We start from the raw sequence: 233,617 nt of genomic DNA, 5'->3' as shown, positions 1-233,617 counted from the left end.
CTATTGCTCTAAATATAATTTCATCCCTTCGTTTAAAAACCATTTCAAGCACACTCATTCAAACAATAAGTTAACTTTCTTTTCATTGTGAAAAAAGAGGATTTTAATTATATGTTTTCTGGTATATATAACAAGGCGTGGTCGGGTTAATTTTTCGCGAACCCAAAAGTCATGAAAGGGCTGTGGTTATGTAATATGTTTTGTCTTTATTTACTGGATGCTACATGTGATCAATTCGATCTTATTTTTTTATCTGATCCTTTAACCTCTTGGAAAAATTTCAACGACAGCGCTCTACAAAAAGTGTTTACAAAATATGTACCTAGAAATATATGTTATTTGCCGGCTGGGAGGTCCGTATGGTGAAAAACTGTGACCGAGGTCTTGAAAATACTGCCCGAGGCCGTAGGCCGAGGGCAGCATTTTCAAGACCGAGGTCACAGTTTTTCACCATACGGACCGACCCTTAGCCGGTAAATAACATATTTATTGTTTTTAAACTTGACGAAATTCTTTCCGAAAGAACCCGAATGATTTATGGCCGTAAATACGGCAAGATCTTCCATAAACTTAACAATTTTTGAGTGGGTAAATGGTAGTTAAAATAGAGGTGATGCAAATTTAAGAGAGACGCCTCAGCGAAACATTTTCATTTCCGTAAAGATAAAGGTGATTTAAAAGGCTTCCAAACAAACTTTGAAACATTATTTTTACAAGTATCTGTCACAAACTGACACCTGTCAATTAGAGAGTGCGCAAGAAAAAAAAAGCGTAGGAACATTTGAAAACCAACAGAACTAGTTTGGCAAGGACTGTCACGACAATGTTTTCTTCAAAATCAGTTAATGATCTAACGGAAAGTATTATTCACTCTCATCGACGATTCATTCATGTACGAAGATTTACCTCTGTTCATTAAGTAAACGGCGAGGAAATTAATTGTGAGTAAATTCAATCTTTTTATTTTGAAGTTGTGAGAGTTTGCTCGTTTGTTTGCTGTAATGGCGTGTTTAACTCTGATCTTTCCTTCACAAAAACTAAATTCGAACGGCACACTCCAACGAGACACAAGGGAATGTAATGCGGCCTTTTCTCAAAAAATTCCTTCAATTTCTGTTGTGCAATTTAATTCACAAATGTCCAAATTGAACGGAATTGGAAAGACTCACCAGGAGCGTATATTTGTTGTAGAACTTAAATTAAAACTTCGCTCGCTCTTTCACTATGAACAAATTGCTCGAGAAAATTCAGATATTAAATGAATGAAAGTTCCATCGTTCAGTTTAACTGTAACCAAATACCTCACGTTCCAACTTTCTGGGTACTTTTTGTGAACGATTAAAATTAATTGCAGAAGGTTTTTAGGCCGCTTGTCAACCAACGTAATGACACTATTGTTTATACAAATTCATTCTGAAAGCAATATTTTTCTGTCAACCAAAGTGATTTGATAGAGAGAAAAGAGAGGATTCATAAGTTATTTATCGGCTTGAGGTAGTGACCGACGTGTTGGCTTAAAAATACTGCCCAGCCGGAAAACGAGGTATATTTATGAAAAATGACAACGAAAGTTGGGATGTACTCGGCGACTCACGAAAGCGTTACCGTGGCCCGTGGGCAGAGATAGGAAAATACTGACCGGGTAAAGAACCAATCAGATTGCAAGATTCGTTACCGTGCCCTCTAAAAAAACAATAATTATATATATCAAACGATCATTAAGCCATAATTATTCTAAATAACGGTTTTAGCCGTCATAAAAATTTTCTTAAAAATCCTCTGAGCTGCCAGGTAGGTATAGACACGAAGTCGTGCGGTCTGAAGTGACTTTTTCTAAGGAGTTTGAAGATCCTGGTTTATTTCAACTTCCTTAACCGGTCATTTTGAATTAATAAGTGCCAGAATACCAGTAGACAAGATATTTTATATATATATTTTTTAGCGGGGTCGATTGAGTTGTATCCCAATCTTTAAACTTCGTTCGTGACTATTCAAAGAAGGAGTTTCACTTCAAAGTCGTATTAATTAGCCCATTTCTGTTATATATCAGCAGTAAAGCTGACATATTGTGTACCTGCACCAGAAACATCGTAAGCTAGTGAGCGAACATGCAACAGCTCGGGGGCTCAAACTATAACATAGCATATGGGTCAACCAGAAAGAACTGCCAGCTGTCCAAATGTCAGCTTAATCAATAAGTTCTGCTCAAAGACTTTCGAAATTCTTGTAACGGTGACAGCTTTTCAATCGACGTATTCCGGCCATTTATATCGTGTAAAGCCGCTCCATAAAATATTTAGCATTTTCTCTCTTTCGGTTTAAAAAGCATCTAGGTCAACCAGAAAGAAATCAGCTAAAGAGACTCTTAAAGCCTTGATGATAATTTCCATAGAAAGCGAAACAGATTAGTGATGGTAATAAAACCGAGTGAAGTCTAATTCGGTCTGTAATCATACGAGGGATCGACTAAATCAAACGACTGCGAAGTGGGAGTCCGATTTGTTGATCACGAGTATGATTACAGATAGACTTGGAAGACAAGAAGTGAAAACAACAATTTTAGAGAAATTTATTTACATATAAAAGACGAAACACAAGTCATTTTTAAGGAAGGTAGCTGAACGCAATGCGTGATCTGAATCTAAAGGCAAACATGAATAAAGCACATGATAGAATGGCGACTACCGAAATAGAATAATTTAGTGATGGTGAATGACAGTTGACAGCTTGTCTCAGAATCATCGTGCATGAGAAAGAAGTTTTTCTAGAATAGAAAAGTTTAAGTGTGACGTTAACGGCAAATGGTATTGCAAAAGGCGACTATACAACGTTTTTCAGTCTACTTTCAGCTTTAATACCTGCCAGACAACTTTGGATTATTTCCGTCCAGCTAATGGCTATTATAATTTATATGTTAATAATCAGACTTTTTTCCATAAATTGAGTGAAGCAAACATTTATTTAAATAGAGTGTAAGAACCCACAAGAGAAGTGCAACCTGAGGAAGACACTCCGAATCTCTGAGCGTGTAAATTAAAAATTCATTTTTAAGCCATAGATGGTCATAGATGTGAATCAAGTTAATGAACCACTTCTCTGTACTTTCTCATCTGATCTGGCTTTATTTTTACGAACTCAGAAATATGATCATACTCAGACGGCCCAGACGAGAACGGAACAAACGAAGGATCTAATGGGTAAAACAAATAGCTCAGCACGTGTGTTTTAAAATTTCCTACATTATTTTAGCCGTCCTCTGCAAAACATCAACGTGAAATGACCAAAAATTTGCGTCCACTGGGAACGGAAACCCCAACGGAAAATTTAGAATTCGACACCGCTCTCATACGTTATGCTGAAGTTGAGATGTGGCGCTGTAGGTGACGGTAAACATATCTACCCATTTGTAGACTTCGCAAAACCCCAACTAAAAATATAAATTCATTTGTTAGACTACATGTTCTTGCCGTTAGGATTGTTTAAGGTTAAAACGTATCACGTTTTGAAATAAAACATGTATAGTAGTTTCCCGATTCCAGTTCACATATTAAGATCTTTCGTGGTACGAATTGATGGTTTCAGTAATTTTTATTTTTCTCAGTGGTCATTTGGTTGTAAGAAGTTTGTGAACTGAGCACGTCAATGGAAAAAGACCCCCTATGGATGTTTGCATTGAAAACGCCACTTAATAACTGTCTTTTGAAAGACCTGCCGATGAAATATGTCGGTATTGACACATAATTTTTATGCACAGGGCTCAACCCGAGTTAGCAATTTGAATCCGATAAGCTTGTGCTTGATGGCGCTTTGTTCACGAAACTTCCCTTCAGCTGAGCGGATGATTTAAGTTTAGCGCTAACTGAGATGACTAGTGCTGGAAAAGATCAATCTTAGAAATTGAAGTTCCATGTTCTTCTTGATTCATGTTGTGACTGTTTTGAAATGACTTTTTAGATAATAATAAACCTATCATTCGCCCTATTTAACTACAAAAACAATAGCTACAAAACAACCTTACGGTAAATTATCTCTGTCATAATAACTTAATTAAGCGGTCTTTATCTTCAAACACCTTTGCATATTGCGAGACTACTTTTCGTGTAAACATTCCTTTTTGGGAATTTCAAACTGTTAGCTCAATTAATAAGTCACTTTCTATTTAACGAATTTCGAAATGCTTTTAACGGTGACAGCTTTTTGATCAAAGTATTCCGGCCATCTGTATCGTAAAGCCGCTCTGTAAAATTTTGCATTTTCTTTATTTCGATTTAAAAAGCATAATAGCAAATGGAGATAAATAGTTGACTTAAACGACTGCATAAGCTCATCAACCATATGTGCCTCGGCGAGTCCATCTAGTCAAAATGTAAACATCGCCGAGCGGCAAATTTCAGTCTCCGCGGTAAAACCAAAGTACAGGTGAATGACTATCAAAGAAGAAAAAAAAGACGAAAGAGTGAAAATAGAATAAATATCGGTTTCGATGAACCGTATCCCTGAGGTTGTTTTAGGCAAACGATAATTTCCCTTATTTTAACCAATCTTTGGCTCTGAACCCAACTTTTAAAATAAGAACTGCATGAACAGACAAAGCAGCGTAATTTTGCTTGAATTAGTTAGTTTATATTGAAGTCCATTCAGACAGGAATACGCTTCTTGCTTTATGTCTTGTACATCTTTTCGGGGAGTTAATTTCACTAACTTGTTAATTTATTTTCGTCACCAAAACTCCCATAAAGTTTCTTGAGGTTAACAAGATTTTCCGTTATAAAAAATTAAGCTTTTATACCTGGCTTCTTATCTTCTTCTGATTTTTTGACATGCCGCTGAATGCAAATGAGCGATCAGTTTCAAGAGGGACCAATGAACGTCTTTATCATCATAGTTTTTAAAAACATCAAACTGACAATCGACAAAGTTCACCTTTGTTAAGGCCTATTTACACGGTACGACTTTGTCGCATGCGACAAGCTTACGACAGGCCTACGACATGACTTAGGACAATTTACACGCGCACGACATTTTCACCTACGACATGCCAAAATCGCGTGCTATTCCACTCGTTTCGGCCGCGGTCATTGTTTCAATAATTTGCAAGAGAAGGAAAAGAACCTCTTCTTCGCTCCACAGTGATATCATATTCTCTGTTTCCTCATCTGAGAATGTATTTTTCGCTTTGGAAGCAGTCTTCGACTTTCCGGAGGCGACTTCCTCCGCCATTTTGACGCAAGAAAATTTCACCTTCCTCCCCTACTCAGTAGAAATTTGTCACAAAATACGTCATTTTCTATCAATTTGGGCTACGATTGTCGCAGCGTTTTAAAACATGTTTTAAAATCCTACGACATTTTTCGTGACGTGCACGACAGTCGTACGCGAGTGGTAGGTTTGATTTACACGATACAATTCTTGTCGTAGGCCTGTCGTAAGCTTGTCCCATGCGACAAAGTCGTACCGTGTAAATAGGCCTTTATTCAACTAAGAAATTTTACTAAAAAAATATTTTTTTACTGTAAACTTGACTTTCCTTAAGTTCTGATTAAAACGGTCAGTACGAAATTTATCCTTGATTGCGACTGATGAGCATTTTATAGTGCGAGGCTTAGCTACGGCGGCGCAACCTGATTAGCCCTTAGCGCTATGGAGAAGCAAATGAAGGGATTTTTAAGACCCTGACGGTAATGTCCAATGGAAATAAAACAAATGCAGAGGTTTACAGCACAGTATGAGTACATCAAAAATTGGACAATCTCCGTGAAATATTAAAATCCACAAGACCATATCACTGTTTTGTCTGATGAATAGATAATGTTACTTTTTCCATCAGAAGCATTTGGGAAATTTTCATACAATTACACGAGAGCGAATTTCCGACACAGATGACTTAATTTCACAGATCTGACATTTTCTCGATTCTGACGGCCAAAGTGTAAAGGAAAAAGACATTTTTAAAATTCGTCCCCCATTATGCTTCATGAAAACTGGGTGTTATCTGAAGCCTGTAGTAAGAAGTCATTAAATTCGGTCTGTCTTTATTTGAACATGTTCATATGATTTCGTCTGTCTTTATTTAATTTGAATATGTTTATATTATATATGAAATCTTAATCAGAATTGTAGGGGGGTAAAGTGTACAAGAATCCGTGATCTCTTTCATCTCATTAACTAGTCATGATTTCTCGACAATTTTGTACTAAATAAGTGAGTCATTGGCAGCCCTTTCTCTTATTTCAATTAGGAAATATAAAACGAAACTACGTCCAAGGAAACCTCTGCGTGCCATCTTTTATGCGCCCGCCTCCTCGCCTGTCTTTGCTGACTGTAAGCCTTCGACAGGCGAGATTCATGAATAAATTGAGGGGGAGGGAAGACAAGGAAACTTTATTTACTGAATGTTACTATTCGGACTCTATTTGAACAGAATTATTTAATCAGTAGCAAGAGAATACAAACATTTATATTCTGTTGTCAGTAGCTTTCCTCTTTCAGATATTTTTCCACCCACAATATACGATTGAGAGAATCAACTATTTAATAATTGCGTCAGGATGTCGCCAGCATATCGCGTCCTATTTTTGAATCTCCATGTAAGTGTTTGCTAATGTTTTACCAGTATGAGCACCTGATTGAACAAACGAGGCCAAATTAAAAACTTTCTCACATTGTATTCTTACTAGAAGTAAGCAATATATGATGCACAGTAAATGTTTCCTCACGAAACAAAGTTGGTGATTGAGCGTTCGGAATCTAGAAAATTTGGATTAATACATCTGATATGGTCATATCTACGATAAAGTGATTGATAAAATGATAAGTTTCTCCCTGTGTTCTGTATAGTATTTATAATATAATCCAAATGAAGATGATATTCTATATCCGACAGGAATTAAAACCCTTTCTAATGCACATGACTGTAAGATTTTATCAGATACTACTTGATTAATATATTTTATTCATAGTTGTTTCTAATGCAACGTTGACAGAATTCCTTAATGCATATCAACGGTTCACCCCTAGGAAAAAATGTTTTTACGGCGACAGATTTGTTTCTAAACCCTTAAGTGTGGATGTTCTTTACTTTTCATAATGATGTATTTAATTTAGTTTCAGTTCAGTTTACAAACAATTCTTATTATATTCCAAAGCGGCTGCCACGATGTTACATTGCATCTTTATTAGCCCTGGCAACTCACTCAGCAGCCGAGGAGATTCTTAAGACCTTGGCGATAATTTCCACTGAAAATAAAACAGATGCAGGGGTTCATAGCGCTATTTGTTCGACTCAGTAACAGAGCAACTTGCTCTAATAACTGTTTGAATCCACAGGACATTGTAGCATTGTTTTCATCTGCAAACATACGTACTAATGCAAAAATACTGAATGGAATCCAGCATACAGCGAACCCTAACACAATAGCAATGGAAAGCTTCAGCACATTTCTCTCCCTTCTCAAGCGCTGAATTTGAGCGTTCATTGAGTGTTCGCCTGGTCCTCTCTGGGACTTCAGTTTCAAAAAAATCGCAAGATATAGAATAAACATCAGAACGAAGGGAATATAAAAAAAATGCATTAAAAAGTGCCATAAAGTATTTTGTCACCGACGAGGAATCGTCAAAAACACGCATCCATTGCCGCACACACTTGTACTCATGATCATATTCGACCAGCTTGAACGCGACCAGATACGGGATGAATGTAACCATGGCGATGATCCACGTGGCGAGAATAAAGAAGCGGTACAATTTTGAACTGAAGAGCGGGGAACAGAGGGGAAATACCACAGCTACAAATCGATCCACTGCTATGAGCACAAGGCTCTGGATTGACACAGCAGAGGAGAGATCGGCTGAAAAAGGAGCGAGCTTACACAAAACCTCGCCAAGATGGCCTCTAATGGGCCAATCATCGTCATGTATCTCTACTACAGTTTTCGGGATCAAGAATATCGGGAACAGTAGGTCTGACATAGCCATGTTCACAATTAGATAGTTGATGGGTTTTCGCATGGTTTTTGTCTTGTAAACAATTATTCCAATAAAGGAATTTCCAACCACAGAAATAATAAATATTACGCAGTAAGCAATTGTGTGCCCAATCCTCAATGCTGTGGGATTATAGCAGTTCGACGGCAGAGTTGCATTAATTGTTGCGCTCAAGTTCGTGGACATTTCGTAGACGCGTTCTTCAGTCACTGTTAAAGTCAAGTATTATCTTATGGAAGTCACAAACACCTCTATATGTATTACCGCTTGCTGTGGAAGTGATGTGAAAATTTGAATATTTCATTTTGATGATTCACACTGAAACCAATTATTTTAGGTCTTTATTTGGGTTTGTTGTCATAGATCACGAAATTTTGTTTGCATTTTCCAGTTAATAGCTGTTTTTAAAATTGCCGTCGGCAACTATGGTGGAGCCGGAAGTAGGACAAATCTAGAAGAAAGTTTCACAGTTTTCTACGTTATCACCCGCTAATTCGTTACCAGTCTACGGGACACTTTTAAGACAAAATAAAAGCGCTTTAGGGCCCGAAAAAACCGAGTTTTAAGTTTTTTTAAATTTTTCTTTTATGGGAATTGGTTTTTACACATAATAAGCTAAATATTTACGCTAAAAAAATTTCGTGTCATGGGCACTTAACTCTAATTACCTAGAATTCTTTAACTCATTTCGGCAGGTGAAAAAAGAAATTATAAAAGGGATGTTTGAATTTTTAAATTGTTTGGGTTTGTTGTCATGGATCATGTCTTAAAGTGCCTGTGACGAGAAATTTTTTTTGCATTTTCTGGTTAATAGCTGTTTTTAAAGTTAGAAATAATCGACCTTAGCGCCTAGAGAGTTCTTCTTGGCCAATTTTATGTGCATTGAAAGTACGATTAGGTGGCCAAAAAGTACCGCCATTAAGCGCGCGGCCAAAACGATCATATTACATGTGACGTAGAAAACTGTGAAGACACGTCGGCAACTATGGTGGAGCCGGAAAGTAGGAGAAATCTAGAAGAAAGTATGACAGTTTTCTACGTTATCACCTGCTAATTCGTTACCAGTCCACGGGACACTTTTAAGAAAAAATAAAACCACTGAGTGATTATCACTCATGAAGCATGATGAAGCACTCTTTACTTTAAGTGTTTGGGGTTAGCCTTTCAAAAGCTGCGTTCTAGCAAAACTCTCAGTAATGAAAGTCAATTTCAAAACATCAGCATTATCTATCAGGAAGGGATTGCAGTTTTCGGCCGACAATGAATTCTCATTTAAGTTCGTGGTTAAATCGACGTCGTGCATGTACTCCTCTTAGAGGCTCTCGATCGGGTTAACCGTTAGGCATAAAACGGCCTAACAGTTTAGCCGTTAGGCGGAAAAATTGGCAAATTTTAACCTTTAGTCGCAAAAAAAATTAACAGTAAAAATTTTCTTAGCAATCACAAAGAAAGAAAGTTAACTGCTAGCCGTAAAATGGCCGACATTTTAACCGTTAACCATCGCCTTCTGAAGAGCCTTCTCCTATACACCACGATTTTTTTTTTGCAAGCAGGGGGGTGGGGAGGGTGAAGCAGAAGTAGATGGGAGGGCCCATAATCGAGGTGAGGCGTCAATCCAATAAATATGGGACTTGAGAGGAATAACCGTAATAACAATTTAGCTTATGAGAGAAAAACCATTCCGCATAGCTTTTTTTGATCTTATTTATTTCATCTTGGATTTAAATCAGACTTTATTTTTCTCATCTAATTATGGCAGCTTATTGATCGAAAAAAATCTTTCATTTTACAGGCTGAGTCTAAAATATTTAAAATGATTGTTATATAAACATTAAAACCGGAAATCCTGAAACCACAGTTCAAACAACTATTGGGGCGTTTGAAGGAAACTAGCTTGCATGAGCAAACTGGGCGGAAGGTACCAAGAATTGTGCTCACGGAAGCTTCTTCTTTTATCAATTACGCGCTGCCGCTACAACGTTTACAGTATTCCCTTTCTGATTAACTCCAACTCTAAAGCTTCTTCTTTAATTTATTACACGTTGCCGCTACAACGTTTATAGTTTTCCCTTTCTGATTAACTCCAACTCTAAAGCTGCTTCTTTGATTTATTACACGTTGCCGCTACAACGTTTACAGTATTCCCTTTCTGATTAACTTCAGCTCTAAAGTTTTTCTTTAATTTATTACGCGTTGCCACTGGCGTGTGTCTTAAGGAGATCCCACATTATCTCAACAACGTCTATTGTCACTTTGCCTGACCAGTTGAAAATACATACGGGCTGTCTTTTTTCGGGTGCCAAGTTAAAAATTTTAGAAGCAATATAGCGAGGCTCTTCTAAAAGGGATTACGAACAGTTTCAACAAGTCAGAAAGAGATGGCCAGAGTTGTAAAATATGGAAAGTTTGTTGTCACCAAACAGTAAATCAGTTGATGGATGGGTTTCGCTGCACCAACTACTTCATAAGTGTAGTTATTAGAGAGCTTAAGCATCGAAGGCAGACGCCGACGGCAGCCGCAAGTTAAAAGTTCTTATTCCTTACGGTCGATGAATTAGTGTCAATTCGCGCCAGATTTAGTTTTATTCTTTCTCCTGTTGCTGCCCGCGTCTCAAAAATTTCTCTGCTCAAATTCTCTATAAATAGGGATAAAGAAACGGCGGGCATGTTCAGCCACATCAAATAAATAAATCCAAACAGCATGCAGAAGGCTGGGGAGAAAACGATAACTAAGCAGCTTCGCCTGTAGGAAAACAACCGAAGAGATTCTTGAGACCTTGACGATAATTACCACTGAAGATAAAACAGATGCAAGGATTTACAGCACAGTACGAGTGCGCCAGAAGAAAGGCAATAGTTTTAAAGTATTCCATACCACAAGATGACCTCATAGCCATGTTTGATGAATAAAAGAACAGCAAGGCGTAGATGCTGAATGGCAGGAAGCATACGGCGAACACCAGGACAATGGCAACGGACATTTTAAGAACATTTCTTTCTTTCTTCAAACGCCGTTCTCTTGCGTTAGCTGATTGCTTCCCTGGCATCTTCTGCGATTTAATTTTTAAGGAAATGACAAAATAAAGTATGGCAATCAAAACCAAAGGGACATATATGATAACAACGATCATTCCCAGTATGTAGGTTTTCAACGATAGGGACTCTCCAAATGTGTCATTCCACTGCATCGAACAAACTAGCCCTTCTGAATACTCAAGAACTTTAAGGGCGATCAAATATGGGCAATGGACTGCCATGGCGACGATCCAAATGACGAGAATGAAGTACCGGCACTTCTTTGAACTGATCAGTGGGGAACGGAGAGGAAATACTACAGCTACAAATCGATCCACTGCGATCAACAACAGGCTCTGAATTGACACTAGAGTTGAGAAATCTGAAACGAAGGAACTCAGTTTACACGCCGCATGGCCAAGGGGACCGCCAACCAGCCAGTTGCCGGCCGTGTTTAACTCTACAAAAATTTTAGGAAAGAGGAAAATCGGGTACAACAGATCGGAGATTGCCATGTTTACAATCAAAATGTTGATTGGTGTTCTCATAGTTTTCGTCCTATAGACAATTATTCCAATGAAGGTATTCGCAGCCAGCGACACAACAAATAGCAGACAGTAGGCGAAGGTTCCTCCAATTCTTCTCGCTGTGGGGTTGAAGCAGCTCGACATGGACTGTGTTCCATTCACCATTGCTGTCACATTTGCAGACATTTTTCGATACCAAGAGATCAGGTTTTTCTTCAGCCAACAGCCTTGCGGTGGGTACCTAAACTCGACTGGATGAAAACACAGCCTATCCACCTTATATAGATGAAACTTTTACATGTTTAATTGATGAACATACCTAGGAAAATTTTAGAAAATCGACAGTCTTCACCTGAGACCTCTAACTAAGAAAAGTATATGCTTGGAATCAGCTGTTGTCCGAAATTAGGCAATCGATATGCTTTTTCAAATATTGTCGGCAAAAGGGACAATTTTCTCAAGTTTATGAGCAGGAGCTCATCCTATATGATTTTATATAATCATTATCAACATTGTTCCAATGGCTCCAGAAATAGCCCAGCCGTAGATGTTTACTGATATAGAATAACGGTTGACAGCTGGTAGCGAAAAGATCTACAATGTTCTTTTCAATTCAGAATTTATTTTTAATTATGTTGCCATCGAAAGTTTAATCTAGCCTCGAACTTACTGATTAGTCTTGTTGCTTAGTAAACTTATTGGAGTATTAAAGAAAATTTTCACGAAGGAAGGGTACAGGACAATATAAGGCCGACTTCTTATGTGCGATAAAAAATGGTATGGCTTCATAAGTCTTCTTTTCAATTCAGAATTTATTTTTAATTATGTTGCCATCGAAAGTTTAATTAGCCTGAGCTTGTTGCTCAGTAGACTGGTTGGAGTTTTAAAGAAAACTGTCACGAAGTTGTAATAAAAGGGAAGGAAACATCCGGGACAAAGCCGATTTCCTATATGCGAGAAAAATGGTATGGTTTCATAAGTCACCAGGAGAACTTGTAATAATTTAACAAATTTACATGACAGAATTCATATGGCTTACGATGTAAATTTTTCCTTTAATCTTGTTTCTGTATTTGAGCAAAGATGATATCTCCGTTGCTTTAACCGACTTAAACGATCGCATACACTCATTAACCTTCTGTGCCTCGGCGAGGCCATCTATTCAAAATGTAAACATCGTTGAGCAACAAAATTCAGTCCCTGCGGTAAAACCAAAGTACAGGTGATATGACTATTAAAGAAGAACAAAAGGACGAAAGAGTAAAAAAGGATAAATATCGGTTTTGATGAACCGTATCCCTGAAGTTGTTTAAGAAAAGGATAATTTTCCTTTCTTTAACCAAGCTTTGGCACTGAGTAGTTCTCGGGGGGCTACCTTTAGTCTCAATAAACAAAACAAAGCTGATTACTGACAAATACCTTTCATTTACTGACTTTCTTTAGTTTAACTTCCTTTACTGAGTTGGATCTAGTTTTCCATGAGGAACAGATCCAAATGATTTTTCCCATAGTAAAAACTCCTTTCTTACTCGCTTATTAACTTTTTCCTGTCCTTATTTTGTATTTTGTTATTTCATAAAAGCTGTAAGCAAAGTTGAATTCGATTCTCTTTCCCTCAGTAACTGGATTTAAGTAGCTCGTTACCTGTGTTCCATTTATCGTTGCGATCACATTGCCGACATTCAGCCAACAGCTCTGAACGCTCTTTTTTTAAGTGAACGCAGTGATGATTTGCATAGATATTATTATTGTTCTAAATTGCATACGTTAGCTTCTCCAGAAATTTAAGAATATCGACAGATGTACCTGAACCTTCATTTTGATTAGCAAAAGTATCTACAACTGTAGTTACCTCGGATGAAAGAGTTGGGAATGATCTCATTTGGATAATTCTACTTTAAATAGAAATATCATTGGCCTCAGGAAAGTTTTAGAAAGTTCCATTTTCTCAGTCTATTTTCTTTTCTTGACGTGTATGTAAACAGCTGGTAATTACAACATTCAGTTTAAGGAAAGGAGAGAATTCCCTGAGAATTTATTAGTTATCGCATTTTTTATTTTGTTTCGTAAAAAATTAGCTGTAAAGAAGCGATACTACCTCGTGGAAAGAATCTGCCACAAAATAACATGCATGTCCTTATTTATAAACATCTTTGTTAATTGCTACAGTATTTTCGGCGTAAAACTGTAAAGGTTTTTGTACGCTTTCAATACGTATCATAAATTTGTGCTTCAGTTACTTGATGCTGATTTTTGTATTTTTTAATTGACTGCTTGTTTGCATACTATTTTTGTACCAGACGATTGACGGATGTCAGTTTCCAAGCCAGAATGAGTCGTGAAAAACTAATATCAGCTAACAAAAAGCGAGGAATGTGTGCGCGAGAACGGCCTGGTAATTGAGGAGCGGGAAACGGGGAAAAAATGAAGTTAAAATGAAAGCTGGCTGTTTTCTTCCCCTGCGAGGCGTGATCTAAATTAAAAAGGCAATAAAACTTAAGCAAACGACTGGAAAGCAAAAACTGAAATAGCGTTATTTGTTGAATAACGTTTGACAGCTGGTTTCATGTGATGACAGCTTATAATAAGTGAAGGAAAATGTTGCAGGATGTAGTATACAGTATGTTAAAGGATCACAGAGAAACCAAGAGATTCTTTTGAGAAAAAACTTATTAAACTGAAAATTTAATTTTACCGTTTTCCGTTGCCATAAACGACCGCATAAACGCACTTATGTTAAGTGCTCTGGTGAGGTCATTTATTCAAGGTGTAAATATTACTGAGCGACAAATGTCATGCACTCCCAAAGGTAAAAGCAAATTACAAAGTGAAGGTGATATGAGTGCTAAGGAAGGAATTGATGAAGTTTAAAAAGCGCAACATTTCTTTCAATTCTAGATCAATTTTGTTTTCTTAATTCAGTCAAACCCTAATGTCCCATGTACTTCTTTGATATCTCATTTTTGTTGTTTTTTTAGAGGGCACGGTAACGAATCTTGCAATCTGATTGGTTCTTTACCCGGTCAGTATTTTCCTATCTCTGCCCACGGGCCACGGTAACGCTTTCGTGAGTCGCCGAGTACATCCCAACTTTCGTTGTCATTTTTCATAAATATAACTCGTTTTCCGGCTGGGCAGTATTTTTAAGCAAACACTTCGGTCACTACCTCAAGCCGATAAATAACTTATAAATCCTCTCTTTTCTCTCTATCAAATCACTTTGGTTGACAGAAAAATATTGGTTTCAGAATGAATTTGTATAAACAATAGTGTCATTACGTTGGTTGACAAGCAGCCTAAAAACCGTCTGCAATTAATTTTAATCGTTCACAAAAAGTACCCAGAAAGTTGAAACGTGAGGTATTTGGTTACAGTTAAACTGAACGATGGAACTTTCATTCATCTAATATCTGAATTTTCTCGAGCAATTTGTTCATAGTGAAAGAGCGAGCGAAGTTTTAATTTAAGTTCTACAACAAATATACGCTCCTGGTGAGTCTTTCCAATTCCGTTCAATTTGGACATTTGTACGTTAAATTGCACAACAGAAATTGAAGGAATTTTTTGAGAAGAGGTCGCATTACATTCCCTTGTGTCTCGTTGGAGTGTGCCGTTCGAATTTAGTTTTTGTGAAGGAAAGATCAGAGTTAAACACGCTATTACAGCAAACAAACGAGCAAACTCTCACAACTTCAAAATAAAAAAATTGAATTTACTCACAATTACTTTCCTCGCCGTTTACTTAATGAACAGAGGTAAATCTTCGTACATGAGTGAATGGCCGATGAGAGTGAATAATACTTTCCGTTAGATCATTAACTGATTTTGAAGAAAACATTGTCGTGACAGTCCTTGCCAAACTAAGTTCTGTTGGTTTTCAAATGTTCCTACGCTTTTTTTTTTTTTTTTTTTGCGCGCTCTCTAATTGACAGGTGTCAGATTGTGACAGATACTTGTAAAAATAATGTTTCAAAGTTTGTTTGGAAGCCTTTTAAATCACCTTTATCGTTACGGAAATGAAAATGTTTCGCTGAGGCATCTCTCTTAAATTTGCATCACCTCTGTTTTAACTACCATTTACTCACTCAAAAATTGTTCAGTTTATGGAAGATCTTGCCGTATTTACGGCCATAAATCATTCGGGTTCTTTCGGAAAGAATTTCGTCAAGTTTAAAAACAATAAATATGTTATTTACCGGCTAAGGGTCGGTCCGTATGGTGAAAAACTGTGACCTCGGTCTTGAAAATGCTGCCCTCGGCCTACGGCCTCGGGCAGTATTTTCAAGACCTCGGTCACAGTTTTTCACCATACGGACCTCCCAGCCGGCAAATAACATATATTTATTTTTCATGCCAAAGAATAAACAGATGTTGTTCTTTCTATTGCTCTAAATATTATTTCATCCCTTTGTTTAAACCTATTTCAAGCACACTCATTCAAACAATAAGTTAACTTTCTTTTCATTGTGAAAACAGAGGATTTTAATTATATGTTTTCTGGTTTATATGACAAGGCGTGGTCGGGTTAATTTTTCGCGAACACAAAAGTCATGAAAGGACTGTGGTTATGGAATATGTTTTGTCTTTATTTACTGGATGCTACATGTGATCAATTCGATCTTATTTTTTTATCTGATCCTTTAACCTCTTGGAAAAGTTTCAACGACAGCGCTCTACAAAAAGTGTTAAAGAAAATTTTCACGAAGTCGTACAGGACAATATAAGGCCGACTTCTTATGTGCGATAAAAAATGGTATGGCTTCATAAGTCTTCTTTTCAATTCAGAATTTATTTTTAATTATGTTGCCATCGAAAGTTTAATTAGCCTGAGCTTGTTGCTCAGTAGACTGGTTGGAGTTTTGAAGAAAAATTTCACGAAGTTGTAATAAAAGGGAGCGAAACAGCCGGGACAATGCCGATTTCCTATATGCGAGAAAAATGGTATGGTTTCATAAGTCACCAGGAGAACTTGTAATAATTTAACAAATTTACATGACAGAATTCATATGGCTTACGATGTAAATTTTTCATAAATTTGTGCTTCAGTTTCTTGATGCTGATTTTTGTATTTTTTAATTGACCGCTTGTTTGCATACTAATTTTGTACCAGACGATTGACGGATGTCAGTTTCCAAGCCAGAATGAGTCGTGAAAAACTAATATCAGCTAACAAAAAGCGAGGAATGTGTGCGCGAGAACGGCCTGGTAATTGAGGAGCGGGAAACGGGGAAAAAATGAAGTTAAAATGAAAGCTGGCTGTTTTCTTCCCCTGCGAGGCGTGATCTAAATTAAAAAGGCAATAAAACTTAAGCAAACGACTGGAAAGCAAAAACTGAAATAGCGTTATTTGTTGAATAACGTTTGACAGCTGGTTTCATGTGATGACAGCTTATAATAAGTGAAGGAAAATGTTGCAGGATGTAGTATACAGTATGTTAAAGGATCACAGAGAAACCAAGAGATTCTTTTGAGAAAAAACTTATTAAACTGAAAAATTTAATTTTACCGTTCTCCGTTGCCATAAACGACCGCATAAACGCACTTATGTTAAGTGCTCTGGTGAGGTCATTTATTCAAGGCGTAAATATCACTGAGCGACAAATGTCATGCACTCCAAAAGGTAAAAGCAAATTACAAAGTGAAGGTGATATGAGTGCTAAGGAAGGAATTGATGAAGTTTAAAAAGCGCAACATTTCTTTCAATTCTAGATCAATTTTGTTTTCTTAATTCAGTCAACCCCAATGTCCCATGTACTTCTTTGATATCTCTTTTTATTTCTCATGCCAAAGAATAAACAGATGTTGTTCTTTCTATTGCTCTAAATATTATTTCGTCCCTTCGTTTAAACCTATTTCAAGCACACTCATTCAAACAATAAGTTAACTTTCTTTTCATTGTGAAAACAGAGGATTTTAATTATATGTTTTCTGGTTTATATGACAAGGCGTGGTCGGGTTAATTTTTCGCGAACACAAAAGTCATGAAAGGACTGTGGTTATGGAATATGTTTTGTCTTTATTTACTGGATGCTACATGTGATCAATTCGATCTTATTTTTTTATCTGATCCTTTAACCTCTTGGAAAAGTTTCAACGACAGCGCTCTACAAAAAGTGTTTACAAAATATGTACCTAGAATTATATATATCAAACGATCATTAAGCCATAATTATTCTAAATAACGGTTTAAGCCGTCATAAAAATTTTCTTAAAAATTCTTTGATGTGCCAGTTAGGTATAGACACGAAGTCGTGCGGTCTGAAGTGACTTTTTCTAAGGAGTTTGAAGATCCTGGTTTATTTCAACTTCCTTAACCGGTCATTTTGAATTAATAAGTGCCAGAATACCAGTAGACAAGAAATTTTATATATATATTTTTTAGCGGGGTCGATTGAGTTGTATCCCAATCTTTAAACTTCGTTCGTGACTATTCAAAGAAGGAGTTTCACTTCAAAGTCGTATTAATTAGCCCATTTCTGTTATATATCAGCAGTAAAGCTGACAAATTGTGTACCTGCACCAGAAACATCGTAAGCTAGTGAGCGAACATGCAACAGCTCGGGGGCTCAAACTACAACATAGCATATGGGTCAACCAGAAAGAACTGCCAGCTGTCCAACTGTCAGCTTAATCAATAAGTCGCTTTCTGCTCAAAGACTTTCGAAATTCTTGTAACGGTGACAGCTTTTCAATCGACGTATTCCGGCCATTTATATCGTGTAAAGCCGCTCCATAAAATATTTAGCATTTTCTCTCTTTCGGTTTAAAAAGCATCTAGGTCAACCAGAAAGAAATCAGCTAAAGAGACTCTTAAAGCCTTGATGATAATTTCCATAGAAAGCGAAACAGATTAGTGATGGTAATAAAACCGAGTGAAGTCTAATTCGGTCTGTAATCATACGAGGGATCGACTAAATCGAACGACTGCGAAGTGGGAGTCCGATTTGTTGATCACGAGTATGATTACATATAGACTTGGAAGACAAGAAGTGAAAACAACAATTTTAGAGAAATTTATTTACATATAAAAGACGAAACACAAGTCATTTTTAAGGAAGGTAGCTGAACGCAATGCGTGATCTGAATCTAAAGGCAAACATGAATAAAGCACATGATAGAATGGCGACTACCGAAATAGAATAATTTAGTGATGTTGAATGACAGTTGACAGCTTGTCTCAGAATCATCATGCGTGAGAAAGAAGTTTTTCTAAAATAGAAAAGTTTAAGTGTGACGTTAAAGGCAAATGGTATTGCAAAAGGCGACTATACAACGTTTTTCAGTCTACTTTCAGCTTTAATACCTGCCAGACAACTTTTGACGGCAAATTTAGAATTCGACACCGCTCTCATACGTTATGCTGAAGTTGAGATGTGGCGCTGTAGGTGACGGTAAACATATCTACCCATTTGTAGACTTCGCAAAACCCCAACTAAAAATATAAATTCATTTATTAAACTACATTTTCTTGCCGTTAGGATTGTTTAAGGTTAAAACGTATTACGTTTTGAAATACAACATGTATAGTAGTTTCCCGATTCCAGTTCACATATTAAGAGGCTGTCTCTCTTATTTCCACCCGGTCAATTTTGCGTCAAAAATAATTTTGCCTGAAACTCTGTTAACAGAAAGACTTTACCTAGGAAAGACCTAAATTAGATTTAGTTTGATTCGAAATAATTTTCTGACTGCATTACGGGCCATAATTATTTCCCAGTCCGTAGGGACCGTCGCAACGTCTCGAAAATTGAAAAATAGGCATATTTTGTAACGTTGTAAAATATTTGATTCGCATAGTTAAGCCACAGAATTTATATCAGATTGCTTAAAAACCTTTCTAGTTTGCCAAGAAAGTTAGAATTTGCCCTCTCAACAAATTTGAAAAGGCGAATTTTAGCTTATTCTGACCACTAGAAATCGCCATCGGCCGATGGCCGTAAATAACCTTGATTTAGACGCTAAGTTTTGGGATTTGGGACCTGGTTGACGATTCTATCCTACACAGCCGTTAAGTTTAGACCTTTATAGGCAAAAATATGCAAAAACCCCTGTACGTTTTCGATTTTTCAAAAGTTATGACCGTTTGAATCAGCACATGTACGAGCATTCGCGATTTTTTCGCCTACACCAAAATCGAACCACTGGAGCAGATTTCGTCATAAATACAGCTTACCCACTTTGCAGCCCGGCTTCATGGCTCACTTCAGAATTTTTCTAATAACCAAATTGGTGAAATCCATGATAACTTCAACAAATAGCTAGGTATTGCCTTCGAAAAGTAGGCGGCATCCAGCGTGATTCGTGGTATTAAAACAAATGCCGGAATTGGCCACATTTCGCGGTGAATCACCCATTTAACATCGCTGCAGAGCTGAATTTTTTCCAAAATCAGAATATAACCTCTCCATGTCTGGAAGCTGAGGGAGAAATGAAGGTTTTAGGCTTCTGAAGTGAAGAAATAATCGCTTAAATTTAGATCCAGTTCGATGTTATACTGTTCTCACAAAGGTCCGCACAAAAGAGAAGACCGCTGATAGCTTGTGCCGTACGTTGTGCCATATGGTTTTGTTTTGTATCCCAAAGTATTATTTGGGCAGAAAAATTTTGGATGAAAAGAATAAATGCTTTTACCTGGAGTTTGATATCATATAATTAATAAATCAATTTCAAATATCCTGAGCTTGCTTCTCTCGGTTCCGCGTCGATTGTGTCCACAGAACAGCAACCTATCAATAGCCGGAGAAATCATGGGTTTATGTGAAATTTCAGATATTTATCGCTTCCCAAACTGGTGAACTGGACTTTATGATAACTCCAGCAAATACCTCCAAAATTAAGCGGTCGGCATCTGTCGATACTCTTCTTTGACTCGTTGTTGCGAACTAAACTCGAAAACTAAAGCCATGTTTCGCGCTTAATGTCCCGTTGAAACTTTGGATTGCAGCTGCATTCTCTTCAAGAATCAGTCATAGAACTCCACTTGTAAGTCTATGTGTCGAAGTTTGGCGTTTTGGAATTTAAAGCTGAACGATTGCACTATCGCGCATAACAGAGGTCCGCATTAATCATTGCGAGTGAACCCGCTAACCCTTTATTTTTTTTTTTTGGAAGGCCTGCAAGTGTAGTATGGCATGCAAGTGCTTTTTCGAAACCAGAGAGGCTTCAGTCTGTAGCGAGTCTTCAGCGAGGTTGTTAAAGCTTTCATTGGACAGAGGATACGCATTGACGAAACACCCAGTGAAGGGAACAACAGCTGCAGTAAGAATAGTAGACGAATCAAAGAACACTCTGTATAAATAAGATTGAGCATTTTAGTAGCTTCCACAACTTCGATTCGAATATGGAGATCACGCCGGGCTGGCGCGTGCCGTGAAGTGGAACTTTGTCGCCCGCTGTTGTTTGAGATTGTACAGCGGAAATGCGAATAAAAGTACAAAGCAGTTTTCAAAATGGCGGCTGAAAATAGCATTTTGAATGCTATTGTGGCTCTTCGTCCTTTACGTGATGAAGTCGATAATTTCTTTTTGTTTGAAGAAGAAGTAAAAACAGCTCTCACTTCAATTTTTGAAAAAAACCGTGTGGGCCAAAGCTCTTTGAAACGAGCTAAAATGTCACAAATTCCAGCGACAGCACTCCTGGAAGGAGAAGTGAAGATGTGGCTTAAGATGCTCCATAGGCGCCTCAGTCCAAGAATGAAGGCCCGAAGCGCTTGGACTGTAGAGTTTAAAAGGGCGATGTCCTCGGAAATATTTTCCTTAATTTTACAGATGGTTAAAAAGGCCCGTTCCGCTTATGGTGTTGTGCACAACGAAGAAAAACACACAGATACAATCTACTATAACAGAGAGAACAGACTGATTCGAGATTTTGCCCAGTTATCTGAGCTAAACAGAGACTCAGTCCGAGAATTCCTTATTAAGTAGAGTAAAGGAACAAGAAAAGGAACTTCAAAAGTTTCCATAACTTCTGAAACGCCTTTCACCATCACATTTATTAAGAGGACACAGCAAGTGGTGGGTATTGTCTCAAGTCTCTATATGCACCATTGACTTGGTTTTCAGTTTCTAAGCCCTCTAGATAGTCTGGGTCAATTTCATGAACAGTCCCAATGTCAATCTTTTTTAACTGTTCTACAAGGTTACTATAAGTTAGAAGCTTTGGAACCTTACAGCCTTTACAAATTGAAATACTTGTTCTTTTCCCTGGTTTGCCTTCATTTGATTTCATTGAAAGCACCAGTCTTACACTTTTGTACTTTCGTTTCCCCATTACACCACTTGCATAATATGTTGCAATACTTCGAACAATGTTGTCATCTGACTTTTCAAATTCTAACACACTCTTCTTATACTCTTTACAAACTATTCTATTGGTCAACTGCTTGTTCTCTGTCACATATTTTGTTAACTTATCTAACTTGCATCTCTTTTGCAGAGTGTCAAACATTCCCTCGAAATAGGCTGAGGAATGTTCATTTGAGCTCCCATGAATTTTGGCAGCAGCTTCAATGGTTTCATGCCTCCTTTTTCTTGCGGTTCTTGGTCCCAGTGTTGATTCTCCATTGACAAGTGCAGTAGGGCTTCTTGTTCGTGCCTGAGATACCTGTCCCTGTGACTAAAATATTGCTAAATTAGACACTGGGTAGTAACACAATTATTTAAATTGGATGTGGTTGGATGATAACAAAATAGATATTTAGCCATATCTTACATTCAATATGTTGATGTTTACAATTTAGAGACACTGTCATTTATGACAGTCTTTACTGACCAAATGAACACAGGCACTCGCTCAGGTTTCTTGCATAGGTACCGGCATAGAAGCCTGACCATGGCTGTCATTCTGGCACTGGCTCTGTGTTAAGTGGTTAGTTCACCGAAATTGAACTTGCAAAATATTTTTTTTTATTTTTACAAAATTGAATATTTTTCTGTTCACATTATTAATAAAATTTGGCATAAAATTAAACCTCATCCAACCACTAATCAATGCAAACCTACAGACTTAGTTGGAGGTCGCACCCAGCAGTTTTTTGCTGCATACTTACTGGTACTGGTAAAACAACCACAATAAAGAATCAAGAGTATACTCACAGGAATATTTTCTAATTCATTTGTTATGTCTTTGAAGTGTTCCCTGACTGTGGCCAACTGAAAGCAATTATTATACAAGTGATTTCATAAGCACTGATTGTTTAATTTCAAGTGTCATTTAGAGTTTAAACACATAAAAAGCTTTTACCCTGTCAAAATTGAAATTCAAGCCTCCCTACACATGGACCTCCACCACTTTCCTATAATCCTTTGTTACAATATTCTCTGATATTGAAAATAAAAATCTTCCCAAAACATTAATACTGGACAAATTTATCTCACCTTTTCTTGGGCTCGCTGGACTTTTTTGTACTCTGCCGATAGCTTGCGATTTTCATCAACAGCTTTCTCCCTTGCAACCTTGCGAGCTTTCATGAATTGAGCCAAGTTAAAGCGCGTGTTCTTTGTGTGCGGCATCCTAGAAATTAACTCATAAAAAACTAAGGAAAGAAGGCAAAATTAGGAAAACAAAAATCATAGAGCTTTTGTCAAGGCTTTGAAGTTTCGGTTCGTAGCACAAATTCTCGGATAAGTAGAGAAACTTAAAAAACTATCCTAGCCAAAAATACGATAGAAACGACAAATAAACCTTACCTTTTCTTTTACTATTTCCTCTACTGTCTCTTGCTAAGCGAACATCGAAGAAACCATGGCATATTTAGTATCAAAATGACGGGAAAACTGTGTACTTTCAGCACATTCGAGTTTTGGCGCCTTCGGACTAACTCCAGGACCGCTCGGAGGCAGTTTTCAACAGGCGTTAACTCAGTTCCAGGCTTCTATAAAAACCACACGGTCACAAACGCCATATTTGTGGACGCTGATTGTTCCGTTTCAGAGCGCTCACCAGCCCGGCGTGGATATCGGTCTGAGAGTTTGGAAATGTTATGGCATCGGTAAAGGGAAGTACATTCCATATGACCTAATTTATATCAAGCACCAAGGTCAAACGTCCCTTCAAACCATAGAATCTCAAGGGTTTTATGATCCTCCTGAAAAGCGTGTGGTCAAGCGTCGTTCAAAGGGCAGCAAGGAAACAGAGAGTACAACGCCATTGTTTGAATGCTCTCTGTTTGGATGTGTTGAAGTGTTCGAAACCTTTTCGCAGCTGGAGCTGCAGCTGGACGTTGGAAAGCATACAGTCAACAGGTTAAAGCCAGTATGATGCAATCAAAAGGGATTGGGCCCTTAAGTTCTCGTCGATAGATACCGCTGGTATCGAGTGTTCGAGCTGTTCGTTAGATTCTAGTACACCACTCACTTCTCCCGTGGATACTTCGCCCCACTCGTCTTTACGAACAGGATGGGCCGTAAGCAAACCAAGGGGCAGCGTTAGATTTTCAGAGAAGGTAAAAGCATACCTAACGGCACGGTTTACACTTGGAGAAAGAACTGGGCGAAAGGCCGACCCCGCCCAAGTTGCAGTGGACATGCGAAATGCGAAAAATGAATCAAATGCACGTTTGTTCACTAGAGAACAGTAGCTGACAAAGAACCAAGTTCAGAGCTTTTTCTCCCGGCTAGCAGCAATGCGGCGAAAAGATTAGGGTGTGATCGGGATATCACTGGATGAGGAGGAAGATATCCAATGCGTCCAGGAAAATTACGAGAGATAAGATCTGGTGGACAAAGTTAACAAAGAGATCAAAGTCTCACATCCAATCTGCTACGATACGTAGGACCTCTGTGAACGTTACCACAATAACACACTTCAGAAATTCAATGTGGTTTTGTTGAGAGCCATCTGTAGTCATTTTGAGATCCCTGTAAAATTGAGAGACAAAAAACAGATCCTCATAGACAAACTGTCGGACGTGATTAGTGATTGTCAGTGTGTTTCTCAGTAGACTTATGTAAACAATGTCTTATACGGTGGCTGAAAGTGTAGAATATGCTCTACAGATACAAACTACCTTTACTTCCGATATCAAGTTCTGACGGCGTTGTTATAGTGTAATATATTATAATATCTAGTAGTCAGTGAAATGTTTTGATGAAATCGATTGAAAATTTACCAAAAGCAACACTTATAACATCTGTTCATACGAAGCATGTGTCAAGTTTTTAACACGTTGGTAGCCGATTTCTCCTGCTATTGACAGGTTGCTGTTCTGTGGACACAATCGACGCGGAACCGAGAGAAGCAAGCTCAGGATATTTGAAATTGATTTATTAATTATATGATATCAAACTCCAGGTAAAAGCATTTATTCTTTTCATCCAAAATTTTTCTGCCCAAATATTACTTTGGGATACAAAACAAAACTATATGGCACAACGTACGGCACAAGCTATCAGCGGTCTTCTCTTTTGTGCGGACCTTTGTGAGAACAGTATAACATCGAACTGGATCTAAATTTAAGCGATTATTTCTTCACTTCAGAAGCCTAAAACCTTCATTTCTCCCTCAGCTTCCAGACATGGAGAGTTTATATTCTGATTTTGGAAAAAATTCAGCTCTGCAGCGATGTTAAATGGGTAATTCACCGCGAAATGTGGCCAATTCCGGCATTTGTTTTGATACCACGAATCACGATGGATGCCGCCTACTTTTCGAAGGCAATACCTAGCTATTTGTTGAAGTTATCATGGATTTCACCAATTTGGTTATTAGAAAAATTCTGAAGTGAGCCATGAAGCCGGGCTGCAAAGTGGGTAAGCTGTATTTATGACGAAATCTGCTCCAGTGGTTCGATTTTGGTGTAGGCGAAAAAATCGCGAATGCTCGTACATGTGCTGATTCAAACGGTCATAACTTTTGAAAAATCGAAAACGTACAGGGGTTTTTGCATATTTTTGCCTATAAAGGTCTAAACTTAACGGCTGTGTAGGATAGAATCGTCAACCAGGTCCCAAATCCCAAAACTTAGCGTCTAAATCAAGGTTATTTACGGCCATCGGCCGATGGCGATTTCTAGTGGTCAGAATATGCTAAAATTCGCCTTTTCAAATTTGTTGAGAGGGCAAATTCTAACTTTCTTGGCAAACTAGAAAGGTTTTTAAGCAATCTGATATAAATTCTGTGGCTTAACTATGCGAATCAAATATTTTACAACGTTACAAAATATGCCTATTTTTCAATTTTCGAGACGTTGCGACGGTCCCTACGGACTGGGAAATAATTATGGCCCGTAATGCAGTCAGAAAATTATTTCGAATCAAACCAAATCTAATTTAGGTCTTTCCTAGGTAAAGTCTTTCTGTTAACAGAGTTTCAGGCAAAATTATTTTTGATGCAAAATTGACCGGGTGGAAATAAGAGAGACAGCCTCTTAAGATCTTTCGTGGTACGAATTGATGGTTTCAGTAATTTTTATTTTTCTCAGTGGTCATTTGGTTGTAAGAAGTTTGTGAACTGAGCACGTCAATGGAAAAAGACCCCCTATGGATGTTTGCATTGAAAACGCCACTTAAGAGCCATTTTCCGAGAAAATCGAAAATCGCAAGACACTCGTAAAAAAATTGAATTTTTTTTTCTTTTACCAAAACATCCCTTTTAGTGACCTAATTCAAGAAAAAATAGTTTTGGGTTCAAGCGATTCATTGTACGGGAGAAATAACAAATAGTTTGAAAAATCGTTTTATTGCTGTCTTTTCGCGCTTAAAAACAACAGAATCCGACCGCAACTTCGAGAAAACGGTGAACACATAAGAAACAATCCCTAACATCGAAACTTCAGCCGAGTATTATTTCGTTCTTAATCTTTAAAATCCTAAAAGAAAATTTGAAGAAAGAAGTTTTTAACATTTACAATCGACAAGTTTAAAAAGGTCGTATTTGTGTCTCTTGAAATGTTAGAAAATGAAAGCGAACTTTAACCGTTGTAAAAGCCCTCTGGTATATGCCGCTTCCTAGTAAAACCCATATAGAATAAAGCCTTGGCTATTGAAGTAAATTACAGGAACGTTTTAGCTCTGGAAATTAAATACAGCCCTGACACTGGAGTAAGCAATTTGAGAATTTAAGTTAATAAACTTTATGCAAATTAGACGGCCCGCTGAATGAATTCATACTAAATGCAAAGTTTAGTGTATAAGGACTACTTACTGTTGCTTGTAATATGTTTTTACAGTGAAAATGTTATTTCTAGCTTTCAGCTGTGTTGGTAAGAGCCGTAAATAACTTTTTATATGACGACTGAAAAACGTTTGTTTAGCTACTTTGCTACCAGCGAAATCATTGAGATCGCAACTTCGAACTGAAGCTGTCATCGCTTGACGAAACTCCGTTACCACAATTTTAAAATAGTATAGTAAAATATATATTTGTATTGGTCTGGACACATGCATATGCTGAGCGGCTGTGAAAGACATTCATCACAGTTTTTGATTCAGAGTGGTATAATATTTCCCAAAATATATCAAACACAAATGTTTTCTTTATTAAGTTCGTTATTCCCGAATTTCCCACCTTGCAATAATCCCTGCAGCAAAAAAAGAAAAAAAAAAGCATGAAAGTCAACTTTATAGCTTGCTTTAGTTTTGTTTTGGATTTTTTTTTATGATTTTTCCTCCGAAACCAGGAAACCCTAGCCAGGTAACTAGAAATTCTCAGTTTCATTTAGAGCTTGTCCACAACACAACTTCAAACTTGCGTGTGCTTATCGCATCCTTAAAACCTTCCAGACCTCTTCAAAATCGTTGAAAAGCCTATTGAGGCTAATAATAATCTTTGAGTTAACTATGACCAATTCACGCCGCGAGCGCGAGAAAAAGAGAACCACCCCGCAGGGCTGAATACGCGATGTGGAGTGTTATAAAATTCCACATTCTCGCGCGTAACGCTTTCTCTAGAGACCTCTAGGAGTGTTGTTTAGCGAAGATAAACAAAGTTATCTTTGGTTAACTCAAAGAACTTGCAGAAATACCTCCAGCCTGCATAAAAGGCGCTTTATGAGCCAAGCGAGGCGAAAGTGGCATTTTGCACGAAGCGCGAGAAGCGACGAGGGGAGGAGAAAAATAAAGCTTTATTTTTCTCCATCCCTCGTCTCGCGCTTCGCACTCGTTTCGTGCTTCGAGGAAATGCCGCGTTCGCCTCGCTTGGCTCATAAAGCGGCTGTTATGCAGGCTAAAATACCTCTTCACATTTATAAGATAAGGTATCATTGATTTGTCAGAGCGGGAAGAGACATTTATAACGTGCAAATAGTCACGAGCTGAAAGGTAACTGACTGATTTGTAATAAGGACTCACCCTGACAAACAAGAAATGATCTCACTTTCCGAAAAGGAACGCTCTTTTAAACATAAACAAACTTCAAAAATAAGTAAAGGAAGCAAAACAATGAACAAAATAGATTTTTTCTTGACTTAGTTATTCCGGCGAGAACAAATGGTGAATGATTGACTCCTGGAAGCAAGCCTCTGAGGAGAAGTGAGAACACCGTTTAGGCAAAACTCTACAATTTGTGTACTTTACTAGCCTGTTCACAGACTCTCTTCATTTTTAGATATCGTCGAGTGCACGTATAAAAAAAAAAGCGCGTTCCGCCCTCTCTCACGAGCAATCGCTTATCTTGTGCGCGCATCAAATTCCCAAAACAGAAAAACGTCTGTGAGCAGGGTAGTACTTTCTGTTTCTACATATTTTTCCCACGGAGCTGGCAAGTGCAATTAATGACGGCTTTTTTCAGCAGGTCAACGTAGAGCGCTTTGCGGCGAACAGGCTTGGGAGGTACTTCTAATTCTAGTTGCTGACAAATGTTTTGAAGCATTCCAAGTTTAAGTCGCTCCAGAGATCCTCCCTTGGCCATGGCACAGATATCGTACTGATCGTAAGTGATGGGGTGCTGTAGCGTGATGGATAGGATTGTTTCTCTTGCCATGGCAAAGTTTTCCTCTTCTACTACAGCTTGGATTTCAGCATCGTCGGATGTTTGCCGTTGGACCTTCGCTGCAAGACGTGAGAAATATGAAGTGCACTGCTGCGGGGTAAGAAACTCGGATACTTTGAACAAACGAACACCATCAGGTCCTTGTGCACGTCTCATTTCACGTGATACGATATCACCGTCCAGTTTTCTGCCGCTGGTTTGACCAATTGTAAACTTCGCATTTAGATAATCCCTCTGGTTTTGGTTAAAGCGATATGCTTTTTTGCTCGGCTTTAGCGCCCATCCTTCTTTTACCTCTACTTCGCCGGATGTAGCCTCTCTTGTATCCCTAAAAGACGCAAACGAAATAACTTGACTGGTCGTGCCCTCCTCCAACCTGGACTTGTAGTCTAGTTTGGCAAGGTCTAACAAAGACCGTTTCTCTAAAGACTTGGTGCATTTCTCTAAAGATAGGTGTTTTTCGAGAGAAGACAGCCTTTGAAAGACCTTAACACACCCATCCTGAGGGCAGGTAAACACGGATGACGATTCATTTGTATTTTCAGTGGGATCATGAACCTGCTCCACTTCCGTCTCTTGCTTCTTCCTTGACTGAGTCGGTTTTGGGCTAAGGGGTTTAAAGTCTCCAGAAGAAAACTCAGATGAAAGCCAACCAATGCCATGCTCTGAAGTAGATAACACATAAAGAAACAAGATTTACATAAACAGCACTGTTAACCTACTTCAATACTTCACTCTGCACAGCCTGTGAAGAGTGCCCCTTTGGTCCACTTTGCTGCGCGAACAGATGAAACGTTTGCTTTTTACATCTTATGACCGGACATGTTCATCAGAACCGCCATATTCTGCAATGTTCGTTTTAAAAATTTTGTAGAACAAATCAAGGACTATAAATTTATAAAGGGTCTAAGGGGCTTAAGTCTTTTACAAAGCAAAACCCCACGGGGTGGCAGACACCCGCTCCTCCTGCGTACCAGGATGGGAAATGGATGCCTTTCATGCGTCTGAAGGCTATAACAAACGATAAACCTACACCTTTTTACTCAAACTATAAAAAAATATATATTTGCGCGATGAAATAATTCTAAAAAAGGAAGAATTGTGAATTTTCATTAGGCTAACCTTCTGATGTTGTTTCCAATGGGATCTCTTTTCCCTTTCCCATACCATAAGCGCGCCAAGCTACGAGAATTTCGTCTTTAAACTCGAAATTGTTTAATTTGTTGATACCAGTAATCTTTCTGTTGTCATCTACTACTGCTTCCTCTTCAACACTTTGCATGACAGCAACTCAAACTCCTTCTATCCCCCCATGCGAAAGAAGAGCACTCTTCAGTTGTTCGGCATTGGTCACGTCATTTCCTTCGTTTATGAAAGTCCTGACGTGATTCTTGCAGGTTGCAGCGAGCCTGTCTGCGGCACCTTTTCCACCCTGTGGGTCAGAAAAGTCAATGCGCTTGATTTCGATGCCGGTGGAGGAGGATATCACTGGGCATGAGAGTACGGTGGACGACGAATGATAACATCCTGCGTTATCTTGGCGAAAGAACGCCTTGTTAATCTCACTGTGCTCCAGCTTGATGGTATTCAGGACATCCTGCATGATTTTAACCACTGCAGCACTGCCTTGATTGCACGACTGGACTATGTGCAGAAAGCCCTGCCACTGGAGTACCCCGCTCACACGACGGTAGACGACAGAAACGTGCCAGGAGATACCTCGCTTACCAAACCAGTCGGCTTGGGACTCTCTGTATTTTTGTGGCAGGAACTTCATGGCCCAGTCGTTAATTATCAAGACAGTGTTGTCGTCAAGTTTCTCCAGTGCATCTATTCTCGCTTGGTCTTGGTTAGCTGATCTAAGGATGTGGCATTTCCAGGACATTATGGCCAGCTGGGCTGTCTGGAATATAAATAGCGCTTCGTCTTTCGCGTCCTGAGTCGGAAAGGTCGTCTCGCCAAGGACCCGTTCAATCTTTGCCAGAGTTTCCTGAAGACTTTGACAACGGTCACAAAGATCAGTGTGTTGGTGACTGCATTGTTGCTGGTAATCTGCATCACTACTGTCGCTAAGAGCAAACAACACACAATGGTCTGCTACGTTAGAGGGGCTTGTGACATGAACCTGTTGATAAAACAAAACTGAGATTACTGTTTGTCTGTGCTTATACTTCAATATAATAGTTAATCAAATGATTTTTTAATCTAACATATATTATTAACGTAAGGGGGCGAATAACTTTTAACCTTAACCTTAGAAAAAAACTATCCTCGTGCGCGCATTGTTAATCTCGAGAATTTATGTAAGCTAGTTACACGTGCACCATTTAGTGAAGAAAAAGAGTACAAAATATATATTTGTTTTACGGAATGATTTTGTTGACGAGGTAAAATAAGTACTTACTTTTAGTTTTATTCAAGCTGTCTTTCTGGAGTCAGAATTCCCATTACCTTATAGTCCCCCTTCAAATACTGCTTGCTTGTCATAAGAGCTTGCACAACTGTAGTCTCCCACTCCTTGCCGGAACCTAATCCCCCTATTTGGCGTACGAGGGCCACGAGATCATCAAATGCGCGAGCGCCTTCAGCTGCAAAATAATCTAAGCCCTGCAGTGATTTTCTTACAGAGGCACTGCACTCAAAGAGTACCCGTCTCATAGTAGTTTCGCTGAATGGTTTGAAGTTGATCTCCAAACAGTACTGAGTGTACTGTTGTATCACTCGCTCGGGTATCATCATACGGATTTTAAATCCTTGGTGTTTAAGGTTTCCACCGATCAATGTATTTACATCTCATATGATTTTCAGTCTGAAAGCTTTTGTACAGTTTTGTCGTAGTACAGGAAAAGGGTTTAAAGGGCTAGAGCAGGATAAACTTCAACACCGTAAACAATGCACAGACAAGAAAACATTTCCGCTATCTATTTCTGTTAGACAACCAAGCCAAAATAAAAGATGGGGAAATACTCAAAAGATACCCTTCAAATATGCTAATGAACGAACTAGAGTTGAGCTATCGATGAAACAGTGGCTGACACTGTAAAAAGATGATTTCTCGCTTCGTTTTAAAATTAATATATCACAACAGCTGATTCGGACAGTTTTTCTATTTTAAAATTTCGATAAAAAGATCCACTAGAGACATGTTCTGTCGATTGGAATCGTTCGTACGCGGCATTTTGCAAAAACTTTCTATCGGATTAAAATAAACCTTGATAAAACTTGCTGATTGTTCACGTATTTTGAAAAAAAAAAAAAAAGCAAATGTTCGAAGCGACCGAAAATAAGTCACGATGGCTGCATGATGCATGACAAAGTATATAATTGAAAAAACTCTCGGTACGATTTCAAAAACGTGCAACTATTTTTAACGTTATCGGATATATCTCGCTAAAAAATTTAACTTGGCCTCACTAATATTCCATTCTTCTAAGGCCGAATAGCATTGTTTATTTAGCATTTTCTGAGGTTGATACTATCTGCAAATCCGAGTAGAGGTAATGATTTCAAAACCATAAGACACTTACTTGGCTGGAATGAAAATCTAATCCAAAATTTGAAGAAGTAATAAACAGATTGTTAAAATAAACTTTATGTGCTATCCTCTGACCCCTGTATGGTCCAACATTCAAACAGCTGAAGCTGTTTACCGATTTGAAATGTGTCATGAGGATTAACGTCGCTCGTGATCATAATCGATTCATTGTTTATTCAGCTTCATTTATTAAATTGAATTGAACTCGCTTATTGATAAACTTAACGAAATGTTTTGAATCATGTATCCTTTCAACCCCTCTGGACACACATTTCAACAGTTACTTTAAGTAATCCTTGGGCTAAATGTTTTCTACTGATTAAAAAGTAACGATACGGCGGAAAAACTATTTCGTTACCGTTAGCTGTTATACAAACTTTGTGAAACATTAGGCTTTATGTGATCTTAGTAAGCAGTTGTAGACGGTTAGAAAACGGTGGCTCGAGCTATTGGATGTTGGGCTCCATAGTTAACCACATTCAATTTCAATTTATTGATTTCTAATTTTTTGCTTTGCTTTTCATTAACGTTGATTTGCAGTATAGGAGTCTTACTTACAGCGTCAACTTCCCGCGGTAGGAAACCTTAATGCCAGCGAACACTCCTCGTGTTAAATGCTGTAACTGGTTGTTGGACAAGTTCCTGGAATAAATAGGTCATTTTAACGGAGCGTGAACTGTGCTGTCTGCGACGTGTGTTTTCCTAGCTACATCTTGAAAGCACCCGATACTTTTTCAAAATAATAATGTTTGTATTTACCTCACTTTAGTGGATAATTAGATCAAGTTACTCTACCCTTGAGAGATTCTCATGCAAAATAACATCGTTCAATTAATCTGCAAATATTTCAAGGCACACCACCTGGTTTTCTAAGCAGTGGTACAAATGTTAAAAGATGTGAAAACTTTGATCAGATTAATTGCTTGTCGATGATTAAAACTCGAATATTGAAAGAAATGGAGGCCTCATTTTAAATCACCTGTTGTTATATTCCTTTAATCTCGCTGGTGATAAGACCGAATAGTTTATTGAAACGCCAAGTGACCAGAGAGAATCTTTCAGTCGAAACGATGAGGAGTAACATTGATATTAGCGCATGAATGTATTGTGAAATTCTTCCAGAACTCTCAGCAAAGATTTATTAACACACTAAATATTAACTAAATATTGACCTTCATTCCTAACTGAATGACAGGAGACTCGTTTCTTATGACTGGAGAATTAAAAAATTAATATGAAACCACAAGTATCCCAATTATTAGGTCAAGCGATTAACACAAGAAGGACATAGAATTACCGATTTTGAAGGAAAAAACCTTACTCGTTTTCTAACCCTCCACTGCGGCGACGATAAGTTCCTCCATCTTAGCGTCTAAGGAGAGGAGCGACTTGCAGAAGAACGGCGCGGTTCGTAATGGCGTTAAAGTCTTCATGTTGGTGCTGCAATTGATTCGTTCGATCGAACCATCAAACATCAATTTCGCGGATGAATTAGTGACTTCTCTGCAACATCGAAACTCGAGGGCACCGACTAACGTTTCAGTATCACACTGCTCGCATTCACACCTGGAAGAGGTAAAGGACAAATTATCGGACAAACTTGCAACGCAGGAGCGCGTATCAGTCCTGCTTATATACGGTTAAGAATATATGAAAGTCATATATTTGAACTGCGGATAAAGACATGAATGAAAGTGATCCTCGCAGTGATGTACAATACTTAGGCAGTAGTGAAAATAAGGCCTGAAAAAAATTTCAGGCCTGTACGGGATTTGAACCCATGACCTCTGCGATACCGGTGCAGCGCTCTACCAACTGAGCTAACAAGCCAACTGGGAGCTGGTCATGATGGTGGTTCTAAATAAACCCGTGAAGTGATGAATATACGGTTAAGAATATATGAAAGTCATATATTTGAACTGCGGATAAAGACATGAATGAAAGTGATCCTCGCAGTGATGTACAATACTTAGGCAGTAGTGAAAATAAGGCCTGAAAAAAATTTCAGGCCTGTACGGGATTTGAACCCATGACCTCTGCGATACCGGTGCAGCGCTCTACCAACTGAGCTAACAAGCCAACTGGGAGCTGGTCATGACGGTTAAGACCGTATATTCATCACTTCACGGGTTTATTTAGAAGTAGAAGTATTTATTTAAGTAGTGTACATCACTGCGAGGATCACTTTCATTCAAGTCCTGCTTATGTTCAAAAAGAATTACGGTAAATCTTTCAACTTACCATGAATCCACACTCACATTTCCTTCAAATCGAGACTCCTAAGTCGACGGGGTAAGTCCATCAATACCTGTTTCTTCTTCACTTGCGGTCGGGCTTACTTCTTCGCTACAATCCGCAAGTGGCTCATCTTCATATGGGATGATAACACCATCGATAACTGGTTTCGCTATTAGAACTGTCACTCTGCGCCCAATCGAGACTCCCAGAGGAGTCACACGATTCATTACTGACCTCGGAATCACTGGATGTCGTGGAAACAGACATAGCGGAAAGCGACGGATTTGACAAGTACGCGTGGTTTCGTCGTAAATTACTTCGTTCACTGATTAAGCCATCAAACAACGTGACGTCATAACCTTGTTTCTCGTCCCCAGTCTCCTGAAAGTTTTATTTAGAAATCGAGCAAGTTTTGCATGACGAAAAGCGGTCAGAGAAAAAAAAATATCATTTTGTAACTGTCTCACAGCTTATCATACATATTGAACTGCCAAAATCCAGGGAAAAAATTTTTTATGTCATATACACTTTAACCTCCGAGTTGTCCTTCATTCGAACATTTTAAGCTGTAGAACACAACCCTTTATTTCAAAATTATATCTAACTGCACGAAGTAGAGTACAAATAAGGCGCGAATGGAACACAAGTGAATCACAAATATGCTATGATATTGTACAGTTGGTTGTTTTGTACGGTAAATAAACCTGTTTAACCAGACGGCGGCACGCGCTACGCTTCTCTTTCCGCTTTGCTTTTCCCGCCTTATAAAAAATTAGCATAGAAACTCGGCAAAAAAAAAGCAGTCAGATAATGATCATTACGTTAGGTACTTGAATAACCTCACCAGACGAAAGCTTGAGATGTTTTTGCCCAAATGGAAGGTCCTGAACAAGATGCGGGCTCGTGATGAAACCAAGAAAGTGGTCAAGCTGCCTCAAGTCTACTCGTATTCGTGTGGTAGGCTGTTGTGGAACTTGAGCGCCTCGGCCAAACTGTGATCGATGAAGATTAGCCATGGAGTATCGGTATCTTGTCAACCCCGGGATATAACGGGAAATGTCGTTGAAAATTCCAACCCCTGCCATAATCGAAAGCACTTGTCTACGGGTATCCCAGCTGGTTGCATTCTGGTACGCTTCTGCTAGGGCCTCTAAATACAAATGCTCTGAATGTGACAACTCGCTTACACCTAGGGCCTTGTTCATAGCCGTAGAAGAGGCTAAACGTCGCCAGAGTTCACCAGCATTATCAGGGGTGACGCTCTTTAGCACAGTTGCTACTATTTCTGTGGCTCTCCTTGTTTGACGTTGTCTTGTTCGCTCAGAGGAATCACTCCAAGAAAGCCATGGCTTTCCAAGCGGTTCAAGTTTGCATGCTGCCAGGAACTCACTCAGCTTTTCGCGCGGCTCATGTAAGATCACAGGTGTGGGCTCGTCACTCTGAGTGGAAGCTGTGCTTATTGTGTCTGGTGACAGAAAGGTGTCATCAGCGATTGTTAGGCGTCCAAGGCTTTCTGCGAACTCTTCAACAGATTGACCGGTATCACTTTGTCCTGGAGATGAGTTTGAGCTGTTCTGTAACATACAAAAAAGACGTTTAGACATCAATGTTACTTCAATATTTCTGTTTATTTTGTCACTGGGCATTAGTTTTTTTTATTATAGTTCGAAACTTAAGTTATACATCACTTTAAAAAAAGAAAATATGAATTTACATGCATACCGCTATCATTATCAATACTCCCGCTCCAGCCAGACCGAAAGGAATTTAAAGAAACGAACAGTGACCTATTCGTCTTAAAATCATTTTCAGAGTCATTTTCAAAGTTTACAGTTATTCACAGTTACCCAGCCCTTTCGGAATTTTGGCATTTGTTATGTTGGAATAACTGTCTGCATCCAAGGTTACCGTTTACTTACTTACATTTGCTTCTGAAGTCTCTAGTTCTACGCATGGAGTAACTTCAATCATTGGTGCGGGTGTCACTTTCTGTTGTTGGTTTGTCTCCGTGAAATGTTGCTTGCACATTCTGCAAAGGGCTGTAGCAAAAATAAAAGTTAACTTTGTTAAAAGGCCATCGCCGATTTCTTTACTATTCTTCAAAGCCATTTTCTTCTTTGGGGGGAGGGGAACAGGAGAATAAAGGGTATTGTAACGCTTGCGCATATGTTGCTTTACGCCCTCGCTCGTTTAAAATTAAAGCGTATACTTTAGCTACAAACGTGTTACGATAAACTTACGCGATCCAACTTGAATAAGTATTCCTTCAGTGTTTAAAATAAATGCAGATAGAACGCTGTCCAAATGCCGATCGCCTTTGACCGAGGCTGTTTTGTGAGCAGCTATTTCTAGCGGAATGCTACACTTCACTTTTGAGGATCTCCAGCGCATACCAAATTCCGCTCTGTGGCGAGGGCATATTGTCAATGACAAGTGGGACTCTTCCACTGCAAATACCCCTAAACAAAGGTAAAGGGAAAATTATCCATTGCATACATCACGAGCGAGTTGAGAGGCTCGTGTGCTAGGAGATCTCGAGGTCCCCTTTTTCATAAAAAAGTCTTTAAAGTCTGTGTATCAGTGACAGGTGTGTGTGCGTGGGTGGCGGAGCGGGGGGGGGGGGGTGGGGGTGGTGAATAAAGATCTTTTTTGCTACCGTAAGCGTTAATATTAGGTTTGCAAAATATTAACGCCGCGGATAAAAGCCTGCGATTTTTAAAGAGATGAGCTCGTTTGCTTATTGTTCTTGCAAGCAGGATACAAAAGAGCGGTACACAAGTACTGGGGACAATAATTTTGTCACATGGAAGGGGACATTTCGGTTCGACCGACCGAAATAACCTGACCGACCGAAATAACCTGACCGACCGAAATAACCTGACCAACCGAAATAACCTGACCGACCGAAATAACCTGACCGGTCAAAGTGGACCAGCTTCAAAGGTGTTCCCAAATATTCTGGTAGGACCGAACCGAAATGGTCCATTCCATTTGATTTCTAACCGAAACTTGCGGAATTTTGGGCTGAATGGAAAGCACCCGAAGATTTTCTTAGAATAACATGACCATCTAGAGGTCTGTGATAAAGAGATGATGGAAATGTACACCACTATTAGCCGCTACGTAAGACGGTAAGACAGTACATAAGATTTACCTGCCCTTGCTAACAGCAGTTTCCATTCAGTGTCAAGTGCTGTATCTGCTTTTAATCCATACAGCTCGCAGTGCCTCGAAATGTCCCTTGCACAATTTCTTAAAGCGAGAACTTCAACTTGGACTGGATAATCGCTGCTTAAACCACAGGGTGTGGCGTCGTGTAATAAACCAGAAAAACTACATGAGTGAAACGTTGCCGAAGCCATGACAAAAAACAAAGCTCTCCCAACAAACGAGACAAACTCCACTAACGCTGTTTCGGTATTCGTAATACTAGACGGGAATAATTCAATTAAAAATAATATCGTAGAGGCACGTGCAATAGTAAGTGGCGAAACAGCTCGTGACAATTTATAAATTTTATTCCAGGAGCATTTGACCTGGAAATGTTTTATTAATATTGTTCCTAGAGTCGAATAATTCTACACTGATGATCTATAAACAGACGTACAGTTGTACATTTTTTCATTGGGACAGCTGTAATTGCTTCTTTGTCTGTTTACATTGTGTACGAAGTATAGCACGTACCGTCATATGCGACAAGCTTGCGTGACCAATCTCTGCACGTTTGCTAAATTACACGTCGTATGATCTTGTTATCCCGTCTAGTATCTGATTTGTTCGCTCAATAAGAATAATACTCACCTTGTTAACTGTGTGGTTTGAGCAGTGGTTAATTTTCATCATTGTATGTTATTTTCGGACCAAAACATAATCGGGTTTCATTATTATTAAAGCGTCTGATAATGCGTAATAAGCGCTGCGTGGGAAGTGTTTAGATAGCTCAAGCGCTGAAGTTGCTGGACACATTTTGGTCAAAATCAGGTATGGATGAGTTGCCACCTCACAGGACAAACAGATTGAGAGATGGATTTAACTTCTATCGCAACAAGCAATGGTAAGTTGTTCGTTCAACAAAACTTTGCGTTAAAAATATGAATTCATTCCGCGGGCCGTCTAATTTGCATAAATTTTATTTACTCAGATACTCAAATTGCTTACTTTAGTGTGAGGACTATATTGGATTTCCAGAGCTAAAACTTTCCAGTAATTTAGTTCAATAACCAAGGTTTTATTCTATATGGGTTTTACTAGGAAGCGGCATATACCAGTGGCCTTTTACAACAGTTAAAGTTCGCCTTCATTTATTAACATTTCCAGGGATACAAATTTGACCTTTTTAAACTTGTCGATTGTAAATGTTAAAAACTTCTTTCTTCAAATTTCTTTCAGGAAATTAAAGAGTAAGTACGAAATAATACTTGGCTGAAGTTTCGATGTTAGGGATTGTTTCTTATGCGTTCACCGTTTTCTCGAAGTTGCGGTCGGATTTTGTTCTTTTGAGTACGAAAAACCAGCAAAAAATCGATTTTTCAAACTTTTTGTAATTTCTCCCGTACAATGAATCGCTTGAACCCAAAATTATTTTTTCTTCAATAAGGTTACTAAAAGGGATGTTTTGGCGAGAGGAAAAAAAATTCGTTTTTTTCAGAGTGTCATGCGATTTTCGATTTTCTCGGAAAATGGCTCTTAATAACTGTCTTTTGAAAGACCTGCCGATGAAATATGTCGGTATTTACACATAATTTTTATGCACAGGGCTCAACCCTAGTTAGCAATTTGAATCCGATAAGCTTTTGCTTGATGGCGCTTTGTTCACGAAACTTCCCTTCAGCTGAGCGGATCATTTAAGTTTAGCGCCAACTGAAATGACCAGTGCTGGAAAAGATCAATCTAAATAAATTATCTCTGTCATAATAACTTAATTAAGCGGTCTTTATCTTCAAACACCTTTGCATATTGCGAGACTACTTTTCGTGTAAACATTCCTTTTTGGGAATTTCCAACTGTCAGCTCACTTTCTATTTAACGAATTTCGAAATTCTTTTAACGGTGACAGCTTTTTGATCAAAGTATTCCGGCCATTTGTATCGTGAAGCCGCTCTGTAAAAATTTTGCATTTTCTTTCTTTCGATTTAAAAAGCATAATAGCAAATGGAGATAAATAGTTGACTTAAACGACTGCATAAGCTCATCAACCATCTAGTCAAAATGTAAACACCGCCGAGCGGCAAATTTCAGTCTCCGCGGTAAAACCAAAGTACAGGTGATATGACTATCAAAGAAGAACAAAAAGACGAAAGAGTAAAAAAAAGAATAAATGTCGGCCTCGATGAACCGCATCCCTGAGGTTTTTTTAGGCAAACGATAATTTCCCTTATTTTAACCAATCTTTGGCTCTGAACCCAACTTTTAAAATAAGAAAAACTGCATGAACAGACGAAGCAGCGTAATTTTGCTTGAATTAGTTAGTTTATATTGAAGTCCATTCAGACAGGAATACGCTTCTTGCTTTAAGTCTTGTACATCTTTTCGGGGAGTTAATTTCACTAACTTGTTAATTTATTTTCGTCACCTAAACTCCCATAAAGTTTCTTGAGGTTAACAAGATTTTCCGTTATAAAAAATTAAGCTTTTATACCTGGCTTCTTATCTTCTTCTGATTTTTTGACATGCCGCTGAATGCAAATGAGCGATCAGTTTCAAGAGGGACCAATGAACGTCTTTATCATCATAGTTTTTAAAAACATCAAACTGACAATCGACAAAGTTCACCTTTGTTATTCAACTGAGAACTTTTACTAAAAAGATATTTTTTTACTGTTAACTTGACTTTCCCTAAGTTCTGATTAAAACGGTCAGTACGAAATTTATCCTTGATTGCGACTGATGAGCATTTTATCGTGCGGGGCTTAGCTACGGCGGCGCAACCTGATTAGCCCTTAGCGCTATGGAGAAGCAAATGAAGGGATTTTTAGGACCCCGGCGGTAATGTCCAATGGAAATAAAACAAATGCAGGGGCTTACAGCACAGTATGAGTACATCAAAAATCGGACAATCTCCGTGAAATATTAAAATCCACAAGACCATATCACTGTTTTGTCTGATGAATAGATAATGTTACTTTTTCCATTAGAAGCATTTGGGAAATTTTCATACAATTACACGAGAGCGAATTTCCGACACAGATGACTTTAATTCACAGATCTGACATTTTCTCAATTCTGAAGGCCAAAGTGTAAAGGAAAAAGAAATTTTTACAATTCGTTCCCCATTATGCTCTATGAAAACTTTGGGTGTCATCTGAAGCCTCTAATAAGAAACGATTAAGTTCTGTTTGTCTCTATTTGAACATGTTTATATATTTTCGTCTGTCTTTATTTAATTTGAATATGTTTATATCACTGTCATGTATGAAATCTTAATTAGAATTATAGGGGGGGGGGGGGATAAAGTGTTAAAGAATCCGTGATCTCTTTCATCTCATTAACCAATCATGATTGCTCGACAATCTTGTACTAAATAAGTTTAAATCCAAAAGATTTTTCCCCATGGTAAAAACTCCTTCCTTACTCGCTTATTAATTTTTTCCCAAAAAAGTCATTTCAGACCGCACGACTTTTAGGGAAATTTACATGAATGCTTAAACCGTTATTTTGAATAGTTATGGCTTAATGATCGTTTGATACATATAATTGTAGTTACATATTTTTAAACATGTTTTTTTAGACTGCTGTCGTTGAAATTTTCCCAAGAGGTAATTGGACCGGATAAAAAATAAGATCGAATTGATCGCATGTAGCCTCCACTTAATTAAGACAAAACAAAGTAAGACAAAACAAAGTACGTAACCACAGCTCTTTCATGACCATTGTGTTCGCGAAAATTTAACCCGTCCGCGCCTTGTTATACCCGAAAACATATAATTAAAATCCTCTTCTTTAACAATTAAAAGCAAGTTAACAGATTGTTTGAATGAGTGTGCTTGAAATGGTTTTTAAACGAAGGGACCAAAATATATTTAGAGCAATAGAAAGAATTACATCTGTTTATTATTTGGCATGAGAAATAAAAAGAGATATCAAAGAAGTACATGGGACATTAGGGTTTGACTGAATTAGGAAAAAAAATTGATCGAGAATTGAAAGAAATTTTGCGCTATTTAAACTTCATCAATTCCCTCCTTAGCACTCATATCACCGGCCACTTTGTAAGTTGCTTTTACCTCGGGGTCTTCATGACATTTGCCACTCAGTAATATTTACACCTTGAATAAGTGACCTCACCAGAGCACTTAACATAAGTGCGTTTATGCGGTCGTTGATGGCAACGGAAAACAGTAAAATTAAATTTTTCGGTTTACTGGGTTTTTCTCAAAAGAAACTCTTGGTTTCTCTATAATCCTTTAAAATACTGTGCACTACATCTTGGAACATTTTCCTTCAAGTATAGGCTGTCATCACACGGAACCAGCTGTCAAACGTTATTCAACAAATAACGCTATGTCAGTATTTGCTTTCCAGTCATTTGCTTAATTTTATTGCCTTTTTAATTCAGATCACGCCTTGCAGGGGAAGAAAATAACAAAATACAAAATAAAGACGGTGTATACATTACTGAGTTGGATTTAGTTCTGCATGAGGAACAGATCCAAAATATTTTTCCCACAATAAAAACTTCTTTCCTTACTCGCTTATTAACTTTTTTCCTGTCTTTATTTATTTATTTTATATTTTATAAAAGCTGTTGGCAAAGTTGAATCCGATTCTCTTTCCTTCAGTAACTGGATTTAAGCAGCTCGGTACCCGTGCTCCATTCATCGTTGCGGTCACGTTCACCGACATTCGATATCCTATTTTTGTAACTCCATGTAAGTGTTTGCCGATGTTTAACCAGTATGAGCACCTGTTTGAACAAACGAGGCCAAATTAAAAACTTTCTTACATTGTATTCTTACCAGAAGTAAGCAATATATGATGCACAGTAAATGTTTCCTCACGAAACAAAGTTGGTGATTGAGCGTTCGGAATCTAGAAAATTTGGATTAATACATCTGACATGGTCGTATCTTCTATAAAGTGATTGATAAAATGATAAGTTTCTCCCTGTGTTCTGTATAGTATTTATAATATAATCCAAATTAAGATGACATTCTATATCCGACAGGAATTAAAACCCTTTCCAATGCACATGACTGTAAGATTTTATCAGATACTACTTGATTAATTATTTAGTTTCAGTTCAGTTTACAAACAATTCTTATTATATTCCAAAGCGGCTGCCATGATGTTACATTGCATCTTTATTAGCCCTGGCAACTCACTCAGTAGCCGAGGAGATTCTTAAGACTTTGGCGATAATTTCCACTGAAAATAAAACAGATGCAGGGGTTCATAGCGCTATTTGTTCGACTCAGTAGCAGCGCAACTTGCTCTAATAACTGTTTGAATCCACAGGAAATTGTAGCATTGTTTTCATCTGCAAACATACGTACTAATGCAAAAATACTGAATGGAATCCAGCATACAGCGAACCTTAACACGATAGCAATGGAAAGCTTCAGCGCATTTCTCTCCCTTCTAAAGCGCTGAATTTGAGCGTTCATTGAGTGTTCGCCTGGTCCTCTCTGGGACTTCAGTTTCAAAAAAATCGCAAGATATAGAATAAACATCAGAACGAAGGGAATATAAAAAATGTAATAAAAAGTGCCATAAAGTATTTTGTCACCGACATGGGAATCGTCAAAAACACGCATCTATTGCCGCACACACTTGTACTCATGATCATATTCGACCAGCTTGAACGCGAGCAGATACGGGATGAATGTAACCATGGCGATGATCCACGTGGCGAGAATAAAGAAGCGATACAATTTTGAACTGAAGAGCGGAGAACAGAGGGGAAATACCACAGCTACAAATCGATCCACTGCTATGAGCACAAGGCTCTGAATTGACACAGCAGAGGAGAGCGGCTGAAAAAGGAGCGAGCTTACACAAAACCTCGCCAAGATGGCCTCTAATGGGCCAATCATCGTCATGTATCTCTACTACAGTTTTCGGGATCAAGAATATCGGGGACAGTAGGTCTGACATAGCCATGTTCACAATTAGATAGTTGATGGGTTTTCGTATGGTTTTGTTTTGTAAACAATTATTCCAATAAAGGAATTTCCAACCACAGAAATAATAAATATTACGCAGTAAGCAATTGTGTGCCCAATCCTCAATGCTGTGGGATTATAGCAGTTCAACGGCTGAGTTGCATTCATTGTTGCGCTCAAGTTCGTGGACATTTCGTAGACGCGTTCTTCAGTCACCGTTAAAGTCAAGTATTATCTTATGAAAGTCACAAACACCTCTATATGTATTACCGCTTGCTGTGGAAGTGATGTGAAAATTTGAATATTTCCTTTTGATGATTCACACTGAAACCTATTATTTTAGGTCTTTATTTGGGTTTGTTGTCATAGATCACAAAATTTTGTTTGAATTTTCCAGTTAATAGCTGTTTTTAAATGGTGGAGCCGGAAAGAAGGAGAAATCTAGAAGAAAGTTTCACAGTTTTCTAGGTTATCACCCGTTAATTCGTTACCAGTCCACGGGACACTTCAAAGAGAAAATAAGAGCGCTTTAGGGCCCGAAAAAACCGAGTTCTAAGTTTTTTGAAATTTTTCTTTTATGGGAATTGGTTTTTACACATAATAAGCTAAATATTTACGCCAAAAAAATTTCGTGTCATAGGCACTTTAACCCTAATTACCCAGAATTCTTTAACTCATTTCGGCAGGTGAAAAAAGAAATTGCTGGTTTTCACGTGACGTCACTAAATTTCAGACTTCAGAACTATTGATCCTCCTGAGATTTTACTTTCATGATGTATTAGAGCAGCTAAAAACTAATATTCAGACAAATTTTCACTCCAAATGGGTTCTTGGTTTAGTGATAGACTACTCTTGAATTTCTAAGCTTTTGCGTGACGTGGCCTTTACATGACGAGCGAGAGAGCTGTTATGTTGGTTTAAAAGGTGACTTATTTAGGGAAATTCAGCTATCTGAACAGTTCTTGTATTAGAATAAAGTATTATTGTTACGTTTATGAGTTCTTAGAGAGATAAATTCACGCTTTTGTGGCAAAACTCAGTGACAGATGTTTCTGCTGGTTTCCGGCCGCCATGTTGGTGCCCATCTAGGTGGGCACCAGCATGGCGGCTCCATACAAATCTCTATAAATTTGGGAAAAACGTTTCTCCTCATATCTTCCGTAAGAAAAATTGCTGTGACCTGAATCTTGGCGAGAGTCTTTACATATCTAGCTTCTTTCTATTTCCAGATTCTAGACTAAATCGATTGAACGGTTTTTATTTTTTATTTTGATCTATTTTGAATGGCGTGACACTGAAAACCAGCAATTGTAAAAGGGATGTTTGAATTTTTAAATTGTTTGGGTTTGTTGTCATGGATCATGTCTTAAAGGGCATGTGATGCGAAATTTTTTTTTGCATTTTCCGGTTAATAGCTGTTTTTAAATGAGAAATAATCGACCTTAGCGCCTAGCGAGTTCTCCTTGACCAATTTTTTGTGCATTGAAAGTACGATTTGGCGCCTAAAAAGTATCGCAATGAAGCGCGCGGCAAAAACGATCATATTACATAGCTGTGACGTAGAAAACTGTGAAGACACGTCGGCAACTATGGTGGAGCCGGAAGTAGGACAAATCTAGAAGAAAGTTTGACAGTTTTCTACGTTATCACCCGCTAATTTGTTACCAGTCCACGGGACACTTTTAAGACAAAATAAAACCACTGAGAGATTATCACTCATGAAGCATGATGAAGCACTCTTTACTTTTAGTTTTTGGGCTTAGCCTGTTAAAAGCTGCATTCTAGCAAAACTCTTAGTAATGAAAGTCACTTTCAAAACATCAGTATAATCTATCAGGGATCGCAAGGATCGCAGTTTTCCGCCGACAATGAATTCTCATATAAGTTCGCGGTTAAATCGACGTCGTGCATGTGCGTAAAACAAGGATCGCCTTATTTATTCGAGTAAACGCCCTAGGCGCTTAATACATTTTGAGACCTTCAGAGTGAGCGCTTATTCGAGAAGGGTGCTTATTTGATATTTTTCATTTTCAGCAAGTATTTAGTTTATTTCGCTACAAAATGATAGATAATAACAATACGCGAAAATGTACCATAAGCAGTGAATTTCGAGATTGTAAGGAAATATTTAATAGAGGCTCTCGATTGGGTTAACCGTTAGACTCCAACGCCAAAGCTTCTTCTTTAATTTATTACACTTTGCCGCTACAACGTTTACAGTTCCCTTTCTGATTAACTCCAACTCTAAAGCTTCTTATTTAATTAATAACGCGTTACCGCTACAACGTTTACAGTATTCCCTGACCAGTTGAAAATACATACTGGCTGTCTTTTGTCGGGTGCCAAGTCAAAAATTTCAGAAGCAATATAGCGAGGCTCTTCTAAAAGGGATTACGATCAGTTTCAGCAAGTCAGAAAAAGATGACCAGAGTTGTAAAATGTGGAAAGTGTACTGTCACTAAACAGTAAATCAGTTGATGGATGGGTTAGGCCGCACCAGCTACTTCGCTAGAGTAGTTATTAGGGAGCTTAAGCATCAACGGCAGACGCGGACGGCAGCCGCAAGTTAAAAGTTCTTATTTCTTGCGGTCGATGAATTAGCGTCAAATCGCGCCAGATTTAGTTCCATTCTTTCTCCTGTTGCCGCCCGTGTCTCAAAAACGTCTCTGCTCAAATTCTCTATAAATAGGGATAAAGAACTGGTGGGCATGTTCAGCCACATCAATGCGCGGATAAATCCAAACAGCATGCAGAAGGCTGGGGAGAAAACGATAACTAAGCAGCTTCGCCTGTAGGAAAACAACCGATGAGATTCTTGAGACCTTGACGATAATTACCACTGAAGATAAAACATATGCAAGGATGTACAGCACAGTACGAGCACGCCAGAAGAAAGGCAATAGTTCCAAAGTATTCCATGCCACAAGATGACCATATAGCTATGTTTCATGAATAAAGGGACAGCAAGAGGCAGATGCTGAGTGGCAACCAGCATACGGCGAACACCAAGACAATGGCAACGGACATATTAAGAACATTTCTTTCTTTCTTCAAACGCCGTTATCTTGCGTTAGTTGATTGCTTCCCTGGAGTCTTCTGCGATTTAATTCTTAAGGCAATGGCAAAATAAAGTATGGCAATCAAAACCAAAGGGACGTAGCAGACAACAAGGATCAATCCCAGTATGTAGGTTTGCAACGGTAGGGACTCTCCAAATGTGTCATTCCACTGAAACACACAAAACAGCCCCTCTGGATACTTGACAACTTTCAGGGCGATCAAATATGGACAATGGACTGCCATGGCGACGATCCAAATGACGAGAATGAAGTACCGGCACTGCTTTGAACTGATCAGTGGGGAACGGAGAGGAAATACTACAGCCCCAAATCGATCCACTGCGATCAACAACAGGCTCTGAACTGAAACTAGAGTTGAGACATCTAAAGTGAATAGACTTAGTTTACACACCGCTTGGCCAAAGGGACCGCTGACAAGCCAGTAGCCGGCCGTGTTTATCTCTACAAGAATTGGAGGAAAGCTGAAAATCGGGAACAACAGATCGGAGAGTGCCATGTTGACAATCAAAATGTTGATTGGTGTTCTCAGAGTTTTCGTCCTATAGACAATTATTCCAATGAAGGTATTCGCAGCCAGCGACACAACAAATAGCAGACAGTAGGCGACGGTTCCTCCAATTCTTGTCGCTGTGGGGTTGAAGCAGCTCGACATGGACTGTGTTCCATTCACCATTGCTGTCACGTTTGCAGACATTTTTCGATACCAAGAGATCAGGTTTTTCTTCAGCCAACAGCCTTGCGGTGGGTACCTAAACTCGACTGGATGAAAACACAGCCTATCCATCATATATAGAACAAACTTTCACATATTTAATTAATGAACATACCTAGGAAAATTCTAGAAAATCGACAGTCTTCACCTGAGACCTCTAACTAAGAAAAGTATGGTTGGAATCAGCTGTTGTCCGAAATTAAGCAATCGATATGCTTTTTCAAATATTGTCGGCAAAAGGGACAATTTTCTCAAGTTTATAAGCAGGAGCCCATCCTATATGAGTTTATATAATCATTATCAATATTGTTCCAATGGCTCTAGAAATAGCCCAGCCAAGGATTTTTACTGATATAGAATAACGGTTGACAGCTGGTAGCGAAAAGATCTACAATCTTCTTTTCAATTCAGAGTTTACTTTCAATTATGTTGCCATCGAAAGTTTAATCCAGCCTGAGCTTACTCATTAATCTTGTTGCTCAGTAAAACTTGTTGGAGTTTTAACAAAAAATTTCACGAAGTTGTAATAAAAGGGAAAGAAACAGCCAGGACAATGCCGATTTCCTTTATGCGAGAAAAATGGTATGGTTTCATAAGTCATCAGGGGAATTTGCAATAATTTAACAAATTTGCATGACAGAATTCATATGGCTTACGATGTAAATTTTTCCTTTAATCTTGTTTTTGTATTCGAGCAAAGATCATATTTCCGTAGCTTTAACCGACTTAAACGACCGCATACGCTCATTAACTGTCTGTGCTTCGGCGAGACCGTCTATTCGAAATGTAAACATCGCTGAGCGACAAAATTCAGTCCCCGCCGTGAAACCAAAGTACAGGTGATATGACTATCAAAGAAGAAAAAAAGGACGAAAGAGTAAAAAAGAATAAATATCGGTTTCGATGAACCGTATCCCTGAAGTTGTTTTAAGAAAAGGATAATTTCTCTTTCTTTAACCAATCTTTGGCTCTGAGCAGTTCTCGGAGGGGCTACCTTTAGTCTCAATAAACAAAACAAAGCTGATTACTAACAAATAACTTTCATTTACTTTCTTTAGCTTAACTTCCTTTACTGAGTTGGATCTAGTTTTCCATGAGGAACAGATCCAAAAGATTTATCCCACAGTAAAAACTCCTTTCTTATTCGCTCATTAATTTTTTTCGTGTCTTTATTTTGTATTTTTTTTTTTTATTAAAGCTGTAAGCAAAGTTGAATCCGATTCTCTTTCCCTCAGTAACTAAATTTAAGTAGCTCGGTACCTGTGTTCCATTCATTGTTGCGGTCACGTTCGTCGACATTCAGCCAACAACTCTGAACGCTATCTTTTTTAAAGTGAACGCAGTGATGATTTGCGTAGATATTATTATTGTTCTAAATTGCATACGTTAGCTTCTCGAAAAATTCAAGAATATCGACAGATGTACCCTGAACCTTCATTTTGATCAGTAAAAGTATCTACAATTGCAGTTGCCTGAGATGAAAGAGTTGGGAATGATCTCATTTGGATAATTGTACTTTAAACTGAGAAATATCATTGGCCTTAGGAACACGCATTATTAATTTGTGCTTCAGTCACTTGATGATAATTGTTGTGGTTGTTTCTTGATCGCTTGTTTGCATACTATTTTCGTAACAGACGATTGACGGATATAAGTTTCCCATCCACGACGAGTCGTGAAAAACTAATATCAGCTAACAGAAAGCGAGGAATGTGTCAAGTTATGGGAATCTTTTTTCTTTTGTGCACGAAAACGGCATGGTAATTGAGGGACGGAAAACGGGGAAAAAGGAAGTTTAAACGAAAGTTGGCTGCTTCCTTCCCCTGCTAGACGTGATCTGAATTAAAAAGCCGATAAATGTTTAGCAAATGACTGAAAGAAAAAACTGAAATAGCGTTATCCTGGCCTCAGGAACAGTTGTTGAAAGTTCCATTTTCTTCTGTTTCCACACCTTGACGTGTATGTAAAACGCTTTCAATAATAAATTTGTGCTTCAGTCAATTGATGATAATTGTTGTGGTTGTTTCTTGATCGTTTGTTTGCATACTATTTTCGTAACAGACGATTGACGGATGTCAGTTTCCCATCCAGGATAAGTCGTGAAAAACTAATATGAGCTAACAGCGAGGAATATGTCAAGTTATGCGTAACTTTTTTCTTTTGAGCACGAAAACGGCCTGATAATTGAGGGACGGAAAACGGGGAAAGAGGTTAAAATGAAAGCTGTCTGCTTCCTTCCCCTGCGAGGCGTGATCTGAATTAAAAAGCCAATAAATGTTTAGCAAATGACTGGAAAGCAAAAACTGAAATAGCGTTATTTATTGAATTACGTTTGACAGCTGGCTCCATGTGATGGCGGCTTATAATAAGTGAAGGAAAATGTTGCAAGATGTAGTACATAGTATTTTAAAGGATTATAGAGAAACCAAGAGATTCTTTTCAAAAAAACGCTGAGTAAACTGAAAAATTTAACTTTACTGTTTTCTGTTGCCATAAACGACCGCATAAACGCACTTATGTTTTCAAGTTGTAAATATTACTGAGCGACAAATGTCATGCAGTCCCGGAGGTAAAGGCAAATTATAAAGTGGCCGGTGATATAAGTGCTAAGGAAGGAATTGATGAAGTTTAAAAAGCGCAAAATTTCTTGCAGTTCTCGATCAATTTTTTTTTCTTAACTCGGTCAAACCCTAATGTCCCATGTACTTCTTTGATATCTCTTTTTATTTCTCATGCCAAAGAATAAACAGATGTAATTCTCTCTATTGCTCTCAATATATTTTCATCCCTTCGTTCAATAACCATTTCAGACACACTCATTCAAACGACATGTTAACTTCCTTTTAATTGTAAAAATAAATGATTTTAATGATATGTTTTCTGGTATATAAAACAAGGCGCGGACGGGTTAAGTTTACGCGAACACAATGGTCATGAAAGAGCTGTGGTTACGTAATGTGTTTTGTCTTTATTAACTGGGAGGCTACATGTTATCAATTCGATCTTATTTTTTATCTGATCCTTTTACCTCTTGGGAAAATTTCAACGACTGCAGTCTACAAAAAAATGTTTACAAAATATGTACCCAGTTTTATATATATCAAACGACCATTAGGCCATAGTTATTCCAAATAATGGTTTAAGCCGTCATCCAAATTTTCTTAAAAATCCTCTGAGCTGCCAGTTAGAAGTCGTGCGGTCTCAAGTGACTTTTTTTCTGAGGATTTTGAAGATGTTGGTTTATTTCAACTTCCTTAGCCGGTCATTTTGAATGAGCAAGTGCCAGAATATCAGTAGGCAAGATATCTGTTTTTTTGTTTTTGTTTTTGTTTTTGTTTTTTTTGCGGGGTCGATTGAGTTTTATCCCGACCTTTAAACTTCGTCTCAAAGAGATTATTCAAAAGTAGTAATAATGAGCCCATTTTTGTTATATACCAGCAGTAAGGCTGATATATTGTGTATCTGCACCAGAAACATCGTAAGCTGGTGAGCTAACAAACTACAAAAAAGCATCTAGGTCAACCAAAGAGAAATCAGCTCAAGAGATTCTTAAGGCCTCGACGATAATTTCCATAGAAAGTGAAACAGATTAGTAATGGTAATGATAAGACTGAGTGGAGTCCAATTCAGTCTATAATCATACGAGTGATTAACAAAATCGAACGAAAAGCGAAGCGGGAGTCCGATTTGTTAATCATGAGTATGATTACAGACAGAATTGGAAAACAGGAAGTGAAAACAACAATTTAAGAGAAATGTATTTACGTATAAAAGAAGAAAAACAAGTCATTAGTAAGAAAGGTAGTTCAACGCAAGGCGTGATCTGAATCTAAAGGCAAACATGAATAAAGCACGTGATAGAATGGCGAGTACCGAAATAGAATAATTTAGTGACGTTGAATGACAGTTGACAGCTTGTCTCAGAATCATCACGTTTGAGAAAGAAAGTTGTTCTAAAATAGAAAAGTTGAACGTGACGTTAACGGCAAATAGTATTGCAAAAGGTGACTATGCAACGTTTTCCGTCTGCTTTCAGCTTTTCGCACTTTGAAACGAAAAATTCACACAAGCAACGAACACGATTAGTGTTATTCTCTAATTTTATTCAAGATATTTTGGAGGATTACAGCAAATATGATATCTCCGTTGCTGTAAACGTCTTAAACGACCACATACGCTCATCAACCTTCTGTGCTTCGGCGACGACTATTCAAATGTAAACATCGCCGAGGGACAAATTTCAGTCCCCGCAGTAAAACCAAAGTACAGGTGATATGACTATCAAAGAAGAACAAAAAAAAGCAAGAGTAAAAAAGAATAAATATCGGTTTCGATGAACCGTATCTCTGAAGTCGTTTTAAGCAAACGATAATTTCCCTTTTGTTTACCAATCTTTGACTTTAAGCGGTTTTCAGAGAACTACCTATATTCTCACTAAACAAACAAAGCTGTTTAATAACAAATAACTTTCATTAACTGTCTTTAGCCAAACTTCTTTTACTGAGTTGGATTTAGTTTTCCATCGTAAAACCTTAGCCTGTTAAAGGCTGCCTTCTAGCAAAACTCTTGGTAATGAAAGTCAATTTTAAAACATCAGCATAATCTATTAGGAAGGGATTGCAGTTTTCCGCCGAATTCTTATCTAAGTTCGTGGTTAAATCGACCGCATGTATGTGCGTAAATCAAGGATAGCCGTATTTATTCGAGTAAACGTCCTGGGCTCTTAAAAAATATTTAGATCTTCAGAGTGACCGCTTATTCGAGGTGGGCACTTATCTGGTTTTATTCATTTTCAGCAAGTATTTAGTTTATTTCGCCACAAAATGATAAATAATAAGAATACGCGAAAATGTACCATAGGCAGTGAATTTCGAGATTGTAAGGAAATATTGAATAAGTTACACTCCTCTTAGAGGCTCTCCATCGGGTTCACCGTTAGGCATAAAAACAGCCAAAAAATCTAGCCGTTAGGCGGAAAAATTGACAAATTTTAACCGTTAGTCGCAAAAAAAAAAAAGTAAAATTTTCTTAGTAATCACAAAGGATAGAAGTTAAACGTTAGCCGTAAAATGGCCGACATTTTAACCGTTAACCATCGCCTTTTGAAGAGCCTCCTCCTAGACACTTTTTTTTTTGGCAAGCAGGGGGGTGGGGAGGGGGAAGCAGAAGGAGAGGGGAGGGTGCATAATCGAGGTGAGGCGTTAATCCAATAAATACGGTACTTGAGAGGAATAACCGTAATAACAATTTAGCTTATGAGAGAAAAACCAGTCCGCATAGCTTTTTTTGATGTTATTTATTTCATCTTGGATTTAAATCAGACTTTATTTTTTCTCATCGCGTTATAACAGCTTATTGATCGAAAAAAGTCTTTCATTTACAGGCAGAGTCCAAAATATTGAAAATAATTGTTATATAAACATTAGAACCGGAAATCCTGAAGCGAAAGTTCAAACAATTGTTGGGGCGTTTGAAGTAAACTAGCTTGCATGAGCAAACTGGACAAATGGTACCAAGAATTTTGGTTCACAAGAAGCTTCTTCTTTGATTCATTACGCGTTACCGTTACAACGTCTACATTATTACCTTTCTGATTAAATCCAACGCCAAAGCTTTTCTTTAATTTATTTCACGCTGCCGCCACAACGTCTACAGTATTCCCTTTCTGATTAACTCCAACTCTAAAGCTTTAAATTATTACACGTTGCCGCCACAACGTCTACAGTATTCCCTTTCTGATTAACTCCAACTCTAAAGCTTTAAATTATTACACGTTGCCGCTACAACGTTTACAGTATTCCCTTTCTGATTAACTCCAACTCTAAAGCTTCTTCTTTAATTTATTACACGTTGCCGCTACAACGTTTACAGTATTTCCTTTCTGATTAACTCCAAACCTAATTTCAACTGATTTCGGCGACAATTTCAACTACGACTAACAACCATTAACCAAAAGCTACGCGCTTAAATCTCATTTGAAAGTGGGCGTAAGTTCCTTAAGAAACTGTGATGGGAAGAGAACAAGATAATTTGCTTTTTATCAACTGAGTCGATAATGTAAATTGGCCACTGAATAGCGAAACATTCTTTGTATTACGCTCTGTTGAGGGGCTAACGCTCCAAATATGAGCTTTAGAAACTCGTTACAATAGCTGAGTTACACAATTTTTATTAATATCTCATTTGGTTGTGTTTTCTTAATCTTGGAGTCGATACCTCAACGGTTTTAACCTTTGAAAAAAGTTTCTCTAGCTATAATAAGTAAATATATAGTTAAATATGAATAAGATAATGTCGCAAATTAATGACATTCCAATCTGGGAGAGACGACTAAAGCCGACGTGTGTTTTAAGGAGATCCCACATTATCTTAATAACGTCTATTGTCACTTTGCATGAATAGCTGAAAATACATACCAGCTGTCTTTTTTCGGGTGCCATGTTAAGATTTCAGAAGCAATATAGTGAGGCTCTTCTAAAAGGGATTGCAGAACAATTTAAACAAGTCAGAAAAAAACGACCGAGTTGTAAAATGTGGAAAGTTTACTGTCACTAAACAGTAAATCAGTTGATGGATGTTTACGCCGCACCAACAACGTCGTAAGTGTAGGTATTAGGGAACTTAAGCATGAACGGCAGATGCGGACGGCAGCCGGAAGTTAAAAGTTCTTATTTCCGGTGATAAATACATCTTTTTGGTCAGTTCCATTTGGTACAAAATTCAAAAACAAATACCTTAAGGTCGATGAATTAGCGTCAAATCGCGCCAGATTTAGTTTCATTCTTTCTTCGGTTGCCGCCCGCGTCTCAAAAACGTCTCTGCTCAAATTCTCTATAAGTAGGGAGAAAGAACTGGTGGGCATGTTCAGCCACATCAAAGCGCGGATAAATCCAAACAGCATGCAGAAGGCTGGGGAGGAAACGATAACTAAGCAGCTTCGCCTGTAGAAAAATAACTGATGAGATTTTTAAGACCTTGACGATAATTACCACTGAAAATAAAACAGATGCAAGGGTTTACAGCACAGTACGAGCACGCCAGAAGAAAGGCAATAGTTCTAAAGTATTGCATGCCACAAGATGACGTCATAGCCATTTTTGATGAATAAAAGAACAGCACGACGCAGATGCTGAATGGCAACCAGCATACGGTGAACACCAAGACAATGGCAACGGACATATGAAGAACATTTCTTTCTATCTTCAAGCGCCGCTCTCTTACGTTAGCTGATTGCTCGCCTGGAATCTTCTGCGACTTAATCCTTAAGGCAATGGCAAAATAAAGTATAGCGATCAAAACCAAAGGGACATATCTGGTAACAACAAACAATCCCAGAAAGTAACTTTCAAACGATAAGAACTCTCCAAATGTGTCATTCCACTGCCACCGACAAAACAGCCCTTCTGGATACTCGACAACTTTAAAGGCGATCAAATATGGGCAATGGACTGCCATGGCGACGATCCAAATGACGAGAATGAAGTACCGGCACAGCTTTGGACTGATCAGTGGGGGACGGAGAGGAAATACTACAACTACAAATCGATCCACTGCCATAATAACCAGACTCTGAACTGACACTAGACCTGAGACATCAGAAGTGTAGGAACTCAGCTTACAGAACACTTGGCCAAGGGGACCGCTGATCGGCCAGAAGTCACCTGTGGTTAAAGTTAAAAACAACCGAGGAAAGAGGAAAATCGGAACCAACAGATCGGAGATGGCCATGTTTACAATCAAAATGTTGATTGGTGTTCTCAGAGATTTCTTCCTATAGACAATCATCCCTAAGAGGATATTTCCAAACAAGGACACAACAAATATCAGTGAGTAAGCGAGGGTTTTACCAATTCTTGTTGCTGTGGGGTTGAAGCAGCTCGACATGGACTGTGTTCCATTCATCATTTTGGTCACGTTTGCCGACATTTTTTCAATACTAAGAGGTCAGGTTTTTCTTCAGCCAGCAGCCTTGCGGTGGGTACGTAAATTCTACTGGATGAAAACAAAACTATCCATCTTATATAGATCAAACTTTCACATGTTTAATTAATGAACATACCCAGGAAAATTCTACAAAATTGGCAGTCTTCACCCGAGACCTAACCAAGAAAAGTATAGTTGGAATCAGCTGTTGTCCGAGATTAAGCAATCGATATGCGTTTTCAAATATTGTCGGCAAAAGGGACAGTTTTCTCAAGTTTATAAGCAGAAGCCCATCTTATATGAGTTTTTATAATTATGATCAATATTGTTCCGATGGCTCCGGAAATAGCCCAGCCACAGATGTTTACTGATATAGAATAACGGTTGACAGCTGGTAGCGAAAAGATCTACAATCTTCTTTTCAATTCAGAATTTATTTTTAATTATGTTGCCATCGAAAGTTTAATCCAGCCTCGAACTTACTGATTAGTCTTGTTGCTCAGTAGACTTGTTGGAGTTTAAAGAAAATTTTCACGAAGTTGTAACAAAAAGGAAGGGTACAGGACAATATAAGGCCGACTTCTTATGTGCGATGAAAATAGTATGGTTTCATAAGTCACCAGGAGAACCTGTAATAATTTAATCTTTTAGGTTAGGCATTGAGTCAGTTAAAATAGGATTGTCAAGAACAAAAATGGTTTTGAATTCTCTAATTATTTTTAACTTTTTGATATGATTGGTACTGGTGAAAACGATAATTTTTAGAAAATAATATTTACATATGAAAGAGGAAAAACAAGTCATTTCTAAGAAAGGTCGTTCAACACAAGGCGTGATCTGAATCTAAAGGGAAACATGAATAAAGTACGTGATAGAATGGCGAGTACAGAAATAGAATAATTTAGTGACGTTGAATGACAGTTGACAGCTTGTCTTAGAATCATCACGAATGAGAAAGGAAGTTGTTCTAAAATAGAGAAATTAAAGGTGACGTTAACGGCAAATAGTATTGCAAAAGGCGACTATGCAGCGTTTTTCCGTCTGCTTTCAGCTTTTTTGCACTTTTTGAAACGAAAAAAATTCACACAAGTCACGAACAAAATTACTGTTATTCTCTAATTTTACTCAAGATATTTTGGAGGATTACAGCAAATATGATATCTCCGTTGCTGTAAACGTCTTAAACGACCACATACGCTCATCAACCTTCTGTGCTTCGGCGACGACTATTCAAATGTAAACATCGCCGAGGGACAAATTTCAGTCCCCGCGGTGAAACCAAAGTGCAGGTGATATGACTATCAAAGAAGAAGAAAAAGACGAAAGAGTAAAAAAGAATAACTATAGGTTTCGATGAACCGTATCCCTGAAGTTGTTTTAAGCAAACGATAATTTCCCTTTTTTTAACCAATCTTTGACTTTGAGCAGTTTTCAGAGAACTACCCATTTTCTCAATAAACAAACAAAGCTGTTTACTGACAAATAATTTTCATTAACTTTCATTAACTGTCTTTAACCAACTTCTTTTACTTAGTTGGATTTAGTTTTCCATGAGGAACAGCTCCAAAAGATTTTTCCCATAGTAAAAACTCCTTTCCTTCCTCGCTTATTAACTTTTTTCGTGTCTTTATTTTGTATTTTTCTTATTTTATAAAAGCTGTAAGCAAAGTTGAATCCGATTCTCTTTCCCTCAGTAACTGGATTTAAGCAGCTCGGTAGCTATGTTCCATTCATCTTTGCGGTTACGTTTGCCGACATTCAGCCAACAGCTCTGAACGCTATCTTTTTTTGTAATTAAACGTAGAGATGATTTGCATAGATATTGTTATTGTTCTTAATTGCATACGTTAGCTTCTCTAGAAACTTAAGCCTATCGACAGATGTACCCTGAACCTTTATTAGCAAAAGTATCTACAACTGTTGTTGCCGAGATGAAAGAGTTGGGAATGATCTCATTTGGATAATTGTACTTTAAATAGAAATATCATTGGCCTCAGGAACGGTTGTTGAAAGTTCCATTTTCTTCTGTTTCCGCACCTTGACGTGTATGTAAAACGCTTTCAATAATAAATTTGTGCTTCAGTCGATTGATGATAATTGTTGTGGTTGTTTCTTGATCGTTTGTTTGCATACTATTTTCGTAACAGACGATTGACGGATGTCAGTTTCCCATCCAGGATAAGTCGTGAAAAACTAATATGAGCTAACAGCGAGGAATATGTCAAGTTATGCGTATCTTTTTTCTTTTGAGCACGAAAACGGCCTGATAATTGAGGGACGGAAAACGGGGAAAGAGGTTAAAATGAAAGCTGTCTGCTTCCTTCCCCTGCGAGGCGTGATCTGAATTAAAAAGCCAATAAATGTTTAGCATATGACTGGAAAGCAAAAACTGAAATAGCGTTATTTATTGAATTACGTTTGACAGCTGGCTCCATGTGATGGCGGCTTATAATAAGTGAAGGAAAATGTTGCAAGATGTAGTACACAGTATTTTAAAGGATTATACAGAAATCAAGAGATTCTTTTGTGAAAAACCTAGTAAACTGAAAAATTTAACTTTACTGTTTTCTGTTGTCATAAACGACCGCATAAACGCACTTATGTTGAGTGCTCTGGTGAGGTCAGTTATTCAAGTTGTAAATATTACTAAAACAACTGAGCGACAAATATCATGCAGTCCCCGAGGTAAAAGCAAATTATAAAGTGGCCAGTGATATGAGGAAAGAATTGATGAAGTTTAAAAAGTGCAAAATTTCTTGCAGTTCTCGATCAATTTGTTTTCCTAATTCAGTCAAACCCTAATGTCCCATGTATTTCTTTGATATCTCCTTTTATTTCTGACGCCAAAGAATAAACAGATGTTATGCTTTCTATTGCTCTCATCCCTTCGTTTAAAAACCATTTCAGGCACACTCATTCAAAAAACATGTTAACTTGCTTTCATTGTAAAAAAGAGGATTTAATTATATGTTTACTGGTATATATAACAAGGCGCGGTCGGCCGAGTTAAGTTTTCGCGAACACAATGGTTGTGAAGGAGTTGTAGTTAAGTGATGTGTTTTGTCTTTATTAACTCGAAGCTACATGCGATCAATTCGATCTTATTTTTATCTGATCCTTTTACTTCTTAGGAAAAATTCATCGACTGTAGTCTACAAAGAAATGTTTACAAATCATAACTATTTTAAATAATGGTTTAAGCCGTCATGCAAATTTCGTTAAAAATTCTTTGAGCTGCCAGTTAGGTATATACATGAAGTCGTGCGGTCTGAAGTGACTTTTTTCTGAGGATTTTGAAGATGTTGGTTTATTTCAACTTCCTTGTCCGGTCATTTTGAATGAGCAAGTGCTAGAATACCAGTAGACAAGATATCTGGTTGTTTTTTTTTTGTTTTTGCTTTTTTTTTGCGGGGTCGATTGAGTTGTTTCCCTACCTTAAACTTTGCCTCAAAGTGATTATTCAAAAGTAGTATTAATGAGCCCCTTTGTGTATCTGCATCAGAAACATCGTAAGCTGATGAGCTAATAAACTACAAAAAAGCATCTGGGTCAACCAAAGAGAAATCAGCTAAAGAGATTCTAAAGGCCTCGACGATAATTTCCATGGAAAGCGAAACAGAATAGTAATGGTAATAGGACCGAGTGGAGTCTAATTCGGTCTGTAATCATACGAGTGATTAATAAAATCGAACAACTGCGAAACAGGAGTCCGATTTGTTGATCACGAGTATGATTACAAACAGAATTGGAAAACAAGAAGTGAAAACAACAATTTCAGAGAAATATGTTTAAATATAAAAGAGGAAAAACAAATCATTACTAAGAAAGGTAGTTCAACGCAAGGCGTGATCTGAATCTAAAGGCAAACATGAATAAAACACGTGATAGAATGGCGAGTGCTGAAATAGAATATTTTAGTGATGTTGAATGACAGTTGACAGCTTGTCTCAGAATCATCATGTATGAGAAAGGAAGTTGTTCTAAAATAGAGGAGTTAAGCGTGACGTTAACGGCAAATAGTATTGCAAAAGGCGACCATGCAACGTTTTCCCGTCTTTGTATTTTGAAACGAAAAAAATTCACACCAGCCATGAACAAGATCAGTATTATTTTCTAATTCTACTCAAGATGTTTTGGAGGATTACAGCACATATGATATCTTAGTTTCTGGGGATGCTTAGAATGTAATATATATGTTAATTATCAGACGTTTTTCCTTAAATCGAGTGTAGCAAACATATTTTTAAATAGAGTGAAAGAACCCGCGAGAGGAGTGCTACCTGAGGAAGACACTCAGGATCTCTGAGCAACAAAAATGTTGACAGAAGTAAACGCAACCACAAATGGAACACGAGAAACGAGCTGCTTTGATTCAACAGCAGCCAAAGCCGGTACAATCACAGTTCTGTTTGTGCTCTTCGTAGCTTCGCTGGTTGGAAACATCTTCATCGCACTGGTAGTATACAAGACGAAAACCCTAAGAAAACCCATCAACTTTTTCATTCTAAACATGGCCATGTCCGATCTTCTATTTCCGATTTTCCTGTTTCCACGTATTGTGACCGGGTTGTACGTCGATTTCTGGCTGATCGACGGTCCTTTTGGCGAAGCGATGTGCAAAATTTTTTCTTACTCAATCGACGTTTCCACTCTTGTGTCTATACAAAGCCTGGTTATGATGGCTGTTGATCGTTTTGGAGCTGTGGTATTTCCTTTCCGTTCTCCCTTTATCAGTACTAAGTTGTGTCGTTTCTTTATTCTCGCCACTTGGATCATCTCCTTTGCTATCAAGTCCCCACAACTGTTTGCCTGGAAACTTGTCGAGAGTCGAAATGGGTCAGCGTGTGAGCTGCGATGGAAGGACGCGTTTGGAGATTTATTGCCCTTTAAAAGCTACATTTTGGCATTGAGCGTTGTATTTTGGTTTACTCCTTTAGTTTTGATCGCCATACTCTACGTCACCATTGTGCTCAAAATTAAATACCAGAAGATCCCAGGCCAGCAATCAGTAAATGTAAGAGAGCAACGTTTGAAGAGAGACAGAAATGTTTTGAAGATGTCTGTTGCTGTTGTGTTGGTATTCATAGTGTGCTGAATGCCTACCACCATCCGGATGTTACTAAGCTTCTATTCATCAGACAACATTATGATATCATCTTGTAGTTTCCAATACTTTAAACATATTGGTTATTTTCTTGCTCAACCAAACTGTGCTATAAATCCTTGGATCTTTTTCATTTTCAATGGAAATTATCGTCAGGGGCTTAAAAATATCCTCAGCTGTTTGTACAGGACTAATCGAGTTGAACTCCCTAAAGTTGAATTGAGGAACTATAGATGTAGCACTAACTTGTAAAAAACAAAAACTGAGAATCTAGAAGAAGAAAATAAAAATTCGAATGAAAGTAAAAGAAGAGGCAGGGGGAAAATGGAAAGAAATATAATAGAGTTTGATAAACTGGAGCTTGTAAAAACATTACAATAGTTTGGAGTGTAAATTAAAAATTCATTTTTAAGCCCTAGATGGTCATAGATGTGAATTAAGTGAATGATCTACTTCTCTGTACTATCCCATCTGATCTGGCTTTATTTTTACGAACTCAGAAACATGCTCATACTCAGACGGCCCCGAAGAGGACGGAGCAAAACAAAAGGTCTAATGAGTAGAACAAATAGCTCAGTACGTGCGTTTTAAAATTTCCTACATTTTTTTAGCTGTCCTCTGCAAAACATCAACGTGAAATGACCAAAAATTTGCGTTCACTGAGAACGGAAAACCCGACGGCAAATTTGGAACTCGACACCGCTCTCATACGTTATGCTGAAGTTGAGATGCGGCGCCGTTAGTGACGATAAACACATCTACCCATTAGTAGACTTCGCAAAACCCCAACTAAAAATATAAATTCATTTGTTAAACTACATGTTCTTGCCGCCAGGATTGTTTAAGGTTAAAACGTATTACGTTTTGAAGTACAGCATGTAATCGAAGTTCCCCGATTCCTGTTCACATATTAAGATCTTTAGTGGTACGAATTGATGGTTTCAGTAATTTTTATTTTTCTCAGTGGTCATTTGGTTGTAAGACGTTTGTGAACTGAACACGTCAACGGAAAAAGACCCCCCATGGATGTTTGCATTGAAAACGCCGCCTAATTACTATGTTTTTTGAAAGACCTGCCGATGAAATTTGTCAAAGCCACGGTATTTACACATAATTTTTATGCACAGGGCTCAACCCGAGTTAACAATTTGAATCTAATAAGCTTGTGCCTGATGGCACTTTGTTCACGAAACTTCCCTTCAGCTGAGCGGATCATTTAAGTTTAGCGCCAACTGAAATGACTAGTGCTGAGATCAATCTTAGAAATTGAAGTTCCATGTTCTTCTTGATTCATGTTGTGACTGTTTTGAAACAACTTTTTAGATAATAACAAACCTTTCATTCACCCTATTTAACTGCAAAAACAATAGCTACAAAACAACCTTACGGTAAATTATCTCTGTCATAATAACTTAATTAAACGGTCTTTATCTTCAAACACCTTTGCATATTGCGAGACTACTTTTCGTGTAAACATTCCTTTCTGGGAATTCCCAACTGTCAGCTCAATTAATAAGTCACTTTGTATTTAACGAATTTCGAAATGCTTTTAACGGTGACAGCTTTTTAATCAAAGTATTCCGGCCATTTGTATCGCGTAAAGCCGCTCTGTAAAAATTTTGCATTTTCTTTCTTTCGATTTAAAAAACATAATAGCGAATGGAGAATAAATAGTTGACTTAAACGACTGCATAGGCTCATCAACCATATGTGCCTCGGCGAGTCCATCTAGTCAAAATGTAAACATCGCCGAGCGGCAAATTTCAGCCCCGCGTTAAAACTAAAGTACAGGTGATATGACTATCAAAGAAGAACAAAAAGACGAAAGAGTAAAAAAAAGAATAAATATCGGTCTCGATGAACCGTATCCCTGAGGTTGTTTTAGGCAAACGATAATTTCTCTTTCTAACCAATCTTTGGTTCTGAACCCAACTTTTAAAATAAGAACTGCATGAACAGACAAAGCAGCGTAATTTTGCTTGAATTAGTTAGTTTATATTGAAGTCCATTCAGACAGGAATACACTTCTTGCTTTATGTCTTGTACATCTTTTCGGGGAGTTAATTTCACTAACTTGTTAATTTATTTTCGTCACCAAAACTCCCATAAAGTTTCTTGAAGGTTAACAAGATTTTTCGTTATAAAAAATTAAGCTTTTATACCTGGCTTCTTATCTTCTTCTGATTTTCTGACATGCCGCTGAATGCAAATGAGCGATCAGTTTCAAGAGGGACCAATGAACGTCTTTATCGTCATAGTTTTTAAAAACATCAAACTGACAATCGACAAAGTTCACCTTTGTTATTCAACTGAGAACTTTTACTAAAAAGATATTTTTTTACTGTAAAGTTGACTTTCCTTAAGTTCTGATTAAAACGGTCAGTACGAAATTTATCCTTGATTGCGACTGATGAGCATTTTATAGTGTGGGGCTTAGCTACGGCGGCGCAACCTGATTAGCCCTTAGCGCTATGGAGAAGCAAATGAAGGGATTTTTAGGACCCCGGCGGTAATGTCCAATGGAAATAAAACAAATGCAGAGGTTTACAGCACAGTATGAGTACATCAAAAATCGGACAATCTCTGTGAAATATTAAAATCCACAAGACCATATCACTGTTTTGTCTGATGAATAGATAATATTCCTTTTTCCATCAGAAGCATTTGGGAAATTTTCATACAATTACACGAGAGCGAATTTCCGACACAGATGACTTTATTTCACAGATCTGACATTTTCTCGATTCTGAAGGCCAAAGTGTAAAGGAAAAAGACATTTTTAAAATTCGTCCCCCATTATGCTTCATGAAAACTGGGTGTTATCTGAAACCTGTAGTAAGAAGTGATTAAGTTCCGTCTGTCTTTATTTAAACATGTTCATATCTTTTCGTCTGTCTTTATTTAATTTGAATATGTTTATATTATATATGAAATCTTAATCAGAATTATAGGGGGGTAAAGTGTAAAAGAATCCGTGATCTCTTTCATCTCATTAACTAGTCATGATTTCTCGACAATTTTTTACTAAATAAGTGAGTCATTGGCAGCCCTTTCTTTTATTTCAATTAAGAAATATAAAACGAAACTACGTCCAAGGAAACCTCTGCGTGCCATCTTTTATGCGCCTGCCTCCTCGCCTGTCTTTGCTGATTGTAAGCTTCCGACAGGCGAGATTCATGAATAAATTGAGGGGGAGGGAAGACAAGGAAACTTTATTTAATGAATGTTGCTATTCGAAATAAAGAAAAGAGATCTGACAGACGTCATTAAGCGGACTCTTTTTGAACAGAATTGTTTAATCAGTAGCAAGAGAATATTAAATGTTTATATTCTGTTGTCAGTAGCTTTCCTCTTTCAGATATTTTTCCACCCACAATATACGATTGAGAGAATCAACTATTTGATAATTGCGTCAGGATGTCGCCAGCATATGGCGTCCTATTCTTGAAACTCCATGTAAGTGTTTGCTCATGTTTTACCAGTATGAGGCCAAATGGAAAGCTTCCTAAAAGCAAGCAATATATGATGCACAGTATATGTTTCCTCACCAAACAAAGTTGGTGATTGAGCGTTCGGAACTTAGAAAATTTGGATTAATACATCTGACATGATCGTATCTTCTATAAAGTGATTGATAAAGTGATTAGTTTCTCCCTGTGTTCTGTAGAGTATTTATAATATAATCCAAATGAAGATGATATTCTATATCTGACAGGAATTAAAATCCTTTCTAATGCACATGACTGTAAGATTTTATCAGATACTACTTGATTTATATGTTTTATTCATAGTTGTTTTTAATGCAACGTTGACAGGATTTCTTAATGCATATCAACGGTACACCCCTAGGAAAAAAAATGTTTTTTCGGCAACAGATTCGTTTCTAAACCCCTTAGTGTGGATGTTCTTTACTTCTTATAACGATGTATTTAATTTAGTTTCAGTTCAGTTTACAAACAATTCTTATTATATTCCAAAGCGGCTGCTATGATGTTACATTGCATCTTTATTAGCCCTGGCAACTCACTCAGCAGCCGAGGAGATTCTTAAGACCTTGGCGATAATTTCCACTGAAAATAAAACAGATGCAGGGATTCACAGCGCTGCTTGTTCGACTCAGTAGCGAAGCAACTTGCTCAAATAACTGTTTGATACCACAAGACATTGTAGTATTGATTTTATCTGCAAACAAACGTACTAATGTAAAAATACTGAATGGAATTCAGCTTAAAGCGAACACCTAACACAATAGCAATGGAAAGCTTCAGCGCTGAATTTGAGCGTTCATTGAGTGTTCGCCTGGTCCTCTCTGGGACTTCAGTTACAAAAAAATCGCAAGATATAGAATAAACATCAAAACGAAGGGAATATAAAAAAATGTAATAAAAAGTGCCATAAAGTATTTTGTCACCGACGAGGAATCGTCTAAAACACGCATCCATTGCTGCACACACTCGTACTCATGATGATATTCGACCAGTTTGAACGCGAGCAGATACGGGATGAATGTAGCCATGGTGATGATCCATGGAAAAGGAGAGGGAATACTACAGTCCCTAATCGATCCACTGCGATCAACAACAAGCTCCGAACTGACACTAGAGTTGAGACATCTTTAGCAAAGGAACTCAGTTTACTCATCGCTTGGCCAAGGGGACCGCTGACCAGCCAGTGACCAGCTGTGTTTATCTTTACAGAAATTTTAGGAAAGTGGAAAATCGGAAACAACAGGTCGGAGATTGCCATGTTTACAACCAAAATGTTGATTGGTGTTCTCGGAGTTTTCTTCCTATAGACAATTATTCTAATGAAGGTATTCGCAGCCAGCGACACAATAAACAGCAGACAGTAGGCTAACGTTTCACTAATTCTTTTTGCTGTGAGGTTGAAGCAGCTCGACATGGACTGTGTTCCATTCATCATTTTGGTCACGTTTGGCCACATTTTTTCGATGCCAAGAGATCAGGTTTTTCTTCCGCCAACAGCCCTGCGGTGTGTACTTAAACTCTGCTGGATGAAAACACAACCTATCCATCTTGTATAGATCAATCAAACTTTCACATGTTTAACTAATGAACATACCTAGGAAAATTTTAGAAAATTGACAGTCTTCACTTGAGACCTCTAACTAAGAAAAGTATAATTGGAATCAGCCGTTGTCCGAAATTAGGCAATTGATATGCTTTTTCAAATATTGTCGGCAAAAGGGACAATTTCTCAAGTTTACGAGCAGGAGCCCATCTTATATGAGTTTTTAAAATCATTATCAATATTGTTCCAATGGCTCCAGAAATAGCCCAGCCGCAGATGTTTACTGATATAGAATAACGGTTGACAGCTGGTAGCGAAAAGATATACAATGCTCTTTTCAATTCAGAATTTATTTTCAATTATGTTGCCATTGAAAGTTTAATCCAGCCTGAGCTTACTCATTAGTCTTTTTGCTCAGTAGACTGGTTGGAGTTTTAAAGAAAACTGTCACGAAGTTGTAATAAAAGGGAAAGAAACAGCCAGGACAAAGCCGATTTCCTATTTGCGAGAAAAATGGTATGGTTTCATAATTTACCAGGAGAACTTGTAATAATTTAACAAATTTACATAACAGAATTCATATGGCTTACGATGTAAATTTTTCCTTTAATCTTGTTTCTGTATTCGAGCAAAGATGATATCTCCGTTGCTTAAACCGACTTAAACGACCGCATACGCCCATTAACCTTCTGTGCTTCGGCGAGGCCATCTATTCAAAATTTAAACATCGCTGAGCAACAAAATTCTTCCCCGCGGTAAAACCAAAGTACAAGTAATATGACTATCAAAGAAGAACAAAAGGACGAAAGAGTAAAAAAGAATAAATATCGGTTTCGATGAACCGTATCGCTGAAGTTCTTTTAGGCAAACGTTAATTTCCCTCGGTTTTTTTTTAACCAATCTTTGGCTCTGAACCCAAACTTTTAATATAAGAACTGAATAGACAAAGCAACGAAATTTTGCTTTAATTAGTTAGTTTATATTGAAATCCATTAAGAGAGAAATACGCTTCTTGCCTTAAGTCTTGTACATCTTTTCGTGGAGTTAATTTCACTAACTTGTTAATTTATTTATAACACCAAACTTCCCTTTTGAAAGTACTCCGCTTACTGACTCTCTGAAGAAGTACAACTGAACTTGAATTAAGCGGTCAACTTATATTGTGACCGCTGAATACAAGTTCGACTATTGTACTGTTATAGTGCGGGGCTTAAACTACGGCGGTGCAACTTGATTATGGCGCCCTGAGCGCCGTAGAGAAACAACTGAGGAGATTTTTAAGACCCTGGCGGTAATGTCCAATGAATATAAAACAGATGCAGGGGTTTACAGCACAGTATGAGTACATCAAAAATCGAACAATCTGCGTGAAATAATGAAATCCACAAGACCATATCACTGTTTTGTCTGATGAATAGAAGTACACCAACCACCAGATACTGAGTGGCAGCCAGCCCATTGTAAATGCTGACACGATAGCAATGGAGGTCTTCCCAACGATTTTCGCTCTCTTTAAACGTTGTTCTCTCCTGCTGACTGATTGTTCGCCCGCAGTTTTCTGAGATTTGATTGTTATAACGATGGTAAGGTAAAGTATTGTGATCAAAACTAATGGGACATAAAAGACGACGGCGATCATCGCCACAGTAAAGTGTTTAAAGTAGGGAGACCACAATGGCGTACATACCAGACCGTCTGGATACTCCAAAACTTTAAAGAAGAACAGAATCGGGCACCTGACAACCATGGCAATGATCCAAGTGGCGAGAATGAAGAAGCGGTACTTGTTTAAACTGATCAGTGGGGAACGGAGGGGAAAAACTACAGTTCCAAATCGATCGACTGCGATAAGAACCAGACTCTGAGATGAAACAAGAACGGAGACTTCTATTGAGAAGGAGACCAGCTTACACAATGCTTGGCCGAGAGGACCGCTGATCAACCAGGAGCCGCTAATGAATAATGAAGCTATATCACGAGGAAACATGGAAATGGGAAACACCAGATCTGACATGGCCATGTTTGCAATAAAATAGTTGACTGGCTTTTTTAGGGATTTCGTCTTGTAGACAATTATTCCAATAAAGATGTTTCCAAACAATGAAACTAAAGATATCGGAAAAAAGGCAGCGATGTAAGCGATCCTTAGTACTTCGTAATTAAAGCAGGACGACACGCTCTGTGTTTCGTTTACCACTGCGGTCTCATTCACCGACATTCTTGCAGCTGAAATACTAGTTCTTCTTCAGAGCAGTCCTCAGGAAGCTACCTATATCCTCAGTAAAGAAAACAAAGCTGACTCACAGTTTTTACCGAGCTACTCTTTCAAAATAGCTGTATCCACACTGTAAAACCAATCAACAATTGGTCGTTTGGGGGAAACAATCTTTTTCAGGTACGGATCCAAAAGTTATTCTCGACATATAAATTTCTGGAAGAAAGATGTTTTTGTCCTGTCACGAGCGTGCGACAAAATAAAAAGTCTTAAAAAAAGTCCTCATGCGGCATCCGATTATCGGTTTCTTCTTCGGCCAACAGTTCTCTGTCTGACTCTGAATCCTTAGTCGTATGCCAAGAGCTCTTAATTGAGAGGCTGCCTATACCCTATTTAAATAAAGCAGAGACGACTGTCTACGTATACATTAAAAATTGATTAACTAAGAATCGTCAGATATCATTTTACTTTCAGTTAATATCGACTTACAGTCTGTACTCAAAAAATGTTTTTGAATTCTATAATTCTTTCTAACCTTTTGGTATGATTGGTAAATGAATACCAGTAGACAAGATATCTGTGCGGATGATTTAAGTTTAGCGCTAATTGAAATAAAACTACGATTAGTGCTGGAAAAGATCAATCTTAGAAATTGAAGTTCCGTGTTCTTCTTGACTAATGATGTCACTGTTTTGAAATGACTTTCAAGATGATTTACATAAACCTATCATTCGCCCTATTTAACTACAAAAACAATAGCTACAAAACAACCTTATGGTAAACTATCTCTGTCATAATAATTTAATTAATCTGTCTTTATCTTCAAATACCTTTGAATATTGCGAGACTACTTTTCATGTAAACATTCCTTCTCTGGGATTTCCAGCTGTCTGCTTAATTAATAAGTCACTTCCTATTTGAAGAATTTCGAAATTCTTTTAACGTTGACGTATTAATCGACGTATTACGTCCATTTTTATCGCGTAAAGCCGCTCTATAAAAAATTTTGTATTTATATAATAGCGAATGGAAAATTTAAAAAAATGAAATAAGCCATCAGGGCTCAAACTACAAAAAACATCTCAGTCAACCACAAAGAAATCAGCTAAAGAGAGTCTTAAGGCCTTGACTAAAATTTCCATGGAAAGCGAAACAGATTAGTAATGGTAATAGAACCGAGTGGAGTCCAATTCGGTCTGTAATCATACGAGTGATAAACTAAATCGAACGACTGCTAAGTGGAGTCCAATTTGTTAATCACGAGTATAATTACAGACAGAATTGGAAGACAAGAAGTGAAAACAACAATTTTAGAGAAATTTATTTACATATAAAAGGGGAAAAACAAGTCATTTCTAAGGAAGGTAGTTCAACCAAAAGCGTGATCTGAATATAAAGGCAAACAGGAATAAAGGACGTGATGGAATGGCGAGTACCGGAATAGAATAATTAAGTGATGTTGAATGACAGTTGACAGCTTGTCTCAGAATCATCATGTATGAGAAAGGAAGTTGTTCTAAAATAGAGAAGTTTAAGCGTGACGTTAACGGCAAATAGTATTGCAAAAGGCGACCATGAAACGTTTCTCCGTCTGCTTTCAGCTTTTTGCACTTTTAAACGACAAAAATTCGCACAAGCCGTGAACAAGATTAGCCTTCTCTTCTAATTTTACTCAAGATATTTTGGAGGATTACAGCAAATATGATATCTCCGTTGCTTTAATATAATCGACTGCATACACTCATCAACCTTCTGTGCTTCGGCGAGGCTAGCTATTCAAAATGTAAACATCGTCGAGCGAAAAATTTCAGTCCCCGCGGTGAAACAGGGAAGAACAAAAGGACGAGAGAGTGAAAACGAATAAATATCGGTTTTGATAAACCGTATCCCTGAACTTGTTTCAGGCAAACGATAATTTCCCCTTTTTTAACCAATCTTTGGCTCTGAACTCAAACTTTTAGTAAAAGAACTGAACAGAATAAACAGCGTAATTTTGCTTGAATTAGTTACTTTATATTGAAATCCATTCAGACAAAAATGCACTTCTTGCATTTAGTCATGTACATCTTTTCGGGGAGTTTGCTTATTTATTTACGTCAGCAAACTTCCCTGTTGAAAGCACTCCGTTTACTGACGCTCCGAAGAAGTACAACCGAACCTGTATTAGGCGGCACCATATTAAGCGATTACCCTGTATTAAGGGGTCATGTCAAAGTCCACAATTTGTCTTCCCTTAATCACTGTAATTTTCACCTCTATTAAACGGTCACCTCTATTGAGCTGCCATGGTCACCCAACGGCCTGTTTGTACTGTCTTCCACCTGTATTCAACGTCACTTAAAAAGTAACCACTAAAATAAAACTAAGAATGATCTTTCAAGTAAATTTTGATCCGTGTTTCTCTCCCGAAATCAAAGTGCTATTTTTGAGCGAGATTCTGTACATTAGTTGGTCAGTTCTGGCATGAAGTGGCGTTGTTTATAGTGTTTATAATACCCCTATTCTGTGAAACCTGTATTTAGCGGTCAACCTGTACATAGCGGCCATCCCGCCTTTCCCCTTGAGTGACCGCTGAATACAGGTACGAATATAGTACTGTTAGTTTCTAGAGGTGCCATGATGTTGATATACTTTTCAACTGGCTGTCTGAAAATCAAACTCCGTGCAAAGAAAAGTAACTTCTCCTCCGCAGACATCAAGACCTGACCAAGCTGACCTTCCCTAAGTTCTAATTAATAATAATAATAATAATAATAATAATAATAATAACTTTATTTGTATAGCGGTATATACAAAAGCTCTATATCGCTTTACAATCAAAAAAGAAAATAACTAACTAACAATAACACTAAAACAAAAAGTCAAATGAAAGCGAGTCTGAAAAGATAAGTTTTCAATTTAGATTTAAAAACATCAACTGATCCACTTAATTTAATGTCTAAGGGAGTATCATTCCATTGCTTTGGGGCAGCGACCGAAAAGGCCCTGTCCCCATAGCTCTTCAGGCGCACATTCGGTACTTCTAATAAATGTTTGCCAGCAGACCTAAGATTTCTTGTAGGGTTATATGGGACTATAAGTTGACTTAAATACGGAGGCACCAGATTATTGAGAGATTTAAAAGTTAACAGTAATACTTTAAAGGTAATTCGCTGCTCCACATGTAACCAGTGTAGCTCCTTAAGGACGGGGCGAATGTGTGCAGCCCTAGGTTGCCCAGCTACAAGGCGTGCGGCGCAGTTTTGAACGCGCTGGAGCTTCTGAATAATATAGTCCGGTGACCCGAGGAGCAACGAGTTACAATTGTCCAGTCGACAAGTAACGTAAGCATGGACAAGGGTCTTTGTGCTCTCAGAAGTCAGATACATTCTAATCTTAGCGATATTCCGAAGATGAAATAAAGCAGATTTACAAACGGAACTCACATGCTTATCCAGTGACAAGGTCTCATCAAAAACAACTCCTATGTTCCTAGCTTTGTCAGACCGCTCAACACGATGATCACCAATCATGATACTATCTAAAGATGGGCATGGCCGATATTTTGAACTGATAACGAGCAGTTCCGTCTTGTCCCTATTCAACTTAAGTTTGTTACAAGACATCCAACGGTCGATATCTCTAACACAAGATTCAACCTGAGAGACAGAATAAGCTTGATCATCCCCACTGAGAGAATTGAAAGACAGATACAACTGAGTATCATCAGCATAGAAATAATAGCCCATGTTGTATTGTCTGACAATATCCCCCAATGGGGAGGTATAGAGCAGGTATAAAATCGGTCCAAGCACGGAGCCCTGTGGTACTCCGCACGACAGCGAACACGTGACAGACCGCGCACCACGAATGCTCACAAAATGAGTTGTGTCGCTCAGGTATGATTTAAACCAGGCCAGAGCTAGATCGCAAAGACCGAAGCGGTTTGCTAATCTCTCAATCAGTATAGTGTGATCGACCGTATCGAAAGCGGCCGATAGATCTAATAAAAGTAAGATAACAGTCCTATTCCTATCAACGTCTAGGATAATATCATTAAAAATTTTAACTAAAGCTGTTTCGGTACTATGAAATTGTTTATATGCAGATTGTAGTATTTCATCAAGTCCATTACTAGAAATGTGGTTAATCAACTGAGATGCCACCACTTTCCCAGTGAGTTTAGACATGAAGGTCAAATTTGAGATAGGACGAAAATTCGAAAAAACTTCAACATCAAGTGTGGGCTTTTTGAGAAGAGGATTCAACAATGCAAGCTTAAAACAGTCTGGAAAAACAGCTAGACATAAAGACTGATTTACAATTTGAGTGATAACAGGCAAAAGACCTGATGTGCACTGCTTCAAAACAGAAGCAGGGAAGGGATCAAGAGGACAGGATTTGATGGTCATCTTTACTAAGTAATTCCGAGACATCAGACGATGTTACAGACTTAAAACATGACAAGGCACACTGATGGACAATGCCATCGGACTCCACAACAATATCAGATGTGGAGTCAAGTGAGTTTCGCAGAACTGTAATCTTCTCACTAAAGAAGTCAATGAACTTGTTAGCAAGATCACCATCAGACGCACACCCTGAAGGATACTCCGCTGGCACGCGCTTATGTAGGCGCTTATTTACCGTATTGAAAAGACTTCGGGGATTATTACTACTCTCCCGTATAATGCCTGAGTAATAGTCAACTTTCGTTTTCTTGATCAAAGCGTTCACTCTAAGGCATTGTTCCTTAAATCTAGAATAATCCGATTCTCGTTTTGAAGAACGCCAGCGCCGCTCGAGAGCTCTGCGTTTTCTCTTTTCAGATCGTATTTCCTCAGTGTACCATAGGGCGGTTGGGCGAAGAGTAATGGTCTTAGTCTTCAGAGGCGCGTGTCTGTCTAACAACGACTTTAATGTAGTGTTATACTCATAAACAAGTTCGCCGAGACTAAAAGAAGCAGCATCCCTTACTAGCCTGGTGTTCTCCAACTGACCACAAAACTCGCTAAAATCAATATCACGAATCTTGCGATATGAGATTCGTTTACGCTCGAGTGGTAATTTAGCAAGTGTAACGAGAGCATACTCGGAGATCACGTGCACCTCAGGTGACACATGATACAGCGGTCGATGTTATCTAATCAAAAAAGGTTTTAGATCACATATATCTACATGAGAGCGCACTTAGTTTACAAATAAAGACTGTTCGTTACCTAGAAATCGTGTGTTTATGCTAGAACGAAACATGGTACCAGGAGTGTAGCCTCTTCGACACGATGACTACTACACCACCTCAAGATTCAGCGAGTGTTCAAGCGCCGACGCCATGCTATGGAATACAAAGCAATTTACCAATTCCGTCGCGATTGAATTTGGCAGGAAATATTTCAGAAAACTGGAAGAAGTGGAAGCAAGTGTGGGATTCGTTCGAAATCGCCTCACGTCTCAACCAGCAAGAAGATAAATACCGTGTAGCTACTTTCATTACCTGCATTGGAACCGAAGCCCTCGAAGTCTACAATGGTCTTCCGTTCGAAAATGAAGAAGACAAGAACGTAATGAATACAGTTCTGGAGTTGATGGAGAGGCATTGCATTGGCCAAACAAATGTCATTTACGAGCGATACTGCTTCAATAATAGAAAACAAGAAAGCGGCGAATCATTTGACACGTATCTCACAGCGCTCAAAACTCTCGCGAAAACGTGCATTTTTGGTCCGCTCACCGACGAATTAATTCGTGATAGGATCGTCTGTGGAATTTGTGACACGGGAACTAGGAAGAAATTACTACAAGAGCCCAAATTAAATCTTCAGAAGTGTATCGATGTATGTCGATCAGCCGAAACAACTGCATCGCAAATGAAAGTCATGAGTGGAAGAGAAGAAGTCAACGCACTCAACCACAAAGAGAAAAAAGACGGCAAAGACGCCAGTCCTAAGTTAGTTAATTGCAAATACTGCGGCAGAAAACACGAGAGATCAAGAGATAAATGCCCAGCGTTCGGAAAAGAATGTGCGAAATGCGGCAAAACAAATCACTTCGCCAAGCTATGTAAACAGAAACGTGGTGGGCGACAACGAAGAAAAGAACGGATTCACCGAGTGCGAGACGCAAAAACTTCGCAGGATTCGAGCGATGAAGAGTACTGCTTCACGATTTCATCCGAAAATCTGGAAGAACAAAGTGTCAAAAGTGTCAGTAGTCAACCCATCAAATCGAAAATCTTCGCAACAATGGAGATCAAAGGTCATCCCGTTCGTTTTCAAGTCGACAGTGGCGCCACCTGTAATGTGATAAGCAAAAACGATTTACCGAACGAGTGCCCGATCGCGCATTCGAAACAAGTCCTCAGCATGTTTAACGGATCGAAAATGGAAACCATCGGTAAATGTCGTGTTAATCTGGTAAATCCCAAGGTTGATGAAGAATGCGAAACAGAGTTTGTTGTTGTCAATAACGACTGCACGCCACTGTTGGGTTCCAAAACGGTGCAGAAAATGAAATTAATCAAAGTGCGTTACGAGAATATCTCATTGGTACAAGAAAAGACTGAAGCAATGGGCCTAACGATGGAACAAATAGCAGCAGATTTCCATGACGTTTTCACTGGAGAAGGAAAATTTGAGAAGAAACTTCACTTAGAGTTGGACACAACCATTGAACCAGTGAAACAGCCTGTTAGAAGGATTCCAGTGGCAATGAAACCCAAGTTAAAGCAAGAGCTCACTCGTCTCGAAGAACTTGGTGTTATAAAAGCAGTTGACACTCCAACAGATTGGGTCTCAAGCTTGGTACTTGTTAAGAAGCCCAACGGCAAGCTTCGCGTGTGTATCGACCCTCAGCCACTAAATAAAGCTTTGAAACGCAGCCACTACCCTCTTCCGGTTATCGACGATCTCCTGCCGGACTTGTCAAAAGCTAAAGTCTTCAGTGTGTGTGACGTTAAAAACGGGTTTTGGCATGTCGAGTTAGATGAAGATTCAAGCTATCTAACAACGTTTGGCACTCCATTTGGTCGGTAGCGGTGGCTGAAGATGCCATTTGGCATATCACCCGCACCGGAATATTTCCAACATCGTTTGGATCAAGCCATCGAAGGCCTTCCCGGTGTGCGCACAGTTGCAGACGACATCCTCATCTCGGGTGAAGGTGACACTGTGCAAGAAGCAGTGAAAGATCACGACAAAAAACTCATAACTCTACTTGAAAGGTGCCGCGAAAAGGGAGTGAAACTGAACAAGGAGAAGTTCAAGTTGAAGATGACAGAAATCCCCTACGTTGGTCATGTGTTAACAAGAGATGGGCTAAAACCAGACCCATCCAAAATAGACGCCATCAAAGGCATGAGGCGACCAACAGATGTGAAAGGTGTACAGCGGCTTGTTGGTCTAGCGAATTACCTGACGAGATTCTTAAAAAAGCTGGCAGACATTTGCGAACCTCTTCGACAGCTAACGCGCAAGGATGCAGAATGGCACTGGAGCGACGTCCATGAGAGCGCCTTTAAGAAGATCAAAGAAGCAGCTTCCCAAGCACCTGTCCTCCGATACTTTGATCCCGCCAAAGAGACTGTACTTCAATGCGACGCCTCGGACACTGGACTTGGAGCTACGCTTTTACAAAATGGTCAGCCAGTGGCATACGCATCGCGATCCCTGACGGATACAGAACGCAACTATGCGCAAATAGAGAAAGAACTGCTAGCCATAGTGTTTGGAGCCGAGAAGTTCAACCAATACACTTATGGTCGCAAAGTGATTGTTGAGAGCGACCATAAACCACTTGAAGTTATTTACCGCAAACCCCTCGTGGCCGCCCCCAAGCGTCTACAACGAATGCTACTTCGCCTGCAGAAGTATAACCTCGAAATTGGTTTCAAGCCAGGCCAGCACATGTATCTGGCAGACACACTCTCTAGAGCACCCCTTCCCAACACCACATCGCGCGATGAAGTGCTAACCATCGACAAAGAAGTTGAAGAAATACATATGGTCGAGTTTCTGCCACTCCGCAAAGCTAGCCTAGACAATATCCGTAAAGAAAGTCTGCGAGACAGCACGATGCAAGCACTTCAGAAAATCATTCGAGAAGGGTGGCCTGAGACCAAGATTGATCTCCCAAATGACGTCACGCCATACTTCAACGTTCGTGACGAGCTATCAGCGCAAGATGGAATTATCTTCAAAGGAGACAGATGTGTAGTTCCAAAATCCCTCAGACCAGAAGTCCTATCCAGAATCCACCGATCACATATTGGCGTGGAAGGATGCTCGAGACGCGCGAGAGAAAGCGTTTTCTGGCCAGGAATGAACACAGCTGTGAAGAACTTTGTCAGACAGTGTGAAACTTGTCGAACCTTTGAGATCTCCCAGCAGAAGGAAACACTCCACCCACATGAGGTACCTGACCGGCCATGGTCCAAGGTTGGTGTTGATCTGTTTGAGACAAACAACCGACGTTACCTCGTGACGGTAGATTATTACAGCAACTACTGGGAAGTCGATAGGTTGGAGTCCAGTACAACATCTAAAGCTGTTATCTACAAATTGAAGCAACACTTTGCAAGACATGGCATCCCGAACACTGTGTTTTCCGACAATGGCCCACAGTTTGATTCGGATGAATTCAGGAGATTTGCTCGAGATTGGGAATTCAATCATTTAACCTCAAGTCCCGGACATTCGCAGTCCAATGGTATGGCGGAAAGCGCAGTCAAGACTGTGAAAAGGCTTATTAAGAAGGCTAACAAAGATGGAACAGATCCTTGGCTCGCGATCCTCGACCACCGAAACACACCCTCAGAAGGCATGAAAAGCAGTCCAGCACAACGACTAATGAGTCGTCGAACAAGGACCCTACTCCCAACAAGCGAGAAGCTCCTTAAACCCAAACTCGCCGAAAATGTCCAAGAAGAAAAATGGAAGACAAGAACCAAGCAGGCATTTTACTACAATAGAAACGCTCGAGATTTGCCACCACTGAAAACTGGAGACTCAGTGCGCATTCAGCCCACAAGCAACCCCAAGGCGCCCTGGAAGAAAGCCACTGTTCAGGAACAGGTGAACATGCGATCCTACAAAGTCCTCACAGAAGATGGCTCTGCCCTTAGACGAAATAGAAGGCATCTGAAAGCAACTACAAAAGAGTCTCACACGCCAACAACCCAGATGCCCAAGCAGACAGAACTTCCCTCGCCATCTAAACACATTGAACAAGAAACTAACGCCAGTGGTCACTCCAGCTCAGAAGTAGCGAAGCCACAGGAGCCAGCGATCGAGCAGCCTGCGACTGATCTAACATCGCAAGCTTCCAAAGGCAACCAGACTCGCAGTGGTCGAATAACGAAGCCCCCGTCCTATCTGAAAGACTTTGTTCGTTAACCTGAGTCAGTGTCATGAGAGACAAAGACATTACCGGACTTGACTAGTTGATTCTTTTGGATAGTGGTTTTGATTTTTTTGTTTCTCATGTTTGTTTTGATTGTTCCGTTGTTTTCGTTTTGTTTCTTATGAAAGAAAGGATGTAACGAGAGCACACTCGGAGATCACGTGCACCTCAGGTGACACATGATACAGCGGTCGATGTTATCTAATCAAAAAAGGTTTTAGATCACATATATCTACATGAGAGCGCACTTAGTTTACAAATAAAGACTGTTCGTTACCTAGAAATCGTGTGTTTATGCTAGAACGAAACAGCAAGGTCCAACAAACTGTGTACAGCAAGATGATCCGAGACAAAAGGATTGTCCACAGTACAGCGGCCAACTAATTTCTCATGAGCTCTCGTTATAATCAAATCGAGTATGTGACCATTCTTATGAGTCGCTTCAGAGACGTGCTGGATCAAATCGAACGATTCCAGGACTTGTAAGAATAGTCGAGCATCGCAATCATTAGGCACGTCAATATGAAAATTAAAGTCGCCAGCGACTAACAGGGCATTAGTAGTCGAAACAAGTCCCTCCAGAAAAGAACTAAACTCCTCCAAAAACATTCTGACCGTGAATCCATTCCCAAGACTAGGTGGAGCTCAGTAAATAACGACAAGCCTAAGATTATGATTGTAAACTGATGTAATATGAATATTAATGAGTTCAAAACTCCTGTGGATCGTTTGTACATCCCTCCTGACCTTAAAGCATCTCCTGTAAACTAGAGCAACTCCACCACCGTGAGCATAATTCCTTGGTAACTGCTCAATGTTATACCCTTCAGGACAAATGTCACGACAGTAGAATTCATCCAAAGAATCATCAGTGAGCCACGTCTCAGTGATGGCGAATAAATCGATATCATGTTCTACAATGTAATCCCTCAATAACAGAGTCTTCATACGGATTGAGCGAGCATTCAAAAGGACAAATTTCAGAGGTTGTTGGCGTTGCTGGTGATTCAACAGTTGGGGAGCACGGGGGATGGAAATAAGGTTGTTTTTGTTCACTCCCTCCGCGTGCTCCGGAGCGTGACGAGGCCCATCAACTTCAGATCGATTTGATGCAATCACTTTGATTCCATGAATAAAATCCCTTCGTCCAGCCTTACATCCTCTTAAATGGAGCAGGGCAGCTCGCCTCAAATCGGCAAAAATCCGTTCCGAAGGCGAACAGTGAGAAACGCGTCGAATCTTGAATAGATCATTCCTTGAATAGGAAATCGTAGGTCTTGAAGAAACAATATGCAAATCCGCATAAGTTCTTGTGGTGTGTTCAAAATGTAGAACCTGCGGACCTGGGTTCCGCGAAACGTCCGAAAACATCGTTATGTCCAACGGAGGGTCGTGGCCAGGAATGTGAAGCGAAGTAGATCCATGTTTAGTCCACTTTGTAACTGGAAGACTGGATTTGAAATAACTCTCGGATCTCAAATCGAGTCGAAATTTGCCGCCGAGCTTCACGACAAATATCAAACCAGCATCACCAGAAAATACAGTCCCCGTCAAAAATAACCCCAATGGCCTACGTAGCAAACATTTAGACCCATTTTGAATAGGTCCTCGCGTTAGAAATAGGAATGTAAAAGCATAGAAAGTCAGTAAAGCGACGGAGCTAAAGCTCCGCGTGGCCGCCATTGATGCACCTCACACCTTCCTTCCTTAAAACGGTCAGTACGAAATTTATCCTCAATTGCGACTGAATAGCATTTGACAGTGCGAACTTATGCTAGGGCGGTGCAACTTGATTAGCCCTGGGCACCATAAAGAAGCAACTGAGGAGATTTCTAAGAACGTGGCGGTAATGTCCAATAAAAATAAAACAGAGTAAGGGTTTACAGCACAGTATGAGTACATCAAAAATCGGACAATCTCCGTCAAATATTGAAATCCATAAGACCATATCACTGTTTTGTCTGATGAATAGAAGTACACCAACCACCAGATACTGAGTGGCAGCCAGCCCATTGTAAATGCTGACACGATAGCAATAGAGATCTTCAGGACGATTTTCTCTCTCTTTATACGGTGTCCTCTTCTGCTGACTGATTGTTCGCCTGCAGTTTTCTGAGATTTGATTGTTATAGCGATGGTTAGGTAAAGTATGGTGATCAAAACTAATGGGACATAAAAGACAACGGCGATCATCGCCACAGTATAGTGTTTGAAGTAGGGAGACCACAATGGCGTACATACCAGACCGTCTGGATACTCCAAAACTTTAAAGAAGAACAGAATCGGGCACCTGACAACCGTGGCAATGACCCAAGTGGCGAGAATGAAGAACTGGCACTGGTTTGAACTGATCAGTGGGGAATGGAGGGGAAAAACTACAGTTCCAAATCGATCGACTGCGATAAGAACCAGACTCTGAGATGAAACAACAGTGGAGACTTCTATTAAGAAGGAGACCAGCTTACACAATGCTTGCCCGAGAGGACCGCTGACCAACCAGGAGTCGCTGATGAATAATGAAGCTATACAATTACTCCAATAAAGATGTTTCCAACCAATGAAACTAGAGATACCGGGAAAAACGCAGCAATGTAAGCGATCCTTAGTACTTCGTAATCAAAGCAGGACATCACGGTCTGTGTTCCATTTATCACTACAGTCTCAGTTACCGACATTCTTGGAACTGAGATACCAGTTCTTCTATAGAGCAGTTTTCAGGGGGCTATCTATATTCTCAATAAAGAAAACAAAGCTGATTACTAATAAATAACTTGTAAAAAAGGTAAGTATAAACGTGAGAGTTATTGTTACCACCTTCATAAAAATACTTAGTAGTAAGACGATCCGTGGTGAAATCAGTTTTAGAGAATTATAAATTGATATACAAAAGAAAGAAACGAATCCTTGTGTCCAAAGACACTTAAAGCAGTTGCTTAGCACGGTTTCTAAAATGAGTCAACCGAGAACATTTCACTCAGTCTCTGAAAAGTATCATGCGTTATTCATTGCCCAAAAAACCGTATATAAAGTAGTAGAAAAAGTGTTTCCCCTACCTTATCTTTGTAGCGTGACTGAATCTCTTGTGATTTTTGGCGAAGATTCGTTCAAAAGGTAAATCCACTAGGTACAACAGTGAACGACCGCACATTTCGGGGGAAACTGATGATATTTTTCTTGAGACGCAGATCCAGGAGTTATTCCCGACAAAATAACAGGCGGTGTGAATCGGATACCTTCAAACATCGAGAGTCTCAAAACCTTTTATCCGATCTCGAAACTGAATCTCGTTAATATTTGTGATGACTTTCAAAGTCTCGTTCACTCTGCTTTTTCTTTCGGTACCGAATTCTTGTTGTAGTCGGAGGTCTCTGTAAAAAGGCAAACAGAGGAGCTTAAAGTTGTGAGCGACAAAAATCTGTGTATTTAATAATGCTTTCGCTGGAAATTATAGCAAAGAAAATTTGTTGTATCTTTGAAACAAACACTGACACAGTCTCCCACCTCTTCCTGTCATTGATTTCCTCGCGATAATCTGAACAAAGTGACGGTAATAGTTTGGTATTGTATGAATAAAATTGCTGATTTCTGGACCTATATTTTCCATCTGCCACCCATGTAAAATTTTGTGTCCTGACAGAATTTTTTTTTTCTATTTGCAAGAAAGTTTTTGACAGAAAGCCATTACTGTTGTTGAATCTGTCTGACAGTCAGTGTGTCTTGTACGTCGACTAGAGGCTGTGTACTTTTTGTGGCCTTTCTGATACTGAAAATCACACAAAATTCGTGATGTATTCATAAATAAGCAAAATATAATTGACAGTTTTTTTAATGACATGTTCCGGCCTTTCGGTGTAGGGAAAAGCTTAAAGTCGCATTATGAAAAGGTGTATGTGTCCATTCTTGGGCTCAAAAAGTGTAATTGTAATTAGAATGTGCACAGACGAAATGAGCTGTCTGCCTTTTTTTTTTGCTATTTGTTTCACCAAATATTGGAAAAGTGAAGAGACATCGAGCATTGGAACTTAGCCATCGGATTTGGAATCAGATACAAATTAGGAATCCAATTTGTAAAGGTTTAAGCTTATTTCAAAAAGTAAAGTATTCGGTCGACTTCTTTCAACTCCAATGGACAAACTTTATTTATTAGCTCAATATAAAATACACACAAACAAAACAGGCAGGGACTCCGCAACAGCTGACGCCAATTACTGTGGGCCCGGAACACAGAAAATTGAAATAAAAATTGCAATAAAAATTAATGAGTAGTTAGTAGCAACAATCATTGTTTCTTGTCAGATTACGGGCTTTGTTGCAACTTGTGCAGATAGACTTAAATGAGCGAGGAAAGCAGCTGGCTGACGGAAATGAACCACTTAATTACTTTCATGGTGTAGATCGGTCTTGCCTTCACCAATCTATACTAGCCACTACCCCGACCAAGATCTCAAATCTTCTGAAGTCGTGGCCTCTAACTGCAGAGCTAAAAGTAACATTTGAAAGGAGTGAGAAAGCTTTTGGCTAAAAAGCGTTTGAGTTGATATTACTTTACATCCAGAGAATTGAGAAACCTTTTCTCTGTCATTGAAATGTAACTCTTTAGCTGTACTTGTTGATTTTAAAGCCTTATTGCCAAAGTGAACATGTTGTTGGTATATTTAACACGACTCTCTCCTTCGCTGACTCTCTGTCTGGGTTCACAGCCTTCACCTGCTGTTTTGATGACGGTCTACAACATGAATTAAACCCGTTTTTGTTTTTTAGTGATGTCAATTGTGGCAGGTAACCAATCACAAAACAGAACTTTGAACAAGTGACAAAGATCACCATTGTCACACACTGGTTGTAGTTCAAAGATTTTGCGTCCATTTACAAACCCAGTCTGAGTTCAATTTCGAGCAAATTGTCACTTGGAAAAAACTCTGGCACAGGAGGAAAGATTTTCACAAAAATTCACCATGTCACAGGGCGCGAATTGTCGCTGGCACTCGTACCCGCTGTTATGTCAGCGTACACACCATTTTACACACGCGTACACGGCCATTTTTCCTTTTATTTTTCCTCTTAAATTATTGCTGTTTCTTTGAGCCTTTTACCAAAGAACATCAACTCACTAACTGACATCGAAGGGATCATGTATCCTATTACTTTGCGAATCATTTGCAACCAATACCAAAGTTAAGAGAGTAGATCCGATTTTGAAAAGTTTGTTCACCTTGATATTCACCTGATAACCGACTTTCTGAAATGAAAACGAAGTTTAAGGCAACTGGAGTTCTCGACGGCTTTGAGGCAGCTAATATTGAATCAAAAAATTGCAAGTAAGCTTTTAAATAGATTTCCTGTTCCATACACGAGAAGAAAAGTGATGAAAAGTTTCTGTCTTTATTTTATTAACCATCGTCATCTTAAAAGGGAATATTACATCATGTAATGATCATGACAATTATGGTTGTGACACAGACTCGACTCAGCTACTGATAAACATTATATTTCACCTCTTTTTGTCCAATGCGTTACATCATATTTGTCTTCAATGTGATACGTTTAAATAAATAAATTAGGAGATCAGATTAACATAGCTCACAAAAACAGTCATTGCGCAAATGTTCGAACAACGGTTTGACCGCTGATCAAAGCTTCTCCATCGATAAGTTTATCTATGTACATTTCTAAAGTAAGTGAGCTGACAAAGGAAGATAAGAATGCTTAAAATTTGTTCGAAAATTTCAGCATTGTATGGAGGGAGTTATAACGTCTTTCTAATAATTTCTAATTGCCATTTTCAGCGATAAAACAATCTGTTTTTAACCAGAATTAGTCCTTATGTTGACCTATCATGTCTTAAAAAGACATCAAGCTGACAATTTACACCATTCCTTTTGATCAATCAATAATTAAAAAAATTAATTATGCTTTCTCAATAAGACGTTTTACTTTAAGATCTTTAATTACCTTGCTGACTTTTTCGTAATCTGAAATAAAAACGCTCAGTGAAAAATTAATCCTTAAGTGAAATAAAGTCTTAGGGTCCCGGGGGTCGCACTACGGTGCATTTTGATCAACGTCAGGACCAAAAGAAGAGCAACAGAGAAGATTCTTGAGACCTTGACGATAATTTCCACCAAAACATAGGAAGATCCAAGGGTTGATCGCACAGTTCGACCAAGCTAGAAAAAAGGAAACAGAGATGAAGTAATAGAAACCACAAGATGCTGTAATTGTTGGGTCTGACTTGAATAGCATGAGCCACACAATACTTAGGGGCAGCCAGCACAATGCAAACCCCAACACGACGGCAACGGACAGTTTAAGAACATTTCGCTCTCTCTTCAAGCGTTTTTCTCTTGTGTTAGTTGATTGCTGCCCTGGAATTTTCTGGGATTTGATTTTTAACGTTATGGCGGAGTAAACTATGGTGATAAATACAAAAGAGACAAAAATAATTACAACTGACATCACCAAAGAGAAGTTTTTGAAGGACGAGTATTCTCCGAAGGCGTCATTCCAATCGAGCACACACGCTAGCCCCTCTGGAAACTCGACAACTTTCTGGACGAACAGGCTTCGGCACCAGATAGCCATAGCGATGATCCAAGTGGCGAGAATGAAGAACCGGCATCGCTTTAAATTAATAAGCGGGGAACGGAGGGGAAAAAACACAGCTCCAAATCGATCGACCGTTATTAAAACCAGACTTTGAACAGACACAGTAAAGGACACATTAGGTGCATAAATAGTGAACTTACATAACAATTGACCAAGCGGACCGCCTATCACCCAGGAGTTAGTGTATAACAAAACCAAATGATCAATTAAAAAGCTGATAAATGTTTAGTAAATGACTGGAAAGCAAAAGCTAAAATAGCGTTATTTGTTGAATTACGTTTGACAGCTGACTCCATGTGATGGCGGCTTATAATAAATGAAGAAAAATGTTCTAAGATGTAGTACACTCTATTTTAAAAGATTATAGAGAAACCAAGAGATTCTTTTGAGAAAAACCTAGTAAACTGAAATATTTGATTTTACTGTTTTCCATTGCCATAAACGACCGCATAAACTTCAACAAAACCACAAATGGAACGAAGACAGCATCGTGCTTCGATCCTACAGCAAGAAGAATCGGATACACTGTTACTTACAGCCTGATCTCTGTAGTTTCAGTGATTGCAAATTTATTGATTGCAATTATTTTTTACAAGACGAAAACTTTGAGGAAATCCATCAACTTTTTCATTGTCAATATGGCCATATCCGATATTCTTTTGCCGATTTTTCTTATAACGCCGTATTTAACATCGTTATACACTGAGGACCCGTGGCTGATCAGTGGTCCTGTTGGCGTGGTATTGTGTAAGCTGGTAATGTTCTTGCCTCACGTTTCTGTTTCTGTGTCTACCGAGAGCCTGGTTCTAATTGCAATGGACCGTTTTGTAGCTGTAGTATTTCCCCTCCGCTCTCCTCTCATCAGTTCAAGGCTGTGTCCGTTCCTCATCCTCGTAACTTGGATCGTTGCAATGGCCGTTTCGTTTCCATATCTCTTGACAATGAAACTTGTTGAGTATCCGGATGGCTTGGCGTGTGAGCGAAAGTGGATTGAAGCTTTTGGCGATAGCTCATCGTTAAAACTTTATAACGTAACGGTTTTCACTGTGTCGTTTTATGTTCCATTCGTATTGATTGCAATACTTTATATAATTATTTGCCTAAGGCTTAAGCTTCAGAAGAAACCAGGCGAGCCATCAATCAACATTGAGCGCCAACGAGCGATAAGGGAGCGAAACGTATTAAAGATGTCGGTAGCTATCGTGTTTGGGTTTGCGCTGTGCTGGTTTCCCTACACGATTCACTGGTTACTACCGACGCATTTCAGACCCGAAAATGCATCCTGTGGCTTCGGATACTTTACCGCCATTGCCTTTCTTTTGGCTCACTCAAACTGTGCTATAAACCCTTGCATTTGTTTCATTTTTAGCGTTAATTACCGGCAAGGTTTCAAGAATCTAACGCGGGGCTCTCTTGTCTTTAATAATGATGTCAATACTTCTGAAAGTGTTGTATTCCAGCGACGGCGGGCAAGTGAATCGAAGACCGATTGTTTAGTCTCAGATGCACATGTAGTGCAGATAAACTGCATTGACTGACCAACTTTGAAAATCGAAGGGGAGCGAAATTTTTAGTCGGCCTTTGAAGATGAAAACTGGGGGAACCACCCATTAAAGCATGTAGCAAGAAGCGGTCAAGTTTCAAATCTCTTTATTTTACATGTTATCGGAATTAAAAAGGATTATTAATGGGCATTATTTTGATCGCCTTTTTTATATCTTTGTTTTTCAAGGGCATTGGGAAAAGCCTTATGCAATTACAAGAATGTTAATTGCAGAGAAATTGATTCTGACGTAGCCAAAGTGTGAAGGAACTGAAAGAAATTTCAAATTTAAGTCGTCCTCTATTATGCTCTATGAAAACCTGGGTGCCACCTGAAGCCTGTAATAAGAAGCGGTTAACTTTTGTCTCTCATCTCTTTATTTGAACGTGATTAAAAAATTTGAATTTTAAAACGTTTACTTTAAAAGACGAAAAAATAATTTAAGTTGACATCGGCACTCTTTTTTATCGTTATCTTTTTGTCCCACTAGAGGCGTAGGAAAATTGTCATACGATAACAAGGGAGCGAATTTCTAAATCATGATATAATTTCACAAAATCTGACGTTTCAGGCGTTTCTGCCTTTGTTGGATCCTTACATACGAAAGTTTGAAGGGAAGAGAAATTTTAAGTCACCCCTCATTATACTTTGAAAATGAAACCCGGGTACCAGCTGGAGCCTGTAATAAAAAAAAGCCATTAAGTTTTGTCTCTCTTTATTTGAACATCGCATCGAACTTTCAATTTTCAAAAAAAAAGAAAAGATTAAAAGACGAAAGCTATTAATTCAAGTCAATATCGGCATTCATTCTATTTTATCTTTTTAAATTTCTTTTTCCACCAGAATCATTTGGGAAATTTTCATACAATTACACGAGAGCGAATTTCTGACACAGATGACTTTATTTCACAGATCTGACATTTTCTCGATTCTGACGGCCAAAGTGTAAAGGAAAAAGAAATTTTTAAAATTCGTCTCCCATTATGCTCTATGAAAACTTTGGGTGTCATCTGAAGCCTGTAATAAGAAGCGATTAAGTTTCGTCTGTCTTTATTTGAACATATTCATATCTACGCATACAAGAAATCCTCGCAGCTATGAACGCTACTGAACTAGTAGTTGAAATAAGACCTGAAAAAAATTCAGGCCCGTACAGGATTTGAACCCATGACCTCTGCGATATCGATGCAGCGCTCTACTAACTGCGCTAACAAGCCAACTGGGAACAAGTTATTACATTGGATCTAAATAAACCATCACATCACAGAGGTCATGGGTTCAAATCCCGTACGGGCCTGAAAATCTTTCTTCCGGTCTTATTTCAACTACTAGTTCAGTAGCGTTCATAGCTGCGAGGATCTCTTATATTTGTTTCTTCACCGCAGTGCACATATATGATTTTCATATATCTACAATCATTATGTTCATATCTTTTCGTCTGTCTCTATTTAATTTGAATATGTTTATATCACTGTCATGTATGAAATCTTAATCAGAATTATAGGCGGGGGGGGGGGGGGGGGGGTTAAAGTGTAAAAGAATCCGTGATCTCTTTCATATCATTAACTAATTATGATTGCTCGACAATCTTGTACTAAATAAGTGAGTCATGGAACATTGGCAGCCCTATCTCTCATTTCAATTAAGAAATACAAAATGAAACTTTATTGAAACTACGTCCGAGGAAACCTTTGCGTGCCATCTTTTATGCACCTGCCGCCTCGCCTGTCTTTGCTGACTGTAAGCCTCCGACAGGCGAGATTCATGAATAAATTGAGGGGGAGGGAAGACAAGGAAACTTGATATATTGAATGTTACTAATCGAAATAAAGAAAAGAGATCTGCAAGACGTCAACAAGCGGACTCTATTTGAACAGAATTGTTTAATCAGTAGCAAGAGAATATTAAATGTTTATATTCTGTTGTCAGTCGCTTTCCTCTTTCAGATATTTTTCCACCCACAATATACGACTGAGAGAATCAACTATTTGATAATTGCGTCAGGATGTCGCCAGCATATCGCGTCCTATTTTTGAAACTCCATGTAAGTGTTTGCTAATGTTTTGCCAGTATGAGCACCTGTTTGAACAAACGAGGCCAAATTAAAAACTTTCTCACATTGTGTTCTTACCAGAAGTAAGCAATATATGATGCACAGTAAATGTTTCCTCACGAAACATAGAAAATCTAGAAAATTTGGATTAATACATCTGATATGGTCATATCTACGATAAAGTGATTGATAAAATGATAAGTTTCTCCCTGTGTTCTGTATGGTATTTATAATATAATCCAAATGAAGATGATATTCTATATCCGACGGGAATTAAAACCCTTTCTAATGCACATGACTGTAAGATTTTATCAGATACTACTTGATTAGTATATTTTATTCATAGTTGTTTCTAATGCAACGTTGACAGGATTCTTTAATGCATATCAACGGTTCACCCCTAGGAAAAAAATGTTTTTACGGCAACAGATTCGTTTCTAAACCTCTTTTTGCTCTTTGAAACGAAAAATATTCACACAACCGTGAACAAGATTAGTATTATTTTTTAATTTTACTTAAGATATTTTGGAGGATTAGAGGAAAAATGATATCTTCGTTGCCTTAAATCGACCGCATACGCTCATTAACCTTCCGTGCTTCGGCGAGGCTATCTATTCAAAATGTAACCATCGCTGAGCAACAAAATTCATTCCCCGCCGTGAAGCCAAAGTACAGGTAATATGACTTTCAAAGAAGAACAAAAGGACGAAAGAGCGAAAAAAAAAAAAATATCGGTTTCGATGAACCGTATCCCTGAATAGGTTTTAAGAAAAGGATAATTTCTCCTTCCTTAACCAATCTTTGGCTCTGAGCAGGTCTCGGGGGGCTAACTAGAGTCTCAATAAACAAAACAAAGCTGATTACTAACAAATAGCTTTCATTTACTATCTTTAGCCCAACTTCTTTTACTGAGCTGGATCTGGTTTCCATGAGAAACAGATCCAAAAGATTTTTCCCCATGGTAAAAACTCCTTCCTTACTCGCTTATTAATTTTTTCCCAAAAAAGTCACTTCAGATCGCACGACTTTTAGGGAAATTTGCATAGCGGCTTAAACCGTTATTTAGAATAATTATGGCTTAATGATCATGTTATACACATAATTCTAGTTACATATTTGTAAACATGTTTTTGTAGACTGCTGTCGTTGAAATTTTCCCAAGAGGTTAAAGTATCAGATAAAAAATAAGATCGAATCGATCGCATGTAGCCTCCACTTAATTAAGACAAAACAAAGTACGTAACCACAGCTCTTTCATGACCATTGTGTTCGCGAAAACTTAACCCGTCCGCACCTTGTTATACCCGAAAACATATGATTAAAATCCTCTTCTTTCACAATTAAAAGCAAGTTAACAGATTGTTTGAATGAGTGTGTCTGAAATGGTTTTTAAACGAAGGGATCAAAATATTTTGAGAGCATTAGAAAGAATTACATCTGTTTATTATTTGGCATGAGAACTAAAAAGAGATATCAAAGAAGTACCTGGGACATTAGGGTTTGACTGAATTAGGAAAAAAAAATTGATCGAGAATTGAAAGAAATGTTGCGCTATTTAAACTTCATCAATTCCTTCCATAGCACTCATATCACCGGCCACTTTGTAATTTGCTTTCACCTCGGGGTCTTCATGACATTTGCCACTCAGTAATATTTACACCTTGAATAAATGACCTCACCAGAGCACTTAACATAAGTGCGTTTATGCGGTCGTTGATGGCAACGGAAAACAGTAAAATTAAATTTTTCAGTTTACTGGGTTTTTCTCAAAAGAAACTCTTGGTTTCTCTATAATCCTTTTAAATACTGTGCACTACATCTTGGAACATTTTCCTTCAATCATTATAGGCTGTCATCACACGGAACCAGCTGTCAAACGTTATTCAACAAATAACGCTATTTCAGTATTTGCTTTCCAGTCATTTGCTTAATTTTATTGCCTTTTTAATTCAGATCACGCCTCGCAGGGGAAGAAAATAACAAAATACAAAATAAAGACGGTATATACATTACTGAGTTGGATTTAGTTCTGCATGAGGAACAGATCCAAAAGATTTTTCCCACAGTAAAAACTTCTTTCCTTGCTCTCTTATTAACTTTTTTCCTGTCTTTATTTATTTATTTTTTATTTTATAAAAGCTGTTAGCAAAGTTGAATCCGATTCTCTTTCCCTCAGTAGCTGGATTTAAGCAGCTCGGTACCTGTGTTCCATTCATCGTTGTGGTCACGTTCACCGACATTCGATATCCTATTTTTGAAACTCCATGTAAGTGTTTGCCAATGTTTAACCAGTATGAGCACCTGTTTGAACAAACGAGGCTAAATTAAAAACTTTCTTACATTGTATTCTTACCAGAAGTAAGCAATATATGATGCACAGTAAATGTTTCCTCACGAAACAAAGTTGGTGATTGAGCGTTTGGAATCTAGAAAATTTGGATTAATACATCTGATATGGTCATATCTACGATAAAGTGATTGATAAAGTGATAACTTTCTCCCTGTGTTCTGTATAGTATTTATAATATAATCCAAATGAAGATGATATTCTATATCCGACAGGAATTAAAACCCTTTCTAATGCACATGACTGTAAGATTTTATCAGATACTACTTAATTAATATGTTTTATTCATAGTTGTTTCTAATGCAACGTTGATAGAATTCCTTAATGCATATCAACGGTTCACCCCAAGGAAAAAAATGTTTTTACGGCAACAGATTCGATTCTAAACCCTTAAGTGTGGATGTTCTTTGCTTTTCATAATGATGTATTTAATTTAGTTTCAGTTCAGTTTACAAACAATTCTTATTATATTCTAAAGCGGCTGCCATGATACATTGCATCTTTATTAGCCCTGGCAACTCACTCAGCAGCCGAGGAGATTCTTAAGACCTTGGCGATAATTTCCACTGAAAATAAAACAGATGGAGGGGTTCATAGCGCTATTTGTTCGACTCAGTAGCAGAGCAACTTGCTCTAATAACTGTTTGAATCCACAGGACATTGTAGCATTGTTTTCATCTGCAAACATACGTACTAATGCAAAAATACTGAATGGAATCCAGCATACAGCGAACCCTAACACAATAGCAATGGAAAGCTTCAGCGCATTTCTCTCCCTTCTCAAGCGCTGAATTTGAGCGTTCATTGAGTGTTCGCCTGGTCCTCTCTGGGACTTCAGTTTCAAAAAATTCACAAGATATAGAATAAACATCAGAACGAAGGGAATATAAAAAGATGCATTAAAAAAGTGCCATAAAGTATTTTGTCACCGACGAGGAATCGTCAAAAACACGCATCCATTGCCGCACACACTTGTACTCATGATCATATTCGACCAGCTTGAACGCGACCAGATACGGGATGAATATAGCCATGGCGATGATCCACGTGGCGAGAATAAAGAAGCGGTACAATTTTGAGCTGAAGAGCGGGGAACGGAGGGGAAATACCACAGCTACAAATCGATCCACTGCTATGAGCACAAGGCTCTGAATTGACACAGCAGAGTTGCATTCATTGTTGCGCTCAAGTTCGTGGACATTTCGAAGACGCGTTCTTCAGTCACCGTTAAAGTTAAGTATTATCTTATGGAAGTCACAAACACCTCTATATGTATTACCGCTTGCTGTGGAAGTGATGTGAACATTTGAATATTTTATTTTGATGATTCACACTGAAACCAATTATTTTAGGTCTTTATTTGGGTTTGTTGTCATAGATCACGAAATTTTGTTTACATTTTCCAGTTAACAGCTGTTTTTAAAATTGCCGTCGGCAACTCTGGTGGAGCCGGAAAGAAGGAGAAATCTAGAAGAAAGTTTCACAGTTTTCTACGTTATCACCCGCTAATTCGTTACCAGTCCACGGGACACTTTTAAGACAAAATAAAACCACTGAGAGATTATCACTCTGAAGCATGATGAAGCACTCTTTACTTTTAGTGTTTGGGCTTAGCCTGTTAAAAGCTGCATTCTAGCAAAACTCTTAGTAATGAAAGTCACTTTCAAAACATCAGTATAATCTATCAGGGATCGCAGGGATCGCAGTTTTCCGCCGACAATGAATTCTTATATAAGTTCGTGGTTAAATCGACGTCGTGCATGTGCGTAAAACAAGGATCACCTTATTTATTCGAGTAAACGCCCTAGGCGCTTAATACATTTTGAGACCCTTAGAGTGAGCGCTTATTCGAGAAGGGCGCTTATTTGATTTTTTTCATTTTCAGCAAGTATTTAGTTTATTTCGCCACAAAATGATAAATAATAACAATACGCGAAAATGCGCCATAGGCAGTGAATTTCGAGATTGTAAGGAAATATTTAATAGAGGCTCTCGATTGGGTTAACCGTTAGACTCCAACGCCAAAGCTTCTTCTTTAATTTATTACACTTTGCCGCTACAACGTTTACAGTTCCCTTTCTGATTAACTCCAACCCTAAAGCTTCTTATTTAATTAATAACGCGTTACCGCTACAACGTTTACAGTATTCCCTGACCAGTTGAAAATACATACTGGCTGTCTTTTTTCGGGTGCCAAGTCAAAAATTTCAGAAGCAATATAGCGAGGCTCTTCTAAAAGGGATTACGAACAGTTTCAGCAAGTCAGAAAAAGATGACCAGAGTTGTAAAATGTGGAAAGTTTACTGTCACTAAACAGTAAATCAGTTGATGGATGGGTTAGGCCGCACCAGCTACTTCGTTAGAGTAGTTATTAGGGAGCTTAAGCATCAACGGCAGACGCGGACGGCAGCCGCAAGTTAAAAGTTCTTATTTCTTGGGGTCGATGAATTAGCGTCAAATCGCGCCAGATTTAGTTCCATTCTTTCTCCTGTTGCCGCCCGTGTCTCAAAAACGTCTCTGCTCAAATTCTCTATAAATAGGGATAAAGAACTGGTGGGCATGTTCAGCCACATCAATGCGCAGATAAATCCAAACAGCATGCAGAAGGCTGGGGAGAAAACGATAACTAAGCAGCTTCGCCTGTAGGAAAACAACCGAAGAGATTCTTGAGACCTTGACGATAATTACCACTGAAGATAAAACAGATGCAAGGATTTACAGCACAGTACGAGCACATCAGAAGAAAGGCAATAGTTCCAAAGTATTGCATGCCACAAGATGGCCATATAGCCATGTTTGATGAATAAAGGAACAGCAAGGTGTTGATGCTGAATGGCAACCAGCATACGGCGAACACCAAGACAATGGCAACGGACATTTTAAGAACATTTCTTTCTTTCTTCAAACGCCGCTCTCTTGCGTTAGCTGATTGCTCCCCTGGAATCTTATGCGATTTAATTCTTAAGGCAATGGCAAAATAAAGCATGGAAATAGAAACCAAAGGGACATAGTTGGTAACAACGATCAATCCCAGTACGTAGGTTTGCTGCGATAGGGACTCTCCAAATGTATCATTCCACTGCCACCAACAAAACAGCCCCTCTGGATACTCGACAACTTTCAGGGCGATCAAATATGGACAATGGACTGCCATGGCGACGATCCAAATGACGAGAATGAAGTACCGGCACTGCTTTGAATTGATCAGTGGGGAACGGAGAGGAAATACTACAGCCCCAAATCGATCCACTGCGATCAACAATAGGCTCTGAACTGACACTAGAATTGAGACATCTGCAGCGAAGGGACTCAGTTTACACACCGCTTGGCCAAGGGGACCGCCAACCAGCCAGTGGCCGGCCGTGTTTAACCTTACAAGAATTGGAGGAAAGTAGAAAATCGGGAACAACAGATCGGAGAGTGCCATGTTTACAATCAAAATGTTGATTGGTGTTCTCAGAGTTTTCGTCCTATAGACAATCATTCCAATGAAGGTATTCGCAGCCAGCGACACAACAAATAGCAGACAGTAGGCGAAGGTTTCACCAATTCTTCTCGCTGTGGGGTTGAAGCAGCTCGACATGGACTGTGTTCCATTCACCATTGCTGTCACGTTTGCAGACATTTTTCGATACCAAGAGATCAGGTTTTTCTTCAGCCAGCAGCCTTGCGGTGGGTACCTAAACTCGACTTGATTGAAAACACAGCCTATCCATCTTATATAGATCAAACTTTCACATGTTTAATTAATGAACATACCTAGGAAAATTCTAGAAAATCGACAGTCTTCACCTGAGACCTCTAACTAAGAAAAGTATGGTTGGAATCAGCTGTTGTCCGAAATTAAGCAAACGATATGCTTTTTCAAATATTGTCGGCAAAAGGGACAATTTTCTCAAGTTTATAAGCAGGAGCCCATCCTATATGAGTTTATATAATCATTATCAATATTGTTCCAATGGCTCCAGAAATAGCCCAGCCACAGATGTTTACTGATATAGAATAACGGTTGACAGCTAGTAGCGAAAAGATCTACAATCTTCTTTTCAATTCAGAATTTATTTTTAATTATGTTGCCATCGAAAGTTTAATTAGCCTGAGCTTGTTGCTCAGTAGACTGGTTGGAGTTTTAAAGAAAACTTTCAGGAAGTTGTAATAAAAGGGAAGGAAACAGCCGGGACAAAGCCGATTTCCTATATGCGAGAAAAATGGTATGGTTTCATAAGTCACCAGGAGAACTTGTAATAATTTAACAAATTTACGTGACAGAATTCATATGGCTTACAATGTAAATTTTTCCTTTAATCTTGTTTCTGTATTCGAGCAAAGATGATATCTCCATTGCTTTAACCGACTTAAACGATCGCATACACTCATTAACCTTCTGTGCCGCGGCGAGGCCATCTATTCAAAATGTAAACATCGTTGAGCAACAAAATTCAGTCCCCGCGGTAAAACCAAAGTACAGGTGATATGACTATCAAAGAAGAACAAAAGGACAAAAGAGTAAAAAAGGATAAATATCGGTTTCGATGAACCGTATCCCTGAAGTTGTTTTAAGAAAAGGATAATTTTCCTTTCTTTAACCAAGCTTTGGCACTGAGTAGTTCTCGGGGGGCTACCTTTAGTCTCAATAAACAAAACAAAGCTGATTACTGACAAATACCTTTCATTTACTTTCTTTAGTCCAACTTCTTTTACTGAGTTGGATCTAGTTTTCCATGAGGAACAGATCCAAATGATTTTTCCCATAGTAAAAACTTACTTACTCGCTTATTAACTTTTTCCTGTCTTTATTTTGTATTTTGTTATTTTATAAAAGCTGTAAGCAAAGGTTAATCCGATTCCCTTTCCCTCAGTAACTGGATTTAAGTAGCTCGTTACCTGTGTTCCATTCATCGTTGCGATCACATTTGCCGACATTCAGCCAACAGCTCTGAACGCTCTTTTTTTAAGTGAACGCAGTGATGATTTGCATAGATATTAATATTGTACTAAATTGCATACGTTAGCTTCTCCCGAAATTTAAGAATATCGACAGATGTACCTGAACCTTCATTTTGATTAGCAAAAGTATCTACAACTGTAGTTACCTCGGATGAAAGAGTTGGGAATGATCTCATTTGGATAATTCTACTTTAAATAGAAATATCATTGGCCTCAGGAAAGTTTTAGAAAGTTCCATTTTCTCAGTCTATTTTCTTCTCTTGACGTGTATGTAAACAGCTGGTAATTACAACATTCAGTTTAAGGAAAGGAGAGACTTCCCTGAGAATTTATTAGTTATCGCATTTTTTATTTTGTTTCGTAAAAAATTAGCTGTAAAGAAGCGATATTACCTCGTGGAAATAATCTGCCACAAAATAACATGCATGTCCTTATTTATAAACATCTTTGTTAATTGCTACAGTATTTTCGGCGTAAAACTGTAAAGGTTTTTGTACGCTTTCAATACGTATCATAAATTTGTGCTTCAGTTACTTGATGCTGATTTTTGTATTTTTTAATTGACCGCTTGTTTGCATACTATTTTTGTACCAGACGATTGACGGATGTCAGTTTCCAAGCCAGAATGAGTCGTGAAAAACTAATATCAGCTAACAAAAAGCGAGGAATGTGTGTGCGAGAACGGCCTGGTAATTGAGGAGTGGGAAACGGGGAAATAAATGAAGTTAAAATGAAAGCTGGCTGTTTTCTTCCCCTGCGAGGCGTGATCTAAATTAAAAAGGCAATAAAACTTAAGCAAACGACTGGAAAGCAAAAACTGAAATAGCGTTATTTGTTGAATAACATTTGACAGCTGGTTTCATGTGATGACAGCTTATAATAAGTGAAGGAAAATGTTGTAGAATGTAGTATGCAGTATGTTAAAGGATCACAGAGAAACCAAGAGATTCTTTTGAGAAAAAACTTATTAAACTGAAAAATTTAATTTTACCGTTTTCCGTTGCCATAAACGACCGCATAAACGCACTTATGTTAAGTGCTCTTGTGAGGTCATTTATTCAAGGTGTAAATATCACTGAGCGACAAATGTCATGCACTCCCAAAGGTAAAAGCAAATTACAAAGTGGAGGTGATATGAGTGCTAATGAAGGAATTGATGAAGTTTAAATAGCGCAACATTTCTTTCAATTCTAGATCAATTTTGTTTTCTTAATTCAGTCAACCCTAATGTCCCATGTACTTCTTTGACATCTCCTTTTATTTCTCATGCCAAAGAATAAACAGATGTTGTTCTTTCTATTGCTCTCCATATAATTTCGTCTCTTCGTTTAAACCTATTTCAAGCACACTCATTCAAACAATAAGTTAACTTTCTTTTCTTTGTGAAAAAAGAGGATTTTAATTATATGTTTTCTGGTATATATAACAAGGCGAGGTCGGGTTAATTTTTCGCGAACACAAAAGTCATGAAAGGGCTGTGGTTATTTAATATGTTTTGTCTTTATTTACTGGATGCTACATGTGATCAATTCGATCTTATTTTTTTATCTGATCCTTTAACCTCTTGGAAAAATTTCAACGACAGCGCTCTACAAAAAGTGTTTACAAAATATGTACCTAGAATTATATATATCAAACGATCATTAAGCCATAATTATTCTAAATAACGGTTTAAGCCGTCATAAAAATTTTCTTAAAAATTCTTTGAGTTGCCAGTTAGGTATAGACACGAAGTCTTGCGGTCTGAAGTGAGTTTTTCTAAGGAGTTTGAAGATCCTGGTTTATTTCAACTTCCTTAACCGGTCATTTTGAATTAATAAGTGCCAGAATACCAGTAGACAAGATATTTTATATACATATATTTTTTAGCGGGTCGATTGAGTTGTATCCCAATCTTTAAACTTCGTTCGTGACTATTCAAAGAAGGAGTTTCACTTCAAAGTCGTATTAATTAGCCCATTTCTGTTATATATCAGCAGTAAAGCTGACATATTGTGTACCTGCACCAGAAACATCGTAAGCTAGTGAGCGAACATGCAACAGCTCGGGGGCTCAAACTACAACATAGCATATGGGTCAACCAGAAAGAACTGCCAGCTATCCAACTGTCAGCTTAATCAATAAGTCGCTGTCTGCTCAAAGACTTTCGAAATTCTTGTAACGGTGACAGCTTTTCAATCGACGTATTCCGGCCATTTATATCGTGTAAAGCCGCTCCATAAAATATTTAGCATTTTCTCTCTTTCGGTTTAAAAAGCATCTAGGTCAACCAGAAAGAAATCAGCTAAAGAGACTCTTAAAGCCTTGATGAAACCCCGACGGCAAATTTAGAATTCGATACCGCCCTCATACGTTATGCTGAAGTTGAGATGTGGCGCTGTAGGTGACGGTAAACATATCTACCCATTTGTAGACTTCGCAAAACCCCAACTAAAAATATAAATTCATTTGTTAAACTACATGTTCTTGCCGTTAGGATTGTTTAAGGTTAAAAGGTATCACGTTTTGAAATACAACATGTATAGTAGTTTCCCGATTCCAGTTCACATATTAAGATCTTTCGTGGTACGAATTGATGGTTTCAGTAATTTTTATTTTTCTCAGTGGTCATTTGGTTCAAATGTTTGCATTGAAAACGCCACTTAATAACTGTCTTTTGAAAGACCTCCCGATGAAATATGTCGGTATTGACACAATTTTTATGCACAGGGCTCAACCCTAGTTAGCGATTTGAATCCGATAAGCTTTTGCTTGATGGCGCTTTGTTCACGAAACTTCTCTTCAGCTGAGCGGATCATTTAAGTTTAGCGCCAACTTAAATGACTAGTGCTGGAAAAGATCAATCTTAGAAATTGAAGTTCCATGTTCTTCTTGATTCATGTTGTGACTGCTTTGAAATGACTTTTTAGATAATAACAAACCTATCACTCGCCCTATTTAACTACAAAAACAATAGGTAAAAAACAACCTTATGGTAAATTATCTCTGTCATAATAACTTAATTGATCGGTCTTTATCTTCAAACACCTTTGCATATTGCGAGACTACTTTTCGTGTAAACATTCCTTTTGGGGATTTCCAACTGTCAGCTCAATTAATAAGTCACTTTCTATTTAACGGGTTTCGAAATTCTCTCGACGGTGACAGCTTTTTAATCAACGTATTCCGGCCATTTGTATCGCGTAAAGCCGCTAGCGCTCTGTAAAAATTTTGCATTTTCTTTCTTTCAGTTTAAAAAGCATAATAGCGAATGGATAATAAATAGTTGACTTAAACGACTGCATAAGCTCACCAACCATATGTACCTCGGCGAGGCCATCTATTCAAAATGTAAACATCGCTGAGCGACAAATTTCAGTCTCCGCGGTAAAACAAAGAACAGGTGATACGACTATCAACGAATAACAAAAAGACTAAAGAGTAAAAAAAGAATAAATATCGGTTTCGATGAACCGTACCCCTGAGGTTATTTTAGGCAAACGATAATTTCCCTTTTTTTAACCAATCTTTGGCTCTGAACCCAACTTTTAAAATAAGAACTGTATGACAAAGACAAAGCAGCATAATTTTGCTTGAAGGGATCAAAATATATTGAGAGCAATAGAAAGAATAACATCTGTCTATTCTTTGGCGTCAGAAATAAAAAGAGATATCAAAGAAGTACATGGGACATTGGGGTTTGACTGAATTAGGAAAAAAAATTGATCGAGAATTGAAAGAAATTTTGCGCTATTTAAACTTCATCAATTCCTTCCTTAGCACTCATATCACCGGCCACTTTGTAAGTTGCTTTTACCTCGGGGTCTTCATGACATTTGCCACTCAGTAATATTTACACCTTGAATTAATGACCTCACCAGAGCACTTAACATAAGTGCGTTTATGCGGTCGTTGATGGCAACGGAAAACAGTAAAATTAAATTTTTCAGTTTACTGGGTTTTTCTCAAAAGAAACTCTTGGTTTCTCCATAATCCTTTAAAATACTGTGCACTACGTCTTGGAACATTTTCCTTCAATAATTATAGGCTGTCATCACACGGAACCAGCTGTCAAACGTTATTCAACAAATAACGCTATATCAGTATTTGCTTTCCAGTCATCTGCTTAATTTTATTGCCTTTTTAATTCAGATCACGCCTCGCAGGGGAAGAAAATAACAAAATACAAAATAAAGACGGTAATAGTTGGATTTAGTTCTGCATGAGGAACAGATCCAAAAGATTTTTCCCACAGTAAAAACTTCTTTCCTTACTCGCTTATTAACTTTTTTCCTGTCTTTATTTATTTATTTTTTATTTTATAAAAGCTGTTAGCAAAGTTGAATCCGATTCTCTTTCCCTCAGTAACTGGATTTAAGCAGTTCGGTACCTGTGATCACAATAGCAATGGAAAGCTTCAGCGCATTTCTCTCCCTTCTCAAGCGCTGAATTTGAGCGTTCATTGAGTGTTCGCCTGGTCCTCTCTGGGACTTCAGTTTCAAAAAAATGGCAAGATATAGAATAAACATCAGAACGAAGGAAATATAAAAAAATGCAATAAAAAGTGCCATAAAGTATTTTGTCACCGACGAGGAATCGTCAAAAACACGAATCGATTGCCGCACACACTTGTACTCATGATCATATTCGACCAGCTTGAACGCGACCAGATACGGGATGGATGTAGCCATGGCAATGATCCACGTGGCGAGAATAAAGAAGCGATACAATTTTGAACTAAAGAGTGGAGAACGGAGGGGAAATACCACAGCTACAAATCGATCCACTGCTATCAGCACAAGGCTCTGAATTGACACAGCAGAGGAGAGATCGGCTGAAAAAGGAGCGAGCTTACACAAAACCTCGCCAAGATGGCCTCTAATGGACCAATCATCGTCATGTATCTCTACTACAGTTTTCGGGATCAAGAATATCGGAAACAGTAGGTCTGACATAGCCATGTTCACAATTAGATTGTTGATGGGTTTTCGCATGGTTTTTGTCTTGTAAACAATTATTCCAACAAAGGAATTTCCAACCACAGAAATAATAAATATTACGCAGTAAGCAATTGTGTGCCCAATCCTCAATGCTGTGGGATTATAGCAGTTCGACGGCTGAGTTCCATTCATTGTTGCGCTCAAGTTCGTGGACATTTCGTAGACGCGTTCTTCAGTCACCGTTAAAGTCAAGTATGATCTTATGGAAGTCACAAACACCTCTATATGTATTACCGCTTGCTGTGGAAGTGATGTGAAAATTTGAATATTTCATTTTGATGATGCACACTGAAACCAATTATTTTAGGTCTTTATTTGGGTTTGTTTATAGATCACGAAATTTTGTTTGCATTTTCCAGTTAATAGCTGTTTTTAAAATTGCCGTCAGCAACTATGGTGGAGCCGGAAAGTAGGAGAAATCTCAAAGAAAGTTTCACAATTTTCTACGTTATCACCCGCTAATTCGTTACCTGTCCACGGGACACTTTTACGACAAAATAAAAGTGCTTTAGGGCCCGAAGAAACCGAGTTTTAAGTTTTTTGCAATTTTTCTTTTATGGGAATTGGTTTGTACACATAATAAGCTAAATATTTACGCCAAAAAAATTTCGTGTCATGGGCACTTTAACTCTAATTACCTAGAATTCTTTAACTCATTTCGGCAGGTGAAAAAAGAAATTGTAAAAGGGATGTTTGAATTTTTAAATTGTTTGGGTTTGTTGTCATAGATCGTGTCTTAGAGTGCCTATGACACGACAATTTTTTTTTTTGCATTTTCCGGTTAATAGCTGTTTTTAAAGTTAGAAATAATCGACCTCAGCGCCTAGAGAGTTCTTCTTGACCAATTTTTTGTGCATTCAAAGTAGGATTTGGCGGCCAAAAAGTATCGCCATGAAGCGCGCGGCCAAAACGATCATATTACATAGCTGTGACGTAGAAAACTGTGAAGACACGTCGGCAACTATGGTGGAGCCGAAAAGTAGAAGAAATCTAGAAGAAAGTTTGACAGTTTTCTACGTTATCACCTGCTAATTCGTTACCAGTCCACGGAACACTTTTAAGACAAAATAAAACCACTGAGAGATTATCACTCATGAAGCATGATGAAGCACTCTTTACTTTAAGTGTTTGGGGTTAGCCTTTCAAAAGCTGCGTTTTAGCAAAACTCTCAGTAATGAAAGTCAATTTCAAAACATCAGCATAATCTATCAGGAAGAGATTGCAGTTTTCCGCCGACAACGAATTCTCATATAAGTTCGTGGTTAAATCGACGTCGTGCATGTGCGTAAAACAAGGATCGCAGTATTTTTTTTCAGTAAACGCCCTGGGCGCTTAATACATTTTTAGACCTTCAGAGTAACCGCTTATTCGAGGTGGGCGCTAATTTGATTTTATTAATTTTCAGCAAGTATTTAGTTTATTTCGCCACAAAATGGCAAATAATAACAATACGCGAAGATATACCATAGGCAGTGAATTTCGAGATTGTAAGGAAATATTGAATAAGTTATACTCCGCTTAGAGGCTCTCGATCGGGTTAACCGTTGGGCATTAAAACGGCCTAAAACGGCGTTTGAAGGAAACTGGCTTGCATGAGCAAACTGGGCGGAAGGTACCAAGAATTGTGCGCACGGAAGCTTCTTCTTTAATCAATTACGCGTTGCCGCTACAACGTTTACAGTATTCCCTTTCTGATTATATCCAACTCTAAAGCTTCTTCTTTAATTTAATACACGTTGCCGCTACAACGTTTACAGTATTCCCTTTCTGATTAACTTCAGCTCTAAAGTTTTTCTTTAATTTATTACGCGTTGCCGCTGGCGTGTGTTTTAAGGAGATCCCACATTATCTCAACAACGTCTATTGTCACTTTGCCTGACCAATTGAAAATACGTACGGGCTGTCTTTTTTCGGGTGCCAAGTCAAAAATTTCAGAAGCAATATAGCGAGGCTCTTCTAAAAGGGATTACGAACAGTTTCAACAAGTCAGAAAGAGATGGCCAGAGTTGTAAAATGTGGAAAGTGTACTGTCACTAAACAGTAAATCAGTTGATAGATGGGTTTCGCTGCACCAACTACTTCGTAATTGTAGTTATTAGGGAGCTTAAGCATCAACGGCAGACGCGGACGGCAGCTGCAAGTTAAAAGTTCTTATTCCTTACGGTCGATGAATCAGTGTCAAATCGCGCCAGATTTAGTTTTATTCTTTCTCCTGTTGCTGCCTGCGTCTCCAAAATGTCTCTGCTCAAATTCTCTATGAATAGGGATAAAGAACCGGTGGGCATGTTCAGCCACATCAATGCGCGTATAAATCCAAACAGCATGCAGAAGGCTGGGGAGGAAACGATAACTAAGCAGCTTCGCCTGTAGGAAAACAACCGATGAGATTCTTGAGACCTTGACGATAATTACCACTGAAGATGAAACATATGCAAGGGTTTACAGCACAGTACGAGCGCGCCAGAAGAAAGGCAATAGTTTCAAAGTATTGCATGCCACAAGATGACCATATAGCTATGTTTGATGAATAAAAGAACAGTAAGAGGCAGATGCTGAGTGGCAACCAGCATACGGCGAACACCAAGACAATGGCAACGGACATATTAAGAACATTTCTTTCTTTCTTCAAACGCCTTTCTCTTGCGTTAGGTGATTGTTCCCCAGGAATCTTCTGCGATTTAATTCTTAAGGCAATGACAATATAAAGTATGGAAATCAAAACCAAAAAGGGACATAGATGGTAACAACGATCAATCCCAGTATGTAGGTTTGCTGCGATAGGGACTCTCCAAATGTGTCATTCCACTGCAACCAACAAACTAGCCCTTCTGAATACTCAAGAACTTTAAAGGCGATCAAATATGGACAATGGACTGCCATGGCGATGATCCAAATGACGAGAATGAAGTACCGGCACTGCTTTGAACTAATCAGTGGGGAACGGAGAGGAAATACTACAGCCCCAAATCGATCCACTGCGATCAACAACAGGCTCTGAGTTGACACTAGAGTTGAGACATCTCCAGCGAAGGAACTCAGTTTACACGCCGCTTGGCCAAAGGGACCGCTGACCAGCCAGTAGCCAGCCGTGTTTATCTCTACAAGAATTCGAGGAAAGCTGAAAATCGGGAACAACAGATCGGAGAGTGCCATGTTGACAATCAAAATGTTGATTGGTGTTCTCATAGTTTTCGTCCTATAGACAATTATTCCAATGAAGGTATTCGCAGCCAGCGACACAACAAATAGCAGACAGTAGGCGAAGGTTCCTCCAATTCTTGTCGCTGTGGGGTTGAAGCAGCTCGACATGGACTGTGTTCCATTCACCATTGCTGTCACGTTTGCAGACATTTTTCGATACCAAGAGATCAGGTTTTTCTTCAGCCAGCAGCCTTGCGGTGGGTACCTAAACTCGACTGGATGAAAACACAGCCTATCCATCTTATATAGATGAAACTTTCACATGTTTAATTAATGAACACACCTAGGAAAATTCTAGAAAATCGACAGTCTTCACCTGAGACCTCTAACTAAGAAAAGTATGGTTGGAATCAGCTGTTGTCCGAAATTACGCAAACGATATGCTTTTTCAAATATTGTCGGCAAAAGGGACAATCTTCTCAAGTTTATAAGCAGGAGCCCATCCTATATGAGTTTATATAATCATTATCAGTATTGTTCCAATGGCTCTAGAAATAGCCCAGCCACAGATGTTTACTGATATAGAATAACGGTTGACAGCTGGTAGCGAAAAGATCTACAATCTTCTTTTCAATTCAGAATTTATTTTTAATTATGTTGCCATCGAAAGTTTAATCCAGCCTCGAACTTACTGATTAGTCTTGTTGCTTAGTAAACTTACTGGAGTATTAAAGAAAATTTTCACGAAGTCGTAACAAAAAGGAAGGGTACAGGACAATATAAGGCCGACTTCTTATGTGCGATAAAAAATGGTATGGCTTCATAAGTCTTCTTTTCAATTCAGAATTTATTTTTGATTATGTTGCCATCGAAAGTTTAATTAGCCTGAGCTTGTTGCTCAGTAGACTGGTTGGAGTTTTAAAGAAAACTTTCAGGAAGTTGTAATAAAAGGGAAGGAAACACCGGGACAAAGCCGATTTCCTATATGCGAGAAAAATGGTATGGTTTCATAATTCACCAGGAGAACTTGTAATAATTTAACAAATTTACATGACAGAATTCATATGGCTTACGATGTAGATTTTTCCTTTAATCTTGTTTCTGTATTCGAGCAAAGATGATATCTCTGTTGCTTTAGCCGACTTAAACGATTGCATACACTCATTAACCTTCTGTGCCGCGGCGAGGCCATCTATTCAAAATGTAAACATCGCTGAGCAAGAAAATTCAGTCCCCGCGGTAAAACCAAAGTACCGGGTGATATGACTATTAAAGAAGAACAAAAGGACGAAAGAGTAAAAAAGAATAAATATCGGTTTCGATGAACCGTATCCCTGAAGTTGTTTTAAGAAAAGGATAATTTTCCTTTCTTTAACCAAGCTTTGGCACTGAGTAGTTCTCGGGGGGCTACCTTTAGTCTCAATAAACAAAACAAAGCTGATTACTGACAAATACCTTTCATTTACTTTCTTTAGTCCAACTCCTTTTACTGAGTTGGATCTAGTTTTCCATGAGGAACAGATCCAAATGATTTTTCCCATAGTAAAAACTCTTTTCTTTCTCGCTTATTAACTTTTTCCTGTCTTTATTTTGTATTTTGTTATTTTATAAAAGCTGTAAGCAAAGGTTAATCCGATTCCCTTTCCCTCAGTAACTGGATTTAAGCAGCTCGGTACCTGTGTTCCATTCATCGTTGCGGTCACATTTGCCGACATTCAGCCAACAGCTCTGAACGCTATCTTTTTTTTAGTGAACGGCAGTGATGATCTGCATAGATATTATTATTGTTCTAAATTGCATACGTTAGCTTCTTCTTGGATAATTGTACTTTGAATAGAAATATCATAGGGCTCAGGAACAGTTTTAGAAAGTTCCATTTTCTCAGTCTGTTTTCATCTCTTGACGTGTATGTAAATAGCTGGTAATTACAACATTCAGTTTAAGGAAAGGAGAGACTTCCCTGAGAACTTGTTAGTTATCAAATTTTTTTATTTTGTGTCGTAAAAATTAGCTATAAAGAAGCGATACTACCTCGTGGAAAGAATCTGCCACAAAATAACGTGCATGTCCTTATTTATAAACATCTTTGTCAATTGCAACAGTATATTCGGTGTAAAACTGTAAAGGTTTTTTGACGCTTTCAATACACATCATAAATTTGTGCTTCAGTAACTTGATGCTGATTTTTGTATTTGTTAATTGATCGCTTGTTTGCTTACTATTTGCGTAACAGACGATTGACGGATGTCAGTTTCCCACCCACAATGAGTCGTGAAAAACTTATATCAGCTAACAAAAAGCGAGGAATGTGTGTCAAGTTATGCGTATCTTTTCTTATATTATCTTCCCTTCGTTTAAAAACCATTTCAAGCACACTCATTCAAAAAATATGTTAACTTGCTTTTAATTGTGAAAAAAAGAGGATTTTAATTATACGTTTTTTTATACGCATTAAGTTTTCGTGAACGCAATGGTCATGAAAGAGCTGTGGTTACATAATGTGTTTTGTCTTTATTAACTGGAGGCTACATGTGATCAATTCGATCTTATTTTCTATCTGATCCTTTTACCTCTTGGGAAAATTTCAACGACAACGCTCTACAAAAACATGTTTACAAAATATGTACCTAGAATTATAAATATCAAACTATCATTAAGCCATAATTATTCTAAATAATAGCTTAAGCCGTCATGCAAATTTTCTTAAAAATTCTTTGAGCTGCTAGTTAGGTATATACATGAAGTCGTGCGGTCTGAAGTGACTTTTTTCTGAGGATTTTGAAGATGTTGGTTTATTTCAACCTCCTTGGCCGGTCATTTTGAATGAGCAAGTGCCAGAATACCAGTAGACAAGATATCTGTTTATTTTTTGTTTTTGCGGGGTCGATTGAGTTGTATCCCAACCTTTAAACCTCGTCTCAATGTCATTATTCAAAAGTAGTATTAATGAGCCCATTTTTGTTATATATCAGCAGTAAGGCTGATATATTGTGTATCTGCTCCAGAAACATCGTAGGCAGGTGAGCTAACATGCAACAGCTCGGGGCTCAAACTACAAAAAAGCATTTAGATCAACCAGAGAGAAATTAGCTAAAGAGATTCTTAGGGCCGCGACGATAATTTCCATTGAAAGCGAAACATATAAGTAATGGTAATGGGACCGAGTGGAGTCTAATAGTGGTCTGTAATCACACGAGTAATTAACAAAATCGAACAACTGCGAAGGGGGAGTCCGATTTGTTGAACATGAGTATGATTACAGACAGAATTGGAAGACGAGAAGTGAAAACAACAACTTGAGAGAGATGCATTTAAATATTGAAGAGGAAAAACAAGTCATTTCTAAGAAACGTAGTTCAACGCTGGGCGTGATCTGAATCTAAAGGCAAACATGAATAAAGCACGTGATAGAATAACGAGTGCTGAAATAGAATATTTTAGTGATGTTGAATGACAGTTGACAGCTTGTCTCAGAATCATCACGTATGAGAAAGGAAGTTGTTCTAAAATAGAGGAGTTAAGCGTGACGTTAACGGCAAATAGTATTGCAAAAGGCGACCATGCAAAGTTTTCCCGTCAGCTTTCAGCTTTTTGTAATTTGAAACGAAAAAAATTCACACAGGCCATGAACAAGATCAGTATTATTTTTCAATTCTACTCAAGACGTTTTGGAGGATTACAGCACATATGATATCTCCGTTGCTGGGGATGCTTAGAATGTAATATATATGTTAATGATCAGACGTTTTTCCTTAAATCGAGTGTAGTAAACATATTTTCAAATAGAGTGAAAGAACCCGCGAGAGAAGTGCTACCTGAGGAAGACACTCAGGATCTCTGAGCAACAAAAATGTTGACAGAAGTAAACGCAACCACAAATGGAACACGAGAAACGAGCTGCTTTGATTCAACAGCAGCCAAAGCCGGTACAACGACAGTTCTGTTTGTGCTCTTCGTAGCTTCGCTGGTTGGAAACATCTTCATCGCACTGGTTGTATACAAGACGAAAACCCTAAGAAAACCCATCAACTTATTCATTCTAAACATGGCCATGTCCGATCTTCTATTTCCGATTTTCCTGTTTCCACGTATTGTGACCGGGTTGTACGTCGATTTCTGGCTGATCGACGGGCCTTTTGGCGAAGTGATGTGCAAACTTTTTTCTTGCTCAGTCGACGTTTCCACTCTTGTGTCTATACAAAGCCTGGTTATGATGGCTGTTGATCGTTTTGGAGCTGTGGTATTTCCTTTCCGTTCTCCCTTTATCAGTTCTAAGTTGTGTCGTTTCTTTATTCTCGCCACTTGGATCATCTCCATTGCTATCAAGTCCCCAGAACTGTTTGCCTGGAAACTTGTCGAGAGTCGAAATGGGTCAGCGTGTGAGCTGCGATGGAAGGACGCGTTTGGAGATTCATTGCCCTATAAAAGCTACATTTTGGCATTGAGCGTTGTATTTTGGTTTGCTCCTTTAGTTTTGATCGCCATACTCTACATCACCATTGTGCTCAAAATTAAATCCCAGAAGATCCCAGGCGAGCAATCAGTAAATGTAAGAGAGCAACGTTTGAAGAGGGACAGAAATGTTTTGAAGATGTCTGTTGCGGTCGTATTGGTGTTCACATTGTGCTGGATGCCTACCGCCATCCGGATGTTACTAAGCTTCTATTCATCAGACAAAATTTTGATATCATCTTGTAGTTTCCAATACTTCAAACATATTGGTTATTTTCTTGCTCAATCAAACTGTGCTATAAATCCTTGGATCTGTTTCATTTTCAGTGGAAATTATCGTCAGGGGCTTAAAAATATCCTCAGCTGTTTGTACAGGACTAATCGAGTTGAATTCCCTAAAGTTGAATTGAGGAACTATAGATGTAGCACTAACTTGTAAAAAACAAAAACTGAGAATCTAGAAGAAGAAAATAAAAATTCGAAAGAAAAGTAAAAGAAAAAGCAGGAGGAGAATTGAAAGAAATATAATAGAGTTTGATAAACTGGAGCTTGTAAAAACAGTACAATAGTTTGGGGTGTAAATTAAAAATTCCTTTTTTAAGCCATAGATGGTCATAGATGTGAATTAAGTGAATGATCTACTTCTCTGTACTATCCCATCTGATCTGGCTTTATTTTTACGAACTCAGAAATATGCTCATACTCAGACGGCCCCGAAGAGGACGGAGCAAAACAAAAGGTCTAATGAGTAGAACAAATAGCTCAGTACGTGCGTTTTAAAATTTCCTACATTTTTTTAGCTGTCCTCTGCAAAACTTCAACGTAAAATGACCAAAAATTTGCGTTCACTGAGAACGGAAACCCCGACGGCAAATTTGGAACTCGACACCGCTCTCATACGTTATGCTGAAGTTGAGATGCAGCGCCGTTAGTGACGATAAACATATCTACCCATTTGTAGACTTTGCAAAACCCCAACTAAAAATATAAATTCATTTGTTAAACTACATGTTCTTGCCGCCAGGATTGTTTAAGGTTAAAACGTATTACGTTTTGAAATACAACATGTATAGGAGTTTCCCGATTCCAGTTCACATATTAAGATCTTTCGTGGTACGAATTGATGGTTTCAGTAATTTTTATTTTTCTCAGTGGTCATTTGGTAGTAAGAAGTTTGTGAACTGAGCACGTCAATGGAAAAAGACCCCCTATGGATGTTTGCATTTAAAACGCCACTTAATAACTGTCTTTTGAAAGACCTCCCGATGAAATATGTCGGTATTGACACATAATTTTTATGCACAGGGCTCAACCCTAGTTAGCAATTTGAATCCGATAAGCTTGTGCCTGATGGCGCTTTGTTCACGAAACTTCCCTTCAGCTGAGCGGATCATTTAAGTTTAGCGCCAACTGAAATGACTAGTGCTGGAAAAGATCAATCTTAGAAATTGAAGTTCCATGTTCTTCTTGATTCATGTTGTGACTGTTTTGAAATGACTTTTTAGATAATAATAAACCTATCATTCGCCCTATTTAACTACAAAAACAATAGCTACAAAACAACCTTACGGTAAATTATCTCTGTCATAATAACTTAATTAAGCGGTCTTTATCTTCAAATACCTTTGCATATTGCGAGACTACTTTTCGTGTAAACATTCCTTTTTGGGAATTTCCAACTGTCAGCTCAATTAATAAGTCACTTTCTATTTAACGAATTTCGAAATTCTTTTAACGGTGACAGCTTTTTGATCAAAGTATTCCGGCCATTTGTATCGTAAAGCCGCTCTGTAAAAATTTTGCATTTTCTTTCTTTCGATTTAAAAAGCATAATAGCAAATGGAGATAAATAGTTGACTTAAACGACTGCATAAGCTCATCAACCATATGTGCCTCGGCGAGTCCATCTAGTTAAAATGTAAACATCGCCGAGCGGCAAATTTCAGTCTCCGCGGTAAAACCAAAGTACAGGTGATATGACTATCAAAGAAGAACAAAATGACGAAAGAGTAAAAAAAAGAATAAATGTCGGCCTCGATGAACCGCATCCCTAAGGTTGTTTTAGGCAAACGATAATTTCCCTTATTTTAACCAATCTTTGGCTCTGAACCCAACTTTTGAAATAAGAAAAACTGCATGAACAGACGAAGCAGCGTAATTTTGCTTGAATTATTTAGTTTATATTGAAGTCCATTCAGACAGGAATACGCTTCTTGCTTTATGTCTTGTACATCTTTTCGGGGAGTTAATTTCACTAACTTGTTAATTTATTTTCGTGACCAAAACTCCCATAAAGTTTCTAGAGTTTAACAAGATTTTCCGTGATAAAAAATTAAGCTTTTATACCTGGCTTCTTATCTTCTTCTGATTTTTTGACATGCCGCTGAATGCAAATGAACGATCAGTTTCAAGAGGGACCAATGAACGTCTTTATCATCATAGTTTTTAAAAACATCAAACTGACAATCGACAAAGTTCACCTTTGTTATTCAACTGAGAACTTTTACTAAAAAGATATTTTTTTACTGTAAAGTTGACTTTCCTTAAGTTCTGATTAAAACGGTCAGTGCGAAATTTATCCTTGATTGCGACTGATGAGCATTTTATAGTGCGAGGCCTAGCTACGGCGGCGCAACCTGAGTAGCCCTTAGCGCTATGGAGAAGCAAATGAAGGGATTTTTAGGACCCTGGCGGTAATGTCCAATGGAAATAAAACAAATGCAGAGGTTTACAGCACAGTATGACTACATCAAAAATCGGACAATCTCCGTGAAATATTAAAATCCACAAGACCATATCACTGTTTTGTCTGATGAATAGATAATATTCCTTTTTCCATCAGAAGCATTTGGGAAATTTTCATACAATTACACGAGAGCGAATTTCCGACACAGATGACTTTATTTCACAGATCTGACATTTTCTCGATTCTGACGGCCAAAGTGTAAAGGAAAAAGACATTTTTAAAATTCGTCCCCCATTATGCTTCATGAAAACTGGGTGTTATCTGAAGCCTGTAGTAAGAAGTGATTAAGTTCCGTCTGTCTTTATTTAAACATGTTCATATCTTTTCGTCTGTCTTTATTTAATTTGAATATGTTTATATTATATATGAAATCTTAATCAGAATTATAGGGGGGTAAAGTGTAAAAGAATCCGTGATCTCTTTCATCTCATTAACTAGTCATGATTTCTCGACAATTTTTTACTAAATAAGTGAGTCATTGGCAGCCCTTTCTCTTATTTCAATTAAGAAATATAAAACGAAACTACGTCCGAGGAAACCTCTGCGTGCCATCTTTTATGCGCCTGCCTCCTCGCCTGTCTTTGCTGATTGTAAGCTTCCGACAGGCGAGATCCATGAATAAATTGAGGGGGTGGGAAGACAAGAAAACTTTATTTAATGAATGTTGCTATTCGAAATAAAGAAAAGAGATCTGACAGACGTCATTAAGCAGACTCTTTTTGAACAGAATTGTTTAATCAGTAGCAAGAGAATATTAAATGTTTATATTCTGTTGTCAGTAGCTTTCCTCTTTCAGATATTTTTCCACCCACAATATACGATTGAGAGAATCAACTATTTGATAATTGCGTCAGGATGTCGCCAGCATATGGCGTCCTATTCTTGAAACTCCATGTAAGTGTTTGCTCATGTTTTACCAGTATGAGGCCAAATGGAAAGCTTCCTAAAAGCAAGCAATATATGATGCACAGTATATGTTTCCTCACCAAACAAAGTTGGTGATTGAGCGTTCGGAACTTAGAAAATTTGGATTAATACATCTGACATGATCGTATCTTCTATAAAGTGATTGATAAAGTGATTAGTTTCTCCCTGTGTTCTGTAGAGTATTTATAATATAATCCAAATGAAGATGATATTCTATATCTGACAGGAATTAAAATCCTTTCTAATGCACATGACTGTAAGATTTTATCAGATACTACTTGATTAATATGTTTTATTCATAGTTGTTTTTAATGCAACGTTGACAGGATTTCTTAATGCATATCAACGGTACACCCCTAGGAAAAAAAATGTTTTTTCGGCAACAGATTCGTTTCTAAACCCCTTAGTGTGGATGTTCTTTACTTCTTATAACGATGTATTTAATTTAGTTTCAGTTCAGTTTACAAACAATTCTTATTATATTCCAAAGCGGCTGCTATGATGTTACATTGCATCTTTATTAGCCCTGGCAACTCGGAAGCAGCCGAGGAGATTCTTAAGACCTTGGCGATAATTTCCACTGAAAATAAAACAGATGCAGGGGTTCACAGCGCTGCTTGTTCGACTCAGTAGCGAAGCAACTTGCTCAAATAACTGTTTGATACCACAAGACATTGTAGTATTGATTTTATCTGCAAACAAACGTACTAATGTAAAAATACTGAATGGAATTCAGCTTAAAGCGAACACCTAACACAATAGCAATGGAAAGCTTCAGCGCTGAATTTGAGCGTTCATTGAGTGTTCGCCTGGTCCTCTCTGGGACTTCAGTTACAAAAAAATCGCAAGATATAGAATAAACATCAAAACGAAGGGAATATAAAAAAATGTAATAAAAAGTGCCATAAAGTATTTTGTCACCGACGAGGAATCGTCTAAAACACGCATCCATTGCTGCACACACTCGTACTCATGATGATATTCGACCAGTTTGAACGCGAGCAGATACGGGATGAATGTAGCCATGGTGATGATCCACGGAAAAGGAGAGGGAATACTACAGTCCCTAATCGATTCACTGCGATCAACAACAAGCTCCGAACTGACACTAGAGTTGAGACATCTTTAGCAAAGGAACTCAGTTTACTCATCGCTTGGCCAAGGGGACCGCTGACCAGCCAGTGGCCAGCTGTGTTTATCTTTACAGAAATTTTAGGAAAGTGGAAAATCGGAAACAACAGGTCGGAGATTGCCATGTTTACAACCAAAATGTTGATTGGTGTTCTCGGAGTTTTCTTCCTATAGACAGTTATTCTAATGAAGGTATTCGCAGCCAGCGACACAATAAACAGCAGACAGTAGGCTAACGTTTCACTAATTCTTTTTGCTGTGAGGTTGAAGCAGCTCGACATGGACTGTGTTCCATTCATCATTTTGGTCACGTTTGGCCACATTTTTTCGATGCCAAGAGATCAGGTTTTTCTTCCGCCAACAGCCCTGCGGTGTGTACTTAAACTCTGCTGGATGAAAACACAACCTATCCATCTTGTATAGATCAATCAAACTTTCACATGTTTAACTAATGAACATACCTAGGAAAATTTTAGAAAATTGACAGTCTTCACTTGAGACCTCTAACTAAGAAAAGTATAATTGGAATCAGCCGTTGTCCGAAATTAGGCAATTGATATGCTTTTTCAGATATTGTCGGCAAAAGGGACAATTTCTCAAGTTTACGAGCAGGAGCCCATCTTATATGAGTTTTTAAAATCATTATCAATATTGTTCCAATGGCTCCAGGAATAGCCCAGCCGCAGATGTTTACTGATATAGAATAACGGTTGACAGCTGGTAGCGAAAAGATATACAATGCTCTTTTCAATTCAGAATTTATTTTCAATTATGTTGCCATTGAAAGTTTAATCCAGCCTGAGCTTACTCATTAGTCTTTTTGCTCAGTAGACTGGTTGGAGTTTTAAAGAAAACTGTCACGAAGTTGTAATAAAAGGGAAAGAAACAGCCAGGACAAAGCCGATTTCCTATATGCGAGAAAAATGGTATGGTTTTATAATTTACCAGGAGAACTTGTAATAATTTAACAAATTTACATAACAGAATTCATATGGCTTACGATGTAAATTTTTCCTTTAATCTTGTTTCTGTATTCGAGCAAAGATGATATCTCCGTTGCTTAAACCGACTTAAACGACCGCATACGCCCATTAACCTTCTGTGCTTCGGCGAGGCCATCTATTCAAAATTTAAACATCGCTGAGCAACAAAATTCTTCCCCGCGGTAAAACCAAAGTACAAGTAATATGACTATCAAAGAAGAACAAAAGGACGAAAGGGTAAAAAAGAATAAATATCGGTTTCGATGAACCTTATCGCTGAAGTTCTTTTAGGCAAACGTTAATTTCCCTCGGTTTTTTTTTAACCAATCTTTGGCTCTGAACCCAAACTTTTAATATAAGAACTGAATAGACAAAGCAACGAAATTTTGCTTTAATTAGTTAGTTTATATTGAAATCCATTAAGAGAGAAATACGCTTCTTGCCTTAAGTCTTGTACATCTTTTCGTGGAGTTAATTTCACTAACTTGTTAATTTATTTATAACACCAAACTTCCCTTTTGAAAGTACTCCGCTTACTGACTCTCTGAAGAAGTACAACTGAACTTGAATTAAGCGGTCAACTTATATTGAGACCGCTGAATACAAGTTCGACTATTGTACTGTTATAGTGCGGGGCTTAAACTACGGCGGTGCAACTTGATTATGGCGCCCTGAGCGCCGTAGAGAAACAACTGAGGAGATTTTTAAGACCCTGGCGGTAATGTCCAATGAATATAAAACAGATGCAGGGGTTTACAGCACAGTATGAGTACATCAAAAATCGAACAATCTGCGTGAAATAATGAAATCCACAAGACCATATCACTGTTTTGTCTGATGAATAGAAGTACACCAACCACCAGATACTGAGTGGCAGCCAGCCCATTGTAAATGCTGACACGATAGCAATGGAGGTCTTCCCAACGATTTCCGCTCTCTTTAAACGTTGTTCTCTCCTGCTGACTGATTGTTCGCCCGCAGTTTTCTGAGATTTGATTGTTATAACGATGGTAAGGTAAAGTATTGTGATCAAAACTAATGGGACATAAAAGACGACGGCGATCATCGCCACAGTAAAGTGTTTGAAGTAGGGAGACCACAATGGCGTACATACCAGACCGTCTGGATACTCCAAAACTTTAAAGAAGAACAGAATCGGGCACCTGACAACCATGGCAATGATCCAAGTGGCGAGAATGAAGAAGCGGTACTTGTTTAAACTGATCAGTGGGGAACGGAGGGGAAAAACTACAGTTCCAAATCGATCGACTGCGATAAGAACCAGACTCTGAGATGAAACAAGAACGGAGACTTCTATTGAGAAGGAGACCAGCTTACACAATGCTTGGCCGAGAGGACCGCTGATCAACCAGGAGCCGCTAATGAATAATGAAGCTATATCACGAGGAAACATGGAAATGGGAAACACCAGATCTGACATGGCCATGTTTGCAATAAAATAGTTGACTGGCTTTTTTAGGGATTTCGTCTTGTAGACAATTATTCCAATAAAGATGTTTCCAAACAATGAAACTAAAGATATCGGAAAAAAGGCAGCGATGTAAGCGATCCTTAGTACTTCGTAATTAAAGCAGGACGACACGCTCTGTGTTTCGTTTACCACTGCGGTCTCATTCACCGACATTCTTGCAGCTGAAATACTAGTTCTTCTTCAGAGCAGTCTTCAGGAAGCTACCTATATCCTCAGTAAAGAAAACAAAGCTGACTCACAGTTTTTACCGAGCTACTCTTTCAAAATAGCTGTATCCACACTGTAAAACCAATCAACAATTGGTCGTTTGGGGGAAACAATCTTTTTCAGGTACGGATCCAAAAGTTGTTCTCGACATATAAATTTCTGGAAGAAAGATGTTTTTGTCCTGTCACGAGCGTGCGACAAAATAAAAAGTCTTAAAAAAAGTCCTCATGCGGCATCCGATTATCGGTTTCTTCTTCGGCCAACAGTTCTCTGTCTGACTCTGAATCCTTAGTCGTATGCCAAGAGCTCTTAATTGAGAGGCTGCCTATACCCTATTTAAATAAAGCAGAGACGACTGTCTACGTATACATTAAAAATTGATTAACTAAGAATCGTCAGATATCATTTTACTTTCAGTTAATATCGACTTACAGTCTGTACTCAAAAAATGTTTTTGAATTCTATAATTCTTTCTAACCTTTTGGTATGATTGGTAAATGAATACCAGTAGACAAGATATCTGTGCGGATGATTTAAGTTTAGCGCTAATTGAAATAAAACTACGATTAGTGCTGGAAAAGATCAATCTTAGAAATTGAAGTTCCGTGTTCTTCTTGACTAATGATGTCACTGTTTTGAAATGACTTTCAAGATGATTTACATAAACCTATCATTCGCCCTATTTAACTACAAAAACAATAGCTACAAAACAACCTTATGGTAAACTATCTCTGTCATAATAATTTAATTAATCTGTCTTTATCTTCAAATACCTTTGAATATTGCGAGACTACTTTTCATGTGAACATTCCTTCTCTGGGATTTCCAGCTGTCTGCTTAATTAATAAGTCACTTCCTATTTGAAGAATTTCGAAATTCTTTTAACGTTGACGTATTAATCGACGTATTACGTCCATTTTTATCGCGTAAAGCCGCTCTATAAAAAATTTTGTATTTATATAATAGCGAATGGAAAATTTAAAAAAATGAAATAAGCCATCAGGGCTCAAACTACAAAAAACATCTCAGTCAACCACAAAGAAATCAGCTAAAGAGAGTCTTAAGGCCTTGACTAAAATTTCCATGGAAAGCGAAACAGATTAGTAATGGTAATAGAACCGAGTGGAGTCCAATTCGGTCTGTAATCATACGAGTGATAAACTAAATCGAACGACTGCTAAGTGGAGTCCAATTTGTTAATCACGAGTATAATTACAGACAGAATTGGAAGACAAGAAGTGAAAACAACAATTTTAGAGAAATTTATTTACATATAAAAGGGGAAAAACAAGTCATTTCTAAGGAAGGTAGTTCAACCAAAAGCGTGATCTGAATATAAAGGCAAACAGGAATAAAGGACGTGATGGAATGGCGAGTACCTGAATAGAATAATTTAGTGATGTTGAATGACAGTTGACAGCTTGTCTCAGAATCATCATGTATGAGAAAGGAAGTTGTTCTAAAATAGAGAAGTTTAAGCGTAACGTTAACGGCAAATAGTATTGCAAAAGGCGACCATGAAACGTTTCTCCGTCTGCTTTCAGCTTTTTGCACTTTTAAACGACAAAAATTCGCACAAGCCGTGAACAAGATTAGCCTTCTCTTCTAATTTTACTCAAGATATTTTGGAGGATTACAGCAAATATGATATCTCCGTTGCTTTAATATAATCGACTGCATACACTCATCAACCTTCTGTGCTTCGGCGAGGCTAGCTATTCAAAATGTAAACATCGTCGAGCGAAAAATTTCAGTCCCCGCGGTGAAACAGGGAAGAACAAAAGGACGAGAGAGTGAAAACGAATAAATATCGGTTTTGATAAACCGTATCCCTGAACTTGTTTCAGGCAAACGATAATTTCCCCTTTTTTAACCAATCTTTGGTTCTGAACTCAAACTTTTAGTAAAAGAACTGAACAGAATAAACAGCGTAATTTTGCTTGAATTAGTTACTTTATATTGAAATCCATTCAGACAAAAATGCACTTCTTGCATTTAGTCATGTACATCTTTTCGGGGAGTTTGCTTATTTATTTACGTCAGCAAACTTCCCTGTTGAAAGCACTCCGTTTACTGACGCTCCGAAGAAGTACAACCGAACCTGTATTAGGCGGCACCATATTAAGCGATTACCCTGTATTAAGGGGTCATGTCAAAGTCCACAATTTGTCTTCCCTTAATCACTGTAATTTTCACCTCTATTAAACGGTCACCTCTATTGAGCTGCCATGGTCACCCAACGGCCTGTTTGTACTGTCTTCCACCTGTATTCAACGTCACTTAAAAAGTAACCACTAAAATAAAACTAAGAATGATCTTTCAAGTAAATTTTGATCCGTGTTTCTCTCCCGAAATCAAAGTGCTATTTTTGAGCGAGATTCTGTACGTTAGTTGGTCAGTTCTGGCATGAAGTGGCGTTGTTTATAGTGTTTTATAATACCCCTATTCTGTGAAACCTGTATTTAGCGGTCAACCTGTACATAGCGGCCATCCCGCCTTTCCCCTTGAGTGACCGCTGAATACAGGTACGAATATAGTACTGTTAGTTTCTAAAGGTGCCATGATGTTGATATACTTTTCAACTGGCTGTCTGAAAATCAAACTCCGTGCAAAGAAAAGTAACTTCTCCTCCGCAGACATCAAGACCTGACCAAGCTGACCTTCCCTAAGTTCTAATTAATAATAATAATAATAATAATAATAATAACTTTATTTGTATTGCGGTATATACAAAAGCTCTATATCGCTTTACAATCAAAAAAGAAAATAACTAACTAACAATAACACTAAAACAAAAAGTCAAATGAAAGCGAGTCTGAAAAGATAAGTTTTCAATCTAGATTTAAAAACATCAACTGATCCACTTAATTAAATGTCTAAGGGAATATCATTCCATTGCTTTGGGGCAGCGACCGAAAAGGCCCTGTCCCCATAGCTCTTCAGGCGCACATTCGGTACTTCTAATAAATGTTTGCCAGCAGACCTAAGATTTCTTGTAGGGTTATATGGGACTATAAGTTGACTTAAATACGGAGGCACCAGATTATTGAGAGATTTAAAAGTTAACAGTAATACTTTAAAGGTAATTCGCTGCTCCACATGTAACCAGTGTAGCTCCTTAAGGACGGGGCGAATGTGTGCAGCCCTAGGTTGCCCAGCTACAAGGCGTGCGGCGCAGTTTTGAACGCGCTGGAGCTTCTGAATAATATAGTCCGGTGACCCGAGGAGCAACGAGTTACAATTGTCCAGTCGACAAGTAACGTAAGCATGGACAAGGGTCTTTGTGCTCTCAGAAGTCAGATACATTCTAATCTTAGCGATATTCCGAAGATGAAATAAAGCAGATTTACAAACGGAACTCACATGCTTATCCAGTGACAAGGTCTCATCAAAAACAACTCCTATGTTCCTAGCTTTGTCAGACCGCTCAACACGATGATCACCAATCATGATACTATCTAAAGATGGGCGTGGCCGATATTTTGAACTGATAACGAGCAGTTCCGTCTTGTCCCTATTCAACTTAAGTTTGTTACAAGACATCCAACGGTCGATATCTCTAACACAAGATTCAACCTGAGAGACAGAATAAGCTTGATCATCCCCACTGAGAGAATTGAAAGACAGATACAACTGAGTATCATCAGCATAGAAATAATAGCCCATGTTGTATTGTCTGACAATATCCCCCAATGGGGAGGTATAGAGCAGGTATAAAATCGGTCCAAGCACGGAGCCCTGTGGTACTCCGCACGACAGCGAACACGTGACAGACCGCGCACCACGAATGCTCACAAAATGAGTTGTGTCGCTCAGGTATGATTTAAACCAGGCCAGAGCTAGATCGCAAAGACCGAAGCGGTTTGCTAATCTCTCAATCAGTATAGTGTGATCGACCGTATCGAAAGCGGCCGATAGATCTAATAAAAGTAAGATAACAGTCCTATTCCTATCAACGTCTAGGATAATATCATTAAAAATTTTAACTAAAGCTGTTTCGGTACTATGAAATTGTTTATATGCAGATTGTAGTATTTCATCAAGTCCATTACTAGAAATGTGATTAATCAACTGAGATGCCACCACTTTCCCAGTGAGTTTAGACATGAAGGTCAAATTTGAGATAGGACGAAAATTCGAAAAAACTTCAACATCAATTGTGGGCTTTTTGAAAAGAGGATTCAACAATGCAAGCCTAAAACAGTCTGGAAAAACAGCTAGACATAAAGACTGATTTACAATTTGAGTGATAACAGGCAAAAGACCTGATGTGCACTGCTTCAAAACAGAAGCAGGGAAGGGATCAAGAGGACAGGATTTGATGGTCATCTTTACTAAGTAATTCCGAGACATCAGACGATGTTACAGACTTAAAACATGACAAGGCACACTGATGGACAATGCCATCGGACTCCACAACAATATCAGATGTGGAGTCAAGTGAGTTTCGCAGAACTGTAATCTTCTCACTAAAGAAGTCAATGAACTTGTTAGCAAGATCACCATCAGACGCACACCCTGAAGGATACTCCGCTGGCACGCGCTTATGTAGGCGCTTATTTACCGTATTGAAAAGACTTCGGGGATTATTACTACTCTCCCGTATAATGCCTGAGTAATAGTCAACTTTCGTTTTCTTGATCAAAGCGTTCACTCTAAGGCATTGTTCCTTAAATCTAGAATAATCCGATTCTCGTTTTGAAGAACGCCAGCGCCGCTCGAGAGCTCTGCGTTTTCTCTTTTCAGATCGTATTTCCTCAGTGTACCATAGGGTGGTTGGGCGAAGAGTAATGGTCTTAGTCTTCAGAGGCGCGTGTCTGTCTAACAACGACTTTAATGTAGTGTTATACTCATAAACAAGTTCGCCGAGACTAAAAGAAGCAGCATCCCTTACTAGCCTGGTGTTCTCCAACTGACCACAAAACTCGCTAAAATCAATATCACGAATCTTGCGATATGAGATTCGTTTACGCTCGAGTGGTAATTTAGCAAGGTCCAACAAACTGTGTACAGCAAGATGATCCGAGACAAAAGGATTGTCCACAGTACAGCGGCCAACTAATTTCTCATGAGCTCTCGTTATAATCAAATCGAGTATGTGACCATTCTTATGAGTCGCTTCAGAGACGTGCTGGATCAAATCGAACGATTCCAGGACTTGTAAGAATAGTCGAGCATCGCAATCATTAGGCACGTCAATATGAAAATTAAAGTCGCCAGCGACTAACAGGGCATTAGTAGTCGAAACAAGTCCCTCCAGAAAAGAACTAAACTCCTCCAAAAACATTCTGACCGTGAATCCATTCCCAAGACTAGGCGGAGCTCAGTAAATAACGACAAGCCTAAGATTATGATTGTAAACTGATGTAATATGAATATTAATGAGTTCAAAACTCCTGTGGATCGTTTGTACATCCCTCCTGACCTTAAAACATCTCCTGTGAACTAGAGCAACTCCACCACCGTGAGCATAATTCCTTGGTAACTGCTTAATGTTATACCCTTCAGGACAAATGTCACGACAGTAGAATTCATCCAAAGAATCATCAGTGAGCCACGTCTCAGTGATGGCGAATAAATCGATATCATGTTCTACAATGTAATCCCTCAATAACAGAGTCTTCATACGGATTGAGCGAGCATTCAAAAGGACAAATTTCAGAGGTTGTTGGCGTTGCTGGTGATTCAACAGTTGGGGAGCACGGGGGATGGAAATAAGGTTGTTTTTGTTCACTCCCTCCGCGTGCTCCGGAGCGTGACGAGGCCCATCAACTTCAGATCGATTTGATGCAGTCACTTTGATTCCATGAATAAAATCCCTTCGTCCAGCCCTACATCCTCTTAAATGGAGCAGGGCAGCTCGTCTCAAATCGGCAAAAATCCGTTCCAAAGGCGAACAGTGAGAAACGCGTCGAATCTTGAATAGATCATTCCTTGAATAGGAAATCGTAGGTCTTGAAGAAACAATATGCAAATCCACATAAGTTCTTGTGGTGTGTTCAAAATGTAGAACCTGCGGACCTGGGTTCCGCGAAACGTCCGAAAACACCGTTATGTCTAACGGAGGGTCGTGGCCAGGAATGTGAAGCGAAGTAGATCCATGTTTAGTCCACTTTGTAACTGGAAGACTGGATTTGAAATAACTCTCGGATCTCAAATCGAGTCGAAATTTGCCGCCGAGCTTCACGACAAATATCAAACCAGCATCACCAGAAAATACAGTCCCCGTCAAAAATAACCCCAATGGCCTACGTAGCAAACATTTATACCCATTTTGAATAGGTCCTCGCGTTAGAAATAGGAATGTAAAAGCATAGAAAGTCAGTAAGGCGACGGAGCTAAAGCTCCGCGTGGCCGCCATTGATGCGCCTCACACCTTCCTTCCTTAAAACGGTCAGTACGAAATTTATCCTCAATTGCGACTGAATAGCATTTGACAGTGCGAACGTATGCTAGGGCGGTGCAACTTGATTAGCCCTGGGCACCATAAAGAAGCAACTGAGGAGATTTCTAAGAACGTGGCGGTAATGTCCAATAAAAATAAAACAGAGTAAGGGTTTACAGCACAGTATGAGTACATCAAAAATCGGACAATCTCCGTCAAATATTGAAATCCATAAGACCATATCACTGTTTTGTCTGATGAATAGAAGTACACCAACCACCAGATACTGAGTGGCAGCCAGCCCATTGTAAATGCTGACACGATAGCAATAGAGATCTTCGGGACGATTTTCTCTCTCTTTATACGGTGTCCTCTTCTGCTGACTGATTGTTCGCCTGCAGTTTTCTGAGATTTGATTGTTATAGCGATGGTTAGGTAAAGTATGGTGATCAAAACTAATGGGACATAAAAGACAACGGCGATCATCGCCACAGTATAGTGTTTGAAGTAGGGAGACCACAATGGCGTACATACCAGACCGTCTGGATACTCCAAAACTTTAAAGAAGAACAGAATCGGGCACCTGACAACCGTGGCAATGACCCAAGTGGCGAGAATGAAGAACTGGCACTGGTTTGAACTGATCAGTGGGGAATGGAGGGGAAAAACTACAGTTCCAAATCGATCGACTGCGATAAGAACCAGACTCTGAGATGAAACAACAGTGGAGACTTCTATTAAGAAGGAGACCAGCTTACACAATGCTTGCCCGAGAGGACCGCTGACCAACCAGGAGTCGCTGATGAATAATGAAGCTATACAATTACTCCAATAAAGATGTTTCCAACCAATGAAACTAGAGATACCGGGAAAAACGCAGCAATGTAAGCGATCCTTAGTACTTCGTAATCAAAGCAGGACATCACGGTCTGTGTTCCATTTATCACTACAGTCTCAGTTACCGACATTCTTGGAACTGAGATACCAGTTCTTCTATAGAGCAGTTTTCAGGGGGCTATCTATATTCTCAATAAAGAAAACAAAGCTGATTACTAATAAATAACTTGTAAAAAAGGTAAGTATAAACGTGAGAGTTATTGTTACCACCTTCATAAAAATACTTAGTAGTAAGACGATCCGTGGTGAAATCAGTTTTAGAGAATTATAAATTGATATACAAAAGAAAGAAACGAATCCTTGTGTCCAAAGACACTTAAAGCAGTTGCTTAGCACGGTTTCTAAAATGAGTCAACCGAGAACATTTCACTCAGTCTCTGAAAAGTATCATGCGTTATTCATTGCCCAAAAAACCGTATATAAAGTAGTAGAAAAAGTGTTTCCCCTACCTTATCTTTGTAGCGTGACTGAATCTCTTGTGATTTTTGGCGAAGATTCGTTCAAAAGGTAAATCCACTAGGTACAACAGTGAACGACCGCACATTTCGGGGGAAACTGATGATATTTTTCTTGAGACGCAGATCCAGGAGTTATTCCCGACAAAATAACAGGCGGTGTGAATCGGATACCTTCAAAAATCGAGAGTCTCAAAACCTTTTATCCGATCTCGAAACTGAATCTCGTTAATATTTGTGATGACTTTCAAAGTCTCGTTCACTCTGCTTTTTCTTTCGGTACCGAATTCTTGTTGTAGTCGGAGGTCTCTGTAAAAAGGCAAACAGAGGAGCTTAAAGTTGTGAGCGACAAAAATCTGTGTATTTAATAATGCTTTCGCTGGAAATTATAGCAAAGAAAATTTGTTGTATCTTTGAAACAAACACTGACACAGTCTCCCACCTCTTCCTGTCATTGATTTCCTCGCGATAATCTGAACAAAGTGACGGTAATAGTTTGGTATTGTATGAATAAAATTGCTGATTTCTGGACCTATATTTTCCATCTGCCACCCATGTAAAATTTTCTGTCCTGACAGTATTTTTTTTTTCTATTATCAAGAAAGTTTTTGACAGAAAGCCATTACTGTTGTTGAATCTGTCTGACAGTCAGTGTGTCTTGTACGTCGACAAGAGGCTGTGTACTTTTTGTGGCCTTTCTGATACTGAAAATCACACAAAATTCGTGATGTATTCATAAATAAGCAAAATATAATTGACAGTTTTTTTAATGACATGTTCCGGCCTTTCGGTGTAGGGAAAAGCTTAAAGTCGTATTATGAAAAGGTGTATGTGTCCATTCTTGGGCTCAAAAAGTGTAATTGTAATTAGAATGTGCACAGACGAAATGAGCTGTCTGCCTTTTTTTTTTTGCTATTTGTTTCACCAAATATTGGAAAAGTGAAGAGACATCGAGCATTGGAACTTAGCCATCGGATTTGGAATCAGATACAAATTAGGAATCCAATTTGTAAAGGTTTAAACTTATTTCAAAAAGTAAAGTATTCGGTCGACTTCTTTCAACTCCAATGGACAAACTTTATTTATTAGCTCAATATAAAATACACACAAACAAAACAGGCAGGGACTCCGCAACAGCTGACGCCAATTACTGTGGGCCCGGAACACAGAAAATTGAAATAAAAATTGCAATAAAAATTAATGAGTAGTTAGTAGCAACAATCATTGTTTCTTGTCAGATTACGGGCTTTGTTGCAACTTGTGCAGATAGACTTAAATGAGCGAGGAAAGCAGCTGGCTGACGGAAATGAACCACTTAATTACTTTCATGGTGTAGATCGGTCTTGCCTTCACCAATCTATACTAGCCACTACCCCGACCAAGATCTCAAATCTTCTGAAGTCGTGGCCTCTAACTGCAGAGCTAAAAGTAACATTTGAAAGGGGTGAGAAAGCTTTTGGCTAAAAAGCGTTTGAGTTGATATTACTTTACATCCAGAGAATTGAGAAACCTTTTCTCTGTCATTGAAATGTAACTCTTTAGCTGTACTTGTTGATTTTAAAGCCTTATTGCCAAAGTGAACATGTTGTTGGTATATTTAACACGACTCTCTCCTTCGCTGACTCTCTGTCTGGGTTCACAGCCTTCACCTGCTGTTTTGATGACGGTCTACAACATGAATTAAACCCGTTTTTGTTTTTTAGTGATGTCAATTGTGGCAGGTAACCAATCACAAAACAGAACTTTGAACAAGTGACAAAGATCACCATTGTCACACACTGGTTGTAGTTCAAAGATTTTGCGTCCATTTACAAACCCAGTCTGAGTTCAATTTCGAGCAAATTGTCACTTGGAAAAAACTCTGGCACAGGAGGAAAGATTTTCACAAAAATTCACCATGTCACAGGGCGCGAATTGTCGCTGGCACTCGTACCCGCTGTTATGTCAGCGTACACACCATTTTACACACGCGTACACGGCCATTTTTCCTTTTATTTTTCCTCTTAAATTATTGCTGTTTCTTTGAGCCTTTTACCAAAGAACATCAACTCACTAACTGACATCGAAGGGATCATGTATCCTATTACTTTGCGAATCATTTGCAACCAATACCAAAGTTAAGAGAGTAGATCCGATTTTGAAAAGTTTGTTCACCTTGATATTCACCTGATAACCGACTTTCTGAAATGAAAACGAAGTTTAAGGCAACTGGAGTTCTCGACGGCTTTGAGGCAGCTAATATTGAATCAAAAAATTGCAAGTAAGCTTTTAAATAGATTTCCTGTTCCATACACGAGAAGAAAAGTGATGAAAAGTTTCTGTCTTTATTTTATTAACCATCGTCATCTTAAAAGGGAATATTACATCATGTAATGATCATGACAATTATGGTTGTGACACAGACTCGACTCAGCTACTGATAAACATTATATTTCACCTCTTTTTGTCCAATGCGTTACATCATATTTGTCTTCAATGTGATACGTTTAAATAAATAAATTAGGAGATCAGATTAACATAGCTCACAAAAACAGTCATTGCGCAAATGTTCGAACAACGGTTTGACCGCTGATCAAAGCTTCTCCATCGATAAGTTTATCTATGTACATTTCTAAAGTAAGTGAGCTGACAAAGGAAGATAAGAATGCTTAAAATTTGTTCGAAAATTTCAGCATTGTATGGAGGGAGTTATAACGTCTTTCTAATAATTTCTAATTGCCATTTTCAGCGATAAAACAATCTGTTTTTAACCAGAAATAGTCCTTATGTTGACCTATCATGTCTTAAAAAGACATCAAGCTGACAATTTACACCATTCCTTTTGATCAATCAATAATTCAAAAAATTAATTATGCTTTCTCAATAAGACGTTTTACTTTAAGATCTTTAATTACCTTGCTGACTTTTTCGTAATCTGAAATAAAAACGCTCAGTGAAAAATTAATCCTTAAGTGAAATAAAGTCTTAGGGTCCCGGGGGTCGCACTACGGTGCATTTTGATCAACGTCAGGACCAAAAGAAGAGCAACAGAGAAGATTCTTGAGACCTTGACGATAATTTCCACCAAAACATAGGAAGATCCAAGGGTTGATCGCACAGTTCGACCAAGCTAGAAAAAAGGAAACAGAGATGAAGTAATAGAAACCACAAGATGCTGTAATTGTTGGGTCTGACTTGAATAGCATGAGCCACACAATACTTAGGGGCAGCCAGCACAGTGCAAACCCCAACACGACGGCAACGGACAGTTTAAGAACATTTCGCTCTCTCTTCAAACGTTTTTCTCTTGTGTTAGTTGATTGCTGCCCTGGAATTTTCTGGGATTTGATTTTTAACGTTATGGCGGAGTAAACTATGGTGATAAATACAAAAGGGACAAAAATAATTACAACTGACATCACCAAAGAGAAGTTTTTGAAGGACGAGTATTCTCCGAAGGCGTCATTCCAATCGAGCACACACGCTAGCCCCTCTGGAAACTCGACAACTTTCTGGACGAACAGGCTTCGGCACCAGATAGCCATAGCGATGATCCAAGTGGCGAGAATGAAGAACCGGCATCGCTTTAAATTAATAAGCGGGGAACGGAGGGGAAAAAACACAGCTCCAAATCGATCGACCGTTATTAAAACCAGACTTTGAACAGACACAGTAAAGGACACATTAGGTGCATAAATAGTGAACTTACATAACAATTGACCAAGCGGACCGCCTATCACCCAGGAGTTAGTGTATAACAAAACCAAATGATCAATTAAAAAGCTGATAAATGTTTAGTAAATGACTGGAAAGCAAAAGCTAAAATAGCGTTATTTGTTGAATTACGTTTGACAGCTGACTCCATGTGATGGCGGCTTATAATAAATGAAGAAAAATGTTCTAAGATGTAGTACACTCTATTTTAAAAGATTATAGAGAAACCAAGAGATTCTTTTGAGAAAAACCTAGTAAACTGAAATATTTGATTTTACTGTTTTCCATTGCCATAAACGACCGCATAAACTTCAACAAAACCACAAATGGAACGAAGACAGCATCGTGCTTCGATCCTACAGCAAGAAGAATCGGATACACTGTTACTTACAGCCTGATCTCTGTAGTTTCAGTGATTGCAAATTTATTGATTGCAATTATTTTTTACAAGACGAAAACTTTGAGGAAATCCATCAACTTTTTCATTGTCAATATGGCCATATCCGATATTCTTTTGCCGATTTTTCTTATAACGCCGTATTTAACATCGTTATACACTGAGGACCCGTGGCTGATCAGTGGTCCTGTTGGCGTGGTACTGTGTAAGCTGGTAATGTTCTTGCCTCACGTTTCTGTTTCTGTGTCTACCGAGAGCCTGGTTCTAATTGCAATGGACCGTTTTGTAGCTGTAGTATTTCCCCTCCGTTCTCCTCTCATCAGTTCAAGGCTGTGTCCGTTCCTCATCCTCGTAACTTGGATCGTTGCAGTGGCCGTTTCGTTTCCATATCTCTTGACAATGAAACTTGTTGAGTATCCGGATGGCTTGGTGTGTGAGCGAAAGTGGATTGAAGCTTTTGGCGATAGCTCATCGTTAAAACTTTATAACGTAACGGTTTTCACTGTGTCGTTTTATGTTCCATTCGTATTGATTGCAATACTTTATATAATTATTTGCCTAAGGCTCAAGTTCCAGAAGAAACCAGGCGAGCCATCAATCAACATTGAGCGCCAACGAGCGAGAAGGGAGCGAAACGTATTAAAGATGTCCGTAACTATCGTGTTTGGGTTTGCGCTGTGCTGGTTTCCCTACACAATTAACTGGTTACTACCGACGCATTTCAGACCCGAAAATGCATCCTGTGGCTTCGAATACTTTACCGCCATTGCCTTTATTTTGGCTCACTCAAACTGTGCTATAAACCCTTGCATTTGTTTCATTTTTAGCGTTAATTACCGGCAAGGTTTCAAGAATCTGACGCAAGGCTCTCTTGTCTTTAATAATGATGTCAATACTTCTGAAAGTGTTGTATTCCAGCGACGGCGGGCAAGTGAATCAAAGACCGATTGTTTAGTCTCAGATGCACATGTAGTGCAGATAAACTGCATTGACTGACCAACTTTGAAAATCGAAGGGGAGCGAAATTTTTAGTCGGCCTTTGAAGATGAAAACAGGGGAACCACCCATTAAAGCATGTAGCAAGAAGCGGTCAAGTTTCAAATCTCTTTATTTTACATGTTATCGAAATTAAAAAGGATTATTAATGGGCATTATTTTGATCGCCTTTTTTATATCTTTGTTTTTCAAGGGCATTGGGAAAAGCTTTATGCAATTACAAGAATGTTAATTTCAGAGAAATTGATTCTGACGTAGCCAAAGTGTGAAGGAACTGAAAGAAATTTCAAATTTAAGTCGTCCTCTATTATGCTCTATGAAAACCTGGGTGCCACCTGAAGCCTGTAATAAGAAGCGGTTAACTTTTGTCTCTCAGCTCTTTATTTGAACATGATTAAAAAATTTGAATTTTAAAACGTTTACTTTAAACGACGGAAAAGTAATTCAAGTCAACATCGGCACTCTTTTTTCATCTTTATCTTTTTGTCCCACTAGAGGCGTAGGAAAATTGTCATACGATAACAAGGGAGCGAATTTCTAAATCATGATATAATTTCACAAAATCTGACGTTTCAGGCGTTTCTGCCTTTGTTGGATCCTTACATACGAAAGTTTGAAGGGAAGAGAAATTTTAAGTCACCCCTCATTATTCTTTGAAAATGAAACCCGGGTACCAGCTAAAGCCTGTAATAAAAAAAGCCATTAAGTTTTGTCTCTCTTTATTTGAACATCGCATCGAACTTTCAATTTTCAAAAAAAAAAAGAAAAGATTAAAAGACCAAAGCTATTAATTCAAGTCAATATCGGCATTCATTCTATTTTATCTTTTTAAATTTCTTTTTCCACCAGAATCATTTGGGAAATTTTCATTCAATTACACGAGAGCGAATTTCTGACACAGATGACTTTATTTCACAGATCTGACATTTTCTCGATTCTGACGGCCAAAGTGTAAAGGAAAAAGAAATTTTTAAAATTCGTCTCTCATTATGCTCTATGAAAACTTTGGGTGTCATCTGAAGCCTGTAATAAGAAGCGATTAAGTTTCGTCTGTCTTTATTTGAACATGTTCATATCTACGAATACAAGAAATCCTCGCAGCTATAAACGCTACTGAACTAGTAGTTGAAATAAGACCTGAAAAAAATTCAGGCCCGTACAGGATTTGAATCCATGACCTCTGCGATACCGGTGCAGCGCTCTACTAACTGCGCTAACAAGCCAACTGGGAACTAGTTATTACAGTGGATCTAAATAAACCATCACATCACAGAGGTCATGGGTTCAAATCCCGTACGCGCCTGAAAATTTTTCTTCCGGTCTTATTTCAACTACTACTTCAGTAGCGTTCATAGCTACGAGGATCTCTTAAATTCGTTTCTTTACCGCAGTGCACATATATGATTTTCATATATATACAATCATTATGTTCATATCTTTTCGTCTGTCTTTATTTAATTTGAATATGTTTATATCACTGTCATGTATGAAATCTTTATCAGAATTATAGGCGGGGGGGGGGGGGGTTAAAGTGTAAAAGAATCCGTGATCTCTTTCATATCATTAACTAATTATGATTGCTCGACAATCTTGTACTAAATAAGTGAGTCATGGAACATTGGCAGCCCTTTCTCTCATTTCAATTAAGAAATACAAAATGAAACTTAATTGAAAATACGTCCGAGGAAACCTCTACGTGCCATCTTTTATGCGCCTGCCTCCGCGCCTGTCTTTGCTGACTGTAAGCCTCCAACAGGCGAGATTCATGAATAAATTGAGGGGGAGGGAAGACAAAGAAACTAGATATATTGAATGTTACTAATCGAAATAAAGAAAAGAGATCTGACTGACGTCAACAAGCGGACTCTATTTGAACAGAATTGTTTAATCAGTAGCAAGAGAATACAAACATTTTATATTCTGTTGTCAGTAGCTTTCCTCTTTCAGATATTTTTCCACCCACAATATACGATTGAGAGAATCAAATATTTGATAATTGCGTCAGGATGTCGCCAGCATATCGCGTCCTATTTTTGAATCTCCATGTAAGTGTTTGCTAAAGTTTTACCAGTATGAGCACCTGTTTTAACAAACGAGGCCAAATTAAAAACTTTCTCACATTGTATTCTTACCAGAAGTAAGCAATATATGATGCACAGTAAATGTTTCCTCACGAAACAAAGTTGGTGATTGAGCGTTCGGAATCTAGAAAATTTGGATTAATACATCTGATATGGTCTAATCTACGATAAAGTGATTGATAAAATGATAAGTTTCTCCCTGTGTTCTGTATAGTATGTAGTGTGGATGTTCTTTAATTTTCATAATGATGTATTTTATTTAGTTTCAGTTCAGTTTATAAACAATTCTTATTATATCCCAAAGCGGCTGCCATGATACATTGCATCTTTATTAGTCCTGGCAACTCACTCAGCAGCCGAGGAGATTCTTAAGACCTTGGCGATAATTTCCACTGAAAATAAAACAGATGCAGGGGTTCATAGCGCTATTTGTTCGACTCAGTAGCAGAGCAACTTGCTCTAATAACTGTTTGAATCCACAGGACATTGTAGCATTGTTTTCATCTGCAAACATACGTACTAATGCAAAAATACTGAATGGAATCCAGCATACAGCGAACCCTAACACAATAGCAATGGAAAGCTTCAGCGCATTTCTCTCCCTTCTCAAGCGCTGGATTTGAGCGTTCATTGAGTGTTCGCCTGGTCCTCTCTGGGACTTCAGTTTCAAAAAAATGGCAAGATATAGAATAAACATGAGAACGAAGGGAATATAAAAAAATGCAATAAAAAGGGCCATAAAGTATTTTGCCACCGACGAGGAATCGTCAAAAACACGCATCCATTGCCGCACACACTTGTACTCATGATCATATTCGACCAGCTTGAACGCGACCAGATACGGGATGAATGTAGCCATGGCGATGATCCACGTGGCGAGAATAAAGAAGCGATACAATTTTGAACTGAAGAGCGGAGAACGGAGGGGAAATACCACAGCTACAAATCGATCTACTGCTATGAGCACAAGGCTCTGAATTGACACAGCAGAGGAGAGATCGGCTGAAAAAGGAGCGAGCTTACACAAAACCTCGCCAAGATGGCCTCTAATGGACCAATCATCGTCATGTATCTCTACTACAGTTTTCGGGATCAAGAATATCGGGAACAGTAGGTCTGACATAGCCATGTTCACAATTAGATAGTTGATGGGTTTTCGCATGGTTTTTGTCTTGTAAACAATTATTCCAATAAAGGAATTTCCAACCACAGAAATAATAAATATTACGCAGTAAGTAATTGTGTGCCCAATCCTCAATGCTGTGGGATTATAGCAGTTCGACGGCTGAGTTCCATTCATTGTTGCGCTCAAGTTCGTGGACATTTCGTAGACGCGTTCTTCAGTCACAGTTAAAGTCAAGTATTATCTTATGGAAGTCACAAACACCTCTATATGTATTACCGCTTGCTGTGGAAGTGATGTGAAAATTTGAATATTTTATTTTGATGATTCACACTGAAACCAATTATTTTAGGTCTTTATTTGGGTTTGTTGTCATAGATCACGAAATTTTGTTTGAATTTTCCAGTTAATAGCTGTTTTTAAAATTGCCGTCGGCAACTATGGTGGAGCCGGAAGTAGGAGAAATCTAGAAGAAAGTTTCACAGTTTTCTACGTTATCACCCGCTAATTCGTTACCAGTCCACGGGACACTTTTAAGACAAAATAAAAGCGCTTTAGGGCCCGAAAAAACCGAGTTTTAAGTTTTTTGAAATTTTTCTTTTATGGGAATTGGTTTTTACACATAATAAGCTAAATATTTACGCCAAAAAAATTTCGTGTCATGGGCACTTTAACTCTAATTACCTAGAATTCTTTAACTCATTTCGGCAGGTGAAAAAAGAAATTATAAAAGGGATGTTTGAATTTTTAAATTGTTTGGGTTTGTTGTCATGGATCATGTCTTAAAGTGCCTGTGACGAGAAATTTTTTTTTGCATTTTCTGGTTAATAGCTGTTTTTAAAGTCAGAAATAATCGACCTTAGCGCCTAGCGAGTTCTTCTTGACCAATTTTTGTGCATTGAAAGTACGATTAGGTGGCCAAAAAGTACCGCCATTAAGCGCGCGGCCAAAACGATCATATTACATAGCTGTGACGTAGAAAACTGTGAAGACACGTCGGCAACTATGGTGGAGCCGGAAAGTAGGAGAAATCTAGAGGAAAGTATGACAGTTTTCTACGTTATCACCTGCTAATTCGTTACCAGTCCACGGGACACTTAAGACAAAATAAAACCACACTGAGTGATTATCACTCATGAAGCATGATGAAGCACTCTTTACTTTAAGTGTTTGGGGTTAGCCTGTCAAAAGCTGCGTTCTAGCAAAACTCTCAGTAATGAAAGTCAATTTCAGAACATCAGCATAATCTATCAGGAAGGGATTGCAATTTTCCGCCGACAATGCATTCTCATTTAAGTTCGTGGTTAAATCGACGTCGTGTATGTGCGTAAAACGAGGATCGCCGTATTTTTTCGAGTAAACGCCCTGGGCGCTTAATACATTTTTAGACTTTCAGAGTAACCGCTTATTCGAGGAGGACGCTTTTATGATTTTCTTCATTTTCAGCAAGTATTAAGTTTATTTCGCCACAAAATGATAAATAATAACAATACGCGAAGATGTACCATAGGCAATGAATTTCGAGATTGTAAGGAAATATTGAATAAGTTATACTCCTCTTAGAGGCTCTCGATCGGGTTCACTGTTAGGCATAAAACGGCCTAAAAGTTTAGCCGTTAGGCGGAAAAATTGGCAAATTTTAACCTTTAGTCGCAAAAACGCCATTGTTGGGGCGTTTGAAGGAAACTAGCTTGCATGAGCAAACTGGACGGAAGGTACCAAGAATTGTGCTCACGGAAGCTTCTTCTTTAATCAATTACACGTTGCCGCTACAACGTTTACAGTATTTCCTTTCTGATTAACTCGAACTCTAAAGCTTCTTCTTTAATTTATTATGCGTTGCCGCTACAACGTTTACAGTATTTCCTTTCTGATTAAATCCAACTCTAAAGCTTCTTCTTTAATTTATTACGCGTTGCCGCTACAACGTTTACAGTATTCCCTTACTGATTAACTCCAACTCTAAAGCTTCTTCTTTAATTTATTACACGTTACTGCTACAACGTTTACAGTATTCCCTTTCTGATTAACTTCAGCTCTAAAGTTTTTCTTTAATTTATTACGCGTTGCCGCTGGCGTGTGTCTTAAGGAGATCCCACATTATCTCAACTACGTCTATTGTCACTTTGCCTGACCAGTTGAAAATACGTACGGGCTGTTTTTTTTCGGGTGCCAAGTCAAAAATTTCAGAAGCAATATAGCGAGGCTCTTCTAAAAGGGATTACGAACAGTTTCAACAAGTCAGAAAGAGATGGCCAGAGTTGTAAAATGTGGAAAGTTTGCTGTCACCAAACAGTAAATCATTTGATGGATGGGTTTCGCCGCACCAACTACTTCGTAAGTGTAGTTATTAGGGAGCTTAAGCATCGACGGCAGACGCGGACGGCAGCCGCGGACGGCAGCCGCAAGTTAAAAGTTCTTATTCCTTACGGTCGATGAATTAGTATCAAATCGCGCCAGATTTAATTTTATTCTTTCTCCTGTTGCTGCCCGCGTCTCAAAACTTTCTCTGCTCAAATTCTCTATAAATAGGGATAAAGAAACGGCGGGCATGTTCAGCCACATCAATGCGCGGATAAATCCAAACAGTATGCAGAAGGCTGGGGAGAAAACGATAACTAAGCAGCTTCGCCTGTAGGAAAACAACCGAAGAGATTCTTGAGACCTTGACGATAATTACCACCGAAGATAAAACAGATGCAAGGATTTACAGCACAGTACGAGCGCGCCAGAAGAAGGGCAATAGTTTTAAAGTATTGCATGCCACAAGATGACCTCATAGCCATGTTTGATGAATAAACTAACAGCAAGAGGCAGATGCTGAGTGGCAACCAGCATACGGCGAACACCAATACAATGGCAACGGACATATTAAGAACATTTCTTTCTTTCTTCAAACGCCTTTCTCTTGCGTTAGCTGATTGTTCCCCAGGAATCTTCTGCGATTTAATTTTTAAGGCAATGGCAAAATAAAGTATGGAAATCAAAACCAAAGGGACACAGTTGGTAACAACGATCAATCCCAGTATGTAGGTTTGCAGCGATAGGGACTCTCCAAATATGTCATTCCACTGCCACCGACAAACTAGCCCTTCTGAATACTCAAGAACTTTAAAGACGATCAAATATGGACAATGGACTGCCATGGCGATGATCCAAATGACGAGAATGAAGTACCGGCACTGCTTTGAACTGATCAGTGGGGAACGGAGAGGAAATACTACAGCCCCAAATCGATCCACTGCGATCAACAATAGGCTCTGAACTGACACTAGAGTTGAGACATCTGCAGCGAAGTTACTCAGTTTACACGCCGCTTGGCCAAGGGGACCGCTAAGTAGCCAGTGGCCGACCGTGTTTAATAGTACAAGAATTTGAGGAAAGTGGAAAATCGGGTACAACAGATCGGAGAGTGCCATGTTTACTATCAAAATGTTGATTGGTGTTCTCATAGTTTTCGTCCTATAGACAATTAATCCAATGAAGGTATTCGCAGCCAGCGACACAACAAATAGCAGACAGTAGGCGAAAGTTTCACCAATTCTTCTCGCTGTGGGGTTGAAGCAGCTCGACATGGACTGTGTTCCATTCACCATTGCTGTCACGTTTGCAGACATTTTTCGATACCAAGAGATCAGGTTTTTCTTCAGCCAACAGCCTTGCGGTGGGTACCTAAACTCGACTGGATGAAAACACAGCCTATCCATCTTATATAGATCAAACTTTCACATGTTTAATTCATGAACATACCTAGGAAAATTCTAGAAAATCGACAGTCTTCACCTGAGACCTCTAACTAAGAAAAGTATGGTTGGAATCAGCTGTTGTCCGAAATTAAGCAAACGATATGCTTTTTTAAATATTGTCGGCAAAAGGGACAATTTTCTCAAGTTTATAAGCAGGAGCCCATCTTATATGAGTTTTTAAAATCATTATCAATATTGTTCCAATGGCTCCAGAAATAGCCCAGCCACAGATGTTTACTGATATAGAATAACGGTTGACAGCTGGTAGCGGAAAGATCTACAATCTTCTTTTCAATTCAGAATTTATTTTTAATTATGTTGCCATCGAAAGTTTAATCGAGCCTCGAACTTACTGATTAGTCTTGTTGCTTAGTAAACTTATTGGAGTATTAAAGAAAATTTTCACGAAGTTGTAACAAAAAGGAAGGGTACAGGACAATATAAGGCCGACTTCTTATGTGCGATAAAAAATGGTATGGCTTCATAAGTCTTCTTTTCAATTCAGAATTCATTTTTAATTATGTTGCCATCGAAAGTTTAATTAGCCTGAGCTTGTTGCTCAGTAGACTGGTTGGAGTTTTAAAGAAAAATTTCACGAAGTTGTAATAAAAGGGAAGGAAACACCGGGACAAAGCCGATTTCCTATATGCGAGAAAAATGGTATGGTTTCATAAGTCACCAGGAGAACTTGTAATAATTTAACAAATTTACATGACAGAATTCATATGTAAATGTAAATATAAATTTTTCCTTTAATCTTGTTTCTGTATTCGAGCAAAGATGATATCTCCGTTGCTTTAACCGACTTAAACGATCGCATACACTCATTAACCTTCTGTGCCTCGGCGAGGCCATCTATTCAAAATGTAAACATCGTTGAGCAACAAAATTCAGTTGCCGCGGTAAAACCAAAGTGCAGGTGATATGACTATCAAAGAAGAACAAAAGGACAAAAGAGTAAAAAAGGATAAATATCGGTTTCGATGAACCGTATCCCTGAAGTTGTTTTAAGAAATGGATAATTTTCCTTTCTTTAACCAAGCTTTGGCACTGAGTAGTTCTCGGGGGGCTACCTTTAGTCTCAATAAACAAAACAAAGCTGATTACTGACAAATACCTTTCATTTACTTTCTTTAGTCCAACTTCTTTTACTGAGTTGGATCTAGTTTTCCATGAGGAACAGATCCAAAAGATTTTTCTCATAGTAAAAACTCCTTTCTTACTCGCTTATTAACTTTTTCCTGTCTTTATTTTTTATTTTGTTATTTTATAAAAGCTGTAAGCAAAGTTGAATTCGATTCTCTTTCCCTCAGTAACTGGATTTAAGTAGCTCGTTACTTGTGTTCCATTCATCGTTGCGATCACATCGCCGACATTCAGCCAACAGCTCTGAACGCTCTTTTTTTAAGTGAACGCAGTGATGATTTGCATAGATATTATTATTGTTCTAAATTGCATACGTTAGCTTCTCCAGAAATTTAAGAATATCGACAGATGTACCTGAACCTTCATTTTGATTAGCAAAAGTATCTACAACTGTAGTTACCTCGGATGAAAGAGTTGGGAATGATCTCATTTGGATAATTCTACTTTAAATAGAAATATCATTGGCCTCAGGAAAGTTTTAGAAAGTTCCATTTTCTCAGTCTATTTTCTTCTCTTGACGTGTATGTAAACAGCTGGTAATTACAACATTCAGTTTAAGGAAAGGAGAGACTTCCCTGAGAATTTATTAGTTGTCGCATTTTTTATTTTGTTTCGTAAAAAATTAGCTGTAAAGAAGCGATACTACCTCGTGGAAAGAATCTGCCACAAAATAACATGCATGTCCTTATTTATAAACATCTTTGTTAATTGCTACAGTATTTTCGGCGTAAAACTGTAAAGGTTTTTGTACGCTTTCAATACGTATCATAAATTTGTGCTTCAGTTACTTGATGCTGATTTTTGTATTTTTTAATTGACCGCTTGTTTGCATACTATTTTTGTACCAGACGATTGACGGATGTCAGTTTCCAAGCCAGAATGAGTCGTGAAAAACTAATATCAGCTAACAAAAAGCGAGGAATGTGTGTGCGAGAACGGCCTGGTAATTGAGGAGCGGGAAACGGGGAAAAAATGAAGTTAAAATGAAAGCTGGCTGTTTTCTTCCCCTGCGAGGCGTGATCTAAATTAAAAAGGCAATAAAACTTAAGCAAACGACTGGAAAGCAAAAACTGAAATAGCGTTATTTGTTGAATAACGTTTGACAGCTGGTTTCATGTGATGACAACTTATAATAAGTGAAGGAAAATGTTGCAGGATGTAGTATACAGTATGTTAAAGGATCACAGAGAAACCAAGAGATTCTTTTGAGAAAAAACTTATTAAACTGAAAAATTTAATTTTACCGTTTTCCGTTGCCATAAACGACCGCATAAACGCACTTATGTTAAGTGCTCTGGTGAGGTCATTTATTCAAGGTGTAAATATTACTGAGCGACAAATGTCATGCACTCCCAAAGGTAAAAGCAAATTACAAAGGGAAGGTGATATGAGTGCTAAGGAAGGAATTGATGAAGTTTAAAAAGCGCAACATTTCTTTCAATTCTAGATCAATTTTGTTTTCTTAATTCAGTCAAACCCCAATGTCCCATGTACTTCTTTGACATCTCCTTTTATTTCTCATGCCAAAGAATAAACAGATGTTGTTCTTTCTATTGCTCTAAATATAATTTCATCCCTTCGTTTAAACCTATTTCAAGCACACTCATTCAAACAATAAGTTAACTTTCTTTTCATTGTGAAAACAGAGGATTTTAATTATATGTTTTCTGGTTTATATGACAAGGCGTGGTCGGGTTAATTTTTCGCGAACACAAAAGTCATGAAAGGACTGTGGTTATGTAATATGTTTTGTCTTTATTTACTGGATGCTACATGTGATCAATTCGATCTTATTTTTTTATCTGATCCTTTAACCTCTTGGAAAAATTTCAACGACAGCGCTCTACAAAAAGTGTTAAAGAAAATTTTCACGAAGTCGTACAGGACAATATAAGGCCGACTTCTTATGTGCGATAAAAAATGGTATGGCTTCATAAGTCTTCTTTTCAATTCAGAATTTATTTTTAATTATGTTGCCATCGAAAGTTTAATTAGCCTGAGCTTGTTGCTCAGTAGACTGGTTGGAGTTTTGAAGAAAAATTTCACGAAGTTGTAATAAAAGGGAACGAAACAGCCGGGACAATGCCGATTTCCTATATGCGAGAAAAATGGTATGGTTTCATAAGTCACCAGGAGAACTTGTAATAATTTAACAAATTTACATGACAGAATTCATATGGCTTACGATGTAAATTTTTCATAAATTTGTGCTTCAGTTACTTGATGCTGATTTTTGTATTTTTTAATTGACCGCTTGTTTGCATACTAATTTTGTACCAGACGATTGACGGATGTCAGTTTCCAAGCCAGAATGAGTCGTGAAAAACTAATATCAGCTAACAAAAAGCGAGGAATGTGTGTGCGAGAACGGCCTGGTAATTGAGGAGCGGGAAACGGGGAAAAAATGAAGTTAAAATGAAAGCTGGCTGTTTTCTTTTCTTGCGAGGCGTGATCTAAATTAAAAAGGCAATAAACTTAAGCAAACGACTGGAAAGCAAAAACTGAAATAGCGTTATTTGTTATGTTGAATAACGTTTGACAGCTGGTTTCATGTGATGACAGCTTATAATAAGTGAAGGAAAATGTTGCAGGATGTAGTATACAGTATGTTAAAGGATCACAGAGAAACCAAGAGATTCTTTTGAGAAAAAACTTATTAAACTGAAAAATTTAATTTTACCGTTTTCCGTTGCCATAAACGACCGCATAAACGCACTTATGTTAAGTGCTCTGGTGAGGTCATTTATTCAAGGCGTAAATATCACTGAGCGACAAATGTCATGCACTCCAAAAGGTAAAAGCAAATTACAAAGTGAAGGTGATATGAGTGCTAAGGAAGGAATTGATGAAGTTTAAAAAGCGCAACATTTCTTTCAATTCTAGATCAATTATTTTTCTTAATTCAGTCAAACCCTAATGTCCCATGTACTTCTTTGATATCTCTTTTTACTTCTCATGCCAAAGAATAAACAGATGTTGTTCTTTCTATTGCTCTAAATATAATTTCATCCCTTCGTTTAAACCTATTTTAAGCACACTCATTCAAACAATAAGTTAACTTTCTTTTCATTGTGAAAACAGAGGATTTTAATTATATGTTTTCTGGTTTATATGACAAGGCGTGGTCGGGTTAATTTTTCGCGAACACAAAAGTCATGAAAGGACTGTGGTTATGTAATATGTTTTGTCTTTATTTACTGGATGCTACATGTGATCAATTCGATCTTATTTTTTTATCTGATCCTTTAACCTCTTGGAAAAATTTCAACGACAGCGCTCTACAAAAAGTGTTTACAAAATATGTACCTAGAATTATATATATCAAACGATCATTAAGCCATAATTATTCTAAATAACGGTTTAAGCCGTCATAAAAATTTTCTTAAAAATTCTTTGATGTGCCAGTTAGGTATAGACACGAAGTCGTGCGGTCTGAAGTGACTTTTTCTAAGGAGTTTGAAGATCCTGGTTTATTTCAACTTCCTTAACCGGTCATTTTGAATTAATAAGTGCCAGAATACCAGTAGACAAGAAATTTTATAGATATATTTTTTAGCGGGGTCGATTGAGTTGTATCCCAATCTTTAAACTTCGTTCGTGACTATTCAAAGAAGGAGTTTCACTTCAAAGTCGTATTAATTAGCCCATTTCTGTTATATATCAGCAGTAAAGCTGACAAATTGTGTACCTGCACCAGAAACATCGTAAGCTAGTGAGCGAACATGCAACAGCTCGGGGGCTCAAACTACAACATAGCATATGGGTCAACCAGAAAGAACTGCCAGCTGTCCAACTGTCAGCTTAATCAATAAGTCGCTTTCTGCTCAAAGACTTTCGAAATTCTTGTAACGGTGACAGCTTTTCAATCGACGTATTCCGGCCATTTATATCGTGTAAAGCCGCTCCATAAAATATTTAGCATTTTCTCTCTTTCGGTTTAAAAAGTATCTAGGTCAACCAGAAAGAAATCAGCTAAAGAGACTCTTAAAGCCTTGATGATAATTTCCATAGAAAGCGAAACAGATTAGTGATGGTAATAAAACCGAGTGAAGTCTAATTCGGTCTGTAATCATACGAGGGATCGACTAAATCGAACGACTGCGAAGTGGGAGTCCGATTTGTTGATCACGAGTATGATTACAGATAGACTTGGAAGACAAGAAGTGAAAACAACAATTTTAGAGAAATTTATTTACATATAAAAGACGAAACACAAGTCATTTTTAAGGAAGGTAGCTGAACGCAGTGCGTGATCTGAATCTAAAGGCAAACATGAATAAAGCACATGATAGAATGGCGACTACCGAAATAGAATAATTTAGTGATGTTGAATGACAGTTGACAGCTTATCTCAGAATCATCATGCGTGAGAAAGAAGTTTTTCTAAAATAGAAAAGTTTAAGTGTGACGTTAACGGCAAATGGTATTGCAAAAGGCGACTATACAACGTTTTTCAGTCTACTTTCAGCTTTAATACCTGCCAGACAACTTTTGACGGCAAATTTAGAATTCGACACCGCTCTCATACGTTATGCTGAAGTTGAGATGTGGCGCTGTAGGTGACGGTAAACATATCTACCCATTTGTAGACTTCGCAAAACCCCAACTAAAAATATAAATTCATTTATTAAACTACATTTTCTTGCCGTTAGGATTGTTTAAGGTTAAAACGTATTACGTTTTGAAATACAACATGTATAGTAGTTTCCCGATTCCAGTTCACATATTAAGATCTTTCGTGGTACGAATTGATGGTTTCAGTAATTTTTATTTTTCTCAGTGGTCATTTGGTAGTAAGAAGTTTGTGAACTGAGCACGTCAATGGAAAAAGACCCCCTATGGATGTTTGCATTGAAAACGCCACTTAAGAGCCATTTTCCGAGAAAATCGAAAATCGCAAGACACTCGTAAAAAAATTGAATTTTTTTTTCTTTTACCAAAACATCCCTTTTAGTGACCTAATTCAAGAAAAAATAGTTTTGGGTTCAAGCGATTCATTGTACGGGAGAAATAACAAATAGTTTGAAAAATCGTTTTATTGCTGTCTTTTCGCGCTTAAAAACAACAGAATCCGACCGCAACTTCGAGAAAACCGTGAACACATAAGAAACAATCCCTAACATCGAAACTTCAGCCGAGTATTATTTCGTTCTTAATCTTTAAAATCCTAAAAGAAAACTTGAAGAAAGAAGTTTTTAACATTTACAATCGACAAGTTTAAAAAGGTCCTATTTGTGTCTCTTGAAATGTTAGAAAATGAAAGCGAACTTTAACCGTTGTAAAAGCCCTCTGGTATATGCCGCTTCCTAGTAAAACCCATATAGAATAAAGCCTTGGCTGTTGAAGTAAATTACAGGAACGTTTTAGCTCTGGAAATTAAATACAGCCCTGACACTGGAGTAAGCAATTTGAGAATTTAAGTTAATAAACTTTATGCAAATTAGACGGCCCGCTGAATGAATTCATACTAAATGCAAAGTTTAGTGTATAAGGACTACTTACTGTTGCTTGTAATATGTTTTTACAGTGAAAATGTTATTTCTAGCTTTCAGCTGTGTTGGTAAGAGCCGTAAATAACTTTTTATATGACGACTGAAAAACGTTTGTTTAGCTACTTTGCTACCAGCGAAATCATTGAGATCGCAACTTCGAACTGAAGCTGTCATCGCTTGACGAAACTCCGTTACCACAATTTTAAAATAGTATAGTAAAATATATATTTGTATTGGTCTGGACACATGCATATGCTGAGCGGCTGTGAAAGACATTCATCACAGTTTTTGATTCAGAGTGGTATAATATTTCCCAAAATATATCAAACACAAATGTTTCCTTATTAAGTTCGTTATTCCCGAATTTCCCACCTTGCAATAATCCCTGCAGCAAAAAAAGAAAAAAAAAAGCATGAAAGTCAACTTTATAGCTTGCTTTAGTTTTGTTTTGGATTTTTTTTTATGATTTTTCCTCCGAAACCAGGAAACCCTAGCCAGGTAACTAGAAATTCTCAGTTTCATTTAGAGCTTGTCCACAACACAACTTCAAACTTGCGTGGGCTTATCGCATCCTTAAAACCTTCCAGACCTCTTCAAAATCGTTGAAAAGCCTATTGAGGCTAATAATAATCTTTGAGTTAACTATGACCAATTCACGCCGCGAGCGCGAGAAAAAGAGAACCACCCCGCAGGGCTGAATACGCGATGTGGAGTGTTATAAAATTCCACATTCTCGCTCGTAACGCTTTCTCTAGAGACCTCTAGGAGTGTTGTTTAGCGAAGATAAACAAAGTTATCTTTGGTTAACTCAAAGAACTTGCAGAAATACCTCCAGCCTGCATAAAAGGCGCTTTATGAGCCAAGCGAGGCGAAAGTGGCATTTTGCGCGAAGCGCGAGAAGCGACGAGGGGAGGAGAAAAATAAAGCTTTATTTTTCTCCATCCCTCGTCTCGCGCTTCGCACTCGTTTCGTGCTTCGAGGAAATGCCGCGTTCGCCTCGCTTGGCTCATAAAGCGGCTGTTATGCAGGCTAAAATACCTCTTCACATTTATAAGATAAGGTATCATTGATTTTTCAGAGCGGGAAGAGACATTTATAACGTGCAAATAGTCACGAGCTGAAAGGTAACTGACTGATTTGTAACAAGGACTCACCCTGACAAACAAGAAATGATCTCACTTTCCGAAAAGGAACGCTCTTTTAAACATAAACAAACTTCAAAAATAAGTAAAGGAAGCAAAACAATGAACAAAATAGATTTTTTCTTGACTTAGTTATTCCGGCGAGAACAAATGGTGAATGATTGACTCCTGGAAGCAAGCCTCTGAGGAGAAGTGAGAACACCGTTTAGGCAAAACTCTACAATTTGTGTACTTTACTAGCCTGTTCACAGACTCTCTTCATTTTTAGATATCGTCGAGTGCACGTATAAAAAAAAAGCGCGTTCCGCCCTCTCTCACGAGCAATCGCTTATCTTGTGCGCGCATCAAATTCCCAAAACAGAAAAACGTCTGTGAGCAGGGTAGTACTTTCTGTTTCTACATATTTTTCCCACGGAGCTGGCAAGTGCAATTAATGACGGCTCTTTTCAGCAGGTCAACGTAGAGCGCTTTGCGGCGAACAGGCTTGAGAGGTACTTCTAATTCTAGTTGCTGACAAATGTTTTGAAGCATTCCAAGTTTAAGTCGCTCCAGAGATCCTCCCTTGGCCATGGCACAGATATCGTACTGATCGTAAGTGATGGGGTGCTGTAGCGTGATGGATAGGATTGTTTCTCTTGCCATGGCAAAGTTTTCCTCTTCTACTACAGCTTGGATTTCAGCATCGTCGGATGTTTGCCGTCGGACCTTCGCTGCAAGACGTGAGAAATATGAAGTGCACTGCTGCGGGGTAAGAAACTCGGATACTTTGAACAAACGAACACCATCAGGTCCTTGTGCACGTCTCATTTCACGTGATACGATATCACCGTCCAGTTTTCTGCCGCTGGTTTGACCAATTGTAAACTTCGCATTTAGATAATCCCTCTGGTTTTGGTTAAAGCGATATGCTTTTTTGCTCGGCTTTAGCGCCCATCCTTCTTTTACCTCTACTTCGCCGGATGTAGCCTCTCTTGTATCCCTAAAAGACGCAAACGAAATAACTTGACTGGTCGTGCCCTCCTCCAACCTGGACTTGTAGTCTAGTTTGGCAAGGTCTAACAAAGACCGTTTCTCTAAAGACTTGGTGCATTTCTCTAAAGATAGGTGTTTTTCGAGAGAAGACAGCCTTTGAAAGACCTTAACACACCCATCCTGAGGGCAGGTAAACACGGATGACGATTCATTTGTATTTTCAGTGGGATCATGAACCTGCTCCACTTCCGTCTCTTGCTTCTTCCTTGACTGAGTCGGTTTTGGGCTAAGGGGTTTAAAGTCTCCAGAAGAAAACTCAGATGAAAGCCAACCAATGCCATGCTCTGAAGTAGATAACACATAAAGAAACAAGATTTACATAAACAGCACTGTTAACCTACTTCAATACTTCACTCTGCACAGCCTGTGAAGAGTGCCCCTTTGGTCCACTTTGCTGCGCGAACAGATGAAACGTTTGCTTTTTACATCTTATGACCGGACATGTTCATCAGAACCGCCATATTCTGCAATGTTCGTTTTAAAAATTTTGTAGAACAAATCAAGGACTATAAATTTATAAAGGGTCTAAGGGGCTTAAGTCTTTTACAAAGCAAAACCCCACGGGGTGGCAGACACCCGCTCCTCCTGCGTACCAGGATGGGAAATGGATGCCTTTCATGCGTCTGAAGGCTATAACAAACGATAAACCTACACCTTTTTACTCAAACTATAAAAAAATATATATTTGCGCGATGAAATAATTCTAAAAAAGGAAGAATTGTGAATTTTCATTAGGCTAACCTTCTGATGTTGTTTCCAATGGGATCTCTTTTCCCTTTCCCATACCATAAGCGCGCCAAGCTACGAGAATTTCGTCTTTAAACTCGAAATTGTTTAATTTGTTGATACAAGTAATCTTTCTGTGGTCATCTACTACTGCTTCCTCTTCAACACTTTGCATGACAGCAACTCGAACTCCTTCTATCCCCCCATGCGAAAGAAGAGCACTCTTCAGTTGTTCGGCATTGGTCACGTCATTTCCTTCGTTTATGAAAGTCCTAACGTGATTCTTGCAGGTTGCAGCGAGCCTGTCTGCGGCACCTTTTCCACCCTGTGGGTCAGAAAAGTCAATGCGCTTGATTTCGATGCCGGTGGAGGAGGATATCACTTGGCATGAGAGTACGGTGGACGACGAATGATAACATCCTGCGTTATCTTGGCGAAAGAACGCCTTGTTAATCTCACTGTGCTCCAGCTTGATGGTATTCAGGACATCCTGCATGATTTTAACCACTGCAGCACTGCCTTGATTGCACGACTGGACTATGTGCAGAAAGCCCTGCCACTGGAGTACCCCGCTCACACGACGGTAGACGACAGAAACGTGCCAGGAGATACCTCGCTTACCAAACCAGTCGGCTTGGGACTCTCTGTATTTTTGTGGCAGGAACTTCATGGCCCAGTCGTTAATTATCAAGACAGTGTTGTCGTCAAGTTTCTCCAGTGCATCTATTCTCGCTTGGTCTTGGTTAGCTGATCTAAGGATGTGGCTTTTCCAGGACATTATGGCCAGCTGGGCTGTCTGGAATATAAATAGCGCTTCGTCTTTCGCGTCCTGAGTCGGAAAGGTCGTCTCGCCAAGGACCCGTTAAATCTTTGCCAGAGTTTCCTGAAGACTTTGACAACGGTCACAAAGATCAGTGTGTTGGTGACTGCATTGTTGCTGGTAATCTGCATCACTACTGTCGCTAAGAGCAAACAACACACAATGGTCTGCTACGTTAGAGGGGCTTGTGACATGAACCTGTTGATAAAACAAAACTGAGATTACTGTTTGTCTGTGCTTATACTTCAATATAATAGTTAATCAAATGATTTTTTAATCTAACATATATTATTAACGTAAGGGGGCGAATAACTTTTAACCTTAACCTTAGAAAAAAACTATCCTCGTGCGCATTGTTAATCTCGAGAATTTATGTAAGCTAGTTACACGTGCACCATTTAGTGAAGAAAAAGAGTACAAAATATATATTTGTTTTACGGAATGATTTTGTTGACGAGGTAAAATAAGTACTTACTTTTAGTTTTATTCAAGCTGTCTTTCTGGAGTCAGAATTCACATTACCTTATAGTCCCCCTTCAAATACTGCTTGCTTGTCATAAGAGCTTGCACAACTGTAGTCTCCCACTCCTTGCCGGAACCTAATCCCCCTATTTGGCGTACGAGGGCCACGAGATCATCAAATGCGCGAGCGCCTTCAGCTGCAAAATAATCTAAGCCCTGCAGTGATTTTCTTACAGAGGCACTGCACTCAAAGAGTACCCGTCTCATAGTAGTTTCGCTGAATGGTTTGAAGTTGATCTCCAAACAGTACTGAGTGTACTGTTGTATCACTCGCTCAGGTATCATCATACGGATTACGTTAGGTACTTGAATAACCTCACCAGACGAAAGCTTGAGATGTTTTTGCCCAAATGGAAGGTCCTGAACAAGATGCGGGCTCGTGATGAAACCAAGAAAGTGGTCAAGCTGCCTCAAGTCTACTCGTATTCGTGTGGTAGGCTGTTGTGGAACTTGAGCGCCTCGGCCAAACTGTGATCGATGAAGATTAGCCATGGAGTATCGGTATCTTGTCAACCCCAGGATATAACGGGAAATGTCGTTGAAAGTTCCAACCCCTGCCATAATCGAAAGCACTTGTCTACGGGTATCCCAGCTGGTTGCATTCTGGTACGCTTCTGCTAGGGCCTCTAAATACAAATGCTCTGAATGTGACAACTCGCTTACACCTAGGGCCTTGTTCATAGCCGTAGAAGAGGCTAAACGTCGCCAGAGTTCACCAGCATTATCAGGGGTGACGCTCTTTAGCACAGTTGCTACTATTTCTGTGGCTCTCCTTGTTTGACGTTGTCTTGTTCGCTCAGAGGAATCACTCCAAGAAAGCCATGGCTTTCCAAGCGGTTCAAGTTTGCATGCTGCCAGGAACTCACTCAGCTTTTCGCGCGGCTCATGTAAGATCACAGGTGTGGGCTCGTCACTCTGAGTGGAAGCTGTGCTTATTGTGTCTGGTGACAGAAAGGTGTCATCAGCGATTGTTAGGCGTCCAAGGCTTTCTGCGAACTCTTCAACAGATTGACCGGTATCACTTTGTCCTGGAGATGAGTTTGAGCTGTTCTGTAACATACAAAAAAGACGTTTAGACATCAATGTTACTTCAATATTTCTGTTTATTTTGTCACTGGGCATTAGTTTTTTTTATTATAGTTCGAAACTTAAGTTATAAATCATTTTAAAAAAAGAAAATATGAATTTACATGCATACCGCTATCATTATCAATACTCCCGCTCCAGCCAGACCGAAAGGAATTTAAAGAAACGAACAGTGACCTATTCGTCTTAAAATCATTTTCAGAGTCATTTTCAAAGTTTACAGTTATTCACAGTTACCCAGCCCTTTCGGAATTTTGGCATTTGTTATGTTGGAATAACTGTCTGTATCCAAGGTTACCGTTTACTTACTTACATTTGCTTCTGAAGTCTCTAGTTCTACGCATGGAGTAACTTCAATCATTGATGCGGGTGTCACTTTCTGTTGTTGGTTTGTCTCCGTGAAATGTTGCTTGCACATTCTGCAAAGAGCTGTAGCAAAAATAAAAGTTAACCTTGTTAAAAGGCCATCGCCGATTTCTTTACTATTCTTCAAAGCCATTTTCTTCTTTGGGGGGAGGGGAACAGGAGAATAAAGGATATTGTAACGCTTGCGCATATGTTGCTTTACGCCCTCGCTCGTTTAAAATTAAAGCGTATACTTTAGCTACAAACGTGTTACGATAAACTTACGCGATCCAACTTGAATAAGTATTCCTTCAGTGTTTAAAATAAATGCAGATAGAACGCTGTCCAAATGCCGATCGCCTTTGACCGAGGCTGTTTTGTGAGCAGCTATTTCTAGCGGAATGCTACACTTCACTTTTGAGGATCTCCAGCGCATACCAAATTCCGCTCTGTGGCGAGGGCATATTGTCAATGACAAGTGGGACTCTTCCACTGCAAATACCCCTAAACAAAGGTAAAGGGAAAATTATCCATTGCGTACATCACGAGCGAGTTGAGAGGCTCATAACCTGACCGACCGAAATAACCTGACCAACCGAAATAACCTGACCGACCGAAATAACCTGACCGGTCAAAGTGGACCAGCTTCAAAGGTGTTCCCAAATATTCTGGTAGGACCGAACCGAAATGGTCCATTCCATTTGATTTCTAACCGAAACTTGCGGAATTTTGGGCTGAATGGAAAGCACCCGAAGATTTTCTTAGAATAACATGACCATCTAGAGGTCTGTGATAAAGAGATGATGGAAATGTACACCACTATTAGCCGCTACGTAAGACGGTAAGACAGTACATAAGATTTACCTGCTCTTGCTAACAGCAGTTTCCATTCAGTGTCAAGTGCTGTATCTGCTTTTAATCCATACAGCTCGCAGTGCCTCGAAATGTCCCTTGCACAATTTCTTAAAGCGAGAACTTCAACTTGGCCTGGATAATCGCTGCTTAAACCACAGGGTGTGGCGTCGTGTAATAAACCAGAAAAACTACATGAGTGAAACGTTGCCGAAGCCATGACAAAAAACAAAGCTCTCCCAACAAACGAGACAAACTCCACTAACGCTGTTTCGGTATTCGTAATACTAGACTGGAGTAATTCAATTAAAAATAATATCGTAGAGGCACGTGCAATAGTAAGTGGCGAAACAGTTCGTGACAATATATAAATTTTATTCCAGGAGCATTTGACCTGGAAATGTTTTATTAATATTGTTCCTAGAGTCGAATAATTCTACACTGATGATCTATAAACAGACGTACAGTTGTACATTTTTTCATTGGGACAGCTGTAATTGCTTCTTTGTCTGTTTACATTGTGTACGAAGTATAGCACGTACCGTCATATGCGACAAGCTTGCGTGACCAATCTCTGCACGTTTGCTAAATTACACGTCGTATGATCTTGTTATCCCGTCTAGTATCTGATTTGTTCGCTCAATAAGAATAATACTCACCTTGTTAACTGTGTGGTTTGAGCAGTGGTTAATTTTCATCATTGTATGTTATTTTCGGACCAAAACATAATCGGGTTTCATTATTATTAAAGCGTCTGATAATGCGTAATAAGCGCTGCGTGGGAAGTGTTTAGATAGCTCAAGCGCTGAAGTTGCTGGACACATTTTGGTCAAAATCAGGTATGGATGAGTTGCCACTTCACAGGACAAACAGATTGAGAGATGGATTTAACTTCTATCGCAACAAGCAATGGTAAGTTGTTCGTTCAACAAAACTTTGCGTTAAAAATATGAATTCATTCAGCGGGCCGTCTAATTTGCATAAATTTTATTTACTCAGATACTCAAATTGCTTACTTTAGTGTGAGGACTATATTGGATTTCCAGAGCTAAAACTTTCCAGTAATTTAGTTCAATAGCCAAGGTTTTATTCTATATGGGTTTTACTAGGAAGCGGCATATACCAGTGGCCTTTTACAACAGTTAAAGTTCGCCTTCATTTATTAACATTTCCAGGGATACAAATTTGACCTTTTTAAACTTGTCGATTGTAAATGTTAAAAACTTCTTTCTTCAAATTTCTTTCAGGAAATTAAAGAGTAAGTACGAAATAATACTTGGCTGAAGTTTCGATGTTAGGGATTGTTTCTTATGCGTTCACCGTTTTCTCGAAGTTGCGGTCGGATTTTGTTCTTTTGAGTACGAAAAACCAGCAAAAAATCGATTTTTCAAACTTTTTGTAATTTCTCCCGTACAATGAATCGCTTGAACCCAAAATTATTTTTTCTTCAATAAGGTTACTAAAAGGGATGTTTTGGCGAGAGGAAAAAAAATTCGTTTTTTTCACGAGTGTCATGCGATTTTCGATTTTCTCGGAAAATGGCTCTTAATAACTGTCTTTTGAAAGACCTGCCGATGAAATATGTCGGTATTTACACATAATTTTTATGCACAGGGCTCAACCCTAGTTAGCAATTTGAATCCGATAAGCTTTTGCTTGATGGCGCTTTGTTCACGAAACTTCCCTTCAGCTGAGCGGATCATTTAAGTTTAGCGCCAACTGAAATGACTAGTGCTGGAAAAGATCAATCTAAATAAATTATCTCTGTCATAATAACTTAATTAAGCGGTCTTTATCTTCAAACACCTTTGCATATTGCGAGACTACTTTTCGTGTAAACATTCCTTTTTGGGAATTTCCAACTGTCAGCTCACTTTCTATTTAACGAATTTCGAAATTCTTTTAACGGTGACAGCTTTTTGATCAAAGTATTCCGGCCATTTGTATCGTGAAGCCGCTCTGTAAAAATTTTGCATTTTCTTTCTTTCGATTTAAAAAGCATAATAGCAAATGGAGATAAATAGTTGACTTAAACGACTGCATAAGCTCATCAACCATCTAGTCAAAATGTAAACATCGCCGAGCGGCAAATTTCAGTCTCCGCGGTAAAACCAAAGTACAGGTGATATGACTATCAAAGAAGAACAAAAAGACGAAAGAGTAAAAAAAAGAATAAATGTCGGCCTCGATGAACCGCATCCCTGAGGTTTTTTTAGGCAAACGATAATTTCCCTTATTTTAACCAATCTTTGGCTCTGAACCCAACTTTTAAAATAAGAAAAACTGCATGAACAGACGAAGCAGCGTAATTTTGCTTGAATTAGTTAGTTTATATTGAAGTCCATTCAGACAGGAATACGCTTCTTGCTTTAAGTCTTGTACATCTTTTCGGGGAGTTAATTTCACTAACTTGTTAATTTATTTTCGTCACCAAAACTCCCATAAAGTTTCTTGAGGTTAACAAGATTTTCCGTTGTAAAAAATTAAGCTTTTATACCTGGCTTCTTATCTTCTTCTGATTTTTTGACATGCCGCTGAATGCAAATGAGCGATCAGTTTCAAGAGGGACCAATGAACGTCTTTATCATCATAGTTTTTAAAAACATCAAACTGACAATCGACAAAGTTCACCTTTGTTATTCAACTGAGAACTTTTACTAAAAAGATATTTTTTTCCTGTTAACTTGACTTTCCCTAAGTTCTGATTAAAACGGTCAGTACGAAATTTATCCTTGATTGCGACTGATGAGCATTTTTATCGTGCGGGGCTTAGCTACGGCGGCGCAACCTGATTAGCCCTTGGCGCTATGGAGAAGCAAATGAAGGGATTTTTAGGACCCCGGCGGTAATGTCCAATGGAAATAAAACAAATGCAGGGGCTTACAGCACAGTATGAGTACATAAAAAATCGGACAATCTCCGTGAAATATTAAAATCCACAAGACCATATCACTGTTTTGTCTGATGAATAGATAATGTTACTTTTTCCATCAGAAGCATTTGGGAAATTTTCATACAATTACACGAGAGCGAATTTCCAACACAGATGACTTTATTTCACAGATCTGACATTTTCTCGATTCTGACGGCCAAAGTGTAAAGGAAAAAGAAATTTTTAAAATTCGTTCCCCATTATGCTCTATGAAAACTTGGGTGTCATCTGAAGCCTCTAATAAGAAACGATTAAGTTCTGTTTGTCTCTATTTGAACATTTTTATATCTTTTCGTCTGTCTTTATTTAATTTGAATATGTTTATATCACTGTCATGTATGAAATCTTAATTAGAATTATGGGGGGGGGGGGGGGATAAAGTGTTAAAGAATCCGTGATCTCTTTCATCTCATTAACCAATCATGATTGCTCGACAATCTTGTACTAAATAAGTGTAAATCCAAAAGATTTTTCCCCATGGTAAAAACTCTTTCCTTACTCGCTTATTAATTTTTTCCCAAAAAAGTCACTTCAGACCGCACGACTTTTAGGGAAATTTACATGACGGCTTAAACCGTTATTTTGAATAATTATGGCTTAATGATCGTTTGATACATATAATTCTAGTTACATATTTTTAAACATGTTTTTTTAGACTGCTGTCGTTGAAATTTTCCCAAGAGGTAAAAGGACCGGATAAAAAATAAGATCGAATTGATCGCATGTAGCCTCCACTTAATTAAGACAAAACAAAGTAAGACAAAACAAAGTACGTAACCACAGCTCTTTCATGACCATTGTGTTCGCGAAAATTTAACCCGTCCGCGCCTTGTTATACCCGAAAACATATAATTAAAATCCTCTTCTTTAACAATTAAAAGCAAGTTAGCAGATTGTTTGAATGAGTGTGCTTGAAATGGTTTTTAAACGAAGGGATCAAAATATATTTAGAGCAATAGAAAGAATTACATCTGTTTATTATTTGGCATGAGAAATAAAAAGAGATATCAAAGAAGTACATGGGACATTAGGGTTTGACTGAATTAGGAAAAAAAACTGATCGAGAATTGAAAGAAATTTTGCGCTATTTAAACTTCATCAATTCCTTCCTTAGCACTCATATCACCGGCCACTTTGTAATTTGCTTTTACCTCGGGGTCTTCATGACATTTGCCACTCAGTAATATTTACACCTTAAATAAATGACCTCACCAGAGCACTTAACATAAGTGCGTTTATGCGGTCGTTGATGGCAAAGGAAAACAGTAAAATTAAATTTTTCAGTTTACTGGGTTTTTCTCAAAAGAAACTCTTGGTTTCTCTATAATCCTTTAAAATACTGTGCACTACATCTTGGAACATTTTCCTTCAAGTATAGGCTGTCATCACACGGAACCAGCTGTCAAACGTTATTCAACAAATAACGCTATATCAGTATTTGCTTTCCAGTCATTTGCTTAATTTTATTGCCTTTTTAATTCAGATCACGCCTCGCAGGGGAAGAAAATAACAAAATACAAAATAAAGGCGGTATATACATTACTGAGTTGGATTTAGTTCTGCATGAGGAACAGATCCAAAAGATTTTTCCTACAGTAAAAACTTCTTTCCTTACTCGCTTATTAACTTTTTTCCTGTCTTCATTTATTTATTTTATATTTTATAAAAGCTGTTGGCAAAGTTGAATCTGATTCTCTTTCCTTCAGTAACTGGATTTAAGCAGCTCGGTACCTGTGCTCCATTCATCGTTGCGGTCACGTTCACCGACATTCGATATCCTATTTCGATATCCTATCCTTAGCAGATACTACTTGATTAATATATTTTATTCATAGTTGTTTCTAATGCAACGTTGACAGAATTCCTTAATGCATATCAACGGTTCACCCCTAGGAAAAAATGTTTTTACGGCAACAGATTTGTTTCTAAACCCCTCAGTGTGGATGTTCTTTACTTTTCATAATGATGTATTTAATTTAGTTTCAGTTCAGTTTACAAACAATTCTTATTATATTCCAAAGCGGCTGCCATGATACATTGCATCTTTATTAGCCCTGGCAACTCACTCAGCAGCCGAGGAGACTGTTAAGACCTTGACGATAATTTCCACTGAAAATAAAACAGATGCAGGGGTTCATAGCGCTATTTGTTCGACTCAGTAGCAGAGCAACTTACTCTAATAACTGTTTGAATCCACAGGACATTGTAGCATTGTTTTCATCTGCAAACATACGTACTAATGCAAAAATACTGAATGGAATCCAGCATACAGCGAACCCTAACACAATAGCAATGGAAAGCTTCAGCGCATTTCTCTCCCTTCTCAAGCGCTGAATTTGAGCGTTCATTGAGCGTTCGCCTTGTCCTCCCTGGGACTTCAGTTTCAAAAAAATCGCAAGATATAGAATAAACATCAGAACGAAGGGAATATAAAAAAATGTAATAAAAAGTGCCATAAAGTATTTTGTCACGGACGAGGAATCGTCAAAAACACGCATCCATTGCCGCACACACTTGTACTCATGATCATATTCGACCAGCTTGAACGCGACCAGATACGGGATGAATGTAGCCATGGCGATGATCCACGTGGCGAGAATAAAGAAGCGATACAATTTTGAACTGAAGAGCGGAGAACGGAGGGGAAATACCACAGCTACAAATCGATCCACTGCTATGAGCACAAGGCTCTGAATTGACACAGCAGAGGAGAGATCGGCTGAAAAAGGAGCGAGCTTACACAAAACCTCGCCAAGATGGCCTCTAATGGGCCAATCATCGTCATGTATCTCTACTACAGTTTTCGGGATCAAGAATATCGGGGACAGTAGGTCTGACATAACCAGGTTCACAATTAGATAGTTGATGGGTTTTCGCATGGTTTTTGTCTTGTAAACAATTATTGCAATAAAGGAATTTCCAACCACAGAAATAATAAATATTACGCAGTAAGTAATTGTGTGCCCAATCCTCAATGCTGTGGGATTATAGCAGTTCGACGGCTGAGTTCCATTCATTGTTGCGCTCAAGTTCGTGGACATTTCGTAGACGCGTTCTTCAGTCACCGTTAAAGTCAAGTATTATCTTATGGAAGTCACAAACACCTCTATTTGTAGTACCGCTTGCTGTGGAAGTGATGTGAACATTTGAATATTTCATTTTGATGATTCACACTGAAACCTATTATTTTAGGTCTTTATTTGGGTTTGTTGTCATAGATCACGAAATTTTGTTTGCATTTTCCAGTTAATAGCTGTTTTTAAAATTGCCGTCGGCAACTATGGTGGAGCCGGAAGTAGGAGAAATCTAGAAGAAAGTTTCACAGTTTTCTACGTTATCACCCGCTAATTCGTTACTAGTCAACGGGACACTTTTAAGACAAAATAAAAGCGCTTTAGGGCCCGAAAAAACCGAGTTTTAAGTTTTTTGAAATTTTTCTTTTATGGGAATTGGTTTTTACACATAATAAGCTAAATATTTACGCCAAAAAAATTTCGTGTCATGGGCACTTTAACTCTAATTACCTAGAATTCTTTAACTCATTTCGGCAGGTGAAAAAAGAAATTATAAAAGGGATGTTTGAATTTTTAAATTGTTTGGGTTTGTTGTCATGGATCATGTCTTAAAGTGCCTGTGACGAGAAATTTTTTTTTGCATTTTCCGGTTAATAGCTGTATTTAAAGTAAGAAATAATCGACCTTAGCGCCTAGCGAGTTCTCCTTGACCAATTTTTTGTGCATTGAAAGTACGATTAGGTGGCCAAAAAGTACCGCCATTAAGCGCGCGGCCAAAACGATCATATTACATAGCTGTGACGTAGAAAACTGTGAAGACACGTCAGCAACTATGGTGGAGCCGGAAAGTAGGAGAAATCTAGAGGAAAGTATGACAGTTTTCTACGTTATCACCTGCTAATTCGTTACCAGTCCACGGGACACTTAAGACAAAATAAAACCACTGAGTGATTATCACTCATGAAGCATGATGAAGCACTCTTTATTTTAAGTGTTTCGGCTTAGCCTGTCAAAAGCTGCGTTCTAGCAAAACTCTCAGTAATGAAAGTCAATTTCAGAACATCAGCATATTCTATCAGGAAGGGATTGCAATTTTCCGCCGACAATGCATTCTCATTTAAGTTCGTGGTTAAATCGACGTCGTGTATGTGCGTAAAACGAGGATCGCCGTATTTTTTCGAGTAAACGCCCTGGGCGCTTAATACATTTTTAGACTTTCAGAGTAACCGCTTATTCGAGGAGGACGCTTTTATGATTTTCTTCATTTTCAGCAAGTATTAAGTTTATTTCGCCACAAAATGATAAATAATAACAATACGCGAAGATGTACCATAGGCAATGAATTTCGAGATTGTAAGGAAATATTGAATAAGTTATACTCCTCTTAGAGGCTCTCGATCGGGTTCACTGTTAGGCATAAAACGGCCTAAAAGTTTAGCCGTTAGGCGGAAAAATTGGCAAATTTTAACCTTTAGTCGCAAAAACGCCATTGTTGGGGCGTTTGAAGGAAACTAGCTTGCATGAGCAAACTGGACGGAAGGTACCAAGAATTGTGCTCACGGAAGCTTCTTCTTTAATCAATTACGCGTTGCCGCTGCAACGTTTACAGTATTCCCTTACTGATTAACTCCAACTCTAAAGCTTCTTCTTTAATTTATTGCACGTTACCGCTACAACGTTTACAGTATTCCCTTTCTGATTAACTTCAGCTCTAAAGTTTTTCTTTAATTTATTACGCGTTGCCGCTGGCGTGTGTCTTAAGGAGATCCCACATTATCTCAACAACGTCTATTGTCACTTTGCCTGACCAGTTGAAAATACGTACGGGCTGTTTTTTTTCGGGTGCCAAGTCAAAAATTTCAGAAGCAATATAGCGAGGCTCTTCTAAAAGGTACTTCGGTTATTAGGGAGCTTAAGCATCGACGGCCGACGCGGACGGCAGCCGCAAGTTAAAAGTTCTTATTCCTTACGGTCGATGAATTAGTGTCAGATCGCGCCAGATTTAGTTTTATTCTTTCTCCTGTTGCTGCCCGCGTCTCAAAAATTTCTCTGCTCAAATTCTCTATAAATAGGGATAAAGAAACGGCGGGCATGTTCAGCCACATCAATGCGCGGATAAATCTAAACAGCATGCAGAAGGCTGGGGAGAAAACGATAACTAAGCAGCTACGCCTGTAGGAAAACAACCGAAGAGATTCTTGAGACCTTGACGATAATTACCACTGAAGATAAAACAGATGCAAGGATTTACAGCACAGTACGAGTGCGCCAGGAGAAAGGCAATAGTTTTAAAGTATTCCATACCACAAGATGACCTCATAGCCATGTTTGATGAATAAAGGAACAGCAAGGTGCCGATGCTGAGTGGCAACGAGCATACGGCGAACACCAGGACAATGGCAACGGACATATTAAGAACATTTCTTTCTTTCTTCAAACGCCGTTCTCTTGCGTTAGCTGATTGCTTCCCTGGAATCTTCTGCGATTTAATTTTTAAGGAAATGACAAAATAAAGTATGGCAATCAAAACCAAAGGGACATATCTGGTAACAACGATCAATCTCAGTATGTAAGTTTGAAACGATAGGGACTCTCCAAATGTGTCATTCCACTGCCACCGACAAAACAGCCCCTCTGGATACTCGACAACTTTCAGGGCGATCAAATATGGGCAATGGACTGCCAAGGCGACGATCCAAATGACGAGAATGAAGTACCGGCACTGCTTTGAACTGATCAGTGGGGAACGGAGAGGAAATACTACAGCTACAAATCGATCCACTGAGATCAGCAACAGGCTCTGAATTGACACTAGATTTGAGACATCTGCGGCGAAGGAACTCAGTTTACACGCCGCATGGCCAAGGAGACCGCCAACCAGCCAATGGCCGGCCGTGTTTAATAGTACAATAATTCGAGGAAAGTGGAAAATCGGGAACAACAGATCGGAGATTGCCATCTTTACAATCAAAATGTTGATTGGTGTTCTCAGAGTTTTCGTCCTATAGACAATTATTCCAATGAAGGTATTCGCAGCCAGTGACACAACAAATAGCAGACAGTAGGCGAAGGTTTGACCAATTCTTGTCGCTGTGGGGTTGAAGCAGCTCAACATGGACTGTGTTCCATTCACCATTGCTGTCACGTCTGCAGACATTTTTCGATACCAAGAGATCAGGTTTTTCTTCAGCCAACAGCCTTGCGGTGGGTACCTAAACTCGACTGGATGAAAACACAGCCTATCCATCTTATATAGATCAAACTTTCACATGTTTAATTCATGAACATACCTAGGAAAATTCTAGAAAATCGACAGTCTTCACCTGAGACCTCTAACTAAGAAAAGTATGGTTGGAATCAGCTGTTGTCCGAAATTAAGCAAACGATATGCTTTTTTAAATATTGTCGGCAAAAGGGACAATTTTCTCAAGTTTATAAGCAGGAGCCCATCTTATATGAGTTTTTAAAATTATTATCAATATTGTTCCAATGGCTCCAGAAATAGCCCAGCCACAGATGTTTACTGATATAGAATAACGGTTGACAGCTGGTAGCGAAAAGATCTACAATCTTCTTTTCAATTCAGAATTTATTTTTAATTATGTTGCCATCGAAAGTTTAATCCAGCCTCGAACTTACTGATTAGTTTTGTTGCTTAGTAAACTTATTGGAGTATTAAAGAAATTTTTCACGAAGTCGTAACAAAAAGGAAGGGTACAGGACAATATAAGGCCGACTTCTTATGTGCGATAAAAAATGGTATGGCTTCATAAGTCTTCTTTTCAATTCAGAATTTATTTTTAATTATGTTGCCATCGTAAGTTTAATTAGCCTGAGCTTGTTGCTCAGTAGACTGGTTGGAGTTTTAAAGAAAACTTTCACGAAGTTGTAATAAAAGGGAAGGAAACATCCGGGACAAAGCCGATTTCCTATATGCGAGAAAAATGGTATGGTTTCATAAGTCACCAGGAGAACTTGTAATAATTTAACAAATTTACATGACAGAATTCATATGGCTTACGATGTAAATTTTTCCTTTAATCTTGTTTCTGTATTCAAGCAAAGATGATATCTCCATTGCTTTAACCGACTTAAACGATCGCATACACTCATTAACCTTCTGTGCCGCGGCGAGGCCATCTATTCAAAATGTAAACATCGTTGAGCAACAAAATTCAGTCCCCGCGGTAAAACCAAAGTACAGGTGATATGACTATCAAAGAAGAACAAAAGGACAAAAGAGTAAAAAAGGATAAATATCGGTTTCGATGAACCGTATCCCTGAAGTTGTTTTAAGAAAAGGATAATTTTCCTTTCTTTAACCAAGCTTTGGCACTGAGTAGTTCTCGGGGGGCTACCTTTAGTCTCAATAAACAAAACAAAGCTGATTACTGACAAATAACTTTCATTTACTTTCTTTAGTCCAACTTTTTTTACTGAGTTGGATTTAGTTCTGCATGAGGAACAGATCCAAAAGATTTTTCCCATAGTAAAAACTCCTTTCTTACTCGCTTATTACCTTTTTCCTGTCTTTATTTTGTATTTTGTTATTTTATAAAAGCTGTAAGCAAAGGTTAATCCGATTCCCTTTCCCTCAGTAACTGGATTTAAACAGCTCGGTACCTGTGTTCCATTCATCGTTGCGGTCACATTTGCCGACATTCAGCTAACAGCTCTGAACGCTATCTTTTTTTTAATGAACGGCAGTGATGATTTGCATAGATATTATTATTGTTCTAAATTGCATACGTTAGCTTCTCCAGAACTTCAAGAATGTCGACAGATGTACGCTGAACCTTCTTTTTGATTAGCAAAAGTATCTGCAACCGTAGTTACCTCAAATGAAATAGTTGGGAATGATCACATTTGGATAATTGTACTTTGAATAGAAATATCATAGGGCTCAGGAACAGTTGAAGAAAGTTCCATTTTCTCAGTCTATTTTCATCTCTTGACGTGTATGTAAACAGCTGGTAATTACAACATTCAGTTTAAGCAAAGGAGAGACTTCCCTGAGAACTTGTTAGTTATCAAATTTTTTTATTTTGTGTCGTAAAAATTAGCTATAAAGAAGCGATACTACCTCGTGGAAAGAATCTGCCACAAAATAACGTGCATGTCCTTATTGATAAACATCTTTGTTAATTGCAACAGTATATTCGGTGTAAAACTGTAAAGGTTTTTTGACGCTTTCAATAAACATCATAAATTTGTGCTTCAGTAACTTGATGCTGATTTTTGTATTTGTTAATTGATCGCTTGTTTGCTTACTATTTGCGTAACAGACGATTGACGGATATCAGTTTCCCACCCACAATGAGTCGTGAAGAACTTATATCAGCTAACAAAAAGCGAGGACTGTGTGTCAAGTTATACGTATCTTTTCTTATATTATCTTCCCTTCGTTTAAAAACCATTTCAAGCACACTCATTCAAACAATATGTTAACTTGCTTTTAATTGTAAAAAAAAGAGGATTTTAATTATACGTTTTCGGGTATAACAGGGCGGGGACGGGTTAAGTTTTCGTGAACGCAATGGTCATGAAAGAGCTGTGGTTACATAATGTGTTTTGTCTTTATTAACTGGAGGCTACATGTGATCAATTCGATCTTATTTTCTATCTGATCCTTTTACCTCTTGGGAAAATTTCAACGACAGCGCTCTACAAAAACATGTTTACAAAATATGTACCTAGAATTATAAATATCAAACTATCATTAAGCCATAATTATTCTAAATAATAGCTTAAGCCGTCATGCAAATTTTCTTAAAAATTCTTTGAGCTGCTAGTTAGGTATATACATGAAGCCATGCGGTCTGAAGTGACTTTTTTCTGAGGATTTTGAAGATGTTGGTTTATTTCAACCTCCTTGGCCGGTCATTTTGAATGAGCAAGTACCAGAATACCAGTAGACAAGATATCTGTTTATTTTTTGTTTTTGCGGGGTCGATTGAGTTGTATCCCAACCTTTAAACCTCGTCTCAATGTCATTATTCAAAAGTAGAATTAATGAGCCCATTTTTGTTATATATCAGCAGTAAGGCTGATATATTGTGTATCTGCACCAGAAACATCGTAAGCAGGTGAGCTAACATGCAACAGCTCGGGGCTCAAACTACAAAAAAGCATTTAGATCAACCAGAGAGAAATTAGCTAAAGAGATTCTTAGGGCCTCGACGATAATTTCCATTGAAAGCGAAACATATTAGTAATGGTAATGGGACCGAGTGGAGTCTAATAGTGGTCTGTAATCACACGAGTAATTAACAAAATCGAACAACTGCGAAGGGGGAGTCCGATTTGTTGAACATGAGTATGATTACAGACAGAATTGGAAGACGAGAAGTGAAAACAACAATTTGACAGAGATGCATTTAAATATTGAAGAGGAAAAACAAGTCATTTCTAAGGAAGGTAGTTCAACGCAAGACGTGATCTGAATCTAAAGGCAAACATGAATAAAGCACGTGATAGAATGGCGAGTACAGAAATAGAATAATTTAGTGTTGTTAAATGACAGTTGACAGCTTGTCTCAGAATCATCACGTATAAGAAAGGAAGTTGTTCTAAAATAGAGAAGTTAAACGTGACTTTAACGGCAAATAGTTTTGCAAAAGGTGACTATGCAACTTTTTCCGTCTGCTTTCAGCTTTTCGCACTTTTTAAAACGAAAAAAATTCATACAAGCCACGAACAAGATTAGTGTTATTCTCTAATTTTACTTCAGATATTTTGGAGGATTACAGCATCTCCGTTGCTTTAAACGTCTTAAACGACCGCATACGCTCATCAACCTTCTGTGCTTCAGCGAGGACTATTCAAATGTAAACATCGCCGAGGGACAAATTTCAGTCCCCGCGGTAAAACCAAAGTGCAGGTGATATGACTATCAAAGAAGAACAAAAAGACGAAAGAGTAAAAAAGAATAAATATCGGTTTCGATGAACTGTATCTCTGAAGTTTCTTAAGCAAACGATAATTTCCCTTTTTTTAACAAATATTTGACTTTGAGCAGTTTTCAGAGAACTAACTATATTCTCAATAAACAAACAAAGCTGTTTACTAACAAATAATTTCATTAACTTTCATTAACTGTCTTAAGCCAAACTTCTTTTACTGAGTCGGATTTACTTTTCCATCGTAAAAGCTTAGCCTGTTAAAAGCTGCCTTCTAGCAAAACTCTTGGTAATGAAGGTCAATTTCAAAACATCAGTATAATCTATCAGGAAGGGATTGCAGTTTTCCGCCGAATTCCTTTATAAGTTCGTGGTTTAATCGACCGCATGTATGTGCGTAAATCAAGGATTGCCGTATTTACTCGGGTAAACGTCCTGGGCTCTTAATAAATATTTAGACCTTCAGAGTGACCGCTTATTCGAGGTAGGCGCTTGTTTGATTTTATTCATTTTCAGCAAGTATTTAGTTTATTTCGCCACAAAATGATAAATAATAACAATACTCGAAGATGAACTATAGGCAGTGAATTTCGAGATTGTAAGGAAATATTGAATAAGTTATACTCCTCTTAGAGGCTCTCGATCGGGTTCACCGTTAGGCATAAAAACAGCCAAAAAAATTAAGCCGTTAGGCGGAAAAATTGACAAATTTTAACCGTTAGTCGCAAAAAAAAAAAAGAAGTAAAATTTTCTTAGTAATCACAAAGGATAGAAGTTAAACGTTAGCCGTAAAATGGCCGACATTTTAACCGTTAACCATCGCTTTTTGAAGAGCCTCCTCCTAGACACTTTTTTTTTTGGCAAGCAGGGGGGTGGGGAGGGGGAAGCAGAAGGAGAGGGGAGGGTGCATAATCGAGGTGAGGCGTTAATCCAATAAATACGGTACTTGAGAGGAATAACCGTTATAACAATTTAGCTTATGAGAGAAAAACCAGTCCGCATAGCTTTTTTTGATGTTATTTATTTCATCTTGGATTTAAATCAGACTTTATTTTTTCTCATCGCGTTATAACAGCTTATTGATCGATAAAGATCTTTCATTTACAGTCAGAGTCCAAAATATTGAAAATAATTGTTATATAAACATTAGAACCGGAAATCCTGAAGCGAAAGTTCAAACAATTGTTGGGGCGTTTGAAGTAAACTAGCTTGCATGAGCAAACTGGACAAATGGTACCAAGAATTTTGGTTGACAAGAAGCTTCTTCTTTAATTCATTACGCATTACCGTTACAACGTCTACATTATTACCTTTCTGATTAAATCCAACGCCAAAGCTTTTCTTTAATTTATTTCACGCTGCCGCCACAACGTCTACAGTATTCCCTTTCTGATTAACTTCAACTCTAAAGCTTTAAATTATTACACGTTGCCGCTACAACGTCTACAGTATTCCCTTTCTGATTAACTCCAACTCTAAAGCTTTAAATTATTACACGTTGCCGCTACAACGTTTACAGAATTCCCTTTCTGATTAACTCCAACTCTAAAGCTTCTTCTTTAATTTATTACACGTTGCCGCTACAACGTTTACAGTATTTCCTTTCTGATTAACTCCAAACCTAACTTCAACTGATTTCGGCGACAATTTCAACTACGACTAACAACCGTTAACCAAAAGCTACGTGCTTAAATGTCATTTGAAAGTGGGCAAAAGTAAATATATAGTTAAATATGAATAAGATAATGTCGCAAATTAATGACATTCCAATTTGGGAGAGACAACTAAAGCTGACGTGTGTTTTAAGGAGATCCCACATTATCTTAATAACGCCTATTGTCACTTTGCATGAATAGTTGAAAATACATACCAGCTGTCTTTTTTCGGGTACCATGTTAAAATTTCAGAAGAAATATAGTGAGGCTCTTCTAAAAGGGATTGCAGAACAATTTAAACAAGTCAGAAAAAAACGACCGAGTTGTAAAATGTGGAAAGTTTACTGTCACTAAACAGTAAATCAGTTGATGGATGTTTACGCCGCACCAACAACGTCGTAAGTGTAGGTATTAGGGAACTTAAGCATGAACGGCAGATGCGGACGGCAGCCGGAAGTTAAAAGTTCTTATTTCCGGTGATAAATACATCTTTTTGGTCAGTTCAATTTGGTACAAAATTCAAAAACAAATACCTTAAGGTCGATGAATTAGCGTCAAATCGCGCCAGATTTAGTTTCATTCTTTCTTCGGTTGCCGCCCGCGTCTCAAAAACGTCTCTGCTCAAATTCTCTATAAGTAGGGAGAAAGAACTGGTAGGCATGTTCAGCCATATCAAAGCGCGGATAAATCCAAACAGCATGCAGAAGGCTGGGGAGGAAACGATAACTAAGCAGCTTCGCCTGTAGAAAAATAACTGATGAGATTTTTAAGACCTTGACGATAATTACCACTGAAGATAAAACAGATGCAAGGGTTTACAGCACAGTACGAGCACGCCAGAAGAAAGGCAATAGTTCTAAAGTATTGCATGCCACAAGATGACGTCATAGCCATGTTTGATGAATAAAGGAACAGCATGATGCTGATGCTGAATGGCAACCAGCATACGGTGAACACCAAGACAATGGCAACGGACATATGAAGAACATTTCTTTCTATCTTCAAACGCCGCTCTCTTACGTTAGCTGATTGCTCGCCTGGAATCTTCTGCGACTTAATCCTTAAGGCAATAGCAAAATAAAGTATAGCGATCAAAACCAAAGGGACATATCTGGTAACAACAAACAATCCCAGAAAGTAACTTTCAAACGATAAGAACTCTCCAAATGTGTCATTCCACTGCCACCGACAAAACAGCCCTTCTGGATACTCGACAACTTTAAAGGCGATCAAATATGGGCAATGGACTGCCATGGCGACGATCCAAATGACGAGAATGAAGTACCGGCACAGCTTTGGACTGATCAGTGGGGGACGGAGAGGAAATACTACAACTACAAATCGATCCACTGCCATAATAACCAGACTCTGAACTGACACTAGACCTGAGACATCAGAAGTGTAGGAACTCAGCTTACAGAACACTTGGCCAAGGGGACCGCTGATCGGCCAGAAGCCGCCTGTGGTTAAAGTTAAAAACAACCGAGGAAAGAGGAAAATCGGAACCAACAGATCGGAGATGGCCATGTTTACAATCAAAATGTTGATTGGTGTTCTCAGAGATTTCTTCCTATAGACAATCATCCCTAAGAGGATATTTCCAAACAAGGACACAACAAATATCAGTGAGTAAGCGAGGGTTTTACCAATTCTTGTTGCTGTGGGGTTGAAGCAGCTCGACATGGACTGTGTTCCATTCATCATTTTGGTCACGTTTGCCGACATTTTTTCAATACTAAGAGGTCAGGTCTTTTTTCAGCCAGCAGCCTTGCGGTGGGTATGTAAATTCTACTGGATGAAAACAAAACTATCCATCTTATATAGATCAAACTTTCACATGTTTAATTAATGAACATACCCAGGAAAATTCTACAAAATTGGCAGTCTTCACCCGAGACCTAACCAAGAAAAGTATAGTTTGAATCAGCTGTTGTCCGAGATTAAGCAATCGATATGCGTTTTCAAATATTGTCGGCAAAAGGGACAGTTTTCTCAAGTTTATAAGCAGAAGCCCATCTTATATGAGTTTTTATAGTTATGATCAATATTGTTCCGATGGCTCTAGAAATAGCTCAGCCACAGATGTTTACTGATATAGAATAACGGTTGACAGCTGGTAGCGAAAACATCTACAATCTTCTTTTCAATTCAGAATTTATTTTTAATTATGTTGCCATCGAAAGTTTAATCCAGCCTCGAACTTACTAATTAGTCTTGTTGCTCAGTAGACTTGTTGGAGTTTTAAAGAAAATTTTCACCAAGTTGTAGCAAAAAGGAAGGGTACAGGACAATATAAGGCCGACTTCTTATGTGCGATAAAAAATGGTATGGTAAGTCACCAGGAGAACCTGTAATAATTTAATCTTTTAGGTTATGCATTGAGTCAGTTAAAATAGGATTGTCAAGAACAAAAATGGTTTTGAATTCTCTAATTATTTTTAACTTTTTGATATGGTTGGTACTAGTGAAAACGAGGAAAAACAAGTCATTTCTAAGGAAGGCCGTTCCACACAAGGCGTGATCTGAATCTAAAGGCAAACATGAATAAAGCACATGATAGAATGGCGAGTACAGAAATAGAATAATTTAGTGACGTTGAATGACAGTTGACAACTTGTCTCAGAATCATCACGAACGAGAAAGGAAGTTGTTCTAAAATAGAGAAATTAAAGGTGACGTTAACGGCAAATAGTATTGCAAAAGGCGACTATGCAGCGTTTTTCCGTCTGCTTTCAGCTTTTTTGCACTTTTTGAAACGAAAAAAATTCACACAAGTCACCAACAAAATTACTGTTATTCTCTAATTTTACTCAAGATATTTTGGAGGATTACAGAAAATATGATATCTCCGTTGCTGTAAACGTCCTAAACGACCGCATACGCTCATCAACCTTCTGTGCTTCGGCGAGAACTCTTCAAATGTAAACATCGCCGAGGGACAAATTTCAGTCCCTGTGGTAAAACCAAAGTGCAGCTGATATGACTATCAAAGAAGAACAAAAAGACGAAAGAGTAAAAAAGAATAACTAAAGGTTTCGATGAACTGTATCCCTGAAGTTGTTTTAAGCAAACGATAATTTCCCTTTTTTTAACCAATCTTTGACTTTGAGCAGTTTTCAGAGAACTACCCATATTCTCAATAAACAAACAAAGCTGTTTACTGACAAATAATTTTTATTAACTTTCATTAACTGTCTTTAACCAACTTCTTTTACTGAGTTGGATTTAGTTTTCTATGAGGAACAGATCCAAAAGATTTTTCCTATAGTAAAAACTCCTCTCCTTACTCGCTTATTACCTTTTTTCCTGTCTTTATTTTGTATTTTGTTATTTTATAAAAGCTGTAAGCAAAGTTGAATCCGATTCTCTTTCCCTCAGTAACTGGATTTAAGCAGCTCGGTACCTGTGTTCCATTCATCTTTGCGGTTACGTTTGCCGACATTCAGCCAACAGCTCTGAACGCTATCTTTTTTTGTAATTAAACGCAGTGATGATTTGCATAGATATTATTATTGTTCTTAATTGCATACGTTAGCTTCTCTAGAAACTTAAGCCTATCGACAGATGTACCCTGAACCTTCATTTTGATTAGCAAAAGTATCTACAACTGTCGTTGCCGAGATAAAAGAGTTGGGAATGATCTCATTTGGATAACTGTACTTTAAATATAAATATCATTGGCCTCAGGAACAGTTGTTGAAAATTCCATTTTCTTCTGTTTCCGCACCTTAACGTGTATGTAAAACGCTTTCAATAATAAATTTGTGCTTCAGTCAATTGATGATAATTGTTGTGGTTGTTTCTTGATCGTTTGTTTGCATACTATTTTCGTAACAGACGATTGACGGATGTCAGTTTCCCATCCAGGATAAGTCGTGAAAAACTAATATGAGCTAACAGCGAGGAATATGTCAAGTTATGCGTATCTTTTTTCTTTTGAGCACGAAAACGGCCTGATAATTGAGGGACGGAAAACGGGGAAAGAGGTTAAAATGAAAGCTGTCTGCTTCCTTCCCCTGCGAGGCGTGATCTGAATTAAAAAGCCAATAAATGTTTAGCATATGACTGGAAAGCAAAAACTGAAATAGCGTTATTTATTGAATTACGTTTGACAGCTGGCTCCATGTGATGGCGGCTTATAATAAGTGAAGGAAAATGTTGCAAGATGTAGTACACAGTATTTTAAAGGATTATACAGAAATCAAGAGATTCTTTTGTGAAAAACCTAGTAAACTGAAAAATTTAACTTTACTGTTTTCTGTTGCCATAAACGACCGCATAAACGCACTTATGTTGAGTGCTCTGGTGAGGTCAGTTATTCAAGTTGTAAATATTACCGAGCGAAAAATGTCATGAATTCCCCGAGGTAAAAGCAAATTATAAAGTGGCCAGTGATATGAGGAAGGAATTGATGAAGTTTAAAAAGTGCAATATAGCAAATTATAAAGTGGCCAGTGATATGAGGAAGGAATTGATGAAGTTTAAAAGTGCAATACTTATTCAAAAGTAGAATTAATGAGCCCCTTTTTATTATATATCAGCAGTAAGGCTGATATATTGTGTATCTGCATCAGAAACATCGTAAGCTGATGAGCTAATAAACTACAAAAAAGCATCTGGGTCAACCAAAGAGAAATCAGCTAAAGAGATTCTAAAGGCCTCGACGATAATTTCCATGGAAAGCGAAACAGATTAGTAATGGTAATGGGACCGAGTGGAGTCTAATTCGGTCTGTAATCATACGAGTGATTAAAATTTAAATCGAACAACTGCGAAACAGGAGTCCGATTTGTTGATCACGGGTATGATTACAAACAGAATTGGAAAACAAGAAGTGAAAACAACAATTTCAGAGAAATATGTTTAAATATATAAGAGGAAAAACAAGTCATTTCTAAGGAAGGTAGTTCAACGCAAGGCGTGATCTGAATCTAAAGGCAAACATGAATAAAACACGTGATAGAATGGCGAGTGCTGAAATAGAATATTTTAGTGATGTTGAATGACAGTTGACAGCTTGTCTCAGAATCATCATGTATGAGAAAGGAAGTTGTTCTAAAATAGAGGAGTTAAGCGTGACGTTAACGGCAAATAGTATTGCAAAAGGCGACCATGCAATGTTTTCCCGTCTACTTTCAGCTTTTTGTATTTTGAAATGAAAAAAATTCACACCAGCCATGAACAAGATCAGTATTATTTTCTAATTCTACTCAAGATGTTTTGGAGGATTACAGCACATATGATATCTTAGTTGCTGGGGATGCTTAGAATGTAATATATATGTTCATGATCAGACGTTTTTCCTTAAATCGAGTGTAGCAAACATATTTTTAAATAGAGTGAAAGAACCCGCGAGAAAAGTGCTACCGGAGGAAGACACTCAGGATCTCTGAGCAACAAAAATGTTGACAGAAGTAAACGCAACCACAAATGGAACACGAGAAACGAGCTGCTTTGATTCAACAGCAGCCAAAGCCGGTACAACCACAGTTCTGTGTGTGCTCTTCGTAGCTTCGCTGGTTGGAAACATCTTCATCGCACTGGTAGTATACAAGACGAAAACCCTAAGAAAACCCATCAACTTTTTCATTCTAAACATGGCCATGTCCGATCTTCTATTTCCGATTTTCCTGTTTCCACGTATTGTGACCGGATTGTACGCCGATTTCTGGCTGATCGACGGGCCTTTCGGCGAAGCGATGTGCAAAATTTTTTCTTACTCAATCGAGGTTTCCGTTCTTGTGCCTATACAAAGCCTGGTTCTGGTGGCTGTTGATCGTTTTGGAGCTGTGGTATTTCCTTTCCGTTCTCCCTTTATCAGTTCTAAGTTGTGTCGTTTCTTTATTCTCGCCACTTGGATCATCTCCATTGCTATCAAGTCCCCAGAACTGTTTGCCTGGAAACTTATTGAGAATGGAAATGGGTTCGCGTGTAAGTTGCGATGGAAGGACGCGTTTGAAGATTCATTTCCCTATGAAAGCTTCATTCTAGCATTGAGCATTGTATGTTGGTATATTCCTTTGGTTTTGATCGCCATACTCTACGTCACCATTGTGTACAAAATTAAATCCCAGAGGACCCCAGGCGAGCAATCGGTGAACGTAAGAGAACAACGTTTGAAGAGAGACAGAAATGTTTTTAAGATGTCTGTTGCTGTCGTGTTGGTGTTCACATTGTGCTGGATGCCTACCACCATCCGGATGTTGCTAAGACTCTATTCATCAGACAAAATTATGATATCATCTTGTAGTTTCCAATACTTCGAACATATTGGTTATTTTCTTGTTCAATCAAACTGTGCTATAAACCCTTGGATCTGTTTCATTTTCAGTGGAAATTATCGTCAGGGGCTTAAAAATATCCTCAGCTGTTTGTACAGGACTAATCGAGTTGAATTCCCTAAAGTTGAATTGAGGAACTATAGATGTAGCACTAACTTGTAAAAAACAAAAACTGAGAATCTAGAAGAAGAAAATAAAAATTCGAAAGAAAAGTAAAAGAAAAAGTAGGAGGAGAATTGAAAGAAATATAATAGAGTTTGATAAACTGGAACTTGTAAAAACAGTACAATAGTTTGGAGTGTAAATTAAAAATTCATTTTTAAGCCCTAGATGGTCATAGATGTGAATGATCTACTCCTCTGTACTATCCCATCTGATCTGGCTTTATTTTTACGAACTCAGAAATATGCTCATACTCAGACGGCCCTGAAGAGGACGGAGCAAAACAAACGGTCTAATGAGTAAAACAAATAGCTCAGTACGTGCGTTTTAAAATTTCCTACATTTTTTTAGCTGTCCTCTGCAAAACATCAACGTGAAATGACCAAAAATTTGCGTTCGCTGAGAACGGAAACCCCGACGGCAAAACTCGACACCGCTCTCATACGTTATGCTGAAGTTGAGATGCGGCGCCGTTAGTGACGATAAACACATCTACCCATTTGTAGACTTCGTAAAACCCCAACTAAAAATATAAATTCATTTGCTAAACTACATGTTCTTGCCGCCAGGATTGTTTAAGGTTAAAACGTATTACGTTTTGAAATACAGCATGTAATCGAAGTTTCCCGATTCCAGTTCACATATTAAGATCGTTAGTGGTACGAATTGATGGTTTCAGTAATTTTTGTGTGGGATTTCCCACACTTAGTCAACGCCCGCGAAATTTATTTCTTTATTTATTTGTCCACGAGAGAGAAGTGCTTGTCACGTGGTTTCTATTTGCGTTCAGTGAGCCGTGAAGACTGGATTCCAGTCGGCGTTTTTTCATAGTGTATTGTGCGGCGGCCATTTCTCTTCTCAGTCGTTGGGTTTTGGAGAACTTATTCGGAATTTCATGTTTGTTTCTTTGGGATTTTTGTTTGCAAGGTAAGGATAAGTCATTTCATATTTTCACGGGTTCTTTGCGTGCTTTAACTTTTCAATTTTGTTGTGGGAGCTTCATGATTAAGCTCTTACGAAAGGCGATTACGTTTGTACACCTGGTTTGTGTTCTTTCTTTCATAATCTGAGGCGTTTGTTTCGTTATTTCTTCAGGTGTCTATAACAAAAGATTTTTTCACGTAAGTCAACACGCTGAAACGCGGCTTGTGTTCAGTGCAGGTTGCACAGCAGCTTTTACCCTTTCACAAGCCAACATTTATCGGCTTGGACCTTCGGTGCGGGTTGTGTCAGATTGAAAGGAGTCATTGTACTCTCGCAAGCCAACATTTGTCGGCTTGAATGTATTTGTGCGGGTTGCGCTTCAAAGAGTCTCACTAGTCTCTCAAAATGTCTCACGAGTGTCTCAAAGTGTCACAAACTGAAAGAAACTATTGTTTGCCTTGAACTGTCAAGAGTGTTATCTATTTTAATAAACTGAGTTTCTAGTTAGTTGGATTATTGTTGTTGCTCGCTCAAGCACACAAGTAAATATGGGGATCTCCATTGACCAATTCCGTTCAAGGATTGGATCTCATGAAGATTTACATCCTGATTTTAGTGAAAACTATGACCTCTTTGATGATCTCAACATTTCATCAACATCGCTGAATAATGAATCACTGATATTGAATGAATTACCTGATTTTGATTTTCGTTAAATGGTCCAGACACCCGATAAAGAGCAAAAAGAATTTTTTTTTAACACATTTTACATCAGATTAAAACCTCAGAAACCCCTTTCTACTGCTTCCTCAGTGGAGGGGCTGGTGTTGACAAATCGCATTTAACAAAAGCTTTGTATCAGGCAGTGCTTAAGTATTATAGCACTAGAGCTGGTGATGGTTTTCATCAGATCATAGTTATACTATTAGCTCCAACTGGTAAAGCTTAAGGGTGACACTCTTCATAGCACTCTGGCCATTCCTGCCAATCAATCACTGAGAAATTACAAACAGCTTGATTCAAGTAGACTAAACACTTTGAGAAGTCAATTGATTTTTGTTGATGAAATCTCAATGGTAGGAAATGGTATGTTTGCAATACAGCTAAACAATAGGCTTAAAGATATAAAAGGCTGTAGAGAGGATTTTGGAGGTGTGAGCATAATTGCTATTGGTGACTTATTCCAATTAGAATCTGTTATGGATGCTTATATTTTCAAAGACCTCAAAAATGTAGATTTATTCTGTTCTTTCTCCCAGTTTATGGCATAAACACTTTAAAATGTTTGAACTTAATGAAATCATGGGTCAAAGAGACAGCAAATTGTTTGTAGAATTACTTAATAGGTTGCGTAAAGGTAGACACACAGTAGCTGACATTGGAAAACTTAAAGAGAGCTATACAAGAAGACATCAACAACCCAATAGATGCAGCTCACCTATTTATACAGAATGCTAAAGTAGATGAATTTAAACAAAGGGCCCATAATGCAGCCACAGGAAACAAATTCACAATAAATGCTCAAGATAGTGTTATTGGAGCTATCTCTCCAGAGCTAAGAAACAAAATACTAAGACAAATACCCAATGATCCAAGAAAAACAAAACAGTTAGCCTCAACCCTTTGTCTTGCTGAGGGTGAAAGAACACACCTTGTCATGAATGTACGAACCGAAGATGGCATGACAAATGGTGCTGGAAATGTTGTTAAACTAGTTCAGTTACATCAACAAACCAAACCATCTGGTATTGTATGGGTACAATTTGACCACTCAGATGTAGGTCAGAAAACAAGGAATGAAAAAAGACATTTGTATGTACAATGAATTACAAATTACTTTATCATGATGTAAATTGTTTTTAAGTTAAGAGAGCAACAAAAGAAAGCAGTACATAGTTATGAAAAGAGTTGTTTCTCTTTTTTCAGAGGAATTTGTAATGAGAAACTTGCAAAACTATTAATAAGGAAATGCTGCTTATTCATTTGGTACCGGAACAGGCCTTTTAAAATTAAGTTTGAAGTCATCTTTCTAAGAGTTGTCCAGTTTAACAACCATTTACAAAAGACAAAAATAAACTACATAACACACAGTCCTGAAATTTCAAGGCAGCTCCTTTAGCATCTTGGCTAATTTCTAACTGCAACCTTTATTGACAACCCTGCATTAAACAATTATTCCACAGTTAAGTCTGCAACCCCTCCTGAAATACTCCAGGATACCAAAAAAACAACAACAAGCAAACAAACATATTAGTGAAGTGAGCAAACAACCACATGCGTGACTTTCACGTAATATAAAATTCGTGATTGCAGCATTCCCACGTGCGTAAAGTGCTTGTAACTTACGGGAAACACACGCATGTTACACCAGAAAAACCCGCGTGTAGTACAAGAGGCCGATTACTCGCAATTTCTCGTAGTTTTGAATTTCCCTTTTGTTTTTCAGAACACCCATATACCTGTACTTTTTTACACCGATGCGATAGAAATTAATTGGAAAAACATTCCTTGAAATAGGAAGTCGTCCTGTATTTTCAGCGAAAAAGATCGTCAAGTGATCAAAACAACACCGGCCAGATTATAGTCACGTGCTCGGCAACGACTTGTGGAAAGCGATCATCTTTCATTCTTACCATCAAAACAGTCACGCTTGCATAGAAGAATAACAAAACGAAACGATTACAACGGAAAGACCCAAATTGGCGTAGAAAGAAATAATGCTGCAAATTACCATTTTTTTAATGTCATGTGTACATGTTTCCGTGGGAATTTCTGTGTCAACAGCTTGCTGTCACTCACAAACTCTTCGTGATTCTCGCTGGTCCTCGTTATGTTCAGCGCATGGACGATTCGAAGGCGCTTCAAATTTGGTTTTTAAGTTGATCATAGCACTAATCTGAAACATTTGAAGTCCATTTCAATATAGTAAATGTCGAAACAGGCGTGTAAAGACAATAAATATTGCAACGATCAGTGCAATCATAATAGCGCCACGACTTTGGACTTACTTCTTCGGAAGGATAGATCTCGAGTTCGAATTCGACTAATTACGACTAATTACGAAGAGTCCACGCTAATTTGCATATCGCAGAGCGCCCACAAGAACTCGTTTCTACGCTATCGTGTATCCACGAGTTAAAAAGTAGTAGCAGAAATTTTTTCAATTTTTTTTCAATGGCTGTTACGAAAATATTTACTGCTCCAAGTATTTCCAGTATTGCCGTATAAACAAATAAATAGCCTAAGCCACCAAGAGGTAATTTATTTGTTGAAGACGATTACCAAACGTTCAAAAACACACCAAAAAGCTTCCAGGGAGGGAAGGAAAGGCATATTGCTTGATAAAAGAAAAAGTTAATACCCCAGATCCCTCCAGTGAATCTGTATTTGTTCAAATAATTCCCACACAAAAATTACTATTCAGACTGTTGATTCCAGGCCTAATATCACCCCTGTAGTACAGTTGACTCACAGTGAGCGACAGGTTTGCTTCCGCTCAAAAACCCCTTCCAAACACTTTGTCAATAAAATCCCACACAAGTACGCATTGCGGACCTATTTTTATTTTTCTCAGTGGTCATTTGGTTTTAAGACGTTTGTAAACTGAGCACGTCAACGGAAAAAGACCCCCCATGGATGTTTGCATTGAAAACGCCGCCTAATTACTATGTCTTTTGAAAGAACTGCCGATGAAATATGTCAAAGCCACGGTATTTACACATAATTTTTATGCACAGGGCTCAACCCTAGTTAGCGATTTGAATCTAATAAGCTTGTACCTGATGGTACTTTGTTCACGAAACTTCCCTTCAGCTGAGCGGATCATTTAAGTTTAGCGCCAACTGAAATGACTAGTGCTGGAAAAGATCAATCTTAGAAATTGAAGTTCCATGTTCTTCTTGATTCATGTTGTGACTGTTTTGAAATGACTTTTTAGATAATAACAAACCTTTCATTCGCCCTATTTAACTACAAAAACAATAGCTACAAAACAACCTTACGGTAAATTATCTCTGTCATAATAACCTAATTAAGCGGTCTTTATCTTCAAACACCTTTGCATATTGCGAGACTACTTTTCGTGTAAACATTCCTTTTTGGGAATTTCCAACTGTCAGCTCAATTAATAAGTCACTTTCTATTTAACGAATTTCGAAATTCTTTTAACGGTGACAGCTCTTTAATCAAAGTATTCTGGCCATTTGTATCGTAAAGCCGCTCTGTAAAAATTTTGCATTTTCTTTCTTTCGATTTAAAAAGCATAATAGCAAATGGAGATAAATAGTTGACTTAACGACTGCATAAGCTCATCAACCATATGTGCCTCGGCGAGTCCATCTAGTCAAAATGTAAACGTCGCCGAGCGGCAAATTTCAGTCTCCGCGGTAAAACCAAAGTACAGGTGATATGACTATCAAAGAAGAACAAAAAGACGAAAGAGTAAAAAAAGAATAAATATCGGTCTCGATGAACCGTATCCTTAATGTTGTTTTAGGCAAGCGATAATTTCCCTATTTTTAACCAATCTTTGGCTCTGAACCCAACTTTTAAAATAAGAACTGCATGAACAGACAAACCAGCGTAATTTTGCTTGAATTAGTTAGTTTATATTGAAGTCCATTCAGACAGGAATACGCTTCTTGCTTTATGTCTTGTACATCTTTTCGGGGAGTTAATTTCACTAACTTTACAATTTATTTTCGTGACCAAAACTCCCATAAAGTTTTTTTGAGGTTAACAAGATTTTCCGTTATAAAAAATTAAGCTTTTATACCTGGCTTCTTATCTTCTTCTGATTTTTTGACATGCCGCTGAATGCAAATGAGCGATCAGTTTCAAGAGGGACCAATGAACGTCTTTATCATCATAGTTTTTAAAAACATCAAACTGACAATCGACAAAGTTCACCTTTGTTAAGGCCTATTTACACGGTACGACTTTGTCGCATGCGACAAGCTTACGACAGGCTTACGACATGACTTAGGACAATTTACACGCGCACGACATTTTCACCTACGACATGCCAAAATCGCGTGCAATTCCACTCGTTTCGGCCGCGGTCATTGTTTCAATAATTTGCAAGAGAAGGAAAAGAACCTCTTCCTCGATCCACAGTGATATCATATTCTATGTTTCCTCATCTGAGAATGTATTTTTCGCTTTGGAAGCAGTCTTCGACTTTTCGGAGGCGACTTCCTCCGCCATCTTGACGCAAGAAAATTTCACCTTCCTCCCCTACTCAGTAGAAATTTGTCACAAAATACGTCATTTTCTATCAATTTGGGCTACGATTGTCGCAGCGTTTTAAAACATGTTTTAAAATCCTACGACATTTTTCGTGACGTGCACGACAGTCGTAAGCGAGTGGTAGGTTTGATTTACACGATACAATTGTGTCGTAGGCCTGTCGTAAGCTTGTCGCATGCGACAAAGTCGTACCGTGTAAATAGGCCTTTATTCAACTAAGAACTTTTACTAAAAAGATATTTTTTTACTGTAAACTTGACTTTCCTTAAGTTCTGATTAAAACGGTCAGTACGAAATTTATCCTTGATTGCGACTAATTAGCATTTTAGTGCGGGGCTTAGCTACGGCGGCGCAACCTGATTAGCCCCGGGCGCCATAGAGAAGCAAATGAAGAGATTTTTACAAACGAGGCCTAATGAAAAACTTTCTTATATGGTATTCTTACCAGAAGTAAGCAATATTTGATGCAAAGTAAATGTTTCCTCTCGAAACAAAGTTGGTGATTGAGCGTTCGGAATCTAGACAATTTGGATTAATACATCTGACATGGTCGTATCTTCTATAAAGTGATTGATAAAATGATAAGTTTCTCCCTGTGTTCTGTATGGTATTTATAATATAATCCAAATGAAGATGATATTCCATATCCGACAGGAATTAAAACTTTTTATTCATAGTTGTTTCTAATGCAACGTTGACAGGATTCCTTAATGCATATCAACGGTTCACCCTTAGGAAAAAAATGTTTTTTCTGCAACAGATTCGTTTCTAAACCCCTCAGTGTGGATGTTCTTTACTTTTCATAATAAAGTATTTAATTTAGTTTCAGTTCAGTTTACAAACAATTCTTATTATATTCCAAGGCGGCTGCCATGATGTTACATTGCATCTTTATTAGCAACTCACTCAGCAGCCGAGGAGATTCTTAAGACCTTGGCGATAATTTCCACTGAAAATAAAACAGATGCAGGGGTTCATAGCGCTATTTGTTCGACTCAGTAGTAGAGCAACTTGCTCTAATAACTGTTTGAATCCACAGGACATTGTAGCATTGTTTTCATCTGCAAACATACGTACTAATGCAAAAATACTGAATGGAATCCAGCATACAGCGAACCCTAACACAATAGCAATGGAAAGCTTCAGCGCATTTCTCTCCCTTCTCAAGCGCTGAATTTGAGCGTTCATTGAGTGTTCGCCTGGTCCTCTCTGGGACTTCAGTTTCAAAAAAATCGCAAGATATAGAATAAACATCAGAACGAAGGGAATATAAAAAAATGTAATAAAAAGTGCCATAAAGTATTTTGCCACCGACGAGGAATCGTCAAAAACACGCATCCATTGCCGCACACACTTGTACTCATAATCATATTCGACCAGCTTGAACGCGACCAGATACGGGATGAATGTAGCCATGGCGATGATCCACGTGGCGAGAATAAAGAAGCGATACAATTTTGAACTGAAGAGCGGAGAACGGAGGGGAAATACCACAGCTACAAATCGATCCACTGCTATGAGCACAAGGCTCTGAATTGACACAGCAGAGGAGAGATCGGCTGAAAAAGGAGCGAGCTTACACAAAACCTCGCCAAGATGGCCTCTAATGGGCCAATCATCGTCATGTATCTCTACTACAGTTTTCGGGATCAAGAATATCGGGAACAGTAGGTCTGACATAGCCATGTTCACAATTAGATAGTTGATGGGTTTCGCATGGTTTTTGTCTTGTAAACAATTATTCCAATAAAGGAATTTCCAACCACAGAAATAATAAATATTACGCAGTAAGCAATTGTGTGCCCAATCCTCAATGCTGTGGGATTATAGCAGTTCGACGGCTGAGTTGCATTCATTGTTGCGCTCAAGTTCGTGGACATTTCGTAGACGCGTTCTTTAGTCACCGTTAAAGTCAAGTATTATCTTATGGAAGTCACAAACACCTCTATTTGTATTACCGCTTGCTGTGGAAGTGATGTGAACATTTGAATATTTCCTTTTGATGATTCACACTGAAACCTATTATTTTAGGTCTTTATTTGGGTTTGTTGTCATAGATCATGAAATTTTGTTTGCATTTTCCAGTTAATAGCTGTTTTTAAAATTGCCGTCAGCAACTATGGTGGAGCCGGAAAGTAGGAGAAATCTCAAAGAAAGTTTCACAATTTTCTACGTTATCACCCGCTAATTCGTTACCTGTCCACGGGACACTTTTACGACAAATAAAAGTGCTTTAGGGCCCGAAGAAACCGAGTTTTAAGTCTTTTGCAATTTTTCTTTTATGGGAATTGGTTTGTACACATAATAAGCTAAATATTTACGCCAAAAAAATTTCGTGTCATAGGCACTTTAACTCTAATTACCTAGAATTCTTTAACTCATTTCGGCAGGTGAAAAAAGAAATTGTAAAAGGGATGTTTGAATTTTTAAATTGTTTGGGTTTGTTGTCATAGATCGTGTCTTAGAGTGCCTATGACACGACATTTTTTTTTTTGCATTTTCCGGTTAATAGCTGTTTTTAAAGTAAGAAATAATCGACCTCAGCGCCTAGAGAGTTCTCCTTGACCAATTTTTTGTGCATTTAAAGTAGAATTTGGCGGCCAAAAAGTATCGCCATAAAGCGCGCGGCAAAAGCGATCATATTACATAGCTGTGACGTAGAAAACTGTGAAGACACGTCGGCAACTATGGTGGAGCCGAAAAGTAGAAGAAATCTAGAAGAAAGTTTGACAGTTTTCTACGTTATCACCTGCTAATTCGTTACCAGTCCACGGAACACTTTTAAGACAAAATAAAACCACTGAGAGATTATCACTCATGAAGCATGATGAAGCACTCTTTACTTTTAGTGTTTGGGCTTAGCCTGTCAAAAGCTGCGTTCTAGCAAAACTCTCAGTAATGAAAGTCAATTTCAAAACATCAGCATAATCTATCAGGAAGGGATTGCAGTTTTCCGCCGACAACGAATTCTCATATAAGTTCGTGGTTAAATCGACGTCGTGCATGTGCGTAAAACAAGGATCGCCGTATTTTTTTTCAGTAAACGCCCTGAGCGCTTAATACATTTTTAGACCTTCAGAGTAACCGCTTATTCGAGGTGGGCGCTAATTTGATTTTATTAATTTTCAGCAAGTATTTAGTTTATTTTGCCACAAAATGGCAAATAATAACAATACGCGAAGATATACCATAGGCAGTGAATTTCGAGATTGTAAGGAAATATTGAATAAGTTATACTCCGCTTAGAGGCTCTCGATCGGGTTAACCGTTGGGCATTAAAACGGCCTAAAACGGCGTTTGAAGGAAACTGGCTTGCATGAGCAAACTGGGCGGAAGGTACCAAGAATTGTGCTCACGGAAGCTTCTTCTTTAATCAATTACGCGTTGCCGCTACAACGTTTACAGTATTCCCTTTCTGATTATATCCAACTCTAAAGCTTCTTCTTTAATTTAACACCCTAATTTATCCCTTTCTGATTAACTTCAGCTCTAAAGTTTTTCTTTAATTTATTACGCGTTGCCGCTGGCGTGTGTTTTAAGGAGATCCCACATTATCTCAACAACTTCTATTGTCACTTTGCCTGACCAATTGAAAATACGTACGGGCTGTCTTTTTTCGGGTGCCAAGTCAAAAATTTCAGAAGCAATATAGCGAGGCTCTTCTAAAAGGGATTACGAACAGTTTCAACAAGTCAGAAAGAGATGGCCAGAGTTGTAAAATGTGGAAAGTGTACTGTCACTAAACAGTAAATCAGTTGATGGATGGGTTTCGCTGCACCAACTACTTCGTAATTGTAGTTATTAGGGAGCTTAAGCATCAACGGCAGACGCGGACGGCAGCTGCAAGTTAAAAGTTCTTACGGTCGATGAATCAGTGTCAAATCGCGCCAGATTTAGTTTTATTCTTTCTCCTGTTGCTGCCCGCGTCTCCAAAATGTCTCTGCTCAAATTCTCTATGAATAGGGATAAAGAACCGGTGGGCATGTTCAGCCACATCAATGCGCGTATAAATCCAAACAGCATGCAGAAGGCTGGGGAGAAAACGATAACTAAGCAGCTTCGCCTGTAGGAAAACAACCGATGAGATTCTTGAGACCTTGACTATAATTACCACTGAAGATGAAACATATGCAAGGGTTTACAGCACAGTACGAGCGCGCCAGAAGAAAGGCAATAGTTTCAAAGTATTGCATGCCACAAGATGACCAGAAAGCTATGTTTGATGAATAAAAGAACAGCAAGAGGCAGATGCTGGTTGGCAACCAGCATACGGCGAACACCAAGACAATGGCAACGGACATATTAAGAACATTTCTTTCTTTCTTCAAACGCCTTTCTCTTGCGTTAGGTGATTGTTCCCCAGGAATCTTCTGCGATTTAATTCTTAAGGCAATGGCAAAATAAAGTATGGAAATCAAAACCAAAGGGACATAGATGGTAACAACGATCAATCCCAGTATGTAGGTTTGCTGCGATAGGGACTCTCCAAATGTGTCATTCCACTAGAACCAACAAACTAGCCCTTCTGAATACTCAAGAACTTTAAAGGCGATCAAATATGGACAATGGACTGCCATGGCGATGATCCAAATGACGAGAATGAAGTACCGGCACTGCTTTGAACTAATCAGTGGGGAACGGAGAGGAAATACTACAGCCACAAATCGATCCACTGCGATCAACAACAGGCTCTGAGTTGACACTAGAGTTGAGACATCTGTAGCGAAGGAACTCAGTTTACACGCCGCTTGGCCAAAGGGACCGCTGACCAGCCAGTAGCCAGCCGTGTTTATCTCTACAAGAATTCGAGGAAAGCTGAAAATCGGGAACAACAGATCGGAGAGTGCCATGTTGACAATCAAAATGTTGATTGGTGTTCTCATAGTTTTCGTCCTATAGACAATTATTCCAATGAAGGTATTCGCAGCCAACGACACAACAAATAGCAGACAGTAGGCGAAGGTTCCTCCAATTCTTCTCGCTGTGGGGTTGAAGCAGCTCGACATGGACTGTGTTCCATTCACCATTGCTGTCACGTTTGCAGACATTTTTCGATACCAAGAGATCAGGTTTTTCTTCAGCCAACAGCCTTGCGGTGGGTACCTAAACTCGACTGGATGAAAACACAGCCTATCCATCTTATATAGATCAAACTTTCACATGTTTAATTAATGAACATACCCGGGAAAATTCTAGAAAATCGACAGTCTTCACCTGAGACCTCTAACTAAGAAAAGTATGGTTGGAATCAGCTGTTGTCCGAAATTAAGCAAACGATATGCTTTTTCAAATATTGTCGGCAAAAGGGACAATTTTCTCAAGTTTATAAGCAGGAGCCCATCTTATATGAGTTTATATAATCATTATCAATATTGTTCCAATGGCTCTAGAAATAGCCCAGCCATAGATGTTTACTGATATAGAATAACGGTTGACAGCTGGGAGCGAAAAGATCTACAATCTTCTTTTCAATTCAGAATTTATTTTTAATTATTTTGCCATCGAAAGTTTAATCCAGCCTCGAACTTACTGATTAGTCTTGTTGGTTAGTAAACTTATTGGAGTATTAAAGAAAATTTTCACGAAGTCGTAACAAAAAGGAAGGGTACAGGACAATATAAGGCTGACTTCTTATGTGCGATAAAAAATGGTATGGCTTCATAAGTCTTCTTTTCAATTCAGAATTCATTTTTAATTATGTTGCCATCGAAAGTTTAATTAGCCTGAGCTTGTTGCTCAGTAGACTGGTTGGAGTTTTAAAGAAAACTTTCACGAAGTTGTAATAAAAGGGAAGGAAACACCGGGACAAAGCCGATTTCCTGTATGCGAGAAAAATGGTATGGTTTCATAAGTCACCAGGAGAACTTGTAATAATTTAAAAAATTTACAGGACAGAATTCATATGGCTTACGATGTAAATTTTTCCTTTAATCTTGTTTCTGTATTCGAGCAAAGATGATATCTCCGTTGCTTTAACCGACTTAAACGATCGCATACACTCATTAACCTTCTGTGCCGCGGCGAGGCTATATATTCAAAATGTAAACATCGTTGAGCAACAAAATTCAGTCCCCGCGGTAAAACCAAAGTACAGGTGATATGACTATCAAAGAAGAACAAAAGGACAAAAGAGTAAAAAAGGATAAATATCGGTTTCGATGAACCGTATCCCTGAAGTTGTTTTAAGAAAAGGATAATTTTCCTTTCTTTAACCAAGCTTTGGCACTGAGTAGTTCTCGAGGGGCTACCTTTAGTCTCAATAAACAAAACAAAGCTGATTACTGACAAATATCTTTCATTTACTTTCTTTAGTTTAACTTCCTTTACTGAGTTAGATTTAGTTTTCCATGAGGAACAGATCCAAGTGATTTTTCCCATAGTAAAAACTTCTTTCCCTACTCGCTTATTAACTTTTTCCCGTCTTTATTTTGTATTTTGTTATTTTATAAAAGCTGTAAGCAAAGTTGAATTCGATTCTCTTTCCCTCAGTAACTGGATTTAAGTAGCTCGTTACCTGTGTTCCATTCATCGTTGCGATCACATCGCCGACATTCAGCCAACAGCTCTGAACGCTCTTTTTTTAAGTGAACGCAGTGATGATTTGCATAGATATTATTATTGTTCTAAATTGCATACGTTAGCTTCTCCAGAAATTTAAGAATATCGACAGATGTACCTGAACCTTCATTTTGATTAGCAAAAGTATCTACAACTGTAGTTACCTGAGATGAAAGAGTTGGAAATGATCTCATTTGGATAATTCTACTTTAAATAGAAATATCATTGGCCTCAAGAAAGTTTTAGAAAGTTCCATTTTCTCAGTCTATTTTCTTCTCTAGACGTGTATGTAAACAGCTGGTAATTACAACATTCAGTTTAAGGAAAGGAGAGACTTCCCTGAGAATTTATTAGTTATCGCATTTTTTATTTTGTTTCGTAAAAAATTAGCTGTAAAGAAGCGATACTACCTCGTGGAAAGAATCTGCCACAAAATAACATGCATGTCCTTATTTATAAACATCTTTGTTAATTGCTACAGTATTTTCGGCGTAAAACTGTAAAGGTTTTTGTACGCTTTCAATACGTATCATAAATTTGTGCTTCAGTTACTTGATGCTGATTTTTGTATTTTTTAATTGACCGCTTGCTTGCACACTTTTTTTGTACCAGACGATTGACGGATGTCAGTTTCCAAGCCAGAATGAGTCGTGAAAAACTAATATCAGCTAACAAAAAGCGAGGAATGTGTGTGCGAGAACAGCCTGGTAATTGAGGAGCGGGAAACGGGGAAAAAATGAAGTTAAAATGAAAGCTGGCTGTTTTCTTCCCCTGCGAGGCGTGATCTAAATTAAAAAGGCAATAAAACTTAAGCAAACGACTGGAAAGCAAAAACTGAAATAGCGTTATTTGTTGAATAACGTTTGACAGCTGGTTTCATGTGATGACAGCTTATAATAAGCGAAGGAAAATGTTGCAGGATGTAGTATACAGTATGTTAAAGGATTACAGAGAAACCAAGAGATTCTTTTGAGAAAAAACTTATAAACTGAAAAATTTAATTTTACCGTTTTCCGTTGCCATAAACGACCGCATAAACGCACTTATGTTAAGTGCTCTGTTGAGGTCATTTATTCAAGGTGTAAATATTACTGAGCGACAAATGTCATGCACTCCCAAAGGTAAAAGCAAATTACAAAGTGGAGGTGATATGAGTTCTAAAGAAGGGATTGATGAAGTTTAAAAAGCGCAACATTTCTTTCAGTTCTCGATCAATTTTGTTTTCTTAATTCAGTCAACCCCAATGTCCCATGTACTTCTTTGATATCTCTTTTTATTTCTCATGCCAAAGAATGAACAGATGTTTTTCTTTCTATTGCTCTAAATATAATTTCATCCCTTCATTTAAACCTATTTCAAGCACACTCATTCAAACAATAAGTTAACTTTCTTTTCATTGTGAAAAAAGAGGATTTTAATTATATGTTTTCTGGTATATATGACAAGGCGTGGTCGGGTTAATTTTTCGCTGACACAAAAGTCATGAAAGGGCTGTGGTTATGTAATATGTTTTGTCTTTATTTACTAGATGCTACATGTGATCAATTCGATCTTATTTTTTTATCTGATCCTTTAACCTCTTGGAAAAATTTCAACGACAGCGCTCTACAAAAAGTGTTTACAAAATATGTACCTAGAATTATATATATCAAACGATCATTAAGCCATAATTATTCTAAATAACGGTTTAAGCCGTCATAAAAATTTTCTTAAAAATTCTTTGAGTTGCCAGTTAGGTATAGACACGAAGTCTTGCGGTCTGAAGTGAGTTTTTCTAAGGAGTTTGAAGATCCTGGTTTATTTCAACTTCCTTAACCGGTCATTTTGAATTAATAAGTGCCAGAATACCAGTAGACAAGATATTTTATATATATATATTTTTTAGCGGGGTCGATTGAGTTGTATCCCAATCTTTAAACTTCGTTCGTGACTATTCAAAGAAGGAGTTTCACTTCAAAGTCGTATTAATTAGCCCATTTCTGTTATATATCAGCAGTAAAGCTGACATATTGTGTACCTGCACCAGAAACATCCTAAGCTAGTGAGCGAACATGCAACAGCTCGGGGGCTCAAACTACAACATAGCATATAGGTCAACCAGAAAGAACTGCCAGCTGTCCAACTGTCAGCTTAATCAATAAGTCGCTTTCTGCTCAAAGACTTTCGAAATTCTTGTAACGGTGACAGCTTTTCAATCGACGTATTCCGGCCATTTATATCGTGTAAAGCCGCTCCATAAAATATTTAGCATTTTCTCTCTTTCGGTTTAAAAAGCATCTAGGTCAACCAGAAAGAAATCAGCTAAAGAGACTCTTAAAGCCTTGATGATAATTTCCATAGAAAGCGAAACAGATTAGTGATGGTAATAAAACCGAGTGAAGTCTAATTCGGTCTGTAATCATACGAGGGATCGACTAAATCGAACGACTGCGAAGTGGGAGTCCGATTTGTTGATCACGAGTATGATTACAGATAGACTTGGAAGACAAGAAGTGAAAACAACAATTTTAGAGAAATTTATTTACATATAAAAGACGAAACACAAGTCATTTTTAAGGAAGGTAGCTGAACGCAGTGCGTGATCTGAATCTAAAGGCAAACATGAATAAAGCACATGATAGAATGGCGACTACCGAAATAGAATAATTTAGTGATGTTGAATGACAGTTGACAGCTTGTCTCAGAATCATCATGCATGAGAAAGAAGTTTTTCTAGAATAGAAAAGTTTAAGTGTGACGTTAACGGCAAATGGTATTGCAAAAGGCGACTATACAACGTTTTTCAGTCTACTTTCAGCTTTAATACCTGCCAGACAACTTTGGATTATTTCCGTCCAGCTAATGGCTATTATAATTTATATGTTAATAATCAGACTTTTTTCCATAAATTGAGTGAAGAAAACATTTATTTAAATAGAGTGTAAGAACCCACAAGAGAAGTGCAACCTGAGGAAGACACTCAGAATCTCTGAGCGTGTAAATTAAAAATTCATTTTTAAGCCATAGATGGTCATAGATGTGAATCAAGTTAATGAACCACTTCTCTGTACTTTCTCATCTGATCTGGCTTTATTTTTACGAACTCAGAAATATGATCATACTCAGACGGCCCAGACGAGAACGGAACAAACGAAGGATCTAATGGGCAAAACAAATAGCTCAGCACGTGCGTTTTAAAATTTCCTTCATTATTTTAGCCGTCCTCTGCAAAACATCAACGTGAAATGACCAAAAATTTGCGTCCACTGGGAACGGAAACCCCGACGGCAAATTTAGAATTCGACACCGCTCTCATACGTTATGCTGAAGTTGAGATGTGACGCTGTAGGTGACGGTAAACATATCTACCCATTTGTAGACTTCGCAAAACCCCAACTAAAAATATAAATTCATTTGTTAAACTACATGTTCTTGCCGTTAGGATTGTTTAAAGTTAAAATGTATCACGTTTTGAAATGCAATATGTATAGTAGTTTCCCGATTCCAGTTCACATATTAAGATCTTTCGTGGTACGAATTGATGGTTTCAGTAATTTTTATTTTTCTCAGTGGTCATATGGTTGTAAGAAGTTTGTGAACTGAGCACATCAATGGAAAAAGACCCCCTATGGATGTTTGCATTGAAAACGCCACTTAATAACTGTCTTTTGAAAGACCTCCCGATGAAATATGTCGGTATTGACACATAATTTTTATGCACAGGGCTCAACCCTAGTTAGCAATTTGAATCCGATAAGCTTGTGCCTGATGGTACTTTGTTCACGAACTTCCCTTCAGCTGAGCGGATGTTTTAAGTTTAGCGCTAACTGAGATGACTAGTGCTGGAAAAGATCAATCTTAGAAATTGAAGTTCCATGTTCTTCCTGATTCATGTTGTGACTGTTTTGAAATGACTTTTTAGATAATAATAAACCTATCATTCGCCCTATTTAACTACAAAAACAATAGCTACAAAACAACCTTACGGTAAATTATCTCTGTCATAATAACTTAATTAAGCGGTCTTTATCTTCAAACACCTTTGCATATTGCGAGACTACTTTTCGTGTAAACATTCCTTTTTGGGAATTTCCAACTGTCAGCTCAATTAATAAGTAACTTTCTATTTAACGAATTTCGAAATTCTTTTAACGGTGACAGCTTTTTGATCAAAGTATTCCGGCCATTTGTATCGTAAAGCCGCTCTGTAAAAATTTTGCATTTTCTTTCTTTCGATTTAAAAAGCATAATAGCAAATGGAGATAAATAGTTGACTTAAACGACTGCATAAGCTCATCAACCATATGTGCCTCGGCGAGTCCATCTAGTCAAAATGTAAATATCGCCGAGCGGCAAATTTCAGTCTCCGCGGTAAAACCAAAGTACAGGTGATATGACTATCAAAGAAGAACAAAATGACGAAAGAGTAAAAAAAAGAATAAATGTCGGCCTCGATGAACCGCATCCCTGAGGTTGTTTTAGGCAAACGATAATTTCCCTTATTTTAACCAATCTTTGGCTCTGAACCCAACTTTTAAAATAAGAAAAACTGCATGAACAGACGAAGCAGCGTAATTTTGCTTGAATTATTTAGTTTATATTGAAGTCCATTCAGACAGGAATACGCTTCTTGCTTTATGTCTTGTACATCTTTTCGGGGAGTTAATTTCACTAACTTGTTAATTTATTTTCGTCACCAAAACTCCCATAAAGTTTCTTGAGTTTAACAAGATTTTCTGTTATAAAAAATTAAGCTTTTATACCTGGCTTCTTATCTTCTTCTGATTTTTTGACATGCCGCTGAATGCAAATGAGCGATCAGTTTCAAGAGGGACCAATGAACGTCTTTATCATCATAGTTTTTAAAAACATCAAACTGACAATCGACAAAGTTCACCTTTGTTATTCAACTGAGAACTTTTACTCAAGGGATATTTTTTTACTGTTAACTTGACTTTCCCTGAGTTCTGATTAAAACGGTCAGTACTAAATTTATCCTTGATTGCGACTAATGAGCATTTTATAGTGCGGAGCTTAGCTACGGCGGCGCAACCTGATTAGCCCTTGGCGCTATGGAGAAGCAAATGAAGGGATTTTTAGGACCCTGGCGGTAATGTCCAATGGAAATAAAACAAATGCAGGGGCTTACAGCACAGTATGAGTACATCGAAAATCGGACAATCTCCGTGAAATATTAAAATCCACAAGACCATATCACTGTTTTGTCTGATGAATAGATAATGTTACTTTTTCCATTAGAAGCATTTGGGAAATTTTCATACAATTACACGAGAGCGAATTTCCGACACAGATGACTTTATTTCACAGATCTGACATTTTCTCGATTCTGACGGCCAAAGTGCAAAGGAAAAAGAAATTTTTAAAATTCGTTCCCCATTATGCTCTATGAAAACTTGGGTGTCATCTGAAGCCTCTAATAAGAAACGATTAAGTTCTGTTTGTCTCTATTTGAACATGTTTATATATTTTCGTCTGTCTTTATTTAATTTGAATATGTTTATATCACTGTCATGTATGAAATCTTAATTAGAATTATGGGGGGGGGGGGGGGGGAAATAAAGTGTTAAAGAATCCGTGATCTCTTTCATCTCATTAACCAATCATGATTGCTCGACAATCTTGTACTAAATAAGTGTAAACCCAAAAGATTTTTCCCCATGGTAAAAACTCCTTCCTTACTCGCTTATTAATTTTTTCCCAAAAAAGTCACTTCAGACCGCACGACTTCTAGGGAAATTTACATGACGGCTTAAACCGTTATTTTGAATAGTTATGGCTTAATGATCGTTTGATACATATAATTGTAGTTCCATATTTTTAAACATGTTTTTTTAGACTGCTGTCGTTGAAATTTTCCCAAGAGTTAAAAGGACCGGATAAAAAATAAGATCGAATTGATCGCATGTAGCCTCCACTTAATTAAGACAAAACAAAGTAAGACAAAACAAAGTACGTAACCACAGCTCTTTCATGACCATTGTGTTCGCGGAAATTTAACCCGTCCGCGCCTTGTTTTACCCGAAAACATATAATTAAAATCCTCTTCTTTAACAATTAAAAGCAAGTTAACAGATTGTTTGAATGAGTGTGCTTGAAATGGTTTTTAAACGATGGGATGAAAATATATTGAGGGCAATAGAAACAATTACATCTGTTTATTCTTTGGCATGAGAAATAAAAAGAGATATCAAAGAAGTACCTGGGACATTAGGATTTGACAGAATTAGGAAAAAAATTGATCGAGAATTGAAAGAAATGTTGCGCTATTTAAACTTCATCAATTCCCTCCTTAGCACTCATATCACCGGCCACTTTGTAATTTGCTTTTACCTCGGGGTCAAAAGAAACTCTTGGTTTCTCTATAATCCTTTAAAATACTGTGCACTACATCTTGGAACATTTTCCTTCACTAATTATAGGCTGTTATCACACGGAACCAGCTGTCAAACGTTATTCAACAAATAACGCTATTTCAGTATTTGCTTTCCAGTCATTTGCTTAATTTTATTGCCTTTTTAATTCAGATCACGCCTCGCAGGGGAAGAAAATAACAAACTACAAAATAAAGACGGTATATACATTACTGAGTTGGATTTAGTTCTGCATGAGGAACAGATCCAAAAGATTTTTCCCACAGTAAAAACTTCTTTCCTTACTCGCTTATTAACTTTTTTCCTGTCTTTATTTATTTATTTTTTATTTTATAAAAGCTGTTAGCAAAGTTGAATCAGATTCTCTTTCCCTCAGTAACTGGATTTAAGCAGCTCCGTACCTGTGTTCCATTTATCGTTGCGGTCACGTTCACCGACATTTGATATCCTATTTTCGAAACTCCATGTAAGTGTTGCTAATGTTTTACCAGTATGAGCACCTGTTTAAATTAACGAGGCCAAATTAAAAACTTTCTTACATTGTATTCTTACCAGAAGTAAGCAATATATGATGCCCCGTAAATGTTTCCTCACGAAACAAAGTTGGTGATTGAGCGTTCGGAATCTAGAAAATTTGGATTAATACATCTGATCTGGTCTAATAATTAATAAATCTGATATGGTCTAATCTACGATAAAGTGATTGATAAAATGATAAGTTTCTCCCTGTGTTCTGTATAGTATGTAGTGTTGATGTTCTTTACTTTTCATAATGATGTATTTAATTTAGTTTCAGTTCAGTTTACAAAAAATTGTTATTATACTCCAAAGCGGCTGCCATGATACATTGCATCTTTAGTAGCCCTGGCAACTCACTCAGCAGCCGAGGAGATTCTTAAGACCTTGGCCATAATTTCCACTGAAAATAAAACAGATGCAGGGGTTCATAGCGCTATTTGTTCGACTCAGTAGCAGAGCAACTTGCTCTAATAACTGTTTGAATCCACAGGACATTGTAGCATTGTTTTCATCTGCAAACATACGTACTAATGCAAAAATACTGAATGGAATCCAGCATACAGCGAACCCTAACACAATAGCAATGGAAAGCTTCAGCGCATTTCTCTCCCTTCTCAAGCGCTGAATTTGAGCGTTCATTGAGTGTTCGCCTGGTCCTCTCTGGGACTTCAGTTTCAAAAAAATGGCAAGATATAGAATAAACATCAGAACGAAGGGAATATAAAAAAAATGCAATAAAAAGTGCCATAAAGTATTTTGTCACCGAGGAGGAGTCAAAAACACGCATCCATTGCCGCACACACTTGTACTCATGATCATATTCGACCAGCTTGAACGCGACCAGATACGGGATGAATGAAGCCATGGCGATGATCCACGTGGCGAGAATAAAGAAGCGGTACAATTTTGAACTGAAGAGCGGGGAACGGAGGGGAAATACTACAGCTACAAATCGATCCACTGCTATTAGCACAAGGCTCTAAATTGACACAGCAGAGGAGAGATCGGCTGAAAAAGGAGCGAGCTTACACAAAACCTCGCCAAGATGGCCTCCAATGGGCCAATCATCGTCATGTATCTCTACTACAGTTTTCGGGATCAAGAATATCGGGAACAGTAGGTCTGACATAGCCATGTTCACAATTAGATAGTTGATGGGTTTTCGCATGGTTTTTGTCTTGTAAACAATTATTGCAATAAAGGAATTTCCAACCACAGAAATAATAAATATTACGCAGTAAGTAATTGTGTGCCCAATCCTCAATGCTGTGGGATTATAGCAGTTCAACGGCTGAGTTGCATTCATTGTTGCGCTCAAGTTCGTGGACATTTCGTAGACGCGTTCTTCAGTCACCGTTAAAGTCAAGTATTATCTTATGGAAGTCACAAACACCTCTATTTGTATTACCGCTTGCTGTGAAAGTGATGTGAAAATTTGAATATTTTATTTTGATGATGCACACTGAAACCAATTATTTAAGGTCTTTATTTGGGTTTGTTGTCATAGATCACGAAATTTTCTTTTGTATTTTCCAGTTAATAGCTGTTTTTAAAATTGCCGTCGGCAACTATGGTGGAGCCGGAAAGAAGGAGAAATCTAGAAGAAAGTTTCACAGTTTTCTACGTTATCACCCGCTAATTCGTTACAAGTCCACGGGACACTTTTAAGACAAAATAAAAGCGCTTTAGGGCCTGAAAAAACCGAGTTCTAAGTTTTTTGAAATTTTTCTTTTATGGGAATTGGTTTATACACATAATAAGCTAAATATTTACGCCAAAAAAAATTTTGTGTCATGGGCACTTTAACTCTAATTACTTAGAATTCTTTAACGTATTTCGGCAGGTTAAAAAAAGAAATTGTAAAAGGGATGTTTGAATTTTTAAATTGTTTGGGTTTGTTGCCATGGATCATGTCTTAAAGTGCCTGTGACGCGAATTTTTTTTTTGCATTTTCCGGTTAATAGCTGTTTTTAAAGTTAGAAATAATCGACCTTAGCGCCTAGAGAGTTCTCCTTGACCAATTTTATGTGCATTGAAAGTACGATTTGGCGGCCAAAAAGTACCGCCATTAAGCGCGCGGCCAAAACGATCATATTACATAGCTACGACGTAGAAAACTGTGAAGACACGTCGGCAACTATGGTGGAGCCGGAAAGTAGGAGAAATGTAGAAGAAAGTTTGACAGTTTTCTACGTTATCACCTGCTAATTCGTTACCAGTCCGCGGGACACTTTTAGAACAATTAAGACCACTGGGAGATTATCACTCATGAAGCATGATGAAGCACTCTTTACTTTAAGTGTTTGGGCTTAGCCTGTCAAAAGCTGCGTTCTAGCAAAACTCTCAGTAATGAAAGTCAATTTCAAAACATCAGCATAATCTATCAGGAAGGGATTGCAGTTTTCCGCCGACAATGAATTCTCATTTAAGTTCGTGGTTAAATCGACGTCGTGCATGTGCGTAAAACAAGGATCGCCGTATTTTTTCGAGTAAACGCCCTGGGTGCTTAATGCATTTTTAGACTTTCAGAGTAACCGCTTATTCGAGGAGGGCGCTTTTGTGATTTATTTCATTTTCAGCAAGTATTTAGTTTATTTCGTCACAAAATGATAAATAATAACAATACGTGAAGATGTACCATAGGCAATAAATTTCGAGATTGTAAGGAAATATTGAATAAGTTATACTCCTCTCAGAGGCTCTCAATCGGGTTAACCGTTAGGCATAAAACGGCCTAAAAGTTTAGCTGTAAGGCGGAAAAATTGGCAAATTTTAACCTTTAGTCGCAAAAAAAATTAACAGTAAAAATTTTCTTGGTAATCACAAAGAAAGGAAGTTAACCGCTAGCCGTAAAATGGCCGACATTTTACCCGTTAACCATCGCCTTCTGAAGAGCCTTCTCCTATACACCACGATTTTTTTTGCAAGCAGGGGGGTGGGGAGGGGGAAGCAGAAGTAGAGGGGAGGGCCCATAATCGAGGTGAGGCGTCAATCCAATAAATACGGAACTTGAGAGGAATAACCGTAATAACAATTTAGCTTATGAGAGAAAAACCAGTCCGCATAGCTTTTTTTGATGTTATTTATTTCATCTTGGATTTAAATCACTTTATTTTTCTCATCTAATTATAGCAGCTTATTGATCGAAAAAAGTCTTTCATTTTACAGGCTGAGTCTGAAATATTTAAAATGATTGTTATATAAACATTAAAGTCGGAAATCCTGAAACCACAGTTCAAACAACTATTGGGGCGTTTGAAGGAAACTAGCTTGCATGAGCAAACTGGACAAATGGTACCAAGAATTGTGCTCACGGAAGCTTCTTCTTTAATCAATTACGCGTTGCCGCTACAACGTTTACAGTATTTCCTTTCTGATTAACTCCAACTCTAAAGCTTCTTCTTTAATTTATTTCACGTTGCCGCTTCAACGTTTACAGTATTCCCTTTCTGTTTAAATTCAGCTCTAACTTTTTTCTTTAATTTATTACGTGTTGCCGCTGGCGTGTGTCTTAAGGAGATCCCACATTATCTCAACAACGTCTATTGTCACTTTGCCTGACCAGTTGAAAATACACACGGGCTGTCTTTTTTGGGGTGCCAAGTCAAAAATTTCAGAAGCAATATAGCGAGGCTCTTCTAAAAGGGATTACGAACAGTTTCAACAAGTCAGAAAGAGATGGCCAGAGTTGTAAAATGTGGAAAGTTTGCTGTCACCAAACAGTAAATGAGTTGATGGATGGGTTTCGCTGCACCAACTACTTCATAAGTGTAGTTATTAGAGAGCTTGAGCATCGACGGCAGACGCGGACGGCAGCCGCAAGTTAAAAGTTCTTATTCCTTACGGTCGATGAATTAGTATCAAATCGCGCCAGATTTAGTTTTATTCTTTCTCCTGTTGCTGCCCGCGTCTCAAAAATTTCTCTGCTCAAATTCTCTATAAATAGGGATAAAGAAACGGCGGGCATGTTCAGCCACATCAATGCGCGGATAAATCTAAACAGCATGCAGAAGGCTGGGGAGAAAACGATAACTAAGCAGCTTCGCCTGTAGGAAAACAACCGAAGAGATTCTTGAGACCTTGACGATAATTACCACTGAAGATAAAACAGATGCAAGGATTTATAGCACAGTACGAGCACCCCAGAAGAATGGCAATAGTTCTGAAGTATTGCATGCCACAAGATGACCATATGGCTATGTTTGATGAATAAAGGGACAGCAAGAAGTAGATGCTGAATGGCAACCAGCATACGGCAAACACCAAGACAATGGCAACGGACATTTTAAGAACATTTCTTTCTTTCTTCAAACGCCGTTCTCTTGCGTTAGCTGATTGTTCCCCTGGCATCTTCTGCGATTTAATTCTTAAGGCAATGGCAAAATAAAGCATGGAAATAGAAACCAAAGGGACATAGTTGGTAACAACGATCAATCCCAGTGTGTAGGTTTGCTGCGATACGGACTCTCCAAATGTATCAAAACAGCCCCTCTGGATACTCGACAACTTTCAGGGCGATCAAATATGGACAATGGACTGCCATGGCGATGATCCAAATGACGAGAATGAAGTACCGGCACTGCTTTGAACTAATCAGTGGGGAACGGAGAGGAAATACTACAGCCCCAAATCGATCCACTGCGATCAACAACAGGCTCTGATATGACACTAGAGTTGAGACATCTGTAGCGAAGGAACTCAGTTTACACGCCGCATGGCCAAGGGGACCGCCAACCAGCCAGTAGCTGGCCGTGTTTAACTCTACAAAAATTTTAGGAAAGAGGAAAATCGGGAACAACAGATCGGAGAGTGCCATGTTGACAATCAAAATGTTGATTGGTGTTCTCATAGTTTTCGTCCTATAGACAATTATTCCAATGAAGGTATTCGCAGCCAGCGACACAACAAATAGCAGACAGTAGGCGAAGGTTTGACCAATTCTTCTCGCTGTGGGGTTGAAGCAGCTCGACATGGACTGTGTTCCATTCACCATTGCTGTCACGTTTGCAGACATTTTTCGATACCAAGAGATCAGGTTTTTCTTCAGCCAACAGCCTTGCGGTGGGTACCTAAACTCGACTGGTTGAAAACACAGCCTATCCATCTTATATAGATCAAACTTTCACATGTTTAATTAATGAACATACCCGGAAAAATTCTAGAAAATCGACAGTCTTCACCTGAGACCTCTAACTAAGAAAAGTATGGTTGGAATCAGCTGTTGTCCGAAATTAAGCAAACGATATGCTTTTTCAAATATTGTCGGCAAAAGGGACAATTTTCTCAAGTTTATAAGCAGGAGCCCATCCTATATGAGTTTATATAATCATTATCAATATTGTTCCAATGACTCCAGAAATAGCCCAGCCACAGATGTTTACTGATATAGAATAACAGTTGACAGCTAGTGACGAAAAGATCTACAATCTTCTTTTCAATTCAGAGTTTATTTTTAATTATGTTGCCATCGAAAGTTTAATCCAGCCTCGAACTTACTGATTAGTCTTGTTGCTTAGTAAACTTATTGGAGTATTAAAGAAAATTTTCACGAAGTCGTAACAAAAAGGAAGGGTAGAGGACAATATAAGGCCGACTTCTTATGTGCGATAAAAAATGGTATGACTTCATAAGTCTTCTTTTCAATTCAGAATTTATTTTTAATTATGTTGCCATCGAAAGTTTAATTAGCCTGAGCTTGTTGCTCAGTAGACTGGTTGGAGTTTTAAAGAAAACTTTCACGAAGTTGTAATAAAAGGGAAGGAAACACCGGGACAAAGCCGATTTCCTGTATGCGAGAAAAATGGTATGGTTTCATAATTCACCAGGAGAACTTGTAATAATTTAACAAATTTACATGACAGAATTCATATGGCTTACAATGTAAATTTTTCCTTTAATCTTGTTTCTGTATTCGAGCAAAGATGATATCTCCATTGCTTTAACCGACTTAAACGATCGCATACACTCATTAACCTTCTGTGCTGCGGCGAGGCCATCTATTCAAAATGTAAACATCGTTGAGCAACAAAATTCAGTCCCCGCGGTAAAACCAAAGTACAGGTGATATGACTATCAAAGAAGAACAAAAGGACAAAAGAGTAAAAAAGGATAAATATCGGTTTCGATGAACCGTATCCCTGAAGTTGTTTTAAGAAAAGGATAATTTTCCTTTCTTTAACCAAGCTTTGGCACTGAGTAGTTCTCGGGGGGCTACCTTTAGTCTCAATAAACAAAACAAAGCTGATTACTGACAAATACCTTTCATTTACTTTCTTTAGTCCAACTTCTTTTACTGAGTTGGATCTAGTTTTCCATGAGGAACAGATCCAAATGATTTTTCCCATAGTAAAAACTTACTTACTCGCTTATTAACTTTTTCCTGTCTTTATTTTGTATTTTGTTATTTTATAAAAGCTGTAAGCAAGGGTTAATCCGATTCCCTTTCCCTCAGTAACTGGATTTAAGCAGCCCGGTACCTGTGTTCCATTCATCGTTGCGGTCACATTTGCCGACATTCAGCCAACAGCTCTGAACGCACTTTTTTTAAGTGAACGGCAGTGATGATCTGCATAGATATTATTATTGTTCTAAATTGCATACGTTAGCTTCTCCAGAAATTTAAGAATATCGACAGATGTACGCTGAACCTTCATTTTGATTAGCAAAAGTATCGCAACCGTAGTTACCTCAAATGAAATAGTTGGGAATGATCACATTTGGATAATTGTACTTTGAATAGAAATATCATAGGGCTCAGGATCAGTTTTAGAAAGTTCCATTTTCTCAGTCTATTTTCATCTCTTGACGTGTATGTAAACAGCTGGTAATTACAACATTCACTTTAAGTAAAGGAGAGACTTCCCTGAGAACTTGTTAGTTATCAATTTTTTTTATTTTGTGTCGTAAAAATTAGCTATAAAGAAGCGATACTACCTCGTGGAAAGAATCTGCCACAAAATAACGTGCATGTCCTTATTTATAAACATCTTTGTTAATTGCAACAGTATATTCGGTGTAAAACTGTAAAGGTTTTTTGACGCTTTCAATACACATCATAAATTTGTGCTTCAGTAACTTGATGCTGATTTTTGTATTTGTTAATTGATCGCTTGTTTGCTTACTATTTGCGTAAAAGACGATTGACGGATGTCAGTTTCCCACCCACAATGAGTCGTGAAAAACTTATATCAGCTAACAAAAAGCGAGGAATGTGTGTCAAGTTATGCGTATCTTTTCTTATATTATCTTCCCTTCGTTTAAAAACCATTTCAAGCACACTCATTCAAACAATATGTTAACTTGCTTTTAATTGTGAAAAAATGAGGATTTTAATTATACGTTTTCGGGTATAACAGGGCGGGGACGGGTTAAGTTTTCGTGAACGCAATGGTCATGAAAGAGCTGTGGTTACATAATGTGTTTTGTCTTTATTAACTGGAGGCTACATGTGATCAATTCGATCTTATTTTCTATCTGATCCTTTTACCTCTTGGGAAAATTTCAACGACAGCGCTCTACAAAAACATGTTTACAAAATATGTACCTAGAATTATAAATATCAAACTATCATTAAGCCATAATTATTCTAAATAATAGCTTAAGCCGTCATGCAAATTTTCTTAAAAATTCTTTGAGCTGCTAGTTAGGTATATACATGAAGTCGTGCGGTCTGAAGTGACTTTTTTCTGAGGATTTTGAAGATGTTGGTTTATTTCAACCTCCTTGGCCGGTCATTTTGAATAAGCAAGTACCAGAATACCAGTAGACAAGATATCTGTTTATTTTTTGTTTTTGCGGGGTCGATTGAGTTGTATCCCAACCTTTAAACCTCGTCTCAATGTCATTATTCAAAAGTAGTATTAATGAGCCCATTTTTGTTATATATCAGCAGTAAGGCTGATATATTGTGTATCTGCACCAGAAACATCGTAAGCAGGTGAGCTAACATGCAACAGCTCGGGGTCAAACTACAAAAAAGCATTTAGATCAACCAGAGAGAAATCAGCTAAAGAGATTCTTAAGGCCTCGACGATAATTTCCATTGAAAGCGAAACATATTAGTAATGGTAATGGGACCGAGTGGAGTCTAATAGTGGTCTGTAATCACACGAGTAATTAACAAAATCGAACAACTGCGAAGGGGGAGTCCGATTTGTTGAACATGAGAATGATTACACACAGAATTGGAAGACGAGAAGTGAAAACAACAACTTGAGAGAGATGCATTTAAATATTGAAGAGGAAAAACAAGCCATTTCTAAGGAAGGTAGTTCAACGCAAGACGTGATCTGAATCTAAAGGCAAACATGAATAAAGCACGCGATAGAATGGCGAGTACCGAAATAGAATAGTTTAGTGTTGTTGAATGACAGTTGACAGCTTGTCTCAGAATCATCACGTATAAGAAAGGAAGTTGTTCTAAAATAGAGAAGTTAAACGTGACTTTAACGGCAAATAGTATTGCAAAAGGTGACTATGCAACTTTTTCCGTCTGCTTTCAGCTTTTCGCACTTTTTAAAACGAAAAAAATTCATACAAGCCACGAACAAGATTATTGTTATTCTCTAATTTTACTTAAGATATTTTGGAGGATTACAGCATCTCCTTTGCTGTAAACGTCTTAAACGACCGCATACGCTCATCAACCTTCTGTGCTTCGGCGAGGACTCTTCAAAAGTAAACATCGCCGAGGGACAAATTTCAGTCCCCGCGGTGAAACCAAAGTGCAGGTGATATGACTATCAAAGAAGAACAAAAGGACGAAAGAGTAAAAAAGAATAAATATCGGTTTCGATGAACTGTATCTCTGAAGTTTTTTTAAGCAAACGATAATTTCCCTTTTTTTAACAAATCTTTGACTTTGAGCAGTTTTCAGAGAACTAACTATATTCTCAATAAACAAACAAAGCTGTTTACTAACAAATAATTTTCATTAACTTTCATTAACTGTCTTAAGCCAAACTTCTTTTACTGAGTCGGATTTACTTTTCCATCGTAAAAGCTTAGCCTATTGAAAGCTGCCTTTCTAGCAAAACTCTTGGTAATGAAGGTCAATTTCAAAACATCAGTATAATCTATCAGGAAGGGATTGCAGTTTTCCGCCGAATTCCTTTATAAGTTCGTGGTTTAATCGACCGCATGTATGTGCGTAAATCAAGGATTGCCGTATTTATTCGGGTAAACGTCCTGGGCTCTTAATAAATATTTTAGGCCCTCAGAGTGACCGCTTATTCGAGGTGGGTGCTTGTTTGATTTTATTCATTTTCAGCAAGTATTTAGTTTATTTCGCCACAAAATGATAAATAATAACAATACTCGAAGATGAACTATAGGCAGTGAATTTCGAGATTGTAAGGAAATATTGAATAAGTTATACTCTTCTTAGAGGCTCTCGATCGGGTTAACCGTTAGGCATAAAACGGCCTAAAAGTTTAGCCGTTAGGCGGAAAAATTGGCAAATTTTAACCTTTAGTCGCAAAAAAGTTAACAGTAAAAATTTTCTTGGTAATCACAAAGGAAGGAAGTTAACCGCTAGCCGTAAAATGGCCGAAATTTTAACCGTTAACCATCGCCTTCTAAAGAGCCTCCTCCTATACACTACGATTTTTTTTGCAAGCAGGGGGGTGGACAGGGGGAAGCAGAAGGAGAGGGGAGGGCCCATAATCGAGGTGAGGCGTCAATCCAATAAATACGGAACTTGAGAGGAATAACTGTAATAACAATTTAGCTTATGAGAGAAAAACCAGTCTGCATAGCTTTTTTTGATGTTATTTATTTCATCTTGAATTTAAATCAGACTTTATTTTTTCTCATCTAATTATAACAGCTTATTGATCGTCACTTTACAGGCTGAGTCTGAAATATTTAAAATGATCGTTATATAAACATTAAAACCGGAAATCCTGAAACCACAGTTCCAACAACCATTGGGGCGTTTGAAGGAAACTGGCTTGCATGAGCAAACTGGACAAATGGTACCAAGAATTGTGCTCACGGAAGCTTCTTCGTTAATCAATTACGCGTTGCCGCTACAACGTTTACAGTATTCCCTTTCTGATTAACTCCAACTCTAAAGCTTCTTCTTTAATTTATTACACGTTGCCGCTACAACGTTTACAGTATTTCCTTTCTGATTAACTCCAACTCTAAAGCTTCTTCTTTAATTTATTTCACGTTGCCGCTTCAACGTTTACAGTATTCCCTTTCTGTTTAAATTCAGCTCTAAAGTTTTTCTTTAATTTATTACGCGTTGCCGCTGGCGTGTGTCTTAAGGAGATCCCACATTATCTCAACAACGTCTATTGTCACTTTGCCCTGACCAGTTGAAAATACATACGGGCCGTCTTTTTTCGGGTGCCAAGTCAAAAATTTCAGAAACAATATAGCGAGGCTCTTCTAAAAGGGATTACGAACAGTTTCAACAAGTCAGAAAGAGATGGCCAGAGTTGTAAAATGTGGAAAGTTTGCTGTCACCAAACAGTAAATCAGTTGATGGATGGGTTTCGCTGCACCAACTACTTCATAAGTGTAGTTATTAGAGAGCTTGAGCATCGACGGCAGCCGCAAGTTAAAAGTTCTTATTCCTTACGGTCGATAAATTAGTATCAAATCGCGCCAGGTTTTAGTTTTATTCTTTCTCCTGTTGCTGCCCGCGTCTCAAAAATTTCTCTGCTCAAATTCTCTATAAATAGGGATAAAGAAACGGCGGGCATGTTCAGCCACATCAATGCGCGGATAAATCCAAACAGCATGCAGAAGGCTGGGGAGAAAACGATAACTAAGCAGCTTCGCCTGTAGGAAAACAACCGAAGAGATTCTTGAGACCTTGACGATAACTACCACTGAAGATAAAACAGATGCAAGGATTTACAGCACAGTACGAGCGCGCCATAAGAAAGGCAATAATTTTAAAGTATTCCATGCCACAAGATGACCTCATAGCCATGTTTGATGAATAATGGAACAGCAAGGAGTAGATGCTGAGTGGCAACCAGCATACGGCGAACACCAGGACAATGGCAACGGACATATTAAGAACATTTCTTTCTTTCTTCAAACGCCGTTCTCTTGCGTTAGCTGATTGCTTCCCTGGAATATTCTGCGATTTAATTTTTAAGGAAATGACAAAATAAAGTATGGAAATCAAAACCAAAGGGACATAGATGGTAACAACGATCAATCCCAGTACGTAGGTTTGCTGCGATAGGGACTCTCCAAATATGTCATTCCGCTGCCACCGACAAAACAGCCCTTCTGAATACTCAAGAACTGTAAAGGCGATCAAATATGGGCAATGGACTGCCATGGCGATGATCCAAATGACGAGAATGAAGTACCGGCACTGCTTTGAACTGATCAGTGGGGAACGGAGAGGAAATACTACAGCTACAAATCGATCCACTGCGATCAACAACAGGCTCTGAATTGACACTAGAGTTAAGACATCTGCAGCGAAGGAACTCAGTTTACACGCCGCATGGCCAAGGGGACCGCCAACCAGCCAGTGGCCGGCCGTGTTTAACTCTACAAAAATTTTAGGAAAGAGGAAAATCGGGAACAACAGATCGGAGAGTGCCATGTTTACTATCAAAATGTTGATTGGTGTTCTCATAGTTTTCGTCCTATAGACAATTATTCCAATGAAGGTATTCGCAGCCAGCGACACAACAAATAGCAGACAGTAGGCGAAGGTTCCTCCAATTCTTCTCGCTGTGGGGTTGAAGCAACTCGACATGGACTGTGTTCTATTCACCATTGCTGTCACGTTTGCAGACATTTTTCGATACCAAGAGATCAGGTTTTTCTTTAGCCAACAGCCTTGCGGTGGGTACCTAAACTCGACTGGATGAAAACACAGCCTATCCATCTTATATAGATCAAACTTTCACATGTTTAATCAATGAACATACCTAGGAAAATTCTCGAAAATCGACAGTCTTCACCTGAGACCTCTAACTAAGAAAAGTATGGTTGGAATCAGCTGTTGTCCGAAATTAAGCAATCGATATGCTTTTTCAAATATTGTCGGCAAAAGGGACAATTTCTCAAGTTTATAAGCAGGAGCCCATCTTATATGAGTTTATATAATCATTATCAATATTGTTCTAATGGCTCCAGAAATAGCCCAGCCGCAGATGTTTACTGATATAGAATAACGGTTGACAGCTGGTAGCGAAAAGATCTACAATCTTCTTTTCAATTCAGAGTTTATTTTTAATTATGTTGCCATCGAAAGTTTAATCCAGCCTCGAACTTACTGATTAGTCTTGTTGCTTAGTAAACTTATTGGAGTATTAAAGAAAATTTTCACGAAGTCGTAACAAAAAGGAAGGGTAGAGGACAATATAAGGCCGACTTCTTATGTGCGATAAAAAATGGTATGGCTTCATAAGTCTTCTTTTCAATTCAGAATTCATTTTTAATTATGTTGCCATCGGAAGTTTAATTAGCCTGAGCTTGTTGCTCAGTAGACTGGTTGGAGTTTTAAAGAAAACTTTCAGGAAGTTATAATAAAAGGGAAGGAAACACCGGGACAAAGCCGATTTCCTATATGCGAGAAAAATGGTATGGTTTCATAATTCACCAGGAGAACTTGTAATAATTTAACAAATTTACATGACAGAATTCATATGGCTTACGATGTAAATTTTTCCTTTAATCTTGTTTCTGTATTCGAGCAAAGATGATATCTCCATTGCTTTAACCGACTTAAACGATCGCATACACTCATTAACCTTCTGTGCCTCGGCGAGGCCATCTATTCAAAATGTAAACATCGTTGAGCAACAAAATTCAGTCCCCGCGGTAAAACCGAAGTACAGGTGATATGACTATCAAAGAAGAACAAAAGGACAAAAGAGTAAAAAAGGATAAATATCGGTTTCGATGAACCGTATCCATGAAGTTGTTTTAAGAAAAGGATAATTTTCCTTTCTTTAACCAAGCTTTGGCACTGAGTAGTTCTCGGGGGGCTACCTTTAGTCTCAATAAACGAAACAAAGCCGATTACTGACAAATAACTTTTATTTACTTTCTTTAGTCCAACTTCTTTTACTGAGTTGGATCTAGTTTTCCATGAGGAACAGATCCAAATGATTTTTCCCATAGTAAAAACTTCTTTCTTACTCGCTTATTACCTTTTTTCCTGTCTTTATTTTGTATTTTGTTATTTTATAAAAGCTGTAAGCAAAGTTGAATTCGATTCTCTTTCCCTCAGTAACTGGATTTAAGTAGCTCGTTACCTGTGTTCCATTCATCGTTGCGATCACATTGCCGACATTCAGCCAACAGCTCTGAACGCCCTTTTTTTAAGTGAACGCAGTAATGATTTGCATAGATATTATTATTGTTCTAAATTTCATACGTTAGCTTCTCCAGAAATTTAAGAATATCGACAGATGTACCTGAACCTTCATTTTGATTAGCAAAAGTATCTACAACTGTAGTTACCTCGGATGAAAGAGTTGGGAATGATCTCATTTGGATAATTCTACTTTAAATAGAAATATCATCGGCCTCAGGACAGTTTTAGAAAGTTCCATTTTCTCAGTCTATTTTCATCTCTTGACGTGTATGTAAACAGCTGGTAATTACAACATTCAGTTTAAGGAAAGGAGAGACTTCCCTGAGAATTTATTAGTTATCGCATTTTTTATTTTGTTTCGTAAAAAATTAGCTGTAAAGAAGCGATACTACCTCGTGGAAAGAGTCTGCCACAAAATAACATGCATGTCCTTATTTATAAACATCTTTGTTAATTGCTACAGTATTTTCGGCGTAAAACTGTAAAGGTTTTTGTACGCTTTCAATACGTATCATAAATTTGTGCTTTAGTTACTTGATGCTGATTTTTGTATTTTTTAATTGACCGCTTGTTTGCATACTATTTTTGTACCAGACGATTGACGGATTTCAGTTTCCAAGCCAGAATGAGTCGTGAAAAACTAATATCAGCTAACAAAAAGCGAGGAATGTTTGTGCGAGAACGGCCTGGTAATTGAGGAGCGGGAAACGGGGAAAAAATGAAGTTAAAATGAAAGCTGGCTGTTTTCTTCCCCTGCGAGGCGTGATCTAAATAAAAAAGGCAATAAAACTTAAGCAAACGACTGGAAAGCAAAAACTGAAATAGCGTTATTTGTTGAATAACGTTTGACAGCTGGTTTCATGTGATGACAGCTTATAATAAGTAAAGGAAAATGTTATAGAATGTAGTATGCAGTATGTTAGAGGATCACAGAGAAACCAAGAGATTCTTTTGAGAAAAAACCTTATTAAACTGAAAAATTTAATTTTGCCGTTTTCCGTTGCCATAAACGACCGCATAAACGCACTTATGTTAAGTGCTCTGGTGAGGTCATTTATTCAAGGTGTAAATATCACTGAGCGACAAATGTCATGCACTCCCAAAGGTAAAAGCAAATTACAAAGTGGAGGTGATATGAGTGCTAATGAAGGAATTGATGAAGTTTAAAAAGCGCAACATTTCTTTCAATTCTAGATCAATTTTGTTTTCTCAATTCAGTCAACCCCAATGTCCCCATGTATTTCTTTGACATCTCCTTTTATTTCTCATGCCAAAGAATAAACAGATGTTGTTCTTTCTATTGCTCTAAATATAATTTCATCCCTTCGTTTAAACCTATTTCAAGCACACTCATTCAAACAATAAGTTAACTTTCTTCTCATTGTGAAAAAAGAGGATTTTAATTATGTGTTTTCTGGTATATATAACAAGGCGAGGTCGGGTTAATTTTTCGCGAACACAAAAGTCATGAAAGGGTTGTGGTTATGTAATATGTTTTGTCTTTATTTACTGGATGCTACATGTGATCAATTCGATCTTATTTTTTTATCTGATCCTTTAACCTCTTGGAAAAATTTCAACGACAGCGCTCTACAAAAAGTGTTTACAAAATATGTACCTAGAATTATATATATCAAACGATCATTAAGCCATAATTATTCTAAATAACGTTTTAAGCCGTCATAAAAATTTTCTTAAAAATTCTTTGAGTTGCCAGTTAGGTATAGACACGAGGTCTTGCGGTCTGAAGTGAGTTTTTCTAAGGAGTTTGAAGATCCTGGTTTATTTCAACTTCCTTAACCGGTCATTTTGAATTAATAAGTGCCAGAATACCAGTAGACAAGATATTTTATATATATATATTTTTTAGCGGGGTCGATTGAGTTGTATCCCAATCTTTAAACTTCGTTCGTGACTATTCAAAGAAGGAGTTTCACTTCAAAGTCGTATTAATTAGCCCATTTCTGTTATATATCAGCAGTAAAGCTGACATATTGTGTACCTGCACCAGAAACATCGTAAGCTAGTGAGCGAACATGCAACAGCTCGGGGGCTCAAACTACAACATAGCATATGGGTCAACCAGAAAGAACTGCCAGCTGTCCAACTGTCAGCTTAATCAATAAGTCGCTTTCTGCTCAAAGACTTTCGAAATTCTTGTAACGGTGACAGCTTTTCAATCGACGTATTCCGGCCATTTATATCGTGTAAAGCTGCTCCATAAAATATTTAGCATTTTCTCTCTTTCGGTTTAAAAAGCATCTAGGTCAACCAGAAAGAAATCAGCTAAAGAGACTCTTAAAGCCTTGATGAAACCCCGACGGCAAATTTAGAATTCAATACCGCTCTCATACGTTATGCTGAAGTTGAGATGTGGCGCTGTAGGTGACGGTAAACATATCTACCCATTTGTAGACTTCGCAAAACCCCAACTAAAAATATAAATTCATTTGTTAAACTACATGTTCTTGCCGTTAGGATTGTTTAAGGTTAAAATGTATCACGTTTTGAAATACAACATGTATAGTAGTTTCCCGATTCCAGTTCACATATTAAGATCTTTCGTGGTACGAATTGATGGTTTCAGTAATTTTTATTTTTCTCAGTGGTCATTTGGTTGTAAGAAGTTTGTGAACTGAGCACGTCAATGGAAAAAGACCCCCTATGGATGTTTGCATTGAAAACGCCACTTAATAACTGTCTTTTGAAAGACCTCCCGATGAAATATGTCGGTATTGACACATAATTTTTATGCACAGGGCTCAACCCTAGTTAGCGATTTGAATCCGATAAGCTTGTGCGTGATGGTACTTTGTTCACGAAACTTTCCTTCAGCTGAGCGGATCATTTAAGTTTAGCGCCAACTGAAATGACTAGTGCTGGAAAAGATCAATCTTAGAAATTGAAGTTCCATTTTCTTCTTGATTCATGTTGTGACTGTTTTGAAATGACTTTTTAGATAATAACAAACCTTTCATTCGCCCTATTTAACTACAAAAACAATACCTACAAAACAACCTTACGGTAAATTATCTCTGTCATAATAACTTAATTAATCGGTCTTTATCTTCAAATACCTTTGCATATTGCGAGACTACTTTTCGTGTAAACATTCTTTTTTGGGAATTTCCAACTGTCAGCTCACTTTCTATTTAACGAATTTCGAAATTCTTTTAACGGTGACAGCTTTTTGATCAAAGTATTCCGGCCATTTGTATCGTAAAGCCGCTCTGTAAAAATTTTGCATTTTCTTTCTTTCGATTTAAAAAGCATAATAGCAAATGGAGATAAATAGTTGACTTAAACGACTGCATAAGCTCATCAACCATATGTGCCTCGGCGAGTCCATCTAGTCAAAATGTAAACATCGCCGTGCGGCAAATTTCAGTCTCCGCGGTAAAACCAAAGTACAGGTGATATGACTATCAAAGAAGAACAAAAAGACGAAAGAGTAAAAAAAAGCCTCGATGAACCGCATCCCTGAGGTTGTTTTAGGCAAACGATAATTTCCCTTATTTTAACCAATCTTTGGCTCTGAACCCAACTTTTAAAATAAGAAAAACTGCATGAACAGACGAAGCAGCGTAATTTTGCTTGAATTATTTAGTTTATATTGAAGTCCATTCAGACAGGAATACGCTTCTTGCTTTATGTCTTGTACATCTTTTCGGGGAGTTAATTTCACTAACTTGTTAATTTATTTTCGTCACCAAAACTCCCATAAAGTTTCTTGAGTTTAACAAGATTTTTCGTTATAAAAAATTAAGCTTTTATACCTGGCTTCTTATCTTCTTCTGATTTTTTGACATGCCGCTGAATGCAAATGAGCGATCAGTTTCAAGAGGGACCAATGAACGTCTTTATCATCATAGTTTTTAAAAACATCAAACTGACAATCGACAAAGTTCACCTTTGTTATTCAACTGAGAACTTTTACTAAAAAGATATTTTTTTACTGTTAACTTGACTTTCCTTAAGTTCTGATTAAAACGGTCAGTACTAAATTTATCCTTGATTGCGACTGATGAGCATTTTATAGTGCGGGGCTTAGCTACGGCGGCGCAATCTGATTAGCCCTTGGCGCTATGGAGAAGCAAATGAAGGGATTTTTAGGACCCTGGCGGTAATGTCCAATGGAAATAAAACAAATGCAGGGGCTTACAGCACAGTATGAGTACATCAAAAATCGGACAATCTCCGTGAAATATTAAAATCCACAAGACCATATCACTGTTTTGTCTGATGAATAGATAATGTTACTTTTTCCATCAGAAGCATTTGGGAAATTTTCATACAATTACACGAGAGCAAATTTCCAACACAGATGACTTTATTTCACAGATCTGACATTTTCTCGATTCTGACGGCCAAAGTGTAAAGGAAAAAGAAATTTTTAAAATTCGTTCCCCATTATGCTTCATGAAAACTGGGTGTTATCTGAAGCCTCTAATAAGAAACAATTAAGTTCTGTTTGTCTCTATTTGAACATGTTTATATCTTTTCGTCTGTCTTTATTTAATTTGAATATGTTTATATCACTGTCATGTATGAAATCTTAATTAGAATTATAGAGGGGGGGGGGATAAAGTGTTAAAGAATCCGTGATCTCTTTCATCTCATTAACCAATCATGATTGCTCGACAATCTTGTACTTAATAAGTGTAAATCCAAAAGATTTTTCCCCATGGTAAAAACTCCTTCCTTACTCGCTTATTAATTTTTTCCCAAAAAAGTCACTTCAGACCGCACGACTTTTAGGGAAATTTACATGACGGCTTAAACCGTTATTTTGAATAATTATGGCTTAATGATCGTTTGATACATATAATTCTAGTTACATATTTTTAAACATGTTTTTTTAGACTGCTGTCGTTGAAATTTTCCCAAGAGGTAAAAGGACCGGATAAAAAATAAGATCGAATTGATCGCATGTAGCCTCCACTTAATTAAGACAAAACAAAGTAAGACAAAACAAAGTACGTAACCACAGCTCTTTCATGACCATTGTGTTCGCGAAAATTTAACCCGTCCGCGCCTTGTTATACCCGAAAACATATAATTAAAATCCTCTTCTTTAACAATTAAAAGCAAGTTAACAGATTGTTTGAATGAGTGTGCTTGAAATGGTTTTTAAACGAAGGGATCAAAATATATTTAGAGCAATAGAAAGAATTACATCTGTTTATTATTTGGCATGAGAAATAAAAAGAGATATCAAAGAAGTACATGGGACATTAGGGTTTGACTGAATTAGGAAAAAAAACTGATCGAGAATTGAAAGAAATTTTGCGCTATTTAAACTTCATCAATTCCTTCCTTAGCACTCATATCACCGGCCACTTTGTAAGTTGCTTTTACCTCGGGGTCTTCATGACATTTGCCACTCAGTAATATTTACACCTTGAATAAATGACCTCACCAGAGCACTTAACATAAGTGCGTTTATGCGGTCGTTGATGGCAAAGGAAAACAGTAAAATTAAATTTTTCAGTTTACTGGGTTTTTCTCAAAAGAAACTCTTGGTTTCTCTATAATCCTTTAAAATACTGTGCACTACATCTTGGAACATTTTCCTTCAAGTATAGGCTGTCATCACACGGAACCAGCTGTCAAACGTTATTCAACAAATAACGCTATATCAGTATTTGCTCTCCAGTCATTTGCTTAATTTTATTGCCTTTTTAATTCAGATCACGCCTCGCAGGGGAAGAAAATAACAAAATACAAAATAAAGGCGGTATATACATTACTGAGTTGGATTTAGTTCTGCATGAGGAACAGATCCAAAAGATTTTTCCTACAGTAAAAACTTCTTTCCTTACTCGCTTATTAACTTTTTTCCTGTCTTTATTTATTTATTTTATATTTTATAAAAGCTGTTGGCAAAGTTGAATCTAATTCTCTTTCCTTCAGTAACTGGATTTAAGCAGCTCGGTACCTGTGCTCCATTCATCGTTGCGGTCACGTTCACCGACATTCGATATCCTATTTCGATATCCTATCCTTAGCAGATACTACTTGATTAATATATTTTATTCATAGTTGTTTCTAATGCAACGTTGACAGAATTCCTTAATGCATATCAACGGTTCACCCCTAGGAAAAAATGTTTTTACGGCAACAGATTTGTTTCTAAACCCCTCAGTGTGGATGTTCTTTACTTTTCATAATGATGTATTTAATTTAGTTTCAGTTCAGTTTACAAACAATTCTTATTATATTCCAAAGCGGCTGCCATGATACATTGCATCTTTATTAGCCCTGGCAACTCACTCAGCAGCCGAGGAGACTGTTAAGACCTTGGCGATAATTTCCACTGAAAATAAAACAGATGCAGGGGTTCATAGCGCTATTTGTTCGACTCAGTAGCAGAGCAACTTACTCTAATAACTGTTTGAATCCACAGGACATTGTAGCATTGTTTTCATCTGCAAACATACGTACTAATGCAAAAATACTGAATGGAATCCAGCATACAGCGAATCCTAACACAATAGCAATGGAAAGCTTCAGCGCATTTCTCTCCCTTCTCAAGCGCTGAATTTGAGCGTTCATTGAGCGTTCGCCTTGTCCTCCCTGGGACTTCAGTTTCAAAAAAATCGCAAGATATAGAATAAACATCAGAACGAAGGGAATATAAAAAAATGCAATAAAAAGTGCCATAGAGTATTTTGTCACGGACGAGGAATCGTCAAAAACACGCATCCATTGCCGCACACACTTGTACTCATGATCATATTCGACCAGCTTGAACGCGACCAGATACGGGATGAATGTAGCCATGGCGATGATCCACGTGGCGAGAATAAAGAAGCGATACAATTTTGAACTGAAGAGCGGAGAACGGAGGGGAAATACCACAGCTACAAATCGATCCACTGCTATGAGCACAAGGCTCTGAATTGACACAGCAGAGGAGAGATCGGCTGAAAAAGGAGCGAGCTTACACAAAACCTCGCCAAGATGGCCTCTAATGGGCCAATCATCGTCATGTATCTCTACTACAGTTTTCGGGATCAAGAATATCGGGGACAGTAGGTCTGACATAACCAGGTTCACAATTAGATAGTTGATGGGTTTTCGCATGGTTTTTGTCTTGTAAACAATTATTCCAATAAAGGAATTTCCAACCACAGAAATAATAAATATTACGCAGTAAGCAATTGTGTGCCCAATCCTCAATGCTGTGGGATTATAGCAGTTCGACGGCTGAGTTGCATTCATTGTTGCGCTCAAGTTCGTGGACATTTCGTAGACGCGTTCTTCAGTCACCGTTAAAGTCAAGTATGATCTTATGGAAGTCACAAGCACCTCTATATGTATTACCGCTTGCTGTGGAAGTGATGTGAAAATTTGAATATTTCATTTTGATGATTCACACTGAAACCTATTATTTTAGGTCTTTATTTGGGTTTGTTGTCATAGATCACGAAATTTTGTTTGCATTTTCCAGTTAATAGCTGTTTTTAAAATTGCCGTCGGCAACTATGGTGGAGCCGGAAGTAGGAGAAATCTAGAAGAAAGTTTCACAGTTTTCTACGTTATCACCCGCTAATTCGTTACCAGTCCACGGGACACTTTTAAGACAAAATAAAAGCGCTTTAGGGCCCGAAAAAACCGAGTTTTAAGTTTTTTGAAATTTTTCTTTTATGGGAATTGGTTTTTACACATAATAAGCTAAATATTTACGCCAAAAAAATTTCGTGTCATGGGCACTTTAACTCTAATTACCTAGAATTCTTTAACTCATTTCGGCAGGTGAAAAAAGAAATTATAAAAGGGATGTTTGAATTTTTAAATTGTTTGGGTTTGTTGTCATGGATCATGTCTTAAAGTGCCTGTGACGAGAAATTTTTTTTTGCATTTTCCGGTTAATAGCTGTTTTTAAAGTTAGAAATAATCGACCTTGGCGCCTAGCGAGTTCTTCTTGACCAATTTGTTGTGCATTGAAAGTACGATTAGGTGGCCAAAAAGTACCGCCATTAAGCGCGCGGCCAAAACGATCATATTACATAGCTGTGACGTAGAAAACTGTGAAGACACGTCGGCAACTATGGTGGAGCCGGAAAGTAGGAGAAATCTAGAGGAAAGTATGACAGTTTTCTACGTTATCACCTGCTAATTCGTTACCAGTCCACGGGACACTTTTAAGAATAAATAAAACCACTGAGTAATTATCACTCATGAAGCATGATGAAGCACTCTTTACTTTAAGTGTTTGGGGTTAGCCTGTCAAAAGCTGCGTTCTAGCAAAACTCTCAGTAATGAAAGTCAATTTCAGAACATCAGCATAATCTATCAGGAAGGGATTGCAGTTTTCCGCCGACAATGAATTCTCATTTAAGTTCGTGGTTAAATCAACGTCGTGTATGTGCGTAAAACGAGGATCGCCGTATTTTTTCGAGTAAACGCCCTGGGCGCTTAATACATTTTTAGACTTTCAGAGTAACCGCTTATTCGAGGAGGACGCTTTTGTGATTTTCTTCATTTTCAGCAAGTATTAAGTTTATTTCGCCACAAAATGATAAATAATAACAATACGCGAAGATGTACCATAGGCAATGAATTTCGAGATTGTAAGGAAATACTGAATAAGTTATACTCCTCTTAGAGGCTCTCGATCGGGTTCACCGTTAGGCATAAAACGGCCTAAAAGTTTAGCCGTTAGGCGGAAAAATTGGCAAATTTTAACCTTTAGTCGCAAAAACGCCAATTGTTGGGGCGTTTGAAGGAAACTAGCTTGCATGAGCAAACTGGACGGAAGGTACCAAGAATTGTGCTCACGGAAGCTTCTTCTTTAATCAATTACGCGTTGCCGCTACAACGTTTACAGTATTCCCTTACTGATTAACTCCAACTCTAAAGCTTTTTCTTTAATTTATTACACGTTACCGCTACAACTTTTACAGTATTCCCTTTCTGATTAACTTCAGCTCTAAAGTTTTTCTTTAATTTATTACGTGTTGCCGCTGGCGTGTGTCTTAAGGAGATCCCACATTATCTCAACAACGTCTATTGTCACTTTGCCTGACCAGTTGAAAATACGTACGGGCTGTTTTTTTTCGGGTGCCAAGTCAAAAATTTCAGAAGCAATATAGCGAGGCTCTTCTAAAAGGGATTACGAACAGTTTCAACAAGTCAGAAAGAGATGGCCAGAGTTGTAAAATGTGGAAAGTTTGCTGTCACCAAACAGTAAATCATTTGATGGATGGGTTTCGCCGCACCAACTACTTCGTAAGTGTAGTTATTAGGGAGCTTAAGCATCGACGGCAGACGCGGACGGCAGCCGCAAGTTAAAAGTTCTTATTCCTTACGGTCGATGAATTAGTGTCAAATCGCGCCAGATTTAGTTTTATTCTTTCTCCTGTTGCTGCCCGCGTCTCAAAAATTTCTCTGCTCAAATTCTCTATAAATAGGGATAAAGAAACGGCGGGCATGTTCAGCCACATCAATGCATGGATAAATCCAAACAGCATGCAGAAGGCTGGGGAGAAAACGATAACTAAGCAGCTTCGCCTGTAGGAAAACAACCGATGAGTTTCTTGAGACCTTGACGATAATTACCACTGAAGATAAAACAGATGCAAGGATTTACAGCACAGTACGAGTGCACCAGAAGAAAGGCAATAGTTCCAAAGTATTGCATGCCGCAAGATGACCATATAGCGATGTTTGATGAATAAAAGAACAGCAAGTGGCGGATGCTGAGTGGCAAGAAGCATACGGTGAACACCAGGACAATGGCAAGGGACATATTAAGAACATTTCTTTCTTTCTTCAAACGCCGTTCTCTTGCGTTAGCTGATTGCTTCCCTGGAATATTCTGCGATTTAATTTTTAAGGAAATGACAAAATAAAGTATGGCAATCAAAACCAAAGGGACATATATGATAACAACGATCCCTCCCAGTATGAAGGTTTGCTGCGATAGGGACTCTCCAAATGTGTCATTCCACTGCAACGAACAAACTAGCCCTTCTGAATACTCAAGAACTTTAAAGGCGATCAAATATGGGCAATGGACTGCCATGGCGACGATCCAAATGACGAGAATGAAGTACCGGCACTGCTTTGAACTGATCAGTGGGGAACGGAGAGGAAATACCACAGCCCCAAATCGATCCACTGCGATCAACAGCAGGCTCTGAGTTGACACTAGAGTTGAGACATCTGCAGCGAAGAAACTCAGTTTACACGCCGCATGGCCAAGGGGACCGCCAACCAGCCAGTGGCCGGCCGTGTTTAACTCTACCAAAATTTTAGGAAAGAAGAAAATCGGGTACAACAGATCGGAGAGTGCCATGTTTACTATCAAAATGTTGATTGGTGTTCTCATAGTTTTCGTCCTATAGACAATTATTCCAATGAAGGTATTCGCAGCCAGCGACACAACAAATAGCAGACAGTAGGCGAAGGTTCCTCCAATTCTTGTCGCTGTGGGGTTGAAGCAGCTCGACATGGACTGTGTTCCATTCACCATTGCTGTCACGTTTGCAGACATTTTTCGATACCAAGAGATCAGGTTTTTCTTCAGCCAACAGCCTTGCGGTGGGTACCTAAACTCGACTGGATGAAAACACAGCCTATCCATCTTATATAGATCAAACTTTCACATGTTTAATTAATGAACATACCCGGGAAAATTCTAGAAAATCGACAGTCTTCACCTGAGACCTCTAATTAAGAAAAGTATGGTTGGAATCAGCCGTTGACCGAAATTAAGCAAACGATATGCTTTTTCAAATATTGTCGGCAAAAGGGACAATTTTCTCAAGTTTATAAGGAGGAGCCCATCCTATATGAGTTTATATAATCATTATCAATATTGTTCCAATGGCTCCAGAAATAGCCCAGCCACAGATGTTTACTGATATAGAATAACGGTTGACAGCTGGTAGCGAAAAGATCTACAATCTTCTTTTCAATTCAGAATTTATTTTTAATTATGTTGCCATCAAAAGTTTAATCCAGCCTCGAACTTACTGATTAGTCTTGTTGCTTAGTAAACTTATTGGAGTATAAAAGAAAATCTTCACGAAGTCGTAACAAAAAGGAAGGGTACAGGACAATATAAGGCCGACTTCTTATGTGCGATGAAAAATGGTATGGCTTCATAATTTTTCTTTTCAATTCAGAATTCATTTTTAATTATGTTGCCATCGAAAGTTTAATTAGCCTGAGCTTGTTGCTCAGTAGACTGGTTGGAGTTTTAAAGAAAACTTTCAGGAAGTTGTAATAAAAGGGAAGGAAACAGCCGGGAAAAAGCCGATTTCCTATGCGCGAGAAAAATGGTATGGTTTCATAAGTCACCAAGAGAACTTGTAATAATTTAACAAATTTACATGACAGAATTCATATGGCTTACGATGTAAATTTTTCCTTTAATCTTGTTTCTGTATTCGAGCAAAGATGATATCTCTGTTGCTTTAACCGACTTAAACGATCGCATACACTCATTAACCTTCTGTGCCTCGGCGAGGCCATCTATTCGAAATGTAAACATCGTTGAGCAACAAAATTCAGTCCCCGCGGTAAAACCAAAGTACAGGTGATATGACTATCAAAGAAGAACAAAAGGACAAAAGAGTAAAAAAGGATAAATATCGGTTTCGATGAACCGTATCCCTGAAGTTGTTTTGAGAAAAGGAGAATTTTCCTTTCTTTAACTAAGCTTTGGCACTGAGTAGTTCTCGGGGGGCTACCTTTAGTCTCAATAAACAAAACAAAGCTGATTACTGACAAATACCTTTCATTTACTTTCTTTAGTCCAACTTCTTTTACTGAGTTGGATCTAGTTTTCCATGAGGAACAGATTCAAATGATTTTTGCTATAGTAAAAACTCTTTTCTTACTCGCTTATTAACTTTTTCCGGTCTTTATTTTGTATTTTGTTATTTCATAAAAGCTGTAAGCAAAGTTGAATTCGATTCTCTTTCCCTCAGTAACTGGATTTAAGTAGCTCGTTACTTGTGTTCCATTCATCGTTGCGATCACATCGCCGACATTCAGCCAACAGCTCTGAACGCTCTTTTTTTAAGTGAACGCAGTGATGATTTGCATAGATATTATTATTGTTCTAAATTGCATACGTTAGCTTCTCCAGAAATTTAAGAATATCGACAGATGTACCTGAACCTTCATTTTGATTAGCAAAAGTATCTACAACTGTAGTTACTTCGGATGAAAGAGTTGGGAATGATCTCATTTGGATAATTCTACTTTAAATAGAAATATCATTGGCCTCAGGAAAGTTTTAGAAAGTTCCATTTTCTCAGTCTATTTTCTTCTCTTGACGTGTATGTAAACAGCTGGTAATTACAACATTCAGTTTAAGGAAAGGAGAGACTTCCCTGAGAATTTATTAGTTATCGCATTTTTTTATTTTGTTTCGTAAAAAATTAGCTGTAAAGAAGCGATACTACCTCGTGGAAAGAGTCTGCCACAAAATAACGTGCATGTCCTTATTTATAAACATCTTTGTTAATTGCTACAGTATTTTCGGCGTAAAACTGTAAAGGTTTTTGTACGCTTTCAATACGTATCATAAATTTGTGCTTCAGTTACTTGATGCTGATTTTTGTATTTTTTAATTGACCGCTTGTTTGCATACTATTTTTGTACCAGACGATTGACGGATGTCAGTTTCCAAGCCAGAATGAGTCGTGAAAAACTAATATCAGCTAACAAAAAGCCAGGAATGTGTGTGCGAGAACGGCCTGGTAATTGAGGAGCGGGAAACGGGGAAAAAATGAAGTTAAAATGAAAGCTGGCTGTTTTCTTCCCTTGCGAGGCGTGATCTAAATTAAAAAGGCAATAAAACTTAAGCAAACGACTGGAAAGCAAAAACTGAAATAGCGTTATTTGTTGAATAACGTTTGACAGTTGGTTTCATGTGATGACAGCTTATAATAAGTGAAGGAAAATGTTGTAGAATGTAGTATGCAGTATGTTAAAGGATCACAGAGAAACCAAGAGATTCTTTTGAGAAAAAACTTATTAAACTGAAAAATTTAATTTTACCGTTTTCCGTTGCCATAAACGACCGCATAAACGCACTTATGTTAAGTGCTCTGGTGAGGTCATTTATTCAAGGTGTAAATATCACTGAGCGACAAATGTCATGCACTCCCAAAGATAAAAGCAAATTACAAAGTGGAGGTGATATGAGTGCTAATGAAGGAATTGATGAAGTTTAAAAAGCGCAACATTTCTTTCAATTCTAGATCAATTTTGTTTTCTTAATTCAGTCAACCCCAATGTCCCATGTATTTCTTTGACATCTCCTTTTATTTCTCATGCCAAAGAATAAACAGATGTTGTTCTTTCTATTGCTCTAAATATAATTTCGTCCCTTCGTTTAAACCTATTTCAAGCACACTCATTCAAACAATAAGTTAACTTTCTTTTCATTGTGAAAAAAGAGGATTTTAATTATATGTTTTCTGGTATATATAACAAGGCGAGGTCGGGTTAATTTTTCGCGAACACAAAAGTCATGAAAGGGCTGTGGTTGTGTAATATGTTTTGTCTTTATTTACTGGATGCTACATGTGATCAATTCGATCTTATTTTTTTATCTGATCCTTTAACCTCTTGGAAAAATTTCAACGATAGCGCTCTACAAAAAGTGTTTACAAAATATGTACCTAGAATTATATATATCAAACGATCATTGAGCCATAATTATTCTAAATAACGGTTTTAGCCGTCATAAAAATTTTCTTAAAAATCCTCTGAGCTGCCAGGTAGGTATAGACACGAAGTCGTGCGGTCTGAAGTGAGTTTTTCTAAGGAGTTTGAAGATCCTGGTTTATTTCAACTTCCTTAACCGGTCATTTTGAATTAATAAGTGCCAGAATACCAGTAGACAAGATATTTTATATATATATTTTTTAGCGGGGTCGATTGAGTTGTATCCCAATCTTTAAACTTCGTTCGTGACTATTCAAAGAAGGAGTTTCACTTCAAAGTCGTATTAATTAGCCCATTTCTGTTATATATCAGCAGTAAAGCTGACATATTGTGTACCTGCACCAGAAACATCGTAAGCTAGTGAGCGAACATGCAACAGCTCGGGGGCTCAAACTATAACATAGCATATGGGTCAACCAGAAAGAACTGCCAGCTGTCCAATTGTCAGCTTAATCAATAAGTTCTGCTCAAAGACTTTCGAAATTCTTGTAACGGTGACAGCTTTTCAATCGACGTATTCCGGCCATTTATATCGTGTAAAGCCGCTCCATAAAATATTTAGCATTTTCTCTCTTTCGGTTTAAAAAGCATCTAGGTCAACCAGAAAGAAATCAGCTAAAGAGACTCTTAAAGCCTTGATGATAATTTCCATAGAAAGCGAAACAGATTAGTGATGGTAATAAAACCGAGTGAAGTCTAATTCGGTCTGTAATCATACGAGGGATCGACTAAATCGAACGACTGCGAAGTGGGAGTCCGATTTGTTGATCACGAGTATGATTACAGATAGACTTGGAAGACAAGAAGTGAAAACAACAATTTTAGAGAAATTTATTTACATATAAAAGACGAAACACAAGTCATTTTTAAGGAAGGTAGCTGAACGCAATGCGTGATCTGAATCTAAAGACAAACATGAATAAAGCATATGATAGAATGGCGACTACCGAAATAGAATAATTTAGTGATGTTGAATGACAGTTGACAACTTGTCTCAGAATCATCATGCATGAGAAAGAAGTTTTTCTAAAATAGAAAAGTTTAAGTGTGACGTTAACGGCAAATGGTATTGCAAAAGGCGACTATACAACGTTTTTCAGTCTACTTTCAGCTTTAATACCTGCCAGACAACTTTGGATTATTTCCGTCCAGCTAATGGCTATTATAATTTATATGTTAATAATCAGACTTTTTTCCATAAATTGAGTGAAGAAAACATTTATTTAAATAGAGTGTAAGAACCCACAAGAGAAGTGCAACCTGAGGAAGACACTCAGAATCTCTGAGCGTGTAAATTAAAAATTCATTTTTAAGCCATAGATGGTCATAGATGTGAATCAAGTTAATGAACCACTTCTCTGTACTTTCTCATCTGATCTGGCTTTATTTTTACGAACTCAGAAATATGATCATACTCAGACGGCCTAGACGAGAACGGAACAAACGAAGGATCTAATGGGTAAAACAAATAGCTCAGCACGTGCGTTTTGAAATTTCCTACATTATTTTAGCCGTCCTCTGCAAAACATCAACGTGAAATGACCAAAAATTTGCGTCCACTGGGAACGGAAACCCCGACGGCAAATTTAGAATTCGACACCGCTCTCATACATTATGCTGAAGTTGAGATGTGGCGCTGTAGGTGACGGTAAACATATCTACCCATTTGTAGACTTCGCAAAACCCCAACTAAAAATATAAATTCATTTGTTAAACTACATGTTCTTGCCGTTAGGATTGTTTAAGGTTAAAACGTATCACGTTTTGAAATACAACATGTATAGTAGTTTCCCGATTCCAGTTCACATATTAAGATCTTTCGTGGTACGAATTGATGGTTTCAGTAATTTTTATTTTTCTCAGTGGTCATTTGGTTGTAAGAAGTTTGTGAACTGAGCACGTCAATGGAAAAAGACCCCCTATGGATGTTTGCATTGAAAACGCCACTTAATAACTGTCTTTTGAAAGACCTCCCGATGAAATATGTCGGTATTGACACATAATTTTTATGCACAGGGCTCAACCCGAGTTAGCGATTTGAATCTAATAAGCTTGTGCCTGATGGTACTTTGTTCACAAAACTTCCCTTCAGCTGAGCGGATGATTTAAGTTTAGCGCTAACTGAAATGACTAGTGCTGGAAAAGATCAATCTTAGAAATTGAAGTTCCATGTTCCTCTTGACTCATGTTGTGACTGTTTTGAAATGACTTTTTAGATAATAATAAACCTATCTTTTGCCCTATTTAACTACAAAAACAATAGGTAAAAAACAACCCTATGGTAAACTATCTCTGTCATAATAACTTAATTAATCGGTCTTTATCTTCAAACACCTTTGCATATTGCGAGACTACTTTTCGTGTAAACATTCCTTTTGGGGATTTCCAACTGTCAGCTCAATTAATAAGTCACTTTCTATTTAACGGGTTTCGAAATTCTCTCGACGGTGACAGCTTTTTAATCAACGTATTCCGGCCATTTGTATCGCGTAAAGCCGCTAGCGCTCTGTAAAAATTTTGCATTTTCTTTCTTTCAGTTTAAAAAGCATAATAGCGAATGGATAATAAATAGTTGACTTAAACGACTGCATAAGCTCATCAACCATATGTACCTCGGCGAGGCCATCTATTCAAAATGTAAACATCGCTGAGCGACAAATTTCAGTCTCCGCGGTAAAACAAAGAACAGGTGATACGACTATCAACGAATAACAAAAAGACTAAAGAGTAAAAAAAGAATAAATATCGGTTTCGATGAACCGTACCCTTGAGGTTGTTTTAGGCAAACGATAATTTCCCTTATTTTAACCAATCTTTGGCTCTGAACCCAACTTTTAAAATAAGAACTGTATGAACAGACAAAGCAGCGTAATTTTGCTTGAATTAATTAGTTTATGTTGAAGTCCATTCAGACAGTAATACGCTTCTTGCTTTAAGTCTTGTACATCTTTTCGGGGAGTTAATTTCACTAACTTGTTAATTTATTTACGTCACCAAAACTTTCTAGAGTTTAACAAGATTTTCCGTTATAAAAAATTAAGCTTTTATACCTGGCTTCTTATCTTCTTCTGATTTTTTGACATGCCGCTGAATGCAAATGAGCGATCAGTTTCAAGAGGGACCAATGAACGTCTTTATCATCATAGTTTTTAAAAATACCAAACTGACAATCGACAAAGTTCACCTTTGTTATTCAACTAAGAACTTTTACTAAAAAGATATTTTTTACTGTAAAGTTGACTTTCCGTAAGTTCTGATTAAAACGGTCAGTACGAAATTTATCCTTGATTGCGACTGATTAGCATTTTATAGTGCTGGGCTTAACTACGGCGGCGCAACCTGATTAGCCCCGGGCGCCATAGAGAAGCAACTGAAGAGATTTTTACCTAGCAGTAATGTCCAATGGAAATAAAACAGATGCAGGGGTTTACAGCACAGTATGAGTAAATAAAAAAAATCGGACAATATCCGTGAAATATTGAAATCCACAAGACCATATTACTGTGTTGTCTGATGAATAGATAATATTTCTTTTTCCACCAGAATCATTTGGGAAATTTTCATACAATTACACGAGAGCGAATTTCTTACACAGATGACTTTATTTCACAGATCTGACATTTTCTCAATTCTGACGGCCAAAGTGTAAAGGAAAAAGAAATTTTTACAATTCGTTCCCCATTATGCTCTATGAAAACTTGGGTGTCATCTGAAGCCTCTAATAAGAAACGATTAAGTTCTGTTTGTCTCTATTTGAACATGTTTACATCTTTTCGTCTGTCTTTATTTAATTTGAATATGTTTATATCACTGTCATGTATGAAATCTTAATTAGAATTATAGGGGGGGGGGGGGGGATAAAGTGTTAAAGAATCCGTGATCTCTTTCATCTCATTAACCAATCATGATTGCTCGATAATCTTGTACTAAATAAGTGTAAATCCAAAAGATTTTTCCCCATGGTAAAAACTCCTTCCTTACTCGCTTATAAATTTTTTCCCAAAAAAGTCACTTCAGACCGCACGACTTTTAGGGAAATTTACATGACGGCTTAAACCGTTATTTAGAATAATTACGGCTTAATGATCGTTTGATACATATAATTCTAGTTACATATTTGTAAACATGTTTTGGTAGACTGCTGTCGTTGAAATTTTCCCAAGAGGTAAAAAGACAGGATAAAAAATAAGATCGAATTGATCGCATGTAGCCTCCACTTAATAAAGACAAAACAAAGTACGTAACCACAGCTCTTTCATGACCATTGTGTTCGCGAAAATTTAACCCGTCCGCGCCTTGTTTTACCCGAAAACATATAATTAAAATCCTCTTCTTTAACAATTAAAAGCAAGTTAACAGATTGTTTGAATGAGTGTGCTTGAAATGGTTTTTAAACGAAGGGATCAAAATATATTTAGAGCAATAGAAAGAATTACATCTGTTTATTCTTTGGCGTCAGAAATAAAAAGAGATATCAAAGAAGTACCTGGGACATTGGGGTTTGACTGAATTAGGAAAAAAAATTAATCGAGAATTGAAAGAAATGTTGCGCTATTTAAACTTCATCAATTCCTTCCTTAGCTCTCATATCACCGGCCACTTTGTAAGTTGCTTTTACCTCGGGGTCTTCATGACATTTGCCACTCAGTAATATTTACACCTTGAATAAATGACCTCACCAGAGCACTTAACATAAGTGCGTTTATGCGGTCGTTGATGGCAACGGAAAACAGTAAAATTAAATTTTTCAGTTTACTGGGTTTTTCTCAAAAGAAACTCTTGGTTTCTCTATAATCCTTTAAAATACTGTGCACTACATCTTGGAACATTTTCCTTCAATAATTATAGGCTGTCATCACACGGAACCAGCTGTCAAACGTTATTCAACAAATAACGCTATATCAGTATTTGCTTTCCAGTCATTTGCTTAATTTTATTGCCTTTTTAATTCAGATCACGCCTCGCAGGGGAAGAAAATAACAAAATACAAAATAAAGACGGTATATACATTACTGAGTTGGATTTAGTTCTGCATGAGGAACAGATCCAAAAGATTTTTCCCACAGTAAAAACTTCTTTCCTTACTCGCTTATTAATTTTTTTTCTTGTCTTTATTTATTTATTTTATATTTTATAAAAGCTGTTGGCAAAGTTGAATCCGATTCTCTTTCCCTCAGTAACTGGATTTAAGCAGCTCGGTACCTGTGCTCCATTCATCGTTGCGGTCACGTTCACCGACATTCGATATCCTATTTCGATATCCTATCCTTAGCAGATACTACTTGATTAATATATTTTATTCATAGTTGTTTCTTATGCAACGTTGACAGAATTCCTTAATGCATATCAACGGTTCACCCCTAGGAAAAAATGTTTTTACGGCAACAGATTTGTTTCTAAACCCTGAAGTGTGGATGTTCTTTACTTTTCATAATGATGTATTTAATTTAGTTTCAGTTCAGTTTACAAACAATTCTTATTATATTCCAAAGCGGCTGCCATGATACATTGCATCTTTATTAACCCTAGCAACTCACTCAGCAGCCGAGGAGACTGTTAAGACCTTGGCGATAATTTCCACTGAAAATAAAACAGATGCAGGGGTTCATAGCGCTATTTGTTCGACTCAGTAGCAGAGCAACTTGCTCTAATAACTGTTTGAATCCACAGGACATTGTAGCATTGTTTTCATCTGCAAACATACGTACTAATGCAAAAATACTGAATGGAATCCAGCATACAGCGAACCCTAACACAATAGCAATGGAAAGCTTCAGCGCATTTCTCTCCCTTCTCAAGCGCTGAATTTGAGCGTTCGCTTGTCCTCTCTGGGACTTCAGTTTCAAAAAAATCGCAAGATATAGAATAAACATCAGAACGAAGGGAATATAAAAAAATGCAATAAAAATTGCCATAAAGTATTTTGTCACGGACGAGGAATCGTCAAAAACACGCATCCATTGCCGCACACACTTGTACTCATGATCATATTCGACCAGCTTGAACGCGACCAGATACGGGATGAATGTAACCATGGCGATGATCCACGTGGCGAGAATAAAGAAGCGATACAATTTTGAGCTGAAGAGCGGGGAACGGAGGGGAAATACCACAGCTACAAATCGATCCACTGCTATGAGCACAAGGCTCTGAATTGACACAGCAGAGGAGAGATCGGCTGAAAAAGGAGCGAGCTTACACAAAACCTCGCCAAGATGGCCTCTAATGGGCCAATCATCGTCATGTATCTCTATTACAGTTTTCGGGATCAAGAATATCGGGAACAGTAGGTCTGACATAGCCATGTTCACAATTAGATAGTTGATGGGTTTTCGCATGGTTTTTGTCTTGTAAATAATTATTCCAATAAAGGAATTTCCAACCACAGAAATAATAAATATTACGCAGTAAGCAATTGTGTGCCCAATCCTCAATGCTGTGGGATTATAGCAGTTCAACGGCTGAGTTGCATTCATTGTTGCGCTCAAGTTCGTGGACATTTCGTAGACGCGTTCTTCAGTCACCGTTAAAGTCAAGTATTATCTTATGGAAGTCACAAACACCTCTATATGTATTACCGCTTGTTGTGAAAGTGATGTGAACATTTGAATATTTCATTTTGATGATTCACACTGAAACCTATTATTTTAGGTCTTTATTTGGGTTTGTTGTCATAGATCACGAAATTTTGTTTGCATTTTCCAGTTAATAGCTGTTTTTAAAATTGTCGTCGGCAACTATGGTGGAGCCGGAAAGAAGGAGAAATCTAGAAGAAAGTTTCACAGTTTTCTACGTTATCACCCGCTAATTCGTTACCAGTCCACGGGACACTTTTAAGACAAAATAAAAGCGCTTTAGGGCCCGAAAAAACCGAGTTTTAATTTTTTTGAAATTTTCCTTTTATGGGAATTGGTTTTTACACATAATAAGCTAAATATTTACGCCAAAAAAATTTCGTGTCATGGGCACTTTAACTCTAATTACCTAGAATTCTTTAACTCATTTCGGCAGGTGAAAAAAGAAATTATAAAAGGGATGTTTGAATTTTTAAATTGTTTGGGTTTGTTGTCATGGATCATGTCTTAAAGTGCCTGTGACGAGAAATTTTTTTTTGCATTTTCCGGTTAATAGCTGTTTTTAAAGTTAGGAATAATCGACCTTAGCGCCTAGCGAGTTCTTCTTGACCAATTTTTTGTGCATTGAAAGTACGATTAGGAGGCCAAAAAGTACCGCCATTAAGCGCGCGGCCAAAACGATCATATTACATAGCTGTGACGTAGAAAACTGTGAAGACACGTCGGCAACTATGGTGGAGCCGGAAAGTAGGAGAAATCTAGAGGAAAGTATGACAGTTTTCTACGTTATCACCTGCTAATTCGTTACCAGTCCACGGGACACTTTTAAGAAAAAATAAAACCACTAAGTAATTATCACTCATGAAGCATGATGAAGCACTCTTTACTTTAAGTGTTTGGGGTTAGCCTGTCAAAAGCTGCGTTCTAGCAAAACTCTCAGTAATGAAAGTCAATTTCAGAACATCAGCATAATCTATCAGGAAGGGATTGCAGTTTTCCGCCGACAATGAATTCTCATTTAAGTTCGTGGTTAAATCGACGTAGTGTATGTGCGTAAAAACGAGGATCGCCGTATTTTTTCGAGTAAACGCCCTAGGCGCTCAATACATTTTGAGACTTTCAGAGTAACTGCTTTTCGAGGAGGACGCTTTTATGATTTTCTTCATTTTCAGCAAGTATTAAGTTTATTTCGCCACAAAATGATAAATAATAACAATACGCGAAGATGTACCATAGGCAATGAATTTCGAGATTGTAAGGAAATATTGAATAAGTTATACTCCTCTTAGAGGCTCTCGATCAGGTTCACTGTTAGGCATAAAACGGCCTAAAAGTTTAGCCGTTAGGCGGAAAAATTGGCAAATTTTAACCTTTAGTCGCAAAAACGCCAATTGTTGGGGCGTTTGAAGGAAACTAGCTTGCATGAGCAAACTGGACGGAAGGTACCAAGAATTGTGCTCACGGAAGCTTCTTCTTTAATCAACTACGCGTTGCCGCTACAACGTTTACAGTATTCCCTTACTGATTAACTCCAACTCTAAAGCTTCTTCTTTAATCAATTACGCGTTGCCGCTACAACGTTTACAGTATTTCCTTTCTGATTAACTCCAACTCTAAAGCTTTAATTTATTACACGTTGCCGCTACAACGTTTACAGTATTCCCTTTCTGATTAACTCCAACACTAAAGCTTCTTCTTTAATTTATTACACGTTGCCGCTACAACGTTTACAGTATTCCCTTTCTGATTAACTTCAGCCCTAAAGTTTTTCTTTAATTTATTACGCGTTGCTGCTGGCGTGTGTCTTAAGGAGATCCCACATTATCTCAACAACGTCTATTGTCACTTTGCCTGACCAGTTGAAAATACGTACGGGCTGTTTTTTTTCGGGTGCTAAGTCAAAAATTTCAGAAGCAATATAGCGAGGCTCTTCTAAAAGGGATTACGAACAGTTTCAACAAGTCAGAAAGAGATGGCCAGCGTTGTAAAATGTGGAAAGTTTGCTGTCACCCAACAGTAAATCATTTGATGGAGGGGTTTCGCCGCACCAACTACTTCGTAAGTGTAGTTATTAGGGAGCTTAAGCATCGACGGCAGACGCGGACGGCAGCCGCAAGTTAAAAGTTCTTATTCCTTACGGTCGATGAATTAGTGTCAAATCGCGCCAGATTTAGTTTTATTCTTTCTCCTGTTGCTGCCCGCGTCTCAAAAATTTCTCTGCTCAAATTCTCTATAAATAGGGATAAAGAAACGGCGGGCATGTTCAGCCACAACAATGCGCGGATAAATCTAAACAGCATGCAGAAGGCTGGGGAGAAAACGATAACTAAGCAGCTTCGCCTGTAGGAAAACAACCGAAGAGATTCTTGAGACCTTGACGATAATTACCACTGAAGATAAAACAGATGCAAGGATTTACAGCACAGTACGACTGCGCCAGAAGAAGGGCAATAGTTCCAAAGTATTGCATGCCGCAAGATGACCATATAGCCATGTTTGATGAATAAAGGAACAGCAAGTGGCAGATGCTGAGTGGCAAGAAGCATACGGCGAACACCAGGACAATGGCAAGGGACATATTAAGAACATTTCTTTCTTTCTTCAAACGCCGTTCTCTTGCGTTAGCTGATTGCTTCCCTGGAATCTTCTGCGATTTAATCTTCTTTTCAATTCAGAATTTATTTTTAATTATGTTGCCATCGAAAGTTTAATCCAGCCTCGAACTTACTAATTAGTCTTGTTGCTCAATAGACTTGTTGGAGTTTTAAAGAAAATTTTCACGAAGTTCTAACAAAAAGGAAGGGTACAGGACAATATAAAGCCGACTTCTTATGTGCGATGAAAATAGTATGGTTTCATAAGTCACCAGGAAAACCTGTAATAATTTAATCTTTTAGGTTAGGCATTGAGTCAGTTAAGATAGGATTGTCAAGAACAAAAATGGTTTTGAATTCTCTAATTATTTTTAACTTTTTGATATGATTGGTACTGGTGAAAACGATAATTTTTTAGAAAATAATATTTACATATAGAAGAGGAAAAACAAGTCATTTCTAAGAAAGGTAGCTCAACGCTGGGCGTGATCTGAATCTAAAGGCAAACATGAATAAAGCACGTGATAGAATAACGAGTGCTGAACTAGAATAATTTAGTGATGTTGAATGACAGTTGACAGCTTGTCTCAGCATCATCACGTATGAGAAAGGAAGTTGTTCTAAAATAGAGGAGTTAAGCGTGACGTTAACGGCAAATAGTATTGCAAAAGGCGACCATGCAACGTTTTCCCGTCAGCTTTCAGCTTTTTGTAATTTGAAACGAAAAAAATTCACACAAGCCATGAAAAAGATCAGTATTATTTTTTAATTCTACTCAAGACGTTTTGGAGGATTACAGCACATATGATATCTCCGTTGCTGGGGATGCTTAGAATGTAATATATATGTTAATGATCAGACGTTTTTCCTTAAATCGAGTGTAGCAAACATATTTTTAAATAGAGTGAAAGAACCCGCGAGAGAAGTGCTACCTGAGGAAGACACTCAGGATCTCTGAGCAACAAAAATGTTGACAGAAGTAAACGCAACCACAAATGGAACACGAGAAACGAGCTGCTTTGATTCAACAGCAGCCAAAGCCGGTACAACCACTGTGGTTGTACCGGCTTTGGCTGCTGTTCAGCCACAACAATGCGCGGATAAATCTAAACAGCATGCAGAAGGCTGGGGAGAAAACGATAACTAAGCAGCTTTGCCTGTAGGAAAACAACCGAAGAGATTCTTGAGACCTTGACGATAATTACCACTGAAGATAAAACAGATGCAAGGATTTACAGCACAGTACGAGTGCGCCAGAAGAAAGGCAATAGTTCTAAAGTATTGCCTGCCACAAGATGACCATATGGCTATGTTTGATGGATAAAGGGACAGCAACAAATAGATGCTGAATGGCAACCAGCATACGGCAAACACCAAGACAATGGCAACGGACATTTTAAGAACATTTCTTTCTTTCTTCAAACGCCGTTCTCTTGCGTTAGTTGATTGCTTCCCTGGCATCTTCTGCGATTTAATTCTTAAGGAAATGACAAAATAAAGTATGGAAATAGAAACCAAAGGGACATAGATGGTAACAACGATCAATCCCAGTAAGTAGGTTTGCAGCGATAGGGACTCTCCAAATGTGTCATTCCACTGCCACCGACAAAACAGCCCTTCTGGATGCTCGACAACTTTCAAGGCGATCAAATATGGGCAATGGGCTGCCATGGCGACGATCCAAATGACGAGAATGAAGTACCGGCACTGCTTTGAACTGATCAGTGGGGAACGGAGAGGAAATACTACAGCTACAAATCGATCCGCTGCGATCAACAACAGGCTCTGAGTTGACACTAGAGTTGAGACATCTGCAGCGAAGAAACTCAGTTTACACGCCGCATGGCCAAGGGGACCGCCAACCAGCCAGTAGCTGGCCGTGTTTAACCTTACAAGAATTGGAGGAAAGTAGAAAATCGGGAACAACAGATCGGAAATTGCCATGTTTACAATCAAAATGTTGATTGGTGTTCTCAGAGTTTTCGTCCTATAGACAATTATTCCAATCAAGGTATTCGCAGCCAGCGACACAACAAATAGCAGACAGTAGGCGAAGGTTTCACCAATTCTTCTCGCTGTGGGGTTGAAGCAGCTCGACATGGACTGTGTTCCATTCACCATTGCTGTCACGTTTGCAGACATTTTTGGATACCAAGAGATCAGGTTTTTCTTCAGCCAACAGCCTTGCGGTGGGTACCTAAACTCGACTGGATGAAAACACAGCCTATCCATCTTATATAGATCAAACTTTCACATGTTTAATTAATGAACATACATAGAAAAATTCTAGAAAATCGACAGTCTTCACCTGAGACCTCTAACTAAGAAAAGTATGGTTGGAATCAGCTGTTGTCCGAAATTAAGCAAACGATATGCTTTTTCAAATATTGTCGGCAAAAGGGACAATTTTAATCTTGTTTCTGTATTTGAGCAAAGATGATATCTCCGTTGCTTTAACCGACTTAAACGATCGCATACACTCATTAACCTTCTGTGCTTCGGCGAGGCCATCTATTCAAATTGTAAACATCACTGAGCAACAAAATTCAGTCCCTGCCGTGAAACCAAAGTACAAGTGATATGACTATCAAAGAAGAACAAAAGGACAAAAGAGTAAAAAGGAATAAATATCGGTTTCGATGAATCATATCCCTGAATTTGTTTTAATAAAAGGATAATTTCTCTTTCTTTGACCAATCTTTGGCTCTGAGCAGTTCTCGGGGTGGGGGGGGGGAGGCTACCTATAGTCTCAATAAACAAAACAAAGCTGATTACTACCAAATAACTTTCATTTACTTTCTTTAGTCCAACTTCTTTTATTGAGTTGGATCTAGTTTTCCATGAGGAACAGTTCCAAATAATTTTTCCCATGGTGAAAACTCTTTTCTTTCTCGCTTATTAACTTTTTCCTGTCTTTATTTTGTATTTTGTTATTTTATAAAAGCTGTAAGCAAAGTTGAATCCGATTCTCTTTCCCTCAGTAACTGGATTTAAGCAGCTCGGTACCTGTGTTTCATTCATCGTTGCGGTCACATTTGCCGACATTCAGCCAACAGCTCTGAACGCTATCTTTTTTTTAGTGAACGCAGTGATGATTTACAAAGATATTATTATTGTTCTAAATTGCATACGTTAGCTTCTTCAGAAATTCAAGAATATCGACAGATGTACGCTGAACCTTCATTTTCATTAGCAAAAGTAGCTACAACTGCAGTTACCAGAGATGAAATAGTCGGGAATGATCTCATTTGGATAATTTTACTTTGAATAGAAATATCATAGGGCTCAGGAACAGTTTTAGAAAGTGCCATTTTCTCAGTCTATTTTCCTCTCTTGACGTGTATGTAAACTGCTGGTAATTTTATTCGGCGTAAAACTGTAAAGGTTTTTTGACGCTCTCATTACATATCATAAATTTGTGCTTCAGTAACTTGATGCTGATTTTTGTATTTGTTAATTGATCGCTTGTTTGCTTACTATTTTGGTACCAGACGATTGACGGATGTCAGTTTCCCAGCCACAATGAGTCGTGAAAAACTTATATCAGCTAACAAAAAGCCAGGAATGTGTGTCAAGTTATGCGTATCTTTTCTTTCTTTGTATACGAAAACGGCCTGGTAATTGAGGGACGGGAAACGGGGAGAAAAGGAAGTAAAAATGAAAGCTGGCTGCTTCCTTCCTCTGCGAGGCGTGATCTGAATTAGAAAGGAAATAAAACTTATGCAAATGACTGGAAAGCAAATTCTGAAATAGCGTTATTTGTTGAATAACGTTTGACAGCTGGTTCCATGTGATGACAGCCTATATTTAGTGAAGGAAAATGTTCCAAGATGTAGTAATCAGTATTTTAAAGGATTATAGAGCAACCAAGAGATTTATTTGAGAAAAACCCTGAGTAAACTTAAAAATTTAATTTTACTGTTTTCTGTTGCCATAAACGACCGCATAAACGCACTTATGTTAAGTGCTCTGGTGAGGTCAGTTATTCAAGGTGTAAATATTACTAAAACAACTGAGTGACAAATATCACGCAGTCCCCGAGGTAAAAGAAAATTATAAAGTGGCCGTTGATATGAGTGATAAGGAAGGAATTGATGAAGTTAATACAGCGCAAAATTTCTTTTAGTTCTCGATCAATTTTTTTCCCTAATTCAGTCAAACCCTAATGTCCCATGTACTTCTTTGATATCTCTTTTTATTTCTGACGCCAAAGAATAAACAGATGTTGTTCTTTCTATTGCTCTCAATATATTTTCTTCCCTTTGTTTAAAAACCATTTCAAGCACACTCATTGTTGATATATCTGCACCCGAAACATCGTAAGCTGGTGAGCGAACATGCAACAATTGGGGGCTCAAACTACAAGAAAGCATCTAGGTCAATTAGAGCGAAATCAGCTGAAGAGATTCTTAGGGCCTCGACGATAATTTCCATAGAAAGCGAAACAGACTAGTAATGGTAATAGGACCGAGTGGAGTCTAATTCGGTCTGTTATCATACGAGTGATTAACAAAGTCGAAGGACTGCGAAGCGGCATCATTGACCTTAGGAACAGTTGTAGAAAGTTCCATTTTCTTCAGTTTCCGCATCTTGACGTGTATGTAAAACGCTTTCAATACATGTCATAGATCTGTGCTTTAGTCACTTGATGATAATTGCTGTGGTTGTTTCTTGATCGCTTGTTTGCTCACTATTTTCGTAACAGACGATTGACGGATGTCAGTTTCCCATCCAGGATAAGTCGTGAAACGCTAATATCAGCTAACAAAAGGCGAGGAATGTGTCAAGTTATGCGTATCTTTTTTCTTTTGTGCACGAAAACGGCCTGGTAATTGAGGGACGGAAAACGGGGAAAAAGGAAGTTAAAACGAAAGCTGGCTGCTTCCTTTCCCTGCGAGGCGTGATCTGAATTAAAAAGCCGATATAGTATTTTAAAGGATTATAGAGAAACCAAGAGATTCTTGTCAACACCTAGTTAAATGAGAAATTTAATTTTATTATTTTCCGTTGCCATAAACAGATTTGTTTCTTAACCCTGAAGTGTGGATGTTCTTTACTTTTCATAATGATGTATTTAATATAGTTTCAGTTCAGTTTACAAACAATTCTTATTATATTCCAAAGCGGCTGCCATGATACATTGCATCTTTATTAGCCCTGGCAACTCACTCAGCAGCCGAGGAGATTCTTAAGACCTTGGCCATAATTTCCACTGAAAATAAAACAGATGCAGGGGTTCATAGCGCTATTTGTTCGACTCAGTAGCAGCGCAACTTGCTCTAATAACTGTTTGAATCCACAGGACATTGTAGCATTGTTTTCATCAGCAAACATACGTTTGCATACTAGTGCAAAAATACTGAATGGAATCCAGCATACAGCGAACCCTAACACAATAGCAATGGAAAGCTTCAGCGCATTTCTCTTCCTTCTCAAGCGCAGTGGCCGGCCGTGTTTAATCGTACAAGAATTCGAGGAAAGTAGAAAATCGGGAACAACAGATCGGAGATTGCCATGTTTACAATCAAAATGTTGATTGGTGTTCTCAGAGTTTTCGTCCTATAGACAATTATTCCAATCAAGGTATTCGCAGCCAGCGACACAACAAATAGCAGACAGTAGGCGAAGGTTCCACCAATTCTTGTCGCTGTGGGGTTGAAGCAGCTCGACATGGACTGTGTTCCATTCACCATTGCTGTCACGTTTGCAGACATTTTTGGATACCAAGAGATCAGGTTTTTCTTCAGCCAACAGCCTTGCGGTGGGTACCTAAACTCGACTGGATGAAAACACAGCCTATCCATCTTATATAGATCAAACTTTCACATGTTTAATTAATGAACATACCTAGGAAAATTCTAGAAAATCGACAGTCTTCACCTGAGACCTCTAACTAAGAAAAGTATGGTTGGAATCAGCTGTTGTCCGAAATTAAGCAAACGATATGCTTTTTCAAATATTGTCGGCAAAAGGGACAATTTTCTCAAGTTTATAAGCAGGAGCCCATCCTATATGAGTTTTTAAAATCATTGTCAATATTGTTCCAATGGCTCCAGAAATAGCCCAGCCACGGATTTTTACTGATATAGAATAACGGTTGACAGCTGGTAGCGAAGTGATCTACAATCTTCTTTTCAATTCAGAATTTACTTTTAATTATGTTGCCATTGAAAGTTTAGTCCAGCCTGAGCTTACTCATTAGTCTTGTTGCTTAGTAGACTAGTTGGAGCTTTAAAGAAAAATTTCACGAAGTTGTAATAAAAGGGAAGGACAATGCCGATTTCCTATATGCGAGAAAAATGGTATGGTTTCATAATTCACCAGGAGAACTTGTAATAATTTAACAAAATTTACGCGACAGAATTCATATGGCTTACGATGTAAATTTGTCCTTTAATCTTGTTTCTGTATTTGAGCAAAGATGATATCTCCGTTGCTTTAACCGACTTAAACGATCGCATACACTCATTAACCTTCTGTCCTTCGGCGAGGCCATCTATTCAAATTGTAAACATCACTGAGCAACAAAATTCAGTCCCCGCCGTGAAACCAAAGTACAAGTGATATGACTATCAAAGAAGAACAAAAGGACAAAAGAGTAAAAAGGAATAAATATCGGTTTCGAGGAACCGTGTCCCTGAAGTTGTTTTAAGAAAAGGATAATTTTCCTTTCTTTAACCAAGCTTTGGCACTGAGTAGTTCTCGGGGGGCTACCTTTAGTCTCAATACACAAAACAAAGCTGATTACTGACAAATACCTTTCATTTTCTGTCTTTAGTCCAACTTCCTTTACTGAGTTGGATCTAGTTTTCCATGAGGAACAGATCCAAATGATTTTTCCTATATAGTAAAAACTCCTTTCCTTACTCGCTTATTAACTTTTTCCTGTCTTTATTTTGTATTTTGTTATTTTATAAAAGCTGTAAGCAAAGTTGAATTCGATTCTCTTTCCCTCAGTAACTGGATTTAAGTAGCTCGTTACCTGTGTTCCATTCATCGTTGCGATCACATCGCCGACATTCAGCCAACAGCTCTGAACGCTCTTTTTTTAAGTGAACGCAGTGATGATTTGCATAGATATTATTATTGTTCTAAATTGCATAGGTTAGCTTCTCCAGAAATTTAAGAATATCGACAGATGTACCTGAACCTTCATTTTGATTAGCAAAAATATCTACAACTGTAGTTACCTGAGATGAAAGAGTTGGGAATGATCTCATTTGGATAATTCTACTTTAAATAGAAATATCATTGGCCTCAGGAAAGTTTTAGAAAGTTCCATTTTCTCAGTCTATTTTCTTCTCTTGACGTGTATGTAAACAGCTGGTAATTACAACATTCAGTTTAAGGAAAGGAGAGACTTCCCTGAGAATTTATTAGTTATCGCATTTTTTATTTTGTTTCGTAAAAAATTAGCTGTAAAGAAGCGATACTGCCTCGTGGAAAGAATCTGCCACAAAATAACATGCATGTCCTTATTTATAAACATCTTTGTTAATTGCTACAGTATTTTCGGCGTAAAACTGTAAAGGTTTTTGTACGCTTTCAATACGTATCATAAATTTGTGCTTCAGTTACTTGATGCTGATTTTTGTATTTTTTAATTGACCGCTTGTTTGCATACTATTTTTGTACCAGACGATTGACGGATGTCAGTTTCCAAGCCAGAATGAGTCGTGAAAAACTAATATCAGCTAACAAAAAGCCAGGAATGTGTGTGCGAGAACGGCCTGGTAATTGAGGAGCGGGAAACGGGGAAAAAATGAAGTTAAAATGAAAGCTGGCTGTTTTCTTCCCCTGCGAGGCGTGATCTAAATTAAAAAGACAATAAAACTTAAGCAAATGACTGGAAAGCAAAAACTGAAATAGCGTTATTTGTTGAATAACGTTTGACAGCTGGTTTCATGTGATGACAGCTTATAATAAGTGAAGGAAAATGTTGCAGAATGTAGTATACAGTATGTTAAAGGATCACAGAGAAACCAAGAGATTCTTTTGAGAAAAAACTTATTAAACTGAAAAATTTAATTCCGTTGCCATAAACGACCGCATAAAGGCACTTATGTTAAGTGCTCTGGTGAGGTCATTTATTCAAGGTGTAAATATTACTGAGCGACAAATGTCATGCACTCCCAAAGGTAAAAGCAAATTACAAAGTGGAGGTGATATGAGTGCTAATAAAGGAATTGATGAAGTTTAAAAAGCGCAACATTTCTTTCAATTCTAGATCAATTTTGTTTTCTTAATTCAGTCAACCCCAAGGTCCCATGTATTTCTCATGCCAGAGAATAAACAGATGTTGTTCTTTCTATTGCTCTCAATATAATTTCGTCCCTTCGTTTAAACCTATTTCAAGCACACTCATTCAAACAATAAGTTAACTTTCTTTTCATTGTGAAAAAAGAGGATTTTAATTATATGTTTTCTGGTATATATAACAAGGTGTGGTCGGGTTAATATTTCGCGTACACAAAAGTCATGAAAGGGCTGTGGTTATGTAATATGTTTTGTCTTTATTTAGTGGATGCTACATGTGATCAATTCGATCTTATTTTTTTATCTGATCTTTCGAACCTCTTGGAAAAATTTCAACGACAGCGCTCTACAAAAAGTGTTTACAAAACATGTACCAAGAATTATATATATCAAACGATCATTAAGCCATAATTATTCTAAATAACGGTTTAAGCCGTCATAAAAATTTTCTTAAAAATTCTTTGAGTTGCCAGTTAGGTATAGACACGAAGTCGTGCGGTCTGAAGTGAGTTTTTCTAAGGAGTTTGAAGATCCTGGTTTATTTCAACTTCCTTAACCGGTCATTTTGAATTAATAAGTGCCAGAATATCAGTAGACAAGATATTTTATATATATATTTTTTAGCGGGGTCGATTGAGTTGTATCCCAATCTTTAAACTTCGTTCGTGACTATTCAAAGAAGGAGTTTCACTTCAAAGTCGTATTAATTAGCCCATTTCTGTTATATATCAGCAGTAAAGCTGACATATTGTGTACCTGCACCAGAAACATCGTAAGCTAGTGAGCGAACATGCAACAGCTCGGGGGCTCAAACTACAACATAGCATATGGGTCAGCCAGAAAGAACTGCCAGCTGTCCAACTGTCAGCTTAATCAATAAGTCGCTTTCTGCTCAAAGACTTTCGAAATTCTTGTAACGGTGACAGCTTTTCAATCGACGTATTCCGGCCATTTATATCGTGTAAAGCCGCTCCATAAAATATTTAGCATTTTCTCTCTTTCGGTTTAAAAAGCATCTAGGTCAACCAGAAAGAAATCAGCTAAAGAGACTCTTAAAGCCTTGATGATAATTTCCATAGAAAGCGAAACAGATTAGTGATGGTAATAAAACCGAGTGAAGTCTAATTCGGTCTGTAATCATACGAGGGATCGACTAAATCGAACGACTGCGAAGTGGGAGTCCGATTTGTTGATCACGAGTATGATTACAGATAGACTTGGAAGACAAGAAGTGAAAACAACAATTTTAGAGAAATTTATTTACATATAAAAGACGAAACACAAGTCATTTTTAAGGAAGGTAGCTGAACGCAATGCGTGATCTGAATCTAAAGGCAAACATGAATAAAGCATATGATAGAATGGCGACTACCGAAATAG

At 38.1% G+C, this 233,617-nt stretch overlaps 28 protein-coding genes, 2 long non-coding RNA genes and 13 pseudogenes across 33 annotated transcripts; 6 read left to right on the top strand and 37 right to left on the bottom strand.

Moving 5' to 3' along the window:
- Positions 1 to 6,935: 6,935 nt before the first annotated feature.
- LOC149040743 (neuropeptide SIFamide receptor-like) lies at positions 6,936 to 8,169 on the bottom strand (annotated as a pseudogene).
- Positions 8,170 to 10,712: 2,543 nt separating this feature from the next.
- Positions 10,713 to 11,711, bottom strand: LOC149040742 (neuropeptide FF receptor 1-like). Its single transcript, XM_089181443.1, has one exon. It carries the CDS (start codon positions 11,709 to 11,711, stop codon positions 10,713 to 10,715), a length of 999 nt encoding a protein of 332 aa, XP_089037569.1.
- Positions 11,712 to 21,501: 9,790 nt separating this feature from the next.
- LOC149040741 (uncharacterized) lies at positions 21,502 to 23,486 on the bottom strand. Its single transcript, XM_089182791.1, has 3 exons — positions 22,901 to 23,486; positions 22,619 to 22,675; positions 21,502 to 22,139 (listed from the first exon to the last, which is right to left on the bottom strand). The coding sequence occupies exons 1-3, from the start codon at positions 23,033 to 23,035 to the stop codon at positions 21,519 to 21,521; spliced, it is 813 nt and encodes a 270-aa protein (XP_089038917.1). The 5' UTR covers positions 23,036 to 23,486; the 3' UTR covers positions 21,502 to 21,518.
- A 4,414-nt stretch (positions 23,487 to 27,900) lies between these two features.
- On the bottom strand, positions 27,901 to 29,855 carry LOC149040740 (uncharacterized). The gene is made up of 2 exons (XM_089181468.1): positions 29,574 to 29,855; positions 27,901 to 29,116 (listed from the first exon to the last, which is right to left on the bottom strand). The coding sequence occupies exons 1-2, from the start codon at positions 29,731 to 29,733 to the stop codon at positions 28,197 to 28,199; spliced, it is 1,080 nt and encodes a 359-aa protein (XP_089037594.1). The 5' UTR covers positions 29,734 to 29,855; the 3' UTR covers positions 27,901 to 28,196.
- LOC149040739 (uncharacterized) lies at positions 28,879 to 30,822 on the top strand. Its single transcript, XR_016179526.1, has 2 exons — positions 28,879 to 28,962; positions 29,849 to 30,822. It is a non-coding gene; the product is annotated as an uncharacterized LOC149040739 (long non-coding RNA).
- A 2,339-nt stretch (positions 30,823 to 33,161) lies between these two features.
- On the bottom strand, positions 33,162 to 34,612 carry LOC149040738 (uncharacterized). Of its 2 annotated transcripts, none has more exons than XR_016179525.1 (2): positions 34,228 to 34,612; positions 33,162 to 33,552 (listed from the first exon to the last, which is right to left on the bottom strand). It is a non-coding gene; the product is annotated as an uncharacterized LOC149040738 (long non-coding RNA). The 2 variants fall into 2 exon arrangements; XR_016179524.1 differs by having other exon boundaries at positions 34,245 to 34,612.
- Positions 34,613 to 35,027: 415 nt separating this feature from the next.
- Positions 35,028 to 36,252, bottom strand: LOC149040737 (uncharacterized). Its single transcript, XM_089181606.1, has 2 exons — positions 36,148 to 36,252; positions 35,028 to 35,798 (listed from the first exon to the last, which is right to left on the bottom strand). The coding sequence occupies exons 1-2, from the start codon at positions 36,250 to 36,252 to the stop codon at positions 35,028 to 35,030; spliced, it is 876 nt and encodes a 291-aa protein (XP_089037732.1).
- A 6,293-nt stretch (positions 36,253 to 42,545) lies between these two features.
- Positions 42,546 to 43,517, bottom strand: LOC149040736 (QRFP-like peptide receptor; annotated as a pseudogene).
- Positions 43,518 to 45,500: 1,983 nt separating this feature from the next.
- On the bottom strand, positions 45,501 to 47,655 carry LOC149040735 (neuropeptide FF receptor 1-like). Its single transcript, XM_089181799.1, has one exon. The coding sequence runs from the start codon at positions 47,190 to 47,192 to the stop codon at positions 46,386 to 46,388; it is 807 nt and encodes a 268-aa protein (XP_089037925.1). The 5' UTR covers positions 47,193 to 47,655; the 3' UTR covers positions 45,501 to 46,385.
- Positions 47,656 to 51,682: 4,027 nt separating this feature from the next.
- Positions 51,683 to 55,327, bottom strand: LOC149040734 (RYamide receptor-like). Its single transcript, XM_089181481.1, has one exon. It carries the CDS (start codon positions 55,041 to 55,043, stop codon positions 54,045 to 54,047), a length of 999 nt encoding a protein of 332 aa, XP_089037607.1. The 5' UTR covers positions 55,044 to 55,327; the 3' UTR covers positions 51,683 to 54,044.
- Positions 55,328 to 59,285: 3,958 nt separating this feature from the next.
- On the top strand, positions 59,286 to 60,555 carry LOC149040733 (QRFP-like peptide receptor). The gene has a single exon (XM_089181790.1). It carries the CDS (start codon positions 59,356 to 59,358, stop codon positions 60,133 to 60,135), a length of 780 nt encoding a protein of 259 aa, XP_089037916.1. The 5' UTR covers positions 59,286 to 59,355; the 3' UTR covers positions 60,136 to 60,555.
- A 3,616-nt stretch (positions 60,556 to 64,171) lies between these two features.
- On the bottom strand, positions 64,172 to 65,227 carry LOC149040732 (neuropeptide Y receptor type 6-like; annotated as a pseudogene).
- Positions 65,228 to 66,409: 1,182 nt separating this feature from the next.
- Positions 66,410 to 67,393, bottom strand: LOC149040731 (RYamide receptor-like). The gene has a single exon (XM_089181605.1). It carries the CDS (start codon positions 67,391 to 67,393, stop codon positions 66,410 to 66,412), a length of 984 nt encoding a protein of 327 aa, XP_089037731.1.
- Positions 67,394 to 71,755: 4,362 nt separating this feature from the next.
- Positions 71,756 to 78,463, bottom strand: LOC149040730 (uncharacterized; annotated as a pseudogene). The gene is made up of 2 exons (XR_016179546.1): positions 77,075 to 78,463; positions 71,756 to 72,460 (listed from the first exon to the last, which is right to left on the bottom strand). The product of XR_016179546.1 is annotated as an uncharacterized LOC149040730 (transcript).
- A 4,344-nt stretch (positions 78,464 to 82,807) lies between these two features.
- Positions 82,808 to 83,667, bottom strand: LOC149040729 (substance-P receptor-like). The gene is made up of 2 exons (XM_089181603.1): positions 83,663 to 83,667; positions 82,808 to 83,585 (listed from the first exon to the last, which is right to left on the bottom strand). The coding sequence occupies exons 1-2, from the start codon at positions 83,665 to 83,667 to the stop codon at positions 82,808 to 82,810; spliced, it is 783 nt and encodes a 260-aa protein (XP_089037729.1).
- Positions 83,668 to 83,707: 40 nt separating this feature from the next.
- On the top strand, positions 83,708 to 85,062 carry LOC149040728 (RYamide receptor-like). The gene is made up of 2 exons (XM_089181602.1): positions 83,708 to 83,712; positions 83,772 to 85,062. The coding sequence occupies exons 1-2, from the start codon at positions 83,708 to 83,710 to the stop codon at positions 84,907 to 84,909; spliced, it is 1,143 nt and encodes a 380-aa protein (XP_089037728.1). The 3' UTR covers positions 84,910 to 85,062.
- Positions 85,063 to 89,828: 4,766 nt separating this feature from the next.
- On the bottom strand, positions 89,829 to 91,076 carry LOC149040727 (substance-K receptor-like; annotated as a pseudogene).
- Positions 91,077 to 91,940: 864 nt separating this feature from the next.
- Positions 91,941 to 92,954, bottom strand: LOC149040726 (RYamide receptor-like). The gene has a single exon (XM_089181457.1). It carries the CDS (start codon positions 92,937 to 92,939, stop codon positions 91,941 to 91,943), a length of 999 nt encoding a protein of 332 aa, XP_089037583.1. The 5' UTR covers positions 92,940 to 92,954.
- Positions 92,955 to 98,601: 5,647 nt separating this feature from the next.
- Positions 98,602 to 99,396, bottom strand: LOC149040725 (neuropeptide SIFamide receptor-like). The gene has a single exon (XM_089181601.1). The coding sequence runs from the start codon at positions 99,394 to 99,396 to the stop codon at positions 98,602 to 98,604; it is 795 nt and encodes a 264-aa protein (XP_089037727.1).
- Positions 99,397 to 101,590: 2,194 nt separating this feature from the next.
- Positions 101,591 to 102,606, bottom strand: LOC149040724 (RYamide receptor-like; annotated as a pseudogene).
- A 3,625-nt stretch (positions 102,607 to 106,231) lies between these two features.
- On the top strand, positions 106,232 to 107,695 carry LOC149040723 (QRFP-like peptide receptor). The gene has a single exon (XM_089181761.1). It carries the CDS (start codon positions 106,232 to 106,234, stop codon positions 107,270 to 107,272), a length of 1,041 nt encoding a protein of 346 aa, XP_089037887.1. The 3' UTR covers positions 107,273 to 107,695.
- A 3,315-nt stretch (positions 107,696 to 111,010) lies between these two features.
- Positions 111,011 to 111,960, bottom strand: LOC149040722 (neuropeptide Y receptor type 6-like; annotated as a pseudogene).
- Positions 111,961 to 113,281: 1,321 nt separating this feature from the next.
- Positions 113,282 to 114,265, bottom strand: LOC149040721 (RYamide receptor-like). The gene has a single exon (XM_089181600.1). The coding sequence runs from the start codon at positions 114,263 to 114,265 to the stop codon at positions 113,282 to 113,284; it is 984 nt and encodes a 327-aa protein (XP_089037726.1).
- A 2,746-nt stretch (positions 114,266 to 117,011) lies between these two features.
- Positions 117,012 to 120,694, bottom strand: LOC149040720 (uncharacterized). Its single transcript, XM_089181456.1, has one exon. The coding sequence runs from the start codon at positions 119,604 to 119,606 to the stop codon at positions 118,623 to 118,625; it is 984 nt and encodes a 327-aa protein (XP_089037582.1). The 5' UTR covers positions 119,607 to 120,694; the 3' UTR covers positions 117,012 to 118,622.
- Positions 120,695 to 125,040: 4,346 nt separating this feature from the next.
- LOC149040719 (substance-P receptor-like) lies at positions 125,041 to 126,235 on the bottom strand. The gene is made up of 2 exons (XM_089181599.1): positions 126,198 to 126,235; positions 125,041 to 125,818 (listed from the first exon to the last, which is right to left on the bottom strand). The coding sequence occupies exons 1-2, from the start codon at positions 126,233 to 126,235 to the stop codon at positions 125,041 to 125,043; spliced, it is 816 nt and encodes a 271-aa protein (XP_089037725.1).
- Positions 126,100 to 127,297, top strand: LOC149040718 (RYamide receptor-like). Its single transcript, XM_089181760.1, has one exon. The coding sequence runs from the start codon at positions 126,243 to 126,245 to the stop codon at positions 127,140 to 127,142; it is 900 nt and encodes a 299-aa protein (XP_089037886.1). The 5' UTR covers positions 126,100 to 126,242; the 3' UTR covers positions 127,143 to 127,297.
- A 2,268-nt stretch (positions 127,298 to 129,565) lies between these two features.
- LOC149040717 (neuropeptide SIFamide receptor-like) lies at positions 129,566 to 130,547 on the bottom strand. The gene has a single exon (XM_089181718.1). It carries the CDS (start codon positions 130,545 to 130,547, stop codon positions 129,573 to 129,575), a length of 975 nt encoding a protein of 324 aa, XP_089037844.1. The 3' UTR covers positions 129,566 to 129,572.
- A 2,307-nt stretch (positions 130,548 to 132,854) lies between these two features.
- On the bottom strand, positions 132,855 to 134,053 carry LOC149040716 (RYamide receptor-like). The gene has a single exon (XM_089181450.1). The coding sequence runs from the start codon at positions 134,051 to 134,053 to the stop codon at positions 132,965 to 132,967; it is 1,089 nt and encodes a 362-aa protein (XP_089037576.1). The 3' UTR covers positions 132,855 to 132,964.
- Positions 134,054 to 142,090: 8,037 nt separating this feature from the next.
- Positions 142,091 to 144,408, bottom strand: LOC149040715 (uncharacterized). The gene is made up of 2 exons (XM_089181465.1): positions 143,646 to 144,408; positions 142,091 to 143,188 (listed from the first exon to the last, which is right to left on the bottom strand). Exons 1-2 carry the CDS (start codon positions 144,406 to 144,408, stop codon positions 142,269 to 142,271), a joined length of 1,683 nt encoding a protein of 560 aa, XP_089037591.1. The 3' UTR covers positions 142,091 to 142,268.
- Positions 144,409 to 144,420: 12 nt separating this feature from the next.
- On the bottom strand, positions 144,421 to 147,531 carry LOC149040714 (uncharacterized). The gene is made up of 5 exons (XM_089181466.1): positions 147,268 to 147,531; positions 146,689 to 146,907; positions 146,372 to 146,487; positions 144,973 to 146,022; positions 144,421 to 144,648 (listed from the first exon to the last, which is right to left on the bottom strand). The coding sequence occupies exons 1-5, from the start codon at positions 147,473 to 147,475 to the stop codon at positions 144,493 to 144,495; spliced, it is 1,749 nt and encodes a 582-aa protein (XP_089037592.1). The 5' UTR covers positions 147,476 to 147,531; the 3' UTR covers positions 144,421 to 144,492.
- Positions 147,532 to 152,253: 4,722 nt separating this feature from the next.
- LOC149040713 (QRFP-like peptide receptor) lies at positions 152,254 to 153,228 on the bottom strand (annotated as a pseudogene).
- Positions 153,229 to 155,359: 2,131 nt separating this feature from the next.
- LOC149040712 (RYamide receptor-like) lies at positions 155,360 to 156,448 on the bottom strand. Its single transcript, XM_089181487.1, has one exon. The coding sequence runs from the start codon at positions 156,446 to 156,448 to the stop codon at positions 155,360 to 155,362; it is 1,089 nt and encodes a 362-aa protein (XP_089037613.1).
- A 6,033-nt stretch (positions 156,449 to 162,481) lies between these two features.
- LOC149040711 (RYamide receptor-like) lies at positions 162,482 to 163,480 on the bottom strand. Its single transcript, XM_089181486.1, has one exon. The coding sequence runs from the start codon at positions 163,478 to 163,480 to the stop codon at positions 162,482 to 162,484; it is 999 nt and encodes a 332-aa protein (XP_089037612.1).
- A 3,353-nt stretch (positions 163,481 to 166,833) lies between these two features.
- LOC149040710 (RYamide receptor-like) lies at positions 166,834 to 168,365 on the top strand. Its single transcript, XM_089182785.1, has one exon. The coding sequence runs from the start codon at positions 167,158 to 167,160 to the stop codon at positions 168,196 to 168,198; it is 1,041 nt and encodes a 346-aa protein (XP_089038911.1). The 5' UTR covers positions 166,834 to 167,157; the 3' UTR covers positions 168,199 to 168,365.
- A 6,910-nt stretch (positions 168,366 to 175,275) lies between these two features.
- On the bottom strand, positions 175,276 to 176,249 carry LOC149040709 (QRFP-like peptide receptor; annotated as a pseudogene).
- Positions 176,250 to 178,418: 2,169 nt separating this feature from the next.
- Positions 178,419 to 179,507, bottom strand: LOC149040708 (RYamide receptor-like; annotated as a pseudogene).
- An 8,667-nt stretch (positions 179,508 to 188,174) lies between these two features.
- On the bottom strand, positions 188,175 to 189,147 carry LOC149040707 (QRFP-like peptide receptor; annotated as a pseudogene). Its single transcript, XR_016179600.1, has one exon. The product of XR_016179600.1 is annotated as a QRFP-like peptide receptor (transcript).
- Positions 189,148 to 191,849: 2,702 nt separating this feature from the next.
- Positions 191,850 to 192,921, bottom strand: LOC149040706 (RYamide receptor-like; annotated as a pseudogene).
- Positions 192,922 to 198,179: 5,258 nt separating this feature from the next.
- On the bottom strand, positions 198,180 to 199,608 carry LOC149040705 (RYamide receptor-like). Its single transcript, XM_089181735.1, has one exon. It carries the CDS (start codon positions 199,591 to 199,593, stop codon positions 198,595 to 198,597), a length of 999 nt encoding a protein of 332 aa, XP_089037861.1. The 5' UTR covers positions 199,594 to 199,608; the 3' UTR covers positions 198,180 to 198,594.
- A 7,785-nt stretch (positions 199,609 to 207,393) lies between these two features.
- On the bottom strand, positions 207,394 to 208,398 carry LOC149040704 (QRFP-like peptide receptor; annotated as a pseudogene).
- Positions 208,399 to 210,054: 1,656 nt separating this feature from the next.
- LOC149040703 (RYamide receptor-like) lies at positions 210,055 to 211,711 on the bottom strand. Its single transcript, XM_089181459.1, has one exon. It carries the CDS (start codon positions 211,709 to 211,711, stop codon positions 210,623 to 210,625), a length of 1,089 nt encoding a protein of 362 aa, XP_089037585.1. The 3' UTR covers positions 210,055 to 210,622.
- Positions 211,712 to 220,349: 8,638 nt separating this feature from the next.
- On the bottom strand, positions 220,350 to 221,324 carry LOC149040702 (neuropeptide SIFamide receptor-like). Its single transcript, XM_089181787.1, has one exon. The coding sequence runs from the start codon at positions 221,310 to 221,312 to the stop codon at positions 220,350 to 220,352; it is 963 nt and encodes a 320-aa protein (XP_089037913.1). The 5' UTR covers positions 221,313 to 221,324.
- Positions 221,325 to 223,713: 2,389 nt separating this feature from the next.
- Positions 223,714 to 226,123, bottom strand: LOC149040701 (RYamide receptor-like). Its single transcript, XM_089182784.1, has 2 exons — positions 225,462 to 226,123; positions 223,714 to 224,050 (listed from the first exon to the last, which is right to left on the bottom strand). Exons 1-2 carry the CDS (start codon positions 226,121 to 226,123, stop codon positions 223,714 to 223,716), a joined length of 999 nt encoding a protein of 332 aa, XP_089038910.1.
- Between the last annotated feature and the right edge of the window lie 7,494 nt (positions 226,124 to 233,617).

Source organism: Pocillopora damicornis, chromosome 9 (assembly GCF_964200805.1).
Source record: "Pocillopora damicornis chromosome 9, jaPocDami1.2, whole genome shotgun sequence".
In the NCBI taxonomy this organism is placed as follows: domain Eukaryota; kingdom Metazoa; phylum Cnidaria; class Anthozoa; order Scleractinia; family Pocilloporidae; genus Pocillopora; species Pocillopora damicornis.
Note: the sequence above shows the minus strand (reverse complement) of the source record. Positions and strands in the feature narration are given on the sequence as shown.

Bases quoted from the DNA above. Each gene is read 5' to 3' on its own strand.
- LOC149040721 (XM_089181600.1), bottom strand. From the start codon at position 114,265: ATGTCGGTGAATGAGACCGCAGTGGTAAACGAAACACAGAGCGTGTCG.
- LOC149040740 (XM_089181468.1), bottom strand. From the start codon at position 29,733: ATGCAAAGTGTTGAAGAGGAAGCAGTAGTAGATGACAACAGAAAGATT. The intron at 29,117-29,573 runs GTTAGCCTAATG...TATCTACTTCAG, and splicing joins ATTGGAAACAACATCAGAAG to AGCATGGCATTGGTTGGCTT.
- LOC149040726 (XM_089181457.1), bottom strand. From the start codon at position 92,939: ATGTCTGCAAACGTGACAGCAATGGTGAATGGAACACAGTCCATGTCG.
- LOC149040718 (XM_089181760.1), top strand. From the start codon at position 126,243: ATGGCCATATCCGATATTCTTTTGCCGATTTTTCTTATAACGCCGTAT.
- LOC149040703 (XM_089181459.1), bottom strand. From the start codon at position 211,711: ATGGATAGGCTGTGTTTTCATCCAGTCGAGTTTAGGTACCCACCGCAA.
- LOC149040742 (XM_089181443.1), bottom strand. From the start codon at position 11,711: ATGTCTGCAAATGTGACAGCAATGGTGAATGGAACACAGTCCATGTCG.
- LOC149040710 (XM_089182785.1), top strand. From the start codon at position 167,158: ATGTTGACAGAAGTAAACGCAACCACAAATGGAACACGAGAAACGAGC.
- LOC149040711 (XM_089181486.1), bottom strand. From the start codon at position 163,480: ATGTCGGCAAACGTGACCAAAATGATGAATGGAACACAGTCCATGTCG.
- LOC149040701 (XM_089182784.1), bottom strand. From the start codon at position 226,123: ATGTCTGCAAACGTGACAGCAATGGTGAATGGAACACAGTCCATGTCG. The intron at 224,051-225,461 runs AAGAATTAAATC...CTGAATTGAAAA, and splicing joins CTTTATTTTGTCATTTCCTT to GAAGATTAAATCGCAGAAGA.
- LOC149040720 (XM_089181456.1), bottom strand. From the start codon at position 119,606: ATGTTTTTGGAGGAGTTTAGTTCTTTTCTGGAGGGACTTGTTTCGACT.
- LOC149040719 (XM_089181599.1), bottom strand. From the start codon at position 126,235: ATGAAAAAGTTGATGGATTTCCTCAAAGTTTTCGTCTT. The intron at 125,819-126,197 runs GTAAAAAATAAT...AACATTTATCAG, and splicing joins TTCCTCAAAGTTTTCGTCTT to CTTTTTAATTGATCATTTGG.
- LOC149040717 (XM_089181718.1), bottom strand. From the start codon at position 130,547: ATGTCCACGAACTTGAGCGCAACAATGAATGGAACTCAGCCGTCGAAC.
- LOC149040715 (XM_089181465.1), bottom strand. From the start codon at position 144,408: ATGTCCTGGAAAAGCCACATCCTTAGATCAGCTAACCAAGACCAAGCG. The intron at 143,189-143,645 runs GTTAGCCTAATG...TATCTACTTCAG, and splicing joins ATTGGAAACAACATCAGAAG to AGCATGGCATTGGTTGGCTT.
- LOC149040714 (XM_089181466.1), bottom strand. From the start codon at position 147,475: ATGGCTTCGGCAACGTTTCACTCATGTAGTTTTTCTGGTTTATTACAC. The intron at 146,908-147,267 runs GTAAATCTTATG...ACCTTTGTTTAG, and splicing joins ACTGCTGTTAGCAAGAGCAG to GGGTATTTGCAGTGGAAGAG. The intron at 146,023-146,371 runs GTAAGTAAGTAA...TGTATGTTACAG, and splicing joins TAGAGACTTCAGAAGCAAAT to AACAGCTCAAACTCATCTCC.
- LOC149040712 (XM_089181487.1), bottom strand. From the start codon at position 156,448: ATGGATAGGCTGTGTTTTCATCCAGTCGAGTTTAGGTACCCACCGCAA.
- LOC149040734 (XM_089181481.1), bottom strand. From the start codon at position 55,043: ATGTCGGCAAACGTGACCAAAATGATGAATGGAACACAGTCCATGTCG.
- LOC149040725 (XM_089181601.1), bottom strand. From the start codon at position 99,396: ATGTCCACGAACTTGAGCGCAACAATGAATGGAACTCAGCCGTCGAAC.
- LOC149040737 (XM_089181606.1), bottom strand. From the start codon at position 36,252: ATGTGCAAGCAACATTTCACGGAGACAAACCAACAACAGAAAGTGACA. The intron at 35,799-36,147 runs GTAAGTAAGTAA...TGTATGTTACAG, and splicing joins TAGAGACTTCAGAAGCAAAT to AACAGCTCAAACTCATCTCC.
- LOC149040741 (XM_089182791.1), bottom strand. From the start codon at position 23,035: ATGCCGCACACAAAGAACACGCGCTTTAACTTGGCTCAATTCATGAAA. The intron at 22,676-22,900 runs GTGAGATAAATT...AATTGCTTTCAG, and splicing joins TCCAGCGAGCCCAAGAAAAG to TTGGCCACAGTCAGGGAACA. The intron at 22,140-22,618 runs GTGAGTATACTC...GCAATATTTTAG, and splicing joins ATGAATTAGAAAATATTCCT to TCACAGGGACAGGTATCTCA.
- LOC149040705 (XM_089181735.1), bottom strand. From the start codon at position 199,593: ATGTCTGCAAACGTGACAGCAATGGTGAATAGAACACAGTCCATGTCG.
- LOC149040702 (XM_089181787.1), bottom strand. From the start codon at position 221,312: ATGTCCACGAACTTGAGCGCAACAATGAATGCAACTCAGCCGTTGAAC.
- LOC149040733 (XM_089181790.1), top strand. From the start codon at position 59,356: ATGTTGACAGAAGTAAACGCAACCACAAATGGAACACGAGAAACGAGC.
- LOC149040731 (XM_089181605.1), bottom strand. From the start codon at position 67,393: ATGTCGGTGAATGAGACCGCAGTGGTAAACGAAACACAGAGCGTGTCG.
- LOC149040735 (XM_089181799.1), bottom strand. From the start codon at position 47,192: ATGATGGATAGGCTGTGTTTTCATCCAGTCGAGTTTAGGTACCCACCG.
- LOC149040716 (XM_089181450.1), bottom strand. From the start codon at position 134,053: ATGGATAGGCTGTGTTTTCATCCAGTCGAGTTTAGGTACCCACCGCAA.
- LOC149040723 (XM_089181761.1), top strand. From the start codon at position 106,232: ATGTTGACAGAAGTAAACGCAACCACAAATGGAACACGAGAAACGAGC.